This window comes from Serinus canaria, chromosome 14 (assembly GCF_022539315.1).
Source record: "Serinus canaria isolate serCan28SL12 chromosome 14, serCan2020, whole genome shotgun sequence".
In the NCBI taxonomy this organism is placed as follows: domain Eukaryota; kingdom Metazoa; phylum Chordata; class Aves; order Passeriformes; family Fringillidae; genus Serinus; species Serinus canaria.
In genome coordinates this window covers 13,071,198-13,329,261 of record NC_066328.1, presented here as the reverse complement: position 1 = coordinate 13,329,261, position 258,064 = coordinate 13,071,198, and the positions used below count along the sequence as shown (strand labels likewise).

General features: G+C 47.2%; 11 protein-coding genes across 24 annotated transcripts; 6 read left to right on the top strand and 5 right to left on the bottom strand.

Moving 5' to 3' along the window:
• Positions 1-20,348: 20,348 nt before the first annotated feature.
• On the top strand, positions 20,349-22,070 carry ATP5MF (ATP synthase membrane subunit f). The gene is made up of 4 exons (XM_009091793.4): positions 20,349-20,482; positions 20,576-20,683; positions 21,506-21,622; positions 21,926-22,070. Exons 1-4 carry the CDS (start codon positions 20,470-20,472, stop codon positions 21,952-21,954), a joined length of 267 nt encoding a protein of 88 aa, XP_009090041.2. The 5' UTR covers positions 20,349-20,469; the 3' UTR covers positions 21,955-22,070.
• Positions 22,071-23,952: 1,882 nt separating this feature from the next.
• CPSF4 (cleavage and polyadenylation specific factor 4) lies at positions 23,953-29,760 on the bottom strand. Its single transcript, XM_009091797.4, has 8 exons — positions 29,478-29,760; positions 28,506-28,556; positions 27,865-28,017; positions 27,031-27,126; positions 26,786-26,879; positions 26,016-26,088; positions 25,371-25,463; positions 23,953-24,214 (listed from the first exon to the last, which is right to left on the bottom strand). The coding sequence occupies exons 1-8, from the start codon at positions 29,578-29,580 to the stop codon at positions 24,146-24,148; spliced, it is 732 nt and encodes a 243-aa protein (XP_009090045.1). The 5' UTR covers positions 29,581-29,760; the 3' UTR covers positions 23,953-24,145.
• Positions 29,761-29,911: 151 nt separating this feature from the next.
• On the top strand, positions 29,912-34,517 carry PTCD1 (pentatricopeptide repeat domain 1). The gene is made up of 8 exons (XM_030229635.2): positions 29,912-30,528; positions 31,069-31,209; positions 31,399-31,617; positions 31,939-32,040; positions 32,358-33,110; positions 33,347-33,463; positions 33,780-33,962; positions 34,189-34,517. Exons 1-8 carry the CDS (start codon positions 30,070-30,072, stop codon positions 34,366-34,368), a joined length of 2,154 nt encoding a protein of 717 aa, XP_030085495.2. The 5' UTR covers positions 29,912-30,069; the 3' UTR covers positions 34,369-34,517.
• A 480-nt stretch (positions 34,518-34,997) lies between these two features.
• On the bottom strand, positions 34,998-37,152 carry BUD31 (BUD31 homolog). Of its 2 annotated transcripts, none has more exons than XM_009091798.3 (5): positions 36,996-37,152; positions 36,439-36,591; positions 35,888-36,010; positions 35,558-35,724; positions 34,998-35,264 (listed from the first exon to the last, which is right to left on the bottom strand). In XM_009091798.3, the coding sequence occupies exons 2-5, from the start codon at positions 36,530-36,532 to the stop codon at positions 35,214-35,216; spliced, it is 435 nt and encodes a 144-aa protein (XP_009090046.1). In that variant the 5' UTR covers positions 36,533-36,591; positions 36,996-37,152; the 3' UTR covers positions 34,998-35,213. The 2 variants fall into 2 exon arrangements, with proteins under 2 accessions (XP_009090046.1, XP_050835936.1); XM_050979979.1 differs by lacking the exon at positions 36,996-37,152 and adding an exon at positions 36,702-36,946.
• A 35-nt stretch (positions 37,153-37,187) lies between these two features.
• On the top strand, positions 37,188-45,420 carry PDAP1 (PDGFA associated protein 1). Its single transcript, XM_050979978.1, has 6 exons — positions 37,188-37,329; positions 40,434-40,525; positions 42,357-42,464; positions 42,829-42,950; positions 43,765-43,916; positions 44,548-45,420. Exons 1-6 carry the CDS (start codon positions 37,320-37,322, stop codon positions 44,604-44,606), a joined length of 543 nt encoding a protein of 180 aa, XP_050835935.1. The 5' UTR covers positions 37,188-37,319; the 3' UTR covers positions 44,607-45,420.
• A 1,212-nt stretch (positions 45,421-46,632) lies between these two features.
• ARPC1B (actin related protein 2/3 complex subunit 1B) lies at positions 46,633-55,129 on the bottom strand. Of its 2 annotated transcripts, none has more exons than XM_009091799.4 (10): positions 55,046-55,129; positions 51,064-51,137; positions 50,250-50,354; positions 49,442-49,664; positions 48,981-49,088; positions 48,501-48,707; positions 47,861-47,936; positions 47,582-47,778; positions 47,057-47,147; positions 46,633-46,920 (listed from the first exon to the last, which is right to left on the bottom strand). In XM_009091799.4, exons 2-10 carry the CDS (start codon positions 51,125-51,127, stop codon positions 46,882-46,884), a joined length of 1,110 nt encoding a protein of 369 aa, XP_009090047.1. In that variant the 5' UTR covers positions 51,128-51,137; positions 55,046-55,129; the 3' UTR covers positions 46,633-46,881. The 2 variants fall into 2 exon arrangements, with proteins under 2 accessions (XP_009090047.1, XP_050836013.1); XM_050980056.1 differs by lacking the exon at positions 55,046-55,129 and adding an exon at positions 53,535-53,702.
• Positions 55,130-55,551: 422 nt separating this feature from the next.
• Positions 55,552-71,127, bottom strand: ARPC1A (actin related protein 2/3 complex subunit 1A). Of its 2 annotated transcripts, none has more exons than XM_009091802.4 (10): positions 70,980-71,127; positions 67,664-67,768; positions 66,825-66,929; positions 64,495-64,717; positions 62,749-62,856; positions 59,693-59,905; positions 58,431-58,506; positions 58,070-58,263; positions 57,079-57,169; positions 55,552-55,943 (listed from the first exon to the last, which is right to left on the bottom strand). In XM_009091802.4, the coding sequence occupies exons 2-10, from the start codon at positions 67,725-67,727 to the stop codon at positions 55,905-55,907; spliced, it is 1,113 nt and encodes a 370-aa protein (XP_009090050.1). In that variant the 5' UTR covers positions 67,728-67,768; positions 70,980-71,127; the 3' UTR covers positions 55,552-55,904. The 2 variants fall into 2 exon arrangements, with proteins under 2 accessions (XP_009090050.1, XP_009090049.1); XM_009091801.4 differs by having other exon boundaries at positions 67,664-67,745.
• A 41,186-nt stretch (positions 71,128-112,313) lies between these two features.
• Positions 112,314-118,819, top strand: KPNA7 (karyopherin subunit alpha 7). Of its 2 annotated transcripts, none has more exons than XM_009091804.4 (10): positions 112,314-112,623; positions 113,258-113,398; positions 113,933-114,018; positions 114,441-114,709; positions 115,208-115,290; positions 115,727-115,990; positions 116,330-116,563; positions 116,888-117,070; positions 117,463-117,612; positions 118,602-118,819. In XM_009091804.4, exons 1-10 carry the CDS (start codon positions 112,561-112,563, stop codon positions 118,680-118,682), a joined length of 1,554 nt encoding a protein of 517 aa, XP_009090052.1. In that variant the 5' UTR covers positions 112,314-112,560; the 3' UTR covers positions 118,683-118,819. The 2 variants fall into 2 exon arrangements, with proteins under 2 accessions (XP_009090052.1, XP_030085800.1); XM_030229940.2 differs by lacking the exon at positions 115,208-115,290 and adding an exon at positions 115,012-115,133.
• Positions 118,820-121,525: 2,706 nt separating this feature from the next.
• SMURF1 (SMAD specific E3 ubiquitin protein ligase 1) lies at positions 121,526-166,872 on the top strand. Of its 4 annotated transcripts, none has more exons than XM_030229692.2 (18): positions 121,526-121,813; positions 147,602-147,640; positions 148,019-148,127; positions 148,958-149,091; positions 149,207-149,272; positions 150,102-150,177; positions 150,483-150,721; positions 151,485-151,569; positions 153,404-153,550; positions 154,645-154,849; positions 155,137-155,240; positions 156,706-156,820; positions 157,765-157,943; positions 158,770-158,907; positions 159,270-159,390; positions 160,846-161,047; positions 161,873-161,948; positions 162,605-166,872. In XM_030229692.2, the coding sequence occupies exons 1-18, from the start codon at positions 121,759-121,761 to the stop codon at positions 162,702-162,704; spliced, it is 2,190 nt and encodes a 729-aa protein (XP_030085552.1). In that variant the 5' UTR covers positions 121,526-121,758; the 3' UTR covers positions 162,705-166,872. The 4 variants fall into 4 exon arrangements, with proteins under 4 accessions (XP_030085552.1, XP_030085551.1, XP_030085550.1 ...); XM_030229691.2 differs by having other exon boundaries at positions 161,864-161,948; XM_030229690.2 differs by having other exon boundaries at positions 150,468-150,721.
• A 1,285-nt stretch (positions 166,873-168,157) lies between these two features.
• RNF216 (ring finger protein 216) lies at positions 168,158-244,365 on the top strand. Of its 7 annotated transcripts, none has more exons than XM_050979991.1 (19): positions 168,158-168,272; positions 168,930-169,041; positions 174,502-174,595; positions 182,808-182,936; positions 184,047-184,180; positions 185,106-185,927; positions 187,426-187,502; positions 190,963-191,065; positions 191,913-192,077; positions 193,063-193,177; positions 193,457-193,596; positions 194,517-194,567; positions 195,534-195,671; positions 196,872-197,020; positions 197,468-197,546; positions 230,026-230,123; positions 232,441-232,663; positions 240,379-240,448; positions 240,912-244,365. In XM_050979991.1, the coding sequence occupies exons 4-19, from the start codon at positions 182,870-182,872 to the stop codon at positions 241,229-241,231; spliced, it is 2,751 nt and encodes a 916-aa protein (XP_050835948.1). In that variant the 5' UTR covers positions 168,158-168,272; positions 168,930-169,041; positions 174,502-174,595; positions 182,808-182,869; the 3' UTR covers positions 241,232-244,365. The 7 variants fall into 7 exon arrangements, with proteins under 7 accessions (XP_050835948.1, XP_050835947.1, XP_050835950.1 ...); XM_050979994.1 differs by having other exon boundaries at positions 168,172-168,272; positions 168,972-169,041; XM_050979990.1 differs by lacking the exon at positions 174,502-174,595.
• Positions 244,366-245,757: 1,392 nt separating this feature from the next.
• Positions 245,758-256,776, bottom strand: FSCN1 (fascin actin-bundling protein 1). Its single transcript, XM_050979995.1, has 5 exons — positions 255,856-256,776; positions 249,200-249,356; positions 248,600-248,721; positions 248,184-248,351; positions 245,758-248,093 (listed from the first exon to the last, which is right to left on the bottom strand). Exons 1-5 carry the CDS (start codon positions 256,676-256,678, stop codon positions 247,891-247,893), a joined length of 1,473 nt encoding a protein of 490 aa, XP_050835952.1. The 5' UTR covers positions 256,679-256,776; the 3' UTR covers positions 245,758-247,890.
• Positions 256,777-258,064: the final 1,288 nt, after the last annotated feature.

The following is a 258,064-nucleotide window of genomic DNA, read 5'->3' as shown; positions in this document are numbered from 1 at the left end:
ACATGATTTTCTACTGACTCTTTTCAAATTTGAGGCAGAAGTCAAAAACGTGGTTCCTGCACTGTCACAGTGTATAAATAGCCTGATGGAAGCATAACAGCAGCTCAGTTTGGTATGTATCATGCACTCAAATAATTTTATAAAAAATCCCACAGAATTCTATCCAGCTACTCCTGCAAGAAGCTCACCAGCTTCTGTTTAATGTGTGTGCAATGACAGCTACCCGTACTTCAGGTGAATCAAAAACTCGCCCTAGAACCAAAATGGTTCCTTCCATTCTCTGCAGAGACAATTTTTTCCTTTTAACTTGAAATTTGCTATCATAGATTTGATTGTCTATTTAAAAAGAAGAAAAGTGGCACATTAACTTGCAAAGAGAAGAAAGGAGCTAAATCTGAGACCTCTTATCTCAATCTTCCCAATGCCTAAGTGCTGGATAATTGGAATTGCTGTCTGAGCCATAAAATGCAGTTTTGCTCAGATGTTCCTAACCCCAGATAGTCTTCTCCTTTTTGCTTCTCCTTTAGAAGCACCCTGGTTTTAAGATCTCAGGAGATATGTGAAATCTGACCTTCAGTGGAGAAAGATCCTACTTAAACTTCCTAGAAGCCAGCCAGCACTTGATAAGTACTTTGCAAAATGAGGAATCCACTTTTTTGGAGTCAGGGTCACTCAGCCAGCCACATGGACCAGTATTTCCTTAGCTAAGAATTTTCACAACCCTCCCATCTTACCACCAGGTAGGTTTTTAGGAGGGAAATAGCTGGGAAATAGTCACCTTTAGGAAATTTGGTCTATCTGCTGTGCTCTTTGCCTTGTACTTATTCTGTGTGCATCGCCTTGGATGAGTGTGCAGAGCTGGAGTCCACCTGAAAAACATAGATGAGTCTATAAAGAGAAATAACTATTAGTAGTTGCTGATATTCAAGACAAGAGAGCTTTCCCCATGGATATCTTGTTTGGGTACTGCCTGGAGGGCAGCTAGTGAGGACTCAGCAATTCTGAACACAAGCTTACATATTTAGGAACGTCATGTCAAATGCATCCTAAAATACAGGGAGAAAAAAGGCCACTTGACAAAGAAAATGGGGAGAGGTAAACAGCTGGATCTGCTCTGTGTCACTGACTCACCAAGGGACATGGAGCAAATCACTTTAGTTTTCCATGATTCAAATACCCCCTTGCCAAATGAGGCCAACAGCAAAGCAGGTCCAGCACTTCCCATAGTGCTCAGGTTTGTACCTGGTGGGGTATGTGTGTCAGCTGGGGAGCACCAGAGTTTTCAGTTCTCAAGGAAGGTCTGTAGAGAGACATCAGTGTTTGTTAATCCATGCTTTATAATGTTCTGACATCTGGAAGGGCAGAGCAGAATCGTTATTGTTCTGATGATGACCACTGTGTCCCTTTTTAAGAGGAAATTTAAAATAGGAAGCGGTTATAATTACCATTTTGGACACCATTTCAGGCGCATCATTCTCAACACAGTGCTGGGATTATAAAGTAATAGCTGAGGGAATGTCAATTTACAATTTCTTTTTTCAGTGCAGCAGAGTGTGAGCCAGTCTGATCCCTGCTATCTCCTTCCCCGACATCCAGCCGTGCATTCCCCAGTACTGCTCCTTCAGCTTTCTGAGGTCCATTGTAACATTAACAAAGGCAGCCCAGTGATATTGTCACATCCAAATGATGGACAGAGACAGAGAAAAAACTCCCAAAAAAATTACCTCTAGAAATGAAAACAATAATCTTGTACCATTTCAAATGGGAAGAGAATTTCCCAGATAAAGATTTACCTGTCTCCTGTTCTAAGGCAAAGTGCTGTTGCCCGTTCCAAGCTCACTGGCTTTGCTCTCCACTCCACACAAGGAAGTGAGAACCTGCCTTTGGAAACTGCTAACCTTTTCCCGCATGGGAAACCAAGGGAAAGCACTTTGTTTGGGAAAGGCTTGCGCTGGGATTCATAATAAGCCATCATTGACGTGACAGACCTTGTTGTTGACTTGGAGCCAAATCTTGAGGTCCTTGCCTGAAGGATCAGAAGGATTTGACCCCAGGACTGTTATTAGCCTTGACATCACCAGCTCCTGACATGGGATAGTTTTCCAGTGAACTTGCTTGAGAATGTTTAGAAATGTCAAGTGGCCGAGCCATGAGGACACAAGAACGAGAAGGTATCAAATTCGCCCAATTGAACGGGAGAATTTCAGTCCTCCCCCTGCTCTCGCTGGCGATGGCAGCGCTGCTGACAACGTATGTCAGGGTCACACTGCCTTATCAGGCCCCTCTCAGCCCAGCACCCTTCGTCAGCACAGTCCACGTGCGCCATCCCAGCCAAGGGAGAGCAACGGGATCCCGACGTAGGCTCAGAGACCCGCGAGAGAACTTTTCCAGCACTAATTGTGTTGTGGTGGACAGAGCTGGTACCAAGTGGTTTACACAGAGGATGGACCCTGTGTGAGCTGGACAGGAGCATAAAAGTTCTGGTTGTGGTGTGGTAGCATTTTGCCAAAGGATTCCTGGTGTCACGTCACGCTGAGAGTGTTGAGGGTGGGGAAGGAGAGGGGCAGAGGAGACTGAAGATGCCACAGAGCTGTAGGCACTGTTGAGCTTGTGAGATGCAGCGACTCATACATTTACTTTTACTCCATATTGGCCAGAACTCCATGGTGAACTCCAGCAGAGGAAAGGCTGTGTGTTAGCTAAAACCTCTATCCAAACCTTTCTCCATGCAGGGAATGGCTACGGCACTCACTTCAATATTTGCAGAGCAGCTCAGCTCACCATGGTTTAAACCAAACTTCTCAACAGCCTTTGCCATTCCTCATTGTCTTCCCTGTGTTCAGTGCTGCCAGCTTTCCTTGGACACATCCACAACACAGTAAATCTTCCTCCTCTGCTCCTCGACTCAAGCCACCGTTCTGGTTGCTGAAATTAGTCAAGGTCTAACAGGATCTACTATTCCATTCACGCCTCCAGAAGATTTGTGCCATCCAGATGCCCTTACTGAGTAAAACTCCCATTGTTTCATACAGCTAAAATCAGTTCCACTAACAAAAATGATAAGGTGTCAGAATCCATATCAATCATATATCTCCCCATCTCTCTTGCCATCTCTCTGCAATTTCCGCAATCCTTGAGAGCACCACTTGTTAGTGCGTTGCAGGAACTCATCCAAAATGCTTTAAGATCCCTAAATTAATCATGGAGGATTCACCTTCCCTTCCATCAGGGAAAACAAAAGCTTGAAATTCAAGGGGAGGGCTGGAATCTCCCCGGCTGATTGGCTGGAGGATGCCTTCTCGCCCACACGTCCCGCTCAGTAACATTTCCAAATATTTTTGAGCAAGCTGAAAACAATTGTGTTGGAGGGGCAGGGGGGCTGCTAATACCCTATCGGTTTCACATTCCTAGGAGAGTTCCCAGCCCACCAATCTGCCATCCTATATCAGGCAATGAGCCCTCAGCTGGAAACTCTACCCTGGCTCTACCTATTGTCCAATGTTTTCCTTCCTGCCAGATGATTGGAATTGCACCAGTTGTTAATTTTACACCTGCTGTTTGTGAATATCCCAGAGTGACCTTTCCGACAACAGCCACCCCGGGGGATTTCTTGGTGGAGAGATGCACACACATGCATGCAGGAGCAGATAGAAAGGGAACAGGAAGGGGCCTCCTGATGAACGATGGGGGATTAAAATAGCTCTTGCTGGGGCTATAGTGGGATATTGGACAGCAGGAATGATGAAGCGGATGTTTAAAACATAGTGAAGTGTCGATCTAAGCACAGAGGGCAAAATAGTGTTAGCAGATCCCTTCCTCTTTCCAGCTCTCTCCTGGTGCCCAGCTGGCTGAGCAATGCAACTCCCAAAGCCTCTTACAAAAGAATGGCACCCTGAGACACTGAAGCCAAGGTCTGGAGAGTCTGAAAACCCTTTTATTTGGGAATCTGAAAGGAGTATCTGCCCTGTGGCCCCATTCATCACTTCTTACCTTGGTGTAACTGACCCTAATGCCATCTCTGGAAGGTATCAATCACCCCAGAAGGGATATGTCAGTACAGCGTGGACAGGAAAAGCCATTGGCTTCTCAGTCCTGAATTCTAGCTGGTCTGAGGAAGTCACAGGTGCTCAGATATCACTGTGACCAGTTTTAATACTCAGATTAGGTTAAACAGATCTAGCCCACTTTAGAGTAGATTAAGAGCACTCTGGTTATTAAAAATGATTTGTGGTGCCAGAGATGGATCAGAGGAGAAACTGCCCATGGGCTGTAGCCACATAACCTCGACATTTCCTACAGCAAGCTGGTACTTGGCTGTAGAAAGTGGAGTAGTACACAAATAGGAGCAGGAGATGGCAAATTTTCCTCTGAAAAAAAGACTGAATATTGGATAAATAACACAGTGGTGGATGTCTGCTGAGTGGTAGCAGATGTTCAGGGACAGGCAAGCCTGACCCTTGTGGAGGAGAAATCACTGATGTGGATATCAACAGAATTCTGTGTGTACAGTGCTCAGTCCCAGGCATCCATCCCCCTGGTACAGCAGGGATCTGTGTGCCAAGCAATCCCTCTCCCAGAGATCTCAGCTCAGGATAAAGCACCCTTTCCCTGGAGAATGGCTCTGGCTCAGGAACAATTCCGTTCGGAGATAAGGGGCAAATCTTGTGTCCATGCTCTAACCTTGCCAAGCACAACTCAAATGGAAAAAGCCTTCTCAGATCTGAACCCCAGGTCCAAATCAAGCTGCCCCCAACTCCTGTAACTTCTCACTACAGGATGAGGGGACCTCATGCTGTTCTAGAAGCCCCCTTGCAAGTGAGGCTCTCCCCACATCTCAGCTAATGAGCATCCCACTGTATCTTGAGCAAAATGGGAGCTCCAAATGTTGGCCAGTTCCCAGTTTTGAAGAACAACATTCTGACAATCTAAACTCCTGCTTTAACCCTAAAAGACATTCCTCATGTCTCCTCCTGATCAAATGAAGAAGACAGAACTATTTCTGCAGAAAACCTGTCTAAAAATGCCAGGGGAATAATCCCAACACACCTCTGAAAGAAAGGATGTCGTTTTGCTATGGTGTTCTTGTGAGTCCTTCTGAGACTTTCAGGCCACCAAGACACCACTTTCTATATATTCTTGGTCAAAAATTCATTCAAATGAATGGGCAGCTGCAGACAGTAAGACATGCTTTGGGCAGCATTGGAAAGGGTCTGTGTGTCAGGTATCTCCAAACTCCTGGCAATCAGGGGAACAATACTCGTAATCTCCAAAAAAAGAACTCCTTAGCTGAGTGAAACCCATAGTGGAGGAACAAGGATGGCAGATGAGCTTCTCTCTGCAGCCTCATCAACATACTAATGGCCATCTGCATCTCTGGATTCAGCTCTGTCCTTGGCCAACTCAGTTTAGAAAAGGTTTTGTTTTTCTTGGGCTGGTTTTGTTTACAGCTGCTTGACCGAGGCAGAGAGGTCACCAGCAGCTGAGTGCAACCCAGGCTCTCCCAAGTGTATGTTCTCCAGTGAAACATCTGGTTACAAGGCAAGGTCAAACGGGCCTGAAATGGGAGAGGGCCACAGATTCTGCCCGCTGAGATGCAGCCAGCTGGGAAAAGAACAGGCTTTTCTGGGTATGTTGGAGGATTTGGCTGGGAAAAGAAAAGAGAAAAAGAAACATACTGCAGAAAATCTGAGGATCAAGAGGCTGGTTCTTTCATCAGTTAAAAATCAAGACCACCCTAGTTGTCACATGAATTGCTGAGTCTTATTCAGCAGGAATTCTAGTTGCTCCCAAACAGAGAGAAGGTCTCTTCAAATCCTTCATCTATACATAGTACCAGTGTATGTATATGAATACCTCTATGCCCCATTGTCTTGGGATTACCTCAAATACACATCTCAGACCTTCTCACTGTGTTCTTTCTAATTTTCACCTCTCACAAGGCACTGGAGCCAGAAGGATGAAGACAGATCCAACTTGCAGCACACTGCAAACCTTGATTTCCTGAGTTCCTTGAGACAAGGACCACCCAGCTGCTCAATGTTTCTCCAGCACCTGCACCACTGGTGCCCAAGCCAGTGTCTGGATGCAATAATGACACAAATAACAACATTGTTTAGGACCGGTGTGAGAGCTCCTGCAAACCAAAGAAACCATTCAGGAAGCCCAAAGAACAAATCCTTCCATGCAGCCCCAGGGAATGCTAGCAGCAAATATTTAGGGTTTCTTTGTTTTTCAAACAAGGCTTGTTCCTCTGAACAAGAATCAGAGAAAAAACCCCATGTGAATTGGATGAACCAAGCACACAGAACACCAAGAGAGGAAGCTCATCATGCACACACAGTGGGAGGTGTTTGGTGAACTGGGATTGATTCATGGACAACCGAAAAACAGCAGAAAACACTAAATTCACATTATGGTGTTTATGCAGCATAAGCTGACCAGCCTTAATAACACTAATGCTTAGTGCATGATTTCAGAGAGAAACAAGCGAAGAATAATTGTCTGAGCATGGGACCAAGCACTGTTTCCAAGCTGTGACACTTCCTTCTTCTGGACTTTCACTAAATATCTTGACCTGTTTGTGCTTGAGCATCCTTCTCTAAAAGGATAAGGACAACAGTGGTCACTCACCTACTTTGGTGGGTAATAAATGACTCAGATAGCTCTCACTGACCTCTTCAAGTCCTGCACACAATACCCGATGTGTCATGCAGCACCTCACAGCAGCCAGAAAGCTGTCACCTCTTAATGGGCCTGCCTCGCCAGCGTGATGGGCAGGGCAAAGCCCACACAAGGTCCTCTGGCACCTCTATCCAAGCTGGGAATGGTTTGCAGAAGGATCCACTGTCCCATGGAAGGAGTACAGAGTTGGGGAACAGTTTGAGCAGGGTGTGTGCTGCCATTCCATCGGGTCCTGCTGGAATCCGGACATTGCGGGCAGAGGCATCTTTTGAGGCTCAGCACATCAGCTGCTGCCTTCATGCACCAGAAATAAAGGACTCCAAATCCGAACCTGGAAGCCAACCAAAATACCAGAAGATCGTTGTGCTTCTCATGTGCATAATCTGATGCCTAATTTGCATGCAACGCTTGTGTATCTTAATCCCAGCTTTCCAGAGGATACTCTCCCATCCCTGATCCCATCAACAGATGGACTCCATCTGCCCAAATGAAAGCTACAGTTTCACCCTGCTCAGATTTTCCCACCAAACTGCTGGATGCAGCTGTTACCCAGGCCCCTGCCTTATGCAGCCCTTGGTCTACATTGCAAAGGTTTTCCTTCAGAAGATTGTTACCATTTCAGTCACCCTTCAGGCTGCTTGGACATGAGCAAGCTCTGTGCTCCAATTAACTCCATCAGCACTTCCCAGCACACAGCACTGGCTGGAATCTGTCTGGCTTGGAGCACAGATCCAGTGTAAAACTCCACACAGAGCAGCCAGTTACTCATAGCACTCTGCACAAGGCACATCTGGAGTGGGACTCAACTCACACATATCTGGGAGTGCAAAAGCAGCCACTGCTTGCTTGAACACAAACATCACCTTTAAAAACTTCCTTAAAATCCTTTTAAAAGCCAACCATGTGATTTTGGCAACTTCAGGCACCCCTCATGCTGTAGATAATAATGATAAGACATGTTTGCTCTGACCCCCTGGTATCTGAAAATATTGAAGGGCTAAAATGGAACCTGGTCCCATCTTTTTCTCAGAAAATGGAAAATCTAAGACACAAGCGAGGCCCTGGCACAGGCTGCCCAGAGAAGCTGTGGCTGCTCCATCCCTGGAAGTGTTCAAGATGAGGTTAGACAGGGCTTGGAGAAGCCTGGGATAGTGGAAGGTGTCCAAGGCAGGGATTGGAACAAGATGAGCTTTAAGGTACCTTCCAGTCCATACCATTCCATGATTCTATCATTCTGTATTTCATTCCCCAGACAATAACAAGCAATAACAAGAACACAAAGTCACATCCTTATTACTGTCTCCCAAAACTGAGGCAGAGGCATCAGGAAAAGTTCATTTGCAAACGCCCAGAATTAGATTTGCTAGGATTCATTGAAGAGGTAAAAGGGTAAAAATGCCAGCTGGGAGCACTAAGTATGCACATGTGGGAAGAAGCTGTACAAACTGGGCTTGAGAAGCCACATAGTTAAATGTTGATTCATCCTCATCCCTTTCCTTCTCTTCTGTCTTTTCTCTCATGATGGGAACAGTCTCTCTAGAAAAACCTCACTGGAACCCTCCTGCTGCCCACCCCAAACCCATGTCTGAGTGCTTTAAGAGCAAAGTTTTGCCATAAGGTAAAGGGTCAAATACTTCCTCTCTTCCTTTACTCATTTACCCCATGCTAGGTAAATTTGGGTCATTCCCAACCTCTAACGGGCACAAGGGCTTCTTTTGCTAATGAGGTTGTATCAAAGTAGCAGTAAAGTTTTTTGAGGCCTCCCCTCTCTCTGCTGCCAGGAGGGAAGGAACCACACTGACTGAGAAACTGTCTGGGACTTGGGCACTTCCCTTCCTTTTTCTTTCAGAAATGTTTTGATTAAACTAGTAAAACCATTCATTCTCTCTATCACTGCTTAACTTCATTTTTGTTACTTCTAGACAGCTTGGAACACCCTTTCCTAGGTAACGTTCAGTAAATCTGTCTCAGAAGCCAAACCTGCTGCCTCTCTGCACCCAAGTGACAGAGACACTCCCCTGCAGTTGGATCTGGCATCGCCTGGGGAGCACCAAAGAACCCACCCACCTCCATTTCTCTGGCCCCTGGTTCTGAGAGGTGCCATCCTCCAGCTGGGAATGATCCCTGCCTCACTCCCCATGGCTCTCAGTCAGGAAGTGCCATCCCTGAGCCCCTGAGCTGGGGACAGGGAATGCTGTGGGGACAGCTCCGTGGCCTCCCCATAGCAGTGGTTTAAGGGTGCTGACTGAAAGCATCCGCTGTGGCTGGGCAGCCATCCAAGCATGCTGGACCCAAGCTCAGTTGTGCTTCCACAGGGATCACACTCCTGGATCGCCAACCCTTGATTGCAGTGGGCAAAATCCTAAAGCAGGGAAACTGCCCTTAAAGCTTGTTCCCTCTAGTTGTTCACAGCAGGGATAAGTAAGGCCTCATCTATAATCACCTAAAACCATCACATGATTCCTGCTCTGGCAGTACAACAGCTGAGCACGCTGCAGGATACACAGCAACACACATTGGTGATGCACCATTACACACTTCCCCAGTGCAAGCCCTGTTGAAATGCTGCCATCAAATTATTTCAACTGATCAAATCAGGGAAAAAATAGAATATTAAAGCCCCAGATAACAAATTAATAAGAATAAAAGCATGTAGGTGAGAATTAAGAAGGCATTAACATTCTGATGGCATCTGCTGCCTAAATTAAACTACAGGAAAAAAAAAAAAAAGAGTTCAGCTGACGCTCAGGATCAGGACAAATAGTTCTCAAATGGAAATTACAGTTTTGAAAATTATGTACCAAAAAAGGATCCAAATTAGGACATTTCTGATTTGTGAAGTTCTTTCTCCAGGTGGGGATCTCAGGCTTGACTGGAGGGCTGGCAACATGATTGGCAAGATGCTGGAATTGCTCAGTTCCTGCATCCCACACCAGGACCAAACTGGCCCAGAGCCCAGCTGGGACAGTGTCTTGTCACTTCTCTGATCCCTCTGGGGTTCTGTCCCTTTTTGGACTTGGATCATATGGATATGGTGTGTAAAGTATGTTTCATTCATGCAGACACCATCTTGGAAACAGAGGAGGAATTAGGCCTGGATTTCCAAAGGAGCTCAGTGCTAAATTATGTGAATAACTGCATCAGTAATTTACATGAGCAGTTACTGTGACAACTAATAGTGAACAACTTAAGTAGCCAGTTGAGCATGTAATGACCTGTGGTATATGCACCATCATGTCTCTTTGGCACACCAAATTAGGTGTTCATACACATTTTGCATGCCCTGAAGGACTTCTACCTCAGCAACAGCCTTAATTTCACAGCACAAGGCTGATCTCAGCAGCCTAGCACAGCACAGCCAGTTTATGCAACACAAAGAGCTGGCACAAACTCCACAGTCCAGGTCAGAACGGATCCTCAGACAGCTAATTAATTTTTACTGCTCCTTTGTGAACTGTAAATTACCCTTCATTTCCTAGATTTCTGTCCCATTTTTTGCCTGCCTTTCTCTAGTGAAGCAGTAAAAAGGGAAAAGTGCCAGTAATGGGCTCTCGTTGTGATAAAAGCAGCCACGATTCACTCACGCTTTGAACAATGCTCTGCTTATGACCAGAATATAAAGGCAATTGTGTTTCAAGAAACTGTCCAGAGATAATGACTTTTCCTGTAGATGGGAGGATAGGATGAATATTTTATAAAAAGAAGGGCGGGAGAAGTGTCTGGTTTTACAGGACAAACACAACTGAGTTCCTCTCCTGCAGAGGGTTAAAAACAAGATAAATGATCTTCACTTAGAGACCAAGTTCATCAGTATTGCCTGCACAAAAGAGAAGGGAAACTGCTTACAAGGCTGAACTGCCAACAGCCTCCCCTTCTCATTCAGACAGGAAAGAAGAGCCTCTTCCCGAGAACGAGTGACCTTCAGACCACACACACACCCCAGTGTCTTCCGAGAGGAGCCCCTGAGCAAACAGTGCTGGAGCAAAGACAGGCGGGGCTTTTGCAGTACTGCTGTGACCCTGTGCAAAGACTAAACCTGCTGATTCTGCTGAATCCAGAAAGCAACACCCTGCCAAGAAAAGATCTACCAGTGTACACACTCCTGCAAGCCGTGGTTCTAGTCTGTGTTCTCTGCTGATGTCACTGTTCACAGAATCGTGGAATGGGTTGGATTGGGAGGGACCTTCTGCTCACCTCATTCCATCCCCTGCCATGGGCAGGGACACCTTCCAATATCCCAGGTTGCTCCAAGCCCCATCCAACCTAGCCTTGAACACTTCCAAGCGTGGGGCAGCCACAGCTTCTCTGGGCTACAAAATTAATCTACAAATTTGACCTGCAGCCACACACTGATCAGAAGCAGAAGCAGCTGTAGGGAAGAGATCACAACACACCTGAGATGAACTTTGCTCAGGCACTGCTGAAATTCAGGACAGATTTAGCATTGTGAGACTCACTTCACCCTTGTGTCAGGACACCAGCATTTGCATTAAACCCGCAAATAACAAAAAGGTATTACAGGAATTTTCATGTGGTTTTATCTACCAAATGCCCCTTGAAAGGCCACGGCCACAAGAACACACAGAAGATCTCCAGGTCCCAGCTGTTGGGATGCTGCAGGAATGAGAACACAGCACTGCTGAGGTGCATTTATGGGGCCTTCAGCATATAAGATACTTATATTGCAAAACACCACATTCCTCAGCTCTGACGGAGCCTCTTTTATCTCCGTGGCAGATTCCTGAGCCTCAGTCGCTGCCAGAGGAGGGTGCACAGTGAGTTGCTGGCCAGGGACCCTGAGCTCCTCGTGCCTCAAGTCATTTACCCAGAGCACCAGTGACGTTATCGTGTTCAGCCCATATTTACTACAGCTACAAACTGATTCAGAGAAACCTGGAGTACAGGATTAATCATTACTCTTGGGATGTTGAAAATGGATACCAGAACGGACTTCCAAATTAGGTATCTAAAAGTCCTGCATCTCCCAGGAGAGCCCCATTACATCTCCCTACTCCTTCTAATGGAATCTATAGTATGTGAGCACGGCTTTGCCTCCCACAAGCCCTCCCTGCATAATTATCCCCAGCTCAGATTGCTGCCTTCTGTAATGGCTGGAGAACCACTTTCTTCAGGCTACTGAGATGTAAAGAGGAAATGTTTATTGCAAAATGCAAGTCAACCACAGCCAGTGGGTCTGGGCCATGGTGGAGGGATACAGAAATGGCTTCTTCTTCTTTTTTTGGCCTCAGAAATAGAACTCACTAAAAATAGCAGTTCCACAGGAACAAGACTGCCTGAAAATAGCTGTTTCTCAGGAGCAGGGCTGGCTGCTTCTGAAAGAAGTAGCTATTAATGTATAATTGTCCCTGAGGCTGGTTTCTGAGAAAATGCTGTACATACAGAGGGCTGTAAAGAGATATGTTCACAGCAGGGAACACAGGCACCCCTCTCTTGTCAGAGGTCCAGTGAACTCCAGTAGCTCATATCAGTGTATTTGATTCACTAGTCATAGGCACAGTTAGATCCATCACAGCACTGGGAAGTATTTCCATCTGTTCTGGTTAAGGCAGCACTCTAGGATGCTCTTATTAGTTAGACCAGTAAATAAGAAAACCTCTATCAACTTTAACCAAATGTGCACTGGTTCCTCTCCCAGGACTGAGCAAGCCTTACAAGCTAGAGCCAGCTCTGAAATCCCAACACTTTCTTTCCACAGAAGATCCAAGAACTTTGTTGAATTGCAGGTTGTACAATCTACTTCCAATTTCCTGCTCTACTCAGCACTTAAGAGTTTTCTTGCACAGATGCTACAAGGCAATAAATCTTCTGAAGAATGGCTCTACATTTCTCCCACTATGGTGTTGCCTTTTAATGAGCAAAGACAAATTGCTTGTGAGATTGGCTGATTGGTTGGTTATTCCCTAAAATGTCTCACTCATCCCTCTCATAACACCATGGGTTCAACAGCTCATTTCTTCTGTCTTCGTTTTCCTTCCCAGCACAGCCAGACAATATCTATATCGAGGCCATTCTCCTCCTGTTCTTCTCCCCTTAAGGAAAAATCCATCTGGCCAAAAGCAGCAGAGATTATGAAAGGTCCAGAAAAGGCAAATTTTGGAAAGCAGCAGCTTTAAGGAAACTGCAGTGGGGATGAAATACAGAGGGCCTGGCTGCTGCCATCACTTCAGTCCCTCAACACCAGTGCCAGAAACCACAGTAACCTCTGCTGGGAGCACCCCTGGATCCCAAAGGCTGTGGGACTGGGCTGGGTCATCACAGAATGGAAATCTTAGATTGCTCCTTCCAGGCTCTGCTCTAAGTGCTGCTTCAAGTAATATCTCCTCTGTTCACTGGTGATCTGACACTTCAGCATTCCAGTAACAGGAGAAGGCGCTTTCCACAAGAAGCTGAAGTTCTAAAGTTCTACCCTCTGAGTGGCCCAAGGCTGGTCTTGTACCTTGAGAAATTATTCTTTCTTTTCCTAACAGAATTCCAGAAAAAAAAAAAAAAAAAGGCACCCTGCTAGTCCTTACCCGAGGCTGCAGTTTCCAGCATGGAAACCACTGGTGCCCTGGGAAGGTTTACATTGCATGTGCATTGATGACCAACATTCCCAGGCTTCATTTGATCCTTGTTTGCTTAGGAGAGGGAACCAGAGATGCTGCAGCCTGGATGACTTCACATGACTACAACTGAAAAACATCTAAACCACAAAATATACAGGGCCAGAAGTGTGGTGCCTGATGTGGCCCAGTAATACTGTAGCAGGTACACACACCCTGTCACACAGCCATGACATCCAGCCACACCATTCTGATCCTTCCCTTCCCCATTGCCAAGTGGTTTGTTATATAACTGCACACATAAAGGGAAAGATCTGTAAAATATAGACACATAATATATGCTCCTTGCCTTTTTATTTTGCTAAAGTTTTGAAAAATATCTTGGGATCCTCAAAACCAATAGCCCATGAAAGACAGAGTGCTTGATTCCTGTTTGATAGCAGCAGGAGGAGGATTTTTTTTTTTTCAGCTCAGATCAGTTTGATTAAAGAAACGTTTTGTTGCAGCCGTCATACAGAGCTCATTAAAAAATACTCTACATTTGTGTAGCATTTATCATCCAAGAATCTCATCATGTTTTACAAAATGCAATTAATTAAACTATTCAACTCCCCCCGGAGAGGGATAAGGAAAATGGAGAGCTGCTTTAATCCATCACTGAACTGCAGCAGGTGCTGGGTTAGAGGAAAGCAGCTTTTCGACAGCACACAGCAGCACTGGATCAAGAAGAGAACATCTCCAGGCAAAGTCATCCAGGGAATATATCATACACCTTGTGTTTGCTTGAACTGTGCACTTCCACGAAAGGTTAAACGCCAATTCTTGCAGAGAAGAGGGGGATTTTTCACCCCCACCCTGCTCCCCAGGTTTGTATCTGAGGCACCTGGCAGCATAATGCCTTCCACTGAATCCCAAGCAGTTCTAAAGCCCAGGGGCACCCACGACCCTGCCTGGAACCCAGGAGGCAGAAGATATAAAGCCACACAGCTACAAATTGCATCTCACAGTCCTGGAATGTTGTGCAAGCTGGTGCTTAAAGTGGAGGGAGGGTAAAGTCCCTTTAATCCCTCGCTTACTTCCCTCTCCCCTCCCCATCCGTAAATCCACACCTGTTAAAGGTCACCCTGAAATGAAATACATTTAAATGCTTCCTGCTGCTGCTTGGCTCCCCTGTCCTGGTCCCCTATGATCCCTCCCAGTCCACACTGCGGAGTAGAGGGAAGGGGGGGTGCCCACGTGCCCTGCTTGAATGTCAGTGTCTCATGGCTGAAATCCCACCCGACTCTTAGCTGATCTTTAGAGAGGAATCTCCCTCTCACCCTGCCTTTAGGAACATATAGGATAACATGGCCATGGGGCAAGCCTGATTAGACAGATCTGTTATGCCACTTTCACTACCTAGGAAAAAGGTAGAATTTGATCTGGTGCAGTTTGGGGAGGGAATGCAAAGGATCGCTTTTGTGAGAAAGTATGACAACAAAACCACAGGGATATGTGCCAGGAGAGAATGATGCAAACAAACACATGGAGGGGGGGGAGATGGAGCAGTACCAACTCATTCACCAGTGATCAAAACGGCCATGAATCCAATGGCAGGTATGGATTAGAGAAAGAGCCTTTGCCTAACCCTGGGATACAAACCCTTCCATTTCTCAGTGAGAAGATGCGCTGGGTTGAGACTGGCTGGGTTGAGACTGGTCTGGGATCTGCAGGAAACAACATCAACAGGTGCCACAGGACTTTGGAGGCAATAATGTCCCAAAGCCATCAGTGTCTTTGGTCTGAGTAAGGCTCAATGTGAACAACTGAGCTTCTTCTAAGAAACAAGGTAGGAGAGAGAGAACAGCCATTGACTGCTTCAGCTGGGAAGGTCAAAGACAAATTCCACATTTATTTTCATCAGACATAAATGTAGGAAGAGAGAAGTACAAGGATTATGCTGGAGGAACTGACAATGGATTCAAAGATGGTAACAAGGTGATTTATTTTAAACCTCTGTCACATCGTTTAATTAGTCTCCAAATCCTCCCTTGATAATATGAGGCCCATTTGTACATCCCCCTGCTGGCCCACTCACACTTAGCCAAACAGACACATGGATAAGATGGAATTCATCACACCAATCTTCTCCCACTAATGAAGGCAGATCACCCTGCCCTTCTGGACTGATATCACAGTGCCATTCCCAGTAGGTACATGTCTTTCCTCTTTTTAGCATAAGAAACTGGGTTTTACTGGTCCCTGGTTCTATTTTCATGTTTGTCTCTGGGAAGCAGCCTCAGATACAGCTGTTGCTGCAGCAGATTTATCTCTGTGAAAATTCCTGCTTTGGTTTTGCAAGTGTTTTAATTAACGTACGTTATTTTAGTACACTTTACTACTGATAGCATGTAATTATCTCCCCACAGGTATATATTTAGCTAACCACCAGGCTGATCAAAGACTTATAAAATAAGTTACTTTTGCAACAGACACCAGATACAAGCAAAGGCCAGCAAGAGGGGACCAAAGGAGGAGGGAGAAATTCCCCCTCCCCACTCCTAAACTCAGGGCTCAAATTTCACCACTTAAAAAGATAACCATAACATTAATGTACACATTTTATCACCAGAGCAGGAAGATGCATCAACACTCAAGTGCTGTGAAGGAGAAAAGAACTATGTACATGCTAAACTATTAATCATTGGTAAGTGATCTCCTCTGCAAAGTGTTTTGAGGTTGATGAAGGAAAATGGCTCTATAATAACACAGAGCAAGCAATCTGCTTGCAATCACAGGTTCATTCTCTCAACTGCTTTTGCCATGTCAATCCCTAGGTATTATTATCTCTGCAAGGCAATTCACCATTTTCCTGAGGAGGTCTGGCCATGGAAGAGATTTCAAACTCCACACCCTTTTCTTATCCTATTCAATACTGGAGTCTGGTTTCCACTGCAAGCACAATTTTAGATGAATGATGCTGAAACCCCAGCAGCTGCTCTGCTCTCACCACACCAGACTGTTCATGCAATTAAAAAATAACTGACTGGATGAAGCAACCTGGGGCCATAACTTTTCTCCAAATTACTGGCTGATAGAACGTGCATCTCTCTGTTGAGCTTCTGCAAGAGCTGGTAGCCTGTGATCTCTCTTTCTCCTTGATGGCTGCAGCTCTTTAACCTGTGCTGGTGGGAATTCATCAGATTGAAATGAGTGCTTTGGAGCCAAGAGGCATCCTGTGCCAAGCCACATGTTTCAGAACCATATCTGGTCCACAAACCACTGAAGGTTTGATCCTTTATTAAAAGCACTGGGTGCTTGGTCATCAGTTTCAGTGGGCACGGGATCATTTAGGTAAATCCTCGTTTCTTGACCTTCTTGAAGGCCACTCTGTGCTGCCCCACACACCTGCAGACACTGTGTCTGTATATTCCTGCAGGACCACTGACCACCCAGGTGAGACCCTGAGTCTTCAAAGGGTGGCACACAGAACGGGAAACGTGACCCCAACCTCCAAGGGAGGATGTTTTGCTTTTTACTTCTCCTTTTCAGCAACTCAGATGAAGTGTGACTTAACTTTTTGGGCCACATCTGAATCTTTGGATTAAAAGCTGCAATATTATGTGTTACCCTTGTTAGTGGAGAAAGGAAATCTCTTTTGTATCCATTGACGTCTTTTGCAAAATGCTCTGTGTTTTTTGAATTTATTTCTATTTTTATTTCTACTTCTATTATTTCTATGCCATTATGTACAAACTTCACAGCATTTTTTAGAGATGTCTTCTCTAAGATGAAAACCTCAGGGCAACACTCCATTAGGCTTTTATTTTTAGAGGTTGGGCTAAACCTTCTTGAAATTGGTAGGTTTAACTGCATTCTTTTATTTAAGGTAGCTGAAGGAGACATTAAGTCTATTGCCACCCACAATACAAGATTGCTCAAGAACCTGAAGGCTCTGGAAGGACAGCTTGGAGTAGGATATTAAAAGGAAAGAAGGTTACGTGTGGATGCTACGGTTCAGGTGGAGGAAGAGACAGAGAGACAGAGTATGGAAACAAGCAGAGAACGGAAACTTCAAAGAGCCTGAACAATCACTGATATAAGACCTGGACTGAATACAAGGACTTGGGGTCACATTGCTGCCTGGAGCAGGTGTGCAGCTCTAGGCAAGGCAACTGGTTCTCAGTGTGTGAATTCTTCTGTGGTCAGGAAAAAAGCGCTGTGAGAATTCTTGTAAGCAAACAGAAACACATCAGAAACATCTTTCTTTGTCACAGATCCTCCCATCTGGATCTACCAACAAGACCCCGAGTTTTGGCCAGCAGTACAGGTCAAAAGCAGGAAATGTGCAGCAAAACCTTCTGCACATCTGTACCATTCCACTCTTCCTGCTGGATCAGGTTAAGGTGGCATAAAGAGAACAGCCCTGATCCTCTCACCCTGCCAGCATGGGCAGCTCAGGCCAAGGCTTGAGTCACTGCTGCCTCTAATTGAATTGGAGATGGATCCTCATTAAGGACGTCCATTCTTACCCTAACAATCCAAATTTCCCCAGATCTTGCTATAAGCAGTTTGAGCAGCTTTATGTGCTCTTCTACTCTGCAGGGAACTCCTTAAAACGAGGCCCCCGCCACTGGCTTTCTTCCTGTAGGTGAATTAATCTGCCTTGCATGAGTAATCCTATTTAAAACAATAGGTTGCCTTGCAAGAATGAGGGAAGCAAGTTTGGAGCATGATTTTCTGCAAGTACTGTAAAAAGGGCACATAGTAGTTCATCAGGGGACACTTCAGCCATAAAACGACAGTTACCGGTAAAGTCCAATAATAAAATAAAGGATAATTTAATAAGAGGATTTTTAACTCATTTAGCAGGGTCTAAATTTGGAACCCTTTCTTCAGGTGATCAGACACACTATACATTCCTAATCTTACTTTCCGTTAATAAGGAAAAAAAAATTAAAAATCAAGCAGCAAGCAATGTATTCCTTCTGCCTTTTTTTAAAAATGATGTGATGTTATGTTATATTATGCTATGCTATAGAAGTACTCAATGTAAATAAATTAATTTTGGTAAAATAGAAGGTGAAGCTAGACGTGGATACTAGCCTCTGATGTGTGACACAGTTCCATATATCTTCAGACAGCACAAGTCCCTCGCCTCATTTAATACCAGGTAACACAACCCTGCAGACTCCAAGAATCCTGCAGTGGCAGGAGGGAGGAGTATAGAATAAGACTCTGTGAGCTGAGAAGTAAAAGCTGCAGAGATTAGTGTTTATGTGGGAGCTCTGTGGGCTCCTTTCAGCATCCTTAATTTAGTTTTCATCTCTGATCCGCTCTACCAGTCCTCTGTGGGATGGAGATTTCATATCCCGGAATCCCGGGGTGCTGTTTGACCTGTCAGGGGCAGCGGGGGAACGGCTGCTCCCTGTTTACCGCTGCAGCACTTTGCTTTTCAGCTCCAGCACAAGAAACAACAACAAACCCTGACACTGCCATGAACCTGCACGAGAGGATTTGAAGCCTCTAGAGGTCACTACACGGGGACCATCAGCCGCAGCCGCTGCCTGCGAGTGACACCTGCTGGAGTCACACCTGGTGCCGCCACCCAGGGCTGCAGGTGTGCCCAGGGTGGGCCCGAACCCCCCAGCAAGGCTCTGGGGAAAAACAAAATAAATCTGGGTGGCTCTTTCCCTGAGCTGGTGCAGTCTCACCTCAAGTTCTGCATGAGTTTTGGGCACCACAAAACAAAATATAAAGCAATTAAAAGAAGGGCTACAGAGATGGGGAAAGGTCTAGGGGAGAAGCAAAACAAGGAGTGGTTGAGGTGACTTGGGTTGTTCAGCTGGAGGAGACTGAGGGGAGATTCACCAGGGCTGCAGCTCCTCCCGAGGGGCAGCACAGGGCCAGCTCCAATCTCTGCTCCCTGAGAGCAGGAACAGGATTCAAGGGAATGGCTGGAATGTCAGAGGGAGTATCAGTAAAAGGTTCTTCTCCCCAAGGGGAGTGGGGCACTGACCAGGATCCTCAAGAAATGGTCACAGCCACTGTCAGGGCTGCACAGGCTGTTCCATGCAGGGCTAGCAGTTCGACTCTGATCCTTGTGGGTCCCTTCCAACTCAGGATATTCTGCAATTCCTGTTTCAGGAAAATAAAATTTATCTCTATCAGCACATTAACTGCTCCACCACTCTGGTTGTGTGGGTTTATTTATACCGTATACCCCAACCCAGCCTCTCCTTTTGCCTTTGACACCCTTCCAGAGGAGCTGGAGCAGAACACAGCATATTCCCACGGGGAAAACTCTTCAGTGGGCACTGAAGAAGAACTTCTTCCAGTACAATAAGTGACAATTTCAATGTATGTTGCAGTATATGCTGTCTGTGAGCACATATTTACCGTGTTAGAGCTGTAACTTAAGAACACACTGGAAAAGGTTCATTTGTGGGACATCGACAAGATTGCTGATGGAGACGTGTGAAGATGCTGATGACAACTTGTGAATTTTTCTATATTTCCTCACAATCTGAAGCACTGCAAGGAGGGCACCTGACACCCCATAACGTGGGACGGTGCGAGGCGCTGCCCTGGGGGATTGAGGGACATGATCAGGAGTTGTTTACCATCCCCTGAGGAAGAGCACAGCTGATGAAGGGACCTGCTGGACTGGAAATGAAAGGAAAATCCCTCAGGTGCCCCAGCCCTCTGCCAGGCTGGCAGTGCCTGCGGCAGCTAGGGCAGAGGGTGCAGCCCCCACTGGGGAATTGGCTCCCAGAGAGGAGATCACAGAATCATGGAATGTTAAAGAATTGGAAGGACCTTAAAGATCATCCAGTTCCAACCCCCTGCCATGCGCAGGGACTACCTTCCACTGGATCACATTGCTCCAATCCCTGTCCAACCTGGCCTTGGACACTTCAAGGGATGGGGCAGCCACAGCTTCTCTGGGCAACCTGTGCCAGGGCCTCACCACCCTCACAGGGAGGAAAATTTTCTGTATATCTAATCAAAATTTCCCCCACTTCCAATTAGTACCCATTACTCCTTGTCCTGTCCCTAGGACAGGCTGGACGGGCCCAAGGCGGCACCGGGACTGCCACGGTCCCTCCTGAGGGGACCGTGACACACCCAACATGGCGCCGTGACACACCCAACATGGCGGCAGCGCCGTCCCGCCCGCCAGCCGCGTTCCCGCCCTTCCCTCCTCCCATGAGCCCCCGCGCCTGTCCCTTCCGGGCACACCAAGATGGCGAAGCCGGGTGAGTGTGGGGGGATCAAGGTGACCGCGGTGTTTCCCTCCTTCCCTCCCTCAGCCCCGCGCTGACCGGGCTCTGTCCCTCTCCCTGCCGCAGTTCTCCTCAAGGACACGAAGCTGATGGACGTGAAGCTGGGCCAGCTGGGCAGCTGGCTGGCCATGAGGGACTTCACCCCCGGCGGCATCTTGGGGGCCATTCGGAGAGGTGAGGGGGCTGCGGGGGAGGCCCGGAGGGTGCGGGACTCTCGTTCCTTCTCCTGACGGAACCAGGGGAAATAGCACACAAGAATCCTTGCCTGCCGGAGAGGATGTTGCCTGGGATAGGATGTCTGGCAGCGCAGGGGCTGCTCCATGGCCAGTTTTGCTTTCCCAGAGCAGTTTCTCCTGTAACATCTCGTTTTTCTATCTGTAAATTTATTTCTTGTGTGGGCTTTATGCACTGGATGTTTGTTCTCGGTGTTCCTTCTTGTATTAAGGGGAAATGGGGTGCCCTTAGTCCTGAACCCGTTGGCTGAAAATCTTGGGGTTTCACAGCATCACAAGTAAACAAAAAAGGATTAAAAGGCAGTTGATCCCTAGAGATGGTCAAAGAGGAGACAGAGCCATTATGGATCACTTAGGACCAATGTCGTTTGCTGTAGATACAAATGTCATTCAGGTAGCTTTAAACATAAAATGTCAAATGCAAGTGTCTGCCTTTGATAATTCATGTGTGCATGTGTATAATGTATGGAAGAGTTAGATAATTCCAAAGCAACCTAATAACATTTAGGAAAAATAATGGGGAAATGGATTTTTTTCCCTTTTTTTTTTTTTTTTTTTTTTTTTTTAAGGCTTAGGTCTAATAACTTGGGATCACATTGCTCACCCAACACACAGGTTTCCTCCTCTCAGACTTGCTTCTGAGACCATCAAATGTTTCATTACAACCAATTTCTTGAAGTTTTGTGAATCTAGGCTGCTTCTTTCTTTCCCAGGGTAACAAACAACTCATCTGATTGCTCTGAAAGATTTTCCTCCTCCACAGGTCACGAGAGATACTACAACAAATACATCAACGTGAGGAAGGGGGGCCTCGGGGGTCTCTCCATGGTGCTGGCTGGGTATGTCATCCTCAGCTACATGTGGAGCTACAGTCACATCAGTAAGTAAAAACCATGGCTGACTGTGTGCAGGACAGCTTGGAAGGTTGCCTGGGGATAAAAACAATTACCTGCTGCTACTTTTAGAAATAGAATAAGACTGTTGGCAAAAAAACTTCTTTTAGCCAAAGAAAACTGGAATGCTTACTGAGTATTTTCTTGGCAATGAAGAAAGTTTAGACCTCGGTGCCTGTCTGACCTGATGCTCAGGGCTTTTTCAGAATGCTTTCTTGCCTGTAATTTCAGGTGTGGTGGGGTTTTCTCTTGTGAGTTCAGCAGAATTAACTTGCTGTGCTTTGCTGCAGAGCATGACCGCAGGAGGAAATACCACTGAAACACCCTCAGAAGGTGAAGGTGCAGCTCCTGGCACAGCTACCCTGACAGAAGACATCAGAACTATGGATATTAAACCTGTACTCTTGTGACCAATAATAAAGTGCATACACTTTACATTTCCTGAGCTGACACTCTCCTAATTGAATTGTTAATTGTATTGTACAAATAAATTTGTCTTCTGAGAGTTTCACCGCTCAGGGTAAGTTCAGAGGGAAAGCAGCTGCTCCTTTGGCTCTATTACGAACTGGGGGAACTGTTGGTAACTGATTCCTGTTTGATAAAAATGATAGCATGGGATTGCCTCTTCCTGGCCACTGGGGACAGGCTGCACAAGGGGCTGAGAGGATGTGTTGTGATTTGAAAGAATATCTGAGCTTTGTGTGCCCTGTGGGTGTTTCTGGTTCTCAGTCAGGCTCTCACCAGGGGCTGGAGGTGTTTTGGGCAGTTTTCCATCACTGCAGAGCACCTGTCTGAGAGGAGACAGGGCTCCTGTCACTGCCTCAGGTAACCCAAAATTTCCTTCAGAACTCCTTTCACTGCCAAAACTTGGAGGTCATTCTGAGTGAGAATAAGCTTCAGACTTTTAATCTATCAAAACAAAGAGAAGGACACCTTTCTTGCTTGACTTAAATGCAGCTCAAAGGAGCATCTGTGGGTTTGGCCCCAGCTCACCTTCTCATGCCCCAAAAATCACACCAACACCTGGAGCTGGGCACTGCTGCCCACCTGACCCATCCTTGTCTGAACAGCAGGGAGGGTGAAAACCCCTTCTTGAGGGACATGAACAATCTCCCAAGAGCTTCAGTTGTTACAGGAAGGCTTTCGGTGTTGGAAAACTGGTACTGAAGTCCAAAAGCTCCTGAACTTGATGGGGAAGGTTATCAAACACTAGAGTGTTTTAGCTCTCTTTCCACATGCCCAGCTACAAACAGATCACAGCTCAGTCTGAGGGGGGCACAGAGTGTTAACAAAGTGTCTGACGGTCTGTGAGTTCAGACTTGGAACTTCCACAGTGAAATAAGTGCAGTCATTGACACCAACACAGGCTCTGGTCACTTCTCTTAATCCAGCCACATTTACCTTGTTCTTCAAGAAAAATAAATTCACAGCCAGCTTTTGCCATCAGTACATTTCAATAAAAACAAAGTATAAAGGCAGGCAGCAAATGAAGAGATGGGGTAGAATCAATAAGGCTCACATTGTGGATAATTTTTTCTTTTAATTCACATTTTGTCATTGGCCCTTCTGAAATAGTCATCTCAAAATAAACGGAGTTTGTGTTGAAAAAAAAATACACTTTCAGAAGGAATCTCTACCAACACTTTAAAAGCAGTGTTCCATAAGAATATACAGCTCACTTCCTGCTCTCTAGCATGGGAATACCTGCTCAGTGTGAGCTGGATGGTGGGGGCTGAGACAAGGCTCTTCTATTCCTACTCTAAGCCGTGCTCTTGTCCCTCCTTTCTGCAAGTGGGAACCGAGCACAGATGCAGCTTTCCTATAATCATTGTTCCTTATTGTCTGGCTAACCAGAGAGATGCCAATTTATTCTCCCCCTGATCAGTTCTCTCCCAGAGAACTGATTTCTAACCTTCAGTACAGCAAGAAGCACAGAAACAAAGCGAGTGGACACAGGTTTTACTGCCTGATTGATGTACGTGAGGGGTTTCGTCAGCCACCAGGACAAGCTCATCAGGCTGACCTGGAAAAAGGACTTGGCTTTTGAAGAGCTACAGGACAGCAGAATCCCTGCGTCCTCACTGAGGAGAAGGCATTGCAAGTGTTAAGTTTTCCCAGTCAGTCTTCCTGCTTCCACAAGGAGGGCTGAAATGCTGCAGATTCTCCAAAGAGAAGTGGCAGAAGGAAAATACTTTAAAGAAACACTGGCCTAAGATGTGTTTATGTGGAGTGCTGCACCAGTAAGGGCTTGGTTTATCTACTGGCTTTTAGATCTACCTTTCATAAGGGCTCAATGAACACAGGCGGAGGCCAAAACTGATTTTAAAAAGGTTAAAACTTAAAAAAAGTTGGGAACAATTACAAAAATGTTGCTTAGCAGCAGCCAGCCTCTGACCAGTTCTTTCAGTAATGGCATTAAAAAAACAACCTGATTAATAGCTCCAGACATTGTGCTAGGCAGAAACCTTTCCTCAGTGGCAACAGCTCCCTTGCACCTTCCTGCTGCTCCTTCACTGTCCACTGAGAAAGGCCAGGTGTCCTTTGGTGCATCTGTTGGCATAATGACCTTTTTCACCACACTGAAAGAGAAAGAGACAGGAATTATTGCAGAGATACAGCTCTTTCCTCCTAGCTGCTTTATTAAGGCATCCAGCAACTGCTCCCATTTGGAAGCTTTTCCACACGTGGAAGATGCAGCATTTAGCAGGTGCAGTGAAACACGGTGTCAGGAGGGACAGGACTTATGGGCTGCTACCACGCCTTGGAGCAAAAACTGCTTCTATGCTGGGAGCAACCTGATGCCATGTTACTCTAAGGCATTTCCAAGGAGAGAACCCTCAGCACACAAGGAGGATTTCAACATTTGAGGCTTCTCAGACTACTCCACGTGATATGCACCATATCCATGGGGGCTCTTTTGATCTTCATGAATAAACAGAGAAAAGCACCTCTGAACTTGAGAAAGTCACAGATTCGTGATTTTGCATCTTGAAGCTACTCAAACACAGAGAAATGCCAGTATCTGGTGCAACAGCCTTCTCCAGATCTTTTTTACTTGCAGATTAAAGAGGCAGCTACTAAAGGTTTTCAGTGAAATGGATCCAGCTATCCCTGTCCAATCACAGTGACTTTCACCCAAACAAGAACCTAAGGCTCAGAGCTGACATGTAAAATGCTGTAAATGTCAGGGCTAAAAGGACAGGAATATTCTTTGTCCTTTTCTAGTGAGTGTGGCTTTTGTGGAAAAATAAGGAGATGGAAACTTGATTGTGTCCAAATTTTCCTGGTGCTCCTCAATGAGCAACCAGGGTGAACAACTCATTCCTTGGTTTGACACCACAGGGTGCATTTACAGCTCAGACACTGAGCAGCTTTGCAAACCTAATTTCTGTTACTTTCAATGACCTTCCAGGAGAAGGGAATTTACACCTACCAGTATAAGCAAATCAGCTTATGAGACAAAAAATTACTATTAACTCTTATTTTGAAATGTGCAGCTTGACAGTCTCCTTTCAGTCTTTGGGGCAGGGTTTTCCTGTTTATTAGCAGACAGCAAAGTCCTACAGAATTTGTCATTGTCACAGCAAGGCAGCGACCTCAGAACTCAAGGCCAATTCCCACAGCTGTATCCAGGCACCACACAGTGTCTACTGAGCAGAGCTCAGAATTTATGGACCTTTTTACACTGTGAAAAAGCCTTCTACCTTCCCTCCTGAGCCCTCCCTTCTGCATTACCTTGTAGCAGGTGACCTGCTCCAACGGCCGGGGTCCTCTGTTCCCACTGTTGTTATTTTGAGATTGCATGACTCCAATGACTTGGGGTGTCCTCTGTTGGGTAGGAGAAGAGTTCTGACTCGTTAAATGCATCAAGGATAAAGATCTTTGTGGCTTTTGTTTTGTTAAGAAGGGAAAAGAGCACCCCATATGTCAAATGATCAATTTTCCTCCAAATCTGTGTGTGGGTGCTCTGCCAGCTGGAGCACCAGAAAGAAGAAATCAAGCACTGAGCCTTACAAAGCCCAGTGATCCTGTTTTTCTCTGGAAAGCAGATTTGGAGAGTAGGTTTAGGCTGCTAAAATATCATTGCCATCACGGAGGGATGTCACCCTGATTACAAAACCTGGCAGACTGCTGCACAACCACATATGATGTGTTTCTGTGTAGCGTGGGAGTGTTCTGTGACATGATCTCCATGTGAAGTTGGAACAATTGTGGGGTTTCATCACTACAATGGCACTCAGGGTTGCTCACTGTTTAATTCTCCCTTCCAAACCCAAGAGCCTGGGTGCCCAATTTTGACCACTTGACAACCTATTCTATTTAAAGCACTGTGGGAGAGCTTTGAGGGTGGCTGTGTGGGGAGGCAGGGAATCTGGGTACCTTTTGCTGTGTTTGTGTTGGCTGAGGCAGTGGTGGTTGCTCTGTGGTTCCCATTGGCAGTTCAAACCGAGGGCTGGTTTAGATGGAAACAAGAAAATTGATTCTCAAATCATATGCCAACATTTTATCATCAGCTCAGTCAAGTAACTCCAAACAACAAAACATTCAGCCAGTTAAATCTGGCTCACAGGAAACAGGCCTCCCCCTCCCCACTTCTCTTTACATATGTGTTGCATATCCCTCTGCCTCCTGGAATATAAATCCATGTGATTCCACTGCACTGATCACCATGCCAGTCTTACTTGGAACTCCCTGGAGAGGCCCTGCCCCATATCATAGACTGGCTTGGGTTGGAAGGGATTCAAAGCTCATACAGTTCCAACAGTTCCAACCCTCCTGCCACAGGCAGGACCACTTTGAACTATCCCAGGTTGCTCCAGCTCCATCTAACCTGACTTTGGACACTTTCAGGGATGGGGCAGCCACAGCTTCTCTGAGCAACCTGTGCCAGGGCCTCCCCACACTCACAGGGAAGAATTTTCTAATTCCTAATCTAAACCTACTCACTTTCAGTTTGAAACCATTTCTCCTTGTCCTGTCACTACATGCTTTTGTAAATACGTTTTCAATCCTCAAATCAGTAAAAATTTGGCCCAACTAAACACTGGCAAATCCCCAAACCATTGGGAAGCACGGGAGCACCCTCATTTGACATGTACCAGACCACAAAGGAAACACAAGGCTGCAGGGCAGGCCTGGAGCATACTCACTGCATGAATTTACAGGCAGGGCCCTCTGGACAGAATCCTACCAGGTAATTCACACAAATGACTCTCCGAGTGTGCCGATGTCTGCACAGGGGACCTGCAACAACACAAAGCTCAGCAGCTCACATTCCACACATCCACATCCCAGCAGATCCCAGCACATCCACCCGCAGAGCATGCAAAGATGGAACAGCAACACTCCCCCTTGATCTGCAGGCACAGGAACAGAAACTGTGGGAGGCACATACCGTGTTTGCAGAAGCCTCTGTCATACCAGGGACAGTCTTTGATCTTTGACTCCGGGTCAATGTGCAAGAATGGACATTCCTTGTTACTGCATTCCCCTGTACCAAAGGCAAACACACTTCTCAGTCAATTGTGCAGGTCTGAGATCAAAATGACTCTCAAAACATTACCCGGATCATGTAGCTGCCACAGAGCTGTTACCAACATTTGTAAGTTCAGGCACAACAGTCTCGCTGCCTGCCTTAACCTCCATGAAGAGCTCCAAAGACTCACCCCTGGTGAGCCAAGTTCTACCAGACTGGATGATTTATGTTTTTAAAAACAATGGGTGAACTAAATTTGAAAGAGCAGTCACGGTAACAAAACCCAAACATTTAGTGCACCAGAAGTGTGGAGAAACTACAAATTGCACACTAACCTCAATCCAAGGAAACCTACAAGACTGTAGGTTTCTGGCACCAAGTTGCCTCATTATGTCCAGATCTCCAGAGCTGGAATGCAAGTGCACAAAAGTTTTGCACACCCATGCCCCCTACTGCTCATCAGCTCCCTAAAATCAGAGTCATGCAAAGACCAGCTGCTCATCTCATACCCAAAAAAAAAGAACTTAAAGCAAAAAAAAAAAAAAAAAAAAAATCAGTAAAACCAGCAGTTTCCCTCCTCTTCCTGTATGGGACAAGCAATCAAGTGAAAACATCTACAATACATCACAAATTTACGTGGAGAATAAGATGGAGCAGATCTGGAAAAATGTCAGTCTAACATCAGACACAGAAGAATGTAATGCCACGAGGAGGGATCTTCTTCAGACTCCCACACCTGCAGGAGCTGCTTACCAAATTTGGAGTAGAAGTAACACTCAGGCATCTTGGTCATGTCATACTCGTGCAGGAACTCGCACTGGTCTCCCTTTTTGCACAGTCCTCGTAGCCAGTGTTTACAAACAACTGTCTTTTCCCCACTGATGTGTCTGAATGGGCACATGCCTCCTGTGGAAGGGTGGCAGAAGGGAAAAAAGAATAATTAGTGTGTCACACAGAGCAACAGCAGCCTCTCTGCAAGAGGGGTCTCAGAAGACATTACCTATGATTTCAGGCTTAAGTGATAACAGCAAAACAGGGAGTTCCAAAACAGCCTTTGATACCCTCTAATGAGCTTCACAACAAAGTCTCCAGCTCTTAATCCTGGAAACTAGAAACCACAGCAACTAAAAGGCAGATCCACAGCAAAGTCAGCTTATGGTGAGTTCAAACCTTCCTTTAACAGCGGCTTTGCTTATTAACTTCCCAGCTCTCTTAAAAAACACCATTGTTTCTCAATTGCTGCAGATATTCCAACATCCTTCAGTTTTCTCCTATATCTGGGTTATCCCCTCAGCTTTACAGAACCAAAGCACTATAATCAGTGCTGGAAAATCTGTTTTCACCCTCCCATCCTGTGAGAATAATTGCCTTTTCCAATATTCCACACAACTTGCCTTTTCCACATGCCGCCTTTAAAAAAAACTCACAGACAGCCGCGCCCGATTCTGTGGGGAGAACAAGGAAACATTATTTATTTTATCAAAGCTTCATGGCAACCTTTAAAACATTTCCTGCTCTAGAAAGAAAATCTGATCTCCAAGAGAAAAGCAACATTTGGGTTTGGGGAACTGACTTTCCTGCGGGAGTTCCTTGTGAAAGCCTGGCACTCAAAAATATCTGTTTTCTTCTTGAGGGACAGCAAGGGGAGTTTGCAGAGATTTGGAGGTGCTTGTTTTGCTTTTCAACTATTTAAGTTCTCAACTGGGTTTTCCTCTGCTGTTAAGTCAGTCATATCACAGAATATCCTGAGCTGGATAGGACCCACAGGGATCATCACAGTCCAACTCCTGAACCCTGTATTTGTAGTCATGGCATTAAAAGTCTTATATTTCTTTACCAGAACTGCCTGAAACAACCATTAGCATGTTATTCCCTGCAGATTCTGACAAAGAGGAACATTCAAGGGAGTTAAACACAAGTTCAGTAGCCCAGCCAGAAAAAATCCGCAAACTGTGAATCTCCTGAGTCTGTGTCAGACTGAAGGAAAGATTTAGGGAGTCAGCCATGGATATACATACAGCTGATGACTCTTCCCATCGAAATACCTCATCTACCAAAAGGGAATGAAAAAGGAAATATAAAGTACGGTGCGGGAGAGTGATGTTTATTCACGGTAACATCTCAGCTTTAATTTTCCAGCCTGGCTGGCAGTAACTACGAATTTCACTAAGTAGAAAAGACAAACATCTGGGTTATGACAGAAACCTCACGGGGAAAGCGGAAGTTGGGAGGATCTAGGGGTAAGACCTGAGGAAGACGCTCAGATCCCTGCAAACCTCCCAGGCACCCCAGCCCTACCCAGCCCACCCTCCTCGGCCCCAGGGCCTCGGCCCGAGCCCCCCGCGGAGGAGAGAGCCCACACGCACTGTCCATGCCAGGGAAGGGGAGCGGCTGTGCCCCCAGCTGCTGCTCCACGGCCAGCTCCAGGTCGAATGTGATGTGATCCACGCTGGCGATGAGCTCTTGCATGGTGGCAGCTGGGGGCCGCCGGCAACGGGAAGGTAGGGGCGGAATGGTGGCGGTGTTGGAGGCCGCGGGCGGGCGGGCCCGGGCGGGCCCAGCCCGGCCCGCTCCGCTCCGCGCCGGCAGCGCCTGCAGTGAGGGGAGGCGGCGGCGGCAGCCCCGTGGCCGCCCCGCGCCGCCCGCCCGCGGAATGACGGGACCCACGGCGGGCACGGCCGCCCGGCGGGCAGCGCGCGCGCTCCGGCCAATCAGCGCTCGGGGCGCCCCAGCCCGGCGGGCAGCGCGCGCGCTCCGACCAATCAGAGACTAGCGGGGACGCGCCCCTTCCGTGCGCGCAGGCGCCGTAGGTCAGGAGCGGGGTGAGAGGGGACGGTGTGAGGGCCGGGCCGGGCCAGGCCGGGCCAGGCTGGGTCCGGGTGTTGATCCCGCTCTCGGTCCCGTTCCGCAACCGCTCCCGCTCTGCACCCGCTCGCTTTCGGGGACAGCGGGCATATCATGGGCTCCCTGCGGCTCCTCGTTCCCCGCTGGTGCCGCTACGCTTCCCCCACTGTGCTGCGGGCGCGGTGCGCAGCCCCCGGGGTTGGACCCGGGCAGGCGCCGCTCCTGTCCCGGCCCCCAGGCCAGGGCCCGCTGCCGGGCTGGAGAACGTGCAGCTCCTCCCAGGCTTCCTCCAAACTGCCCGGCAGCGACCCGAGAGAGATCAGTGCTGGCAGCTCCGCTGGAGCTGCCGCGGAGCAGAAGGATGACGATGATGATGATGAAGGTGTGGAGTTCGGGACGCTGTCTGATAAATTTTCCTCTAGGAAATATTACCACAAAACCACAGCACGCTTTCGGGATTTAAAGCTTCAAGAAGAAGGAGAAGAAGAACCAGAAAGAAAACCTCGACGTGGCCCTAAGAACACTCCATACTGGTACTTCCTACGGTGCAAGGCCCTCATCAAAGAGGACAAGGTTTGAGCCCAGCTCTTCTCTTGTTTTTAATAGAACTGATGAAAGATGCAGCTCTGACCAGCTCTCTATCACTTGGTATCTTTAGAGAAATAATTAAAATAAGAATTTCCGGTAGAATTGTAATAAAAGAGTTTGGGTTGGAAGAGACCTTAAAGATCATCCAGTTCCACCCCCTGCCATGGGCAGGGACACCTTCCACTATCCCAGGTTGCTCCAAGCCCTGTCCAACCTGGCCGTGGACACTTCAAGGGATCCAAGGGCAGCCACAGCTTCTCTGGGCAATCTGTGCTAATGGCTTGCTTCCCTCACAGTAAAGGATTTCTTCCCAATGTCTAACCTAAATCTCTCCTCTATCAGCATAAAACCATCTCCCCTGTCCTGTTATCACATGCCTTGGTCCAAAGACCCTCTCCAGCCTTATTGTGAGGAACCCCACACTTTGTAGGACTTGCACTACAATCTGCCCACAGCTGCATATATTAATACCCATTGTAGTTGATTCTCTTGCTGCCTTATGATGGATTTTTCTCATCTTTGTAGCTGGCAGAGGCTCTGGAGCTGTTTGAGGTGCAGATGCTGAAGGAGGAGCGTGTCCAGCCAGAAGAAGGCAATTACACTGTTCTCATTGGTGGCTGTGGCAGGGTTGGCTATGTGAAGAAGGCATTCAGGCTCTACAATGATGTAGGTTTAACTTCTCCTTCAAAGTATTTTCTAAGCTAGAAGCATTTCAAGCATTCAGTCACTTTGTGTCCAAAATGCCTCTGCATTAGTGTTGGCACTTTCTTAGCCTGAAACTCTTTAAACGAGTAGAAAAATTCAAGCTGTCCTTTTGCAAAAAAGCCAGTTCAAATCCTTCTTCTCTTCCTTTAGATGAAAAAACGAGGGTTAATCCCTACAGAGGCCACTTACACAGCCCTGTTCAATGCCTGTGCCGAGTCCCCATGGAAGGACTCAGGGCTGCAGAGTGCCCTGAAACTGCGGCAGCAGCTGCAGAGCAAAAACCAGGAGCTGAACCTCATCACCTACCACGCCCTGCTGAAGGTCTGTGCCCTCTGCTCAGACCTCAGGATGTGCTTGGATGTACTCAAGGTAAACTGCTTGCTTTTCTCCCATTAAACCTATTCTGTGCTGTGGTTAAAGCTCCTGCAAGTTGACATGTTGCATGGTTTTATTTCCAGCAGAGATAATTATAGATCATGTGTTTCTGTTTAATTGATCCTTGTTGTCATAGAGTGAAACTGTCTGTACCAAAGTCTAAGCTTAATTACCTAAAAGGAGGCAGCTTTGGCTTTAAAACTGGCTGGGTGTGTCCAAAACGTGTTACATCTATCCCCAGAAGATGAAGGGGTGGTATTTGACTTCATGACATAGAGTAAGCAGGAAGTTTAATGCTCTCTATGCTCTTTTCAGGAAATTGTGCAGAAGGGCCATGTCCTCACAGCTGAGACTTTCAGCTTCCTTCTCATGAGCTGCATAAAAGACAGCGAAAACGGCTTCCGATTTGCCTTGCAGGTTTGTCCTCGTGTTCTGAGAGGGGGGAGAGTGCTACTGTGTTTAACTCATCACCTGAACACCTCGAAATAGCAGTGGGGAGGTGAAATGGGAGGAGTTCAGCTCTTCCTAGCACTAGTTCTGAAAACCAGACTTTGCTCAGGACATCTCATACACTGGTAAATAACCCTGGATCATCTCACAGGGCTCTCCAGCTCAAGGTCACTGTCCTTGTCATGCTGTAAATTCACTCCTCCTCACACAGATCCCATTAACAGATGTACTTACAGGCTGCTGGAGATGCTCCTGTTATTTAATATCCAACTTCTCCTCTTCAGGTTTGGCAGCAAATGAGTAAGCTGGGAATAAAGGCTGACAGCCACACCTACAACCTGATGCTGCGCGCAGCCAGAGACTGTGGCATCGGCAATCCCGCCGTGGCCTCTAAGCTCCTGCTCAGCCCCCCTGAGAACTCACCTCAGCTAAAGCTGCCACCTGGCAGGCGGAAGGAAAAGGTGAAAAATCAGAGGAAGAAGGGATCAGAGAGTGCTGCTGTCCAGCTGGATGTGGAAGCTATGGAAAAGCAATTATTTCAGGAGAGTTCGGTGCAGCCCGAGGAACAGATCCAGCAACAAAATAAAGATGTGGCTTGGGCTGAAGCAAGACCAGCTACTCCTGACAGCTCCAGTGTCACTCACAGCAGGGCTGGAGCCTTGATGAGGAGAGCCCAGAGTGAGATAGAACAGGAACAACCACACCCAATCCAGAAGCTGCCTTTGTGCAACCTGCCCAACTTGTTGGATTCCAGGGTGGCTGACACAGCTGTGGTTTCCCTGGGGACAGTGGCCACACCATCCCACAGACTGGCTCTCATGGGGGATGTGGAGGGATTCTTGAACAAAATGAAAGAGGACAATGCAGAGCCCAACATTAAAACGTTCACATTACTGGCTGAGCTAGTGGAACCCCAAAGCCCCTCAGAATCGTCTTTGCTGGCATTGCTGGATGCTCATAAAGTAAAAGTAGATGTGACCTTCTTTAACACTTTAATGAGGAAGAGAAGTAAACTGGGAGATCTGGAGGGAGCAAAGGTGAGAAAAAAACCTCAGAACCAACCTCATCACCACCTGATGTCTCAGACCTCTCTTTTGCTGAGACCCATCTCTCTGTCCACAATAGAAACTGGGATCTCACACCATTTCACACAAGGTGGTGCTTGGGTTAATTTCTGAGTATTTATGGATTCTGTTCTCGCATGTCCAGCTCCCTGTCTGGAAAGCTACAGTAAGAATTTTTGGGAAGTGATGCCAACACTTGTATCTTGCAGAGCATGCTGCCAGCTCTGGTGAAGAGGGGACTGTCACCTAACCTGCAGACATTTTGTAACTTGGCAATTGCCTGCCACAACCAGCAGGATGGACTGCAGCTACTCTCGGATTTGAAGGTAATCAGAGAAAAATCCTCTGCTGCTTGGGGTCTGAGCTGCAGGAAGAGGGAAAGTGAACTGTTAATGCTTTTAAAAGACCTGCTGAGGTTTCTATAATGAGTGGTTTTGTTCTCTGCCCAAAAGAGCAGCTCCAGAGTAACCAGAGCTTAGGTGGTCTGTCTTAGCTGATGCTGGCACTGCACAAGCTGTTTCACAGGTCCTGTGATGAGAGCTGTGCTCCTTGTGTAAAAAGTGCCTCTCTGCCTTTTCCTTCTGCAAGTCCTGCACTAGTCAGCAGATAAACTTGTTTAACCATAGCATTTGCTCTTTCCAGAGATCTGGAATAACTCCCAACAAGTACATCTACAGCAGCCTCATTGGTGCTGCTGTGAGGCAGCTGGATTACAGTTACCTCACGGAGATCCTGCGGGACATGAGGAACCAGCAGGTGCCTCCCAATGAAGTGATCATCCGGCAGCTGGAGTTTGCAGCGCGGTACCCTCCCAAATTTGACAGGGTAAGGAGCCACGACTGGCAGGCTGTGAAGGCTTCACAAAGGACACCAGCAATGGAGGGGAATCATAAATATGATTATTTAATGTCTGCCTGAGTGTCCTTTGGGTTTCTCTGGTCTGGCTGACGATTACTTGATTGCTGTTTCTTCAGTAGCATCCTGTAGCTCCTGCAGACTGAAGTGAGCTCTCATCTAACAGAAACTTGTTCTGGTGGCTTTCTCTTTGCAGTATAAGCACAAAAACCCATACCTGGAGAAGATTGATGGTTTCCGTGGCTACTACTACCGGTGGTTAAAGGTTATGGCTGGAGAGGAGACCCCACACCCCTGGGCCAAGTACAGGACAGCAAAGCCTGGGGGGCAGGACAGAGAGGCAGAGGCTGTGCAGGAAAAGGGAGCAGGGTGCTGAAGTTTCAAGTTCCTCCAGCACAAGGAAGTGCATGACTTGTTTCTTTAAACTGGCTTGTCGTAAAGCTGCTTTGTGTATCTCCAACCCCCAGTTCTTGCAATAGGTAAATAATAAAATATTTCTTTTTGTTTTAAGGAGGAGCAAATACATTTTCAGTGAATTTCCTTCAACTGCTGAGGATTAGAGGGGCTGTAGTTTAGCAAACTCTGTGCAAAACAAGGAAGAAGCAAAATCAGATTTAGAATGGGGTTTAGCTCAGTGCTGGTTTTGTCTGTGCCCTGTCACTTGACAGGTAAGCTCTATGTCTCTAGACTTCTGGCATTCCTGAAGGGATCTGTGTATTAATTCCAGGTTACAGACCTCAGCAGAGAATTCCAGTGCAATGCAGCTTCCATCTGCACGTGGTCAGGGAAGAACTCAAGAATGTACATTTGGGAACTATTTCCTTTCTACACAGCCTTTTAAACTGACTTAGTTGAGAAAGGCTTTCTACACAGCCTTTTAAACTGACTTAGTTGAGAAAAAAACCAGAGCAGCTCACAATGTGCAGAGCAACCTTCAAGCACCCATAACACATCCAACAGGAGAAGAGGGGCACAGGAATGTTTCACCAGATGATCACAGCACTCTCTCAGGAAGGCAAGCTTTATTTTAAAATAAATGGCTACACAAAACCCTACTCCAAAGCCCCCCCATTTATGCATGATCCAGGTGATCATGCTGATGCTTTAATTTAATACAGAAATAGCCCATCACAGAAAATGGCTGTAATTGCACTCATAGTCCATTGAGGAGGAGGAGGATGTCCCTCAGAGTTCAAAAAACAAGTTTGATGGCAAAAGGCTTCACCCAGAGCAGCCTCTGCATCCACAGTGAGTGCACTCAATGATTCTGCCCTGAAAAACAAACATGAGGAGGGTGTTACAGCCAGAGCAGCAGGCTCAGACCTCCAGGCACGGAATGGCTCTGGGTGGGAAGGCTTTCCACAGTCTGGTGTTATTTCCCATATTTTTACCAACCCTAAATGAATGCCAAAGCTGACAGTAACTTCAGCACCAGCTGGACACCCATTCTACCAGCAAAGGCAGAGGAAATGACCAGGAAGAGCAGCACTACCTCGTCTGCTGTCCCCGAGCTGGGAGAAGTCAGAACAACTACTGCAGGGCAGGGGAACAAGCTGGAGACTCACCACTTCCAGCTTGCTTTTGGGGACCCTGCAGATGCAGTTGGTGCCAAAGTTGGTGTCCCGAGTCTGGATGCAGCGCAGGCAGCAGAGGTTCTCATAGCCCTGCTTCTTCCACTTGGCAATCAGGTTTTTGTCAGCATAGCCCTCCTTGATGCAGTACTCATAGAGCTCTGGGGGGAGCAGAGTCACATGTTAGCAGGAGATACCAGGTGTAGTAACCAGCAGGTAAAGCCAGGCAGCTGCCAAACCTTCCCTCCATCCTCCTCCCCCAGAAACCTGATCCCAGCAGCTCCCAGTTCAGTTCACATGGGAACACCTCCCTGCCCTCCTCACCTCTGCTGATTGCTTTCCTCTTGTAGAAGAGATCAAAGATGTAACGTGTTTTCTGGTGGTGGATCCTGAAGATGGGCCAGAGGGACTCCACTTTCCTCTTCCCTTCGTGTGGCTCTGTCTCAGCTGGGAGGGAACACAAACACCGGGTGACCAAGTGCTTCCCTCACTCACTGTGCAGTGAACTGTTCCAAGAACGTTCATAACTTTAATACATGGCAGGGATAAGACTGAGATTAATGGGAGGAGACTCAAATGAGAGAGACCTGACCTTTAGGATATAAAACCTAAAGTGGTAATAGGATGACATGACCCACACTGGGATCGGGGGTGACTTCACCCCCACAGGAACTACCACACACCCATGAGCTTCATCCCTCAACCAGCTATCACCAAACCTCTGTGCTCCATAACCCCAAAACTAGGGACCAGCATGGCCCAGGATCATCCTACAGCACCACTGGAGGCACAGACACAAAAAAGGCCCACCTGTACTCATGAAGCAGCTCTTGTGAGCTTGTTTTGGGGTCCCGTCCCTGAGAACACCCACTCACCTTCTCTCATCTTCTGGTCCAGCTCGTCCAGTGTGGGCTCGATTAGCTCCCAGCCATCCGGGGGAGGCTTCCTGCTCCTCTTCACTTTGGGCATTGCCTCGGGAACGAGAGGGCCAAAGGGCAAGGGGAACTGCCAGCACTCCCTCAGAACCACTGGGAAGAACGAAAGGAAAACAGCTGTCAGATATATTTCTCCTCAGGTTTCTCTGCCTCCTTCCCGTTTTTCACTACAAGGATAAAAAAAGGATAAAAATGAGCTTTACGGAGCTTGTGAAAAGCTCTGTAACTGCCGCACGATAAGTCAGTTTTTCTCCTCAGCAAAGCGCGGCAGCCACTCCTTCTCCGAGCTGACAACTCCGGCCAGATCCCGGTGATGCAGAGGCCGCCGGCCCGGCCCCGACAGCCCCACAGCGGAACCCGGGGCTGGCGGGCTGAGGGGAGGCCGCAGGTCCTGGTTCCGATTCCTGTGCTGACCCCGCTCCCTGTCTCTGATTCCGGTTCCTGTCCCTGGTCCCTATCCCTGTCCCTGTCTCTCTCCCGGTCCCGGTCCCGCTCACCGCCGCTCCCGTCGCGCCGCCGCCGCCGTCACCCGGGGTCCTCTCGAAGCCGCACCGCCCGTGGCCGCGCCCCCTGGGCTGCCCTGCGCGCTGCCTGAGCAAAGCGCTGCCCACCGCCCACGCCGCCGCCCCGAGAGAGGCGAGAGCCGCCGGTGGGGGACCTGTGCCGCTCCGCTACCCGGGCGGGAGCACCGGCTGAGCGGCGAGGGCGGCGGAGCGGTGGCGCTGCGGGCAGCCCAGCGGCGGGGGCCTGCGCTGGGGGCGGTTCCGGTTCCGGTTCCGGGCGCCGCTCGGGCCGGGGGGGGCCGCGCCGCCATCGCCGCGATGCCGAAAGGTGGTGGGGGCCGGGCTGGGCCGGGCGTGCCCCCGCGGGGAGCGGTGGCGGGGAGGGACACGGGGGACAGAGAGGAGAGGGCTGATGGGGTGTGTGCACCGCCCCGGCCCCAGCGCGGGCAGGGCTCGTGCTCGCCCCCGGTCGTGGAGATGCCGCGGCGGCTCCGTTCTCCCGCTCTCCCGGCCTTGGGGGAGCCTGCGGGGGTCCCTTTCCCCCTCACCGGCGGCGGACGCGGTCCCCGCGCTGCCCCCGCGGCTGTGTTTGGGCTCTGGGGAGGGTCTCGGGTTCCCTTTCCCCGTTCTCGGGGGCTCCGGGGGTGCCTCGTCCGCTCCCGGCCCCAAGAGGCGCCGCGTTCCCCCCGCCCTTCCCGGTGCCGGCCCCGCTCCGAGCCCCCCAAAGCGCCGCGGCGGCGGCAGCAGCAGCCCCTGGGGGTGCCCGCGGCACCGGGCTGGGCTCCATGTGCTCCCGCTGGGACGGGAACCGCGGCCGGCTCCCCTGGCACGGGCCGTGGGACTCACGGAGCCCCGGGGAGGGGGAACAGCCCAGCCGGGAGTACCGGGGGCTGGCGGCCATCCCGGGAGGGGGGTTCGGGGGCTCCAAAGGCGGCTCTTTGATGTGGCCCGGGCACGCCGCGGTTTGGGTGTTGCGGAGCGGGCAGGGACTTGCTACTGGCGTGATTCAGGAGCGGGGATGGGGCACGGCCGGGCTGGATCCACCCAGAACCTTCTCCTCATGCACCATCCGCATAATTGGCGCTTTCGAACTCCGGTCACACACGATAAAAGCCAGCCGGCATCATTCCTCTTCCCTGCAGTTTGCTCTGCTTTATTTCATCAGCAGTTCCCAGCCTTTAGCACCCAACTGATTCCTCGCTTAGATTTTATTGAACCATTTCGTTTTGGGTCCATTTGCACGGTGATGGGTGATGGGGCTGCAGCTTTCACATGGCTTTTGGGAAGGCAAAGAAGTGTGGTGGGTTATAACCCCATTTTTCTTATTTAAATGCCTGTAACTCAGGGTTTCCTGCTCTTCAGTTCATTGTACAGATTTCAGTGTTTGATTCAAACCTTTTGCTTTTTGGAAGAAGAGGGTCTTTGGTCGTATTCCCCCAAGTCAGTGGGAGTTGTTGGATTGGTGGCAGAAGAGTGGATTTTGGCACTCACTGTTTAATATAAAAGGCAGGGGTATAAACAAGCTACTAATAAATTTTTACAGGATTTTTTAAAATTAATTTCCTATTTTCCTCCCCTAATACTTTGATTTTAAAAATAAGAGATTCCATCAATATCATTCCATTCTCTTCCATCTAAATTCCTTAGTTAGGCTGTTTAAAGCTGAAGACAAATGTGTTTGAACGTGGGCCTGCCTGGGCACCACTGGGCTTTGCTGCAGGTGAAATCTGCAGGTGATTCTACTTGAAAAGTGCTTCACAGGCCTGGAAAAGAAGTAATATCCCTGTTTACAGATGGGGAAACTGAGGCACAGAGCTGGTCAGTGGCAGGTGTTGGACCAGCTCCCCATGTCTGATGTGAGGTTTGATCTCCCTGTGGGAGCAGAGCCCCATCCCTGCACTCTGCTGAGCTTCCTTGGGCTTCATTCTTCCATTTGCTTCTTTTTAGGCTTTTAATGTAAAATAATTTCTCTTTAGTTACTTCTCCCCCTTATCAGCAGTGTTTATTTGCAGTAATGAGCAGTTTGTGTTCCTTGGTCCTGAGCCCAGTGTGGAATTCTGGCACAGCTGGGTGAGGAGCCCTGGCCAGGCTGGGAGCACAGTTTGGATATTTGGGGGTTGGTGTGTCACAGATGTCACTGCTGTTCCATTTGGGTGATGTCATGTGCTGGGCAGTGAGGTCCTGTCTCTCCAGTAGCATTCCCATGGCAGATCTCCTTCCAGAGGGTGTCATTGTTCCCACGTGGGATGGCTGGGAGCAGACAAACAGAAAACACCTGTCTGTCTGTCTGTCTGCCTGCACCAAAGCTTTTGCTTGTGCTTAGGGTTGGAGATCCCATGAGCTTCCCCAGCTCAAGCCAGGGACAAGAATTTGGTCTCTGCACTTCCCTATCTTTTGGAAAAATATCTCAGTAGTTTCTGTAAAATTTCACAGTGAGGTTTTAGGACAGAACTAAGGCACTGTGAGAGTTTCTCTGTGCTGAGCCAGGAGAATTGGTCAGAAAATATTGGAGAAAAATCTCTAAGGCTCCCTGTGTCTCCCAGTCCAACAGCAGACAGAGAGCAGATCTCCCATGGATCCCACACAGTGCCAGGGAGGCAGGGATGATCCCTCACCCCTTCCCATCCCTGAAGGTTCCCATGTCCTTGGCAGGTGAAATGGGGAGGATGAGAGATCCAGTGTTTCCTGCTCCTTCCATGGCACTTCAGGCCTGCTGCAGTGGCAGGGAGCTGCCTTGCCAGAGTTGTTTGCTTTGTGCCAGGCTCCCTCACTCTGGGCTGAGGATTGGCTCTGTCCAACTTGCTTCCCAATTCCTTGGGCTGGAGGAACATAACCAGAGCAGTGGCTTGGGGGGAGCATTAATGACTTCAGCAGTTTATTAATCAGCAGAATTTGCAACTTGGGGCAGTGCCAGCCACACTGATTCCCCTCCTTGGTTCCTAGAGCTTGTTTTTATTTTTCCTAATAAAGCAGTAAAACTGGAGGCTCCTTTTAGGACTTCTTCAGCTCCCATTGTAATTCCCAAAGCTTTTGTCCAATTAGCTTCCTATTTTTTCCTGGCACAGTGGGAGTGGTTAAGGAGCCAAGCTTGTTGGAATGTTGGTTGTAACCACAGGAACACACTGTGATTCCTCCTGTGCAGGAAACTGGGATCTGCTGTGGGACTGAGCATCACTTGCTAGCCTGGGAAGGGAATTGGAGAGGCACAGGCAAGGAAGGGTGATATCAATAATCCAAATTCTCTGTGCATCTCACCTAAAAATCTTGGAGCATTTCACCAAGTTCACTGGGGAGTTTTGTTGTTTAGGGTCTACCAGGGGAGCTATTTTGGTTTGTCCTGTCCACACCTAAAATCCAGAGAGTGCTGCAGGAGGAGCAGACCTTTCTGGAAGTTACCACTAAACCATTTGTTATTTTTATTGTTTTGTGCAGGTAGAAAAGGAGGCCACAAAGGCCGAGCAAGGCAGTACACAAGTCCTGAGGAGATTGATGCCCAGCTCCAAGCAGAAAAGCAAAAGGCAAGGGTATGTGTTTGCTCCTTTGTGTGTTTTCTGTCCTAATTCTTGCCTTATCCAGCCTGGTTTTCACTGCTCAGGAGCAGTGGCAGCTTAGCCAAGTGCTGCAGATCATTCCAGCAGTGATCACAGCATGGTTCCCAAATATCTCCAGCTGGGGAGACTCCAGGGTGACACCCAGTCTGGTTCCTGAGGCCTGGGAGACCACCCAGTGCAGCATTGGAAGGTTAAAGGACAGGGAGCTGATTACACAGTAGCTCTGGAGATCTTTTCTCTCCATATTTTATCATTTCAGTCTCCAGTGTCAGCTCATTTTTTATCCATGTTCTGCAGCTTGGCTTTGGAGAGCAAGGGCCACATCTTGACATGTTCCTGTATATTGAAATTATTGTATTTGCCCTCTTTCTGTCATAGATTTATGGACCAAACTCCTTTGACTTCTTCCTGGACACAAGATTTTCTTTTAGCCTCTGCTTTGTAGGAAGAGATAAGAGTTTTCTGGTCTGGGGCCTCTTTTGGTTGTGTTTCTGTGCCCCAGCATTGGACTGTAACAGCTCCCCCCAGTTCCATCACAACCTAACTGCTGTCTTGAAAGCCTTGGCTACATCCTGGGGCTCTTGCTCTCTTTATTCCCAACTTATCACAGCTCTGGTGACACTGATATTTTTCTGTGACTTTGTGACAGTGCTGCCTCAGCCCAAATACACAGTTCCAGCTGAGGCCTCACAGCACTGACCACAGGAGGATAATTACACCCCATGTAGGAAATCCTGGTGAATACCTCTGAGATGACTCTCAAGCAGTTCTGAGTCACAGTGTTGAGTCCTTTTTAATGTTTTGCCCAGCTGGAACCTGAGATGATTGTTTGGTTTGCTGCTTAGCCACATATTCCAGCTTCATGTTGGATTTCTTCTTCCAAACTGTAACTCATCTTGGTTAGTTTCTGATTCCACCTTCTTGGTTTCATGCCATATTTCCAAATTCTGAAACCACTGATGAGTCTCATCCTGTTTTCCAAAATAATTCCAACTCCTACCAGTGTGATGTCATTCACAAACTGTGTAAGTGTTCTCTGCTTCCATGTTGTTAATAAAAATACTGACTGGGAGTGGAACAGAAAAGCAGGACCCACTTGAAATGTGTGTCTTGTTTCACAGCAAACCAGAGAACTGCTCTTTGAGAAGGATTGATTTTTTGTGATAATCCATATCACATAGTGGTGGTTACATCTAACACTGATACATTAAGGAAAGCTTTAAAACCCCCTACAATTAACAAAATTACTCCTCTTACTGTTCCTTGTTCATCCACTTTGCTGGTTGCTTGATGAGAGATGTTGGTAGTGTAACACAAGCTGTTCACACCCATGCTGGTTCTTTTTATGATTCAGAAATTAATTCCCAGGTTCTGACTGGTGGAAGCTGTGCTAAAAAGGCTTTAATTCCTTGGATAATAATGTTCAGGTTGATGGTTGTCAGTTTTCTCTTCTAGGTGTTTTTATTTATACACAGGATAAGCTCTAAGCTGCATCCATGGAGTTTCCAATCTGAGGTAGTGTGCACTGGAAACCCAGGCCAAAATTCTTCTGGAGAGTTTTGATTTGGGGAAAGTAAAGTCCAGTGGTGTCTTTCACAGTCATTTTCCTGTTAGAGGGAGCAGCAGAGTTGTTTGGAGGTGATGCTGTTGCTGAGGAGGAGCCCTGATTTTGTGACAGCCAGACCTTGGTGGCACAAGGCCATGTCAGGAGCACCAGTGCTCAGAGCTGACTCATCCCTCCAAAATCTCATTTAAGAGCTGGGTTTGGGGCTTTTGGTGACATACATTTCCTCTGATATTGTAGGAAGAGGAGGAACAAGAAGAAGGAGGTGAAGGAGCAACAGGGGACCCTAAAAAGGAGAAGAAATCTTTAGATTCAGATGAGAGTGATGAAGATGATGAGGATTATCAGGTACTGCATCTCAGGGCACTTAATGCACCTAATACTTGGGCTGGGGGGGAGATGCACACTCTGGATTCTGAGCAGAGCCACCTGGAGTGCATTTTTTATAGAACTACTTTAGAAACCAAAAGATGCTCACTTGACAGCATTTTGCCCTCAGGATAAGAACTTGTGAACATTTACCAATGAAATACAAAGGCAACAAGATTTTTAAAGAGGCTGAAGGTGCCTTGATTCATTAATGGCTTTACTGGCTTGTAGTAAAATCTTGCCTTGTGCTTTTGGGGTGCTTTGCAGTGTGTTTGGGGAGCTCTGGTACAAGCAGAGCTGGCTGGGAGAGCTCCTCAAGCTCCCTCTTGTTCTCGGCCCGCAGCAAAAGCGCAAAGGAGTGGAGGGGTTGATAGACATAGAGAACCCCAACCGTGTCATTCAGACAACCAAAAAGGTCACTCAGCTGGACCTGGATGGACCCAAGGAGCTCTCACGACGAGAGAGGTGAGTGTTCCCTGCTCACCCTGGAATTTCACCCTGGAGTTTGATGCAGGGAGGTGTTTCCCCTGCTCTGTGTCAGTGTTTCAGGGAGGCCCTTAAAAGGGTGTTGCTGCCTAAAGCAGGCGCTGAGCAGCAGCAATCTGGGCTCACTGTGCTTCAAAAGGTGGTTCCTTAGAAACTTCACAGGAGTTGTCTGTCCTCTGGGAGCAGCTGTGGTTATCCTGGAGCCAGGCAGCCTGCCCTGGTGCTCTGAGAGAAAGGGATTTAGGCCATTCCTTTCCTAGGGTTTTATGCCAAAAAGCAGAACAGAAATCCATTAATTAGAGGTCACTTTGGATCCACTTAAATCCTGCTGCAGAAGGTGCTCTAGTGACAGGTAGCAGTTTCCCAGATTTCAGATATTGTGAAATTTTCATCTGGCCAGATTAATTACCTGAAAACCAAAGTTTATTTTCCAGTTTCATTTAGCAATGGTGAGGTTTGGAAGGGAAGGTTTAATCTTTTTTATTTGGGATAGATTGCTTCAGCAGAAGGACATGTTTGAGGGCAAGGCTGGGAAAAACCTGTCACAGTTCTTGTGATGTGGGGCTAATTCATTTGACCTCCTTGTGTGTCCATGTCCCTACTTAGCTGAAGGAAGGTAGAAGTAATCTCTCACCTCACCCCTGTTCAAACCCTGCAAATAAACAGAACTTGTGCTTGAAAACTGGGGAAGGACCCCCAGTTTTGGGGTCTTTCCTGGTTGGAAAGCCCCACTCTGCCTGTTCCTGTGGGCTTGCCTGGATACTCTGGTGACTGGTGTGTTTCCTTTGGGCAGAGAGGAAATAGAGAAGCAAAAGGCAAAAGAAAGATACATGAAAATGCACCTAGCTGGGAAAACAGAGCAAGCCAAGGCAGACCTTGCCCGATTAGCCATCATTCGGAAGCAAAGGGAAGAAGCTGCCAGAAAGAAAGAAGAAGAAAGAAAAGGTTAGAAAATAATTTATAATTATCTCCTTCTTCTCCATGCCATGGCTGCAGTGGCACACATCCCTCATCTGAGCCTGTGTGATGTTGCTGAGTGTCATCAACTCCCCTCAGCAAAGCCAGGCTCAGCTGTTTCACTCTCATAAAGTTCTTGCTTTATGAACAAGAACTTGGACACTGGAGCAGGGAAAGAGAGAAGGGAATTGCCCTTGATCTCCATCTTGTCCCCTGCCTCCCAGGCAATGCTGGTTCCAGTTTGGGGGTTTAGCAGGCTCCTTGTGCTGGGTGATTTGTCTGCTCTGCATGTGGGGATCCAAACTGCCCAGGGAGTTCCAGCACTCCTTCCCTTCCTGGCCTTTCCCTGGGAGGTGTAAACCAGCAGTCTGAACATGGCTCCTTGGTGGCTTCCACAGAGAAATTTGGGCATCAGGGTGATTGTGGACACCTGGAGAGAGGCCAGGGATGGAAGGGAACAGCAAAAGGAGCTGTGCCTCTTACCTCTGAGAAATTGGTGGGAAGGGTGGGATTTTTCCATTACTCAGCTGGCAGGATTCTGATCCCTGGGGCTGCCAGAACTCCCCCAGTCCCTGATGTGCTCCATGAAATGATGAAACTCTGTTGTTCTCCTCCCCAGCAAAAGACGAAGCGGCCATGGCAGGTAAAAGACTGCAGTCACTATCCCTTAACAAGTAAGCACAGGCCATGCAAGAGGAGGAAACACCAGGGAACTGTGCCTGGTCCTGCCAGGAGCTCTGCCTTCCATCGCTGCCACGCAGGGCATCCTGCAGCATTGACCTCACCTCCACCTCCAAGAGACACTGACGATGTGTTTGTCCTCATCCTGGCACAGATTTCCATTTGGGGTTAGGGGCAGCTGCTCTCTGCAGTGCAGAGCTGTGCTGGACAGCAATTCCCTGTAACAGTTTGGAAACACGAATGTTTTTGCTGTTTTTAGGATCAAGAACTCGTAGACGGTGGGAAGGGGGCAGGGTGGGAGGGAGCTGTGTGGGAGGGGAGGTGCTTCAAATACTAGATTGCAAGAAAATAGATTGTGGGGTCATTTTGGGGTGGGGCATGGGGTGGGGAACTGACTTGGTATGAAATCCCAAAGGATAATGTATCTGAGGAATCCGGTTGGCAAAGAGCCCATCCAATTTTGCTGCAGGGCGTTGCAGTATAAGCTGGGAGCCTGACTTCATGGACATCTGGAGTGCCGTTCCTTCCTGGATTCATCCCTCCTTTCTTGCAGCCAGTCTCCCCTTTTCCCTCCTCTTCATTTTCTTTTTCTCCTCCTTAGTAGGGATAGTGCCAGTTTTTAACCACATCATCCTTTGTTTAAAGGAGAAAAATAAACAACATTTATTGTGTCAGATCCAGATGGAAAAAAAAAGAAACAAAAAGAAAAAAAAAAAAAAAAAAAAAAAAAAAAAAAACCCAAACTTGATCAAGTTTAAAAACCACCAAGAGAACTTGTATATTTGGCTGATTAAACTGTAAGTTATCAGAACTGCTGTGGCCTCGTGTGTGTGTGAAGGGCACAGCTGGGGGGTCCTGGGGGAGGCTCAGCTGCACTTGGGGGCTGCTGGTTGTGGTGTGGGGTTTGACAGGACACACAGCCTGAGGGAAAAAGCTTTTCCTCATTCTGATGGATGTCTTGCACAATCTGTTTACCACGGTGGAGGAAACAATTACCCTCAGGCCATGTCTGGCCTGGTCCCCTGTCAGCAGGGCAGTCACTGCACTGTCACCTCTCAGCTGTCTCTGGAGGGGAGAGGCTCCAGCCTGCTGTGCCCCAGGGGGTCTGGGAGCCCTGCTGCCAGCCTGGTCAGGGACACCAGTGCTTCCCAGGCTTCCCAAAGGCTGCACAGCCAGGGCTTGGGGCACTGGAAGTCACTGGGAGAGGGGTTGCAGCTATGGGTGACAAATGGAATTTGTTCCGTGTCACCCTTGCCATGCCTGGCTGTGGGGACTTTGGGCACAAGGGTGTGACACAGGACTGCCCCAGGTACTGTCACCATGAGCTGCTGGCTCAAACCACAGCTCAGACCAAGCCAAGATTTGGGATAGGAAATGCTCTCAGGCAGCTGTGGAAGATGAGCAAGTGCTGGCAGGAGAGGTGCCTGTGCTGTCAGCTCCAGGAGGGAGGAGCTGATGTGGTGGGGACAGCCTGACATGGGACATTTGGGTGATCCTTGGAGCACAGGGAGATGGATAGGGCAGGACAGGAGCCACAGGGGGAGAGGGTTGAGGATTGTGAACACCTGGAAATGGGTGGAAAAATCTTCTCCAAGTAACAGCTCGCACTAACTGGGGGCTGGAGCAGAGCTCAAATGTCATTGTCCCTCTGGCAGGCAGTGCTCCCTTCCCAGGCCATGGGAAGGTGCAGGATTAGCTGGGCAGCCCAAGGTCTCTGAGCTGGCTCCAGGTTTGGGAATTGCCCACCTGACAGGACTTTACCAGGGAACTCAGAGAATTGAAAACCTGTGCTCCCTGACCACTTCCATCCTCTGCCCTCCATTTCCCTAACACCAATCCTGACTTGAAATGGTGCTGAAAATGAACAGAAAAGTGACATTCCCCTGATCCCCACAATCCCAATTCCCCCTCAGCACTGGTGGCAGAAAGGATTTGATCACCCATGGTGAGATGTGGCACAGCTCTGCCCTGATCACACCTGTGTTTGCATTGAACTTGTTCTAAAAAAGTGCAAAAAAAACCATTTTGATTTATTCAGGAAAATCCTTTATTTGCTATTTCTCCAAGCAATGTATGACCAGCATCGAGAAGGATGGTAACAAAAATAGTAAGAAAACTGGAGGGCTTTTTTCTGGAAGCAGCCACCAGGGCTGGCTGGCAGCAGGGACAGGCACTGGTGGCATTGTGGCACGGGTGGGGGTGGCAGAGGGCAGCAGGCAGGGGGCAGAGCAGGGGCAGCTGGAAGCAGGGATTGCCTTCCTGGGTGGCTCCTTCATTTGATCTTGAGATCCTTCAGCGCTGACTCCAGGCTCTGGAATGAAACAGGAGGGTGTGCAGCAGCTCATGGCCTCCCAGAGAAACTGGAGGTGGCTGGGGAGCTGAAGGGGGGAACAGGGATGGTTCAGCGCTGGTACTCCCAGCCTGAGGGGTCCATGGGGGCTCCTTACCTTGACATCCCAGATGCTCATGCCCCCGTCCATCCCCGTGGTACAGAACTGGGAGCACTTGTCCTTCCCACCAGTCAGCACTGAGATCTGGCTGTGGGTGCAAAGAGGGAGCAGGAATCAGTCCCAGGGCTGGGCCCTTAGGGGTGGGAATGGGGCTGGACCCCTTCACCTTCCCCACAGTGCAGGAAGGCATTGGGGATAGACAGGGATACTTGGGGATACCCAGGGATGCTCCAAGGATGCTCCAGGACTGTCACAGCTTTTGGGACCTCTCTATCTCCCCTTCCCACATGCAAGGACTCTTTGGGGATACCCTGGGAAACTCAGGGATACCCGGGGCTGTCACAGCTCCTGGTGCTGGAGTCTCAGTCTCTCCCTCCCACTTGCAGGGATGCCCAGGGACATTCTGGGGATATCCAAGGATGCTCCAGGGCTGTCCCAGCTCCTGGGCTGGACAGCAGCACACCCAGGAGATGCTCAGGGATCATCAACCCCGAGGTGACCCCAAGCCTGCCCAGTCCCCACCTGATGCTGTTCTTGTGCAGGGTGTCCAGGCTGGCGTTGGCCGTGTCCGAGCTCGCTTTCTTGTCCAGGTTCTGGAAGCGCTCGCGGGCGGTGAGGCCGCGCTGGGAGCTCTGCTTGGGGACGTCCAGCTTCCCCCCGAAGGTCAGGGCACCCTGGCTCTCCTCGTAGGTGAACAGCATCGGGCAGCAATCATGGCCCTGGGGAACAAACCTGCCCTGCTCAGCACTCCCCAGCCAGCTCCAGCCACAGCCCCCAGCCCATGTCCCTGCCCGGACTCACCGCGGCCACCAGGCTGTTCTCGGTGATGAAGGTGACAGCCAGCAGGGGCAGCGTCTCGGTGCACAGGGAGGCAACGCTGCGAGGTGTGAAACACGAGCTGAGCTTCAGCCTCAGTGCTGAGACTGGCACAGCTCATCACACGGGGGGAACCCACAAGGGGAGACACCACCTCCTCCACCCGCGGTGATCTGGGGACATTCCAGGGGTGTCCCAGGTCCTGGGGCTGAGCTTTCTGTGTCCTACACCCGTGTACAGGGCTGCTCAGGGGATAGCCAGGGATGGTCAGAGATGCCCAGTGATGGTCATAGATACACAGAGATACCCAGGGCTGCTCCAGGGCTAACCCAGTTCCTGAGGCTGAGCCCCTCTACCTCCCTCAGCCAAGTACAGAGATGCTCAGAGGATACTCTTAGATACCCAGGGATGTTCCAGGGATATTCTAGGGCTACTCCAGCTCCTGAGGCTGAACCCTTCCATCTCCCACAACCACATGCAGGGGCACTCTGGGATTGCTCTTGGCCCAACCCAACCCAGATACCTCCATCCCCATGTTGGTTTGGGGGTCAAGCCCTGCTGCCACCCCCAGCACAGCCTCCCCCCCAGTCTCCCCGAGCCCCCTCCTGTCCCCAGCCCTGCTTACGCCATCTTCTTGCCCGCGTCGGCGAGGCACAGGGTGCTGTCATGGCTGACCCAGGCCACGCGGGAGCCGCTGGCCGAGAAGCAGATGCTGTGCACCCACCCACAGCTGCTGCTGGACTCAAACATCAGCTCCCCAAAGGGCATCTTGGAGCCCCAGGGCGTGGGGCTGGGCCGCTCCTCCACCTCCTTGATGTAGGCCGAGAAGATCCTGGGAGGAGGAGAGCCTTGCATGTGTCCCTGGATGCAGGACCTGTGCCACCTCCATCTCTGCCCCTTGCCTCAATTGTGTGACTCAGTTTCCCTGGCAGAGCCTGTGGGGTGCCCCCTACCTCCCATGGGTGCTGTACCCCTGGGATGATCCCCAGACCTCCCTGCATCTCCCTTGTGCTCCATTTCCTGCTGGGGTGAAGCCTGCCCCTCAACCCTTCCTTGGGGATCCCTCTTCATCAGGCCCCCCAGTCACCCAGCCCCTGCCCCTCACCTGCACTTGAAGTCACAGGAGCCAGCGGCCAGGAGGACATTGTTGGGGTGCCAGTCCAGGCTGAGCACTGTCGAGCGGATGGGCTTCTTGATGTGCTTGCAAACCCACCTGTGTGGAGAGGGGGTGGCAGCAGAGGGGCAGCATCACCATCCCCAGAGACCCCCTGGGATTTTGGGGAGTTGGCTGATGTTGGTCAGGGCTCCAAGTGCACCAGGAACTGCCCTGGGCCACCATCCTGCAGTAGCAGCTTGGGCATGGGGAGTCCATCCCTCGATTTCCCCATCTGTCTCCGCCTCCAGCTCCTCCAGTCTCTTATTTCCCTATCCGTCCATCCATCCATCCGTCCGTCCGTCCGTCCGTCCGTCCATCCATCCATCCATCCATCCATCCATCCATCCATCCATCCATCCACCCACCCACCCCCTCCTCTCCCCTCAGGACAGACCCACTCAGATCCTCACCAGTCATTCTCCTGCTCGAAGTAGCAGATGGAGATGAGGCGGGAGCCGCTGCCCACGGCGAATTTGTTCTCCCTGGGGGACCACTTGACGCAGCGGGCGGCGCGGTTGATGCGCAGGATCACCAGCGTGGGCTTCCAGACGTTGCCCTTGAGGGTCCACACGTAGGCGTTGCGGTCGGTCCCGCACGTCACCAGCCGGTTGCTCTCGGGGGCCCAGTCGATGCCTGGAAGGCAGAGGGAGATGATGGTGGCCCATGGTGGCCCAGGGAGCCCCAGGAATGGCAATGGTGGCACTCAGGGCTGGGGGGTGTCTGAAGGCGGGGTTGTTCTGGGTGGTCTCTGCTCCACAGCTCCTCTTTGCCCCACACCATCCTTCCCACCTACAAAGCATTCCATGTCAACCCATCCCACCCCATCTCTCTCATCCATCCAACTCATTCCATCCCATCCCTTCCCATGCCTCCCACACCATTCCATTCCATCCCAACCCATCTCTCCTGTATATCCATCACCCATCCGTCCCTCATTCCACCCTACCCCATCCATCCCACATCACCCCAATCCATCTCTCCCCATTTCTCCCATCCATCCCTGTCCCTTCCCATCCCTCTCTCCCTCCTTCCCTCCACCTCATCCCTCTCCATCTCTCCCATCCCATCCATCCCACCCCTTCAGCTGGACTCAATCTGCTCCATTCTCCTCCACCCCTGCACAACCCCCATCCACTGGTTGCCAGCACCACAAGCAGGGCTGGGAGCAGCTCTGGGACACCATCCATGTCCCTGTCCCCTCTGCCAGCCAGGACTCACCTGTCACCTGCCCGTTGTGCTCCTTCAGCTCGTGGACTTTGCTCCACTTGGCCCCATCCTTGCGGTAGATGTGAACCTCGTGGTTGTTGGGACACAGGGCGATCTCTGGGGGTGACAGTGGCCAGGACAAAGCCCTCCCCTGGGTCACAGGCTCCACAGGGCCAACCAGTACCCACCCCGCCCCCCCCTTCCTGGGCCCCAGGTCCCCACTGAGCCCCAGCTACCTTGGGTGGGGGGGTCCCACCAAGCCCCCCAGCCCTGCTCCTGCACTGCCCTGATGCTGCAAATTGTCCCTGTGGGAAGGGAGAACCCCAGACCCCCTAGCCCAGGGTCATCCCTTCCCTACAGCGTGGTCCCTTGGAGCTGGTGGGCTGAGACAGGACAGGGTGGGAGAGGATGGGATGGAACAGGACGGCTGGGGGTGCACAGCTCCCAAATCCAGCCCCATCCAGCCCCGCCTGCCCGGCGCTGGGCCGCAGCACAGAAAGCTCTTTTTGTTCTCCCACATCCCCCGGGCCGTGCTCGGGAAATGCCATCGCCCGTGAATCACCCGACTCCGCTCCGCGTCCCTCCCTCCCTGCCGCTGCCTCGGGGCCGGCCGCTGCTCTGGCACCCCCGTGCCAGGCTCTGTCCCACACTGGCACCGGGGGACACCGGGATGTGCTGTCCCAGCCCCCAAACCTGCCCGTGGCAGGATCTGCTTCCCCAAACCCAGCCCTGCCCCGCCCCGGAGCATTGCCCGCCACGGGGATGTTGAGCCAGGACACTGTCTGGGGATCCCTCGGGAATTTCGGGGTGCCCCAGGTGTACTCACGGGTGCGGTCCTTGTTCCAGGCATGGCAGCTGATGGGCTCCAGCAGGAAGCTGTGGTAGGCCATGGCTCACGGGCTGGGGACAGGGAGAGACCCCCAGGCTGTCAGGACACGCTGCTGCAGCCCCAGGGATGAGACCCCAGCCCCACAGAATGATCCTTCCCACTGGGATCAGTCCTGTGTTGTAGCCCACCATGTCTCTCCTCAGCAGGGGAGAGGGTTTTCCTGAGGATTTCCAAGCTCAGAAACTGTCCGTTTCCAGGAACTTCCAAACTCTGCTGTCATCCTGCTCCAGCTGGCTGGAACGTGCAGGGCAGGAGCTCCCCGGGCACACAGGGACCCTGGTGCCAGCAGCCCCATGTGCATCCCTGGGGTCCCACCACAGCCAGCACCTCCTCTCTCCACCCCAGCAGGGCCAGATCCACTCCCTCCTTCCACACCTCTCACTTAGGAAGAGCCAAAGCCCCGCGGAGGCACTTCCATCCCATCAGGGCTCAGCCCTCAGGACTGATCCCTGCTCCTGGCTGAACTCCCACCATTCCTGCTGGTCCCCAGCTGCCATGGGACGGAGCAGTTTGCCCCAAAAGCCCCTCCAGGTGCCACGGGAGCAGGAAGGGCTCCAAGCAGCATCACAGCCCCTTGGCCATCCAGCCCAGGGAGGCAGGGATGGAGGGAAACACCTCGCCAGGGCGTGGCTGGCTACGGGAATTACTCACAGCCTGCTCTCGGCTATTTTGGGAACTCCTTGAACACGTCCCGTTTTCTTTGGCAGCTAAAAACGTTACAGGGGAAGGGAAAAAAGTCCCTCCTAGCAAAGCTCCATCCCTGGGCTGGGGAAAAGAAAATCTGAGGAGCTCCATCAGCTACCTTCTTCATGTGGAGGAATTCCAGGGCTGATGCAGGACAGCCCTGCTGTCACACAGCCCCTGGGCAAGGACAGGGGATTGGATGAGGAGGCAGCTGCCCTATCCAGCCCCACCGATGCCCTGGGATGCAGCACAGGGTGTCCCAAGAGGGAACAAAGCTGCTGCTGCCACCACGGGCCTCTCCCTCGAGCCTTGAGGATGGAGCAGCACCACGAGGGATGGACAAAACCATCAGCGACAGCACATTGCAAGAGATCAGGAGAGGAAAAAAGTGCGAAAAAGGGATTTGGCTGAAATGGGCACCCGGCTCCAAGGGCTCCCTGCAGGAGGGATGGGAGGCAGGACACACCGAGGTGCGCTCTGGCTGCGACACTAAGAAAACAGCAAAACTTCTACTTTTTCCACGTGGTTTGGAAGCTCAGAGGCATTAACCCTCCTCGCTGGGGTCCCTGCTGCTCCCTTGCTGAGTGCCACCCCGAAGGGACGAGCGCAGCCTTTGCAGACACGGGAAGGAGCAGGGGCTGCGAGGCCCGGGCCGCTCCCGGCAGCGGGCGGTGTTTTTATTTCCCCTCGGTCCCTTTAGAGCCAGGTCCCCGCTGGTGCCTCGCTGGCTGAGTCCTGCCCCGCTCTGGAGTGACCCCCGGGGGCTCGGCAGCCCCTTCCCCAGCTGGGAAGAGCATCAGAGGAGCTGTGGTTACATCCCCCACCGCACCCCCCCCCAAACCAGGGGCTCTTGAGGGAGGAAAATGGGAATTTTCCGAAGGCCAGACAGGGCGGGATTGGGAGCTGGAACAGTTCCGTTATCTCCCCGGCCAGTCCAAGCAGCTCGGAAACATCCTCGGAGGAGATAACCAAACCTTGGCAGAGCCGAGGGCCGGGGGCTCCTCCCAGTCCCGGGAGGAAGCCACACACCAGAAGAGCTGGAGTTGGGGTTTTTACGAGCCTGGCGGGGTGGCGGGAGGAGGGTTTGCACCCAGTGAGGATCCTGCTGGGAGCTGGGACCCTCTGAAACTCTTCCCGGACACTGTGGTGGACCCCTGCACCACCAAGACACCAACACCGACCCCGGAGCCCCTCTGCTCCCTGCGGCAGCTGAAGGTGGCACCCCACGCTCCTGCCAGCCAGGCTGGGGACACCCGTCCTCAGTGCTGGCGGGGTACCCCACGAGCCTGGTGGCCTGAGGGGACACCGCCGTCCCAGGCCAAGGAGGGCGGCTCTGACCCTCCTCTTCCTCGCACCGGGCGAAGCGGGAAGCAGCTGATGCCCGAGGAGGGGAGGACACATTGCGGCAGCTCTGTCTCTGCCGGCACCAACCCCGGGGGGACCCCCACAGGAGGACTCTTTCCATCCCCCCCCCCTCCAGAACTGTCAGACCGCCGGCAAGATAAAAAACCCTCCAACTTGCTGACAAAGCTGGGAAAAAACCCCAAAACATCCGAAACGCAGCGACAGCGATAGTCGCAGGGGTCAAGGGGCTGCTGCACCCCCTTGACCCCAGCCCGGGCGGACCCCCTTAGCCCCGAGCAGGGTGTGAGCGCCAGGAGCGGTGACAGCCACAGCCCCACGGGACAGCCCCGGCTCCCGGCGGGCGGCAGAACCCTCCTTACCTTGCCGGGCAGCGCAGGCTGGGCTCGGTTCCTGGGCGGCGGGGCTCGTTCATGGACTCTGGGCAGTCGACACGAACGGAGCCCGGAGCGAGCGGCGGGAGCTGTGCCTGCCCCGCCGAGGCAGCCCGACTTCCCTTTTCCTCTCCGAGAAATGCAACCACTTCCTTACGTGGGCGTTGGGGGAGCGGAGCAGCTCTGCGGCCGCCCTGCCCCTGTGCCTGCGGCCAGGCCGCTCCGGCACCGCCGCACGTGGAAGGGCCCCGGCCCCGGGATGCTCCCGGCCACTCGCTGGGACGTGGGCAGCTCGCCCTGGGTGCTCCAGGGAAGGATCCCCGCCGGCTCCCTCTGGCAGCGGGTGTTGTTCACCCCCGGCCCCTGATGAGTTTTCAGAGGAATGGGGACTCCCCGATGCCGGTGCTGGCCCCCGCCAGGGAACAGCCGTGCCCGGAGCCCACCCGGGGTGAGACTCCCGTCGGCATCGCCTCCCACGGCCGGGGAGAGCCGCAGGAGCCCGCGGAGCCGGGATCCGGCCGCCCTCGGCAGCAGCTGCTGCTGGTTCCTGCATCCCACAGAGCCGGGCGGGACCCAGTGCCAGGCTGGCTGCGGTCACCATGCCTGTACCCCCACGCAGCAGACATCCAGCCCTCTGGTTTTATCACCTCCGGCTTCAGAGTAACTAATGTTTATCCCTTTCCCGCCTGGATGCACTCATGCCTTCCCTCCTGGGCAAAGGGACGCACTCACTCACCCCTTCCCCCTCTGCTACCCCCCAGAGCCGCTGACTGCAAGAAATGAAACACTCATTATTTCATGTTTAGAAGGGAGAGGAAATTGTAAAGCCGAGCCTGACTGCCAGGGGAGAAGGTGGGAGACACAAGGAAACCAGAGAAGGATCCAGCTCTGTGATGGAGAACAGTGGCTGCCACTCAGGGCTGATCTTTCACAGTAACAGAGCTGAGAAACGAGCAGGGTGTGAAGCAATTCTGGTTCCAGAGGAAGTGGTAAATTTAGTCATTGGGGTTTTTTTAAGACACTTTTGCATTTTCAGCAGAAATGACAACTTTCAGCTTTGTAAAGCAATGCCATGAGCCAGCTAATCCCCTCAGAGTACAGCAAGGCAGCAACACAGGGAGGAGGAGTGCACCCTGTGAAGAAAGTTGTGTGCAAATGCCTCCATGAGCTCCTGAGGCTCAGAGCTGAACTGAAACTTGGTCTGGGGACAAAGATCAGCACAGAAGCCAGACCACACTGACACCTCTGGCTGCAGCTTCCTTTGCCCACCAGTTGTTATAAATACAGGATTTCAGGGGTTGAGAGCTCAGCTCTAACAGGACACAGAATCCCAGAACCACTGACGGTGGAAAAAAACCTCCAACTTCATCAACTCCAACCTGTGACAAATCCCCACCTTGCCAACCAGCTCAGAGCACCGAGTGTCATGTCCAGTTGTTCCTTGAACACCTTCAGGGATGGTGATTCCATGGAATCACCACAAAGTTCCATAGACTTACCACAAGATTTGCTTTTAATTTGTCTTTCCCAGACGTGGCTCAGCAGATTTTTGTCTCACCTTCCACAGAGAGCTTTCTATCCTGTGCCCCAGGCACTGACCTGGGAGCAGGTTTGGGACCAATCCCAAAGGCAACAACAAATAATCTTGGTCACTCACCTTTGGAAAAATGTCACCCACTGAGCAGACAACAAAAAAAGACATTCAGGTTAATTTGCTGTTGTTATAGATTAAATGCAAGGCACACAGAATGAAGAGAAGTAGGATAAAATCATTCATCCTCCAAAATTGTCACCTCAAGGAAAGAATTCCTCTGGAAGAAGCTCATCTGAATCTTCACATCCAGATATCAGAACTCCAGGTCTGTCAACTTTAGAACCTTTCAGTTAAGATGAACTTCTCCTGCTTTAAGGCCATAAAATATCAGTGCAGGGTTTTCGCCACTCTTGTCTCTCTCCTAATTTCCTTAACATCCCTTTTTTAATCAATAAGCATCAAAACAAAGAATCAGTTTTTCTCTTTTTTATTATTATTATTATTATTACTTCTAGCAGACAATTTACATAAAATTCCCCTTTTAAGTTAGTGATTCATAACTTCCTGCAATAAACTACTTAAGGAGCAGCTTTGGTAAAGAATGGAATGAAACAACCAACCAAAAAAAAAAAAAAAAAAACAATCACAGCTGATTTTGAAACCAACACAATTCACCAAATTTAGATTCAAAAGAAAATCTGCCAAGCTGTATTTTCTCAGTGTTTCCAAATATTTCACCTTCCTCCTCCCTTTTCAGGTTTGTGCAGATGTGGGAGCTGCATTCTGTCAAGCAGTTTGTCCTGCTAGATCATGGAAATCCATCTTTACATGATTCGTAGCCCTTGGATGGAGGACTCTAAAGTCTTGAAGGAGAGAAAAAAAAACTTAATTACAATCTGCTGCCATAGCTTGAGCTAAATAATGCAGTGTAAATGCTAACAAAACCATGTAGAAAACATGAATATTTGAAATTAGACTCAGTCATAGAATCCCAGAATGGTTTGGGTTGGAAGGGACTTTGAAGATCATCTCATTCCAGTCCCTGCCATGGCAGGGACACCTTCCACTGTCCCAGGTAGCTCCAAGCCCCCTCCAACCTGGCCTTGGGCACTTCCAGGGATCCAGGGGCAGCCACAGCTTCTCTGAGCAACCTGTGCCAGGGCCTCCCCACCCTCCCAGGGAAGAATTTCTTCTTTAAGTAAAGGATTTCTTTCTAATGCAGGAGCCAGAGACCACAGTGGCTCCTGCATTAGAAAGAAATGGCTGATTTTGAAAGTCATTCCTTTCAAAATCAGCCATTTACAGGCCAATGATACAGACCTAAAACTGCACTAAAGCAGCTTAGATATCACCTCAACTTCTTGTTTGACTCCTGTACCCACCAGAGCCCTCTGGCACCACAGAACACAATCTATTCTTTCCCTAAATCAGATCCCATATCCCAGTTTTGGGAAGACCAACAGGGACCTCTGTTGGCCAGGCCTGAGCAAAGCAAGCATGGACATTAATACATCCTTTATTTTCAATATTGTATTTTCCAGCTGTTAGAGACAACTTCTTACTCCTTGGGTAAGTTAATTCTGAGACGACAGGGCCATGTTGTGCAGCAGGGCAATGAGCAGAGCCCCATGGGATGGAAGAAGGAAGAGGCAGGGGGTTGTGTTATACTAATTGTTCCAGCCCAACTTGGGCTGAGGCTGGAGAATGAAAGAATTAAGGGGATCTCTACAGAGACATTAAGTAATTCTATTAAAAAGTAAGTCTGTATTATCACCATCTGCTTAACAAACTGCATCTGCATTTATGCAGATTCTTGGATCAGTTTTTCTTATGGACTTCACTAATGGTTTTGAATATTCCAGTCTGGATTTCCTGCTGCTACTAAAACCTGGCTTGGGGCTGAGCCCCAGGAGCTGATACTAGAGATTTAAAAAAAGAAAAAAAAATCCACCACTCCAGCTAGTTCACATAAACATGGTAGTAAAAGCACATTTTTACCTTAAAATCCCAGATGGTCATTGCTCCATCGATGCCGGTGGTGCAGAATTTCCGACAATCCCGTTTGTCTATCTCATAAATAGACACTTGGCTGCAAACAGAGAGTGAGAGCTCCAACACCCATTCCAGAGAGCCAGAAAACTGGGAAATTTGGGTTGAATTCTACTCCTACTCTTTGGATGGAGACATGACTATACCAGAGCCTACACTAGATTCTTGGTAGAATGCCTCAGAAAAATAAGCCAAGAAAAAGATGCTGAGAGCTCTTTAATGGCTTGGTGAGACTAAATGTTTTCCTTGAATAAAGAGAAACTGCTCAACATCCCTGAGGATCACATATTTTTTTTTAATGCAAAGATATTTTACCCAATTAACCTGAATGAATCCTTTTGATTAACAGAATTGTGGAACAGTTTGGGGTGGAAGGGACATTAAAACTCATCCAGCCTCACCCTCTACTATGGACAGGGATACTTTTCACTATCCCAGGTTGGAGCAACCTGGCCTAGAAAGCTTCCAGGGAGGAGGCAGCCACAGCTTCTCCGGGCAACCTGTGTCACGGCCTCCCCACCCTCACAGGGAAGGATTTTTCTCTATGTTTAACCTAAATTTCCCCTCTTTCAGTTTGAAAACAGCGACACACAACAAATAAATACACATGGCAGTAACATCTGAAACAGGAAGCCGGGATGTGAATTTCAGGTGGATTTTGCTGATTGGTTTTGCACAGTGCCACCAGCCTCTTGGGAACTACCCACGTATTTGATAAGATAAGCTGTGTCCAAGGTACACAACACATTAACCACGAGCAAACAGCTGTAGCCACGTCAGTGATTAACCAGCACCCACAGAAATCCCAGAAACAGAGAGCTGCTGGGTAAGAACACAGGGGATACCAGCTGTACCCTTCTGGTACAACAAACCTAAGGGCTGGCAGAACAGCCTGCCTGGAGAACACTGCCTGCCCTGCTGCTGGCAGCAGGACACTCACGTTATACTGTTTTGGTGCAGGGTCTCCAGGGTGGTGTTGCGGTCCTCCGTGGTGGCTCTTTTATCCATGTTGCGGAAGCGCTCCATGGCGGAGATGTTGCGCTGGATGCTCTGTTTGGGAATGTCGAGTTTGGAAACGAAGCTCAGCAAGCCACGCTCGTCACAGTTGAAGAGCATCGGGCAGCAGTCGTGGCCCTGCAAGCAAACACCCGTCAGGAAACACCACCTCAGCATTCCCAGCCTGCCCTTCCAACAGGCAAACACTGACACAGGGCACAGCTTGTTTAGTGTTATTATTAACTGGGCAAAATATGGGGTTTTCTCCCCCTCCAAAACACGACCAAGCTTAACAAGACACTTACAGCTGCCACCACGCTGTTCTCCGAGACAAAGGACACACTCAGGAGTGGGAGGAACTCTGTTTTCAGCTGCGAGACCCTGAGCACAAGGACAATTGTTAGAGGGATTCACTGAAACCTCTCATTTTCGGCTTTAACAAAAAACAGGCACCGTTCCCACGCAAGGATTGTTGGAAAAGTCAAGGTAGCTTGGCTGTCCTGTGGTGACAACAGAAGGTTGTAATTTGCAATAAAAAGTTTCAGCCTAATGAAAGTGTGCTGGAAGATGTATAACAAAGCCAAGTATTCCAGGTGAAAGGCTAACATTACCAAAATTGTCTGTAAACAGGGGCAAGAGTTTAAAAGGAATACCCTCAAAAATGTCGGTTTTGATGAAGATATTAATTTCATTTGAATATAAAAACGCTTGAAATTTTGATGCTTGACATCTTTGCAAAGGGAAAAAGCCTTGATGTTCATTTAAGTCAACTTTTGCAATGTAATGATAAATGAAGAGAACTCCTAAACACTTTATAATTAATTCTATTCCCTGCCAGGTACTCATACAACTGTATTGATCAGAATCACAATTAAAAATTAATCCCAGCAATGTCTGGATGACCCCAGAGACTTCTACTACCAAAACATATGGAGAATCTCATCCTTTCTGGCTGGAAAGCCAAGGACACTGCAAAGTTATGCAGATCAAGAGGAGCAGCAGAAGGAGCAATTGTTAGTAAAATATTTGGTTGGATTGGAAGGTGTAAGTTGAAACCTTGCATCAGCAGCATCTTAAGGACAGATGTTGAAATTAATATTTCATGTACTCATTTTCCAGATTCTGGTTACGGATGTGGTCTTAGTGCTGCAGTGAGCATGTTTCTGGATTCTCTTTGAATGGGAATATTGCCTGGAATATTGCTTGGAATATTTTGTATTGCAAATATTGTTTTGAAAAAGGAAATACTGTTTCCCTGGTTACTCAGTGGAACATACCTTTTTTCCTAAATGCCTCTTTTTCCCCCAAAATAAATCGGCTATACCCTCACCAAAGAATTCTTACAAAGAATATAAATTATATACTCTAAAATCCACAGAAACAAACCTTATTCATAGAATATTTATATTTATATAAGCCTCAAAGAAACTCCTGGAGCCTACAGTGAAACAGGCAACAGAGGCGCGAGCTTGGAAGCCCAACATTCCACACAGAACTACAGAATCATTAAGGTTGGAAAAGACCTCCAGGATCCTCAGACTCCCAAGAGCAGCAAGGGGATACTCACATCATGTTTTTGGAGGCATCAGCCACTGACACGGTGCTGTCATGACTGACCCAGGCCAGGCGGTTGCCGCTGGCGGAGAAGCTCACGCTGTGCACCCACCCTCCGCTGCCTGCGCCCCCAAATTCCGACATCAGCTGCCCAAAAGGCATCTTGGAGCCCCAGGGTGTGCTGGCTGGCTTTTCATCCACTTCCTTAATGTAAGCAGAGAACACCCTGCAAATAAAAAGATTTTGGTGTGAACAAAGAGAGATCAAAGCTCCTGGGAGCATGAGGTGCATGTTGGAAGGAGAGAGATGTGTCCTGATTCTCCCAAAATAAAATATTTTGGTGTCTTTGAACAAGCCTGGAAGCAGCAGCGTGCAGAGAGAAAGCAGCAGTACAAAGGGTGTAAAGCACACAGGTTTCTCATGAATGCTGTTCTTGTAGCCCTCTCCCTTTTTTCCAGAAGATGGCACAAAAATACATGCTGTCAGTGCATTTTTCCCCATGCCAAGATTTCCCTTTCATCCTTTTGCAGTGCTAACAGCTCACCAGAGTCAAGCCTTCAGTTAGAGAAAACCCAGGAATGGCACTGTATAATTAGAAGCTAATACAAACACCTACAAAATTACCCACTCTTTAAGAACATTCCCATTTTAGCAGGATTTCAAAGAAAGAAATGTGATGTTCTAATGCCAGCAAAGGAGCTCTGAGCCACCTTCTTCCGGCTCATTATTGCAAAAATGCCTTGAAAACCTGAAATACTGCAATGTTTTTATAGATTTTTTTTTCCCCAGCACTACAGTTTTTAAGGTATGTTTAAATAGAAAGCCTCCCCCTTTCATCAAATTCCTTCTGCATGATTCAGACATGCCACAATGTGGTGTTCTTGACTGTTACCATGGAATTTAATGGGACGTCACAACCATAGGATTTGAGTCCATTGAACAGGAGGAGCAAGGCAGCTACACCATGCTACTACCAGAGGGAAAAAAAATCAGTGTAAATGAGAAACTATAATCAAATATTCATGGTTGCAGTCACACACAAACAGGAATTATTTTATAGTGAGTTGAAGAAAATGTAGCTTCCCCTTCCCTGTTTTTAATATCTTTTGTATGTGTGGGTAAGCACTTCCAAAGATACCTATATTCAGCTTATTTCAATAAAGCTGCTCATATGGAATGAGAAGGGTTTAACTGCAGCTATATTAGGTACAGATTTTCAGGGAATTAAGTATGGATATATATTTGGCTCTATTAGTTTAAATATAATCTAATGATAATCCTTTAAAAATCTGAATTTTATAGAGCTACCTAAAAGGACAGTCTCTTAATGTATGGAAGTAGGACAAGATGATTAAAGCAACAGCCTTTGACACAAGGCAGGAAAATCATACCTAAGTAGGGAAGACCTTGAATTTAACTGTTAGTTAAAAATATAAGAAGTCTTCCCCCTTATTAAAGTCTCCCTATCTTTTAAAACCAAAATCACCTCAGCTTGAAGGCCCCAGCCTTCAAAGAATGTTGGGAAATTACTTTCATTCCCTCAGCAAGAACATAAAATCATACTTATGTGGTGCTCATAGCTACATATATACATAGATACAAATGTATTTCAGATAAATATAAGGAGAGCTCATTTATCTTGGCCAAGTACTAAAAATCTCTGCTGAATACCCAGCAATTTGCAGCCTCCTGCCCTCCATTCCTTCCCCAAAATGTTTCCCATTTAACTGCTTATTACGTGGCAGTGGCTCTGGCAGATCCATTTCCTAATTTCCATCAGAACAGGTGCACACTTCAGGTATCTTTATTTTCTTTTAATATGGAACTGAAGGGAGAACTGGAATTCTAGAGATCTGTACTCATCATTTACAAAAGAGAGTAATTTTTCATGGTTTTGGGGAAGAAACAATCCTAGAATAGAGAATGGTTTGGGTTGGACACACACATTTCAGGTCACCTATATCAAAATCCTGAGGTCCTTTATGAAACCAAATTAAAAAACTTCTACATGTGAAAAGTAGCACCTTCTGTTTCACGTCACCTATTTTGTGACAGGAAGTGAATACATACAATTTATCTAATTTAAACTGTAAATAAGGCAGGAAAAAAGAGACAACTCTCCCCTCTCTTTCCCAGCTTCCATTTCACATCTCTCCTTACAGGAAAAGGTATCAAAGGATGGGGTTTAGATGTGAGGGTTTCATTCCGAAATAAGGAATGCAATAGTCAGTCCCACCTCCCCCTCCCACTCCTCCTCAGTCATTTTTAGTACACACTTTGAAGATTAAAAACTGCCCTATTACATAAAGAATTTAAGAAAAGAAGCTTTCATTATCATTCAAGGTACAAGTGATTAAGTCAATGTGGAATCAAGCCAGGCCCTGCAGACTCCCCATGCAGACTTCCCTGCAGTGACCCCAATCACTCAGAACAGAGCAGTCTGCAGGGCCCATCCCTCACACTGTAATTTCACAATCAGTTGCAAAGTCTCCCCCATCCATCTCTCACACCAATCTGCCTTTAACAGCCCTTTTTTTTTTTTATGGTCTTAAAAAAATCTCTTCTATTGTTGAGTTGCAAGTGGATCAATTGCTTGACTCTGCTCCCCACAGGCAAAGGGGAGGAAACAAGGAACTCAGAGAAAAAAAGATGGGATAACACCTTTGCAAATGACCAGTTACTCTGAATTTTGGAAAACTGCAGCATTAGGATATTGCTTTTTAACCTCTAACTAGCAGTGTTGGTGTTCTACAAAACAACACCTGCTAATCCAACTTCAGCCTAATGACCAGCTCTCAGCCTAAATGCTGTCTGATGCTGGGAAGGAACCCAGGAACCCCCAAATTCAGGTGTGTCCCTCAGCAGATCCATGCTGGCTGTGCAAAGTCAGGACACAGCAGCACCAAAGCCAAGGTTTCTCAAGCTGGATGTTTTTTTTTGGTACCAACAGCAGTACACAATGAGCCCCCTTTTATTCTGCTAGCAAGTGCAATTACCTGATGAACATACTCAAGCTACTGATTTGATCCAGTAACCCAAACTGTAGATAAATGTTTTAGTTTCTCTCACCTGCACTTGAAGTCACAGGATCCTGCAGCCAGCAGGACATTGTTGGGGTGCCAGTCCAGGCTGAGGACAGTGGAACGAATGGGCTTTTTAATGTGTTTGCTCACCCACCTAAAACAAAACCAAACCAAATAAGACATAAAATTTATATGAACATATTTTACCTGATTCCCACAAATCCATGAAGCACTCCTCAAAAAGATCACTCCCTGTCAAGGGCTAAACACATCAGTTTTGGAAAAAACTTCATGTCCAAATCTTTCACATTCTCTTGTGCAATCTGTGAACTTTATGGTTAGCTTTATTAAACTTTCAAATATTATGAACAAACTCATTAAATATATATCTCCTCAGCTAAGTCCTATTCCCCTTCAAACTAATGCATCAGATGGAACTTCTTGACGTGAATTTTGCCCAGGAATTGCCAGGTCTCTTCCCCCAGTGAACACAAGCTCAGCTGGGACTGAGACACTGAGCTAAGCAGCACTATTTTCATGGATCACCAAGCACAAGTCTTTCTCCAGTCTTTCCAATGAATTTTATAGTCGCATCTCTTACCTATTGACTTTTCTACTGTTTAAAAATACAATAACTATAAAACACAACAAGAAAATGGGGGAACTGCCAACGACCCAACCAGTGCATTCATCTCAATTATCCGCAGTGCAAAGTGGTGCTGCTGCTGAATTCGTCAATAGTGGCCTAAATATGTCTCAGCAGATTTGGTTTAGCTGAACTATTTACAAACTAGTAATGAAATCTATTATTCACTTGATGGCCTTTGAGATGATGGTGCTTTTTTCTTTGATTTTAATTCCATCAGGCACAAATTTTGAGGCTCACAATTTACAAATTATATTTCTTTAGCATATGGAGTCTTGATGCTTTTGGAGACAAGTGAGCCAGAGAAAAAATATTGATAAGTGAATATGCTGGAAAGCATAAAACTCCAAAACAATCTTTAAAATGTATTTTGCAGATGGTGTCATTGTTTTTCATCTCCACATGGCAGACTGCACATAGAACACCTGTGTTTTTGTGCCTGTTTATGCAACCCAAAGTAAGAGAGACTCCACACACTGATTTCAGCTACAGATGATAGAGAAAATGTAGCTCCAACATGTGCAGCTACAAAGGGAGAAGACCAGAAGCATTAAGCTTAGATGATAAAATGATAAAAATGTTAATGGTAGAAATATCTTTGTGATATTCCTATGTGAAATCTATAAACTGTGGTAAAAGTACATGGCAAGATGCAGAACAGATCAATGACAAGCTGAAACATCTTCTAACAGATCACCCTGGAGATGTGACAGAAACAAACCACTAACGACAAGAAATGGCCCAAAATAATAGATACAGAAGAAAGACACCAGTGAAGATTCATTCTGGCACAAAGAGGGGAAGGAAATATTTATCTTTTTTCAACCACAGAGTTGTAGTAATGAAATCTTTACTCTGCAGAAATTCTTGCACTTTCAGAAAAGCAGCATATGTTTATGGCAGTCAGGCAGAACACATCCACGCCAACTTGTACTGGCTGAAAATATGCAAAGGCCTTTAGGTGCTACAGCAGAGTGAAGAGAGAGAACCTTATTCCCCAAACGTTCAAGTCCATAAAAGAATTGATGAAGCCATCTCTCTACACTTCCTGAATATTTTAGAAATTACTAAAATAGTAACCCAGTCACCATCATTAAACACCTTCAGCTTCCCCATGCCGACCTTCAAGACACAAAACCAGCTCACCAGTCATTTTCAGACTCAAAGTAGCACACGGATATGAGTCGAGCTCCACTGCCCACAGCAAACTTGTTCTCCAAGGGGGACCACTTGACGAAGGTGGCGGCGCGGTTGATCCTGAGGATGACGAGGGTGGGTTTCCACACGCCGTCCTTCTGGCTCCACACGTAGGCGTTGCGGTCGGCGCCGCACGTCACGATGCGGTCGCTTTTGGGAGCCCAGTCAATACCTGCCAATGAAGAGGTCACAGGAATTCATTTTCCCTTTTATAATACAGCAAAACAGAGATCACTTCACAGTTCTCTGTCACAGAATCCCAGAATGGTTTGTGGTGGCAAGGACCTTAAAGATTGTCCAGTTCAAGCTTTGTGCCAACGCCCTTTCACCATCCCAGGTTGCTCCAAGTCTCATCCACTTGGACACTTCCTCAGACACTCCCAGGGATTCAGGGGCAACCTCAGTCTCTCCAGGCAATCTGAGCCAGGGCCTCACCACCCTCACAGGGAGGAATTTTGCCACATCTAACCTAAATTTCCCCTCTTTCAGTCTGAAACCATTTCTCCTTGCCCTGTCACTGCAGTACCTGACAAACTGATCACTGACACAGTTATTACTGTTATGTCATTCCCTTTCACCTCTTATTCTCCAGGAGCTATTTCAAGCTGTTAGGGATACTTGTTTCTCCCTCTAGCTTTCATCAAAACTGCAGATCCCAAATTCCCAGACCCCAAGGATTTGCTGGCTGAGGAAGCTCCGAGGGCTGGCCAACAGGTGGAGCTCTGCAGACCGGCCAAGGCCTGTCCACTAGCACCCTCCAAACCTCTGACTTGTGCAAGATCCCTCTCAACAGCTGAAACTCAGCAATTCTAAAACTGCACAACCTCTAACAACATTTTGTGCTTGCTGCCAGACTGTAGCCATGATCTAAAGTTTAGATAACAGGGCTTTTTGGTTAGCTGTTATCAATCTTTATGCACTGACACAATGCTTACACTTTTTTCTGTGCCTATTTAAGCTGTGCCACAAGAAAAGTTTACCAAGAAAAAAAAAAAAAACAAATTCAAACAATAAAATAAAACCTTTGATTAAGCTGCTATTGCTTCTTTCTCCTCCTAGGCAATGAAGGATGTTCCCAACTGGAAAGTCTTATGGGAACATTATTTTTCATCTTTTCTCTAGCATCCTTGGGGACATAGTCCTCAACTCTCCTGTGAGTAAGGAGAGGCAGCTCACCATAAACCTGAGCCACAAGAAGGACCTTGTCCCCTGTGATCAGGAGCTGCAGTGGCAGCAGCTGACTCACTCCTGTCAGGGATTACAAGCAGATTGATCAGTGGATCTCCTGTGTGTAACCACAGCTTAACTCCACTCTTTACAACCACCACAGTGCTTTGTGCTCCAGAGGTTCACACTGTGCAGGAAAGGAGGGAGAGCTCCTCTCCCAAGTCATGAATATTTGGCATCTAACACTAACAGGTACAAGTAGAATGTCTTAATAGGGACACATTTAATTTGTAAATGCAGCCCAAGTGACTCTTCACAAAGAAGCAGGGATAGTTGCACTCTTGGACAGCAAGAATTGTAAAAATTGAAAAAAGCTCCTGCAAAATGCTGTTGGACTGATACTTCTGCCCATTTGTGAGCTGAGAAGAGAATCTGCTGCTTTGGGCAAGTGCTTGTATTAATTATTTTCATTTCCTTAAGAGAATAAAGCCCTTTTAAAAATATCACCATGGAAAAAAACCCAACCCAATAATATAAAAGACTGCCATAGAATAATTACATTTTTAAAAATAACACTTTGTGACTCAGTGTGGTAGCTCTTCTTAATTTCCATTGTGGATGTACAGGGCCTGCAATAAATATGCTCACTGACTGTCTAAGTCCAGGACTGACCACTTCATATGTTTATACAGTCCTTAAAAAAGGGTATTTATTGTTGTTGAAAACCACAAAGCAATTCTACAGTCGTATACCTGATGAAATTTTAGTACTAGCACTTGAAAGGGAACAGCATGCATCACTGTGACACAAGCAGATTACTTCAGTAGACTGAAAATGTGTTCTCATTATGTCATTAGGGATGAAAAATAAGCCATAGATAAGAAAAAATGGCTCAGTAACTCCACTGAAATGTCTGGAAATGAGACAGGGCTTTTCTTCCTAACATTCACTGCATGCAGTTCAGAAAACTGCTGCAAGGCTTTGCCTAAGTGGGAATGCCAACCTATAAAAAGATCTATTTACTCAACACTTGCAGATTTTTTGTTCAGAATCTCAGCTGAGTAAAACAGGAGGGGTTGGAAAAACTCATGTGTGGCTCAGCACATTCTCACCTGTAATGTGTCCATTGTGTTCCTTCAGCTCGTGAGCCTTCACCCACTGGTTCCCACTCTTCTTGTAGATGTGCACTTCATGGTTATTAGGGCTAATGGCAATCTCTTGAAAGAAGAAATAAAACAATCCAATGGTACAGAAGGCTTTTTAATAGCAAATGCTATATTTGGAAAGATTTTTCCCATCTAAAACCTCTATTCACAAATTTGAGAGCATTACATGGGCTTAGTAAATGAAGGACCAAAATCCCTGGAAAATCTCCAATAATTATGGACAAAGAATCGTGGGATGGTTTGGGTTGGAAGGCACCTTTAAGATCATCCAGTTCCACCCCCCTGCCATGGACAGGGACACCTTCCACTGTCCCAAGCTGCTCTAAACACCATCCAACCTGGCCTTGGGCACTGCCAGGCACAGCTTCTCTGGGAATCTGTGTCAGGGCCTCCCCACCCTCACAGGGAATAATTTCTTCCCAAAATCCCACCTAATATTGGTACACATATCATGGTCACGAGAACTCTGCACAGGAAGACAACACATCTGGAACACAACAGTCCACATTATTTAGAAAACTTGGCCAATAGGCAAAGCTCTGCGGAACACCAGGAAGACTCAATTACCTCCTATGTCAGAGTTCCAGCAACAGGCTTAGAAAAGCTCAGATTTGTAAGACTTGTGCTTTTTGGATCAGAAGTAGAACATTTAACATGCAGAACTATATATCTGATCACACCTTCCATAAATGTGACCCAGAACATCAGCAGATCAAAAACTGACAGCAGAAAGAAAAGAGCAATTGAAAATGATCAATTAAAAATGAAATGAACTCATTACTTACGAGTCCGGTCTCTGTTCCAGGCATGGCAGGTGATTGGCTCCAGCAGGAACTGATGCAGAGACATTCCGAGTTAAAGAGATTCCTATGTTGTAAAAAGTGAAAAGGCTGAAAGGTGTAAAATTGAAAACAAAACGCTTCAAAATGAGAGAATTAATGAAACCAAGTTAACCTTCAACATTCACCAAGCATCTTTCAGTGCAGTGCTACAATTTATTTACAGATCACAAGTTAATAAATATGATAAGGCTGCTCAAGAGCTGCCTGTGGCACACCCCCAGATATTTTCAGCAGGATGATGGATTTGCATTGTCCTGCTTACATTAGCTAAATGCAGTTGCCCTAAAAGCCAGATACACGTGGTTCTTTGTGTATCCTCACAGACAAGAGAGCAGGTCCTCAAGAAATCTAATAAACCTGTTAATTTTACTGTGGAAATAGAACAATTAGAAGAATAAATATCTAGGACAAAGGTCAGTGAACTGATTCTAAAGCCTGACTTGTATCCAGGCTCACAGGCAGCACTACAACAAATTTCTTTTTCAAGAAGTCAAACTGATGTGTAACTGTGATCTGCTGATATATTATTTGATAAAACCATTTATATGTATCTTAGGGAAAATTTACTAAGATTAGTAATTAACTAATTAGTAATTTCTTCAAATTAATTCAAGCACTGAACTATTTGATAATCAGGCTTTTGCCCCATGAAACTCAAACACTATAACAAGCTGAATCATTATAGTTTGTGAGTATTTTGTTTAAAAAAGGCTAAGTACCTACTTTTTTCTTGTAACTTATGGCTGTTACAAGAGACAGTGCTGAAAATCTGCAATTGGAGGCACATCCATCCACAGATACAAAGTTGTTTAAAATGTTTTAATTATATTATCTTCCATCCTTTAATGCTGCCTTTGGTTAATACAGGACACAGAATAGTATATTTTTGAAATGAAAATATTTTAGACATTAAAGTATTTCAGATACCAAAATATTTTAGGTGTTAAAATATAGTATTCTATGTGCTGTTTTAACCAGAGCAGCATAAATGGATGGAATATAACATCATAACAACTCAAGGTCACCTGAAATAATAAAAATGTGCACAGCTCAATACATCCAACTTGGACTTGTCAATTCCTTTTGTATATTCCACTAACTTTCACAGCAATCTATCACTGCCTGATGGATCCAAGCATTTTTACCCCCACATATCCCTCTTAAAAGAACTATCTCCGTGATGTCATTCCAAGACATCCACACCCATTACAGCCTGGAATTACAACATACCCAAGTATGGCCATGTTAGCACAGGGTGGAGACTTCAGGACAAGGTAGGAATTTGGAAGCAAACAGGAAATGAATGGCAATCCAACAGAAACTTGTGAGTGAAAGAAGGATGAGTATGCTCTTAGGGAGCCTCAGGAGTTACTATCATAAAAACCTCGAGAGTGCTGGATCTTGGAGCAGAGGTGAGACAGTTTTTCACCAATGCAAGTAACTGGAGAGACATTTTATTTAGTTTTTTGTTTAAGGAAATTGAGCACTGTTATTCTAAAAATATGCAGATGATGGGTGCATTTCAAATGTACGTGAAATACAACTTTTAACAATACGAGCTTTTAGCCCAGCTCATAATTTTAACCAGCATGTTTTTCACGGTTCTTATAATAATCACACTCCACCAATCAAATGAGGTATTAAATACACACGCTCCTAGGCAAAATAATTAATTATTTTTTGTTAATGTGAAAATGTTGCTATAATCTGGGTTACCTCTGCCCTTGAACATCCATCATTTGAGATGCCACGTGTGGAAGCAAAACACAACTGCAAAGTGCTTTTTCCAGGATCTTGCTTTAGCTCCTGCCAACAATCAGTAGCAGCACATTTCCATATACAGGAAAAGTTCAAGAGCTGTTCCACCAACAAGGAATGCTCAGCCTTTGCTACTCTTTCCGAAATAAAATGTAAAAATATCCAGTCTCATCTCCCCAAGGAATGCAGCTATTTTGAAACACTTTCTAATACAACTGTAGTATTTTATTCACAGATTGGCATTACATATAAAATATGGTCCCACCCTAACTCTTAGTTCAGGTATTTTTACTCATCTGCTCCCAAAACCTACGCAAAGATGTATGATCCATTCCTTTCCATTGATTGAATTACTTAAGCTCCACAAGTGGTTACAAGAGACTTTGTGCCATTTTGGTTTGGTTACAAACCCATAAAACACAACAGTGATTATAACCTCAAAAAGCAGTGCTATTTCTGTCTCCTGATAGATACAGTGCTATGTTCTTTGGGAAGATAAATCTTAAAAAAAGTTTTCCAGATATATTTAATTCCTTACTAATAGACAGACAAAATTCAGCTCATATTTCACTAGGGAAAATGCTGCTGGCTTTATGATTTTTAACAAATTAATAACCTCAATACCTTCCTGTCATCCAAACTCAGCATCCCACATGGGAAAGATATGGGTATGGCTTTGTTACCAAGTCCTTAACGCAGCTCTCCCTGAGTTTTATTTCAAATGGAATGCAACTGACTTTGAGTTTCAATAAAATATTTTAAAATTCTAAAATATTAAAAAGAAAAAAAAAAGGGGAAATCTTGCATCTTTGTAGAGCAGTTCTTTCAGTACAAGGCCTGAAAGGATCGAGGTTGGGATGTACAGCACTCAGCTGCTGTCACCTCTGGGGTGAGAAATATGTGATGAATGGTACTTGCCCATTCCTGGACAAACAGCCAGCCAGGATACGGACTGAGAAGTGAAGATGGAATGTGTGCGTGTGACAGCGAGAAAGGGATCTTTTTAATCCTTTCCCAATCTCGGAGCACCTACACCACTTGCAAACACCTGGAAGCCAAGCACCTGCGATGAAGGACAGCCTCCCAGCACTGTCACTGCCTCCAAGTCACTCAGCGCGGATGTCCCAGGGGGTGGGTGGCTCATCTCGGGCACCCCCTGACACAAGACACCGCTAGCAGATAAAGCCGCCGGGATGGGCACGGATTGTGAGCTGGGCCCTGCCAGCACAGGGCACGGCGGGGGCCGTGAGGGGTACAGCGGGGAATATGGGCGGGGGGGGGGGGCACAGCGGGGGAAACGGGGGGCACCTCCTCGGCCTCGCCTCTCCCCGGCCCCTCAGGGCGAAGGGGTGAGCGGTGCGCACCGCCTCACCCTCAGCACGGCGTCCTCAGCCCCTCGGGGCAGCGATGCTGCGGTGCCTCCCCCCCGCGCTCCCCTCACGCCGGCGGGCCCGCAGGCTCCCCCCGCCCGGCGCCCATCGCTGCCGCGGCCGGGACTCACCTGAGGCGGCGGGGGCGGAGCGGGACTCGCGGACTCTGGGCAGTCAACGCGACTCCGCTCCGGCGGCAGGAGAGGCCGAGGGGGCCCGGCTCTGACACGGGCGGCAGGAAACGCGCTCGGCGCCTGCGCCGCCAGCCCTCCCCACACAAAGGGCGGAGCGGCGCCTGCGCGGCCCCTCAGGGCGGGGCGGCTCCGGCTGGAATTGAGGAATTGACAAGGTAAGGAGAGAAATTTAAGGTCATAAAGTCCGGCTGTCGATGTACTCCCGGCATTGTGTGCCCTAAACCACATTGGCCAAACGCCTCTTAAACGCCTCCAGGGGTGGTGAGTCCACCGCTTAGCTGGGTAAGCTGTTCCAATGTCTGACCACCTAAACAGTGAAAAAATAAAAAAATTATAGCATCTAACTCGACTCTCCAGTGACTCAAGGCCATTTCCTTCAGTCCTCTCACTGCAGGCACGGTAGAAGAAGCTGGATCCCGTCTCAATACACCCTCCTTTCAAATCTACTACTGTAGTCAGCCTAGAGCACAAGTAAAGAAAACAGCGGGGGAAAAAAGGTATTTCCCCCAGCCTGGTTGTTTCTCTGAGGAGAAAAAAACAAAAGTGTGATTATTAATTGTTCCCAGTAGATGACTCCCAAAATACAGAGGTGCTGGACACATACATGAAATTGGGTCCCAAACAGCAACACTCATAACCCATCCTACAGGATACATCACATAGTATCTATTCTTGTATAATCACTGATATAATGGAGACAAAAGGCCACAAATACGAGAACAAGTAAACCCACATTGGATCTCCGTGCGACTAACCAAGCACAGTTCCCTCAGCCATGGCTTATAATGTTTTCTTTCATGAACCTTTTGCCCTCCTCTGGACGTGCTCCAGCACCTCAGTGTCCTTTTGAAATTAGAGACCAAAACTGAACTCGGCATTCAAGGTGTGGTGTCACCAATGCCGAGTACAGGGGGACGATCACTGCCCCAGTCCTGCTGGCCACACTGTCCCTGATACAGGGAAAGATGTCACTGCAGGGGACAGGGCTGCTCTGGAGCCAGGCTGGGAGAGCTGGGGATGTTCAGCCTGGAGAACAGAAGGTCCAGGGAGATCTTAGAGCCCCTTCCAGGACTGAAAGAGCTCCAAGAGAACTGGAGAGGGACTATGGACAAGGGATGGAGGGACACGACACAGGGAATGGCTTCCCACTGCCAGAGAGCAAGGTTAGATGGGATATTGGGAGAAATTCTTCCCTGTGAGGGTGGGGAGGCCCTGGCACAGGTTGCTCAGAGAAGCTGTGGCTGCCCCTGGATCCCTGGAAGTGCCCAAGGCCAGGCTGGATGGGGCTTGGAGCAGCCTGGGATAGTGGAAGGAGTTGGAACTGGATGATCTTTAAGGTTTCTTCCAAACCAAACAATTTCATGATTCTATGATTGAGGGTTGGAATATCAAAATAAGTTCATGAGCAATAATTTTCCCTGCTCTTAATCCCCTAGAGGAATTACCTCCTCTTTGGGGTCTCATGGTTTGTCTCCTTCAAACTTGTGAGATTTTGTGAGCTCAAGTACAACAACAATGAACAAAAAAGTCTGGGAGAATGGGGAGAGATAAATGAGTCCCAGATATACTGAGGAGCAATAGAGTAGTGAGTTTAATTTCAAGTCTGAGAGAAAATAAACAATTTATAAGCATCTCAAAGGAAAAAAAGAAGGTGAATGGTGGCCAGTATGGCTTTGTCAGGAATGAATTGAGCCAATCTAATTTCCTCTTCTGGCAGCATAACAAGGATTGCAGATAAGGGCAAAGCAATGTATGTCATACATCTTGATTTTTAGTAGAGTTTCTGACACTGGCTTGCAGGATATTCTAATAATAAACTGGGAAACCAGTCTAGATGATACTGCTCTAAAGGAGTTGCAAAACTGGTTGAGGGAAGAAGGACTTAATATCAGTGCTTGTACAGGGAATTACCTGTGCATTACTCATCTGTGATGCAATAATGCAATTACTGCATCTGAAGCTGAGATCAAGTTCAGAATAAACACAGTGGCAGAACCAGGGTTCAAAATGGGAGCTCTGTGGTAAAAATGGGATGTGGTTGAGCAGCAGGTGCATTGCTGCTCACTCCAACACCATCAGCTTCAGATTTACACCACTGGGAATAGGGCAGCTGTGCTGCAGGGGAGGGTGGAGGGGCTGCTGAGGGTCAAAAGCTGAACAGGAACCAAAATTATCTTTTTGCAGATGAGGTAAACACCACAGAGCACTATGTGGGTAAGAAAATCTGAGTAACACACACAAAGGAATCCTGCTCTGCTGAGCTGCATTAGAGTCCTGTGCACCAGAGAAATGTGGATGATTTGGGGAAAAAGGTGGCAGTAATGATCAGGGCCTTTGAACACATGGCTTCAGCTGAGCCTGTTGAGAGGACAGAAAACTGAGGGAAGATGTGCATAGTCTTGGAAGAGATGAAAGGCTGCTGCTCTGAGGAAAGGAACGATTTGTTCTCTTATGGCCACAGGGTAGGGCAAGAAGTCATAAACTGAGATAACAGCAAGGCAGATCTGGGTAAAAAATTGTCAGCAACTGCTTTGAAGTAGTGAAGCCCTGTGTCAGGAACTGATGTGACAGGATGGAGGGCTGCTCTGAGAGGTTTTCAAGAATTAATCTGAAATATCAGTCAGGATGGCAGAAGTGCAGAACAAGGTGTTGTATTCAGGAAGGAGGTGAGAGTGGATGGCCTCTGTCAGTGGTCCTGTGGCTCTGTGGCTGCAAGATGTGTAATGGGTGCAGCTCTTTTTGGTTTTACAATAAACCTGCCTCAGCTGCAGGGATTAAAGACGCGCAACTAGGCCGAGCAGAGTTACATAACTGCAACAAAATTACATTTTAAGTACGGTTTTATGTTTACAAAATAACTTTCACCAGATGGAGGGACAGCCTCTAAATGAGGAGCTCTGCAGAGGTTTTAAGCATTAAAAGCTAAGACCCTGTCTCCAATGCAGTTTCCCAAAGAATTTTCCACCACTGCTCCTGCTGTAGTGCTGATACAATTGCTCTGTGCTAATCCAGGAAGGATGCTGATGTTTTTGAGATTACAGCCTCACAAGCAAGGCTGAACTGATTTTAGTGAAAGTGGTTTAGATGCAATCTGACCTTAAGGTATATATGAAAAAAGATTTAAGCTGGGACATCCTCATTCAGCTACAGGGTAGCAGCTAGTCAAAAAGAGATCTTCTGGGTGTTAGATGCACAAACAGGTAATTGGTGAATGAAAAGTCATGCTTTGAGTGCATTCTAGGTGTGCCTTGCCACAGGAGCTGTTTTTGCCTCTCAGCTTGTTTGAATTTGCTCCTTCTGTGCTCTCTACCCTCCTGTTGTGATGCCTTGCATCTTGAGTTTGAGCAGAACACGAGTTCTACCTTCTCACTGTGAAAAATACAAGTTTTGCCCCATACAATAAACCTTAATAAGACTATGAATAAAGGCTATTGATGAGAGGAATTATTTGCAAGAGATGACCTGGATCACATCTCCCATCCTTGACTTGAAGAATCTTTAATCTCTGTTAGCACAGATCTGTCACAAAATGTTGGATGTGTTCCATCATTCCAGAAATACCAGGGATGTATTATTTGTCAGATTTTGAGTCTGAAACACAAATAATTATTTTGTCTGCAGATTATTTCACACATTTTTTGTCTTCTATTCTTTTAAGGAAATATTTAGCTCTTACTGTGCATCCATTTGGAGAGAGGAAGGATGCTGCTCCTTTTCCCTTTCTGTTTTACCATTAGTGAAAACATCTGTACTGTCCATTAGCTGTTCCAGGAGTACCTCTGTGCCTAAAGAGACTTGTGGAATATCTGTGTTCCCATTCTCAGTGAACTGCATGAGTCAGCTGGTGTTGAGAACACACCTATGTTTTCCTCATATCCATCCCACACCCTTTTCTGCTCTAATAAATTCATGGCAGGTGGATTCAGACATGGGAGCTCCAGCTTCCCTGAGCCACTGGCACAGAGGAAGAGGACAGAGGCCTTGGATAACCTCCCCAGGAAGCAAAGCCTGAGACACAGTGCCAGATGTGCAGTTTGTTTAGAGCCAATGGAACTATCCCAATTCCCTCTTCTCTGCATCTTTCCCTTCCTGTATGGACTTCCTTTCTTTGGCCAGGCTCTGTTCCTGTACCAGAAATGGTTTGATTTAGCAAGAGGAATCTTTGCACTGGAAAAATTGACCTGGAACCTTCTGATATTTGTGCACGGTGACATCAAGGTGAGGAGAATGGACATGACCCTGAAGAGTGGTAGCTAATGAGTATTTTATCAATTGTGTGTTCATGTCTGTGCACACATCAGAGACTGTGCTTGAGAGCAGGAAGTGGCTGCACAGAAGGCAGAGAAGAAGAATCCTTTGTAGAGAGTGATGCACACATTGCAGGGATTGTCTCAAAAGGTGCATCCAAGTCTGCAAAGGTCCAAATGTCTAGGGATGCTTTCAGTATGAACTGAACCTGTGCTTCCTGCAGCAGGTTTGGAGAGGGGAAATGCCCCTGGTGTGCACCAAGTGCCATTGTGTGATCACAGAACACATCAACCTGAAAGGGACCTTTAAAAATCATCCCATCAAACTCCCAAGTGATGAAACAGAGAGCTGGGGCAGGGCAGACCTACAGCCTCCTCATTTACAGTTTATTCTGCATCTGTCCCATCTGGTTGGTTTTACAGCCATTTTTTGGGGAAGACCAGCTTCTTCAAAGACCTCTTGTTCTTGTGCAGAATTTTCAGTCTCCACACAGTGTTTCTGTTTGCTGTTTGGCTGTTTCCAGTTCCTTCATGTGAAAAGGAGCAGAAGGACAATTGATGTGCCATTTTGACGGTCAGAAACAGGACAATGGTATCTACCCCAGGAATTTAAAGGTGCTTGTGATCTGGAGTTTTGTTGCAGTTAAAAAATAAAAGTCATGCTGCTGATGACAGCACACCTTCCAAATTCTCATTTGTGGGTGTAGATCAACTGCTGAGACCAGTGGCTTGTTCCTGCTGCATTCAGGCACCATAAAGATTCTGATGGATGAGTTCTGCACGGGGTGCAAAGTGCTGAAATTCCCTTGTGCTCCAGTGGGTTCAGAGTTCCCACATGCAGCTTTTCTGCCTAGCCTGGATTTCCTTGAATTAGTGCATTCCCTTTGGGACATATTGGTTGTTAAATGAAAATGTTCCTTTTCAGGTATTTGTGCTGAATGTGGAAGCTAGGTACAGGAAAGAGTTTCATAGCTGCTCTGTTGGAATAATCTTTCTAATATATTTGTACATGTTTTTTTATACCCTGGGGTTTCATAATGGTGGAGTTTTTTTCCCCTCCTCTCAGGGCTAACTGTTCTGCTATTCCTTCTTGACTTACAGGTCTTTTATTGCAATTTAATAGTTGCTCTTAATCTTTTCCAGGTGCACATAATGATCCTGCTCTTGACACAGATCTTTTGCCACACAGGAAGACTGTGAGGAAGGTATGAAACAGATTGAGAGCACAGCTATTTATACAGATCATGGAAAGCTAGAATATGTAGATTTGAAATCTGTGTGTTACCTTCTGAGAAATTTTGCCATATCTTTAATTTTATTGTGTATCACAGGCTGCCTTCTGAAGGCTAGATCCAGAGTTAACTGAAATCATTGGAAGGAATCCCTGACATTTTGGACCACTCTAGATCAGACCATAAACCAGGTGGTGGGGGTGCTTGTTTTGAACCACTGGACTAGTCAAAGTTATTGTCCCCACCTGTGATTAAATCAATAGTTTTCATTCTAATGACACCTCAGGCTTTTATTTCCACCCTCCAGTGGAAAGAAGGTGGCTGAGCGTGTGCTGTAGGTGGAGGGCGAAGACATTGTCTGAGCACACAGAAAGCACAAAGGTGGCAGAAGGCTCAGTGTCAGTCTGGGAGGAAATGCTGTGCATTAAATCCCCAGCTAGCTGTGATATTTGGGAAGTGCCAGTTGTCAGCACAGTGCCAAAGGAGCAATCTGCTCAGTGCTGGCAGCTCTGCTCTCCTCTGCCAATTCCAAATGCCACTGACTCGCTGGAGAGGGAACCCAGCCTACTCTTTGTTGGAGGGCTGATAGGTGTGAGGAGTGGAGTTGTGTAATAAGTGAAAGAAAGGACAAATCAAGAGGAAATGGAGGAATTCCTCAGGGTGCCATCTGTGATGCAGATTACCAGGGAGGCAGAGTGAAAGTGAATTTCTTCTTTTGTGGATTAATTCTGCCAGGCTGCAATCAGTGAGCTAACATGCATCCTGCCTCTCAAGATCATAAAAAGCATTGCAAGTGCTGACATCTATTATTAACACTGCTTTCAAATCAGCACTGGAGAGAAATAATGGAATATATTCCTGAAAGTTTCCAGCTACCACCAGAAAGGGCAAAAGGTGGGGAGGTGACTTACATCAGCCGCAGCTTTCTTTGCTCCCTCATCACCTCCTCAGTGGTCACTGATGATTTCCTTGGGCTCATTAATAAAGTGTTGAAGGTCAGGCCCCAGCATTCATTTAATAGTAAACAAACTGATTTTAGAGGGCAGAAAGAAGTCTTAGAGACTGAAAACATCTTTCCTATCTGCTCCTCTCTTCCATTCAGCTGCCAGAGATGATTTATGAATGACACAATAATACACCTCTGAGGCAGAAACAGACCCTGTTGTTTACCAACTCCTGAAGTCCGCATCCATTTTTCTGAATTTCTGCTGGATTTGAGTTTATATACCAACATTATTTATTTTAAAGCTCTGCTGCAGTAGCAGCAGCTGGCTTTAGACCTGACTGAAGCTATATTTGATTGCTGTCTGAACAAACATGGTCTCTGCTCCATAGTTTATGATATGGATGTGTCTTTTTATCTCATGGAAAATATGAGCCCCACAGCTCATTTAGTGCTTACTGTTTACTGATATGAATCATTGGAGGACTGTTATTGTTGCTGCTGTAAAAATAATAATAATAATAATAATAACACACTATGGAAGGAGAGTTCCAAAGGCTTTAATAGAAAAATTGCATTCTGGTAACAAAGGCTGCTCTTCAGCAAAACAACATCATGTTAATGTGCCACAGTGTTCCAGAATCCTGCACAAGTTCAGTGCTATGTGGGTTTTATATAACAAATAAGTTTTAAACCTCCAATTTAGTATGGAGATAGCAGCTCACCTGCTTAAAATGCATCCTTTTATTATCAGTCAATTGGAGGGGAATGTATTGGTTGTATTTTTTATCCTATGGGAATAAAAGCCACATTTATGACTCAGTTTTTATAACCAATGTCCCATAATTGCAGCTGAGAAGTGCTTCTTGGATTATCAGTCCTTTCCAGAAGTTACATTCTTCTCCTTGGAAATGTTATCATGGGTGGTCTTGATGGAAAAGCACTGCAGACTCTAATGGGGAATGTTAAAGTGGCTTCATAAATCTGTGCACAAACTGAAGTGGCAGGTATGTTATTTCATTCTGCAGTCTGTAATGCAAGGAGGCTTCAAATTTCACTACAATGGATTTCACTGGGGGCTACAGTCCGTGGAAGAAATCTGAGCACCATGGAAACAACTGCAAAACTCTGGTTTCAGTGGAGGCAGAATCTTATGCTGTCCCTTTTAGGGTGGTTTTCCCCTCAGCAGTGTCTTAATTGTTCCACCAAATTTGTTTAAAGTCTTTTCATAAGCCTTGCTAGGAGTAAAGCTGGGCCAAGTTGGTGCTTTTGTGAAAATCCTGTTATCAGTGTAATATTTTTAAAATCTGAGCTCTTCATATTCCAAAGAATTATCAGACTTGCCTAATAGACCACTGGTATTTATCCATTATTTGCCTAATACTGGATTTCTTACCCAGAGTTAAGATTTAATGTTAAACCACACACACATGAGCTCTCTGATGCGTAAGTATTTATATTTTCTCTGTGCATGGTCACTGAGTTCCTCATGCTTTCTCCATGACCTCTGCCTGCTCCTAGAGTTTTCCAGAGTGCTCACTGCCCTCCAGGTCAGCCTGCACGTCTTCCACTTCTCTCTGAGGCAGGCAGAGGCAGCACTTAGAGCTCTTGCAGCTCCTCATGCTGGTGAGCATCCTCATTCCTTTGGATCCAAAGATCCTGAAAGCAGATGAAAGATTAATGTAAATAATGAAGGGAGAGGATGCTGCAATTTGTAGGAGGTCTCTCTGCAAATCTGTTCTTTAAGGTGATGCTAGATTTTCTAAAAAAAAAAAGCCAAACCCAAAACTTAAAACCAAACCCCATGGAAACCCCACCTCTCTCAGCATCATGTTTGCCTCCCATTGTAGCCACGCTGACTTTAAGAGAATTGTTTCTGATTGAAGCTGATGTAACTGAGCACAAGTTAGGTTTGAGTGTGTGTGTTTGTGTGTGTGTAAAGATATGTATGGGGAGATAGAATCTTTGTTGTTAGTCTTTAAGTTACTAGAATTGGATTTTTGGCGGCAGTTGTATAACTTTATTCCAACAAAGAGACAGCTTTTTACTAATTTGCTTGCTTTGTTTTATTTTAGCAATGAAGAGCTGAAGGAAGTTCTCTAGTTTTACATCCCTCTTAGTTTCCAGTCCATTTCTCGGCTATCTATTCAAACAGCAATCTCAACTTCTCTTAAACACAGAAGATTTTTTGTTTAATTACATATAAATAGTTCTTGGGTTTTCAGTTTGACAAAAGCTGTTAGTAATGCTTGTCTTGCATAAGATTTGTTGAAACTACTGCAGATTGAAATTGGTGTGAGTGGGAGAACCAGGGATTTTGAATATAAATTCCCAGTGTGTTCAAGATTTCTGTCTAAACAAGAGCTCATAATATACTGCTTTGTTACTTAAGTATAAAATAGGACTGGAGTTATTTTCCATCCAGGAGCTGCATCAGCCTCTCCAGTTTACCTGGGCATGCTGTTGCAGTTTGTTCAGGTCTGGACAAGCTCACTGTTGTTCCTGCTGGCACAATCCAGCTGCATTTCCATTCTGGTCAGGTCAGTGGCCATCATTTCCAGGCAGAGATCTTCAGCATGCTCCTTCACTTCAGTCTCCAGACTCGCCTGCAGAGACTCAATTGCATGCTGGTGAGTGTTTCTGTGGACTCCAGTGAAGCATATGGTACAGCAGTCTGTTATCTTGAGTCTGATCCAGCCCTTGTATCAAATTATTGCCCACCAAGTAATAAAAATATAGTAACTTCTCAAATCTGTTAAAACTGAGATACCAGGACTTTGTACCAAGCCATTCACAAATACCTCCTTTTAAAACAGGGCTGGAGAGATTTCAAGAGGTCATCCTAAGAATGTACAGCCTAAAATATGGATAACTCCTGCCAAACCAGTCCCACTTGATGTGAGACCAGACTGCATTTAACTTCCAATAACAGAGACCATAACCTTCAGACAATCTGGTCCAAGCAGTAATTCCTCTTAATGATTATCAAACTTTCCTAATGTCTAACTTAAAACCTCCATGCTGCAACCTTATTATGTACATAATGTAATTATGGTCTATGTGATTATACATACAAAATCCATCCAGTTATAAATGCAAAATCCATCTGGTGGTATGTGGGCAGCAGGCAGCAGGCTGGCAGGAATCTCTCACATCTGCAGCATTGATACCTCCAAGGAAGTCTCTGCTTCCTCCAGTGCCACCTGCAGTTTGTCCTTCTCAATCTCTAGACTCATGGTTTGCAGATCCTGAGTGCTCTTCCCTCTCTTCTTCAGCTGATTGATTAGATCCTTAATTTCCTCTACTGAAGAAAACAGATATTTCATGTGACAGGTTTATTTCAGGACTATGAAGTTTACTGAGTGCACCAGACAGATCCTTTGACTGGAAATAGCATGAAATGGTTTCAGTCACTTTATGTCAGCTGCCCTTTTCTTTCATTGCTAGATATTATCCTGGATTTCTGAATGAGCCCTGCTAGCTGCATGTGTTCACAGAGGTGGAAGAATGAAGTGCACTAATAAAGAGAATTTTTTTTCCCAGTTTTTATCCAGCCTTCCCCTTTCCCCCTTTCAGATGGTTGCTTTCACAAAATGGGACCAGGACACCACATCATCTCCCTGCAGCAGAGAGGGGCTCTGTGCCAGCTGATGGAACTGGAGCTAAGGGTTGGGGGAGAGCCCAGGAAACTCTGGGTGTGTGCCAGGGTGTCCATCACTGTTTTGTCTTGGCCACAAGGACAAGAGACTGTAGCATCTTCTAAATGTTTACAGTGTCATCTTCCAGAGTCCTGTAAGAGATCAATTTTTGTAATTTACAGAACTGTAAAAAAAAAAAGGGTGGGGGGGGAAGGGGAAGGTGTCACTGAAGAGCCAGTAAGGAGAAGGGATGCAAAGATGGAGATTGAGAGGAGTCTGACTGACTTGCTCTGAACTGATTGCTGGAGATGCTGAATCCTCTCCACGGAGTTTAAATGGAATATCATCTTCCCAGGGTAAAGCTGGCTGTTGCTAACAGCCCCCACCAAGTGCATTGCTTAGAATTAGAGGATGCTAGTAGCCAGAACTGGCACTGCAGCCTCTCTTTTATGGCACCAAATTAATGTCCTCAGAGACTGAAAACACTGCTAGGAATAAGGAAAGTGGAATTAGTGCTGGAAGACACCCCAACAGGCCATTCAGTAGAAATCAAGGGGCTTATGATGTGCACAATTTTTGTACTTCAAACCAGTATTTAACCTTAAGGGCCTTGTTTTCTTTCTTCATAGATTCCAGGTGCTCCAAGGATTCTTCATAGGCAGCCTTAAGCTCTACATTTTTAGTTGTGTACATTCCTTCTGTGAATTTACTTCAACCTGCAGCTCTTTGCCCTTTTTTTGCCATTCCTTTAGCATCTTTCCAAAGCTCTGTTCCTCTTCTCCAGAGCAGCACAAGCAGCATTGGCCTGGAAAAATAAAGCTAAGCATTCACTGGACACAAGTTTTCTTCACACTTCACTTCTCTGTATGTCCTGCCAGCCAGTCACAGTTAAATTGGCAGCCATTCTAAAGGCTGGCAGCATTTCTCTTGGTCACTCTGAATGGATGATTAAAATGTTTATGAGGCTGTCTTTCCTCACCATTAGGAATTTAACAAGATCACCCAGTTCCCATCAGTGTGATAGTCATCCTTGCTCCTGTGGTTATAATGATGCTGCTGTGGAGCAAATGTTTTCCACTTCAGATGTTTCTTGTACAGATGTGCTATTGGTAATTGCCTGGGTTGATCAGTGTGACTTTTTCTATTTTAAAGCAGATTCAGTTACAAACAAGATGTTATTCAAGACTATTTTAGACTATTTAACTGCTTGTCATGAAGGGAAAGAATAAAGGTACGTTTTTCTTTTCTAGGAGCTTTTAATCACAAATATTCTACATATCCTTATGATCCACACATGTGTTCAGATACCATGGTGACAAGCACACCACAGGAACCATAGAATAAAGGACTGCTTCATTAAAGAAAGGGATGGGGAAACAGATTTTTTCAGCCCAGTAATGCATTGCTGTATGTGGGATTTTCGGCTCTTGGGATCTGTTCTAAAGCCAACTGCAGGCATTGGCAGGTACCCAAGGACTTCAGTGGATTTGGAGCAGCCTTTGTGACTATTTTAAGTAACATTTTTATTCAAATATCCTACAGTTGCACTACTCTTCATGCTCTTACACTAACATGAGCAAGAGTAGAAATACTAATGTAATGAAGGAGCTGGTGTTTAAACTGTGTTGTTTAGGTCTGCTTTGAGTTTGGTAGTTAATAACCAGTGGCCAACCCACCAGTACTGCAGCACTGAGAAGTTCAAAGCAGGATATCATTATCCTTTAAAGGAAGATGAATAATTTGCCTTGCAGTAAAGGAGGGCTTTTGCTTTACTTGTACTCTTGTTTCTGGAAGTCAGCTAATGAGCTTATGAGAAGCACGCTGTGTGATCCCAGGAATCAGCTGTGGCTCTCATCTGGGTTTTCTCTTGATGTGAGAAGTCTTAGCCTTGTTTCTCACGGCCATACAGATTGCTTGACATTTAATGGAGAGACCTTAAGAAATAATGGACTGGATCAAAGCTGACCTGAGTTAACAAAAGTGTCCCAGAGCCTCTGGTACCAGGTCTTAGATCCTGGTGGTCAGGCTGAGTACACTCCTGGCTAGCTGGATTTCTGGCCTTCTCAAGGCAACAGCGAGTTCCTCCACTTCATTCTGAAGTCTCTGCTTAGTTTTCTCCATGTTGGCAGCCCAGACTTGGACTGATCCCACTGTCTCCTCTGCTTTTGGAGCCTCACAGCCAACTTTTTCCTGAAGGAAAGATGGCAGAAATACCCTGTGAGTAGATCATGGATTTTAAGAGTGGTGGAATCAGCAGCCCTCACCTACTGAACACCATCACTGTTTTACCTGGGAAATGATGGTAACTTGGCAGCAGTCTCAGAAAACAGATTGTAAAAACTTTGGTGTTTGCTTTAACCTTAGGAAATGATAGTGGCTTTTGTAGGGCTAATGGAAGAGTAAAGTCCTGTTGAAATTAAAAAAGGCTACCCAAATTCAAGCTTTAATCATAAAGGTTTGTTTTCTGTTTTCAGTGTATCATGTTAGGTGTCAATATTCTCTGTTATTACAAGTATTATTTTCCTTCTCTTGGCTGGAGCCCTTTGCTTTCTTTCTCTCTTACCAAATTACATCCCAAGATATCACATCCATAAGCTGTGACTCAGCAGCCAATCTAAATAATGAGACTGCCCTAAGCCCCAGACTCTCTGAAAGCTGAGTGCTCACTTAGTTTCCTCCAGCATTTGCTTCCATCAATGGCATCAATCCTCTATTTGGCCCTCCAGACTGTGACTTCAGTGTTGAGTTTAGAGAGCTGAACTGCAGTTCAGCTTTGTTTTTCTCCTCTTCCTCCAGCTGCTCTTTTATCGGGTCCAAATCCTTCTTGGTGTTGTCTGGGCTCCTGCTGCACAGGACTCAAGGTAGCACAAGTTCCACTTGAACCTCTCAGTCCTGGACCATCTAGAAACATCTCAGCCTTCAAAGTATCTTCCTGTTCAGGAGCCAAATTTTGGGGTTTTTTTCCTTACCTGTTTTTTTGCTGTATTGGAGTGAATTGAATTGAGCTCATAAAACTGAAAACAGAACTTGGCATGTCACCATCACTGTTTGCTCTCAGTGTTTCAAAGAATTATGACAGTAAACCCATTTGGTGATTGTTCTGAGCACAGAATCCTTGCCAGACTGGTGATATACAGGTGCAGCACTAGAATTACTCTTTGGAGATAAGCAGACATTTCCAACACACAGGTGTCAGACAGGAAGATGAAATGTTGATATATTTTGAGCCAGACTTTTGTGATTTCTGCACATAAACTGCTGCACAATCCACTGAATGGACAGGGGACTGATAATCAGGAGGCTCTCTGTGTTCTGCTCTGCTGCCAGCTCATGGGAGCCTTATTTCCATATCCAGACCAAGGCTCATGTCCCCCACATCCCCTCCAAGAGCAGCTGGTGACAAGCCCAGACATTAACTTGTGTGAGAAAGTTCTCCTTTGTGAGGGCTAACACAACAGATTTATTACTCTGAAGTGGACAATGTTCAGAGGAGCAGGCAGTGCATAACCCATGACAGCAGCAGCCTCTGCAGGCAGCTGGTGTTCCCCAGCACCTTGGACTCCTCATCCAGCTGTCTCCTCAAGTAATCTGCATGCAAGGTGAGAGAAAGCTTTATACACAGTCTGGGTAAGCCTGCTCTGAGCTTCCTGGAGCTCCCAACTCAGCTGGCTGGTTTTGGCTGTGCAACAACTGTATAAAGAAGCAGGAGAGGAACTAATTCGATGTGACTGGAGTGAGAGAGAAGGATTGGGCAGATCTGTGAGAGGAGACAGGCCAGGGCTGCCAGAGCTGGATGGAATACAGGGGAAGAGAAGGATCTGAGGGAGGTAACATTGCACAGAGCTGTCAAGAATTTACCTTGGAGCTTGATGACTTTATTTTCAGCTTGGCTCTCCCCCACCACAGCCAGCTGGGCATTGGCCTCAGCCAGGTTATCTTCCAGCCAGTACACATGAGCATGGGAGTTCAGCTGGAAGAGAGAGGTCAGTCATATGATGCTGAGTAAGGCTTCAAGGGCCAAGATATCCTCCCTCCCTGGCAAACTCAGTTTATTCCAGTTGGTAATTGCACTGGGATGACTGTAGCAGCCCGGGGGAGTGCAGAGTGCCCTGACCTTTGTCAGGGGGATGCCTGCTCCATCAGCCAGGATGGGCAATGTTCAGCATCAGCTGTCAACAGCTGCTTCCTGGCATCAGCAGCTCCCACTGGAGATCTGGATTCTGCTTTGCACTCATGGCTGCACCTGTGGCTGCATTGGTTTGGTGAGGAATTCCCTGCTGGTCTCTCCCCCTGGATTTCTGCAGAGATTCCATGCTTACACTGAGCCTACCCATTTCTGCCTTCATGAGCTGTTTGTCCATCTCCAGCTTTGCTTTCACTCTGGAGCATCTCCATGAGCTCTGCTGTCCCAGCCATGGCAGCTGTTCTTCCTGTGGCCCTGCCCTGCTTGAGCTGACCTTGCTGCTTCTGTGCCACTGGACAAGCTCCTCTACCTGTTTTCCCTCTTGCAAGGTGCCTGACAGCATGGACCTATCTCCTGATATGGATGAGAATGAATCAGCTCACATTTCCAAAGTGAATTAAAATGGAAATGTTCCTTATTATTGATGCTATCAAATTGTATTACTCATTAGAACATGTTCAGAGCATTCTATTCCAATATAGCCTCAGCTTCCAGGTCTTCCAGCTCTTCACTGTCTGAGTGACTGGAGTACACATAGGGGCACAGCAGTGTCTGTGAGCAGGAGATGTGAGAGGAATTTGTGGGAATATGAACAAGAATCTTAATTTCTTCACTCCCTTCTCTTTATGTTTGTCAGCTCAACTGGAGTTTATTTCTAGGGAGAGATCTATGGCTGAGAATACTGAGCCAAGAAAGCAGGAATGTCTGGCCAGGTGTCTCAGCAGACAGCTGATGTTATCTGCAGCATGGTTGGCTTCCTGTATGATGTTGGAATTTGGCCTTCAGGAGTATAATCAAGCTGACTTGAGGGGAATAGAGGCTTGTTCATAGAAATAGCTGAAATCTAGGTCTTTGTGTCATGTTTTTGTTGAAATGCTGAGTGTTTAGTTAAATATTTGAATACTGAAATATTTGGATGAAATAAATATTTGAATTCAGAATGGTAACACTGCACATCCTGTGAACTGTGGCCTCATTTCTTGTTTGATTTACCACCTTTCCTTCCAGAGTGAGAGGGACAGTGCCTTGGAGGGCAGTAAAGTCCATGGAAAAATCTACCAGACATCTTTGCTGACTTCCTGAGGAGGATCCTGGAACACATCACCTTTCTCCTGGTCAGAGCAGCATGGCAGGAGATCTGCAGTGCGCACACAGTTCCCCAGACTTTACAGTGGAGTTTCCAGTGAGTGGATAATACACAAGACAAGCTGGATTCAGAGCTGGCTGAACTGTTCAGTCACTGGAAACTAAAAGGCAAATGTTTCCAAGCCCAGGGGTTTCACAAGCTCATAGAGAAGTCAGAATCTGCTGTAGAAAAAACATCAGCATCTGCCTGGGGAAAAATAAATACTAGATCTCAGCTGGTTCTGTTATTTAAGGGTTTAAAGAGAGATGGGATCCAGACTCCCTTTTAACAGGGTGGGTTTAAAGGGCTGTATTAATCTTTTGTGCCAACTCAGTCTTACCAAAAAGTCAAAGCTTCACAAGTTACCTATTAAGGGGTGGCAAAGGTAGGACATTACAGCAAATGAATTAAGCCAAATTAGTGTTTCTGCTCTGTAGTGAACAGCTGAGATTTAATGTTCTGTCTCCTTAATGGGACTGGCAGGGTACTTGAGTCCCTTTTTCCTTTGTGGAAGCTCCTCTTACCCCATCATTAACAGGTTTGCACAGAAAGGCTCAAGCAGCCTGGGAAGCTGAGCCTGTTTGCAGCTCTGAAGAACTAAAATACTTAATTTTTCTTCTGTCACTTAAGTGTCACGGCAGCCTTGCTCTGAAGCACAAGGATCTCGTATTCCCTGTGGAGAATTTGAATTAGCAAAGTTTGCAGTATGTATTAATGATTGTACACATTGCCTTTGCTACTTAGCTCATTAACCAGGTAAATTAGTGGTTTGGATAATATAGAGTTGGATATTTGTATTCCAGGAAGTTAATTTCTAAGGGGAGGTTTCTCAGAGCAGTGCTGGCAGACCATTCACTGAAGTAGTCAATAGTGACACTAAAATAAAGTTCTAATTTGTGATAATATTTTGCAATTCTAAAACAGTTTTTGTCTGAGGATCAGAAGGCCTTACATAAACATGAATCATTTAAGCCTCATAACTTCCCGGTGATTATACACACTTTATATGTGGGTGAGTGTGGAAGATGAATTACAAATATCAGACAATGAGTCAGAGAAATACTTAGGAAACAAAATCTTGCATTTCTGATTCTGCCTGCCTAAATTACTGAACTGTACTTGTGCTTGTCATTGGATTAATGCTGAAGAGATCTGGGGTGACTGTGGATTTTCCCAGTGAATTTATGGTCAAGGGACTTTTCAGCAGTAGCTGACGGTGTCAGAGCTGTGACGTAGCACAACTGCACCCAGTAGGATTTTGTACCCTGGGAAATTCCACTCCAACTGACACATTAAGCCATGAAAATTCCTTAGAACATCTTTCAAGTTTTGCTCATTTCATCTCCTTGAGGTTGGCAGTTGTCGTTTTGAGGTCATGCTCTGCTTTAGGATGAGCCTTTTTCGTCTTGCCATGAGTTGTCCTCCAGCTAGTTGAAAAAAGGAGAATAAATGTGAAAAAATACTTTGTCACAAGCCTAAAAATCATAGGATCATGAAATGATTGGGTTGAAAGGGACTTAAAAACCATCCCATTCCACCTCTCTGCCATGGGCAAGGACACCTTCCACTATCCCACGTTGCTCCAAGCCCCATCCAAGCTGGCCTTGAACATTCCAGGGATGGGGCAGCCACAGCAAACATATAGATGATGTTTATCAGTTTATCAAAAGGGCCCAACATGTTGAAACCAAAGCAAAGAGGGTCATCTAAAATAGAGACCATGGCAACTGCACCTCAGGTATCTGAGTGGCAGGTTAGCTGCTGTTCTTGGGCAGGTGGTTCACTTTGCTCTCCTCGCCTTGTTCTCCTCATCTTGCAGTTTTCCAAAAAGGGAGAAACCAAAACTAGTGCACAGAGTTGGGTGAGAAGCTAAACCCTGCCCTGGCAACAGACTGAAAACCCAAAGAATTAATCCGAGGTGCTTCCAGGGAGCAGCCTGAGCTCCATGTGGGGTTTTCAATGGGGCACAGGAGCTCAGTCCAGCAGTGACTCTTCCCAAAGCATCCTGCTCACCCTCAGAATTCACACAGCTCTTTTGGGCAGTGGCACAAGTTGGCAACACTTCACTGTGTTAATACCTAGAAAAACACAGCCCCTTCCTGTTTGTGCAGCATGCTGGAGTCTCACAGCATTGAATCAAGTAGACAATGGGGTTTTTTTCCTTTCCCCACCAGGAGAATGAGAATGGGAGAGAATAAAGAAAAATGAAACAGTTATTTCTGCCTGGTGAACTCCCTCCAAAGCCCTCTTCTCCTTTTGGCATTTAGTGACTGAGTCATTCCCAGCAGAGAGATCTAAGTTTAAAGCCCGCGGTCTAATGCCTGCAGACAGGAAAAGGTTTTTGTGGATCACACAAGCCGTTAGCAGCAGCAGGACAAAATGTCACTGGAAACTTGTGCTTCTTTAGAAGGAATCTGAGATTCAGTTAATAAATTCTGAGGCATATGAGGCATCTGTGAGTTTAACATCCTGTGGAAGTTAACACTGACTTCAGAAGAAGCAGCAGCCAGCCACATGGCTGCTCTGGTGCAGATTTAAAACTTCTCCAATTACATTAAATAAAAAACAATTCAGGTGCAGGAGAGGGAGAAGCATTCCCCAAGGCTGGATGGAAAGAAGTTTCATGGCTGCAGAGGGAGATGTGTTATAGGCAGAGGCCTACCAGCATCATTATGTAAAAGTGGGTCTAATTAATAAAGAATGTCAAGGAAATACAATGTCTTTATGTAGAGAGATCCCTAAAAATTCCTGTGAAATGACTATTGCTATCAGGTGGGAGGGTGAAGTGAATAATTAAATCCATCCCAGGTTGTATGAGATGCTAGAAGACAATATAAGAAACCGTGGGGGAGATGAGCTGAGTAAATCTGAGCATCCCAAAAGGTGCTCTGAGTGGAAGAGCTGTAATGGTTGGCAGGGTTCAAACCCCTGAAGAATAAGGCAGAAAAAGCCCCTAGTTATGTGTCATACCCACTTCTACTTCTGTGTTTTAACCAGGGTATCCTCCAGCCCTTCCAAGTGCCATTTCAGTATCCACTTGCTGACCCTCCTGTCAGCTCCTTCACATCCAGGAGCTGCCTCAGGAGGCCCATGCTTCATCTCATCCTTTGGGCCATCCATCAAGTTCCCTTGCTCCTAATGAAGGGGTGGGAATCCAGTGTTCATCCTGTGAAAGGCTGCTAATAGGATTCTTTTAACATGGTTGTGTTACCGTTGATCTCTGTGACTCAGGCCACAGCTTCTGTAAGTTAAGCATTAAAACCTCTGTTTGTACACACACAGGTTCCTAAAAAAGAGTTTGCACTTCAAAAAGATGCCACCCCAACTTGCTGTGGCTTGTACTGAACATCAGTGGTAGACCAGGGACAGAAATTGTGACAGCAGCTCCTTTGCTTTGACCAGGAGGCTTTACAGTTTTTATTTGAGTTACATTCAGGCTGCCTGAGAGGCTCATGCATCATCCCCATGTGCTCTTTATTCATTCCAAATTCTGAAAAGGAGCCACTTATGAGTCACCTGAGGGAGCTGATGCCCTGCCTCGATGAATCCTGGGTGGAGAGGTCATCCTTCTGGCTCAGGGTGGCTTGTCAGCCCCTCTGCTCTTTCGTGTCTTCTCTGAGCTCCCAAATCTTTGGGAGAGAATCTTTGACATGATTCTTCTCACCTCCCATCCCTTCGGTTACATTTCCTCCTCCTGCTGAGCCACATTCAGCAGCAGCTTCACCTGGAATTATGGAGTTCAAGCAATGAGGCTCCCCAAACAAGCCATTTCTATTCTAATGGCTCCTGAAAGCCCTGAGGTGGTCATTTTATTATCAGATCCTAGAGGGTTTTGCATACCAGTGGGATGCCTGGTGTTTCCTGCAATGCCTGTTTAGTGCAGTTTCATATCTCTGGTGTGAGTAATACAGCTCCTAGAAAAGGTTGTTATGGAGCACAAGAGCAGATCTGTGTGCCAGCACAGAAGTCAGGACTGTATGCCAAATTCTGAACTGATATAAATGCAGAATGATTCTTACCATGATCTAGATTCACACCAGTCCAAATGGGACCAGACCCCTTTGAAAGCTTTTACTTTCTAAGCCTGTGACTTAGCTTCATTTGGCTCACACTGGAGCTGGGAAGGTACCAATAAAAGTGGATTTGGGAAGTGTACCCAGATAAAAAGGCAGATTTTCGTTCAACCATATGTAGAAAATTTGCTTTAATTTTTTTGTTTGTTTGTTTCACTTAAACTTATATATCTTGGTCAGCACTTCCTTTCCCATCTTACCAGAAACCCAACTGATTTGTCCATCCTGGGCCTAAGTGAAGAGACTCTGAGCTGGAGCTGCCCCTTTGTGATGGTTGAGTGGTCCTGCTTAAGAGAAGTGAACAAAATATCTTTGTTTCAGCTTTTAAATGTTAATGAATAGTGAAATCTTCTATTCCCATGCTCATATGCTCACCCGCCTTTGGTTTGTGCTGGTTTAAGAAGTGGGAAATCCAGGCCTTGAATTTTGAAGACATTCTCTTTCCACTCCCTAGTCTATGCAGTAGGCATAGACTCAGATTTCAGGATTTTCTCCATTTACTAACTTTTCTGGCATTGATTTGGAAAGAAATTATTCAGGCCCCTTGCCCTATCAATAATTAACAAGAAAGTCACTGACTTTCTCAGTGTCTCTAACTGAACATGGCTGTTATTTTTTCTCCCAGCCCTTATCTTTCCTGCCCAGACATCCCAAGGTTCTCAGTGCCTGTAATTGCCACTGTTTAATTCTGCAGAACAGGACAACCTCAGTTTATTTTCCTCACCTTAATGTTTAATATCTCCCAGAAAAGCAGCTGCAGGAACTTGTGGCCATTCCTCTGAATCGCCATCAGGCCAAGCCTGTGGCAAACAGAACATGTGAGACTTAGAAACAACTGGTGGTAGTTTTGTCCTTGATAAAACCAAAATACATCTTGTGCCATCGTGTGACAGGAGATGCACTTAATAGTTATAGTAGTAATGAAAAATAATAGTAGTAATCTTGCAGCTGTTGGCTTTAAAGTAATATTGAGGCAGTGATCTCCATCCATAAGTTGAAATCTAAAGATAGAGTAGGTTGGATGAGGCATGACTATTGTGTAATTATTATAAAAGTTGGGAAATGCAGATTTTAGGTTCTTGGAAAGAACAGAATGCTCCCTTCTACGTGGCTGTTACAATAGCTACTTTCATTATGTTATGACAAAAACATATGTGCAAAATTAATGATGCATGCTGCTAATATTAGATGACTACAACAATCTCTCTACATTTTACTTTCCAGTCTTAAATTGGATAAATGATCAGTTAGTAGAATTTTTGCCTGACTAAGGAATAGTAAAAAGCAAGTGAGATTTATCGCAGAGCTGAAGGTGCACTTCATTTGCATTTTATTAACTGAACTGTCTGATTAAAAGTCAGTTTCAGGAGCGTGTGTAAGAGAGAATGTTATATGCATGAGGAAGTGGGTTGCTGTAGAAACTCAAACTCTGCAGCTCTATCTACACCAAAGCCATCCTGAGTCATAACTGCCATCAGTTTAGTCAGCCCAGTTTGGTTGGAGTAAATGGAACCTTTTTATATCCAATCTGCACTCCTTTTCCCCCAGGTCAGGAGAGCCAAGCAACAACTCTGGTGTCTTCTTATTGTCCACAAACCCTGGAGAGATCAAGCTGGGATTCAGGTTTTGGTATCTAACATGGAAAGACAGGTATAATGATAGAAGAACTTAGCAGCAGTGAAGAATCCTCATCACTGCCTAAGATCTTCTTTGGTGTATCTTCCCAGCCCAACAGGCACTGAAATATCGCTGAAAGGAAGCCTGTGGATATTCCTGCCTGTGAAAGTTCTTGGAAGAATGGAAGCAGCCATTTCTAGCCACTCCCTCTGTGATTTCCCATCAGGGACAGGATCCCTGCACAGGATGCAGAGCTCTGACATCTGCAAGTGGAAGATGTGTATTCAGTAATGGTGTTGGAATTCAAACAGCACGAGTAACTCCCTATTCATAGCACATTTGTTTGCTGTTCACTCCTTTCCATTACTTGCCCTTCCACTTTTTTATATAAGTCATAGGTGAAAACTCATGTTGCTCTTCCCCTTCTGCAACTCCCTGCTTTGGTGGTTATCCTGCCAAAAATAAAAAAATTAAAAAAAAAAAAAAAGAAGAAAAAATGGTCACAGGAGGCAATACAGGCCAATTAAAAATGGTGCCAATTTGTCTAGTTTCTGGTCATGTATTTTCTAATTCTTTGTGCTTCTCTCACAAAATGAGAGGTTTTTTAGACATCCTGTCTCTGGCCCTGATGCTTGGAAGTGTCTCTCAGCCTGACATTCCCCTGGGCACAAGGCAACCTGTGAAGGGATTACCAAACTCTCATTCCTGAAAGAGGATCTGCTCAGCCAGCCCCAGCTTGTGCAGGAGGCACTGTGTGCTTTGCCTGAGGATTGCTGTACAGACTATTTGAATCCATTTGGAGCAATGCAGTGGGTGAAATGCAGGGATGTGCTGTGCAAAGCAACTCTCAGTTAGTCCAGCTGGTCCTGGAATGAGACAAAGAGGAGTGGAGTGAAAGAGCTAACAGGAGTTACCAAGGCTGGAGAGAGAAAACCTTCTGGTTTATAAAATCATTTGCATTTCCCAGCTGGAATCATTGCCCCATAACAACTGGCTTTAGCTTTGGATACACAGAAAAGTAACACAAAACTACTTCTCTAATACATTTCCCATCTTCATTTGTGACTTCCAAGGCAAAATATTAACAGAATTCTTTGGAGCTTTCCTGTCCTATTTCTAGCACTCCTGAGAGTTACTGGAAGTGCTGTGACAGCAGCCTCAGAAAGAAACATCATCACATCCTCAAGGTGCTGGACTGCATCTCAAGAGTCAGTCTCCCCTTTTATATTGGTGCTGCTTTATCAGTTTAGCAAAGCCCAAGATGGAGTTCCACAAGCAGGCAGTAGATGTAAGATGCAGCCCTGTCCATTTGATAGCTCAAAATCTGCAAAGCAGTTTCCCCATCTCTCCCATTCACCTCTCAACAGCAGAGTGCTGGGCTGAGCTGATGACAGCCCTGGTAGGCAGCGGGTTTTTCTGGTTGATCGAAACCTGACATTTGTCTGGGCAGCAGAAGGCCACTGACTGCCAGGGGGAGATTTTGTAGCCTGTCATTAATCCAGGACTGCACTCACGCTTCCATCTGTGCAGGAATGTTTCTGGAGCAGCGCTCGTGGTGCCTTCCCGAATGCGGCGCACACCGTCTGCCTCTCGTGCTGGAGGGGCAGAAATTTCAAGGTCAGACCAAGATTGTCTTTCAGCAGGGAAGAGAAGGACACGAGCAGACACAGGCTGGTACCTGGATGAAGGGAGTGTTACAGGAACAGGCTTTGTCCTTTCCACAAAAGAACGATGGGGAAGCACTGGGAACCAGAAGCGGGGACATTTGCCTGCTGACACACGGAGCTGACACAATTGATTGTACCCTGATGTTTGCTCTACCTGCAGCCTCCTCTGCTTTAAGGAGGATCCATAGCAGGACTCTGCGCTGGATCTCTGAAGCAAATCCACCACTGCTTGGTGGGATCCTTGTTCTTCTGTTACCACCCTGTGATGCTGTGTCACACCTGGAAAGGAGCAGGGGAGGAAAGGCATGACCACTTCAGACACAGCAAGAGAACAGCCTGGTAGTGCATGAGAAAGCACATTTATGATTGTTAACTTGTGCAGAGAGAGGCAGAAATCCTCTCTGTGGGTACAGGGAAAGGAAATGAGTTAATGCTGGCATGGGAATAGCGTTAAAGCAATCCTTAGAGTCTCAGTCCTCACAGGGGGTCCTTTCCATGGAAAACCCATTTGCCCTGAATGAATGATTCTGCAGCACTGCCAAAGGAAAGCATGTTGTGGAGAGATTATATTTTTACCTTTTGGGCTCATACTTTGATACACTGACAGAGAGGACAATGTGGCTTATAGGCTGCTATAACCAAGCACAATCAGAACATATTTTGGCACAGTCAAATGTCACTTTCAGAAACCTACTTGGTAGCAAAGAAAAGGAATAGTTGCTGAGTGTAAAAAGATAGACCAAAGGGCCTGTGATTCATGCTCTGATCATGTTCTGTCAGTGTGTCTGTGCAGTGGAGTATATGAATAACTGGTGGAGTTTGATAATATGCTTAAATACTGTTCCTGCTGCTAAGCATTAGCATGGCTGTGTGACAGCACAGCAGAGAGGCGAGGCACAGCCACCAGGAAAGGCAAGACAGGCTGCAGTGAGCTGCAGGGCTCTGGCTCTTCAGCAACATGCAAGCAAGGGAAGCAAATCTTAATTTAATCTTTGGTTGATGTGCCTTTTAGGTAGCTTTCCTATAGCTCTGTGTTACTAGAAACAAGCCATGAATTTTTAGGGGGTTTGTTCTTTTCAGAATTTCTGTTAGGATTATATTTTTAATCAAAGCCAGTGGCAACCTGATGGGGAATTGTGGAACAGCCTCGCTGTTCTTTGTGCATTAAAATGCCTAACTGTGGCAGCACAGGTCAGACATTTGCATAATCAGTATTTTCAGCTAATTGTCACTGGAAAGGATTTCTGAGATGCACATTTCTGTATGGCAGAGCCACCTCTGCCTTTATGGCAACAGGCACACATTAATTTGGTTCATGCTTGTACTTTTCTCGCTGTACATGAAAAACCCTTGGAAGTTTGGGGTGATCTGTTCATGCAGAGGCCTTGGGCTCATCTCTGACTTTGCTGAGAGCATGTTCCAGCTTACACAGGGTTAGAGAAGGGGCATGGCAGAAAAAGAACTGCTCTGCACTGGCTGTGCTGATGCTCCCCTTCTCCTCCCTTGGGCTTGAGGAGGTTGGGTGATTGGACCAGAGGTGTTACAGTGGCAGCCTTTGATGGCCAAATCCTCCATTCTGGCGCTATGATGCTGAGAGGATGCTCTTCCACTCCAGCTTGTTCCCTGCTTTTCCCCTGGGCCTGGTGGTGACCCCACTGGAACTCTCCAGACTGCAGCTGAGTAACTTTGTCAGCCAGTGTTGGAGGGAAGGTGAACATGTTAATCTAAGTAACAGGGGGGGAATCCCTCATTGTCCCCATTCCCTTGCTGCATACTCAGCAAAGCAGATGCAGATCAGCCCTGCTGGGAACAAACTGGGAAGGACAGACTGGGAAGCTGCTTCCCTTCACACACACACACACTGTTCAGCAGGACTGGCTGGAGCACAGCAATGATACCTCAAACAAGGTGTGCTGCCCCTGGGCTCCTGTAAGCTCTGGAGGGTCTGTGCCTGTGCTCCACCATGGCTCCAAACTCACTGGCAAGGCAGAGCTGTTGGACAAAGCAGGATCAAGTCCTTAGCTGACAGCTCAGCCATCTGCTAGGCCTGCTGCCCTGTGGCAGCTGTGCATGCCAGCTCTGACTCTGAACAGCACATCTGTTCATTTTTAAAAAATCAGCGTGTTGTTTAAGGTCATTCTATATTCCCCAGAAACAAGAGTCTGGTTTTAGCAGCTTTTCCAATCTCAGTGAACTGGCTGAGCTCACAGCACACCGACTTTGCCCTGGTTTGTGTCACCAAGAGTGAGATCTCAAGCCAGGTCCATGTTATCCACCTCTGCCTGCTCCTCTTTGGCTTCTGCTTGAATTTCTCCATGACATCCCAAGTCAGAAGTCTCTTCTTCTGGACCAGAGCCCAGGACATCAAAGGACAGAAGGGACACAGACTCCCACAAGGGAATTCTTAATCTGCACCATAAGCTGGAAGCCAGGCCATGGTGTCAAACATCTAAAATAATTTTCCATCCCACTGAGATTTGAGCAGCCAGGTCCCATCAGACCAGCACTGTGCTTTGCTCTCCCATCCTGCCCAGAGCAGGGAGAGTGCACAGCTCCAAACACACCAGAGGATCTTGCAGTGTGTTACTTGTGAGCCATGATTTGGAACTGCCTGTCTTTGTGGACTATGAAAATCATATCTGCTTTGTACAAAAGGCTTGTTTGCAATGTATAAATCCTGGGAGCTGTAAAATACCAACAGCTGCTGGAAAGGGCACTGGAAGTTCAGCAGCTGGAGACTGTTTGATCTCGCTGTAGCTCAAGTCCTGCTTATACTAATAGTCTCAGAAGCCAGCAGATATTCCCAATAAGCTCTGCTCAGCAACAGATACTCTTCAAAATGATATTAAAAAGGAAAAATATGTGTCAAAACTAGACAAAGGGTCAAGTCTACTCCTCACAAAAGCTGCTCCTTGAGATTACATGTGTATGCGAAATGAGCAGGTTTTAACCTGTGGTCTCTGCCACAGCTTTCAGATCTGTCAGTTTTCAGGCTTCAAACAAACCCTGTTACAGCTCATCTGAAGTCCTGCAAACCCCAGGCCACTGAATGTTAACCAGACACTCCTACATCACCCTCGTTTGCTCTGGAGCTGATATTTTATCTTCAGGCTTCAGCTCACAGGCAATTGAACAAATCTTCAGGCTGTCCCAGCTGCTCCTCAGTTGCTTATTTATCCTCAGGTTGAAGAAGCTGAATTTTATCCCTACAGGATTCTCAAGCCAGGGGGGAGCATCCTGTTTGTTGTATTTTCACTTTCACTGATGTTCCTTCAGGCTTCCAGTGAGAAGTAGCTCTTCCCCACCATCTGTGTTTTTTTGCTGTGATCACACCTTGATGCAATGCTAAAAATTAGGATTGAACACAAGCAGAAATTTCTGCAGCAAGAGGCAGACCAAGAGGTAATTACACAATCAGTCCAAACAAGGCATAACAAGCAGGTTTTGGACTGGAGACTGAATCTTCTCCTAGGTTTCAATTCCTGAGCGTGTTTTGAGTGTTTCACAAAAAAAAAAACAAACAAACAACAACAACAAAAAAAAAACCCACAAAAAAAAACCCCACCCAAACAAAAAAAAAAAACCCCTTAGTGGGACAAGTTGCTCAGGCTGCCCAGGAGATGTTGATATAGCAGCCATGTTGAAGTAAGTGGGATTGAGCACCCCAACCTTTTCAAGAGTCCTGGCTGTCTTCTCTGTCCTGAGGAGATTCAAGCAATTAGCATGAAGCAACTCAACACTTCAGTTTGAAAATGATAATTTTTACCTTCATGGCAGCCCTGCCAGATAAAGGGGGACCTCACCATTCATTGATCAAGATAAGGGAAGACAGCTTTCCTTTCTCACTCTGGCCTGCCTAAGGAAAAGTCACTTGCAATCCTCTTCTTCCTGGATAATTAGTAACAACCCCCCCACTGCAGAGAATTTATTTCAATCTCTGACCAAGCACAGTTCTGGTGGGTAGGTTTTTAATCCTAGAAACAGAGGATTGGGCAGGGATGTGAGCATTAAAGGCAGTGAATAACATACACAAAGTGCTGTACCAGTAAGTTCAAGGAAGAAATTGTAGTATCTCTTGGCTCATTCTTGAGAAATGATACATGACTTCTCCAGACATGGAACCCAGAGGGGAACATGTACATGTATGTATCCCAGATGTATCCAGCAGCCAGAGATTGAAAAGCCACAGCCCTATGGATGTCAGTGACAATTTTCCTGTCAATCTTTGCTTTGCAATCCCTTCTGCCCACAGAGCTCCAGCCAAGGTGCAGGAGGACCGTGGACCTGCCCAGCAAAGGTCTGGCCATGCCAGGCAGGAGGAGGCTGAAAGCTGCCAGGAAACAACTTCAACTTGCCTTGGCCTTGAACTGTCCACAGAGGCAAATCCAACATATGGTTGCTGGGTGTGATGCAAATCTGGGATGAGTTGAAAATCAGAGGGATGCAGACAATCCCACATTAAAGAATGGCTCGTCCATATGTTTCCTCTCTCCTTTTTCTCTGTGTTGAAGGGCTATAGTCAGGAAACGTGGTGGGGTCTTTTCACCTTGAGAGCTGAGATTTGTGGCTCTCAATTTAGTGTTGGATGCACGTGTGCAAGCACAGAACAATGCACCTTCCCTGCAGAGCTATTTTTAGGGTCTTGGTTGCAAGGCAATTACAGTTTTGCGCTGATGAGTGTTAGTAATGGTTGCAATATAATCATGGAGTGAAAAATGTACAGCTTTGGGGGAGGCATTGTGTCCTTTTTGTGTGCACAGAGTCTCACAGGCAAGTAAAGAAAGAGGAAATAAATTTGTCACCATCTAAAACATGTAATTTCACTGTAGAAGAAGAGGCAGAGTTTGGTTTCATTTACAGCAGTGCAGATCCCTCCAGTTCACAGAATTCATTTCAGATTTGCTCGTGTCTGATTTAATCAAAACAGGGTCCATTCAACACAAGAAAAAATCCAAAGCAAAGTTAATATGGAGAATTATCTGCTTACTTACAACTCCCAGTGTTAGCCCCAGCCAGCCTCCCTGTGCCACCACAGTCAATTCAGATAAATTTGCCTCGGATGAGAAAATAAAAGATGAGTCTGTTAATCAAGATTGCAATATCTGTAGGAAAACAGAAAGTAGCTGAGAGGTTCTGAGTGTTCATCAGGGACAGAGAACGTTGCCTGTAGGGGCAAATTTGAAAGTCAGTGAGAGGAAATTTAATCTTTTCAAAGATCAGATCTATAAAAAACTGTCTTTCTTCTTAGATTCTGTATTAGAGCTTAAAGAAATCCTCCTTTCTCTGCAGCATATGGCAGAAGTATGTAGCACACAGAAACAGGAATGAGGCTTCAGTTGAAATTCCCAATGTTTTACATGTTCACTGAGAGCTCCAAAATTAAACTGCAGAAAATCTGCAAAATAATCTGGAAGAAATCTGTAAAATTAAAAATAATCTGCATTTTGAATCTTTGCAGCAGTGATCAGTTGAAAGGGCATTGATTTGAGGGGTTGTTCAAAACGATTTTTTAATTTGACGTATAAAAATAGGAAGGCAAAATGAAAGTGACAAACTCAGTTCAAGAAAATAGGAACAAATAATGCTCAGTGGGAAGCGTTAGCAAATATAAATTAAAGCTAGAGGAAGCATTTTAAGATAGTTTTGGTTTTATTTTTTTCTGAGGGAAGATCTTTTTATGATCTACAGTGACCTACCAGTGAAAGACTGCTACTTACAAATGGAAGGAATTGTTCTTCCTCCTATTTTTAGCATTATTAAGGGTTTCCAGAAGAGGATTTATCTGGATGACTTGATCTTCCAGGGATTCCTGCAAAAGCCAGCAGGATACTCTGTGCAGAAATCTTGGGCTTTGAGCACAATGACCCCTCACCATCCAAACCATCCCGGGCAATCGATTTTCTGTCAGTCAGCTCCCATGAAAAGCTCAATTCTCGCTGTGAGCAGGAATTCCATTCAGGTTCAGCCCTGCCAGAGGCTCTCCACGGGGGTCCAGATGTGGGTTTGGGGCAGTCTGGCTAATCCCAACTCCAAGAAGGAGCACCAAATGCAAAATGGGCTGTGGGATTTAGTTCTAGGAAAGAGGGTTTGGGGTATCTCAGGATTGAGACATTTGGGGAATGGTGGGGCAGCGCTGGGGATCTGCAGGCAGGAAGCTGGGAAAGAGAAATGAGGTTTGTTGCTTGGAGTAGGAGGAAGGTTATTCCAAGGATAGAGGGCAGCATAAGACAGGCTAGGAATGCGTGTGGGATAGGGAGAGCCTGGGGGGAGAAGTTGTGGAGGAGGAAACAGGCGCGCAGGGACAAGCTGGGACTTGACAATGCAGAGGTCTGGCGGTGAGGAAGCTGGAAGGAGGAATAGGAAACCACCAAAGGAATCCCACAAGGCTTGAATAACAGGATTTCTGCTGCATGGCCAAATGTCGCTGCTATTCGTGTCTTTAAATTCAGAATTGTTTTACTGACCCCACAGCAGGGTCTGAGGGAACATGAAAAAGAAAAATAAGAACAAAGAAGAAAGAAGGAAAAGGGAATGGAGAGGAGACAGGAGAGGTGCCATCAATATGGTGAAATTCTTTCTAGTTGATGCCAAACAACTTTCCTCATTGCTATCATGACAAAAAAGACCGGGTTTTCCTCCCTGATTATTGATGCTCATATCTCCTTCCTTATTTGAATAACCTGCTCTTCACAATATTTTACCCAGATAAAACACTTTTTACTATGCTTTGGTTGTGCAGGTGGCAGGAAATAAAGTGCTGGGAAATCCCACCTGGCTGAGGATCCCCCAGGCTGCTCTACAGCACTGTTCTCTCAGGAATCTCCATGCTCTCTGCAAACACTGTGATTATTCCTCCCACTGCTATTTATTCCCATTTCCAGACCACCTGGGAGCCCCCAGAGCTCTGTGTGAGTGTGGATTCATTGCAGTCACAGATCAAGATTCCCCCCTGGTTTATGAATGGGCAAAAAAAAGTGCAGGGAATTTATTTGTAGAGAGGGCAAAGCAACACAGAGAATTCAAATATTCTGGTGTTTTGCCATTTGCTTTTAACAAGGAAAGCCTTTCTCTCCACCCAGGAGAAAAAAATCTGTCCCAGGGCTTGTTTATGGCCTCAAGTTTCTCTTTTTCAGGCAGAGTCAGGAGCTGCATGGAGTCAGTATCATCCACACCCTCTTCCTCATAACCATCAGTCATTTTGGCTTCTCTTTTGGGCAGAAAGTAAAACCAGAAGGAAAAGGGAAGGACAGCAGTGTTTCCCACGTTGTTAAAAGGCAGATTGAAGAATCATGGAATGTCCTGTGGTGGTGTCCTCTTCACACCAGTGATACCTTCCAGTTCAATAGGGTCAGAAACAAGAGACTGACTGGGAAAAAATAGGGAAAATATTCCCACTTTCTCTTTGGCCTTCCTTACTAGGCCAAGGCCACTGGGAACCTGCCTATGGCTGAGAACAGGGAGCTTTTCTCCAACCTTTTTTTTTCCTGAAAACTGTTAGACCAGTTCTGGTGAGGGCAGTTTTTGGATGGGGGCTCAGAGGAAAGCAAAAGGGAGAACCTGGTTCATCAGCTCCTGCCCTCAGCCACCAAAAACTACCAGGAGAGTCCACAGCACATCCATTTCCCATGGCCCATGGTGGTTTTCACTCTTGTCACAACCTGAGTTGTGGCAAAGCCATTCCAGAGGAGGGAGCAGGGGAGTTCAAGGGCGTGACTCATGTCCCAAGGCTTTGCATTTTTTGGGACGTCTTCCGTGCTGGGAGCAGACTGTGTCCCACACTCCAGGCAGTTTTCCTTCCCCACCCACACATCTGCACCAGCTGATGGTGAGCACTGTGTCCGTGTCCAGCAGCCAAAGATGTGCCCCTGGGGACCAGCCCTACCTGCTCAGCTGCTGCTCCCTGCAGAGGCGAGGCTGATTTCATCATTCCCATGATTAAAGGGAGCAGGGCTGTGCTGTGGCTTTCCTTGGCAGCAGGGACACACTGCCCAGGCCGAGGGCTGCTCCTGTCCCACCTCTGCAGCCCCAAGCAGTGCTGGGCGCCAGCCTGGTGACTCAGCCGGCTCAGGAGTCAGGAGGGCACAGAGGGAGAAGCCCCTGGGCTGGGGAGGGGACCTGTGGCCACCAGGGTCTGGTTTAGAGGCCACTGCTCAGGCTGCAGTCAGGACAGCTTGGCACTGGTCGGAGGCAGCAGTGGCCCTGGCTGTCCTGGTGATCTCATTTCCCCATCATCCTCCTGAAAACCTTGATGGGCTAAAAATATATGTGTGCAAGGACTCCGAGGCAGCAGGGCTGTGCCCTTGGAAACCAGTTTCCCAGCTCTGAAAGGTCCTGGTGACACCCTCAGCTGCAATCTGCTGCTCTGGGGTGAATTTCACCCGCAAAGCAGGAAGGAGAAATTTCCTCTGTCCATTTCCGCTTTGATCAGGCAGAGATAAGGAATGTAACAGCTCAGCAGTCATTTCCCCTCTCAATCTACACAGCTAAATCTGTAGGCTGGCTGGCTTGAGATGCCTGGATTTGCAATGTATATTTGAGCCCTGGCTCAGGTCTGCACTTAATCCATCACCTCCCTGAAACACAGGGACTATCAGTGGTCCCTGGAACAGATCAATGAAATGTTAAATCAAATACCTACACAAAATAAGTGTGTGGCACAAAAGAGCTCATGCTTGCACCAAACAGAGTTTCTTGGGTGTAGGGCTCAGACTCTTCTGAACTTTAAATTCTTTGTACCTCATCCTTTCACAGCTGGGGAAACTGAGGCAGGACATGACATCAACTTACACCTTCAGGGCTGTCCACCCAGTGTCAGCCCATTTTCTGGCAGACAATCTACCTACAAAAAGTCTATTTTGTTCTGACCTTTCAGTCTGAAGGCAGAAGGAGTGACCTTTTTAAAAGGTGTAAATGTAGACCCAGAAGTCAAGGAAGGGGTAAGGCCATGCCAACAGCTGGGGGTGAATTAAAACTCTGAGATATCATTTCCTCAAGATCACGTGGAATTTAATAAACTTATGGTTAAAATACCTGTGAATTCAAGTCTACCTGATATAAAACAGTGAATATAAACCCAGATGGGCTCCACATACACCTGCAGACAATGTCCTTTTTTCTCTCTGCCTCTGCCTCCCATTGCTGCCATGTGGCCCTTCCTGGTCTCCATCTCACACCTCTTCCCAGACACCACACACACCAGGTTAAACCCAAGGTCCTGGAAGGTGTGTGTTTGCAAGGGCTGGCAGAGCTGTCCAAACGGACTGAAACAGAAATTGCATTTTAAAAGAGACAACACATTCCTTATCTGTAAGTCCAGGGGGGTGGTAATGCTGGGAGTCTGATTGGGAAGCTTTAATCCGTCAGGAGACATCAAATAATGCTTTGTTTTGTGGCAATTTCTTCTTGTCTTGCCTTGTAGGGTGTTCTGTAAACTCAGCTGCTGGGGGGTAGGGGACAAGAGGCTGAAATAGAAAGATCATCTAAATAAACTTCCATGCAAAGTCACATCCTTGGCTGTATTTTCTTGCCAAGTTGGAACAGCAGATTTCATCAGACCTGATCTTTGACAGGCAAACCTCAGGCTGAACCCTTGGCAGGAGCAGCCACGCTGGTGATGGAACTGAACTTTTATTTTAAAATCATTTCTGTGCCCCATGTTTATGATGAATAAACCCTGTGTGTTTGCTGCAAGCAGGGAGGATAAAGCTGTTGTTGTGTTAGCATCCTGCATGTTTCAGTCACTCAGTGGGTATGAGCTGCCCTGAAAGACATGAAAGACAACAGCTCCTGTATCAGCCCTAAGTATTTCTCTGCTATATTTGCCTCAGCTGGAGCGTTTGGGATGTGGTTACCGTGCCAGGATTGCCATTGTGGGTGTTGTGGGTGAACACGCTTGGGATTGAGTTTCCAAGCAGGAAGATTCAGATAAACAACTGCTTTGAGGTGAAAATTAGAGAGTTCATGTTACACCCACCTCTTGAATTTGTAACTGACTATTCACCCTGAAAATCTGATTCTAGGAACTCAGCATGTCCCGTCAGGAGCAGAATAATACCACAGAAACCATGGCCAGCCAGAGTCCTGAATGCTGAGAACTGTGATTAACTCCTCAGGAATCTCTCTGGAGCAAGACATATTTTCTGGGCTTTTTTAGGTAATTACTTCAAACTTTGAATCTGTGAATGGAGCTTGTAAACAGTTCTCAACCCAACATCTTAGAGAAGAATGTGAAATGCATCAAATAAGTAATGGGTTCTGACCTGTTTGCTCATGAGTAACTCGAAAAAATAAATGTTTTAACCACACAGGAGGAGAGAGCTGCAAAGGCAGCTATTGGATCTCTCCATGCAGTGATCCAAGGCAGAATGGTAAACCTGAAACAGCTGCTGGCCCACTCAGCTCACAGACACATCAACAAGGGCCAGGACTCAGCCAAGCTGCTTTCTGCTCCCAGGGGTGCCTCTTGCTGAGTTTAATGATGTGTTGTGGCCGTGTCCACAGCCCAGGCCCTGTCCTGTATCTCACTGGCCACGCTCTGCTCCAGCACATCACCACCCTCAAAACCTGCTGGGACAGCCTGGGCTGGGCTGCAGCTGCTTCCCCAGCCATGTCCCCTTATGATTGCACTATCTGGGAGGGGGGTTGGAAGGTTCCCTCAGAGAACAGAGGAGAGATTGTGGAGTGACGTGTCCCGATAGCAGCGCACAGCAAGCCCTGCAGACCACGGCTTGTGCAGGGAGTTGTCTGCTAAGCAGGATGTTTGCCTTTGGTGTGGGCTCAGTTTCTTGCCCTGACACAGATTCCTTCATCATGTTAAAGTGAGACTGAGAGTCCAGCCCTCTTGCCTGAAGGGATGTGGAGCATAATTCTGTTTCAGGTTGGAAAATGGCCTTCAGATAAAGGCAGGTCAGCCCATGTAGGAGCTCAGAATGGTTTGGGTTGGAAGGATCTTAAAGCTCATCTTGTTCCACCCCCTGTCATGGGCAGGGACAACTTCCACTATCCCAAGGTGCTCCAAGTCCTGTCCAACCTGGCCTTGGACACTTCCAGGGATCCAGGGGCAGCCACAGCTTCTCTGGGCACCTGTGCCAGGGCCTCACCGCCCTCACAGGGAAAAATTTCCTCCATCTACCTTACCTGTATTCCACCTATCCAATACAGACCTCACACAAGAAAGGCTCTTATCTCTTCCTCAGTGCTGCCAGGGATCCCAGGCTAAACACAGCAGCCCAGGTGTCCACAGTGACATTCCAAATTAAAAAGAAGGAGACTGTAAACGGAGGAGGACAAGATGAGGAACAGGGAGTACAAAACCATTTATGACTGCTTGTTATAGAGCCTCAGCCTTTGTGCTGTTCTGATAAGCTTTGGAATAAGAAGGAACTCAGCTTGGATGCTGCATTTTGGGGTTGCATTTCAGCACCAGAAGCAAACTGATCTCTGGTGGTTTGGGGAGGAATGGAATCCAGACCAGAAAGCCCTGCTGAAGGATCTCAGGGTTATATAAAGATCTGCCTCAGGAGACTGCAAGAAGTTTTTGCATTTATTAGTCATTTAGAAAATAATGAAAGCTGCAACCTCATTCTCAGCTGTTGTCTGTGCTTGCTTGGGGAGGATCAGTGTATTCCTGTGAGGGCTGCAGGGATGCTGTCACTACAGGGACACAAGCAGGCTCTAACCAAACAAGGGCAGATCACTGCTCGTGGGGCACAGAGGGTCTGATGGGGACAATGCCAAGGCCTTTCAAATCCCACCAGGTGCTCAGTGAGTCACAGATTCTGCAGGAGACAGTCTGTGCATTGTGATCAAAAGCTTCAGGGAAGGATACACACAGGAAAGCAAAGTCCAAGTCTGTCTTCCTGGTATTCAACTTTTCAGTGGTCCATTTTCAATTGTAGCCCTCAATGCAAAGAATTAAAGAATCAGAGAATCATGGAATGGTTTGGTTGGAAGGATACCTAAAGCTCATCTCATTCCAATCCCCTGCCATGGGCAGGGACAACTTCCACTATCCCAGGCTGCGCCAAGCTCCATCCAGCCTGGCCTTGGGCACTTCCAGGGATCCAGGGGCAGCCACACCTTCTCTGGACAACCTGTGCCAGGGCCTCCCCACCTCTCAGGGAAAAATTCCTTCCCAATATCCCATCCAACCTTGTCCTCTGGCAGTGGGAAGCCATTCCCTGTGTCCTGTCCCTCCATCCCTTGTCCAAAGTCCCTCTCCAGCTCTCTTGGAGCCCCTTTAGTCACTGGAAGGGGCTCTCAGCTCCCCCTTGGAGTCTTCTCCTTTCCAGGTGAATGCCTCCAGCTTTCCCAGCCTGGGTCCAGAGCAGCCCTTGGAGCAGCTCTGTGGCATCTTCTGGGCTCACTCCAGCAGCTCCTCATCCTTGTGATGAGGGACACCCCAGAGCTGGAAATGCTGTCCCGAGTGGGGTCTCAGAAAGTGCAGCTGAGGTTCAGAATCCCCCTCTCTGCTGCCCACACTGTGGCATCAGCCCAGGACACTTGAGGGTCATGCAAAATTTGGTCTACATTTTTACATACAATTTGTTACACTGTCACATTTCCAGGACAGCAGTGGAGTGGCCAGAAGGAGGTAGCACAAGGAGATGGAATTACCAGGGGTGTTCCCCAAAAGCTCTTTCCCAAATCAGTGTGTGTGAGATGTGAAGCAGTTGCAACAGAAAAGAGCATCACCTCTGGGCTTAGTAAAAATTACCTGCAGCTCTTGGATCAGGTGAAATACGCATGTCCAATCCTCTTTTTAGCATTTCCCAAGGATGGCTTTCAAAGGAAAACCCCTAAATACACATTTTAAACAAAGACACTAATTTCTGTTGAAATGCTGTCCTCAGCTGGGATAATTGGAGGTGCTGGAGCAAGGTGAGCAGCGTCTGGCAGCAGGAAAGCTCATCCCCTCCTCTAATTAAGCTGCACATGGACTCCCTGACAGGAAAGAGGCATCCAGAGGCTCAAGACCCCATGATTTATATGGATTTCCTGGTGTTATCATGGAGTTTCTCTTTCCTGCATGATTTACAAGGCACTCCACTCCTTTGGAGAGCACCTTGGCCTTTCTCCTGGTAGGTGGTGTGGAGCAAGACCATGCATGATTTATACAAAATTATGTGGGTTTTTGATTAATCCCAAGGTTTGTTCATCACTCCATTGTGCTTCATCCCCAAATGCACTATAGATTTCTCTGTTTCAGTTCCTTGAGTTACAGAGTCAGGGACTAAAGGAATAATTATTGCTGGGCTCTGCTAAGGAAAAAAAAAAGCAAGATTTTGGCCGTAGGTGATTATAGTTTCTGCAGCTGAATCAGTGTCCCATAACTGACAGAGGATAATGGATTTAATAAATAACTCTGATTAAGTCTGATGTTATTTTTAAATAATTTTAAAAACTGTTACTCTAATCCCTCTGTGGCTGGCAGAAAGGAGGATGCTCAGAAGTTAAAATTAGTTCCTTCACATTCAGCCTGGTGTGGAGTTACAGGCTCCAGGGCTGTCCTGGTTTTCTGGGGCATCCACTTACAGTGGAGCCAAATGGACACAAGCAGCTGCCTTTGGAAAGTGGGAATGAGCTCCCATGACTCCCTCAGCCCTGCTGCTGTTCTCCTGCCCAATGCTCTGATAGCTCAGCAGGAGCTCCCAGCCCAGCTGATGGGACAAATACTTGGTGTTATCCACAAGCTGTCTTCCTGCACACAAATCATCTTTCCCTTGATTCACAGGGAATTCCCAACTCTCCCAGGCCTTTTTATCAACAAATATAGATTTCTTCTGTACAATGTCAATATTATTCATTTCCTTTTTGGTTTTCAGTGCACTACATTCAGAGTGATCCCATTTCCTGGCTGAGAAGAGGACCTGAAGAAGACTTTGCCTTGAAAAGCACCACAGAATCCCACAGCCACAGCAGGAGCTGTTTCAAGTGAAATGATGGAAAACCATACTTCTTTCCTCCTCCTCCTTTTCCTCCTCCTTCTTTTCTCTCCCATAGAGATGGGCTGACAGAGCTGTTCAGCCTGGAGAAGATAAGACTCCAGGGAGAGCTGAGAGCACCTTCCAGTGACTAAAGGGGCTCCAAGAGAGCTGGAAAGGAATTTGGGACAAGGGATGGAGGGACAGGACACAGGGAATGGCTTCCCACTGCCAGAGGACAAGGTTGGATGGGATATTGGGAAGGAATTTTTCCCTGAGAGGTGGGGAGGCCCTGGCACAGGTTGTCCAGAGAAGCTGTGGCTGCCCCTGGATCCCTGGAAGTGCCCAAGGCCAGGCTGGATGGAGCTTGGCGCAGCCTGGGATAGTGGAAGTTGTCCCTGCCCACGGCAGGGGGTAGGAATGAGATGAGGGTCCTTTCCGACCCAAATAATTTCATGATTCTCTGAACTGACACATGCCCATGGCTCCCTGGCTGCAGAGGAACAGGGGTAGAAAAGCAGGACCACATTTTTGAGGCTGCTCCACTAAATTAAAGGAAACCACAAACTGAACCTTCAGCCTCAGAAAATCCAGCTGCAGTGCTCAGCTTTGCCTCCAGTTCAGCAGCAAAGCAAAGATAACAATAAATCCCTTCTCCCACCTTCTGCATGTCCTGATTAGCCAGACTGTAGCAGATGGGGGCTGTCATTATTCCGTGCCTGTTCCGTGCCTGGCACAAAGCGGCTCCGAGCCCGGCTCTGCCCGAGGTGGCGGCACAGCTGGGGAGGTCACAACAGCTCTGACAAGAAACTGGTGGCTGCTGCTGGGGAGGTCACAAGCTGCCCCCTCCCACCCCAGGAGGGACCAGGGCAGCCTGTGGAGTTAGAAGTGCCTCCCTCATGGATTGTGTGCAAGGGAGATGGATCCGAACTGAGCAAGGAGGAATTTCCAGGCTCCATCCCTGCCACACTTAGGAATGGTGCACATCCATGAAGGCATGAAGCTGTGTCAGGGAGACTTAGGCTGGATATCAAAGAAAAGTTCTTCCCCCAGAGGGTGGTCAGGCACTGAACAGGCTCTCCAGCCTCAAAAAACCCCTGCACTGGAACCACAGCTTCTCATACCTGTCACAATGTGGATTTTCAGCTTGAGCACACAAGGCTGAGCTCAGGAGACACTGTCATGTAGATTTAGGGTTTTATCTCCTTTCCTCTCCATTAGCTGTGATACTTTCTTATTATGCTGAAACCCAAAACTTTTCTTTCCTCCAGTGGTTGTTCCCTTCCCCATTTGGAAATTATTGATCTCTCTGTGTCCTCAGCACAGGTTCAAATCCACCCCCCTCATCCTCTGCCTGCTCCTGAGGTCAAATGCGTGGCAGTGCCACCTCTCATGACATCAGGGACCAGAGTGAAGGACAAGCAGAGGGATGTTCATCCATCACACGTGTTTTTCTCTACCCATCTTCTCCCTCTGTGTGCTGGAAGTGACAGGGAACTGAACAAGATGAGGCTGATTGTGCTTGGCAGGTGGAGAGAGAATGAAAGGAGCAGGGAGAAAAAGAGCAGCCTGGGATAACCACAAACTTCTCCCAGCCTTGTTTCACATTCACAACCTGCAGCACCTTGGGTGGGAGCTCTGCAGGCAGGGGACCAAGAGCTGGGGGCTGGCCTGTGCAGGAGGCTGCCCCCACTTACCTTGGGGTGTGATTTTAAGCCAATTTAATTAAATTGCTTGGCAAGGTTGTGGGGACTCATCTATTTCAGCTTGAGCCAGGCCTGTTTTGATTTAGTGTTGGCTGATTAGGAATTAGTGGAAACAAACCGCTCAGAAAACAAAATTAGAGGGTGCACGTTAACTTTTGCACCAGATTAAGTTGAATTAAAAAGCAATTGAAATGTAATTTTCCTGTCTCAAGCAGCCAAGAAACAAGATAATGCAACCAGTGGCACTTGAAGCTTAAAATCACAGCAGCCAGGATTAGCACAACTGGCTTTTTAATACCTACAAACAACTGATTTATCTGAAGGTCTTTTCTCAAACCTCCCCTATCACCTTCCACATAAGGCTGTGTACAACTCTTTATTTGCTTTGAAATGCAGAATTGGTGTGACCCCAGGACTCGAATCCAGGACTTTGAGCAGCCAGGGTATTGCACAGTGTGTCTCCATAGGTATTTCCATGCTGGGCAGTACTAGTTGTTCCCTGAATTTCTATCATTTGGATTGGAATGGCTCTGTGTGCACAGCTGGGAACTGCAGACCCCCTCCAGTGGTGTGGGGGGTGCAGTTCCCTCCTGCATCCCAGCATCACCTTCCTGCAGCTCTGAGTGTCTTCGTTCCCCATCTCCCTCATACAAAAAGATGTCAAGTAATTTAAAGTCAGGTTTTAATTAAATATTTTAATTGCTGTTTTCTCTACCTATTTGGGAAACACTGCTCCTCCCTTTCCCATCAGCAGGACCAGGCTGGCACCCCTGCACACACCAAGAGGGTTTTATGAGGCTTTGCTAAAAAGGGTGATGGTGTGGAGGGGCTGCCAAGCCAGGATGTCTTCAGTTCCTCAGAGTCCCCAGAAGTGCCCACAGTGCTGCAGCCAAGCCATGCTGCAGTGGTTATTTGGGGGTCTGGGAGCTGCTGTCCTGTTGGCCAGAGCAGCAAGAGCAGGACTGAAGCATTGGCTCCATAAATGAAAATATCTCCTGACTGATGGAGACTGTCATGGGCACAGAACACAGCACTTTGTGAGCTGCCCAGCAGCTCCTGGCCAAAAGCTAAAGGACTCATGGAGATAATGGGCTCTTGCTGGGTTTCAATCCTTGCCACCTCCCCGCTGTGCCAGCCAGCAGCTCAGTGTCTGATGATGCTCCAAGTTGCTTAATCCTGTCTTGGCTCACTCGCAACCTCTGTGCAGCTGATTCTGCCTGGCTCCCTGGTCCTGGGCTCCTCTAATTGGAGGAGGTGCTCTCCTGGCCTGCAGCACCACCCCCAAGCTACCCAGACAAAAAAAGTGTCACCCCAGATTGCCTGTGCCCTGACAGTGATGGGGTGGCAGAGCCCAAACTGTCCCCCACAGCCCAGGACACTGTACAGGTGCAGGCTGGCATCCCCCACAAAGGGTCTTGGCCAAAAACAAGACCAAAACTGCAAAACATAAATTTAGGGAGGGGATCTGGGGGTTGTGTGGTGGCCCAGGCATGAAGACAGCCTCCATCCATCCATCCATCCATCCATCCATCCATCCATCCATCCATCCATCCATCCATCCATCCATCCATCCATCCATCCATCCATCCATCCATCCATCCATCCATCCATCCATCCATCCATCCATCCATCCATCCATCCATCCATCCATCCATCCATCCATCCATCCATCCATCCTCCAGGTGCATCCAGGTGAGGGAGCAGGTGCAGATAATGGGGGCTGTCCTGGGAAGAGCCAATCATGGAGGGGCACTGGGGGTGTGTGGCCCCATGGGGGGAATAAAAGAGGCACCTGAGGGCTGTGGGATATGAGGCACAGTTAGGGTAAGTAAGGTGTTTTCCCCTGTCCTTCCCCTTTTGGGTGCTGGGTTGTTGTTTAGTCTCTTGTACCCCACTATGAGGTTCCTGGCTGTTTGGGGCTTGGCTGGGGTCAGTGGGTGGCCTGTGCTGCCCTTCTGCTGGGATGGGGTGGAGAAAGCTTCCCCCAAAAGAAGAGGCTTTCTGGGGGGTTTGGGGAACAGAGGAGGGGAGGCTGGAGCAGACCTTGATGTTTGATTTGGATTAAGGCTGTGGGGGATGGTGGATTGAGCCAAAGGGTGGCTCAGCCTGGCCATTCTAGAAGCTGGAGGAGCTCTGCAGCTGGGTGCATGGGAGAGGAGCTGATGCTGCTGGTGCCTGGCCTTGGTTATTGGGATAGGAAACAGGGAGACAGAATGAGAAAAACACCAAAACCTTGAACTTAAAAGGATGGTGTGAGGGAGTCCTTGGAAGCTGCTCTGAGCTGCAGGTGTTGGCTGTAAGCCTGGAGGGGAGGAGAGGAGGCACCATCTGTGTGGGATCAGCCCCTGAGCGTGTTGATGCACGACCTGGGTTTAGGGGTCCCATGATGGTGTCTGCTCTGAAAACATCTCCCTTAAGGCTGGCTGGAAGATTTGTTTTCCTGACAAAAGCTGTCTGAAGGCCAGGTCTTGGTTTATTTGTGTGTATATCTTTGTCTTTTGCTAGGAGGTGCTTAGAAATTATTTTGACCAGTCCCAATTTCATGATGTTCCCCTGGTAGTCTGTAATAGTTGCTAGTTTCCAGAACTTTTTTTTTATCAGCTGGACTTGGTCACTTTGTGTCTCTGCATGTGACTGTGGGCCTTTCCTAGTTGGGGTGCAGGTGGAGGAAGCCAGACTGGGCTCTGTGGTGGAGTGAGAGAGGCTTAGATGTGGCTGTGTATCTTTAAATCAGACCTTGAGCTGCCCCTTTTGGAGGAAAGAGGCTTTGCCAGGCTTGTGTGTCCCAGTAAATGTAAAAGCCCCAGGATGAGGGCTGGAGGAAGGGGGTGTTCCTGTCACCATGGGGTGTCTGTGTCTGGCTTCCTCCTGGGGTTGCAGCAGCTGTAATTTTTGTAGCCTGATATTAAGTGGTAGTTTGTGCTTGTATTTAGTTCAGTGGCTCAGCTGCAGTGTGTGAGGATGCTACCAAGGGCATCTCCAGTGTCTCCCTTGCTGGGAGTGTGGGGTGGAAATGTGTGGCCCAGGCTGCTGGTTGGAGTGGAGGGTCCCAGCCCCCTCAGTGGCTGGCAGGGGATGGTTCTGGGCAGCTGTGACCTGACCCTGCTCTGTGCTGACCCCCAGGAGCACGTGAGGGTTCCAGCACCTCTCTCAACTCTGCCAAGATGCCAGTCAGGAAGCACAGCCAGCACATGCAGTTATTCAAGAACAAGGGCAAGGATGAAACTGTGAGTATCCCCCTGTCTGTGCCAGCATTTTGAACCCCAGCAGAGCCCACTGTTGGCAGGAGCTGATGGAGGGGCTTCTCAAGGTCCATGGCCCCCAACCTACCTGTGTGAGGGAGCAGGGGAATGGCTCTGGATACCTTCTGCTGGGAATGTTTAGGTGGCTTTTGGGATGTGGTGTGGGGCTGGCTGGGCTGCAAGGAGCATGGTGGTACAGGCAAGGGGGATGTGAGTTTTGGGTGTGTGGCTGATGAAAAGAGGTGGCTCAGCCCCAGGCTGCTGAGATCTCCACAGCAGTTATCCCTGCAGAGTTGGGGCTAGTATGGGATGTCAGATGTAGGATCTATCAGCTTGATTTAAGCCAGTAGAGGAGATGAGCATTTGCCTTTCAGGTTCAGAAAATCTACTTTTAAAAACACCCACTGGTTGCTGGTTTATCCAGCAGCCCATGTCCTTGGGAGGCACCAAGGGAGAGCCTTCCTCTGTCCCAACTTCTCATCACCCTCCAGGCCACAGTGAGGAGATGCTGGGTCCTGTTTCCTCCTGTGAGAAACATGGGGCAGAGGGCTGCAGGGATGAACTCCCTGGGGAATGGGGCTGTGCAAATATGAGTGGGATGCTGTTCTTCTTCCCCCAGACCCTGCGGAGGCAGAGGGTGGAGGTGAGCGTTGAGCTGAGAAAGGCCAAGAAGGATGAGCAGATCCTGAAGCGCAGAAACATTTCCATTAATGTGAAGGAGGAGAATCCCTCTCTGGGACAAGACAGAGCAGCTGAGGTGGTGAGTGCTAGGTGCTCTTTACCTGCGTAGGATAAGTGCAGCAGGCATCATCCCCTACTTGGGCCACTAACAATTCCAGCTGGGGTGACCCGATTTAAGTAGCTGGTGCCATTGCTGATCTCCATGCCCAGTGCTGGGGAGTGTTTCAGACTGCCTGGTCTTTGTCTTTGCAATTTTCATGGTGATGATGTCCTGCTGGCCTCCCTTGGTGGCAGGTAGAACAGGCTAGTGCTCTGGCTCGCTGGGAGCTGCTCCTGTCTGGCTCCCTGCACAGCCAGGGGTAATTACTGAGCTCACAGCCCATTATGGTGTCAGTGACTCTTTCACTGCTTGATTACAGGCATTAGTTGCCTTGAAGGCTTTTGTGGATTGCCTTCCCCTGCCTCATCTCAAAACTGTGTTGCATAAAGAATAGACATTGCTTAGATATGAAGTGGTGACTGAGCTGGGTCTAGACAGCTGATTGACTGTTGAGATTAAACCAGAGGGAGTCCCAGCTCCCTGGCTGACTCTGAATCACTCCCTGTGACACAGATTATTCAGCCCTCCTTGGAGGAGATCCTGGAAGCCGTGAATGCAGAAGACACCCAGCTGCAGCTGCTTGCCACCCAGGCTACCAGGTATGTGCCCAGCTGCTGGAGCTGTGCTGGGGCCAGAAGGCTGCAAGTTCCTGTTTGAGGAGCTCTCTAGAGAGATGGCAAAGGGAGAAGGAGCCTGGTAACCCAGACTATGGGAATCTCAGCTGTTGCCTGTTCTGTGGCTTCTGTGCTGTGCTTGGCTCACAGTCCTGTATGAACCCAATCAAGGGGTTAGCTGTGCTGCCCCTTCCTGTGCCATGCCAGGAATTATTTTGGATCCTGCAAGAAATCAAGTGCCAAATGTTTGGGCAGGACAAGGACTGGAGAGCCTGGCTCTGTAAAGGGTCAGTGCTGAGCAGGACTGTCCCCACAAGGGTGGGTACACAAAGGACCACAGGGCTATGGGCTGTGGTGGTACCACACAGGGTTCCTCATGGCTGGCTGTGCTGTGTCCTCTCTCATAGGAGACTTCTGTCCAAGCACAAGGACCCCCCCATCAATCAGATCATCGAGCTGGGGATCATCCCCAGGATGGTGGAATTCCTGGGCCATGCTGACAATGCTGCCCTGCAGTTTGAGGCAGCCTGGGCACTGACCAACATTGCCTCTGGCACCTCGGAGCACACCAGGGCTGTGGTGGAGGGAGGGGCCATCCCAGCCTTCATCTCCCTGCTGTCCTCCCCCCACATGCACATCAGTGAGCAGGCGGTGTGGGCCCTGGGCAACATTGCAGGTGAGGAGACCTGGAGGGGCATTTGGAGGTCCTTGACTGAGCCAGGGACTTGATGGTCCTTTTGGGCCCCTTCCAGCTTGGAATATTCTGTGATTCTGCTGGGGACATGAAGCATTGGGGCTCCTCCCCCTGCAGCTTGGTCTCTGAGCTGCTGCCCCTATTGAACCCCATAACCCTTCATCCCCTTAGTGTTGCCTGGCAGCCTTTGAGATCCTGTGGTAGCTCTGCAAGAGGATTTTGGCCAAAGCCAAGGGCAAGACTCTGTTGTGCTGGGGTGGTTTAACCCTCTAATGTCACTGTAGGGAGAACAGAATGGGTCTTGCCTGGTTGGCCTGCTGGTGCTCCAGTCTTCCCAGTAAATCCTTCCCACCTGGAAATGCCTAGTGGTGTGTGGCTGGTGGGTCACCCAGCCCTGGCCCTGCAGGTTTGATTGCTGTTTGATGTTGTCTGTCTTGTCACTTGGGCAGATGCAGTGACCAACCCTTTTTATCTGTCCAGGAGATGGCCCTATCTACAGGGATGCTCTTATTGCTCGTGATGTGATTCCTCCCTTGCTGGCTCTGGTGTCACCTGCAACTCCAGTAAATAACCTTCCATTTTCTTGATTTAACAGCTCTTAATCCCTTGGGTGATGGGTGAGTCCACTGTCTGCCATGTAGGCAGCAAACTGTTTGTGTAATTGATTGAGACCCTGCTCTAAACTGCTTTTCTGGCCCTGCCTATGCGCAAAGCTGGGGGTGCCAAGCAAACACTCCAAGTCAATGTGATCTCTTCCATCCTGTCCTATCTCAGGCTAGGAATAAGATGAAACTGGTGCAAGGCAGGCTTGCATATGCATGTGGAAGGGCTGAACTTTCCCTTCAAGATTCCTGCTGCTGCTCTGTGGTTTGTGTCAGCCTTTCTACGATGGTTCCTGCCCCACTGTTCTGTCTCTGGTGTGTGAGAACCTTCACAAGCTAACACGGATTGAGAGGCTCTTGGGGGCAGTGACGCTCTTACACTTGCCTTGTGTTTCAGATTGGGTTCCTGAGGAACATCACCTGGACACTGTCAAACCTGTGCAGGAACAAGAACCCCTGCCCTCCCTTGGATGCTGTGCAGAAGATTCTGCCAGTCCTTGTCATCCTCCTGCAGCATGAGGACAAGGATGTGATCTCTGACTCCTGCTGGGCTGTTTCCTACCTGACTGATGGCTGCAATGATCGCATCCAAGTTGTGGTGGAGACAGGGATTCTCCCAAGGCTTGTGGAACTCATGGACAGCCCAGATTTGATTGTTATGGTAGGGAACAATCAGAATCTCCACTCTGAGGTCCCTTAATGTAGAAGAGTCTGAGGAGAGGGAAGGCATGTGCCCTTGTTCCTTGTGGCAGCTGTGGTGTGCTGTCCCCTCAGCCCATGGAGCTGACTGCCTGCTTGTCAAGCCACTGCTTGTTCTGCTGGCTGGGGCTGGAGGCTCTAAAGCTGCTTAGAGCAAATGAGGGGTGACAGAGCTGTAAATAAAAAGCCATCACCCACAATGCTCTCCTTGTATGACGGATCAAGCACTTAGGGAGGGATCTTGCTGGGCTTTCTGACATGTAGGTGAAGACTCTCCTCATCACCTCTAATCTCTGTCTAGACTCCAGCTCTCCGTGCCATTGGGAATGTGGTCACAGGCACAGACCAGCAGACCCAGGAAGCCATTAATGCTGGTGTCCTGACTGTCCTGCCCCGGCTGCTGAGGCACAGCAAGCCGGTGATCCAGAAGGAAGCAGCATGGACCCTCAGCAACATTGCAGCAGGGCCTTCCCACCAGGTCCAACAGATCATCACCTGTGGGTTATTGCCACCTTTGGTGGAGGTGCTTGACAAGGTGAGATGAACACAGGGCTGCTGAGGGAGGGATGTGGGTTCAGGAGGCCTGGGATGGCTCATTTGTAAAGCTCTTGGCCCCAGAGCCACCTGAGCAGGCTGTTTCAGAGCTGCTGAGATCCTTGGGACAGACTGAGTGTCCCAATTTGTTGGCACACCTGCAAGGAAACACATCCTGGGAGCTGCCCTTGGCACCTCTGCCAGGTGTCCATCCATCACCCAAAGGGGCTGGGAAAGCTGCATATAAGGGAAATGGTTATCCTGGCCTCACTCATCCTAGAGGATACTAAAGCTAGGGAATGCCTTTGCTGTGCTGCTTTTCCAGGGTGATTTCAAGGCTCAGAAGGAGGCTGTGTGGGTAGTGGCCAACTTTACAACTGGAGCAACAGTGGATCAGGTGGTGGAGCTCGTCCGTTCTGGGGTCCTCAAACCTCTGCTCAACCTGCTTTTGGTCAAAGACAGCAAAACCATCCTGATCATCCTGGACACCATTTCAAATCTCTTCCTGGTGAGATCTGCTCATCCTGGTTGCCGTTTTAATCTCTTTCTGATAAGGTCTCATCTTTTGACTTCCTTCTCCCAAAGAGCAGCAAGGGGTGAGCCAAATGCTCACACTGTGTGGTTAGAACAATGACTGTTGATTTTTGGAGTAAGAGAGACTTCATGTTGTCTAAAAGGCTTGGCAAGATTGAGTTCCCAAAGTGCTGCTCTTCATCCCCTGCTCCCTCATTTGGCTGGCAGCCCCTGATATTCCACAGGCACATCCCTGGCATCAGGAAGGGACCATAAATTCAGGACTGTGGGTCTTTGACTTGTAGATCAGAGTTGAAATTACAGACAAGACCATCTCAGACCTGTTGCTGATGTTCTGTTTTCCTACCTGACTTGCCAATGTTACAGGCAGCTGAGAAGCTGGGAGAGACAGAGAAGTTGTGCCTGCTGGTGGAAGAACTCGATGGTCTGGAGAAAATTGAGGACTTGCAGAACCATGAGAATGACATGGTCTACAGAGCTGCCCTGGACATCATAGAGAAATACTTTGCTGGTGAGGTATGTGAGCCCTTGCTATTTCTCAGCTGAAAATGTGAAGTTATTACACACTGGAATGAAGGACAGAGTTTAAGGATACAGGAAAAGGTTTTTAGAGGAGACTTCCACATGACCAGAGTAGTCCTTGCAGCTTCTTCCAGCTGCTTTTAAAGGTCTGTAAAAGCTCTGAGTTGTCAGCCAATGAGTTGGACAACAGACATGGATGCCTTGATAGCATCTTGCTGCTGGAATTTAAACTGGCATCAGCTGGAGTTACTGCAGTTACTGATATGAATACCAAATGTGGAGAAGTTTCCTCCTTCAGAGCTGAGCTGGCTTGTCACTATGAATGGCAGCCTCCTACTCAGCTGATAACAGTGCTCAGGTTGCATTTGGATTACTTGACCCTTCTCATGGTAAGGAATCTATGGAAAAAGAGGATAGGACACCAGCTAGGAGCTGCAAGGGTCCAATGACTGCCACAGATGCCATGTTTGGTCCTAGCCTTAGACTTGCAGATGGGAAAACATCAGGGAAGAGGCTTAGAGGTCTGGCAGACCTTGGAACTGTGGCTCAGTTTGGGTGTGAGCTGCAGCAGGGGGCAGAGGTCTGGTTTAGTCCTTTGCCAGAGCAGGGTCTGTGAGGTTTCCCTGTGAGAGGGTGTGGAGGAAATTCTCCACACCAGCCCTGACTGGAGGGGCTGGATGCCAGGGGAGCATCTCCCTGAGCAATCCTGGCTTGTTGCTGTTCCAAGCAGGCCATTTAATTTCAGTGAGTCTACCACTGCAGCCACTTTTATTTCCTTTTGCTTTTGGAGTCTGAGCCCAAAGGCTTGGCTGCTTTTGTGTGTGGGCTGCAGGGACACTGCAGCTTCAGGGTGCTGCAAGGAACAGGAAGGCTTGGCCTGGTCTCCAGGAGTTCTATTTCAGTCAAGCTGAACTTAACAGGATTTTTAAAACAAGACTAAAACAGAGTTGCTGTAAAAGTGATTTCTATCATTTTCCTCCTAGGAGAATATAAGCCTGGAGCCCCAGACTGGCCAAGATGGGCTCTATGATTTCTCAGTAGAGAAGCAAGACTTCAACTTCTGAAGATGAAGCATGACACAGCTCTAAACTGGTGGGTGGAGGTACCTTGGAAGAGCTCAGACATCCAAACCATGAGGAGCAGGGATGCTGAGCCTTTTTACTTCTGAAACTTGTCAATAAATTGCATTTTTGGCTTTGTACCTTTTGCCTTTAATTATTTCCCCCCTTCTTTAAGCTACTGTTGCAAATGACATAGCTTGTTTTTTCCCAATATTATCTCAAGACCTTGCAGGAGTGTGTTGGAGTCCCTGGACAGGTTTTCTGGGTGGAATCTTTCTTCTAAGAACATTAAACTGCAGGAGAGCAGCATCACATCACCAAATCCTTGAGCTGAAACTCCTAGGCTTGACTTGGAGTGGCTAAAGTAGCTCTGAGCCAACTATTTGAGAGGTGTTTCACCCTTCTGTAGGCACCATCATTGCTGTGGGAAAGGAGCTGAGCCAGGGCCAGGTGGCTCAGTGGCCTTGCTGTGTTATTTCACCTGGAAGAGTTGAGTGTGGATGTGGGAGCTGCTGAGTAAATGCTGCTCCTTTGGAAGGGAAGCAGTTGGAGGCAGTGCAGGGGCAATGATTCACCTCTGCTGCAGCTTCCCTGGTGCCATCCACCAGCCTCTGCCCTTTCATTCCAAGGACCTGAATTTCAGCTTTCCATGGTGTGTCCCTGGCTCTTGTTCTCCTTCTCTCCAAGCCCTCCAAGTGTGGTTTCCAGCAGAGTCCAGGGCACAAAGGTTTTGTGCTGTGGGTTCTCAACAAGCTGTTGGCTACTGCTCCATCCTTGCAGTGCTGATGGTTCCCAGCAGACCCTGCCCCAATCCTTTGCTCCCCAGGGCTGAAGCATCCTTTGCTGAAGGCAGGATCAGGGAGCAGCTTTCCCTCCCTGCTTTGTGGCTCTTCAGATTGACCCTGGGTGGGCTCAAGGCTCTGCTGCCTCAGGTGCAGTGGGAGGTGATGTGACAGGCAGCTTAATCTGGAGGGAAAATCTCCTCTTGAGGAAACAGATTCTTCCTCTTCCCTGGGTCTGTTCATCAGAGGATTTATGCATTTCTGCTGCAGGCCACCCAGGCAAAAGGGAGTTGGTAGTGAATGTGTTGTCTGGGAGGAGCTGGGCAGCCTCAGTTATGGGTTGAGTATCACTTATTTAATATTCAAATACTGGGATCTGATGAAATGCCAAGTGCTTCTTACATCCAGAACTATGGACTTAAAAACATGATACAACACTGCCTGAACATGTACCTGAACCAGGGCTGGTGCTGCCTGGGCTCTGTGGGCTTCCCAGTGCTGCCAGGGCTGATGGGGCACTGGGAATGGCCACAGTTCCCTGGATAAAGGGAAGGTGAGGAAGCTGAACTGCCACCAGAGACACAGAGCTGGGGCCATCCCAGTTGGTTTTTCCCATGGCCAGGCAGGGCTGCCCCTTACAGCTGCTCTTTACTGATGCTCTGATAAAAAGAGAAATAGGAAATCTCTTGAATTCTTTTTCTTGCATGTACTGGACATAAATCTGTGGTGGGTGGTGTTAGAGCCAGGGGCCCAGAGCTGCTCCTTTTCATCCTTGAGTTTGTAACTTAACAAAATATTGTCCTGAAGGCAGGGACCAGGACAATGTGCCTCTCTTTTTAAGAGTGTTGGGATGTGCCTGCTGTCTCCCCTGGCAGCTGGAGAGCTGGGCCCAGTGCCTGCAGGATCACCAAGGCTCTGTGTGGGTGTGTGAGCGACCTGCAGGCACCTGCTTGCCCTTGCCTGGCCCGGGGGAGCTGCTCTCCCCTGCCTGCCCCAGGCACAGGCAGCAGCCAGCAGGGCAATTTCAGTTCTGGGGCAATGGAGCCATCCCCTCCTCCCAGTGGGATTGGATGGGGCACCCAGGGCCACCAGAGAAGGGGAGATGCTGCTGTGCTTCCTCAGGGCAGCTCAATCTATTCCTGCCTAGAAAAATAGTTTTTCTGATTAAAATCACCCCTATCCTGGCCCCAGAGGAGCAGGTGGAGGATCATTGAGGCTGGAAAAGACCTCCAAGATCACCCACTGACTTTAGTGCCACCTCTGGGCACCAGTAAGGAAATCTTTCCAATATCCAACCCTGCCCAACATGGGGCTGTTTCTTTTGTGTTGTCACCTGGGAAGGAGAGTCCATTCCCCACTGGGGAGTTATAGACAGTGGGAAGGTGCTGCTCCATTTCTGGAGATGGAACAGGCACTGCCACTGCCTGTAGTGGTGTTTGCCCCAAACTGAGAGCCCTTTACATTCCTCTCCCACCTGCAGGTACACCTGTGCTCCCTCCACATCCCCCTATGCATCCTCCATGAGAGCCCCTATTCACCCCATGCCAACCCCAGGCACACCCTGTCACCCTCACACTGCCCTGCATGTCACCCCTGAGATCACCTCTTCATCCCTGGGTGCCTCTATTGCCCCTTTTCCCCCCATTCCACCTCAATTCCCCCCATGCCACTCCTCAGGCATCCCCATTCTCCCTTTATTTCCCACATCCTGCTCCTCTTCTGCTCTATTCCCCTATTGCCCACTATTCACTTCTATTCCCCCGTTGCCCCTATCCCATTCCTTTACCCCTATTCCCCCATCCCATTCATTTCCCCCATTCCTTTCCCCCATTCCTTATCTCCCATTCCCCTATCCCATTCCTTTTCCCCAATTCCCCCATTGTCCCGCACCCTCTCCCGTCGCCAGGGGGCGCTCCCCCCGACCGCTTCTACGCATGCGCCGCACCCCGACCTTCTCGGCTCCGACCTTCTCCTCATGGCGTCCGAACGCGGCCACACTGCCCTGCGCGCTGACGTCACGGCCCTCCGCCGTGCGCGGGGGCGTGGTGGGGGCGTGGCCACGGTTCTCCGCGGCCGGGCCGGGCCGGGCGGGCGCGTCGGCGGCGGCGGTTGAGGCGGCTGCTGGGGAAGGGGCTGAGGTTGCCGAGCCTGCGGCGGCCGCCGGAAGCGCGCCCGGGCATTCCCGGCATCGTGAGGAGCGGGCGGGCTCGCATGGCGGGGTCGCGCGGAGCCGCCGGTTGAGCTCGCCGCCGCCGCCGCCGCCTCCTCGTTCTCCTCCTCCTCCTCCTCCAGGCGCGATGTCGAATCCCGGTACCCGCCGGAACGGATCCAGCATCAAGATCCGCCTCACAGGTAACGGGGCGGCGGCGGCACCGTGTGTGTGTGGCCGCACATCCACGGCTGGGCCCGGGGTCCCCTCCCCTCCCCTGGCGCCTTCGCCCCCTCCCCGGCCTGGCTGTGAGGGGAGGGGCTGCCGGGCCCGAGCTCCAGCCTCGCTTAACTTTTATTCGCTGTTTTTCTGTTCCTCTTCTACCGCTGTGGCCCGGCGGAGCCTCACTGCGCTTTTGTGTATTTATATTTTTTCCCGCCCCTCCGGCGTGGGGTGCTTGAGCCCCCTTGGGGTGGCATAAATTTGAGGAGGGCGGGGGGTTTGTCACTGTTTTGTCCCCCTCGTTCTCCAGCGGGTCAGGGTACGTTTCTCCTTCCTGGGGTCTTTCCTGCATCTTCCCCCATGGAAGGTGACAGTCACCACCCCCTCCAGCACCCTGACCCTAAACGGGGTCCCTTCTGCACTCTTTCCGCTGGGGAGTCCCTGTTGATAACTCTCCCCTGCATTCTGCCCCTTCCTGGGGTCTCTTCTGCACCGTCCCTGTCTGTGGCATCCTTGTGACACCTTTCCCCCTTCCCAGCCCTTTCCCAGGGGTTCCCTGTTCTCTCTCCCATGGGGTATCCCTGTGCTCCCCCTTCCACCCCTCCAGACCAAGTTACCCCTCCATGGGGTCTCCTCTGCAGCTTTCCCAGCAGGATTCCCAAGGCCACCTCTCCCACAGACTGGCTTTCAGCAAATCCTTTCATAATTTGCCTTACTTCACTTTAATTAACAACCCCCCCAGCCTCCTGTGTGCCGAGGAGGATAACTCAGTTGCTAATGAGAAAATACCCATTTAGTTGCTTTTTGCTGGGCTTTTTTTAGCGTGTTTTTTTAATTTTCCCTCCTTCCTCTCAACTTGTTCTCACCTGGCACATAGTGGCATTCAACTTTGGAAGTTCCTTCCCTGTGTAGGGGCTGCCACCCAGAGCTGTGTCTGTCCTGCCTCTGTGCAAGGCTTCTGGAGGGTTCATGGATGGATAAACCAATTTATGTCGGACCCTGAAAGATTTGGATTAAGTCTTTTGGAAGCTGCTCTGGTCGATGCCGAGCCTGCTTCTTTAATGGGAAGAGACACAGTTCCTGCTTGTTGAGACTGCTGTGTGAATTATTAAAAAGTAAGATCCAATCCATTCTTTCAAAGGCACCAAGGGGATGCTTGGAGGTCACTTGGGCTGGAGAAGCCACAGTGCTTCTCTGGGTGACCAGAATTGATCCCTGGAGAGGATCTTCTCTGTGTGGGTGCATAAAACATTGGCAAATAATGAGAAAACGGTGCTGGTGAAACTGCAGTTACAGGTTAACTTGCTCCTGGCACATAACACACTCAGAGGCAGATCATCAAAAATAAAAATCCTGGTGTTCTTTTAATCCTTTGATTCTGCACTGCTTGTGCTTCAGAAGACCAAAGTTTGTGAGGATAATGTAAATCTGAAAATCCTTTTCTTGGATGGGAGAAGGCTGGAAATATTTTTAGGTTGTATGAATGATGTTTGATCTGAAATGAGTTTTGTGGTGATGTATACCAAATGTCAGCTCAGTCCTTAATGTGGCTTATTTTTATGCAAGTCAGTCAATAAAAATGTGAGTTAAGTAACTTAGGCCATGGTCATAGCCCTTCTGAGCTGGAGGAGATCATTTAAATAACAGAGAGAAGCTGTTGGGTTTAATTTTAAAGGCTGAATGCTGCAGCAAAATGCTTTTTTACTTTTAGCATACACTAGTCTTCTCTCTGAGCTGGGAATGTTTCCTGGAACAGACTGAAGTTTCAGTTTATTGAGCAACTTGATAGATTTATCTTTTATTACTCCCCATTTTTTAACTGTATTGAAAAAATCTTCTGCTTGCTCAAACACATCTTCTGTTTTTACAAGCAGGAAACCTGGGTGATGTGACAAAAACTGCTGTATTTAATCAACAAATAAATTGCTCTGGGAGAGGTTTAGCTCTGGAATCGTTGGGCAATGCTGAGTTCTTGGCTGGGACTGGGGTGCTGACTTACCTGTTTCAAATAGCTGCAGCCAGCCTGGCTGTTGTTTTCTCATCTCCTTGGCTCTTGGGAGATTTGAGCACATTTAAATCAAGACAGAGGACCTCGTTTGTTATGATTTACTACCTGCATTGTGTTTCCTGTGATTAGGCACCATTGAAGTTTTGCAGTACTGAAAATAGCAGTGTAAATACCACTTAGTATGCCTGTGAGTGTCACTGGGTGAATGGCAAGGGAACAGTGGTTGAGCCTCCTGTGATTTTTCTAAAGACATAATTTTTTCCTCATCTATTGTAAAGGTATTTGTGGTAGCAGAGTGTTGGGGTTATTTATGTGAATATAAGCAAAAGTTCTCAATCTGCTGATGGTTAGCAGAAGTGATCTCCCAGCTTATGCAGAATTATGTCAGTCCTAGCCTGATGCAAATTGTAATGAAGTAAAATGGCAAATAATGCACCCTGTGCAGAAATACTAAAAACCTCAATGTAACACTGAGTTGCATGACAGGTTAAAATGACTTTGTGGCCTGTGGATCTCAAATATGCTAATCTCCTGTCATATCTCAGGTTCTCCTCTTCTTTCCACTAAAGCCTTTACCCCAGTGGGTGATGCAAGAGCCAGAGATACTCTGGCCTTGTCTCTCATCCCTTGGAACAGTTCTAGTCAGAGTAAGAGAAAACTTCCTGTTAAATCTGTGGTCTCTTCCTATCTATGCAGTCATCAGGGAAGTGCAGCAGTGGGGGAATTGCCAGCACAAGGATGGAAAAATGAAGTGATCCTGTGAGTGCATGTCCTTGCCAAATATGCTCAGGGTCTGCTGGGTCAAGGAGGAGCACAATCCACAGGTCAGGGAACTTTCATGGAGCATGTGTCCCTTTTTTACCCTTGTACTTCTCTGAAACCTTTGTTTGCTGCTGCTCCCCGGGGAAGTTCCTAAGGGTTCATCATCTCCAAGGCTCACACATGCCTTGCTCACACTTGTATCACCCACCAGCATGGTGAAAGCTGCAGCCTCATGGTACTGGGTATGGCAGACACCCTGGTCTAGGGAGCTTGTAGGCAAAGGTTGCAGATGGAACTGGAAAGGCTGTGAAGAAATGGACTAAACATGGAACTTTACCAAAAAAAGCTGCAAGTTGAGTTCTGGTTTCATTGGTTCTGGCTTTTTCAGCAGGGCCTCAGCTGAGGTGTTAAAAGCTGGCTGGCTTCTGGGGCCATTGTGGAACTGAGGGAAGTTAAACTTTAAGGATCACTTCCTAGCTGGATCTCACATACACGTTGGATGGCCATGTTGAGGACTGATGGCAAAACAGTTTCTTTAGCAGAGAGGCCAGAGTTGGTGTAACTGGAGGATCCCAAATAATCTTCTCCAAGCACGTCACTGTGGTTCAGAGTCCTCAATTCCTCCTTGGAAGACCTGGCCTGGGAGTGTTTGCTGCTCGTGATGGCAGTTGTGGAAGGCAGGTGTAGGTGAGAATCCTCCCAGGTGTGAGGGGTTAGAAAGTGCAGTGTCAGAAGCATCAGGGAGGAGTGAGGAAGACAATGATGAAGCAGTTGGTTGCTATGAAGTGAGAAAGCCAGAGGGGATTTGTAGGTGACAAATCTGATTCCTGTAAGGAAGGTGGTTGTGCTTAGCAGTGGCAAAGAAAGGGGAAGAGGGAAGAAGTGACACAGATGAGTATCCTGCACACATTTCCAGCTCAGTGTAGTCAGCCAGTTCAGGGAAGCCCCAGCCACAAAGTCTGGCCAGTTGGTAGCTGGTGAATGGGTGGCTTTGGGACTTTCTGCATTTGTAATTCAAGGAATCCATAAAAAAATACAGTGATTTCAAGTAGAAGATAAAACATTATGTTGTCATTAGAGCAATGTTCACTTAGGATTGTAACAAAGGCACAGACTAAAGCATGTCCTAAATGTCAGGATGTTTTACTTCTCTTTCATGACTAATGAATCGAGCAGTGCAGCAGAGTTAACTGACTGATCAATAGCAACACTAATATTGGTGACCTGGACACTTTCCTGTCCCGTGTTCAGGAACAGTGAATATCTGTGTAGGGATCTCTCAGACGTGGTGAATACATCATGGGCTGGCTGTAGTTTTATGGTTGGGCACCAGGACCACTGGTTCCAGGTGAAGAGTGCTGGGGCAGGAAGAGCTGGCTGCTCATCCCAGCCTCCCTGGCGGTTGGTGTTTAATATCGAGCCAGCTTTGTGCCATGGGGGACACAGTGGGAAGCAGCAGTTGGGTAGCTCCAAATTTATTTAGTGTGGTAATCTGGTAGTGTGTAGGAATCCGTGTCTCGTTCTTTTCTTCTTGTGGGGATTTTCTCTTCCCCAGTGTGCTGGGAGCGGGGCCCCGGCTGCGATTGGAGCACGGGGCTGGAGCTCCGTGCGGAGCTCGGCCGTGCGTTTCCTGTGTGATGCCGAGCCAGGCACTTCATCTCCCTCTGCCTCCCTTCCCCATTTGCCTTGGGATGCAGCAGCGTTTTTGTGAAGGTAAATTCGTGACTGTTCAGAGCCCTGTGGATAGGAATGGCAAAGAGGCTCAGGCCGTGTAACTCTGAGGACATTAAGGAACATAAAATTTTGCTTTCACGGGAGGAAGTGGAGAGCACAGCCTTTGCAGTTGGCCAGCTGACATTTTTGGGCTGCCAAAGTGGGAATCCAAAGAGCAGCCTTTTCCTCTGGGCAAGCTATGGGGAGCAAGTCTCCTTTTTTACTTCTCCCAGTAAGTCAAAGCTGTGCCAGCACCATTGTCCTGGTGGAAGTAAATTAAATCACCAAAAGGAGTTTGTTTGAATATCCCCCTCAGGCGGGGAAAGTAGAAACAATAACTACTTTATTCCTGACTTGAAACTTTCTTTTGTCAAATTGAGTGTCTTCATATAAAGAAATGCAATTTGGGATGTAGTTGTGCAGTTATGATTTCTTTTTTATTCCATACTGCCCACCAGTCTAAGAACAGTTTTCTCATCCATTTCTTGAAACAGCTTTTTCACATTTCTAAGATTTTGTAGCATCATCCTTTCTGTTTGTGTTTCAAAATTAACCATCAGTTCCAGGGAAATACAAGCAGTGCTGAATTTCTCAGTGAGGAGGTTGCTCTTATACCACGATTTTCTGTGTGCTGGGTAGAGGAACTTTACTGCCAGCAGCTCCAAGGCTGCTAAAATTGCCATTGTAAATAAAGATCAGTGAGACCCCTCAGTTTTTCCTGAGCTGGCTGGAGATTTGCTTGACGGGTCACAGAATGGAGAAGTACCTCATGGAAATACTATCCATGTGTGTGGTTTTTGGAGGTTTACCTGGATTACTGCCCACCTTGAAGCCAGTCCAGTTGCCAAGCTTAGTTAGAGCTGGATTAATCTGGTTGGATTACTTGCTACTATTTATGGTTCTTGAGTCAACTGCTCACTGTCATGTTGGCTTGGGCTGCCTTGGTGGAGGCAGCAGGATAGAGCAGAATGGTTTGGATAAGATGTGGATAAATCAGTTGGGTGTGAAGTTTAGGTATGTACCCAGCAGATCAATTAATGTAAGACTTGAGTGAGGAAAAAATTTTTTAAAAAAGCTGGAAGAGATGTTCCATCTGCCATCTTTTTCCCTAAGTTTGGAATGGAATATTTTTTGTTGTTGTTACATTTGTCTATTATTATTCCTCTGGAAATAGTCAAAGTGAGAAGGACTAAAGTTTGGAATATCACTGAAAGCTTTCATATTTTTCATGTTTTTCATGGAAGCAGATGCTAATTTATTCCTCCAGAGTGAAATAAACTGTTACTGCAAATGGTTTGTTCTTTCCTGTAGTGACAGTTGTCAGAGCACAGAGGAGTCAATGCGATCTTGAGTCTCGAGGTTGACAACCATTGTGTTGGGATCTGATCAGCTTTTAGGGAATGTCTTCACTGAGGTCTTACTATGGTCCTTGATGCTTTGCCATCCCTCTTTGAGGACAGCACTAGTTGAGCCATTTCTAGCTTTTTTTCACCTGGATATCATCTCACATTCTCTCCCATGTCTGTTGGCAGGCTGCAGTTAAGCCTGCGGGTCGCTGACATGGAGCACTTTATTATGGCTGGTGGTGAGGAAGCTGCTGCTTTGACATTGTGATGTTTCATGTGCTTACAAGTGAGTTCCTGCAATACTGCTGCACTAATTCAAGATGTTATCTCCTTCCTGGTCTGCTGACCCTCATTGCCAAAAATTTGTCACCTGCCATGAGAAAGCTGGCAGAAGAAAACCTGTGCTCGCACTTCAGCTGCTTCAGTGCAAATTCAGCTTTCTTTGTAAGTCTAGCTCTAGGATTCAGACTAAGCTGCTGAACATTGAAGAGCTCAGGTGTGTGCAAGTCATGTGTTGGGAGTTTTTGGGAGAGAAAATCAGAAGAGACATTAGTGATTATGTAAACCATAATGCAGCAAGTGTGTATATCTCAATTTAAAATTATTTATGTAACTATTAATGTAATGACAGAAGAGAGCTGTGAATGTTTACTAAGTGAGGCAGTAGGTCAATTAGCATTAAGATGCTACATGGTTTTAAACTTTGTTTCACATGTGTTTAAGGGAAAATTCAGTAATTTATGAGAGGGGATCCCTGGGGATATTTTACAGTTTTCCATGTCTGGGAAAGTCATAAAATATAATTGGAGAACATAGCAGAAATGATGGAACTTTTTCTTTGTCATACTCTCTTATGAACTGGCAGCTACATGGTGAATATTTGGGGGTGTAGGATGATAAATCTGATGATGCTCTAGTTGAATTGGCAGAGTAAGCATCCATGCTGTTTCAGAAAGAATCTCTCCACAGGGCTGTAATAGCTTGATGCCTTCCTCTTCAGTAAGTCATTTTTGTCAAGTTAAAGGCCAAAATTCAAACTGGCTTGTTGTCAGGGACACTAAGCACAGCAGGCAAAAATCCCCAAGGCTACCCAATTCCCAGCATAGATAGATAAAGCTGGCAGAGCCTGCTTTACTCGTTTTCCCCTCCCCCGGAAAAATCCTCTTCCCTGGGTTTTTTTTGGAGGATATGGGCACTATTCTGCATACTAATACAATTTAACAGAAAGTATTTAAAAGGAAGGTTTGTTTGTGGGTAAAACAATCCATTATTGTTTGGGAGTAATGGAAAAATAATGCACAATCCCTGCAGTGAGCTCGCCATGCTGCAGGCAGCTGTTCCAGCTGTGCTCACCTCGCCACAGCTGGAGGGAATTGTCCTTGGCGCAGCAGCGGCTCTGGTGAGCACCGGCCCTGCCTCAGCCCTTGTGTGATGGAGCAGCTCAAATGGGTTAAGCCCATAATCCTAAACTGTAAGAAATGATGGAAAATCCTGTGGAATTGGACTTTGTACCCGCTTCCCATTTTCCACTTGGGGTCCTGATTCCTGAGGCTGTACAGCAGTTTAGGAACGAAGGGCAGTGTTAAACCACACTATTGACTTCAAGGATTATTGACCACGATGCTGCCTGTTGTACTCCAGGAGTGCTGAGTGTCCCTGAATGTCCTCACTAATGTGCAGTTTTACCTGTGGTTGGTTTTTTTGAATGGTGGATGTTTCTTTCCCAACTCATTATGAAGGTCTGCTGAAGAAAATAAAATTTGTTTCTTTTTCTTTAATAAGTAACCTACTATTATCCTTCTCTTACAGGAATGTTTGCTTTCATGGGTAACCAGTAGCAGGGAAAGAAATATTTTTGGTAGGATTCAATCTTTTTCCTCAAGTTGATGAGATCTTTGTAGATACATTTCATTATTTGGAGTAACATGGCATTTTTGGATGAGTGAATTAGGAAAAAATAGCATTTTTCTTGACCTTTTAATACGTTTACAGTTTTGTCTTCCTTAAATATCTGCCTATTTCCTCTAATAATTAGACTAAAATAAAATGGTATGTCTTTATCAATTTAAAGTTTCCATATCTTATTTTTATCACAAAATAGCAAATTAAATTTGCATGTGTTAAATTCTGGGCTTCTAATTTGTCTTCCTGATGTTCCCAGGACAATATTAAAAGCTCCCCTTGTATTTTTCTCCTAAAATAAAGGTTAAAACACTGAAGATAGTTGCCTTTCTTATTTCTACTGGAAAATAATTTATTTATTTTGGCAACTCCTCACATCAGTCCGGACTTTCTTTTTTCATGGCCCTGACCTTTCTTCTTCACATGCCAGATTTGGGCTGTGTTGCATCTCCAAAGCCAACCGGACATTGTGGCAGAAAACTCAATCCCTGTGCTCAGTGTTTTCACATTCTCTAGTACATGGGGTGTATGACCTGAAAAGTTTATTGGAAAGGAAACTTCTTTAGAAGTACATGTGCTCTGTTTTCCTGAAGAGCAAAAAAAAAAAAAAAAAAAGCCTAAATTCCAGACTGAAAATGAACTGAGTATATGAATTATATTGTTGCTTTAACAAAATTTTTAGACTACACAAGTGCAGAATTTAGAAAAATGAAGGATTTCAATTTGATTCAGACTTGCAGTGATTGATGCATTTCCCAGGGAATCTGTGTTGTCATTGTAGCTGATGTGTTTTGGTTCCTTTCCCATGTGCAGACATTTTTATAAGCATGTGGGAACTTCACTTTAATTCAGAATTAAAATATCATATTTTACAAGCGTAACTCTAATTAGCAGATACCTCTTTGTTGCTCCTTTAATGTTAATGGGAAGAGAATCCATTACATTTGGTAAGCTTTGGGTTAGCAGTTGAGTGTGTGAGCATAAGCTAAAGGTCTGATGTCAGCCTTTGAAAGAGAAATTGGGTGAATTTTCTGGGCTCTTGAAGTGATTCTTACTTCAGTGCTTTCTATTCCAAGGAATTCCGATCAGTGTCTCTCATATCTCTTTCTTAAAAACATCTGCAGACAGGTAATGGCCACATTAAGTGCTGCAGTGGGCATGTTCATATCTCATGTGTCTGTAAATACCCTACTGAGCAGATCAGAGAGAGCAGAAATGGCTTAGTGAAAAAAAAAATGCCTGAAATGTTGTGGGTTTTGGAATTGGCAGGGAATTGCTGTGTATCTAATTTTTCATCTCCCAGCTATCCCTTATGTAAAGCTTTTTTATGCTGTGATCGGCTGATGCATTTAACCCACCCCTGAAATTGTTTTTAACCACAGTGAAAATACTTCTGCTGAGGTCCCCCTTGCACAGATGTGTGGTGAAATAAGGTGAGATGAGGTTAAAAGGCAGAAGTGAAGTTAGGGAAGGCAGAAGGTGCCAGAGAGTGGTTCAGCTGTGAAACTCAGCATGGTCCATCAGCCTCTGAATGTTCTGGAGTCAGAGAAGGGCTTCAGTGCTGAACTCAGGCTTTAATGACTTTATACAACTTGGTAAGTGTGTGATATAACCAAGTTCTGTGATGTAACCATAGTCAGATTTAAATCTCTGCATCTTTTCCCAGAGATCCCATCATTCATTCAGTAATCCAACATTAAATTTACCTCTGGAAAAGCCCAGGGTGTAGGAATAACTGTTTGGCTCTTTATAAAACTGACTTCTGCATACTGGGCAATAATTAACTAAAAATAGTATGCTATGTGCAAAGCTAACGTGCCATAATAGAAACACCTACATCTTTTATTCCTTATTTCCAAGAATTTTAGGGAATTTAATGTTAATAGACTTCTTTCAAGATATATTAATTAATGTGTCTGTGCTCATTTATCGAGCTCTATGTGAGACAGCCGGGCAGCCTGACACTGGTTTGCAGCCCCTGGATCTGCTGAGGGTGATGGAATCAGCTCCAATAATTGTGCTGTCACCAGCTCTAGAAGGAGACTTTGGCAAACAGAAGAAACATGTACATAGGTGCTTTTCTGTGTTGTGTTCTTCAGTTTAAAATTAAATACCTCCTTAGAGTTCCAGGTCAGTCTGGTAACAGGATAAATAGCACTTCAGTATAACCCAGCAGCTTGGCTTGGACTTCTAGTCACAGTCATTTCTTTTGTAATTTTTTTTTATTTGTGCAATCACAGAAGTAATTTGACTTATTACAAATAATGTTTTGATAAGCTTCAATAGAAATTAGCAAACCAGCCATCAAATGGGATTTATAAAAAGTTGCTTGGGAAAATATGTTGTAAGTAGTCTGCAATTCAAGGCATTTCCTTTGCAGGATGCTTATCAAGTCTGCATGTGCTACTTCCAAATTGAACTAGAACGTAGATGAGAGCTATTTTTGATAGAAAGGGGTGGGGGGGAAAGAAAATAAAGCCCAGTTGGAAAGTAGTAACAGGTTTTTTTCTCATTGCCTTAGGATGTAAATCCTGCAAGTGTGCAGAGAGAAAACAGACTTTGAAACAGCCGAAGAAAACAGATTTATCTGTGATGTTTGAGATGATGCTGGTAGTGTAAACGTGATTGAAATAGTCATTGTAGGAGTGGTGAGTAAATATACCAGAAGCTTGTGGATAAACTGACTTCTCTTTGCTGCTCCATATGCCAAGTAAAGGCAAAATGTCCTGCTTGTTTCTGGGATGTTCCTTCCCCAGGGAGGCTGTATCAGAAGGAGCAGCCGCTGGTTTTAAGGATTGTCATGCTCCCAGATGCCAGTGCAAAGCTCTTCTTTTATGCTCTGGATGTGGTTGCTGGCCTCTTCTGGGCTGTTGGAATTAAGATGTTGCAAGACCGAGGGGGAAATGATCCAGCAAATATTTCTGTGAGGATTTCTTGTAGATTAATCAGGTTTTTTGCCTTTTGGTATTTCACAAATCAGCAGTGAAACCTGGAATGTGGAAGCTGTCTACGCTTTTCAGGACAAAGTGCTGCCTTATTTGACCATCAGGCTGATGGATAAACTTACAGGACAAGCTTAATCTTTTTTTCCAGACTGAAAAATTACCAGGCTGAAAAGGGATCTCACCTGTCATTCTCCTCTAACTAATTTTTGGCTTTTCATCTGGCTTCAGTCGAATTTGATAAAAGCAAAGCTATTAAGCAGACAAGGGCTTGAGACTCATGGAGATGAGGAGCTTGGGAGAGCAAATCCACCCTCCCATGGTCTGGCAGAGTGGCTCTGGTCCCAGTCCTGTGCTCAAGAGATGTGGAAGGAGCAACCTGGGAAAGTGAGAGGAGCTCTGAGGTAGGAAGGGGAGGGACATACTTGAATTAAGTCCCACACACCTATAGGTAAACCAAGATTCATGAACTATGGTGGGATTTTGGGGTTTTTGTTGGCTTCTTTTTCCCCTAGAATTTAACATTCTCTGAGAGAGAAACATCCAGATGACTTGATCAAGCACTTGTAATAACACTCCCTATATGTTTGTTTGGATTTAGGGGTTTTGTTTTGCCTTTTCACCCAGATGAAACTGTGCCTTAATTCCTCACACCAAGCTTCAGCTGCACCCTGTGAGCACGTTGCTTCCAGCACCAGCCACTGCATCAACCTCCTACTGGCATTTTTTAATTAAAAGAAGAGCACTATCACTTCAAATTAGTGCCACATAGCTTATTGGAGTGAGGAGTGAAATGGTGTTTAAAGGTTTTTCTCTTGTGGAAATTTTTTATTAAAATTTGCTCTTTTGGGTTTATCAGTAGTTTGTCATTCAGTGCTTGGACAATATCCGATTCCGAGGTGTGCGAGCCCTCTGTGATATGAATGCAAATAAAAGGCTGCCTTTCAATATCTGGACTATTTGATAAACAAGAAGCACCTTCTTCATAAAAACAAAGCAACCAACATTATATTATTTTATGATTCCCACAAAGCAAGTGTCAGCCTGTTTTTCAAGTGCATTCCCTGTGTGGAGAAGGTAGTGAAGAAATAGATATTTCTGGGAGCTTCTGTGCCATGAACTGTGAAGAGCTGTTTTTGTAATCCTGTTCAGTGAAATTGTTAGGGCTCCGTTATACTAAATTACTGTGAGAGCAAGGAATATATCCAGGGGGAGGTAGCCCTAGTGAGAAATTTCCTCATACAGCATTTCATTTTGTCTGGAATATTAGCACTGTTAACCATCCATGCGAAATGTAATGTATTCAATCTATTTAATCAATTTAAACTGGAAAGCAAACGTCTTAGGCTTTGAGTGAACCAGCTATCCTCATGTACTGGGATTTTTAGATGCTAAGTTCTGGGCTTTGGATGTGCTAATATAGTAGTTTGATAAAGAACTTTTTGTTCAAGAGAACTTTCTTTATATTTTTTTTTTTTGCAGGGTCCTGGAACCAAGTGGTGTCACTTGTATAAAATCCTGTGTCTGAATATCTGAACATGCATTAAGATTGAATAGGAAGAGGCATCGTATTTTTTCTTTCAAGATCCAGTTTATTTATGTAATACCTTTGATCAAAGTATCTCAGAGCTGTAGTGGGATTGTAATTTATTGATGTAATGGACACTGACATTTTGTACAAGGAAAATGGCAAACAGGTGTTGTTGATAGGCAAAGTGATGAATGTATAATGTCGAAAAAACTGTGACCAAACATCCTGATCAGAATAATGCACTAAAGCATTTTCACCCAGATCCCAGTCTTTATGACTGCAGATTCACTTGGGATTTGAAAGGGAGGTTTCTTAAGTGAGGAGCTTGAAAGTTGTTAATAAAAATTGCCAGTGGGAGGAAGGTCCACATATATTGTTGCTAAGCCACTATTGGGAAACTGATTTTGCAATGAAAGTGTTTATTTATTTTGAAAGAAAAATCTGTGCTAGAATGCTTCTGTTTTCATTCTAAACTCTATTTTTATTTTGCTCTCTGCAGCCAGTCTGTAACTAAAACATTCCTAGCATCCTTTGGCTGGAGATTCAGTCAAGGACTTTTTTGTCCTGCTTTTAAGAAGATCATTCCAGTCTTTCTTGAAGCTTCTCCAAAGGAAATTTCCTTCTGTAGTGAATAAGGTGACAATGAGGGAAGTCACTGCTTGTGGTCCAAAGGCTTAGTGACAGCCTCCTATTGTTGTCATGTCCTGCCATGTTTAATCTGACAACAAATGGAAATATTTTAGCGTGGCTACAATGGCACACGATAAGAGTTGGAACCACTCTGATGTTAATTCTGCTTGAGTTCACTCAGCTCATGAGCTGGCTGTTAGCAGAATAATGTGGATAAATGTTCTGTGGGCACAGAGGAGAGGGGTTGTGTCTGTGTCCGTGGGCAACAGGCCTCCCTCCCCAGCTCCCCATCCAATCGAAGGGTATTTGCCACCATGGATTGGATTTTCTTGCTCAACCAGGGATTGGCTCTGACCAGTGTGTTTGTTTTGTTGTTCATCCCTGGTGACTGTCAGTAGCACTTGGCTGAATAAACAGAGACTATTGATCAAATTTGAAGTCATTAGCTTGGCAGTTTAAATAGATGCTGGCCTATATGATTAGAACAAGGGAATAACACAGGCTGATACAGCTTTATTTGGAATAAAAGCCTTCTTTTCATAGAGTCCTGTTTGGTGCCATTCAGCTCCCAGTTTGGTGCCTCCCTTAGGTCATGCAAGAATGAGACATTTTGCTTAAAATACCTCAAGTGAAGAGTGTGGCTTTGCTTGTGTAAGAGAGTGATAACACAGATATAACAGGGATCCACTGAACTTTGGTATTAATTGGAGATCGAGTTTGGAAGAAGGGGGTGCTGCCATGAGGTTATTGGGTAACCACATCCAGCCAGAGCATGCCCTGGGAGGAATCCTGCTCCAGCCCCCAGCTCCAAAGCAGCAGCAGTGTTGGATTGTCCATCTCACTGCTGCTCAGCTGAGAGACGAGGCTGTGAGATCTGGGTGTTTACACCAAACACCACGGGTGATTAATCACTTCTGAAGGAAGTAGCTTCCTTTAGTGGCTGCTGTCATGCCATGTGCCTGACAGCCTTCTCCATCATTTCAACGTTTTGGAGGAGCATTTTGCTGAGGGAGTTCTGGAGTGCTATGAGATCCCATTCCAGAGGATGGGCAGTGCTGTGTGAACTCCCCAGCACTGAGCATCACTAATTCCTTCCTGCCAGCCCGGTGCTCCTGAGTCACAGAGTTGTGTGTCCCTCGAGAGCGTGCACGTTCAGCACCGGGACACGCATGGATTGACCCACATTTCCTCAGGCACAGCAGCAGTCACGTGCAGCTCACTGCCAGGAAATCAGATGAGAACTGATGTAACTCAGTTCATCCAGCGTTTGCATGGCCTGGGCCAAAGTGTTTTTAGGGACTTACCACTTGTGTGACTAATAGGTGATTAGGTAGATTGGAAGGAGTGTGTCTACGTGCTTCATGTAGACAAGACTTATCCTGTAATAATGGCAGCACTGAAAATGTCTCTTACACATCATTCTCTCATTGTAGTTTCTAAATGGAACTGGTTATTAAATCAGACTTTGTTCCTCTATGTAAAAGCTTTCATACTAATTCCTTGGAAAGTTTGTTGCTTAGGGATGTTTTCCCTGCAGCTGGACAATTGTCCTGTAGAAGAAAACAATGATTCAGTCCTGGGGTTAATAAAAGAACAAAAGTAGGTGAATGAATGATAAAAATTTGGCTTCACAAAGCTATTAATACCTCTGTAATACCTCTGCAGTCTTTTTTTGGAACAAGCCTCGTTTCTGTCCCGTTCTCCTTCGCCTCTGCCACAGCTTTCTTATTCCTTCACATCCACTTGCAGTCCCCCTCCTTCCCCAGTGCCACCACTGTCACCTCCCCACATCCCTCCCCAGGCTCAGCAGGGCTGGCACAAGGCCCAGGCTAATAAGCCCAGGCGAGCTGATTCCCTGGCAGGTGTCCAGGTGGCTTGCTCACCTTTTAGCATCAGTGCCCTTCCAGAAACACGGGTGTTTGGGGCTGCCTTGGGTTTCTCATTTGTAAACAAGGAGAGTTGGAGCTGAGTTCTCTGAACAAATGAAAAAATAGACATGAAGACAGTGGAGAGCGCTTTGTAGCCTCTTGGGCGGATGTTGGAAGGGATTATAACAGGCAGAATAATCACAAAGCAAGCTACTGGAGATTGAAAAAATTTCCAGGAGTTAAAAGCAATATTGTAAAACAGCTAATGTACCTGATTCAAAATGAGAAAGGATGCCAAGAATTTAATTTGGGCAAACACAATTTTTCTTCTCTCTTCCTGTTTTTGAACTTGCTACCTTCATTTTAGCTTTTGTATAGGAAATTAAAGCAATTGTTCCATTTTGTAGCTCAGCACTTAATCAGCCTGAATTATTTTTTAAAATTTTACGTGGATGGTCAGGGTGTCATTTTCCCCTTTTTTTGCACATGCCTCTTGAATAGTCTGGAATCTGACAGATATAATTTGAATATGGAATGGTAATGAAGACAAAAATAGATGTGTGCAAGAGCTGGTAACAAGGAAACCATCAAGAAGAGAAGTCAGTGGAATGTTTAATTCCATCTAGTGTGGGCAGTTTTCCCCCTAAGACATTAAAAGCGTTTATACCTCAGTACTAAGATCCAAGTTAGGATCAGGACTTCATTTATTATGGGCCATTAGGCTCTGCCACTTCATTCCAGCACCAACTCTATCTTGATGATCCATATGTTTGTTATCCTCAGGTTGATAATGACAGCCCAGGGAGCTCTGGGAAGAAAGAAGTACTTGGGAATGAATTCCAGCTGCTTCAGTTTTTGGCTGGCCACTCTAAGTAGCCTAGAACAAAATGAACTCATGGCTCTGGGCTTTTGTGCTCCCTTAACTCTTCCCTGAATATGGACTTTCACTGCCCTGATTTTTAAGTCAGAGCTCACTCAGGGTCAGGTCAGAAAGGGCTGCTCCAGCTCATGTGTTTGTTACCATCCTGACTGCAAAGCAAACAGCAGGTCTGAGAAGAAGGAAGGCAAAAGCTGTAAGAGCATGAAAAAGTTTCTTTGGCAGCAAGGCCCATGGCTTTGAAAAGCTTTACATGACAAGACTTGAGGCTTTTTATGTTTCTATCCAAACATGCCAAAAAGCACTCGGCATACCTCAGTTAAAATCCAAGTATGGAAAACAGCAAGATGTGCTGGAAATCAGGGAAAGTTTCTGAGGCATTTGCTAACCTGAGGTATGTGGTGGTAAAGCAGTGATATGGTGCTGATGCCTTACTTGAAAGAAAGAATGCTTTTCATTTACTTTGAAAAAAAAATTTGGGGTATTGACTGTGCCTCTTGAAAAGTCATCCAGTACCTGCTGGAATTTCTCCTGGTAGCAGTTACTGAAGTTAGTAGTGCCAGAAGAGGTGCTTGGTAAGTGTTGTTCTTTGCAATAGATTTTGAGCAACTGCTTGTTACAAGGTTTCTAGTTATTAAAGAATTTCAAAATGAGTCTTGGTTATAGTGAAATAAGTTAGGCCCTGTGCATTGTTCTGAGGTTTCTTCTTTCTTTGTACACAGTAGCCTGTAAGCCAAATTTTCCTGTGGAATTTCTGTATTGAAAATTCTTCATTCACTGTTTCCATACGAATGAAGAAATGTGGATTCTTGGACATTGTGACCACAGTGGTCATCAGTGTTTTTGTACTTTTATTTATGAACTTCTAAAAATTACTCTGGCAATATTTGTTGGTTTGTATTTTCAATGTTTTTAAAACAGGGATTTTTTTTCCCCCTTCATTTTGCTGGAAGTTTATCTCAACATCAGCAGCTTCCTGGGGCACTGAAGTGATTCTCTTGCCAGCTTCCTGCTCTTGGTTCTCAAGGAAGCTTCAGTTCAGCACTGAGTTGAGCAGTCCAGAGCCAAAGCTGCATATTGAGCACTAAGGCAGTGTTCCATGTGGATTGTTTAACTACAGCTCTTTTACTGATACGTTTAAGCCCCATGGGATGAACTAATAGTTTACATAGTTTACAACTTACACATAACACCATCAATTTTTTGAATAACAATGTTCTTGCTTTTGAACAATCTGCTTAGCACTTGATGAAAACCAGACATTAATTTTGTACTGTTTATTATATACCCCAACTGGAAACTTTTGTTCCTGTAAAGTTGATTTTATACCTTATTTAATTGCAGTAAGATATCAAAGAAATCAAATACTGGTTTTGTCTGGAAAAACAAATCTCAGTTTTAAATTGAGATTGAGAATGTGTTAAATTACATTTTTTTTCCTCCTTTACAATAGTGCTTAACATTCAAATTGCTTTGTTGAAATACTGACACTACCTGTATGTGAAGGAATGTAAATACCAGCCACTCTGGAGATACAAAACATATGTTTTAGTTTTAAACTGAGAAATCTGCTTCATTTTAGCTTGGAAGTTGTAGACCAGACCTTTTGCTGTTTGACAAAAATTCAGTGTTTCTATTGAACTGTTGCTTGGCTGTATCTACTCCAACTTAGCCAAGATTTTCTGTACCAAGGTTTCTTCTTTCCCAGGTTTCACGTGTTTTGCAGCAGCAGGTCAGACTCCTTTCTGCTTTCTGCATAACAAGCAGCTATTCTGAGGCAAGGCAATGCCTGTATACTGAGCTGGAGATAGTACTGACTTAGAAAGCACAGAAGTTGTGCGTTGTGTTCCTGACATTTCAAGTGTTTTGCTCCGTGGACGGGACCCCAAGGCTGGGTCAGGTTTAATTGGTGTGAGTCCTTGTGCATTCTACTGATTGCAGTGCTCAGTTAAGTACCCGCAAATGTGTTGCTTCTGGTTTTGGTCTCTTGTTCTGCACTTTCTCCCCCTTTATAAAGCAGCAGAGAGCAGTTGTGCAGGTTTTCCTCACGGAATTAGGAAATGAATGGCTTGTAAAAGCTCGAAGTTCATTAATTGGATGGTGTTTTTTGGGGGAAGAAAAGCTGCTGTTAGTGCAGAAACACACTTGTAACTTGAATCTCACAAACTGCTTATAAAACATGCCGTGCTAGTAGTGGTCTGGGTAGCCCCAGAGAGAATATCTGGGAAGAAGGAGAATCTAAATTTCTGTGTTTTATAGTGAACATAATATTTATTGGAAAAGCCTTTTATGTACTAAATTAGTAAGCAAATGATCAGCTGCACAGGAGAGTCCTTCTAGGCTTCTTTTTGGTAATGAAAATAAGGTGTTCAAGGTTTTGTACCTTGAACTTCTGAAAGTGAAGATCAGAGACACCTTAAATGAAACACACCTCCCTGAAATGCTGACTGAGCACAGGCACTGTTCTCTGCTGCAGGACTGTCAGCTATTTCATACCTCATTTATGCCTCAGCAATATCTAAAGCATTCAGGGTTTCTTTTCTGTATTTGATTTTTCATTTAAGGTTGTTCACCTCACATTTTCCAGAGAAACAAATTCATATATCTGAACATTTGGCTAGGATTTCTAGAAAGGACCTTTTGTTTCTGGGACTCTGGGATTAGGGCTGGGTTCGAGCTGGATTCAATCCCCAGCTTTGCTTGGGACCTGTTGTGAACAATGTTGGGATGAGAACAGGGTCTTGTTAGGTGCTGACATTTTTAAGGATTTGAAAAAGATGCTTTGAAACCTCCTTGGTGTTGAAAGTACAAAATATTTTTGGCCATCTTAGTAAAATTCAGTTTGGAATCTGAGTTATGAGTGCATGTGGGTGGAGGAACATGTTTTTCATGCTTTAGGAATTTTTTTCCAGATGCTTTTGTGGTGCTTGGGTAACTGTAACAGCAAAGTATTGAGATTTCAGCATGGATTTATTCCTTAGTTTTAATGCAATTTAAGGGAATTGAGCCACATAGTTTCCTGGTGTGTTTTTAGCTTCATTTTGGTGATGATGTTGCACAGCTCACATTGTGTCTGATCCAAAGTGTGAGCACAAGAAGAATGTGCAAGGCGTGCAGATAAGTCTGTCTGGATAGACACCACTTACTTGGAAATATGAATTATTCACTGCAAGTGCACGTGGTTAGAGATGCAAAAGATTGAATAAGGGAAGAATTCCAGAGCTGTGTTGATCCCAGTAACTGTAACTTGCACAGTGAAGTGTGGAGTAAATGAAAAGTCCATTTTGTATTTCCGGCAGGATTTTTTTCCATTGAAATTGTTTTGTTTAGCTCTCAGCTATGAAGTTGTATTTGCCCTGAGAACAGCATATGTGTGGTTTTAACACAATTTTGAGGCTTTTACAGATATTCTTGTGTCTTACTAATGTATACAGAAGCTGATGCTGTAGCTGAAGCCTGAGTGTATCCTTTGTTTTCAGGGAATCAGGAGACTTTGTGGAATCTTGACTGAATTTGGGAACTCTCTCCTTACAAAATTATTGTCCCACTTGCCTCTGGTCCTGGTAGAATTATTGGTGGGGTGGATGACTGAGTTTTAGAAACCATACTGTGGGTATAAATCACATTATGTTCTGTTCACATATTTCCTGGTAAAGCTGTGTAAATGATGGGCTGTTCTTGGGAATGGCTGTAAAATGGTGATGGTAATAACTGACTTAGCTCTTAAATTCCAGTTCTCACAGAAACTGGTTGTACTTTGGGCATGTTTGGAGACAGCAAAGAGAAAGTGGAAGGGATGTGATGGAAGACAGAGCTTCAAGGACATCTTGGTGACAGAGGAGGTGTCATCAGTTAGGGTCTCACTCTTGCCCCAGCATCTCTGGCTCTATTTCCCACATCTGAGCAACCACTGCAGGGCCAAGAAGAGCAATTCGCTGATGAAACAGCAGTCTGCAAAAGGTTTGCCCTAAAAAATAACATTTAAAAGAAAAAACACCCATGGAAGTACAATTTGAGTGGCACATGGGCCAGATAAACCCCATGGGCAACTTCTGCTTTCAAAGCTGAGGGTGTGTCTGTAAGACTCATGCATTCTGGGATATTTGGGGTTTATGTCTGTCTAGGAAATGGGCAGCTCTGTGGCAATGTGTGACAATGCTCTTGGCCTGGATTAGAGGGAGGCATTGCAAAGTCATAAGAAAACTGAGGCAATAGCTGAGATTTAATGAAAGATTTAATCTGAGATGTAACCTTTATCTCAGGTATTTGTTAGGGGTGAGCAAGGGGGAAGAAGAGAGAAGAGTTGGTATGAAGAATAATTGATAAACTTATTCCCACTTCTGATTTGTGTGCCTTTCTCAGATTCTGTACATCAACATTGATTCAGCTTCCTATTGATCTCCCTTTCTTATCCCTGCAAAGTTCTTCAGCTGATTCCATAACTCTTCAGTGTTTCTCCAGTTTTACATCTCAGTCAGTTAATTTTTAAACTTGCTTTACTGGTCTTGTACTGCACACAGTCTCAGTTAAAAGGGAATTTAATGAGTCTTGTTCTTCCAATAGCCCTGTGCTGGGTTTTTCAATGATTTATATTATTGAGGGTTGAGTCAGACTTGCTGGTTGTATGTGAAGACTTATTGTTGGAGAATTTTTCAGTTTGAGCAATTCTTAGGAGCAGAGATGAAGCTCTTGTGTTTTGTCAACTTAGGTTTTTTGGTTTTTTTTGTTTTTTTTTTTTTTTGCTGTAGGAGAACTGCCTCTCATTCGTGACTGGTTTCTGCTTAGGTAGGATGGAATTTTGATTCCTGACTAAGTAGATACTTTAATGACATGTTAATGGACTAATAAAAATGGCTTTTTCTGGGTGTGTGTGGTTTTTTGAAGATCTCTTCAAAGTTGTCTAGTGTTTGCAACTGGCTACACGAAGCCAAGTTCCAACCCACGAGGAGATCATGCCTTGAAAAGAGGCTTTGATTTTTACTGCAGCCTACACAAAAGGGCCACAAAAAGGGTTCGTGTATCAACTCTAGCGACTCTTTGAGAATTGAGGGTTTTATAATGAAGCCTTGCTTTAATCTGGTAGTCAGGGTCTGGTTTAGCATGAGTTCAGGCAGAGCCTTCCAGTGTCAGGGCATGAATGCAGGGCCTGAAGTCGGAGGGGTCTCAGGGGTTTTTGGTTGGTTTGTGTCTCAGATTGCAAATCTCATTGGCACCACAATGCTGAGATCGTTAGTGAAGGCCACTCAGGGTGCATGTCAGGATGAAATTAGTTCCATACAGCTAATTGGCTTATTTGGCAAATGCAAGGAAGGCTGTGGGTTTGTTTATCTCTTTGTGCTCGCTGGCTTCAGCGGTTCGGGTTCGGTTACTGAGAAGTTAAAGCAGTCTGGATTTGTGCATTTCAGTCTCGAGCAGACAAAGAGAAAGACCAAAAGTATTCCTAAAGCAAACAAAAAAATGACTAGAATAGAAACCTTGGCCTTTGTGGTGACAATTTAAAGTGCAATTTGTGAGTAAAGTGGTGTATTTCAGTTCAGTGATGTGGCTAGCCGTAGAGAACTGCATTTTTACACACTTCAGCCATCTTTCCTTTCCCATAAAACCATTTTTTGTGCCCATCCACATATAAATTATTGTCATCCTCAAAAAAAACCAGACATGTGAAACCTTCACGGGTTGTCTGGTAGCAGAAATAAAAGCAGACCTTATCTGCAGTGAAGTCTCATTTAAGGTTATGTGCAGAGAACACAACTGTAAGCAGAGTCATTCCTCAGGGCAGTTCAGAAGGGGTGGCTTGTGGTATTCAGAGTATTTTCCACAAAATCCACAGAACTGTTTGGATGAGACGTGATTTCACATAAGAGATTCAGCAAAGATTTTAATTGTGGGCCATGAGTTTTAGGGTGTTGGAGCAGCATGTGGTGAATAGCTGATGTTTGTTTTTTTTCTCCTTTTTTGGGGGAGGCTTTTTTCCACTTCATGTACATTATTTTTGCCATGCAGCCTTCCCAAAACTGTTCTTCAGAATGGGATTTCTGCTGTGGAAGCCAGGCTGTGAGCTGGCACACACAGGGGACTGTCCTGCTGGGGCACCTCCAACACAGGCTACCAAGTTCACAAGTCAAAACCTACACAGAATTTGAAGCATTAGCAGAGATATTTCCATTACTTGGATGGCTCAAATTTAACCTGCTTTGCAACCTTTTTCATTTTCCAATTGTGTGCAGTAACTTCGGTTTCATTTTATGTCAAGATCTTTATTACTTTCTGTTCCAAAGCCTCATTGTTCTTCTTTGCTTCTATCTTACAACAAACCAACCAGCCTTTGGTGCCTGTAATGATTATGCTGCATATCTCTGTGATTAAAGATGGTCTATACAGAAGGAAATATTGAGTGAAGTCCTTTCTACGCCATCAGCCTGCTGGCCTGTGTTTATCTTCTGTCACAAAGTAAAACGAATATATCCTGGAATCTGGCTGCCTGTTTGTACAAGCATAAATAATTAACCTGAAATATCCAAGGGAAGGCCAGGGATGGCTGAAAGTGGTATTTGCCAGCATGGTTCACTGTGACCTCTCCCCACCTTTCCTAAGCAAGATGTGGACGTACTGCTGGTTTGTCTTGTCTCCAGAATTAACTTGGATACTGAGTTGAAGACCGTGGTTAACTCAGATCATATCCACATGTAAAGGTCCTTAATTTGGGCATGGAGGCTCCTACCTTTAACTTGCAAAGTGTGAATGAATGCAATCCCAGGTGCACATTTGCCTGCTGTTTTGCATTGGTACAGGCTGGGCCTATGGAATATTTTCATCACTTGCCTTATTTACTTTACTTTTCCCCCCAGGAAACTGTGTCCTTTGTACACTGTGCAGCTGGAAACATTTGTAACATCTTAGCAGTGTGCACTGGGATGGGGTGTGTTGGGAGTTGGACTCTGTGATCATGATGGGTCCCTTCCAAACTGAGATGTTCTGTTGTGTATGGGAATAAATCTGGTGCTGATGCAGAGTCAGGCTCTGTTTACTTGGGAATGTTTGAAATGGTTCCTCTCCCAGACTGTTTTTCTGTGCCTCCCTGCAAGTGCTGCTCTTGCTGCAGGATGGTGTCTCAGGGTGAAATAGCAGCTTTCTGATGCAATTCTCAGCTGGGTTGTTCAGACACTGGTGCCACTCCGTGCTCTCCTCACTGTACCAGTCCTGCTCCTGCAGCACCTCCTGAACCACAGCAGATGATTCATTTCTGTTTGGGGGCAGGGTGGACAACCAGGGCCTGGCAGAGGAACCTCTCAGCTCACTCAAGTTACATCCCCAGGGTGAATACTGACTTTGTCTAAGGCTCATGCTTTCTTCACCTCCTGCCAAATATGCTTTCACACTAGCACTTCACCCAGCTGGCTAATTTGGCCTTTGAAATTATCTCAATAATGTCAGGTACTTAAAAAAACATTCCCATCCCTTTATAAATATTATAATCTAGATGTAGAGACATTGTTTCGGTGTTGTTTGGGATCTGTTGTATTAAAAAAAAGAAGTTTTTCAGAGCTGTGCAACAGTCCTGAGCGGAGCATAAACAAATCCTGTGTCAGGCTGAAACAAGTTGGTTGACTTTGAGGAGGCAGAATGTAAATACCCAAGTCAGGAGAATTAGTACCTTTTGTAGTGTTGCAACAAATGCAGGGAGATCACTCCTGCTGACAAGCCCAGAACTTTTCTTGTTTAAAAGAAAGAAAAGCTAGAAGAAAAAGCACTTTGGAAAATGGGCAAAGAGAGGATTTGGGCAAGACCTGGGCAAAGAGCTCAGGGTCTGTCTCATTCTCTAAAACCCTCTCTGAATCAGGGATAAAATTAATAACATTTTAAGCCTTTGTAGCTAAACCTACCAGAGTCCATGATTTTGGGGCTTGAAGTAGCAGCCATCAGGTTGGAGATGATGTGTTTAAGAAGCAAATGTGGCCCAAGTCCCAGCTTTGCACAGCAGGGAGGGGCTGTCTGCTCTGCTGCTGGCACGGTTTCACATCCAAGTCTCCCGTTGCTGACCTTTGCCACCTGTTTTTTTTACTGGAATTTAGAAATCTGTGGCTTTTAAGTGATACAGCTCTTGCAAATATTTTTTGCTCTAGTGAGTTTAACATGCAAATAGTGGAACAGAGCCAATGGTCCATCTCGGGCAGCCTGATTCTGGGGATTGCTCCATAAAGGTTTATTTCAGCTATTAGCTTTTGTGCCAATATTTTTCTTACAAGAAAGAGTAATAATTTTTGCAACCGAAAATTGAGGGTTTCACAGGCTGTGAGTGGAAAATTGGCAGCTGTGCTCATCTACTGTAGACTGAACGGCTGGGGCAGAGGGAAAAGAGTTACATGAAAAATATAATTCTTCAATAATAGCTTTAGAAATTTATGCTGCTGTTTTGAAGCACACCTGAAATATGGAATAAAGGTAATAATTACATGGACAAACCATATGCAGAAAGTTACAGATGTCATCCTTCTCCAGCTCAATAAATAATTCTTAAAATTGGGGATGGCAAAGTCGAGTTGATTTTAAAAATCTCACAGAATTCTTTTTGGCTGGTACTAGCATGCTAAAGTTCTTATTTCACTTGTACTTAGTCTCTTTCTTGAGTAGTTTTTCCTCTGAAACACTCTCAACAGGAAAAGGAAATTAAAGGTTGCTCTGTCGTGCTTCCACAGGCAGTGGATGGTGATTCTCTAACCCTGTGTTGCTTCAAATTGAATTGCCAGAGTCTGGCACACTTCTCTTTTTGGTCAGTTGTGTAAAAAAAAAAAAAATGCAAGAGAAGCTGTCTCTGATTATAGCTTACCAGTGTCAGAAATAAGTAATTTTTAATCCCTTCTAAAAATACTTTCCTGGTGTGGCTGCTTTAATTATTACTAAGAGGAGGATTTGTGTATTTTTTTCCATGAGCTTCTGGGTTAAATAGTGGATTTCTTTGGTCTGTTTGCTTGACATGTGAGGTGAGGCAGTTTTTTCTCTGCTGCCTGTGTTACGTAGGGAATGTCTCTCTGGAGCTGAGAGGTGGAATTCTAGTAGAAGTGTATAAAAATAAATAAATAAGGTATTTGTTCCTTTGCACCTTCCCTTTCCCCAGTGTAGAATTACAGTGAGACTGAGGGTAATTCAGGAAGAAGGGGAGATGGAGATGAGAAGGGGAAATGGTCCATACCTGGGGAATTGTCCATTGATTATCTTCTGAGCCTTCATTCTCATGCTGAAAGATTTCTTTTTTTCCCACTGGGGAAAGAGACTCCCTCAGCAGTAATTAGGTCTTTTATAGTTACCTTCCTTTCTTGGATCTTAGTTTGAGATAAGTTGAGCTCCAATATTTTCCTCTTTGGCTCTGGAGTTGTTTTTCCTGGCCTGTTAGAAGAGTTTAATGGATACTAAACAACTTGGATTGCTGAGATCCTACTGAGCAGTCCTTATGGAAAAGCAAAATTAGACTTGTAGCTGGTAATAGACCTGGTAGAAATGGAGATTGATGTGAGTTTCCTGATGTAATTTTTTCTTAAACTGCTGTGCTGGTGAGTAGAATTGGAGAGAGGGAAACGATGTCTCATTTGTGGCCCTTTCAAAGGAAAACATCTTGATGCAGATTTTTTTTCCTTTCCAGTATATTTATTTTTCACCTGAGTGAGGCCCTGCATGCTTCTCCCCAAACCTTTGTGTGTTTACAGATTGGTTCTGCTGTTGTAGAATCCCTGCCATGCTTTGTTTCACCATGTACCCACACTTGGTGTGCAAGGAGCAGGAGGCTGCAGTGCATTTGATGGCACTTAGTGAAGAGATCTCTTCCAGGAATCCCAGAACTGGTCTTTGTTCAGAAAATGTTTAGCCCTTGTTCTAAAATGGATGGATTCTAAAACAACAACAAAAATCTGATTTAGTATTTGTGTAAGCATGCAGTAAATAAAATTATGAGGTTTTAATGCAAAGGGATGTTCATTAAATCTTCTGTGTGTTGTAACAATAGAATTAAAGCAGCAAATATAAAGCCAAATTTATATGTAAATATTCCAATCCCAGATAAAGAAAACAATGCTCACATTTAATATTTAGGTGGTTTTTTATGATTTATTGTCAGGTATTATTTTAGCTGATTTGATTACCAGAAAGCTTTTTTTCCATGGATTTAAGATTTCTTTATCTGCTTTTTTGTTTTGCAGTATTATGTGCCAAGAATCTCGCAAAGAAAGATTTCTTCAGTAAGTATGTCCTAATTGTGTAACTTTCTGCTCTGGATTAATCAGATTTATCTGGAGATGGTGCATTACTGTGGAGGCTCATCATATGCACTGCATTACTACAGGAGTACATGTTACTCTGGGTTGTAGATTGTGTGCACTTCAAGGTTGGAAACACTGAGGGCTCACAAATTCCAGCTGGAAGTCTGACTGATGGAACCACAGGCAGGCTGCTGCTCACAGCTCTGTGCTGGGGGAGCATCCTCAAACACAGGATTTGCTAAAATTCTTTCAGGATAATGGCAACTGTCCTTTCTTGAGGGGGGAGCTTCTAATGGCATTGTCTTGGAAGCAGCAAAACAAAGGGCTGTGTTTAACAGCACCTTTTCCTTTCCACAGGACTTCCTGACCCATTTGCTAAAATAGTTGTGGATGGGTCAGGTCAGTGCCATTCCACTGACACTGTGAAGAACACGTTGGACCCCAAGTGGAACCAGCATTATGATCTGTGAGTTGGGTGTAAGGTCATAAGTAAACAGTATCCCAGAGATTTGTCTAGTGAATAAATAGTGCAGGGTTGGCACTGCAACTTCATTTTGTGTTAGCAGGAAGAGTCAAATCTCATAGAATCTCCGAACGTTTTGGTTGGAAGGGGCCCTAAAGATCATCCAGTTCCACCCTCTGCCATGGTCAGGGACACCTTCCACTAGATCAGGTTGCTCCCAGCCTGGCCTTGGACTCTTCCAGGGATGGAACAGCCACAGCTTCTCTGGACAACCTGTGCCATGGCCTCAGCACCCACACAGGGAAGCATTTCTTTCCAATATCCCATCTAACCCTGCCCTCTCAGGGACTGATTTTTTTTCAAGAAGAAAATCCTTATTAATAAAGGAGTGGTACTTTGCTTTTAGGTGTTTGAATTTGGAGTTATTTGTGTGGCAGATACACAGCACAGGGGCTTAGTGAGCTCTCCTGGAGCAGTGCCATCCAGCTTTTACAGAAAATTGTCCTTGTTGGAATGATTTATTTTCTTCAAATTATTAGAACCATAAATTCTGCAGTTTTCTACGTTAATCGACTTGTTGTTTAGCTTTTAATGAGGCTGGCTGTAGTTAAATTCATGCTGCAGCAATATCAATTTCCCATGCTGTGTGAAATCACTGTGCAGTAATTCATTAATAACAGCATTTTGGGCATAAGCACTTGTGTACTTCTAATAAAGAGGCATGACCGATGTACTAAAATGTGTCAGAATTTGTACCAATTACAGCATCACTTCTGTGGAGTAAAAAGAGGTTATTATTTCTAAAATTACTCTTTTAATATGTATCTTTCTAGATACGTTGGGAAAACAGATTCCATAACCATCAGTGTATGGAACCATAAAAAAATCCATAAGAAACAGGGAGCTGGCTTCCTGGGGTGTGTCCGACTCCTCTCCAATGCCATCAGCAGGCTAAAAGATACTGGATGTAAGAGCAATTCCTCCCTGGTGTGACCAAGAACTCCCCACACCTTGTTCTGAGCAGTGAATGGTGTTCCCACCCAGCCCTTCCCAGGGTTGATTTTTCCAATTCTCCTTTGCAGACCAGCGTTTGGATCTATGCAAACTCAACCCCACAGACACCGATGCTGTCCGAGGCCAAATAGTGGGTAAGAATGATCCCAGCTAAATTCCATCTGCTTGGTAAATATCCATGGGGAAAAACTCCTCTAGTCACTGCTTCTGTGCCTGTTCTGTGCTGCTTTTTCTTATTTTACTGGGATTAAATTACAGAACCAGAAAATTTTCATTACACTTCTATGCAGGAGTTTGTTTCCTCTCAGTTGATGATGGGAAACAACATTAAAAAAAGGGAATGCATCAGGCAGGGTTTCTGCTGCATCTCTGGAAGGGTGAATGTCACTGTGAGATGATGCATTTGGGCAAGGTGACAGGCAGGGGGAATCTTTGGTGTTAAAAATGATCTGGAGGAGTTAAAAGACATTTTCCAAGTTGCTGGTTTGATACCTTTGACTCATGCAAGCCATTTCCAAATTTCAACAAGGCCGTGCTCATTTTACAGCAAATTTACCCCACGTTTTTCTGCCCCCAACCAACCCCAGCTTTTCAGTGATATATAAATATATTTGGCAAACTCCAAATTCTCACCCTAAGATGACATCTAGTGGTGAGCAGTTTTTTCCAACTTCCTTTTCTAGATCCTCGTGAAACCCAGATGTAGAACTTCACATGTTTGATAATTACAGAAATAAACTCAAGTTTTGAGGGGATGACCCTCTGGTTTCTCTTCTGCTTTTTAAAAACTTAGTAATGCTTTAAGAGAATGTAGGGAATTTTTGTAAGTGATGTATTCTTGTGTGTAGGATAGAGCTTTCCTTAATATTTGTCCCTGTATAAATGTGGGTTTTTTTGCTTTTTGCTGTTTTTAAGACTGCAGTTTTTCTTTTATTGACCCGAGTTTGTGTTCTCTTCTTTCAGTCAGTTTACAAACACGGGACAGAATAGGCACAGGAGGTTCTGTAGTAGACTGCCGAGGGCTTTTGGAGAATGAAGGGTAAGGATTGTTTTCTTTTCACTTAATTAGAAAATGGTCTGTGTGTGGACAGACTGTAACTAACATTAGAAACTTAAGTATCAGTGTGACTACTACATTTTCTGGGAATGTGTATCAGGCAGCAAGTTATTTAGGCTAAACTTGGTAAGACTTAATTTGTTTTGTTACCAGTGCTGAGAAATTTAGGTAAAAAAAACATTAAGAAAATGGCACCTCTTGGATTAAAAGCTGTTGGGAGAGAGAAACAGTTATTTCTGCATTCACTTCTCTTGTGATGGAAACTCCTGAAGTTTCCCCATTTTCAGAACGGTTTATGAAGATTCGGGGCCGGGGAGGCCGCTGAGCTGCTTCATGGAGGAGCCGGCGCCCTACACGGACACGACGGGAGCGGCGGGAGGGGGCGGCTGCCGCTTCCTCGAGTCTCCCAGCCAGGAGCAGAGGCTGCAGGCCCAGCGACTCCGCACCCCCGAGGTCAGAGCTCACGTCCAGACACCTCAGAACAGGCCCCACGGCCACCAGTCACCTGAGCTACCTGAAGGCTACGGTGAGTGTCCCACAAAAGGGTTTCTTTCATCCAGAGACGTCACCAAAATTTTCTTCCCTTTTGATGCATCGAGAGGTTTTGCCTGTTGGAACAAGCAGCGTCCACGTGCGTCTCATTCTGCCTTTTGGAAAAGGAACTAAGTGCAGATGGGAGTTTGAGATTGGCTAATTAGCAGTTGGCTACGCCAGGATACACTGAGGGGTTGATGGTAAATTAAACATGAGGTTGTGGTATGATGCTGTTACAGAAAATTCACTGCTAATCTTGGCTGTGTATCTAGGGAGAACGAATGGAAAGAGCTCTTTAAACTAGAGCAGTAATGCTATTTTTTCCTTCCCCCTTGGCATGTTGTGTAAGTTTGAGCCCACATTTGAGAAAAGATTGGGAAAATATACAAAAGCAACAAGGAAACCAATAGTACAGGAGATTAGGAAGGATGGGATTAAGGAGAATTTAAACCTCAGAAAAGACCACACCAAATCTAGGAGTAGAGAAATCTAGTTTGGGGGTTTGGATTGTCTCAAAATCTAACACTAAAAATACAAACTAAAACATGCTGGTGTATGGATCTGTGAGTTTCAAAAGAATGTTGAAATGTGTAGTCAGAGTAAATTTGTTGAGGACAAAACAGTCCATGCTGCAAGAGATCAGTGTGATGGCTTTGGTACTTTATCTTAGGAGGAAAATATCCTAATGTCTTTTTACTGTTTAATTTTTTTTTTAGGATTTGTAATTTAGAGTAATCTTGCTTCCTTTTTTATAGAGCAAAGAACAACGGTACAGGGACAGGTTTATTTTTTGCACACACAGACTGGAGTGAGCACGTGGCACGACCCAAGGATACCAAGGTATGGATTTATAGTTAAAAGTCAGGGGGGTTTGGTGTGTACTTGTGTGGCAGGATGCTGGATTTATAAGAGCAAAAATCTATTAAATGGCCTGTCTGAATTTAAAGGGAGAGCTCCCAGCAGAGGAATTGTTTGGGATGTTTCTAGTTACCTTTTCACCAAACATTAAGGATTACTCTTTTTGAAAGAAAGAATTATTTACTTGTGAATCATGTAAAACAAAAAACAAAAAAATGTGTAGCCCTTCAGGAATTCCTGTTTGACAAATTCCTTCTACTATGTTGATGTGGTTGTTTTTGGAGAAGCTACAAATTTCTGAATCTTAACTACTTTTTTTTTTTTTTTTTTGTATGAGAGCAGTTTGGACCACAAATTGAAGAAAAAACTGACTTCTTTCTTAAAATAATTATTTCTTGAATATTCAACTTGTAATTTTTGTTTTATTAGTGCTCACTTCTGTATAAGTGAATGAGAGATTACTTGTTATCTTTAAACTTGAAATGGTTTGAGGTTTTTATGCTTTAGGCCAGTAATTTGCAGCTAGAAAATTTGAATCCTTCACATGATTCATTTAGTAAAGCCTCTTTAAACCTTAACCTGCAGTTAATCCAGGTCTTTGTGAGTAAGATCTGGTGCTCTTCCTGAGCAGCTCTGAATCTGGGCTTTTTCATGGGCCACCTGCACACCAGATTCAAGAGTGAAGTTTGTAACTCTCAGCTGCTGCACTGCCTGGATAATAGAGGAATGTGGTACAGGATATTAGAAAAATGATACAAAGTAGTGCAGGCAAAAGTGGTGATAAAAGCTCAGTGTATGGAAGGAAATGAAAAACTAAGCTGAGAGAGAAAGAAAATAGATGATTTTAGATTAGCTGGTATTGTTGGAAGAAGAAATGATAGTCATTTGTGTCAGTCATGTCAGGCTTGTGTGCCCAAAGCCTTGTGTCTTCTTCAAGTGATGCTGGCCACCCAAATGGAAGGTGCTGCTGCTCCTCTCCCCAGATCCTTGAGCCAGGGTTTCAGCAGTGGAAGTGGACACAGTAGTGTCTTGTGAGTCACAGGTCACACCTATTCTAGTTCAAGGTGACTTCTGTGCTACCAGCTTGTGGTGCAAAAACCTAACCTTGGCATGGGGCAGAGCTGTAGGTTAAAACTTGCTGTAATCAGATCTCTGCAGGACTTTGAGATGCACAGCTGATCTCAGCAAATGGTCCCAGCCATAATCTCCTTTAAGGAGCCTAACAAGGGCTTGTCTGTCTGCCTGTGTGTCCCCTTGGCTTATACTCACTGTGACACTAAGACACCTTCAGTGTTCAAAGCATTTCTGCCTTTCCAAAGCCTCCCAATTAACTCATTTATACAAATGTTGCATGGTTAGATTTAGGTGAGGAATTGCATGAAGTGGTATCTTCAACCCTGAATCCATGCCAGCTGTTTAAAGAGTACTTAACAATAGGTTTTCTGCCTAAAAATAATCTTCATGTTTCCTTCCTTCCTTTTCTTGCCACTCTTGGTATTTTCCTCAGTTAGTTGGCTGGAACTTTAGGTATTTTCCATCTTTTTAGGTATAAATACATTTTATATATTGACTTCAAACACTGCCTAGAAGTGAGTGACTGCCTTTAGCAGCACTTAGAGTGAGACCTGAGGTTTATCCAGGATGAAAGGGGTGAGTGAATGTGCTAGAAGAATTACTCTCAGTGGTTTTTCAGTCAGATAGTCAGGATTCTAACCTTAACCTAATTAAAGAGGTGATTTTAATTTTTTAAGTCATCTTGGTATTCGGTTGCTTAACTTACAATGTGCATTAACATCTTGTTTGTTTTTCACTTTAGAGACCTTAACAGTGTGAATTGTGATGAACTGGGACCTTTGCCTCCAGGCTGGGAAGTCAGAAGTACAGTTTCAGGAAGAATATATTTTGTAGATCATAACAACAGAACCACACAATTCACAGATCCACGACTACATCACATCATGAAGTAAGAGCTTTGCCTGATAAATAGTTCTGTCAGGTCTGAAGGGAGTCAGAGGGGCTGAAACCCTGAATGATAATTAGGGAACAGATGCAGCCAGTGCTGTAGTCAGGGTCCCAGCATTGGTTCTCAGTGCTGGTTTTATCTAAATTTTTTGCTGAGGCTGTTCAGAAGGGTTTTTACTCTGCTCTGCACAGTTCTGGAATTGCTGGAGTGTGGGGTAGAGAGTCTGCCAGGGGTTCCCCAGCAGCTCATGTCTGTCTGGAGGAGCAGTTCTAGCTCTGTGCTGGCTGTTCTGGATCTGGACTAACTTCATGCTCCCTTGAGCTCCAGACAATGGGAGTATAAAGCCAGCTGGAGTCTGCTCAATGGGTGCTGTGCACAGCCAGTTTGGGTTTAGCAGGAATTGGTAAGCTCAGGTTCTCATCATGGAAAGGCAGCTGAACTGTTGTGGAACTGACCCTTGGAGCAGCCTGGCAGTGCTGCTTGTGCCCAAGGCCAGACTTTTTCCTGTGCTTGAAGCCAGCCAGGGAATCTCTGCATCTAAAAAATAATTGCTCTACAACCCAAATAAAGCATTGATGGGTAAGAACAGTTGAATGTATGAAGCTGCAACTATTTGGGACAAGTGTATCTTTCTCTCTTAAAAAACACAGATGCAGTATTTTTACCAAGTCAGGAATCCCCAGCCTCATTCTGCTTGAAGCTGGAATAAAATCAGTTGTAGTTGTTAGACAGTTCCCTTTATAAAGCTGTTTCTTGTTCCATTAGAGATCTGTTTCCATGTTGCACTCCTGAAAGTTCTCTCTATGTGGGAGAATACCACACAAACTTTAATTACTGCTCAATCAGCAATCATGCTACAGAGCCTTCTACAGTGCTTTGCCATATAAAAACAGTTCAAAAATGCTGAAACTCTTTAAGTGTCTTTGTTCCTTACATCCCTGAATTTAATGTAAAGATGGTACAGAAGTATTCAGTTGAATACACATTTCACTCCATGTTCCTCTAAGAGAAGCTTAATAATTTCTTCCATCATTGTTTTACATATTCCTTATTGTTATGTGTCCAGACTAAATATTGTCCTTTTTTTCTCCAAGCCATCAATGCCAGCTAAAAGAGCCCAGCCAGCAGCCTCTACCAGCTCCAAATGAGGGGTCATTGGAAGAGGGTGAGGAGTTGCCTGCACAGAGATATGAAAGAGACTTGGTACAAAAGTTGAAAGTTCTTAGACATGAGCTCTCTCTTCAGCAACCTCAGGCTGGTCACTGTCGCATTGAAGTATCCAGAGAGGAAATATTTGAGGTATTTGATTGATTTTTCTTTTACTGCTAACAGCAGTTTTTGTCACTGAAGAGTTAAGTAAAACTGATCACTGATTATTACAACTTTGCTTCACAAGCACCCACCACATTACACAGTTGTCATTGAAATTTGCATCAGGTTAGCACTTAGAGTAATGTTTTCTGTCGTTCAGTAACAATCTGTGTATTACAGAAATGCAGAGATCTTAATTATGGTGTTAGAGAAATCCTAATAGACTTAATTATAGGAAGGAAATAAAATAGCTAATTGTACAAATGCACGTACAGGAATCCTATCGTCAGATAATGAAGATGAGGCCAAAGGACTTGAAAAAGAGGCTTATGGTGAAATTCCGAGGAGAGGAGGGCCTGGACTATGGAGGAGTAGCAAGGTGAGATTTTGGGGGTTTTCTGACAGCCCTTAACTGTAAAGTTGCCCTTTAAGTGCCCTGTGGTTGCTACCATCCCCTTTCAAGTCACCTGTTACTGTCATGTGTTAATTATTTGTGGTCTAGTTTACAGACAGTGGCTGTAGCTTCACTCTTTACATGGTGCATTGGAAAGTGGAAGCTTGTGACTTAACAGTTGTCCCACTGCAAGTTATGAAAGTGTGATCAGCTCAAATTGTGAGGTCTCTCAGGGAGTGTATAGACCCTGAAGTCAGATCCAGATCACAGGAACGGTTTTGTTAAACACTCCTCTCTGATTTCCCACAAATGGATTGCAGGAGGGTTCCTTTTTGTTATTTCTCAGCTGCATTCAGGAGAGTTCTCTGGTCTGTTGGAGCAGGAGTGGAGATGAACTAATCCTAAACAAAAGCTAAAATTTCAGCGAGGACTTGCCTCCCTCTTAAAAATTACAATAACTCCCTGTGGGTCACATCAGATCTGAAATTCAGGAGCTGATTTAACATCACTGGAAAAACGCTCACCTGGTGGCTCAGAGTTGTGTAAATTCACAGAGAAATTTCTCAAATTCACAGAATCTGCCCACTTAGGTGTCTTTCAGTGATCAATCCCTGGATAAAGGAAAGAAGCTGGAGCATTCTGAGCTGCCTTACCCGAGGCAGCCTTGGGTGTCTCCAGTGTTGACATCCTGTTACCCTGATGCCTTTCATAATTGCCCATTAGTTGCAACTGACTCTTCCAGATCAGTACAGCTCCACTTCTAAGCATTGCAATTGATAGTTCTCTCTGAATATTTTGGACCTGGGAAGGGTGTCCAAATTTAACAACACAGGAGTATTTCTCATGGTGACTTGGGAGGTCAGAAATAGCTTTAATTCTGCTCCTGTCCTTGTGTGTTACTGAGGTGAGGGAATTTACCCAACCCCTCCTTTTAATGCATTTGGTCTCTGTCCCTTCTAGCCTCTGCTGAAAGCAGTCACCAAGCTAGAAGAAGAACAGCTTTTCTAAAGATCCCCAGCAATTGAGATGGTTCTAATCAACAGATTTTTTTAAATATTTCTTTATACTGTACAGGTTGCAGGGAAGGAGATCTCATGGGCTCCAAATAGCTGAACTCTGTATAAAGGCAGGATTTTTTTGGAAGTGTGGCCTGTTCATACTCAATTAGTTGATGGCATTGTCTAACAGCTTGCTGTAGCTTCTTTAATTGATGTTAATCTCTTCAATGCTTCTAAACTAAACCAAGTCTGCCCTGAGTGGAGTAGAACATTGTGGGGTTTTAATCACACCCTTTTGGTCTCCAAATGGAGGGCAGCAAAAGAGGATCTAATTTTGAAATAAGCATTCCATGACTGATCAATCACAATAATTGTGTTGTCTAAAACTTAAGTGCAAGGTGTACTCTCCTAAATTTGTTGTTGGTTTTTTTTTTTTTGGTTTTTCTTGACAGAGAGTGGTTGTATTTACTGTGCCATGAAATGTTGAATCCCTACTATGGACTCTTCCAGTACTCCACAGATAATATTTACATGCTGCAAATCAATCCAGACTCTTCTATCAATCCTGTAAGTACTAATTTCTCAGCAATATTCCTACTTTAAGAGATGCCCTCTGCAGTTTTTTACAGCTGTTTTTTCACAGGAAGAGTATAAACTACAGGGTAAATTGGAATAAGAAGGTGTTAATGTCTTATATTTATACAGTAAGAAGCAGAGGGGTTTTGTTCAGAAATTAAAAGCATGACAGCCTTTGATAAATATCCAATTTCTCTGAGACTCCTCAGTACTGATTGGTTTGCACAGTGACTCTGAGAAGACAAAGCAGATGAAATTCATTTTCACTGTGAGCACAGCTGGTTGTGCACACAGCATTACATTCCCAGCAGTCACCCCATGACTTTCAGGGATGTATCCCTTGCTTGCCCTTTCTCCCTACCCTCCTGTGCTTGCTTTTTCTCTTACTGGAGGATTTGTATTGATGCAGACCCTAAATGGAGCAGCAGTTCTGTATTAGTAGAGGGAATTCTTCCTGACATGACATTTCCTGACATTTGCACTGGAAGATGAGGGAGGTAGATTGGAAGAATGTTAACCATAGGTCTTACACCTCAGCTTTCAAAAGTTAGTTTAAAAGGAACGTGAAAGAAATGAAGGAAACAAGTACACTGCTTCCTCAAGACTAGATACATTTGGATGGCTAAATAAAGAATAAACTAATTTGTTTAGAATCCTCATCTTCTTGGATTCTGGAGTTTTCACAGGGATTTTCTTTCTCCAAGTTTTTCCCTTTGAGAGGTCTAGAGACTTGAATCCAATTTATTAATCAGGTAATGCACAGAGACTTCTTCAAGGTTTTTAATCATTAAATGCTTTGGTTTTGGTTATGTTGTGAGGAAAAGTGGTGGTTGCTCTTGCCCAGAGGGCTGCAGGTAACTCACACAGAACAAACCACCAAGAGTGCCACAAGATGTCAGTGTCTTCCCAAGCCTGATTCTCCTCTCTCCCTGCAGGACCATTTGTCTTATTTCCATTTTGTTGGTCGGATAATGGGTCTGGCTGTGTTCCATGGACACTATATCAACGGGGGGTTCACAGTTCCCTTTTACAAGCAGCTGCTGGGGAAGCCCATCCAGCTCTCCGACCTGGAATCTGTTGACCCAGAATTACACAAAAGTTTAGTCTGGATCTTGTAAGTACTGAATTTAGCAATCATCTCACTGTAGAGAAAATGGGGTAGAGTTTTTTGGCAATTGTGAGATGCTTTAGACAAAGAGTTTGCAAAAATCTTTTTATAGTGGCTGTCTGCACAAAGTCATTAAACTGTTCTTAATATACCAAAGGTACTTGAGGGAAAGTTCTCATTGAAAACTCTCCTTGCAATAAAGTAGATACCAAATCATTAAAGGTGGCCTGGTTATGGTAGAATATCACTATCAAAATCCAAACTCAGAACAGAGGTCTGAGGGGAAGTACAGCCTTCTTCAAAAGAAAGCCAACTCTGATTAAAATGAAAATAAATGAAAGTAATTTGGGCTTCTGCATGCTTACAGAACAAATCCAGCATTCAGAGTAGCATTGGGACTCTTTAGAACTGCTTTGAATTATCTTAATTTCTTTTCCTAAAAGCTGTTTTGAATTTTGTATTTAAAGAAGGTATTGATGATGAAGTCCTCTGTGTGTGATCTCTTCTGTGCTTCAGATATGTGACAGCAGATGAGATTCTTGCTGGGTGTATATATATGTGTGTGTGTGTGTATTTCTGTATATAGGGTTTTATCCAGTATCCTGAGCTCTGTTAGAATTAGATGAATATCCCATATCTGATCAGGCACTTCAACATGCACTAAACCATACAGAAATTGGTGATGGTGACAATATTCCTCTAGTGTGTGAAATGCAGGTGGTAGCTAAGATTTAGCCCGAGGACTGCCTAGGTGTTCAAGTAACTGTCAGCATCACCACTGAGAGTTAGCAAAATGCCAAAAATGTTGAGTTTTCCCTCTGTGCATTGGCAGAGAGAACGATATCACACCAGTCCTGGACCACACGTTCTGTGTGGAGCACAACGCCTTCGGGAGGATTTTACAGCATGAACTCAAACCAAATGGCAGGAATATTCCAGTGACAGAAGAGAACAAGAAGGAATATGTCAGGTATTGCAAACAGAAATATGTCCTGCAAATGAAGTGGGAAGTGGGTAGTAAACAGAATTTTTGTATATAGTGAAACTGGGGAAGTAAGTATTTTGGGTGGGAGCTCCTGAGTCATAAATGACACAGATGTTTTCACTGGAAGACCTGGGGAGATGAAGTTCTGAATGGTATTTTGGTTTTTCCATTGATGGTGCAATTATTAGTTGTTGATGGGAAAAGGAATGCATAAACACTTCTTTCATAATACAAAATGTGTGTATTAAAACAAGGTCCTCTGTAAAATGAGCATTTTCCAAGTCTGCTGGGAAAATCCCAGTGCTGTCCAGCTCATCAGTCCTGGCTTCTTCCTTCCTCCCCCACAGGTTGTATGTGAACTGGCGGTTCATGAGAGGAATAGAGGCACAGTTCCTGGCTCTGCAGAAAGGTTTTAATGAACTTATTCCTCAACATCTCCTTAAGCCTTTTGACCAGAAAGAACTTGAGGTATGTTTTATACACATGGATTATTGTTCTGTAATTTGTTTGATCCACAGTCAAGCACTGATTTAAAAAACTAACATAAAACAAACAAACCACAAAACTTATTCCATTCTATGTACCAGAAAGCTGAGTATTTGTTTAACCAAACCCTCTTAGGTTTATTCTAGACATTCTTTGGGTTGATATTATTGAGAGGGCTACTTAAACAGGGAAAGACAAATACACCATGGTTTCTATCCAAGGACTAATGCTCAAGGCAGGTGGTCTGAGAAGGAGGAAACACTGCAGGTTTGAGGAATTGTTGGCAAGACCAGACATGTTATTTACCCCAGAACCTGTTTTGTCCAGTAACTTTTCATGCATGGCTGTTTCTGTTTGCACACAGGAATTGGTTTGCAGATGTAGAAGAGTTGAGCATATAGAAAAGAAATTAATTTGTTTTCCTATCAAATCCTGAGATGCAGAAAGCTACTTCTTAAAATAGTTCCTGTTACAGCAATTTATCCTCTGGTTTTGCTTCCTACAAAAAATAAGACAACCTATGGAATATTCATCATTTGTGGTTTAAAAAGCATTTTGTGCTAGTCAGTCATGCATTTCGGTTAATCCCACAAAGTTCTTGCATTCCATTTGCTTAAAAAGGTAGATTAAAAATCCATTAAATATTTCAATACTCTCCATGTCAGAACAGTCACAACTCCCCTAATGATGTGAGCAGGTGTAAGTGGGTGCTGTCTTGGTGGCACAAGGCAGCTGCTAAAGGGCAGCTCTCAGCAATGGGATCCTTACTGTGGAATATTATGGGAAATTTAAAATACCGCAGACGTTTTGTTTTCAGGGGTGAAGTTTGCTCTGTGTCATTTATTTGTTGTTGCCAGAGGAGGTGGTTAAATGCATGGCCAGCAGCAACTTCCTTTTTGTAGCCTGGTGTCATGTGGAAAAGAGATTGAAGTGATATGTCTGGTCTGTGTCAGAGATGGTCACAAATGGTGTCAAAAAACAGATGAAAAGTTTCACTCGTTTGTTGTAGAGCAACAAAGCAACTCAGATGTTCCCATAGGCTGAGCAGGATTCCATTGGCACCTCTAGGACAATCCTGCAGCAGGACAATGATGCTGTGCCACAGCCTTATTCCAAATCAGTGCTGTGCCCTCATAAAGACAGGCTGTACCTCCCAGGGAGCACAGATTTAATAAAGCAAATTTTGCATGGGCTGCTGACTCTTAGTTGCTTGAGAACATTCTAATGCTGATAAAGCACTGCTTGGGGTCAGTTTCACTGCAGTCAAACTGGAGAGATTTGCTGCCAGTTCTGTACTGGTTTGGAAGGCTACCTTGCCCCAAAAAGGTGGGTGAAGCACCTGAACAATGCCAGGCTTTATGATGTGGTTGGATGTGTTTTATAACTGCAAACCTGAAATTACTCTGGGCTTTAAAGCGCTTCCTAATCTTTTAACAGCTGATCATAGGAGGCCTGGATAAGATAGACCTGAATGACTGGAAGTCCAACACCCGCCTAAAGCACTGCATGGCTGACAGCAACATTGTCAAGTGGTTCTGGCAAGCAGTGGAAACGTTTGATGAGGAAAGAAGGGCAAGGCTGCTGCAGTTTGTGACGGGCTCAACGCGTGTCCCACTTCAAGGTTTCAAGGCTTTACAAGGTGACTGATGTGGAGGCTGAGTTAATCTGTGGTTGGAGAAAGGGATAAAAGGGGTGTGATACTTACAGGCCCCTTGTAAAATATCAGCATATTACTGGATAAGTCAAGCACTTGCAAACTTCAGAGCTTGAGAACTGTTTTACATTTGTCATCAGCTCAGCTGCTGCTGAACACTTTGGCTGTTGCTGATAGTGGTGGAAGCTGGTGAATCTGTTACTGTGCAGTGCTTTGACTGCTGTCAATTTTGGCTCGTCAGTCTCCTGCAGCTCTGTGCTCTGAGGTTCAAATCATTCCATGCAAATATGCACAGGGATATATGGCTGACTAAAGAACTTTTTCTTGTGAGAATTGTATTCCCCTCAGTGTTCAGCAACAAACCATTAGGCTTTAAAGGAAATTTCTGAAAATTGCAGATTTTTATCAAAAACGTGGCAGTGTCCTTGGCTGTTCTGATCTCCTGATCACATTCCATTTGTTGGCTGACAGTAAATAGATGTTCAAAATTAAAATACTAGCTCTATTTTACAAGGAAAACCTTCATGCACTTAAGTATTTTCATTTTTGATGGTGCAGCTTCATTAATAACAAATTTAGCAGCTTTTCAAAATACCAGCCTGTAAAATGATTGTCACAAACAGCCCTATCTCTTCTGCCATCCCTTCATCAGCTGCAAATATCTCTACAGATTTAGCCTAGGACATACTTAGGCTTGCAGCTGGAACTGTAATTTCCTCTCTTGCCTTTTTTATATGCTGCAAAATGTGTGTGTATGAATGATGCTTTGTTGAAGTGCATTAACTAGAATGTCTGTCTAAGGTTCTACAGGCGCTGCAGGACCCAGACTGTTTACCATCCATTTAATAGATGCAAACACAGACAACCTTCCAAAAGCTCACACTTGGTAAGATGGAAACATTCTGCTTCCTCTCCCTTTGTCTTGATTTAAAGGAGTCATCTCTGTCCTGGGCAGGGGTTAGGCATGTAGTACACATGGATGACTCCAAGAGTGCTCTGTTAGATATATCTATACTCTGCAGCCAGCAAAATAATTTGCCTTTCTTGAAGCTTGTTTTCTATACTATCTGTGGTTTTCATTTATTCCAGAGGTGATAATTCTGGGTAGTGAGACGTTTGTAAGTTTATTTCTTTATTTCTTTATTACAAAGGAGTGTTGTCAGATGTCGAGTGTTGGAAGCTCATGCTGTTGCTGCAGTATAGGCATAGCCTGAGCCCTTGCACGGAAATCTCACTCCATCAGAGGCAGGAAATGGTGTCAGCAGCAGCAGACTGTGTGCAGGCAGGGCAGGGAGTGGGTTTGCCTGATGTGTTGCTTTTTCTTTGCAAGTCTCCTGCATCTGCCCCTTCCTCCTCCTCATCCCAAACGCTGCCCTATTAAGCTGTGCATTCCTGCTGTAGAAATAGCTGTTTTTCATCTTGTCTCCTTTGGCCACTGAGACAGTTGAGAGTTTTTACAATTTCTATCTGTATGTAGCCTCTTTACATTTTTCCCCCAAGAAGCACTCCAGATCCATCAGTGTTTTGTTACTTTCCCTGCAGCTTTAACCGGATCGACATTCCGCCTTATGAGTCATACGAGAAGCTTTATGAGAAGCTGTTGACAGCCGTGGAAGAGACGTGTGGGTTTGCTGTGGAATGAAAAAGCAACCAAAGGAAACAGATGCTAGCTCATGGACCACCAAATCAAAAGCTAGAAGAAGCTTGCTGTGAACTTCCTGCTAAGCTGTCTGAAACATCTGAACTCTGACAACTTAGAGATGAGGCTGTTTCCCTTAGGTCGCTGGTGGATTTGGGGGGGAGGGTCGGGGCTTTTCTTGGTGGTTCCCAACTCTGTTTTCTCCCCTTTGTTACAATAACCCCTTCCCTCTTCTTCTATCCCCCCTGAAATGAAATGCAGCCAAATTCAGCATTTGGCTTTGGTTACACAGGATATTCTGCTAGATTTGTAACACATATTGTGATAGGGTCAGCGACCTGTGGGGCTTTTTTAATAGGAGAATCAAAGTGTATTTGAGAATGAGCTTAATTTGCTGAGGACTTGAAACTGGTAGGTGCACCTGGTTAGTCTGTCTTAAATCAAGGTTGAGCCTTTGTAGAATCCAGCAGGTGCAGAGTGTCTGACTGGCAGCAGAATTTGCATTGCACATTTTAAACATCTGTTTAAAAAGAAAACTTCTAGCAGAAAATACCTCCATATGAACACTTAACTGAAAGGGAAAGATATCCAAGTTCTGCCTTAGCAGGAAGCTCCCAGTGGAAGCTGTGGCTCACCTTAAGAAAAGTGAAGGAATCTGGGACAGCTTAAATGGTATTGTATGATTTCTGTTTGGTTGTCCTGGCTGAAATCTAATTGTTTTGCACGTGAAAACAATTCTTTCCTCCAGCAGAATTACTTTCCATCATTTGTTCATATGTAAGTACCTTGCAGAGAAGCCTTGTGAGGAGCAGACAGAGGATGAAAATCCATTCAATCCCAAAGCTGTGATTTCTGTGCCACTGTTTTACCCAAGATGTGTTTGTGTGATTTTAAATTCTAAGACTCACATGGAAATCACTAAAAGTCAAGTTAACAGAACAAACTCCTGCTTCAAATTTTTTGGCCTTGGGAAAGGTTTATTTGGAGATTGAGGTGAAAGGGGAGCTGTAAAGTGAATACATTCTAAATGTTACAGAAAGCTATTGGAACAATTTATGACTTCAGTTACATAGGGATGAAAGTTTCTCCAGAGAGCCATAAGGCTATTTTTTCCAATATCTGAAACTAATATTAAAAGGTTTGTTCTCTAACACAGGGGAAACAAAAGCAAATCCAATACCGGAATGTCTTGATTTGAAACACAGGTGTCTGCTAAGGAAGGGAGGAGCCTCCCTTGTAATGGAAGATGTAAACCCCTTCCCTCCAAATTATTATAATTTTGAAATTAAGGGGCTTTCAGGCAAAGATATGAGAAATAGGAATAATGGCTCTTTACTAGTATATATAACAAGGCAATAATACAGAAACACTGGCTTAAAGTGACAGAGTCAGGCTAGGACCTGACACCCTGTTGGTCAGGGTGGTAGTGGCAGCCCGAGTTAGTGGTGGCTGCAGTCTTGTTGAAGTGATAGATGTGGTTCTGGTGAAGCAATGATCCTCTAGAAGGGTCTGGTCTTTCTCTGAAGGTCTCCAGTGGTGGGAATGTAGCTCTTGTCCTCTGGGAATGCAGTAGGTAAGGGCTGCAGTGGTGTTCCAAATCTCAGATTCTATCCAGGTAGGAATGCTTGGTTCCTCCCCCTGGGTGGAGCATCTCACAGTGGGTGATGTGATTTTGTCAGTCATGCATTGAGGCTCGATGGCCCATTACCAGAAGATAATTCTCCCAGAGGGAGTTACCAGGGATGTGTCATGGAAGAGATAAAGAGCACTGCCCCACTTGGTTTTAACAGATTGTGATAGAATACATACTTTTGGTTACATCTTACATTGTAGCCTAAGACACTGAATCACTAACATTTTTCCAGTTGGCACACCAAGATGTGACAGTATTTTAACAAATAACATGGCTTCAGAGAGACCCAGTTATCTATCAAACATGTTTGAAATTAAGCAGGCTTGCTTGTATAGGATTTTTTTTTTCTTTGGCAAGCCTGATTTTTAGAGAGATTCATGACTGAACCACTTAACAGATGTTACATTAATGGAATAGTGCATTGAAATTCAGCTGTGGGTAAGAGACTGTCCTTAGGAAATGTCTACTGGAATACTTCTATTTTGTTTTTTTATTTAATTGCATTTGGTAATAGCTTTAAACTGTGATAGGACAGAAAGTAGACACTTGTCAAAACCTGGCATCTTTCTCTGTTTTGTTTGTTTGTGGTTTTCTTTTTGCCATTGACCATAATTCTTGTGATTTGTTGTCAGGGGGTGGCATCGGAGGTGTAAAATTGTACCATATTGTGAGATTTGCACAGGGTGGCTAAAGATGCTCATCCTGCAGGACTGTACAGGAGAGGCATGTTCAGCCCCCTGTTCTGTAAGGAACTTTTGGCACTTGGAGACCAGTTTCTGCAGTTCTGGTTGTTGGGATGTGCAGCAGTTGGCAGACAGCATCCCTGCAGTCCCAGGCTGAGTAGCAGAGTCCCCACAACCCTGGGTTTTCCATATTGCTTTGAATTCAAACCTGTTCATAGAGTGTGTTAAACCTTTCAGTACGTTTGAATGTGCAATAAACCAGTCAGATAGGAAAAATGCAAAATGGATTATTGCCCAAAAGCTTTGCATGCAGTCTCATGTGGATTTTTCACTAAAAGAAGTGTAAAAAAACCCCAAAACCCCAGATACTAAAGCCCACCCCTAGTAAAAATCCTGTCACACCTGCAGCACAGCTGGCTCAGTACAAACAAGTGAGGTGAAGGGAAAGGCCCCTGATTTGGAGATCTATAGGTCAAGTAGCTTTATGTCAACGACCCAGTTGACATAAGATAGTTCCTAATGTCTTTGCTAGGTCCGTGTTTTATTGAATGCACAAAATAAGAATAGGCAAGGATTGTTGTTTGGAAAAGTCCGTCTGTTTTTTGCTGTATTTAAAAGCCCTTGTCAAGGTACCTCCTCCGTGCTGACAGTAAGGAGAATAGGGCACTGTCTTTTGAATTATTTCAGTTCTCTTCAGCAGCTTCACCACCTCTCCCGTCGTGTTGTCTTTGCAATTTTGTGCCACTTCAGTGACGACAAAGACATTTTTTGTCTTGTTCTGTACGTGCATTTGAGGCAGGCCTTAAAGCTGGTTGGGTGGATGGAGGAACAGCAAGATGTGAGGCAGAATGGCTTTGGAGCCATGGGCTGTTCTTCCTGTGCCCTCTTCCAAGGCCAGGGAAGGACAAAATGCCAACAGGAGTTAGCACGGCTTGAGGCAGTGGCTCTCAGAGGTCTGGGATAACCTCAGCTGTCTGAATTTGTGTGTCCATTCCCACTCGGTCTGCCAGCACTTGAACTTGGTTGTTACTTCTCAAACTTGCCCAAAGAAAACCATCGAGTCCCGTGTTGGTGTTGCCATTCCACGTTCCAGCTGATACTCTTGGATGTGACCCGAAGGGAAGATGAGGCACAGCGTGTGTGTCATTGCTGTGCCAGGCAAACCCCTCTGCTGCAGCAGCCGTGCCCTGGTACTGCTCCTCAGCCTCTACTCTTCGCTCAGGGATGTAGGAAACCACCACTCTGCTCGTGTGTTCCAGCAGGAAGAAAGCAGACTGTTGGATAGATGGGTGTGAGTGTTCTCTTGGGCATTATGTTAGACAAGACCCTGCTCCAAAAAGGCTGCTCCAAGCTCCAGACGGTGCCATCAGCTCAGCAGTTTGTCCTCAGTTCAAGTCAAGGTGGTTGTAAAATCCAACAGATTTTGTAAATTACTGATCAGCCACCAGGCCCTCTGGAGCCAGAGCCCAGGTTCAGGGCCGTGTGGCACAGCAAATTCCCAGAAACACAGTATGGATCTGGTTTTAATCTGTTCATTTTTTTTGTTGTTGTTGTTATTGTTGTTGTTCCTCAACCACTTTATAATGTATTTTTTTTAATTTATTATTTTGTAATGTCATGTTTAAGTATTGCTGCTATCCTTGTTATTCTTCCCACTGTTTTTATTGCAGATTTATTTTGTGGAAGTTGTACACTAATGTTTCATTTTATGTCTAAATCAAAGTATTTAAGGAAATACTAGTTCTATTTAATGTGGTTATGGAACCAGCTGGAATAAACACTGATTGTATAGTAGGCTGGACCCAGGAGGTCATGTTCATTTTTGTTACATATGCAATAAACTCACAACTTTAAACTCTTGGTAGCTACGGTTTTGTTCGTTAAAATATTTGTGGGAATCACAGGAAAAGAGTGGACAAAGTATCGAAATGCAACGGATTTAACAGATCGATTAAGAACTGCCCAGATGAAAGTCCTCCTCTGCAGGGAGAATACTTTGTTTCTTTAATTCACTTTAATCTTTTTCCGTTCTTCTCTCATTATTTGTCCGGATACTTTTTCAGAACCTCAGTTCGCAGAAAGAAATTATCTCCCCTGAATGAAAGCTGGAGAAAGATTCGCTAATGTTGATGAATACTTGCTTTCCTGTTTGTTGTTTTTTTTTTTTTTCCTAATTACTGCTGCTTTGCAAGTGGAGAAGGACAGGAGCAAGTCCGAGGAGGGTGCTCAGTGTTGGTGTGTGCTGCAGCAGTGCCTTCTCTCCCTGAAGCTGAAAGATGGGCCATAATTTGGTTTAATAAATAAACAAAATAGAAGGGAGTACAAATAAAATGCTTTTTATTTTTGGAGTAATTTCACAGTATGAACAAATGCTGCAGCCCACCCATCATGTCAGCCAGCGGCAGGGACTGAACGATTTCATTACCTGGAGCAGGAAATCGTGTCAGTCCTTCAATGCTCTGTCACACACTGACACCGTTGGTTTTTTTTTAATAAATACTTTTTGTTAAGTTTTCCTGATTTCTGCTTTCCTTTTGTTGCTAAGAGAGAGGAGGATCCCTGTAACCTGCTCCAGTGGGTGGCGGGCTGTGCTGCAGAGGGGCTGCTCCACGACTTCTCTACGACGTAAACCTCTTGAAAACGCAATTAAAATGTTCCCATTTCTCTTAGGAACATGCGGAGCCTAGCGAATCGGCTGTCTCCTTTTCCGGCAGCTCCGCAAGTCACGTCAATCCCTCAAGTTCCATTTTCTCCTCTTCCTGCAGGACATCCCCGGCTACAAACGCGGTGTCCAGGAGGAGTTCCCTGCCACTCGCTTGGCCTCCAGGAACATGCAAAGCTTCGGGGGATGGGGGGGAGTCCCGTGCAGGTGTCCCGGAACCCCTTCCCCATTGCTGAGCACCCCAAAAAGTTCAGTTCTGACCCCCCTCCCCATTGCTGAGCCCCCCAAAAAGTTCAGTTCTGCCCCCCGGGCCCCGCCCCTCACACACGTGCGGCCCTGGCCACGCCCCCTCCCCCCGGGAACACCGCCCGCCCGGCAGGGGGCGTGGCGCGGCGCTGGCCGGCCGCCCCCCTCTCTCTCTATGGTAGGTTCGCCGGGCCGGGCCCGCTCGCGCCGCCCGTCCCCGCGCGCCGCTCTGTCTCTCCCTCGCTGTGTCTCTATGGTGCGGGGCGGCGCGGTCACGTGGCGCGGGCCGGGCGGAAGCGGCGGGAGCGGCGGTTAAATGAAGCGGGGCCGGAGGGGCGGCGGGGCCGGTGAGTGCCGGGGTGACCCCTCTGTCCCGCAGAGCCGGTGAGTGCCGGGGCAGCCCTTCCGCCCGACGGACAGAGGGGCCGCCCCGGGACGTCCCTGGGCCTCGCCGGACCCCTCGCTGCGGGGTCGGGCGCTGCTCCCGGCTGGGGCCTGTCCTCAGGGACGGGTCGTTCTCTCCCCCCGTCCTCTCAGGGCCCGGTGTCCGTTCCGACCGTTTCTCTTCCCCCTCCTCCCTTCAGGGCCGGTCGTTCCCCCCCAGCGCTTCCCTTCAGGGACTGGTCCCCCGCGTCGTCGTCCCCGTGTTTGTCCTCCCGTCCCCCTCCTCGTTCATTTAGGGCCGAGTCCTTCCTCCTCGCTCTCCCTCAGGACCGGGGACACCCCCTCCCCCTCCAGCTCCCCTCAGGACTGGGTCCTTTCCCTCCGCCCTCCATCCCCTCAGGGCCGGTCCCTTCTCCCCCTTCCCGGGGCCAGGGGGTCCTTTTACCGCCCCTGTGTCCCCCCGCAGCCCCTAGGGACACCCGGGGACAGGCGCTGCTCCCGGGGGCTCCTTACGGCTGTGCCGGTCCCCCGGGCCGGGGGTTTGGAGTGGGGGATAACCCGGCGCCGGAGCGGGTGGGCAGAGGAGGATAAAAGATATTTCTCTTCTGACCCCTGTTCAGTGTGGGAGCAGTCGGTGCTGTTGGGACATCTCGACATTTCAGGTATCTGCTGTGGGAGCTGCTGCAGGAGAGAAACCCCAAACACAGCTGTCCTCGGAGCTGAGGGATCAGTGTAAGAGATACTCCTCTTCCTCCTCTTCTTTCCCTTCTCTATTGATCTAAGTGCCGTGCTCTACCACGGCTGGCTGGTAGAGCACTTCCAGGCTGTGCTCTACCAGCCAGCCGTGGTAGAGCACAGCCTGGAAGTGTTAATGTACACTGCGTTTATGTAATGAGTTTTTCTGCCCCTGGAGCTGACCTTGTTCCCCCAGAGGCAGGTTGGGATCCCACCCAAGTTTTCTGAGGCTGAAGAGCTGTGGGGAACTCAGGCATGTGTGTGGAGGAGTGTGAGCTTGCCCGGGGCAGTGCTTTGGGGTGGGTAAAATGTAGATTGGCTTAAGGAGCCATCCCATGGATCCCCGGCTTTGCAGCTGTGCTGGCTGGAGCCCTGGGTGGATAACGGCTGATTGCACCTGCCAGCCCAGCCCAGGGAGTTTTTCCTTTCATCTCACCTATGCTTTATGACCTGGAGTGTTGTCTTTGAGTGTCCTCTAATACCTTACTTTAGAATCTTACTGACAGATGCTTATAACAGTTTTCATACAAATAAGTTTAGTTGTTGATGTTTCTGTTCAGTTTCTTGTGGTTTGATCACTGTCCTGAGACCTATGGTGCTTTGAAAGAGAAGAGCTGATATTGCTGCTGTGCACTTTTGTTTCCATAAATCAGACATGGTGCTGAGGGACTAAAGCTCCATGTCCATGTGCTTTTCAGGGTATTCCCTCTTGTGTTTCTTTCCCTATGGAGCAGCATTACTTCAGGCAGCAGTTCTAGAGGGTGCCTTAGTGGCCGAGAGGCACAGCCAGTCCCTGAGACCTATGGGCAGATCTCTGCTTCTCTATTCTGTCTCTGTTGAGGTTGATTCCTCTTTCTTAGCAATTTCTGCTCTCCCACCTGATGCACTTTAGAGCTCTTGCAAGTTTGCAGTGGTAGCAGTGGAGGGAGAGGCAGGTGTCCCCCATCAGGCATTTAGACTGGCCTTTGCATGCTCAGCTAACATGGCCTCTCCTGCTTTTAGAGAGGATGGCATGAGGGTTTTTCCTCCAGCAACCTGTTTGGAAGGTGAGGCAGGAAATCTGAGACCCATCATTCTGCAGATCCAAATCTTGAGCAGCTTCTGGTACATCCCTGAACAGGTACAGGGCCTGTGCAGCTCTAAACATGTGTTAGATCCCACTTTCTTCAGGACTAGGAGGGTTCCAGGCACAGCTTTTAATTCCAGAACTCTGGGATTTACAGCTTTAATATGTGCTTTTAATTTCTAGGATGAATGCCGTGCAAAAATTCCACTGCCTTACTTCAGGCTTTCTGCAATTGTAAACACGTTAATAGATTTCATGTGCTGGGTGTCTTGGTGGTGTGACTGGATGTTAATAAACAGTCATCTCGACAGGAGTTTGTGCCTGGAACACCAAGACTTGGGAAGGGACTCAGACAGATTTCCTGAAGATCTGTAGACATTCAGCCTGCTTGGAGGTGCTGCATTGTGGTAACAGGCTTTGGTCCATCTCTTTTTCTTGCTTCCTAGGATGTTTTCCTTCTGGTTGGCCTGGCTGCAGGCAGTCAGGGCAGGAGCAGCAGTTCCTAGAAGAACACTTGGGGCAGGTGTTACTGGTGATAAGGTACAGTCTGGATTCCAGCAGGGTGCTGGCAGCCTGTTCCTGGCCTGGAGTTCCAGGAGCTGCCTCGGAAATCCAAATTCCGGGGTAGACCAGTGCTTTGTCTGCCTGAGAATGCAGTGGGCGTTCCTGCTGCTGGCAAGGCTTGTGCTTCGAAATTGGACACAAATCACTGAAAAGTCCTGTGGCAAGAATAGGTGGGGCAAACACACAGTTCCAGCACAGCTGGAGAGAGACAGGAAGCGTATCCCAGGGGCCAGGAGCTGATTAGCAACCTGGAGTAGCACAAACCCAAGTGCAAGAGATGTGGAGCCCTTCGGGTGTTGTTTAGTGCCTGCTGGAAGAAGCTCCTATTCATTAATTTGGAATGGGTGTCTTATTTTTATTTATATCTTTCTAAAGCCATTGTGAGTGGTTGACTGTGTCTGAGCGCCAGCAGTGCTGGGTGTTGGGGCTTACCACTGGCTGCATTCTTTCTGGGACAGTCAGAACTGCACCACTAATTCCTCTCATTAAAAGTTTGGAGTTGTTTTTTTGGTTTTTTGTTTTTTTGCAGATGGATTTGATCCGGAGATATTTTAAGACTCCCTTTAAATTATTGAATGTGGACATCATTGTAACTGCTTAAAGATGAGGCATTAATAGTCTCCAAAGCCTGTGTGTGCACTGAAGTGATGGTGGGGTTTCAAGCTGCTTCGTGTAACTGGGATTACTCTCAGTAGGACCAATCCCAGTGGGACAGGTGCCTTTTTAAATACAGCAGAAGGTGTGAAACACACAGCTGCCTGGGGACAGCAGCTGTCTCCCAGGAGATAAGGTCATTTGTGTACAGGCTGGGAGCTCCTGTGTTTGAAATGGAGCTGAATAATGGGCTGGCCAACATTATTCCAGAGTAGTTTTGTTTTTAAGGAGGTTACTGGAAGTGGGAGATGTGGGAAATTGGGGAGGGGCAGGGAAAAGAGGAAAAGAGGGGGGAAAAAGCTACTTAGCAGTGTCCTGGTGGCTCGAGTAAGTTATCCTTGTCAAAGCACTTAGATGAGAGATAATAAGGAGTGTCTCACTGAGCTGGGATAATCTCTTTCTCACCAGCCTTCATGTCACTTTTATAGAATTTCAAGTTTATTTTGGACTATCTTGGGAGTGATGTTTTTCCTCTGGGTCAGTGCTTAAGGGCTTGCAGTGGTTTTAAATTCATAACAATCCTTGAGAAAGCTTAATTCCTGAGGATGGGAAATGATATTCCTTCTGAATGGCACCTCTTTCCTAATTACCAGCCCTGCTGTGGTTCCCTGCCTGTGTTCATGAGGGGAACTGTCAGTGCCTGATTAAGTGGAAAAAGCATTGGGCTTTAGGGAAGGATTTCACCGTGGGGCAGCTGCTACCCCGAGCCACACCGTCACCTCGCAGTGTTCCTGACCCAGGTCAGCAGGAATTTAAATTAAAGATGTGGCTTCCTCTCTGGCTTTAGGGTGCCCCACTCCTGTGCTGATGCTGGTGGTGCCCAGCTGCTCCCAGGTTGAGTTTTGGAGGCTGTGGTTGCCCCTTGTAATGAGAAGTGAAGTTGATGAGCTGAAATAAAACTGGGAGTGTTTGTGGGTGGCAGGGTGACCTGAAATGTTTTCAGTTGGCCTTGGAGGCCAAGTGTGGTGTTGCTCCGTCAGCCTGCTCTCCCCTGCAAGGAGGCCAAGCTCCTGTTTGCATTATTCAGAGAAACATTTGGATGGGATCTGTAGCAGCATCACGTGATGCTGCTCTGCAGTACAAGGTGGTCGGGTTCTGCACTAACTGGAATCTCTTTTTGAGTGAATATAAGAATGAAAAATGGCCTCAAGTAATATGTTTTGTCCAGAGTACTCCTTGCACAAGGCTTCTGTACTGCTTTATCCAGATTGACATGCTCTTACCAAGCTGTGGGCACTGCTCCTGTTATTCCTTGGAGGAAAGCAGGCAGGGTTGGCTTTTTGCAGCCCTTGCAAAAGCAGAGCGAGGAACAGATTTATACTTCCACTTCCAAATCCCATCCCAAAGACATGATGTGTTTTCGTGTGATGGAAGGAAAACCTCTCCCTGATGCTTCTTGCAGATCATTTTTGCTTGAAGGCCAGTTTTGGAAGGAGCACTAGCCCATGTACCCCTGGCAAGTACAAGCTCTGTTGGGCAAACACATTTCAGGGGCTTGGCAGAGGGAAGGGACAGCAGTGCTGACAAGCTGCCTGCAGCACAGCCACAATGCTGCTGAGGACTTTCCTCCTCTCCCTGCTCTGCTGTCATGTGCTGAAATGCAATTTGAGGGAGATGACAGCAGCAGCATAATGGGGAGGCAGGAAAAGCAGCTCTTTTTTTCCTTTCAGGAAACCAGCAGGGTAGGGCATTTAATGCCTCCTGTGCTGCTGGGATTTCCAGCTACGGATGAGCAAGACCTGGGAGCAGTAGCTTGCCTAATGTAAATAGTTCCTTGTAGATTGTTAAAGCAGAATCCTTTTGTAGTGGAGCTTCATTGTGTATCAACTGGGAGGTGCCCCTGGATCTGCCAGGACTAGCACAGATCAGCTCACAAGGGCTGGCAGCGCCTCTGCCTTGGACACAGTGTCTGGAGAGTGCTCCTCACTCAATGTGTTTGTGTTTATTTAGCAATTTGTGGCTGTTTTTACTGATCCTCCAGCCCAGGTAGTTAAATAATCTGTCTGACAGTGCAACACCCAGGAAGAGAATTTCTGTTCTGCTGTGAGAACTGACCCGGTGTTGGACACGAGTGTGTTGACCAAGGGTGGGCACAGGATTCACTGCCTGAAACGATCTGTCCTTAGCAACTGTTCCTGAGTGCAGCCTGTGTAACCCCCTGGCTGTGGCCTGTGGTGGTTTTTGTAGTCCTGTGTCTGTGAAATGTTGGTTTGCCTTGGGATTAATGGGTGGTACAGTCTTGTTAATCTACAGGACTGTGAACCTGGGGAGTTAACATGCAGCTCTTCTTTTGCTCGCTTTTTAGCTCATCATTCATTCATTTGTGAACTTTAGTAGTCTCAGAAGGGATTCATGCTGGATGTGGAGCATCTTTAAATCCAGCCACCATCTAATTTCACTGTTTTCTGTTCTGATATAGTGGTGCTTTCCTCAAATACAGCCTCTTTGCTTTTCTGCTATTTTAACATACTCAAACTCCACAGTGGCCACTGCCACGTGACGTGGATGAAGTCAGGCTGGACAACTGTCATGAGCCTGGAAGGCTGCCCTGGGTTTTTACTGCTGAGAGCTTGCTGGGCTGGAATTGGCTGCAAGGCTACACGTGGCTGTAAACAAAACTAAACCCAGTTTTACAAAGGCTGTTGCTGGCTGTCTGGAAACTCTTTTGACAAGTGGTCTTCTGTGGTGCTGGAGCAGTAAGGAGATAGTTGCAGTTCTTCTGTGACAATGCTCCTTCTGCAGCAGTTGATGGGTGCAAGAGGCAGCTTATTTTTTACTCTTTCCAGCAGAAATTGGCGCAGAGCATGGATTTGTTGCTCAGGTGTTGGCACCTGTCTTACAAGGTTTCTGTTGGTATTTTACTCTGAGTAGGTAAGGCCATTTAAGACTTATCACTGTGAGCTTGGCCTGTTGCCCCAGTCTGGCTCTAAACTGGCTTTTGTGTATATTTAAACCCTTAATTGATTGTGTAAAAGCATCTTTCAAAGTGCCTGACCTTGCAGTAGGAGCACATGTAATTTGAGAGGTGGGGATAGGCTGTGGCTGTATCAGCTTAAGCTGCAGTTTAAGATCTTCCCCCTTCTTGCAGTTTATTTTACCACCTTAATTCTGTTCTCCCAATTCCACCATGTGTGGTGGGTATCTGATCTGAATCCTACAAATATGTTTTCCAGGACATTTCCTTTCAAAGCTGTAAGAAATGCTGGAGGAGCTCAGTGTGAAGGGAGGAAACAAGCTGTGGTATGGGAACATGACTATCCTTTACAGGTATTGAAGTGAACCCCTTCTGAACATGAAGCCACAGCTTCTGGCTGCTGACCTTTGGAGCTCTGGCAAGTGCAGATGCTTAATGTGGCCCTAAAAAAGGGCATGGCTGTTGTAACCAGAATATGTAACCTGTGAAGTCATTCTTTTTGGAAGTCACTCACTCTGGGATGTTTGACACCTGGAAGGGTTGGTGGCAGGCTTTTAAGTCAATAGTTCTGAAAGTGCTGTGCAGATTGACAGAGACCTTCTTTTTGCCAAGGTGGGCTGCTGCAGTAAATCAGGTTTTTTTTCCCTGTGAGCCACCTCAAGGTCAAGTCTCGGCTTTTGTGTTGTCAGCAGCTTTGAGAATGAGGTGAGGTGTGCTGTGCTTGAAAGCAAAGTTTTTTGTGATAAGTTCAGGTCACATTTAAAATAAAATATAAAAATACCCCCTTCCACATTTTTTATTGGTAGTGCATTATGCTTGTAATTTTTTTTTTTGAGCACAGCTTCCCAAGTGCAGCTTAGGTGGTTTCCTGAGTGGGTCTGATGGGCAGCTGCTCAGCATCCAGGATGCCGGCAGAGCCTATCAGTTCCTTGTGGTTTTCAGGTCCTCTGGCTGCCACTAGAACTGAACCTGACTGTGCTTTCCAGCCCTTTTGGTTTTGGTCTACTTAGCCCTCACTGCTGCTTTTCACAGCAGTTTGCTGGTTGTGTGCAGCCTGGTCCTCCCTGCTCTCAGTGGCCCTGCAGTCAGGGCTGTGAGCTGAGCAGGCTGCTGGTTGCTCATCAGTATGAATGTCAGTGCCACTGCCTGTCCCAGCAATCTTAAATCCTTTATTTCTGTTTCCTCTCCAGTGAAAACAGTGCTAGGATGGGAACCTGAATGCTCCTGAAGACATTCATCCAGCTTGTTAAATAACTACTTAAAAGGTTGCACTTGGATTTCTTTGTTCTCTTAAGCTCTTTAAAGTGGCATTCAGGATGCCTTGAAAAAGAAAAGAAAAAAGGTAGGAAAACTACTGAGGATTTGGAGAGGAAATGCTCTGTCCTTTCTCCTGGAGGGATCTGTGAAGTACAAGTAAGAGAGGAGCACTCTGCTATATATCCTGGGGCTCACAGGGCATTTCTCCTGCTCTTTTCCATGTGGCTGCTGGGTTTATGGAGAAGAGAAGGCAGCTGCAATTAATGCTGTGTGGAGCTGTGGCAGATATGTGCAGCACCTGGGGGTTTGTGGAGTCCAGCTCTTTAAACCCACAGTGACTGAATCTTGGTGCTGATCAAAGCAGTCCCTGGCTGTGAGTTCAAGGAAAGGAAACTGGAAGTAAAACTCACTCTAGAAGCAGCAGAACTGCAAATCACGTGGTTTCACATGCTCTTCCATTCATCCCCACCCTTACAGCACAAAATCAGAGCAAATAAATTCTTCTAAATGATGGTTTGGGAGATAGGCTGTGAGCAGAGCAAGGCTGGGTTTGTGTGCAGGTCTGTAGCCAAGTGCTGGCTGCTGGTGTCTGAATTGTTGCATCAATGTGAAATACCCAGCTGGCACCTGTGTTTGTGATGTGGGAGGGAGGTTTTGGATTCAGGGGATTACAATGGATGATCTTGCACATGCCAGGAGTCTGAGGCAGGCAGAGTACTGCCCTTTACAGGAACTAACTCCAGGAATGCCTCCTTCTCCCTCAAAACCTTGATTTTTCACTTCACTCTTAAAATGAGCTGCTCGAGGTAAAGGCATTAACTCTCCTTTACAGTTAGAATTTATCAATTTAACTCTTTTTTCAGGACTCAACTAGGGGGAGGGAGAATGACAGATTCAAAGATTTCTACCTCTTGTGCAGAGAGTGGGTTTTTACATGCATCAGAATGAGGAGCCTCATGCTGCTCAGGGTGATATGGAGCTCTGTTTTTGCCAGAGGGACTGGTGAGGGTTGTGGGAAGGTACTGAAGTATCCACAAGTTGACCTTGATGCCAATAACCAGGGAATAGCTCAAAGGAATGGGAAACTTTCATTTGTGTTGCCCAGTTTTGGAAAATGAATGCAGCTATTTCAAAACAGACTTATATTTTAGGGAGTTGCTCACAGAGCAGGTGTTTTGCTAGGGAAATGCAAATATTTTGCAGGTTTGGGAAGGAAAACTGGTGCCAATGTATGTGGCCAGCTGTTAGTGAATTAGGTAAAACTGGGTACATTTCCTTCCTCTTGTACTTTGTGTTTCAGATAAAAATGGTGATTGGGTACTTCAAACAATTATGATTAATAATTATGATACTGTGACCTTGATGAAATGAACTGCAAGTAAGGTTGATGAGAAGTCTTGTGATGTACAGACAGCCAAGATGTTTCCTGTAAGTCCTGAATGGGCTTAGAAAATGGGGAAAAATCTAGTTGGGGATTTTAAGCCAAGCAATCCCTAAATATCTGCTCTCTTGGTTGCCCCTGAGTAAGCAATTTTCATTAGCCTGGAGCTGTGACACAGATGTAGCCTGTCCTGTGTTAATCTGTAGCCTCTCTTTTTGGAGCATCTCCCGATGTGCTCTTGGTCACACTCTTGGCTCTGCAGTGGTGAGCCTGGGAGGAGAGGCATCACTCCCTTCAGTGTTTTTCTCCTTGGGTAAGAGAGGGTGAGGAACAGGGAACTTTTGGGAATTAACTGGGAGCTGTGAATCCTGCCACATTCGTTCCTCATTTCCATCTTCATTCTTGACCTGTCCTGGAGCTGCTGGAGCCAGTTAGAGGCTGGTGTGGTTTTGGAAATAGTGGCTGCTCTGCTGGGATACTGAACTGTGTGTGTTGGGTGTCTTATCTGTCAGGAGGAGGTGAGCATTCAGGTTTCATTTACTTGCCACAAAATACTTATTGTATTATATAATATGTTTTGGTGTGGTTAAACCAGTTCTGTGGCTTTCTGCCCTGGAAATTTTACCTGGCTCTTTTTATTGTTCATTTCAGTTTCTGTTCCTTGATTTTTCTCACATCTCAGGAATCCTGTCTTCCCCTTCTCAGAGTGTATGTGTTTAAAATCCTGTGGTAAACCAAGCCAGCTGCTAATGTGGGAAACACTTGGGGAATACTTTAGAACTCACCAGCCAGTTGTTATTAAATGATCTTCAGGTTTGTTGTTTCTCTTCAGCACATGCTACAGGTCCATAAATTGATGGCAGAGCTGTGTGGATGCTCTTGTCCTAAGTCTACCCCTGGTCTGTGCTCCTGAGAGGAGCTTTTGGCCAATACCTGTAGCAGATTGTGCTGCTGAAACCAGCTGGTCTTCCCTGTGAACCACTGCCCACACACTTCTGCCTTCAGAGGCCAGGGTAAGGCTTCTGGGCTGAAATCAATGCTTTTTCCACATTCCCCAGGCTTGGAACTGAGCAAACCTGCTGGCAGAGGCCCTGCTGCAGCCCCATGTGTTGACCTCTGGCTCTGTCCCTTTGCAGGGTGTGAGGCAGTGGCAGTAGCTGCCCTGTGCATAGCAAATAGGATTTGTTTGTGCCCAGCAGTTCTTGTTGGGCTTATGATCAGGGGATTTCAAATTTTCAGTTAGGATGATGCTGCTTAACACCATCAACCACTGCTAAACTCTCCCTGCTTTTGCTCAGTGCCTGTTACAAGGAGCAGCCCCCAGCAAATGGTGAACCCTTTGAAATGTTTTGGTGAAATGCTTGACAGTAAGTCAGGCTGGTTTATTTCCCTTCTGTTGTGCTTTCTTTTATTTTTTTATTTTTAAAGACTGAATTTTTAGCTTTTCATTTTGGTGGTTGTCACAAGCCCTGCATTATTTAAGTAGCTTGTTTTAGCAGCTTGAAATAAGCCAGAAATTCACCTTGCTCGCAGGCTACCAGCAGACACGTTTACTGCCCGCAGGCACAAAGTAGGAGTTGATGCTCTTCTGTCAGTGTAGGTGAGCAACAGTGATGTTCTGTGAGGGGGAGAGGCTAAAACAGTGATTTGATGTTGCTGACATCTCTTTCAAGTTGCTCTTTTTTTTTTTTTCCTTCCCCCCTGTTCGTTTGGGATCTCAGTTCCTACCTCCCCTGCTTTCTGTCTAGTCCTGTTGCCTTGAGCTGCAGCCAGACAAGAGCACTTTGAGCCTAGTCCCATCTTGGGTATGTGGGAGTTCAAGATTTCAAATGCTGTAAGTGGGGGGGAAAATACATTACACTGTGTTGAGAAGGGGGGCTCTCCCCTTGACTGTCAGTTTAAATTCCAGCACCATCTGAAGATGCTCATCACAGCACAAATGTGGGGTGGAGGGAGCAGATTTGAGTTCTGCTCCAGTTACTGTGGTCCAGAAACGCCTTCATATACCCGGAGATTAAATATATGCACAGCACCAATGGGGGCTATTTTTAGGTTAAGCTAAAAATATGTCATGTGGTGTTTAAAAGGATTTTGAATGGGTTTTGGAAATCCTTGTGTAAGCATTCTGTGTGCTCCTGAGACCTGCTTCACCTCATAGCAGCTGATCCCTTACCTCATAGTAGTGGTTGGAAGCAGTGGTTTTGTGGATGATATTTTTGCATGTTTGAGGAGCTTGTCCAGAAAGTCCCTGTGACCTCAGCTGTCAGTCTGAGGTCTTGTCACTTCAGAGAACTGTTAAACCCAAGTCCCTGGTGGGCTCTGCTTTTCCCAGTAGCTGTTCTCTTAATGTGTTCTCTGAATTCACTTTAGGAAGAAATATAATGGGGAGGATTTTATTGTCTGCACAGTGAAACAGCTGGGGTGTGCTGTGTCAGAGGGTGCTGGGGCACTGAACAGGCTCCCCAGGGAATGGTCCCAGCCCCAAGGCTGCCTGAGCTCCAGGAGGGTTTGGACAACTCTCTCAGGCATAGGGTGGAATTGTTGGGGTGTCTGTGCAGGGCCAGGAGCTGGGCTCTGATCCTTGTGGGTCCCTTCCAACTCAGGATATTCTGTGACTGAGTTATGGTGTAATACAGAGGTGAAATTGGGTGGGACCACGTCTTCAGTGTGGTGGGTCCTCCCTGCACAGTCACTGGGTGTCTCAGAAGTCACAATTAGAATTTTGTGTCACCTGGATACTGCTTTAGGGATTCAAGTCCCAAATCCATATTGATGTGCTGTGGTGCAGGTGGGAGCCTTTTAAGAAAAGAAGAAAAATGAAAAAGTTTGGAAAGTGTTTCCCTGACTGCTTTGCTGTAAAAACAATTCAAGTTTCCTGTCCTTGACTGTACTGCAGGAAAGCTGATGGGCATGTTAGAGCCTGCTTATAGGTAGCCTTATTCTTTGCCTATAAATAAGCTCTGAAATCACTGAGGTGGTGTGGAATAGCTTCTTTCCATCTGTCTTCCTTGCTTTTTTATTATTGTTTATGTAGGGCAAGACCCCAGGGTGGCTTTGATCTTGTTGCTTCGCATTCTTGGCGGCCTGGTGCTATAAACATGAATAAACTTCTTATTCATGCCACTAGATGGAACTGGCCCATGCTTATGGATGTTTGTTTAAACTTCAGCTCTGTATTGAGTATTGACAAAATGAATTGCTAGCTCTTGGTGGAAGCTTGGCTTTTACCCTCAAAGCAGTACTTTATTAAGCTGCTGGGGTTTTATTCAGTCTGTTTTGAAGTAGGAAGAATTGCCAGTTCTTTCCAGCCTTGGCTTTTTTTTTTTTTTTTTTCTTTGTTGTTGCCTTGACTCTTACAGTTAATGCTATTTATTATATTCCTGCTTTTAAACCATACTGGTGGTGTGTGCACACTTTCTTGTATGGAAGTGCAGATAGTTTTTTATCCCAAATTTAATTTCAGATTATTCCCTGTACCTCTTTCTCGCTGCTGAAGGTGGAAGTGTGCAAGTTCCTCTTACAGGAGCCAGAGTGGCCCGTAGGAAATATGACCTTAGTCTTGTGGCTTATCCATCATTCATGGATCTGAACAGCTGGGGTTTAGCCAGCATTGGACAAAGCACCATTTGAGCTATTTGGGAGATTTTTTAATTTTTTTTTTTTTTGTGGCCGTGTTGTCTTGATCATTTGCAGTGTCACTCCCCAGTGAAGCAGCCAGCCCTGCTAATGCACCACAGGTCCCTGGAGGGGAGAAATATCCAACCACTCAGCTTTGCTTGGAGCAGATCTGAGCAGACACCTGTCCAGCCCATGTCTGCACCACTTGATGCTGCTAGGGCTGGTTTGTGGCTCTCACAAATGTCCTTGTTCCTCCCAGCCAGCCTCAGAGTGATCCTTCGCTGTGTTTGCTTGGTGACCTTGGCCACACTGGGCCTACCCCTGCTTCCATTTCTCCACCTTTTAAATGACAAGAAGTGAATTGATTTTGTTTGCTAAAGGAGTCAGGCAGCTAAGGATGGAAAAGTGCTGTGCAGGGCTAGGTGATTGCTATGCACAAGTACCAGGAAAAAACAACTGTAATAATGTGGATGTGACCTTTTACAAAGGCCAGAGTTTGCACTTACAGTGGGCCAGCCCCTGAGCTGCAGCTCCAGCTCCTACCTGTGATGGGGGAACAGCATTTTCATGCCACTCTGGCAAATAAAGATGTATTTCTCCTTATAAGGCAGAAGATGAAGAATCTAGTGGAAACACCCCCAAAATTTTGCTTTTCAGATATTTTCAAAGCACCACTGTGCCCATGATAACCTTGGAGCTGCTTACTGGATTAGGATGTGCTACTGAGGTATCAAGGCTCAAATACAGGGCAGCTGCATATTTGTGCTAGTGCTGGTTAGAAGAGGCCTCTTGCTGTTCCCTCATCCAATTTCCCACTCAAAATTGGACCATCACCAGATCAAGGATCAGGTAAATGTGGATGTTTGTAGGCAAGCCTTGAAATCTTTATGCTGGAGGTTTCCTCTGAAGAAGGTTCCCTCAGGCACTAAGCCTGCACTGCTGGGCTTTTATAAGTGCTAAATTATACATTTTAATTTTTATTATTGTATCTTGTGCATCTGAATTCATTTCTTCATTTTACTGTCCTAGCTGCAAATCCTGTTCCCTGCAGAGGAAGTTAAGTAGAATTACTGAGGGGAAATTTATACTGCTCTTGTGTACTAGCAAACAGGATTTTATAGCAGACCCACCATTTTCTTCCAGCTTATACATCAGTAAATATTTAATAGTACAGATTCCTCTGTGCTGCAGTGAGGAGATAAATACTTTCCAATAAAAGAAAAAAACCTCCTTTCTCCTTTCAGTGATCAAATTGTGCTTGGAGTTCCTGTATGTGTTCAGCCTCTCTGTGATAGTGGGAATGAAGAGCTATAAGCTGACAGAGCATAAAATGGAAACCTCCTGTTTGGTTTGCAATGATTCCTCTGGCCCCCTAATCCTGTTTGGGAGCCTCTGGCCAATTCATTGTGCCTCTCTGAGAACAGGTGGGGGTAGCAAAGCTTAGCTTCAAAAAGCCAAGTCCTGTGAGGAAACCTGATTCCTGTCATGCTCTCCTTTTGGTGTGAGAGCAGATGGTGTTTCCTGGAATTTGTACCAAACCCTTGCTGTAAATCAGGGAAATCTCTTCTATAAAATAGCAGATGGTGGTAAGGAAGTGTTCTCTGGAATGTTCCTGTGCTGTTTCACAGTGCAGGCACAAACCACTCACTGACACTGCTCTGCCCAGGGTGCAGCTTCCTTCTGACACACTAGGAATGAGGGGCTTGTGGAAATGAGCTTGGAGCATCTCTGGTGGCTCTGAAGTTGTGCCTCAGCTTGGCAGCACTCAGGGAATTCAGGCTGGGATGGGGCTGTTCCCCTCCAGGCTGTGTGTGACTTCCCTGCCATTAAGTGTGACAGGGATGGTTGTAGTGTCATCATCTTTGGGGTGTGAGGTGCAGGTGGGGGTGCCCTGGGACAGCTCAGGCCAGGGGATTTTGCCCCTCTCACCAATTGATGGTGGCAGAAACAGCACTGTGTGATTTGGTGCACTGGATTTTGGTTGGAAACAAGAGAAGGTCCACATACTGGGAGGGTTTGAGTCCTGCTTGGGTAGAACTGCATCTCTGCTCCTTTTCTGTGATTGCATAGCTCCTCCAGAGAGACCTCTCTGGCCTAATTGCACTCTTCAGTCTACTGTCTTAATTGTTGGAACACAAAATGACAAACATATCTCCTTCAGGTCCTGAGAGGAGGGGTACAGAAAAATACTCATGTGGAGAGACTGCTGGGAGAGCCAGGAGAAGCCCTAGCAGCTAAATCTTGAAAAAAACCCTTTAGGCTGAATCTCAGTTTGCCTGACTCCCTTGTGATTTTATTTTGTCTTCCAGTTCCTCATGTGAGCCTGACTGCCATGCTGGGGCATTGACACTCTGGGGTGCAGCTGTTTAAAATGGCAGAGAGAGGTGGGAATGAAGAAGTGATTAACTTGAACAGCTTCAGCAGTCACAGAGGGAAAGGTGAGTACTGATGTGTGCCTGTTTCCAAAACACTCTTGTGAAACTCTCCTGAGCAGCAGGATTCACAGACACTGAACTTCCTGGGAGCTGCTGGAGGTCTGTTCTGTCATGTCACACACTACTCTGTTACACTGACTTAGCCACCTACAGAAACTCTTTCATATTATGCAGGCATGCAAAATATTTGGCTCTTGTCTTTCTCATGTTGTACTGCCTCAGGGAATATTGCTGACTTCTTGGGAAGACTGTGTAGAGGTGTTTCAGCAGATCCAAGGAGGATCCATCCTTCTGAGAACCCCACAGGAGACAGGCTGACCCTAAATTTATGCTCTCACAGGGCTGTGTGCATTGGCACCCATTCCCTCAAGGGTGGAATTTAAAGTGAGGCTTTCTCTGTATGCCTGAAGGTGATAAATGAACACTCATGCTAAAAAATAAGCCAAAACATGTCAGATTTTAGGGAAAGCATAGTTGTGTGTTCTCTGTGCAGTACAGAAACCCTCTATTTCTGCCTTGAATCTCTCTCCTGTGTTCCAGCAGCTGTTGAGTAGCATCTATATTCCATTCTTGACAAACCTTGAGGCACAAGGTTGTCATTACTAGCAGGGTATCTTCTGCACCCACAGCCCTTATCTTGGTCATGCATAAGGTACTCCTGCAAAGTCTCTCTTTCAGAATTGCACAAAGACCCTTATCTCTCTGCTAGATTGCACTGCATTTTTAACAAAGAAAATGCAATGTCCCTGAGATACTGAAAGTTCAGGATTTCTCTGAAAAAATATTCCCTACATGCCTTGTTTGTAATAACTTTTGCAGCAGCTTGACTTGTGCTGGAGTTCAGGGTAGAAGATTCTTTGTGAGTGTCAGTGGCTGCCCCTGCAGTGCTGTTGTGATGAGCTGAAGCTGTGCAGGTGTTTTGCTGGAGGCTGAGGGATGCAGGACTGGCTGTTACAATGCCTTGCAGAAGAATTGGTGACCTCTGAATGCTTCTTCCTGCAGTGCAAATGGGAAAATTGCTTTCTCAGATGTTTCAGTGCTACATGTACCCTGTAATTCTATTTATTTACCTTGAGCCAGCAGCTGACTTCAACTTTACTTACTGTTCTGCAGACTGGATAAACCACAGAGATGAAAGTCTTATCACGATATCAGATTCCTCAGATGAAGATTTGCCTGTGTTTCTGGAAATGCCAGAAAAGCAGCAGACTGAGGAGGATGATGATGATATAGTCATTTTAACAGAGGTAATTTTTCATTGCTGTAGCTGCTGTGATGTATTCATGGTCTGTATAGCCAAGGCTTGTGCCAATACCTGATGCATTCCTCTGAGTCCTGCCTGGTTATAGCAATCTACTTAGGATGTCTGAAAGAACAGGGAAATGAGGGCATTTTGCTGGCTTAATTAAGTCATATTTTGGGCACAGGAGGGGAGAACCAGACTGTGGAACTGCATTGTGTAGTTTAAGTTCTACTTGATGAAGGTTGTAGCTCCCATAAAGTTGTCTGTTTGAATCCAGCAAGGTGGAGTGCTTTGCAAGAGGACTTGATCTTCCATAAATGTTTTCAAACCTTGCTTTATATTCCTCTATACTATTTGCATTCATGTTGGCACTGATATTTTTGCAGCATTTCATATCTGTCTTAGAATATATTCTACCTTCCTGTTAAATTAACCAGAAGCACTGAGAAAATGGGTTGCAAAGCTGACCTTTCTGCTTCTTAGTTGAAAACAGCAGCAGAGAACATTCAGGCTCTGTTGGCATACAGCAGTCTGTCTGCCAGAGGCAAGAACAAGGCCAGAGATTAATATTTGGAGCCTTGGTTCCTGCTTGTTTAAATAAATTGGTGAGAACACAAATATGTCATCAGTTAGTTCTTCCTTCCCAGACTGTTTTACTGGAAGGGAAGTGAGTGCTGAGGTGAGCTTAGGAAATTATTCCAATTTGAAAGTCCTGGGCATCCCCAGTTCTGCTGAAGGTTCTCATAGCACCTGGGGACAGGCTGATGACACAGTTGTGTGGGTTGCAGTTCTGTGCTTTATTAAACATCTTGCTGAACAGACTGTTTATCAGTTTGCCATCAGAAGTTTCTTAGATGCAGAAGTATCTGGAGCAAGGATTTGACACACAGACAAGAATTCCTACTTTCTGTTGTTGATGTCCTTTTCAGACCCCAAAGCATCAGCAGCCTCTGCGTCCCAATGTCATCAGACCTGCTGCTCCATGGCAGGGTGCAGACACTGTAGGAGAAGGAGGATCCAGAAGTGCTGTGGAGCCTTTGAGCACAGACCTCCAGCATTCAGCTCTGCCCTGTGAGGGAGTAGTGAATAACCTCATGGTGGAGGGCAATGCTGGACCAAGCAGGGGTGAGAGTGTGGATGTTGCCTTGCAGCAGCCAGGACCATCTGAGCTGAATGGCCCCAGATCTGAACTTACAGGTAGCCAGGAGCCTGGCCCAAGTTTGCTGCCAGTGATCAAGATGCGTCCACAGCCTGCTGATAACACAGAAATCATTAGTCTGGAGAATGCAGACCTTCCACCTCAACAGGAGAAAAGGATGGAAGCTCGGGAATGGCAAGGAAAGAATTTGAAGCCAGAACAGAAACTTGAAGGAATAGCTGCTAAAACTACCACGGAGCAGGGGGAGATGCAGGAGAAGGGCCAGCTGGAGCCCCGGGCGGTAGCGCACGGCCGCGCTCCGCAGCAAGGGCAGCCAGAGGCAAACCCGGCATCTCTGCAGGCCTACGGAGGGAAGGCTCCAGGGCCAGCCTTCCCCCGGCCAGAGCCGCAGCAGGACGGCATTCCTGGCCCTGCCTCCCCGCAGCCGGCACATCCCCCCGAGGAATCGGCTCAGCAGGCAGGGAGAGACAACGAGCAGCCAGGGCCCGCCTTCCCCGCTCAGGGCTCGCACCAGCTTGGCTCGGGGGACGTGCCAGAGCAGGGAGCTGCTGGGCAGGAGCAGGACCTCACTGCGCTGCTCATCAGAGAGACAGTAAGTATTCCCAGGGCTCCTCTGCCTCCTGTGTGCGTGGTGTTTTCAGACAGGTTTTTCAAGGTGTGTGGAGTCTCACATGCTCGGAACGCGCAGCTGCAAATCCTCTTTGCTTTGGCTGAGACTCAGCCGTGCACCAGGTGAGGAGCATGTGATGAACTGTCTTGGAAGACTTTCATTTAATGTGAAATAATCTGTGTCTGTTCCCTGAAAGACCCTCTTGGATCTGATCTGGTTTTATCTGGTTCTTTCCTAACCCAACACTGTAGAGCTGGTTTAGGATTGGATATAAAACTAAATGAGCAAAGCTGGGACACTAAACAGTGTCAGGGGGATACAGGGCGGAGTAGAGAAGTTTTAGGAGCACTTGGCTGAGAGCCAGGACTGCTTTCAGCTGCCTCTCCCACCAGAGTGTGGTCCATGCTCATGTTAATGCCACCATGGTGGCTAAGGGTAAGGGTTGCCCTTGCAGTGTGGATTTTCAAGCAGCAGCACCAAGGAGTACCTGGATAAGCACCATGAGGACTTGTGCATGAAAACTCCACGCGCTCCAAGCTTAGCATGAGGGACACTGGCTATGACAACAGCCACCAAGAAGGATGCTCCTTATCCTTTGGTATATTCAGCAGCTTGGGCAGCATGGTGTATATATGATAAATAAAGCTAAATAAAAATGTGGTGATACATTCATGTGTGTGATGTTTGCACACTCCTCCCCTTGATTGCTAGGGAGGGCTTGTTGAATATTTTTTTCTTGCAAACAGGCATATTCTTATGTGTCTGTATCTTCTACTACAACCCCATCCCTTCCAAGTCTTCCCTCCACATCCCATATCTAATTTTACTTGGGAAAACTGGAGTTGAGAAATATATTTTTTAAAGTAGCAGTCTAACAAAATTCAGTTCTTTCCACGGCCTCGTTGATCAGTGCCTTTGAGATGGGTAAGAGGCTATTCTTGCAGTGTCAGTCCAGTCTTGGAAAGCAAAATACCACATGGTAGCAGTAGCTGTACAGAAACCCCAGAGAGAGCAGCAAACACTGGGAGAGCCTTCACAGAAATGCCACAAAAGGCTTGTTTTCTGTTCTGGTCTCATTGCTGGTGTGTCTGGTTCATTGGGTGGGTGTACATGTTGTTAGTTTATTTCCTTTTGCTTTGGAATGTTGTATTTCAGCACATAATCTGGAGCTCTTGCTGGTCATGCTGAAGGTAAATACTCCCTTTGCTTGGGTTGAAGTTCATTCCTATGGAACCTGAATCTCTCCTTAGGTCAGGTGCTCTTGGCCTTTCACATCCCTACCCTCACTGTTCCTTTGAGAAAGAGCTGTTAGCAGTTATCCTGTGGAGCAAGGCTGGATGGCTATTAATGATCTCTTGACCATTTTGCCCCAAGTCTCAGGATTTTGTTGATTAATTACATATAAATCCCTGTCCTGGGTGCTATGCCTGTTACGCTGCTTCTCTAATACCTACATAACCTTTACCTTTTTCTACTGTAGGAAGCAAGATTTCCAGATGTGAAGAAGGAATATATTGAAGAATTAATCCTCATCAAGAACTGCTATGACTTAAATGTGTAAGTATAGAAGCAAGAACCAGAGTGTGTCATACAACTGCAGCACTTCCCCATGTCCCCACCTGCCAGGGATGCTGCTTTTAGAGCACATCCAGGCTGGGCCTTCAGCACTGCCTTGGTAGTGCCACAGAGCCCAGATTCTTTTTGTTTGTTCTTCTAAATGAGCTGGTTTTAAGTTCTTTCTAGTTCTGTTGTGCTGTAGCTTCTCTGTTTTTAAGATAATTTACTTAAAGATGCTTTTGTCTTACCTATTACTAGGGCTCTTAAAAGAAGTGAGTGTCAGGATTAAGGTGTTAAGATGACTGCTATAAAACACAGTATGGAGATGGGTTGGTGAGTTTTGAGTTGGAGGAAGGCATGCCCTCCTTCATTTCACTGGTTTTTGGACTTTTCCAGGTAAAGCTGACACTGGCTTGAGTCCATTATTTGGTGTCATGATGTTGGCTTTTATCCCATTTACTTGCTCAAGTAGCAGTGGTGCTGTTTGAATTCTCTCACATCACATTTTGGGGATAGAACAGAGCAAACACATTTAAGGGCTGGTAGGATTGGTTCTAGACATCTGATGAGGGACTGATTTTAGTCAAACTGAGCAGAAACATGAGCAAGAAAATGAAATAAAATGAAAGGAAAGCTAATCTGAGGATTTGCTTTCCAAATTGCATTAACAGGTCAGGAATACCTTAATGTTCATCATGCTGGAGATTTCTGGGAGTCAAGTTAGAGTCCAGAGTTTTAAAAAAGTGATTAACCTTCCTGCTGAGTTGCATCATCTCCCTGCCCTTCTGGGTAGAGCTGGGGAGTGAAGGATTGCGTGTGCTGGCACCAGCAGCACTGAGGGGAGCTGGTTTGAAGTAAATCACTTGTGACTGGTGTCTGATGCTTGGTGGCCTCTCTTTCTCCCTCTGCAACTGTCTCTGTTATCTCCAGCATGTCCAGACTGGTTACTGGGTGATCCAAGAATGAGGAATAGGTGTTGGTTGCCAGAGTATTCATTTGTATAAACCCAATGCCCTTTCCAGCTAACTAGGGCACTAATTAAGCAGCATTTAAGTGTGTGAGGCTTAGAATTAGTCATTGGGCCATAAGTAAGTTAACTGGTGAGGAACTAAGGATGATGCCATCCATTGGGCACAGATTTCCTATTCTGCTGTGCTGTGAAGTTGTATCTCCCAAGTAGGGCTTCTTGGTTAGAAAGTCAACAGACTAGAACATTTTCTGGTCTTTCAGAAGTGCTTTCCCTGCAGTGGTGGAGCAGCACCATGGACTGGGTGCACCTCAGGGTGGATGGTTGTGGTGGGAATGTTGAAGACAAGCAGAGCCATTCCTTGGGGCAGTTGGGCTGTTGAAGGTGTGCATCTGGCTGCAGGACCCTCCCAGATGGTGTGAAAAAAACTCGAGTTTGTGTCCTGGGGGGATTTAGCAAAGCCTGATGGAATTAAATCCTGCTATTGGCTTCTGTCAGTCTTAATGTGTTCCTTCCCTTTTTGCTCCCGAAATCTCTTCTCTCCCATTGTGTGCCACAGACCCAGGGAGATGAAAAGGTGCTTCCAGGCTTCCCTGTAGGCCAGCTACAGTGCCTGCTCAGCGGTGCGTTACCCACTTACTGGATGATGAAGATTTCTTCTCCATATTTTTATTCCTTTAACCAAACCATCTTTTGAGTTGTCACTGCAGCTTTTGTGTGAGAACAAATGGGTCAAAGCACTGGTCAGCCTCGCTGGCAGGGTCTTTTTGATCTCCATGGTGTGTCAAGCTGAATCAGGCTTGAAATATAATAACTAAGGGTGAGTGGTTTTGGGCAGGGGTGAGGCTTTTAACCAGCTCTGTGTCCTGTGGTGCAGATATTAATGAACAGTGCCATGAGTGTGGGTGTGCTGTGCAGCAGGACCCACTTAACTAATTGTCACACACTGGAGGTCAACATCCCCCAAAATCCTCAGCGTTGAAATGGCAACATGCAGGAGAGTTCAAATGTACCCTGGCCGTGCCCCAGCTGAAACCCTTTCGTTAGAGCCACGATCTGAGCTCCTTGAAGTTTCTGTTTGGTTGGATTAAAACAGTTATCTTTTACCAAAGGGATGGCAGGAGGTGGGAGCTGGAAGCTATTAAATGCTCAGTGCCAAGATATTTGTTGTTTTCCCTGAAATTATCTTCTTAAAACTTTCAGCTGATGTGAAGATAAGATGTGGGAGCCCCTCTTAGCAGGGTATCATCTATTCAGCTTTTGTGTGCAGGAGCATTCACACTCAGTCAAAAGCTTCTGGCTCAATATGTCAATACCTGATTAAACAAAAAGAAATGCCCCTGCTTTGAATGTGAAAGCAGAGCTAAAGTAATCGTGCCTTGATAGTGGGTTAATGCTTCAAGCCAGTTCAGATTTCTTAATTAGGGGCTGATTTCTGACATCAGGAATGTAAATTAGCTGCAATTATATCTTTGCTGCAGCCTAGCACCTTCTCATTCCAATAGTTTTACAAATGTTAATTGCTTGTCCTGGCTCTTTTCAGAAGGTTCCTATTCTGCAGCTGGGGAAACTGAGGAACAGCCTGTATTACTTGCCCCAGCCAGCACAGCTGCTTGGTGAGGGTTTAGAAAAAGCTGTTGGGAGCCTGATTCAGGCTGCCCTTTCAGAAGGGTTTCTGCGCTGTTTGTGGTTCTCCACCAATGGGGCATTTGAAAACCCCTTGCTGAGTCTTTTCTAAGGTAAAATAATCAGTTAAACTACAGTTACCTGACAGTTATGACTGTTTGTGGTAGGACCTCAGATATGCTGCATTTACAGGCAAATTTTCAGCAATTTTAGTGGTTATTTTCTAAGTGCTGTTCTCACCAGACCAGTTTCTAGTGGAATTTGGGTAATGCTGGTGTGATTGCAAGCTTTGTTACAATGAAACCTGTATTCAGAGTTTGTATTCCATGGATATACACATCTTAAACTTCATTTTGTCTCTGCTTTAATCGTGGAATCACAGAATAGTTTGGGTTGGAAAGGCCATTAAAGATCACCTAGTTCTAGCCCCTCTTCCATGGTCAGGGACATCTTCCACTAAAGCAGGTTGCTCTGGCTGCTTTAATGTGAAGGTGGACTGAGAATGGAGGCTTTGATTCAAGTTTGAATCTGTAGTAGTTTGTTGAGGAAGACGTGACCCTTTGTAGGGATTTTTGTGCTATTTTTTTTCCATAGGTGATTAGTAGCTCGTCCATACAAGTTTCATGTATGTAAACTTAATTCTTGAAAGACAAACCTTTTTGCTTTACCTTCTGCAGCCACACAGCTGATTATTTTTCATTTAATTCTCAGTCATTTAGTTGCAGTTTGCTCTAGTCCGGGACCACCCATAGTCCTTACAGGGCAGGCTTTGACTGTGACCTCATAATTATCCAATACTAAAAACTGGACAAATGAGAAATGAACGTGAGCTCTCCAACCCTGAAGTAACTATATTTATCTTTTCAGACTTTGTAACTTTCTTCTGGAAAATCCAGATTACCCAAAGAAGGAAGGCAGAGTGGTTTTAAACCCCAGCAGCAGCCTCCTTGCCAGCCAAGATGAGACAAAGGCAAGTGAGAGTATCCACATCTCCTGCTGCCTCTGGGCAGTCTGTTCAGCCTGAGTGGACCTTGGGATGTCTGCTTTGATTAGTGTGTGTTTGCAGAGTGCTTGACTGAGCCTGCCTTTCACAGGAGGCCTCTGGGTATGTGTAAGGCAGTGTTAAATAGCAATAATTAGTTGCTTGCAAGATGACTTCCAAGCCTTTCCTGTTTGGCTGTGCCAGAGCTGCACAGTGTCTGCTCCTTTGCCTCCAGCAAGCCCCTCTGCCCTGCCTGCCTGTCACTGCCCCATCTCAGGTGTTCATTTTGATAACTGAGACAAGAATTCCACAATCATTCTGTCACATGAAGTAGCCTTGGCCCTTAGGTCTCTCTTGTGAGGCCTTTAGGCATTGCCTTGCAGCCTCCTAACTGCAAATCTCCCTACAGATGCTTAAATTTGTGTTTTAAACCATCCCTTTAACAAAAAATTCTCTCTGAGCTACACTCTGAGGGTGTTGTGTGGCCTGGGAGAGATGTTGAATACCTCTTTCTACTCTTGGAAATGTCTCTCTACCTCAAGTTGATAAAGTTGTTCACTCTTCATCATGAACAATTTTCTAAATATTTCTTGTTGTTGCCTCAGGCAGCCACACACCATGGTTTTAAACTACATTTTACCTTGTGCAGGTCACCTGCAGAGGTGCCTGGGCCAGTAGGCTTTGCATCACACTGTGCTAAGGTGCTCAGAGTTGGGTGCCACATACTCTGAATTTTGGGTGGTCTTGCAGAATGCCCTGATCTCTGAGAGAGCCATTTGTGACATTCCTGTGTGTATTTTTAGCAGCCTTGTAATCTTTTTCATTTTCTCCTTAGGTGCCTAAAGTGGACTACTTTGACTTTTCCAAACTCGCCCCCCTTGACCAGAGGTGCTTTATTCAGGCAGCTGATCTCCTCATGGCAGACTTCAAAATGCTGAGCAGCCAGGACATCAAGTGGGCACTGCACGAGCTCAAGGGGCACTATGCAATCACACGAAAGGTGCTCCAGTTCAAGTCTGTTTTCTTTCCTGGCCTTATCTCCCATGGCTGCAGAGAGCACTGTGATGGCTTTGGCCTTACTGTACCATCTGCTGCTGTGTAGCAGGTTATGGGTTTTGTAATAATCTTCCTTTCCTTTTAAGAAGTTTTAATCCATTTAATAGAGATTTTCAAAATTTATTGGCCAGGCAGAATGCTGCAGGAAGTTTTTACTTTCCCTAATAGGAGAGCTGGGGAAACATGAGCTGGCTCATGGTGGGTGATGCATTAAACTGGGAAGTGTTCCTGTATGTCGCCACTGAAGTGCAGTATAATTGCCAATAAAACCCTGGCATTTAGTTAAATCTTAAAACATTTAACTGCTGTTGCTGGCTTCATGGAATTAAGAAGCAGCCTGAGTATCACTGTCCTGCTTTGTCTTATTATGACTTGTGGCATGAGTCCTGTATTCCTTATAGAAGAACTTCACTGTCATGGAGATGCAAAGACATTTGTTGAAGCATCAGCAAACTGAATGTCAGTGTGGGTTCAAGTTTTTGTCTTAGATTGGCTCCTCTGATATGCCTTTGCTTGAGCTTGTTTCTCTACTCTTCCAGGACTTAACTAAAACAAAACTTGTTGTCTGTTCTCTTGACTGATTGAGCACTGAGTATTTGAACCTCACCTTTTTAAACAAGAAGCCAAACCCAGCAACAAAAAAAGAAGCCAAACCAGCTCTGTTTAATACAGCTGGTGCCCCCTTTGATATTAACAGCTGAGCTGTTATGAAGTATCATTCACCTACTTTGTTTTTATGGAATAATTACTTTGAGTACATAAAGCAACAAGGTGAGCAGAGGAAAGATGTGTATTTGCCTCTCTTTGGAGTGTTTGGCTTTCTAGTTTTGGATCAGTCCTATGCCCATGTTTGTACAGTGCTTCAGCTTGAATTCAGTGCTCCTGCTTTCTTCCAGGCACAGGATTTAAGGCTGTGTGTTGTTTTCTAGGCCTTTTCAGATGCTATCAAAAAGTGGCAGGAGCTGTCTCCCGAAACCAGCGGGAAACGAAAAAGGAGGAAAGAAATGAATCAATATTCCTATATAGACTTCAAATTTGAGCAAGGTAAATGCCAAGCTGTGTGTGTTGTGCTCTCTGCACCATTATTGTAAGCAGAACTGGCTTGCAGCTGAAAGCAACTCTTGAAAGGGGATGTGGTCCCCAAAGAGCTGAGTTTCTGTCAGTGGTATCTATTTTGGAGATGCTCCTCATTAGCACCTCTGCTTGGTAAAGTCCTGTGTGAGCTGCTGAAAGTCTGCAGCTGGTGGTGTATGCAGGAGGAAGGATTTAAGCTTTGTTCTGGTTGCTTTCTCCCTTTTTATCGAGCCTTTAACTCTGCTTCAGGCGATGTGAAAATTGAGAAGCGCATGTTCTTCCTGGAGAACAAGAGACGGCACTGGAGGACCTATGACAGGCTCTCCCTTCTGCCCCCGGTGCTGCTGGAGCAGGAGTTCTATGAGCAGAAAGTGAAAGAGATGGCAGAGGTGAGTGATGGGAGCTGCTTTGATCATGTGCAAATCTGCAACAACTGTTGAAGTTTTGGCCCTAAACATGAAAAATCTGTCTCCTACAGAAACTCAAACAGTGAACCAAGTATTGAATAACTATGTTTTCCTCTTCCCTACCTGTTACACATATGTCTCTTTCCAAGAAACTCCATTATAAAGGAAAGAAGCCAAGCACAGAATTTCATATTTACTTAAATATGCAGCTGCTGCTTGTGCAAACACCATTCTGGAGTGGGGAGTTTGCTATGAAGTGGTGAAAACTCTACTAATTTACTCTTTCCTCTAACTGTTAGCAGGCTTCTCTGCTGCTTTAGGGCATGTAATTGCAGCTCAGTGTTGGTGGTGAGTAATGGCCAGGCCCGAGGCAGTGTGTCCACTCACTCTGCCCTCCCCAGGCTGCCAGTCCTGTGGCTCCAGAAGGGTTTGTCCTGTGCTGACAACTGGGTCTTTTGAAGCAGAACCTGTAACGCCCACTGCTGTGTTGTCTTCCTCTCCTAGGCTGAGGAAAGAGTGAACTCACAGCTCTGCACCCACAGTCCTTTCTAAAGTAGCTTCTTAAAGATCCTTGTCTCTTAGGCAGATGGATAAGGTCTCCTTTGAAACAAAAAGCTCATGTTCTCTGGAGGGGCCCATTGGGTGAGATCATCTCTGCCCATGGAAACCTGAACCCCACAAGACAGAATTTGGTTCTTTGTTCTTGCTGCCTTTGGTTCTCCCATCTGTTTTAGCTGAATCATAAATAGCTTAATGGATTGGAGGGATGGGCTGAGTGATGTTACAAGCAGACAGCGAGCCTTTTATGGTGGTTTGTGAGTCCTGAGATAATGTAAATGAGTGGACAGTTTGGAAAATTGTTTTATCCATTCTGTAAATACAGATGCACATGTCTCTTGCAGCATGCAGACTTCCTCCTGGCTCTGCAGATGAACGAGGAGCAGTATCAGAAGGTCAGTATCTATAATGTTCTAAGTTGAATTCAGCTTGTGCACAGACACTGTTTTGCACTTCCTTCTTCACAGATACTTTTAGCTCTGGAATGGAGCTTTTCTGAAGCTGCATTTCACTCTGCTGCTTTTGCTGAGCTGGCAAAACCTGTGTAATATTTGTTGGCTGGCTTTTAGGAAAGGTAGACAGGAGCTGAGGCCAGCAAGACAGTATTGATGCATGTAATGATCTGTAGTAATTCATCTTGTATCTTCACTGCTCAGAACAAACATTGCAACAGAATAGCATCAGGTTTGCTTTCATTCTTGCCTTTATGGCTGTTTCAAACAGATCCACTGTTGTTGGAGCTTGGCCAGTGAGAAGGCCTTCCTTGTTTGCAGGAAGAATTCTTTAAAAACCTGAAAATCAGCTCTTCTGCTTCAGAGAAAGCGTAGAGAACAGTTCAGCAGCTGTGCATTACGTTTTGGTTTCAATGTTCATTCCCTTTTCCAACTTGGAAAAGTGGGCTATACTTATACTTTTTAGCAGTGGCAAACTTCTTCACCCCCACAGTTAAGAGGCCAAGACAGGGTCTGCCCAGGCAGATGGTAAGTGTTCCTTTAGAGAGTAACAGATCTGAATCTTAGTTTTCCTTATGAGAGTGGAGTGTACACTCAAGCTGCTTCCCTGTGACTGCAGCTTCCGAAACCCAAAATGCTGCTCTGCCTGTGAGCTAAGAATTATTAATTACTGCATGTTCTGTAGCTCTTTGGAACCTGTCAAGCAGGACATGTAGACACAAAGTGACTTAAAACTGAGTTTCTGATTGCACTTAGGGAGTTTGGACCACCAGATAGGATATCTAATGGAATGGTGTTTATCTGTAGCTGTTTTTTAGCAATAATGCTTGCAGTTTTTTCTGGCTTGCAGTTGTGTGTGTGTTGCTATAGCTGCTGATGTTTTGATGCTGATTCCTCTGGTGGCTGCAGGATGGGCAGATGATCGAGTGCCGCTGCTGCTACGGGGAGTTTGCCTTCGAAGAGTTGACGCAGTGTGCAGATGGTCACTTGTTCTGCAAGGAGTGCCTAATTAAATATGCTCAGGAGGCAGTTTTTGGCTCTGGGAAGGTAAGGATTTCACAACTGGACAAGGGGGAAATGGGTAATTGCTGTTGGGAGATGACATTGCTGTTTGTGTGGCGCTGTTACTTAAAACAGATGTAACTGCGGTTCCCAGGAAATACTTGAATGGAATGGTGTCCTGAAATCCAAGTCAGTCTTGCCATTAAGTGAAGCCAACAACTTCACAATGTGATCTTTGCACGGGATTTCAGGGTTACTAACCTCCTTTTTTTTTTTTTTTCCTCTATGCATAGCAATTTGATTGTTAGGAAAACTTTATACAGCGCTCATAGTAAAACAGTAACTTGTTTGGTTTTTATTTTCTACTAAATAAACCAGTGGTATCTGCACAGAGAACAATTATCTCTGACTTGGCCTGTCTCCTTCTACCTAAGAGTGTTTGTCCTTCATAATATCACTGTGATCCCAACTTAATTGGGGGGTTGGTTCCTCTATGGTACTACTAACCTCCTTAGTCTCTGATTTAGCTAGCAATTATCCTGGTACTTAGCTGAGTTATAAACAAGTCATTAACCTGCTCTGGAGTGTGTCTGCTCCTTTGCCTCAGGATATGATGCTCAAACTGTGGGATGCTTTTGTACTCTGGGATCCATTTCATGTAAATGTATAAACTGGCAGCTATATTTTATATGACTTTATTGAAAAGAATGTAGTGTGTGAGTGCTGGTTCTCAGCAGAGACTGAACAATAATAACGGTCTGATATATGGTCACAGTGAACTTGGAGTGAATTGTGATCCTAGCTGGCAGCAGCATCTTCCTGCCCAGTGTTTGTTTGGGGCCTGATTTGTTTAATTAGGCTTATTCTTTCTGTAGTGAACCCATTCTCTGGCAGTCATCTTAGGTGGATCTAGATGAGATATTGGGAAAAATTTTTTGTTATGGGACACTGGCACAGGTTACTCAGAGAAGTTGCAGATGCCCCATCCCTGGAAGTGTTCAAAGCCAACCAAGCTGGAGAGGGCTTGGAGCAAGCTGGGATAGTGGAAGCTGTCCCTGCCCATGACAGGGATTTAGAACTGGTTGATTTTTAAAGTCCCAAAACCCAAGTCATTCTGAGATCTGCTGACTTCAGCTCTTGCTCTGTCTGAGCAAGGCTCTGCACCGATTTGCTTGGAAATGTTCTGGATCCTGAGTTGCTCTTTGCTAATGTCATACTGAACCTGAGCCCTCTTTCCAACCCCAGTCAGAGCTCAGCTGCATGGAAGGCAGTTGCACGTGTTCCTTCCCCACCAGTGAGCTGGAGAAGGTGCTTCCAGAGAACATCCTCTGCAAATACTACGAGCGGAAGGCCGAGGAGGAGGTGGCTGCTGCCTGTGCAGATGAGCTCGTCAGGTGAGTGTCCCACAGAGAGTGCTGCACTTACTGCTGTGGAAAATTGTTCCCTGGAACTCTATGTTTGTGCTGACTCTGAGATAGGTGGCTTTTAAAGAGCTGGATTATAAATTCAGTCTTCTTCCTTCCCAGGTCTGTTTTTATTCTGCCTTTTGACTAGGAGCAGATTAAAATTCAATAGACTTGTCTCCCCCAAGACTTGCTTGCCAGCTCTGTGCTGATCCACTAAATTACATGGTCAAAAGCAATGCTGAGCATATAATATTTTGATTGCAAACGGGGAAGTGATTGAAGAAATATGAGCAAAAAGGCAATAGTCAGCACATCCTGGCAACAGGCAATGGGTTGGCAGCCTTAGCAACTTCCATGCAGCTATTTGACTAAATCAGCTTTCAGCAAAGCTATGTTTGGCATTCTGCATTAATGGCATCTTGTTTTGGGCTACAGGTGTCCCTTCTGTAACTTCCCAGCTCTACTGGACAGCGATGTGAAGCGGTTCAGCTGCCCCAATCCCCGCTGCAGAAAGGTAATTGGGGCTTACTTCATGTTTGGTCTCTTCTGGAGTGTTGGGCAGGCGAGCTGGGAGGACAGTTCACTCTTCCTAGTAGCAGTATCTTGTATGACTGCATAGGGCAGCCAAGTGTTTGCTGGATCCTACTGATCTTCTATAAAATTGGGTGCCTGGACAGGTGAATTTCAGGGCACTGTTGATAAAGGGGGTGTCCTGCCTTTTCTTGAAAGGTGTTGGCTAAAAAAGCCTAATAGACAGTTAAATTCTGCTGTCTGGAGAAATTGAAGTTGCCAGCACTGAGCTCTGGTGTGAAAATTGAACTTACTTTGGGGGGGGAGAGCTGTTTATGGAATATGCTCAATTCCATTTTAGATCCTGATCTGCAGATAGGTTTTGTTAACATCTATCCTTCACAATGGGGAAAGTAATGTCCTGGTGTTGGGGCAAGGAGGTTTGCTAGGCACTAGGTGGCAATGTTGATTCACATTTAAATCTCAATTTTTTTCTAACTGTTTTTGCAAAAGCCGAGCTGTTTTCAAAATGTACATGTGTCAGCACTAAAAAACAGAATTTTTGCTTGAAAAACATGAACCCTTCAATGGGCAAAATGAATTGAAGTCGCTTTTTCCCTGAAACGTGCAATGCAGCAGAGTAACCATGGTAAGAGGGATCAGTGCTGAAATGTTCCTTTCCTACTGCTTCACTGTTTCATTTCCTTCCTAGTGTACTGCCTGTTCCCCCCCTCCCTGGGGTTACAGCATTCCAGTGGGCTGGATTTCTGGTTTCCTGGACAGCTTGTGTTGATTCATTAGCTGAAAATCTGCTGAGTAGCTTTGTGCTCTTCTTAGAAGTCTTTAATGACTTCAGAATTTGAAGTCGAGGGTGAGGAATTTGAATAGCAGGATGTGGTGTCTCAGCATCAGCTGCAGTGGTTCTTCATATTCCTGCTATCTCCTCTCTCTCCAGAATGAAGAATTTCAGTTAATGCTCTTGCTTGCAGGAAATGGTTGCCCTAAGGGAGGAAAGGGCTAATCTAGGGAACTCCACAGAGTTTGGAGAGGATGCATTGGCTTTGCTAGCAATGCCTCTGGCAGACTTGCTGGTGGTGATGACTGATCCTGGAAGGGGTCCCTCTTGGGTTGGAAGGACTGCGCTCACATAGCTGAACCTAAAGTAAGGGGAAGGTCAAAATGTGTCTCTCCCAAAATCTCAGAGCTCTTTGAGGGTAGGGAGAGGAGGACCAGATGGTGGACCTGTTGTATCACTGTGCTCCATCACCTGGATCCCTTGTCTGGCTTTGGGAGTTTGTTTTGATACCCTCGGGGTCTCCATTAAATCTTGCAGGGAGGTTCATTCATATTTGGGCCAGCAATGGATACATTGTAAAAGCAAGTGATGTGAACCAGCTGCAAGCCTTCACTTTGGCTCTGTGTCTGTATGCTGGGCTCAACAGTAAGAGCTCTACCCAGGTCACTGCCTGTGCAACTCACCTGTAGTTCCACTCATTTGCACCTTGCAGGGGCCAAAATGTGGCTAATTGTAGCTTGAGCAACAGGCAGAGCTGCCCTGCCTCCTGTGAGTGCCCAGCTGCATGGGGAGCATGCAGATGAGCTGGCACCATCTGCCAGGGCCACTGTGGCTCCAGCTGTGTGGCGTCAAGTTTGGCTCCTGGTTAGGTGGCCAGGGCTTGAATCTTAATATGACAAACAGCAGGGTGGAGGAAAAGCTTAGTTAGCCAAGGAAAAAGACCACTTATCTCCAAGCCACCCTACAATGCATTCTGTGTATGTGCAGTCTGAGCTGGTGCTGGGGCAGAGGCAGCTTTCACTCAGATTTGGCTGAGTATTGAGGTTTTGCTCTGTAATAGGCTGCTGACTGCACATGGAGCCAGGCTTCTTGGTAACAGGAGGGTTTTCCAGGCCTCTGTCTTGGAGGGATCCCTGCATGGAAGCAGCACTCAAATTTCTGAGCTCCAAGGATGCACATTCCTCCTCCCAGCACTACAGAGCAACCCAAAACTGGCAACTGTGGTAAAAGAAGGAAAGGTACATGTTTCTGTTTGAGTTGTGCAGCACTGGGAGGTGAGGGTGCACTTCTGCATGGTGGGGGAAGTGCTATTTTCCACCAGAAAAGGAAGTCCATCCTCTGCTCAGCCTCCCTCCTCCCAAGACCCCACAATGCTGAAGACAAGGCTTTTGTTCCCAGCTGCTGCTGCCGGCCCTGGCGCCGTGTTGTGGGAGAGGGAGATGGTTTCCCTTCTTTGCAGTCTCAGCACAAAGCACTGCAGGGCTTTCAGCCAGCAAGAGATGGGGAGCTGAAAGCTGCCGTTGCCATGGAAATAATGCATGCACGGAGCAGTGGAGAGCTTGAAACCCCCAGCACTCCTTTCATAGCCAGGCCACATTGCAGGGACTTGCATTTCCAAGAGTTTTCCTTAAAACTCCTTCTCACAGCATGGAATTTTAATTGCTTTATGGTACCCAGTTGTCTGGGTTAGTGCTGGCTGGATGTAAGAGGTGATGGCATGTGGCTGCATAGTGTGGGATGGCATTGTCCTTGGCCTGTGCATCCACAGTGTGTTTGGGAACTGCCTTGAGCATTGATGTGCCTATCTCAGATGGATAAAATTTCTGCTCTTTGGCCTTTCATCTTCAGCTTAGGCTCTCTGGCCACCAGCAATCCTCATGTTGTTTTAATTAGCAGCACTGAGACTCTGTGTTTTAAGGCACGCCTTATTAAGCTGTTCCATGTCTCGGGACTGATTTGGAGGTGCTGGCTAGGAGCAGATGCACCCAGCTGCTTTAAGCCTTCATTTTCTGCTGGAAGTGAGGCAGGTTTAAACTTGCACCAAGCTGTGCCTGAACATGGCCACTCTTAGCAGGGCACCACCAGCACCCATAATGAGTGTGAGTCTCACTGAGCGGTTTGCATGGCTCTGAGAGGAGGGGTCTTGCAGAAATAAATTACTGCTTGATCAACAAGACCTAAATTTGCAGAAGGAGGTGAGGGGGATACTGTGACACCTGTGATCTCTGTACCTGGTACAGCAAGGCACATGCAGCTGCTTGTGGTTCAGAGGTGGGTAACACTGCTTAGGAGTGTTTTATGGAGTGCAGGGGGAACTGTTTGTGTAATCCAGCACCCAGCAGCAGGGGATATGCTCAGGATGACACAGCTGTCCAAGGATGTCATCCAACACATACCACAGGGCCCATTACTTCTGTGCTAAAGGCTGGGCCATGCTGCCCAGAGCTGCCCTGCCCAACTCCAGATGTGCTGTGGATTTAGGCTTAAACTGTATCAGGATTTGTAGCTGGCAGGGTGCGTGTGCAACATGGAAAAAAAGATTGTCCTGGTTGGAGAAATTGAGCTTGTCCAGAATGCCTCAGAGTAGGATATACATATGGAGAATTACTTAATTCTCCATGTTTTGCAACATGTTTTCCCAGCTGTTGAAGTCTGCTGTCTCATTCAGCTTCCTGACAGCAGCGCAAACATTTTGAAAGTCCCGTGGCCCCATCTCATTCTGTGTTCAGACATTCTTATTGCTATTATCTGTATGTTTTTCCTTGAGCCTGTTTATTTGGATTTGATTGTTACTTGGAGCTTAGCCCCACAGCTTTAGTACAGAGCAGAGCCGAAGGTGGCATTTGCTGTGGCAAACCCTTTGCTAATTTCTTCTTGGTGGCAATGACCTCGAGTCCCAGCTCCTTTGTTTAAATTCCCATCCTCCTGTGTCTTTAAGAAAATTTGCTGGGACAGGGAAGAGAGGGAAGTGTAGTGAGGATGACTTTGTTACATGTTTTCAAAGAACTACAGATGGTTTTGGTTGAAAGGACCCTTAAAGACCATTCATTTTCACACCCCCCCCACCATGGGCAGGGATATTTTCCACTAGACCAGGTTGCTTAGGGCTCTGTCTTGGCCTTGAACACTTCCAGGGATAGGGCTTGGGAATGGAGCATTCATGCCTGTGTCTGCTTGGATCTGGAGACCTGTCTCTCACATGTCCATGTCAGCAGAATTCTCTAAGCCATCTCTTCATGGATCTGCCACCTTCCTCCTGAGCACTGCATCCCCGACACCTCCTGCTCTGGAGCTCTCCGCTGCGCCCTTTTAAAACTTGCAGCGCGCATGGGAACTCTCTGGGCGCTCTGGGTGCCAAAACCACAACAAATGGCGAGTTTCCGTCTGTCAGCTCGGCTCAGCCCAGCTCAGGCTCTCCACGGCTGGGCAGGCGATTTTCATTTTTCTTCCATAAAAGGACATTGAGGCTCGGCTGCAGCCGCGGTGCCGGTGCCGAGCCGCAGGCAGGGCGAGCGCGATGCTATCGGAGCGCGCCTCCTTCCCTATCTCCGCACAGGGATGGGCCAGAGGGAGGGACCAAGGTTGAAGGTGGGGTTGAGGTGATTGTAGGCAGCAGATAACACCCCAGTAGTAGGTTTTATTGCCAGGTTCTAAAGGGAGATAGATAACAGGAGAGAGTTTGTGGTACAGCAAACCTTAAAAGTACAGTCCCGTGGAGGATGGGCACGTGCGCTGAACCACGTGGGCTGTGCCATCAACGTGGGGAGGGTCAGAGTTGCCTGGGGAGTGCTGAGAGTTGGGAGATCTTCTCATCCCCAGACTGATGCTGGGCAAGCTGCTTATCCTGGGAGGAAACTGCAAGGGGAACAAGGGAAGGCCACAGTCTTACACCATGATTTTTGCTGTGTGCTTGGAATGGGCAGGAGCAGTTGCCAGAATTAAATGGTGCCAGCAGTAAGTTGGTCCTAAATTCCCCTTTCCAGAGAAGAAGGCACAATGATCACTCCAAATCACTGCTTGCCAGCTTGTCGCCCTTTGAGACACATAGGAATGGGCTGTAGAAGCTTTGAGAATACCCCACCTGGAAAGAGGGCAGGAGTGGGCTGGGTTAATTGCTGTGGTGGGGTGGAGAGACTCCATCAGTGGGAGCTCAGGTGCTGCTGCTGCTCTAACAAGGTCAAGTCTATTTATGCAGTGGTATGTGGAAATGCTTCACTTGATAAATGAGTCTGACAGGAGGAGAGGGTGAGGCCCAGCCTGGAAATGGACCTGAGGAAAGAGGTCAGATTAAATGGGGTATCTGTCTCTTGCAGGGGGGTGGGGGGGAAAGCTGTTGAAAGCAGGAACTCAGACTAGTCCCTTTAAAAATGAACTGTGTAAGTCAGTGCAATTTGGAGCAACAAAGCTTACTGCTTGTAAAAAAAAGCTTGCTTTCTGCCTTGTACAGCAATATCCAGTCAGTGAAAAGCCAATTGAAAAGGCTGTTCACTGACCAGTGAGTGCCTCTGTGTCAGGTTCATACGAGGGAGCAGTGCTACCTTCCATTCATAGCTTTGTCCTTTGCTGGGGAAAGGTTCAGAAGTAATAAACCTAAAGGTTCAGAAGTAATAAAATAAAATCTTCATGTGGAGATGGAAATTTAAGCTTCAACATCTTGTTTAGCCTTTTGTCCCTGGGCAAAGGGAGCCTGCAACTATTTAGGCCAAGGGAACACTGAGAGAAACAGCACACCTGTGGTGGTCAGTTCTGATTTATGATGACTGTCTTTGGAGATAGGTGATGGATTCCATGAGGAATTGGATGAGAGCACCCTGAGTGGGTTGTGAAAGACTGTTGGCTGCCTTGAATGTGGAGAATTGGCAGAGTGGCCATAGCCAAACTCCTGGGGCTGGAAGGCCCCTGAAAGCTGTAGTTGTGCTGAGGCTGAGACCTGCTGCAGGCTGAGATGAGCTGGCAGCTTTCCCATTTCCTCCTCAATCCCTTTGAAAATGAAAGGGAAAGAGGGTTTTCTTCTGTCTCATGCAGACAAGAGTGGGAGTAATGTAACATGGTCACCCTAACATCAGGGAGAACCCCTAAATCTCTGTATGGACCAAAGTGCTCGGATTCCTTCATTTTTTTGATTTTTAAACAGTGAAGCAACTTTGCTCAGTCACTTGTGTGTCCCCACAGCAGGGTGGCAGTGCCACCGAGTGTTCTGGGACTGCTGTGAGCTCGGTGCAGGTCCTTTCACAGCAGTTTAAGGTTAAAACCCTGCCTGGTGTATTTCAGAGTGTTGCAGCAGGGTTATCATTTTGCTGCTGCAGTGGAAATGGATGTTGGAGGGGATGGAAAAAGGCTGTTCCCAAGGCAAATTAAAAACATTGTTCTGACCTTACTCAAGAAGCTGTATCTTCCTTCTCTTTCCTCCCCCTCACATTCCTGTCGTAGTAATCACTGATCTCTAACCTCAGCTTCATCTGCCACAGCTAACCACTTAAAAAATGCACTTAAAAAACCCCATGCACCTAATTTTGCTGTACCTTAGTGCTTCCAGGACAGAGTTATCTTTGGAGGGGCGTGAGTCAGCAGCAGAGGTTTGGAATAGCATCGAGTCAGGGCACTGATGACTCCTTGGGATGGCCTAACCTGGTGCAGGGAGTGTGGGGAGGTGTTATGCTTCTCCTTTCTGTTTGCACATAAACAGATTTCAGCAGATGACACAGTCATCGGACTTCCTGAGCTAACACAAGGCTGCTGCAGATGATGGCCATTCTGGAGGCTGTCAGTGGAGTTTGTTTCCTAATTTGGTCACAGTGTGTTCAGGGCTGGACTGCTTTTCTTTTTCCTTTTTTCTTTTTTTCTTTTTTTTTCTTTTTAAAAGCACCCATCCTTTTCTGTCATTGTTGTGGAGGGGAAGCTGTTTGTATCTGAGAATCTCCAGCTTCTCTCACTTCCTCTCCACAGAGGAAGTGATACTTGAAAGGCCCAAACCACCATGCAGTTCTGAAGCTGATCTTTCCTTTTTTTTTCCCTTCCTTTGCCATTCTTCTATGAGTTAATCTCAATGAGCCTGCTGGGTTTTTATCCTTTCTGGGTAGTCATCCAAGCCCTTTGTGCTGGAGGACTTTGGAGTAGTTCTCAAGTGTCAGATGAGCTGTGCTGCAGTTAAATTATAACATTGATTAGCTTGATTTATTGAAATATATATTTCAAGAGGGAGTGACGTGTGTGACTTCAGGTAGTGGAAAGAGCACATGCATTGCTTTGTACATCATCACTCACAAGAGGCCTGGTACCATGTAGGAAGCTGTAAATGCCAGAGGACAGGAGACCTTTCAGAATGAGTTCAGTTGTCTTAATCTTCCTGTAGAAGATCCCTGCTTTTCAGTGTTGGAGCAGAGTCAGCCCCAAACCAGCCACCCTCCTGGCATGCAGAGACACTTCAGTCCTTTCCCTCTTCATGTGAGTTCTCATTCAGCAATAGGAACAGTCAAGGAATCATCACCATACCTACAGACTCCTTTATTGCTTTGGTTCTATGCTGGGCTTAGCAGGAAAAGGAGAACATAAAAGGAAAAAAACAAGTGCCCAGGTGATGCAGTTGAGGATGCAGTTCCAGCAGCTTTATTCAGTGTCATGGGGGGAGGATTGTGTGCCTCAGGTGGGGGTGAAGCTGTTGCTCTCGAGGGAGCTGCTGTCAGTCAGAGGAGATTCCCAAGCCTTGGAAGCCTGGGGAAATGCTGGGTTACCTGTTCAAACCCAGCTCTATTTTAGGTTCACAGGACATGTCATAAACAGCTTCAGTAGAGCCTGGGGTTAAGGTGTGCCCAAAGCAGATGGATTAGTGGCATTAAAGGTTTGGCTGTAAATGGGCAGGTACAGGCTGGTCTCAACAGAAATTCTCTGCAGAGAGGAAACTTCAGTGTGTGTCATGTGTGAGATCCCAGGTTACCACTGACCTCTGAAACGTGAGTAACGGGGAAACTGGAACACCGAGTGGTGAGGCAGCAGGTTTGGAGGGGCAAAGGGAAGGTGAAACGCAAGTTTACTTCTAATTTAGTAAAAATCACCTCTGTGTGTCATTCCTATTTGCATATTATCCTCTTATTAGCCGTGACTGACTCACCCACCACTTCCACCTGAAAGGAATGATGTGTTTTGAAGTGTATGGTTTATAATCTCAGTAGGCTGGCAATTCTTCTCCTCTTCTCCTCTCCCCTTCCAATGTCCCCCAAAATGCATTCTCTTATTGCTTTTAACCTTCAAGCCTCTTTATTCTGCTCTCTCTCTCTGTTACTACTCTTGCATTATTAATGGACTGTAGCAACTCAGTCAGAGCACTGACATTACTAATTATTACTTGTACCAGAGGAATGGGGAGCAAGATAGAAACTGGGTCAGGAAATATTGTCATCATAAAATGATAGCATCAGAACTGGAGAGCAGAACTGTGTGTATGGGCAGGTTTGCATTGGAAATGCCTCCTTCACCCTGGAGCACACCTGTGCACTCTTACAATGCACATCCTCTTTGCTTACTTGCTGCGTGCAGTTGGGAGAAGCATCTCATGCACAGAGAAGGGTTAATGGACCTGTAATTTCCAGCAGCAGAGAATTGGAGTGATGGGTTGTCTTCTGCCTGGCAGCACTTCAAGCATCACAAAATTCACATGTGCCTCATTGCTGTAGCAGGAAGCCCCTTCCCCTGTTGGTGTCAAAGGCTGAGGAAGCAAAGTGGCTGCGTTTATTTTTGCATTCAGCAAGAGCCTGTCATGCTCGGTGTGTTCAGATTGTCCTTGGTAGCACCAAGGGCATCCCACAGCAGCAAACAGCTCACTCTGCTCCATGTGAGAGAATACAGCTGCTATTAAACCAGAACATTATTTTAGGGATGCAGCAATTAACCTGTGAATATTGGGCATGAGGAATTGCTTGCTTCTGGTTAATGGAGCTGTGCCTCTTCACTCAATTGGGCAAAGCATCCTCTTGGGAATCTGGCATCCCTTGGAGACCTGGTGTGAACAGTTGTCTGTTGTGTTAGCTTTCCCCTTGAGAGGGGGGCACGTGTGAAGATGGGAGTGTCACCGAGTGTAAAATGTGTCGACTCTTATGGTAAGTGACAGTCAGAGAAGGTCATCTCTAAAGGCACGCCATCGTCTTTGAATAGTCACAGCAGCTGAAATGCATCGGTCAGCAGTAAACTACAAACCCAGAAGTGATCAGAGTGTGCTGGCAAATGACAAGTCCCTCTCCCAAAAACATGCTTACAAAGAAAATGGACAAACTGAAGGCTGATCCCTCCCAGAGGCATAGCTTCGGTTGCTAGTGATGAGAGCCCATCTCTGGGTGAAATGTCTGGTGGCAGATTCCCGAGAAGTCTCTTGGAGACAACAAAGGGACCATGTGTGTCTTCCCTCTCCTTCTGCTGGTCCCAGAATGTGACTGCCTGCCCGTGCATCAGGTGGGGACCCCTGTTCTGGGTTGATGTGGGGAAGCATCAAAGCAGTTGGGGCTTAGTCCCTGCCAGGCATCTCCATGAGCTCGAATCTGCTTCATTGACAATCCCAGGAAGGCGGGAGGCCAGCGCAGGAGCAGCATGACTCCCTCACAAGTCAGATGGTAACTCACACAAAGCCAGCTCGATATTTAGGCTGGGCAGACTTGACAATATCCCCTTTCAAAGATTATCCGTTAAACTGTCCTGGTCACACACCGCCTTTGGCGCCTGCCTGAGCCTTTTGTAAGGATGAGCAGTATTTAAAAGAGAGGCTGCCTGCTCTAATCTCTGCTCCGTGGGCTGTAAAACCCATCCTGCTGTAGCTCTCCAACTTTATTTCTCTTACTGCTGGTAATAAGTGTAGGGCTCTTAAATCCAGGCTCATGTTTTATCCGTGGTGTTGCTGGGGCTGTCTGTTATCTTGAAGCGAGCCCAGAGCAGGGCTTTGCTGGTGCATTTGAGGGAGAGCAGACATTCCCATGAAGTGGGAGCTGGTGATAGGCAGTAATTTCTACTGTATTTAATAAAGCCATTGTGAAGCTGGAGAGGTCTGGAGTTTACAATCCCAGTGTACTTTTTTTTTCAAAAAAGGCAAGTACTGATTTGCCACTAAAATTGAGCATTGTCAGTGAGGCAAGTACTCTGTCCAAAATTTCATGTGCACTTATTTAATTAAAAGGCAAGAGGGTTAATGAAGCTTTGAGTGCATAAGGCCTCATTCCCTGAATTTAATTTTCTTTAATTGCTCCAGAGATTGAAATTCCCAGCTGTGGTTGTCCCCTAACATGTGAATTAAGGAACCGGAAAGGGACAATTTGATTTGTCTCATTCAGTGCCAACTTCTTCCTCTTTGACTGAATTTTCATCTTTTTGGTTGAAAGGGGACTAGATAAGAATCCTAAAGTCAGTGTTTCAGCTTTGTGGTAGATTTGGCAAAGCTGTGACCTGCTGGTGCTTTGGACACCGAGGCTGAGCTGAAAAACAGGGAGTGTTTGTGCAGATTGTGTTACTCTTCCATTATGTATTGCAGATCAAGAGCAAATACAGTTTTTATTCTTTTCCCTCCCCAATACCTGTCATCTCATTCAGGATTGGTGGGGTTAAGTCAACAGAATTGCATGGCACAGCCCCAGTCAAACCAGCCTTCATTAGTGGGCAGTTTCAAAATTAAAAAAATTTAAAAGGGTGGTTTGAGGGTTTGTTGCTGGTTTATAGGGGTATTGGAATAGTGGTCTAAGCCTTCTGTGAGTGTCAGGGTCCCTTTGTGTGAGTTCATAGTCCAAGCTCTGTCCAAGGGCAAGGCAACAATCTAAAATGCAGTGGATTTGTGGACTGTTGAGATAATCAGTGATGGGAAAAACCTGTTCCTGACTTCATTATACCAAAGGCTGATGTCCCTTGCTGAATGCCCTGTATGTGGTGTGCTAGGCCTCTGTTGTGGCAGTTGCTGTTGGATATTCCAAATCTGCTGTACATTTTTGTGTCCTAATGGGCTTGTTAGCAGCTATAGCCTTGACTGGGTGGTTAATAGTAAAGGATGCTTCTAGCAGCTGCAGAGGACATCAGGGGTTAATTTAATGCACACCTAACACTGGAACAACAGCAGCAGCAAGTTTGGGGTTTGCCTTTTGGAGGTCTTAGCTGTCAGAAATCGTTGAGAAAATATGTAGTAACATCCCCCTTGATCTGGTGGAGACTTGCCCTAAGCCTCCAGCACGTAGTACTGATAGATAAGCATCCCCTGCCTGAACAGGTATTTCAGAGCTGTTGGGCTCTCCCAGAATGTGGGAGAGCCATGGAAGTAAAGGCTGCAGCTAAGCTATGGTGTTTGTGATGCTTCCTGCAGTGCTTTTGGGGGGTTTGTTTTGGATAAACTGTGCTTTGCTTTTGGGAAGATATCCTGTCCCTCCCTGATGCTGTGGGACAAACCACCCTGCAGGGACTCCGGCCCAGGTCACGGAGCTGGAGGGATGTGAGGGTGGCCCTAGAAGTGCACATTTGATTGAGATGGACCATTAACCATCCATATCCATTGAATCTCTGCCTCAGTCTGTAAAACCATTTGGGTTAAAAAAATTTCATCATTTCCTGACATTCTTTCACCCATCCTTATTTCCAGTCAGCCTGCTCATCTTCAGCTAGGGTCAGCACGAATTCCCCTCTCAGAATTGCACTTCTGGCCTGGAGGAATCCACCTCTTTGCTGCTGCCCAACACCTCTCCTGTGCCTGTGCCCTGCCTGTGTGAGTGCCCTCTGTTGAATAAGGAATGGCCAGGTTGGAGCTCTGGGGGTCGGGAGCTCCAGGGCCCGCCCTGTGCGTGGCCGCTCCTCCCACCGTGGGCTGGGGGAGCAAAGGTGATGCTTTAAGTGGTCTCTGTGCTGCTAGCAGGGTAAACAGAGCAGATGTTTCCCCGAGCCAGGGGAGCATTAATGGAATGCATCGGCCCCGCTGATGTAAAACATGGCAGCGAGTTTTGGGGATGAGGTCAGCGGGACTGAAAGCCGATGGGAGTTTAATGTCGAGGCTGCCTCTCCGAGCCCAGGGGTCAACTGAGAGAGCTGTGGCTAATGGAAAGGCAAGTACACTTGTCATAAATCAGTGCCAAAATGCTGAACAGGCATTGCTGTTGCTGGATGCCACAGCCAGGGGTGGTTCTGTAACTACCCATGAGCTCTTCTTCCTCACTGGGTGTCCTTAGTGTCCGTGTTTGATTTTAGAAGGGGCAAAGAGGCTAAAAATGGAAGGTTTGGGGAAAGCTTTACCTCATGAACTGTGAGGGCCCTGCGTGCCTCACCTGCTTCACTCCGTTGTTCATGGAATCCTGTGGTTGCTGCATTCCGTCCATGTGGGGAATGCCAGGAGGGCAGCCAGGATATTGTTGGGATACCATTTTAAACAAGTTGTCCTCGTGGTCAGAAGAGATGGATCGTGTTTCTGCTGGGAGGTTGCTAGGAAGTCCTGAGGCATCAGGAGGAAAAGCAGGCTTGGCACTGCTTAGAGATCATGTGGTTTTTTTAAAAACAAACGAGTCTTGTAAAAAGTAAAGAGCAGCATTTTCCAAGACAATGAGAAATCAGTTTGCTCCCCGACCAAGCAGCGCATTTCCCGTGAAGCTGGATGCTGTAATGTGCCATTTGCCAACAAGATAAGATGGCTGTATTTGTTCAGTGATTTATCCCCTGTGAAGCCAATCTGAAAGAATGCTTTATTGCTCTATTTATTTTTTCAAAAGAAGCTTCTTTGACCTCATTTTTTTTTTTGTGTAGGGAGCATGCATGCCTTTAAGCTAAATCTCAAAGCCTGGTCAAAATTGGGGTCTGTCTTCAGGGTTGCAGCTTGAAACACAACATCCGTGATGCCATTCAGAAGCCAAGAGGTGAGCAGCTCTCCCCGAGGCTTTTTCTGATTGAAAACCTCGCACACACCAACAAAACCAGCTTAAAGGGTTTGGATTTTTTTCCTTTCAGGGTCCTCCTTTAAGGGCAGAGGTTGAAACAAAACAGATGCTCTTGGATGGTGTCTCTGCTCTTAGAGGCAGTTGCTGTCCGAGGACTTGGCTCCTGACACGTGAGGGGAGGATGCTCCCTCCTATTTGTGAGCGGATGTCAGGCTTAATAAAAATCCCCCATCTGAAAGAGCCAGATGATCCCCCTGAGTGAGAGGTATCAGTGCTGTTATTGCATTACCTTAGTTTGTGCAATTATCCATGTAAGTAAAAGCTGAAAGTGCCTCCTTGCAGCACGTTGTCCCCAAAGAAGGGAAAGGATCGCAGCTATCGGAGCAGCCTGTGGAGAGAGGGATGGATTTTTCAGGTAGCTGGAAGCTGTGCCAGGTTGGGTGTTTGCTGGTAGCCTACTATATTTAGTTTTTCTTGGCCTCCTGGAATGAGGGCATTGAACCTTTCTAGATATGGAGATAGGCACAGCACCAGGCAGCCCTGAGCATGGCTTGCCAACTTCTGAGCTTTGTTGTGCTTAGAGCCTTGGTCTTCACTGTTCTGTGTCTGGGGTAGAGGATAATGAGATGGGGTTATGTGAGCAAGAGCTGCTTTTGTAGCTTTTCTGTCTGCAGGTAACAACTGGGGTGTTTTTTAAGAGAAGCTTCTGTTTTGAAGGGTTTTGTTGTCCTGAAGCTTTAACCCTTTGTGGTGTTTCAGGTGTGCAGAGTGAAGAACAGGTGCTTTGCAAGAGTTATTAGTTGCCTTTTCCAGTTTTGTACCACAAACTAGTATGCAGATACTTTCAGACATAAATTTTTTATATTCTGAGATCCTTTGAATAATTTTGACCTACCTACCCATGCAGTTTAATGAAATATTTTTTTCTTTTTGGAACTTTATTCTGGTCGCAGCTGTTGTACAAGCTATAGATTTCTGGATTTGTCAGAAAACCATGACTTCAGACCACTGGGATTTTGGTGGGTGGGTGAAAGTGCTAACAGATTAATGAGTCTCACTTAGCGTCTCCATCTGCCAGACTAAACTGTGTTCTGCACAGGAGACTTAACACAGCTGGTTTGAGCTGGTCTCTGAGAGCAAAGCATCCTTTACCTAGTCCAGGCTGACCCCTGATATAAAAAACCAAGCACTGCAGTGTCCTGGGTGTAATTATATTTGCCCAGAGAAGTTGTGGATTCCCCACCCCTACAAGGCCAAGCTGGATGGAGCCTGGTGCAGCCTGGGACAGTGGAAGATGTCCCTGCCCTTGGCAGGGGTGGAACAAGAGGAGCTTTAAGGTCTCTTCCAACCCAAGCCATTCTGTGATGTGTTTCCCTTCCCTTTCCTGATCCAAGCTCTATGGTGAACTCAAGGTGTGCAAATGAATAAAAACAATGGAAAAATGCAGGGAATCCCCTGAGGACCAGGTAGAAGCCCTGGGTCCTCACCAAACACGTGGGTCAGCTCCCTTGTGTGACACATGAACTCTCAGGTATTGCTGTGACTTTTGCAATGACTTTTCTGTGCCTTACCTCCATGAGGAGATAAATTAAAACCCATGGTATAAATGAGACATCTCAATCCCAACAAGGGCGTCTCATACCAGGGGGAAATGCTTGGGAAGAGCTGTGTGTGTAGCAGTGCTCTCACACTGCACTTGGCTCCAATCTCTGTCGCTGCGAGGGGCAGCCTCAAGGTCCAGCTGTGAGCAGGAATGAGATGCCCTGATGAGGCAAGAGCTGCTGTGCATTAGCTGTAGCTGTTGGTTTTTCTGTTCCCTCCTGTGAGCTCTGAAAGTTAAATGGGAATGAAGTAGCTGCTGAATAAGAGACATGTTATCCCTTGCCTGCATCCGTTTATAGGTGGCAAGTTGCCATGGCTAAGACACTGATCAATTGTTACTCTGAAATCTGGGGTTATTCTTCAGCTTTTTTTTCCTTGGGAAATGGGATCTCTGCCATCTTTAGTGCCCAGGAAGTATCTGCAAAAATGAGTGTTGGTATTATTGTGGGTGCTGTGTGTGCCTGCACATACACACTCTCCTGCTGTTCCTGGACACCCATTCTCTCATTTTCCCCTTGCCTGTGGGACAGCCCAGAGGCACTGGGGAGCTCCAGGGTGTGGGGGAAAGGCTGGCCTGGCTGATTTGGTTATATAAAACTAAAAGGCATTTACTCAGTGCATTGGGTGGACTGTTCTTGTGTGTAATGAGTTGTGCAACTGTGCAGCCATACCAAAGCAGACTGAGCTCCTCTGGCAGTCCTCTGACTTGTCTCCCACATGGAATCATTACAGCTGCTTGTCAGGAATATGCAAAATCCCCGTGATCTGCTTGCATGTGTTACTCCAGATTGCTTGCTGCTCAGAGTGCCTTTGCAGTATCAGTGAACCTTCTTGCTGCTCTCTCTGGGTTTGATGACATGCTATCCCAAAAATTTGGACTGGATCATTTTTCTGAAGTACCTTATCACTATGGAAAAGTGAAAGCAAGCCGTGCCAATTACCAGGAAAGCTGTTGCAGTCCTTGGACTTACATGTTGGGCATATGGAGTCAGATCACATTTTCTTTATATTATGGCATCAGCGACACCAAATGTTTTGTTCTGGTTCTTACTCAAGAGTGACAGGAAGGTAGAAGACCCTTAGAAGAAGTTTAAAATTATTCTCTGCAGTCTAGAAATCTGCCTTACAGACAGTAAGATGTTAAAGCTAAGTCTCTGAGGAGAAATGTTGAGATCACTTGATGAGTCTGTCAGGGTACACCTCCAGAGATGTGTGTAACATTTTAAATGTAGCAGATAATGAGAAGATAGTATTAAAAGTTAGCATTAAATGTCTAAAAGGCAGAGCTGGCTGAAAACCCGTGCTTTGAGTCATCTTGGAGCTTTTGGATCAAGATGGATGTCCTGACTGAGAAGGGGGAAGGGGAAGACTTTAGACTTAGTTGTAACTGGAATAAAAGGAATAGATGCTTTTATAGGACACCCAATTTGAAGGTCACTTTTGGCTCATTCTGACTTGAAATGTATTGCTGTAACATTATTAGTCTGCAGCCTCACCATTTCCAGCTGTGATCCAGCTAGATTGGCCAGGCTGAGCCAGCCTAGGTGTGAACATGTGGCTGACTGAGAGCCATGGAGCTGAGGGACTGCAGGGAATGGGAGCCTGGATTCAGTAGGTAACACTTCTGGGAATCCTGTGGTGTGTTAATTAGTGCTGCCAGGGGAGAGACAACCTCAGAACACGTGTGATTCAAAGGCTAATTCAAAGAAGAATTTAGAGAGAGCTATTAGATCAAGTGCAGACTGTCCCTGGCCCATGGGGAGCAGTGTGAGGAGCAGCATTCCTGCCCTGTCCATAAGGAGCTTCCTCTTTGCCCTCCAAACAGCACAGGTCTAGGTGGACTTCTACTGACCCTACACTGGGTCATGCTAATTATGCTGGTGAAGGAACTAAGCAGCATTTTAATATTCAGGAGTAAGAGATCTGTGTGAAAAGGGCTGTCGGTCATCATTGCATCCAAATTTCTGCTTTTGACCTGAACTCTGCAAAACAGCCTTTGTTTGTGTGTGGTGCTTTGTTAAATGGCTCTTCAGGCTGAGGGCAGTTGTTCTTGTGTGTGTGCACTGAGAGAGAGGTTATGCTGTAAATTAGGACTCCTGGATTTTTTCTGCTGGACCAATGCTTATGGGTGTGTGGGGAGGTCCTGGGTTATTCTCTTATTTCTGTTTGTGATTCTCCACTTAGCACTGAATACAGATGTTTATGTATATATTTAGAAAAGGCTGGTCTGGAAATAAACTTCTCTTTGCAGCACTCCACCTCCCTCAGCTTCATATTTTAAGACTCTTTGTTCTCTCATAGTAATTTTCCAAGTGGATTAGTGCAGGTCACCAAGGCATCCACATCAGTGAAATACAGCAAGATGTTGCTGTCATCTCCCGAAACACTCCAGCACTCACCCCATTGCTTATCAACCCACACTCCAGTAATCCTAATAGCTATGTCAGAGCAAGATTAACAGAAAATCCAGGCAAATATTTATGGTTCCCTTCAAGGTATGTATTAATCAGAGAATGTGGAGCAGATGCTTTATGAGGAGAGCTTGGAAATCTTGTTCATGTGGGCTGAGGAGGGATTCTGCCAGGGTGGGTTAGCTGCTGCCAGCTTGGGGAAGTGACATGGGGCAGACAATGCAGGAAAGGATGCAAGATTCCCAGGTGGAATGGAGAGAGAAGCAGCTACAAATGAAAAAGGATAAGGAGCTGTGTTTGTTCTCCTCTGTGCTATAGTAGCATTGTATGGCAGCTCAGCAGTGAAAGCAAGCACAAGAAACATAAAGACAAAATAAGAGGAGGAGCAGGCTGAGAAGAAAGAAGCAGAAGAGCCACGCAGCAGGGTGGCATCAGGGAAAAGCCTGGGGAAGCAGCACTGCCTGGGAGGTGGGAGTTTTTAACCATGGTGAAACCTGGATCCTTTTTGTCCATGGGGTTGTGTAGGTTCCTGGAGTTCATGGAGTTCTATGAGAGGGCTGGTGAGATGCAGCTTCCTCCTGTAGTGTACAGCTAGTCCCAGGAGGATTGGGTGCCTGGCTCCAGTCTTGTAAGGCTGAGGATACTTCTCCGGTTTTAAAATGTCTCATAAAAATATCTAAGCTAATATTTTAATACAGGCACAGTGCTGACCAGAACTATAGGAAAATCTAGTGAGAAGTGTGGTGGATGCTGCAGAGTCCAGCCTCTGAAGGAAGAACTGGGAAAAAAGATCTACTCCTGGCTGTAGCTCTGAGCTCTAGGAGAGGTCTGTACTGTCCTTAGTGTGCTATAGTCAAAGACTCTTTGTGCCTGGGAAGGGTAATCACTAATGCTTATAAATATGGCTTCCTCTTTTCCAGAGGGGGGAAAAAGCAGGATTCCTTGTAGTTTGTGTGAGTTTAGGGGGTGTTTTTGTTCTGGCTCAGCTGCAGAGCTGTGACACCAGAGGGAGTAGGTGAGCCTCGAATAGCTGCTTTCAACAAAAACCAGCAGCAAATAATCACAGCCTTTGCAAGAGGTAAATTAAAACCATCTCCAGCCTGGAAAACATGCACAGCTCAGCATCTTTTCTCCATAAATATTTCCCTGCTGTTGAATCTCTGTAACCCCTTCAATGCCCAGCAGCTGTGCTCTTCCCATCTTTAGGTGAGCCCCCTCCTCACCATGTGCTCCCTAAGTGGCTGCTGGGCAGGGATTTTGGAGCTGAACTCTGTGGCTCTGTCAGAACTTATTGGCTTGGAGAAGTGAAGAAAGTGTTGGTAAGAAACCAGTCTGGCCTTCCTGCATGGCATTAGTCAGCCTGACATCCCCATGGAGCAGTTGTTAGCACTGGAGCAGTGAATTTGATTTTTTCCTTACATGTTTCTGTTGCTGAAGCAGCACTTTAGCTGTGGAGGGGATTGGTCTCAGTGTCTTCTGTCCCACTTTGAATGTGGGGCTTGTCCAGTCTTTGCACACTTAGCAGGTCCACTGAAGGAGCTGGAAGTTGGGATTTTAAAATACATTTGTGTGCTTAAAGCCGGGTGTACTTTCTCACCCTGTCTTAATGGCATTGCATCCTTGTCCTTACAGACACTGGGAGGTGTGTGTGGAATTCTGCTCTGAGGAGCTGAGAGTGAGCTGCCATAAGAGGGCTCCAGAGCCCTGTTCTTGGCTGTGTTCCTTTGTGGAGTGATCTTCCCCTTTTTCTTTATCAGTATGTCCAAGCTGCCTTAGCAAAGCCCTCTTACACCTGCTCTAAATATTCTTTTCTATTGCACTGCTCAGGTCATGAACCTGGATCTCTTCATTTTAACCAGCAAAACAAAAATGTTCCTACTACAAAAATGCCTTGAGTAAAGCTTATTTCTTTGAATAGAGGAAATTGGACTTGGGAAGACTCTTTCCCCTTGTGGTGCAACCATAACCCCATAGCAGGAGCTGTGTCAGTCCAGCTGCAGGGAGAGCAGCCCACGTTGAGAGGTTCATCTGTATGCAGGGTGCTGCCTGCCAGGCTGGTAATGAGCACAATGAGCCTGGGGATGGGCTTTGGGCAGGGGAGGGAGTCCTGTTGCCATGGCAATACAAATTGCAATGGATGACTCTTCAGATAAAAGCATCACGTTTTTAAAGGAGAAAAAAAAAATAGTGTGAAACAATAGCAGGAAGATGGTGTGAGGGAGGGGGAAATAGTGTTAAATAATAGCAGAAAGATATGGTGTGAGTTCTAGTTTTGAGATGCAGCTTGGGAGAAGAAGATGGGGCTGTAGATACTAATTCTGGAAATGTTCTTCCCCTCAGGGTGTGGAGGAGCATTAAGAAAATCAGGCAGGAGCCAGGCCTCCTATGAATAAGCATCTAGCAAGTTTTCCTTGCAAATATTTGGATGTGCAGTAATGAGTTCCAGTAACAGCTGAGTGCTGCCTGCACCATGGGAGGCTCTGGGGCCACGCAGTGACAGCCTGGTTACCACAAGGGTCCAGCTGGAATGGCTGGGCATGCTGCAGATGGACAGCTGTCCATATTTCTGTGCTGCCTCGAGCAGATTCCTGTGTGTTACACTCTGGAGCAAAGTCAGAGTGCCCTGGAGGCCAGAGGCAGTAAGGATGTATTTACAGGAAAGACAGAGGAGTCCAGTAGACAAGTCCTGCTCTAGGGGCTTTTTAGGAATCTGCCTGCTGATCCTGTTTAGGTGGAACATTTCTAATCCTGCTGTGAATCCTTGTTACAGGCAGGTTTTGTCTTTAGTCTTGGCCAGTGTAAGATCTGTTTCTACTTTGAACTGGCACCTTTTTAACACATGCTCCAAAGATCACAGTAAAATGGGCTTTTTTAAACTGTCACTCTCTCAAAGCTATTCACAAGGTGAAACTAAACTTACCCAGCTGCCTGTAATTCAGGATGTGTTATGATTCCACTGGTGTCACAGCCAGTTGTGTTGAGCACAAATAGACATTCCCAGGAAGGATGGGATAATTAGAAGCAATCCAGTGATTCTTGTGACTGTATAAAAATAACTGGACTTTTTAAAGGATGAGTTATTTTTAGGAGCCTCGTGTCAAAAAGGGCTTGTGGGGTTTTGCATTCAAGAACAGTAAAGTCAGATGTTATAAGTTGATGTTATACCTGCTTGGGGCATTTTTCTCATTTCTTTTTTTTTTCCTCTGAGTAAGATCTCTGCTGAGGGTCTTGCTTTATAAAATAAATTGGCACTGGAAGTTGTTGGATGAGTAACACAGGCCACTGATTTGCTAGCAAAGGAACATCAGCCTCAGGTTTAGCAGTGGGATCCCAGTGGTCCAACAGTAGGTAGTGAAGATCAGATTTAATAGGACTGTTTTAAACAATACACCCAAAGAAAGCTTGCAGCCTGGAGCTGGGTGAGGCCTTGCTGTCCTGTATTTATTTTGGTTGTTTATTGTGACTTGTGGAGGGGGAACATTCTCCTGTCCTATAATGAGACTGCTGTAAGCCAGGGTGTTTTTCGAGCTACTCCTGAAAAGCTGCTCTTCCAAGGGAGAGGTTCTAGGTTAGTGGTCAAAACCAAAAAGTGAAGTTTTTGTGCTTCCTGTTATAATATATTCTCTTTGTGCTCCTGGGAAGTCAAGCAATAGTGTTTATGTGTTAAAAAAGGGGAGAGGGTTGAGGGTGTTTCTCTGGCTGCTGGGCAGCACTAACCTACCACACCAAACCCTTTCACAAAGGTACTGGGTTGTAGAATGTGTTACCAAAGGTTCAGTTTATGTACCTGAATATGGAAAAATGGAATTGAAGATAAATACTGCCATATGCTCTACTAGTGGGACTTCCTGGAGATCAGTGGGAGACTTTGCCCAGGGTGAAGCTGTTTGTTCTAAGGTCTGGTGTGGGACAGAGCAGTGTTTTCTTCTGTGTAAAGGGGAAGAGATCATCTTGTGTGTTTGATTCCCTTCTGACTGGAACTCTTTGTTTAAGAGGTTGGTGCTGGGAATGGGGGAGGCACCATTCATACATGTGGGACCCATACATGTGGGAGGAGACTTGGAGCCACTGCAGCTGCAAAGCAGGGATTCCTTGTCCTACCCTAAAATTATGAAGCTCCAACTCTGTTGTTTCCTCAGAAATAATAAAAACCTCCCCGCAAAAAAACCCTGCAATAAGTGATGTTTTGGATTTTAAGATGTCCTGTGAGCATCACACTGACCTTTCTCCCCAAGCACCATTGTGCTGTTAAGACCTGACAAACAAGCTCAGGTTAACTTTTACTTCTGGGCTCATAATCAGTTTTGTGGTTTCCACCCAATACTGCTGCATTGTTTCATGTGATTCTGAAAGTGAAACAAAAATGAAATTGTCCTGTCAGCTTTTCTTGTAGATATATCTGAGATACAAGGTTCAGTGTGCTGTTGGTGACCATCAGTGCAGGAGCATCTCACCTTCATCTGTGTATTAAGTGAGTTTAAGTGTGGCTGTGGTTAGTAGTATAAATGTAAAAGAATGCTTTTTCGTTAAAAAAAAGAGCAAAGTTAGTGTTTGTGAATGAAATAACTTCTGACTCCCCCTATTTTTGGATGGAGCATGCCCATAGTTGAGGCTAGGAATTCAGAGTAATATCTGATGGAAGAAACAAAGAGGTTTGTTAGGCAAACATAAACATGCCACAACTAAAAGGCCAAATGCATTCTTGATGTAAATGAGACTTTCAGCTTGTTAATTCCAGCAGATCCATCAGCAGGATTGCATGGAAAGGAGCATATTGGGTCACCAAGGGAAAGGCTGCATCTGCAGTGCCCTCGCAGAGCAGGGGTGCCTGGGGCAGAACTCCCTAAACCAGCCTGCTTGCTGCTGCTTTTTTTCTTTCCCTTCCCTTTTGTCTTCCTTCAGAATGAGACATCTGTGCTGCTGCTCTGTCTGGTGCTGGTGCCCACGTGCATCCCTGACGGAAGCGGGAGAAAAGCCCTTTAATCCTTATAAGGGGCCACGGCAGTGGCCTCTGCTGCTTCCGCAGTTTTTAGGAAGTCACTCAAGTTCCTCTTGGTTGACTCCCCTCTGCAGAAATGTGATAGATGGGTCTTTTCCTTTTATGGCCAATAACTCTGGTTTCCCTTTGCAATAAAATCCTGGGTCAGAAGTGGAAGCGAGAAGTCGGGCAGGAGGAAGGGGCTGGTCTTACCAGAGCCCGATGGGTGGGGATGGAATTTGCAACATAGTAAATTCTAGGCTAAAATAAACCAAGTTACAACATCGACCCTGAGGTGATGGGTTTGTTTGTTTGAAGGGTGCCATAGATTTTCAGTCTTGTTGCTTAAGACAGCAATTAGGAATTGTGTGACTCTCCCTAATTTCATGGGGAGAGGTTGATCTGATCCAAACCCACGATGGTTTTCATGTCTGATTGAGTTTAGATAACTTTGATTGAGTCTAGATAAGCATAGGAGAACAATACACACTTCTTCTCTACAATCTCCTTTACATCAAGTGAAATGTCTTGGCTGCTTGGATGTCTCAGAATAGTTTTCTTCCTGAACCCTAAAGAGCCATTTTCTACCCCAGTTAATGTCCATGCCTGATGTTTGGCACTGGTGTCACTCGTTAGCTGAGAACAGGTAATGTCCCTCTGGGTGGTAATTGCTGATGGCTTGGACAGCCAAAAGCCAGCTTTGTCAGCCAATAATGTCTTTTACAAATCATCCCTGGCTACAAATGGTTTGATGAATTTGAACCTTAAAAGTATTTTTCTAATAAAGTCAATCTCCTGTTTCTTTCTAAAAGTGCTTCATATCCTGTTTCACGAGGTTAATGCAAATGGCTCATTTGGCACTGGGTTCAACTGCTGCTTTTTTAAGTGGTACAGCTCATGTTTCTTCCATGCAAAACCTACTGGCTGACACTTTATTTTTGGTTCTTATGTGGCACTTGAGCTCTGAAATTAGGATGAAAAAAGACAGTAGCTAGTTAGGAGAGTCTCTCATGATGCTCCTGGGATTGTTTCGTTCCAACCACCCCTCACTACATCACAGTGTCCAGTTGCAGAGGTACTGTTGGGATTTCTCTCTTGAAGAAAGGTGTTTCCATTCCTTGGTGGGTGACAGTAGGGTTTGCTGCCATGGAAAGCCTCTTCCCCAGGGTCACTGTCTGGTCAGCAGGAGCTAAACACTTCCCCACGTGCTGGGGAACCACTTTGGAAGTGGTTTTCAGTAGCATCCGCATATTCTTCAACTCTGTTTTAATGGTGGTGTGTTTGTGATTGTGCTTTTTCCTTTTTTCCTTCCTCTCCTTGTCTTTACAATAGACATCCTGGGAAAATGGGAACAGGATCTGGAAGTTGCTCTGGGGCTGGGGAAATGGCTGAAACCGGTCTGTGTCCAAATACCTCACTTGTGCTGCCAAAAGGGTAGATTTAATCTTTGGGTATCCCACCCTCTGCCTTCTTGTCTGTGGCTCTTACCCCTGTGAGGGTGTTGGACTTAATCCTTTCAGGGGAACTGCATGTGCAGCATAGTTTAATAATCCACCCTTTGGATAATGTAACCCCACAACACCAGTTTTGATCCTTACTTACATCCAGCTCTGCCAAAGCTCTCTGTACTTGCAGTTCTTGTATTTTTTCCTTCTGTATCAGTGGAAGGGATGGAGATGGTTTGTGTGTGGTAAAGGCGACCAGTGGACCCCCATCCTGCACCAGGAACATCATTCCTCTGTGGCCTGGGGTGTTAGGGTGGCTTTCCTTCTCCTGAAACAGCTGGGATTCTCCCCTCAAAACCAAATTGTCATCATCAGTACAACATGAAACGTTCCAGTTTGTTTTGCTGTCGTAGTTGGGTCATGGCAGAAATTACTGCTGCTGCTTGGGAATGAGCTGGGTCTCAAACAGATCCCTGGAGATGAGGTGATTTGTGCTTTTGGGGGGGTGTTGAGGGTTTTTTCTGCTTTTACAGATAACAGGCTTGCAACATCTCTGGTTTGTAGACAAGTCATGCCATGCAAATGTTTGAACAGCGTGCTTAATTAAACTCATGTGCTCATTCAGGGAAAGAGGGAACCGGTCTTTCCAATGGGCGTTTGTGAGCGTGGCAGAAAGGGAACTCTTCACTTGGAATTTCACAACTCCAGTGTTGCAGTGTGCTGTTCCAGTCTCCCTCCTGCTGTGTAGGGCTGTGTCCCACACAGCTCTGGAACCCCACAAACCATGCAGGGGTTCCAGTTGTTGTTCCTGGCCTCTTTTTCCCTGCCTCCTGCCTGTTCTCACGTGGCTGTGTGGAACTCAGCTTGTCTTGCTGCATTAGCAGCTGCTGTTGAGAGCTGCTGCAGGTGCAGAGGCTCCTTTGGAGTTGCTAACTCAGCTTAGCTTCAATGTCTGCAGATCTGAGGTGGTTTTTCTCTTACTCCAAAGTGTTTCCAAGCCCCGCAGTTTTTCCGTGACTAATAAAAAAGCGAATTGAAAAGGATTATATGACTTAGCTGAAAATTAAATTACAGGTTAAACAATTTTTCTACTTAGAAGACAGAACGTGTCCTGAATTACCCTCGTTAGGCAGGACGTTGCAGCCCTGCTCCAGTAACCTGCCTGTCCCCCCATGGGAGTTAAGGCAGCTTGATCGGCTTTGGTCAAGATTAGGCTGGTCTGGGGTCAGCAGCCACTTGGCTCCATGGCCTTAGGTGGCTCTGTCCTCTCTGCCCTGCTCTTCGTGGGGCTGGTGGGTCCTTCCAGTGTCCCTCTGCTCCTTGCAGACTTGGGAAGTCACATTGCATCGGGCAGGGCCAAATAACCTTAGCAGAACTTTAAAAAACACCCACAAATTGTGGGTTTGAGGGGTTTTTCACTACTTCTGCAGCAAACAGAAACCCAGGCTCAGCTGGTGGGTGCTCTAAGTACAGGAGGGAATGAGAACATCACTCAGGGGCTCTGGAAGAGGAATCAGTAAGTTGCCAGCACATCTATTTCCCTGATTAGTTTTCTGCTTTATTTTGTTGTATACTTGTCTGCTGAATATATTTTGTTATTGTTATCCAGATACCTGTACAAAATAATAGGTTTTATGCTGCAGGAGGAAATCCAGTGCATTTCTGCACTGGAGCTCAGGTGTGAACTCTTTCACCATGTAGCACTTCTCAGTCATTTTGGCTTTTTTAGCAGTTCCAGCAGGCTGCTGCAGGGCCTGGGTTCTGTTTTTAAACCCAGCAAATGAGCTGCAGGTGACTCAGTGTCACAGTGGTGAGGGTGCAAGGTGAAGGTTAGCAGTTCACAGGGCCATTTTCATACCTCTGTGGTAAATATTGTTGCTATAAATATTACAGTTACAGGGCTGGCTGCCCTGTGGCTCAGTTCAGGGGTGCAAATGTGTCCTGTCTGCACAGTGCTCATGTGGGGAGCAGCAGGTAAGAAGTAACTGAAGCACACAGGCATTAAAGCAGTAAATCATCTGAATTTCTGAGTTTTCAAGAAGGCCACTTATCCCTTTAATTTCTATTTTGTCGATCCTTGCTCATTCCCCAACACTTTTTTGTTTATTTTTTGTTTAGTCTGACTTGTTTAAAGCTAGGAACACCTTATTTTGAGGATTTCCTCTCATTTGGGTTTCATTTCCCAGGCAACACAAGCTGTGCTTCACCTTCCCCCATCCCTTGCTGGTGTTGTGATGATGTGGAGTGTGAACTTCTGTTGTAGGTAGAGATTGCAGTTAAAAATGTTCTAAATTGAAAACAAGGTGTGTTAAAGCTGCTAAATTACCATCAAAATTGCTATATTGCAGAGACTCCTTAAAAAGGGCTGTAGGTGTGTTACATAAACCTGGGTCTCCATGCAATTTTTGATGGAGGAGAGGACATCTCTAACAGAGTTGCTCTTGCTGATCTTTTTGTGTTATAAAAAAATCTGAGAAACTGTAAGGGGAGAGAAAACCACAGAAAAAATAAGATGGGTCTGGAAGAGGCTCTCTCCAGGTTCTGCCTCCCAAAGGGAAAGGGGTTGTGTCTGGTGCCTGGTGATGGGGGAATTAATTTGTTTATCATGTGGTGGTGTAAGAGGGAAGTTTCAAAATTAACTTCAGTAATTGTTCCTCCTCTCAGTCTCACAATGCATCGTTAGCAGGTACCTCTGCAAATAAGATACCTTCCTTTTGTCAGCCTGCACCTTCTTGGCATTCTTGGGTGCAACCCCTGGCGTGACCTTCCGGAGTTTTCCTTTAAAAATCAAGCTGCTTGTCTTGAACTCCAAATCTGTGCCTCTCCCAAGGTCTCTATTGTTTCCACCAGCTCCACAATCAGATTTCATCACTTAGTGTTGCAGCTATTGGAAGCAGCATCCCTTTTTCTGAGAGATTGAGCAGAGGATTACATGGATAACCTCCTGGATCTGCTCTGCTGGATTGAGTGCAGGAACTGCACTGGGGGAGGGCAGGAGGGGCAGCTGCTGAGGCTTTGAACTCCTCTGCTGGTATTTAATTATTTACCTTGGCTGGGAAGGCAGTAGCTGTTATCTGCAATCAGTCCAACAGATCTCAAAGCTGTGCTTGACAGCTACAGATGTGTTTCCAGTAGCATGTGCTGAGTTTCTCTCAACTTTTTCCCTGGGAAGGAGTGATATGACCTCAGGTACAATGATGTAGCCAACAAAGTTGGTGTGAGGTCCCAGGATGTATTTAACCTGCCTTTCTAAAGTGGCCAAGCAGTGCTCTCCTCTACCTGCACTGCAGGTGCACTCAGGTTGGTGGGTGACCACCTCTGGGTCTGTCAGAGTCCACCCTGTATTCAGAATTCTCCATGTGCTGATCTGGAGAGGTGCACTGTGTGATACCAACTTGCTCAGGGCTGGGAACTAGCTTTTGAAAAAAACACATAATTTTGGTGAGGAGAGCTTATCCTTGTGAGAAACACTTGTTCCTCAGCTCAGGGGAAGGCATCCTGGTGTGATGGATGTGTGATGCAAATACTCCAGTGCTCTTTTCTGCAGCCAACCTGCTGCCTGCACCTTTTGATGTATTTCTCAGAGCCCTGGAGCTTGAGAGAAAGTAGCTTTGAAACAATCATACTTCTTTATAAGCATTCCAGAGAATGAAAAAAAAAAAAGTTTTGTTCAGGTTCAAATTAAATATGACCTTTCTCCATGAAACAGCTGTTTCTCATACTCAGGTTACCCTGAGTGTGAGATCAAGGAGCAGTTTCTTGTGCTCGTGCTATTTCCACCTCTGGCCAGCCACAGGGTCAGTGATGCTGAGCAGCACTTCTTGTGTGAAGCTGCAGATATTTTTGCTTCATAGGTCTCTAAACCACTTCACCCACACTAGCAGCTGTTCTGGCCTTTTAAAGTCAAGCTCTGAGGAGGGAAAAAAGTTTATTTTGGTTTGGTCTGTGTGTTTCAGAAACTTCTGAATTACAGATATGAGTTTGTCCTACTGACTTAGGCAAGAGGTGGGAGTTACCACACATTTCTGGTTCTGGGATTCTAACCCAGACAACCCAAACCTTCCTGGGAACCAGCCTGGAAGGAAAAGGGCATTGAGTGTCTCCAGTATCTTAGAGATAGGGTGGGACTAAAAATATGCTCAATTTAACAAGAACAGGCAAAACAGAAGACATTGGTTTGGTTCATAATTTTTTGTAATGAGATTTCATATATGGCTATAGAAAAGCTTTAACCACCCTTGTTAAAGATTGGACTGGATGGAGATCTTTTCCGATCTTAATAATTCTGTGATTCTGTTCTATGGTTCTTGGTGGGTTTTGGGTATAAATGTGTTTTCCTTATCCAGTTTTTAATTCCCAGTCACTCTTTCTTTAGGTCTGTATTTTTATGCCACAGCACATTCTTACAGCCTAGTCCAAGCCTGTGCCCTTGCTTTATGTCTCCCTGTGACCTCCCCCCTCACAGAACGGCTCCTGGCCATGCTCAGGAGAGGAGAACACATTTGTTTTTCGCAGTTTTCCTTCCTGCTCTCTGTCCTTGCCGTGTGAGCAGCCACCACTGAGGGGCAGCGCTGCCTGGGGAACAGCCGTGCTCCCGGGGGAGCTCCAAACCCACGGAGCTCCTGTCCTCCCTGCCCCTTGCTGCATCACCCATCCAAGGCATGGCATTCCTCTCTGCACCCTGCCTGATTCTGTGTTTGGGGTCGGTACTTGCTGCCCACCGTGCCTGTTGTGTGTGGCTCCAGGACCAGAATATTGCCACAGCAGTTCATGCTGGAAGGAGCCTTCCCTGGGGTCACCCCTCCTCCCTGTGCTGGGTGTTTGTACATCTCTAAAGAGGGGTCTCTTACCCAAATGGATTGTCTTGGGCTGGATTATAGCCTCTTATCCCAGCTTAACGTATAGGAAATCCCAGAAACAGCCCTGAAGGAGTGTGTTCATGAGAGCTTATCCATGCTTAAAGGTTGTATTCATTTAGCCACTTTTTCATCAATTTTTAGTCAAGGTCGGTGCAGCTTTATGGACAGTGAGAGTTTGTGGGGAGGAAGACTCTGTGGTTCTCTGCTTTCCCATTAACTCATCTGCTTGGTAATTGCAGCTCTTTAATTAAAGCAGCACAGTACGGACTGGCCCTGAGGTGCTGTTCTGAGGCACTTGCATTCACATCTGCTTTTGGGTAAAGCTCAGCCTGTTTGGGGTCAGCCTGTGCTATTGCATGTCCAAGAGCAGGAGGAAGCAGCAAATCAATCACTGGGGCTCTGTCCCAGGCTGCCTGACCTCCCTCCTGCCAACACCCCACGTGTGCCACGGGCAGAGTCCGCTGGAGCGTGCACCTCACCCTTCCTGGGGGATGCAGGGAATCACACAAGGATTCAATTACCCAGCATATGGAGAGCTGAGGGGAGCTCAGAGCCACCACTGGGAGTGGAGGGCGGTGACGACAGCCGGGGCTGTTGCCTGTTGTTGTTTAAGTGGAGTTTCCCCCACCCTCTCTGCGTTTTGCTCAGTCAGTAAATGGCTCCGTGTAAACTCCTACGGCCCAAGCGGGCAGGCGGGAATGCCGTGGGCAGGCGGGCTGGGATCGGGATGGATCATCTGATGGTTTTGTCCATGTGGCATTTGTTTAGGTTGCAATCGGGAAAAGTCATTTCTGTTACTGACTGCGGCCAAGAGAATGTGGAGACTGGCAAGGAAAAGTTGATTACTTGTGATTTTTGCCCCCCTGTGATGAGTGGGATGGACTTTAGAGAGTTATTTTTAGTTGATGATAGGGTGAGGGGAAGAAAGTCTAGGCTGTGTTTAAAACTGTAGCATCCATTGGATGAACCAGCAGAAGTGCTGAGGAAGGTGGTAAATTCATATAAAACATTCCCTACCACCTTCATTAGGTGCTGGGACAATTTACAAGAGCATTGAAGGGTTGTGCTGCCCACACTGAAAGCAACGTGTCTACCCTTGGCCAGGCTGGCCCTGAGCACAGAAAACTGCACATCCACCACTGACCCTGGGAACAAAGGATCCTCCTGAACCCAAACATGTTTGTGTTAATCCCGGCTGCTTCCTGGCGGGCAGCGGGAGGAAGCGGAGCCACTGCCTCTAACAGATGTACAGTGAGGAGATTACAGGGTGAGATTAAACACCCTCTCCATCACATCCTCCCTCGGCCAGCACAGCAGTAATGGACTGTCCCAGGCTGCCTGCCAAGCCAGGGCAGATGTAACAGGCAGCAGATTCCTACTCTCCTGTCTCCATGCCTGGTTTGGAGCAGTTTCCTAGTGCCAAGACTTCTTCAGCACCTGAAGTGTGAGCTGCCTTAGCTGTACCTGCCTGTGAGGAGGAGTGGGCTGGAGAAGGCAGGAGATAACATGGAATTCACAGCATCCAGAAATGATGCATTCAGCTGAAGTGCTGTTAAAGCTAAATCACAAGTGCCCCTACCTGAGTACAGCAGGGTTTGCTAAAGGACCAAGTGCTGAAGAAGTTGGGAAGGATCTTTATTTTGGTGGACTGAGTTGCTTTTTGGCCACTACACTTGGAGTAGATGATTTCAGGACAGGGAAGGACTTGTTCCCTCTTTCTGGTTTTAGGTGGTGCCTTATATTGCTGCAGCCAGTTTTGGTGCCTTGTGCTGCTCTTCCCATGGAAATAATCTAGGTTGGTTGCAAAAAAATCAGCTGTTCCACTGCATGTTTAGGTTAATTAATATGGTAATGGGAGAGTATCTTCCATTATCAAACAAAGGGATGGTTCTGAAGTAAAAGAGCACTTAGAGGAAACTAGAGTTCAGAAATGTCATTGTGTGAGATGTGCAAAACCCTTCATCAGCCAAGTGGGTTGGGTTTGACTCAGTAGAAGTTAAAGAAGGTCACTTTTCTTGGGAAGGGCTGTGATCTCAGTTGTGGTACTGGAGCAGTAGCTGTTGTCTGAACCATGGGCTTCCTCCCCAGTTCTGTGTGAAGGGATCAAACAATGTGCCATTGTTTTGGGGTAGAATAAGGGGGGAAATCACAACAGGTTCTGCTAATGACACGTGTGTGGTGTGTATTCCCAAGCCTCCCGTGGAGAGGACGTTGCTCAGTCAGAGGCAGCACCAGGTGACACTCGGGAGTTGGGAAGCCACAGGACTGTCCCCTTCATGGGGTGCATTGGCACAGGCCCAGCTGCCTGTGGGTTTGCAGCTCCTTGAGGACAGCACAACTTGGGAGGGATCCCAGAAATGTGCACAGCTGCGGAGGGACCCGCCGAGCCGCAGTCACGCAGGGAACCGGATACCTCCTGTGGTGCCATCCCAGGAATCTGCTCAGCCATGCCTCTTCCCTTTCTCCTTGCCTGCACAGAAATCCCTTTTCCTGAGTGCAGGAGACAACTGTCTGGCAAATAACAGCAGCCTGGGCTCCAGGGAAAGCGTTGTTTCCAATAGCCACCAGGCTGGAGGCAGGAGTGGAAGGGAATGACTTGGGATGAGGGTCTAAGTGGCACCATCTGCTTCTGAAGGGCATCGTTTGGGCAGCAGAGGAGGCTCCTGGAGTTAAGTAATTGGGAATAGCAGGCTCCTGGCTGGAAAATGTGCCAGCCCTCCTGGCAAAAAGCTGTTAAATCTCTGTTGCTGGCATGTGGAAGCAGTTCTGTGTAACAGGGCTCCAAAGACTCTTTTTAACCCTTGGTGTACATTAAAAAAAAGCAACCTAAGGCACTTTTGATCTTGGAATGGCATGTGGCCAGGTGTTAGGAATAAAGGGGAAGGTGGGTCCTCATGGAGGTATGTGAACAGCTCCCAGTCTGATCCTCCTGTGCTGCCAACAGCCAGATGTGGCCTGCCAAAAATGCACACAAAATGGTGCCTGTTTTAACAGCTTTAGCAGGAAAACACAGGGTGTGATGAATGATTCATGAGAATCAATAGACCCCGAGGCATTTACTGCCCCTTAAAACCAGTGCCTGCCTGCCAAGGGGTGCATTTGCAAGGTGAGTGATCCCAAAATGCTCTGCTGGGTTTTGGGATGCAGTCACACACTGCTGCAGCCCTCGCCCCGCTGTCTGCAAACGCGTCCGGCTCAGCAGCCAGGCCCAGGAGCTTTCATTCCCCAGATGAAAGCACGAGCAGTTGGGCATTTCCCAGCGAGCACAGATACAAACAAGGCCCCATTTTGCATCCCCCCCCCTCCTAGGATGGCTTCCTTGGAAGCTTTGGCCTTCATCCTGTTTGTCTGATTCACGATCAAAAGAGTGTTGCTGCCTACGTGTGTCTTGAAGGATTTTCTTCTTTCATATCTCACATAAAGGTCCAATTTCTTCATTAAAATAAAATGAAGGTAAATGCAATCAAGTAAGATCTGTCTCTGCAGTGGTTGTATTTTGCTGGTAGTGAGACCAGGGCTGGGCAAAGCTCTTTTGGGACCTTTTCTGGTGTGCAGGGGAAAAGGATGCTGCATAGCCAGATGGGTTTTCCTGCTGGGGGAAGGTGGGATCTAAGAGTCCAAGTCCCAGCCATCCTGGACTTGGATGGAACAGTTGGATCATAAAACATGTATTTTTTTCAAGTCTGATCTGGATGTTTTTTAATCTTCCTCAAATTAAAGGAAAATCTCTTGTTTGACCCAAAACAAAATTGTTTTCTTTGGCCAGCCAACTGAAAAAAATCAGCTCTGTCCCCAGTACTGGGTCCAAGCTCTTTTCCCAATTGTGCTTCCACAGCAATCCTGCTCCTTGCAACTTTACCAGTCCTGAATTAGAGCCTTGCTACTAAAGAATTTGCAGGAGCAAGAGAGTTCAGCCACTTGCTCTAAGTTTAGTCCAGCTATTCTGGTTGAGTTTGTAAATATTTGTTCATCTTCCACTTCAGTTTTATGGATGTTTGTCCACATTCTGTGTTTTTCAGCTGTTTAATAATTTATTTTGTGAGGTTTTGCAAAACAATATATATGTTTGCTTGTGTGCCTGGTGAAGCTGAGGTTTTGATGTAACTGCAGAGTTTCCATCAATGGTGGAATTAGAAGCACTTTATATTAAGGTGAAGGATTTGGTCAGGAAACAGATGAACTTGATGTTCTTTGGCACCACATTTTTACCTCTGCAGTCTCCTCTGGGTTGTGACTGATGAGCCTGGTAGCTGTTCTACGAGTTTTAGGTGATTAGGATTTATGGGTTTATTTTATATCTATTTTTTCTTGTGCCTTGGAAAGACCTTTGGCTCCCATTATCTGTGGCCTTTGGTCTCCTATGGAGGTCAAACCTGCAGACCACTGTACCATCCTGCCAGACCACCCTCACCTGAGAACCTGCAGCTTGATGGGGGAATTTTTACAGTTCTTGAAGCTGTTGGTGGTGTGCTGAGTGGTTTTTTTTCCTCCCTTTAATGTTTGTTATCCTCCTCAGGAGACATGTCGGAAGTGCCAGGGGCTGTGGAAGGAGCACATGAATCTCACCTGTGAGCAGCTGGCTGAGAAGGATGACATCAAATACAGGACATCCATGTAAGTGAGTCTCCACAGCCAGGGGAAAACAGGGAGGTGGATAACCTGGGAATCACTGTCCCTCAGTGTCTGCTGGCTGTCACTGCCTTCTCCAGAAAGGTCCTGGGGATGGCAAAGCTGAGGGGTCAGAGAGCTCCCAGGATGGGATTTCTGTCTGTGAAAGACACTTGGCAGCAGATCCAGCTGGTAATTTGAGAACGTGGGAAAGTTGTCACCAGCCCAGCCTGCTCCTCTGGCTGGTCCAGTGTCTGCAGGCTGGCACCTGGTCCTTCTCCGAGGTGAGAAACCCCCATTAGCATTGCTGGGGGGAGAAGGGAGGTGGTGTGTGGAGGCAGAGGAGTGGATTGAGTCACAGTGGGTCATTACTACCCTTTGAAAATCTGGAGTGGAGACTGCACTGTTTGCTCAGCTGCTGCTTTGTGGGAGAGGATGTGTTTTCCTCCAGAAGCTTTTGCCTGTTTCTAACCAGTTTGTAGGAATTGTTACAAAGTGCAGTCACATTTTGAAACATGCAGATGTAAATCCTGACTGTTACCCTAAAATCTTTTGCAGTTTGATTTCTCTCTTATCTGCAGTAAATGACAAAATCCTCTGCCTTCAGGAAACGAGGGAATTTTCATCCATGGAGCAAAATGTCTGGTGCAGCCAAGTGGGACTTGCCCACATTGCCCAATCCCTTCCTCTCTGATTTAGTCTGTCTGGCTTGAGTAGAGGTTGGAAAGCTCCACCACTGGGATTTGAATGACTCTTGCTTGCTCATCCCACAGTCCCTAATTCAGAAGAAAATCTTTACAGTTTTGATATGACTTTTTTTCTCTGCTGATCCTTTCCCTCTAGGAAAGAGGGATGAGAGGGAGGAGGAGCAAGTTGTCATGTCCCTAATAAGGAAAAAAAAACCAGTTTCAAAACCTTCAGCAGATTGTGTCTGTGGATAGATGAGTCTAACTGCCTGATACAATAAAAACTTCCTTTTGAAGCCCTGCATAAGGAAAGGGAAGCCCAGCTGGAGTTCAGGCTAAACTTCCTGCCTTGCTCAAAGTTTCCAAAAAAAAATCTGCATTGACAGCATCCTGTTGAGTGGTGGAGGGAAGAGCAGCTGCAGCTCCAAGGAAAGTCGCTCTCAAGTTGGGTTTTTGGGCCTGTTCTTAGCACATCTCCACATGCCTGGGTGCAGGTCGTGCTGGCCATGACTCTGTGGGAACCTTGGGTGTCTGCAAGGTTGGGACGTTCCCACCTCACCATTCCCTGCTCCTCTGGTTGTGCTGATGGAGCAGTTTGTGGGGCTGTGCTGTAGTCCTCAAAAATACCTCCCTGCCATCTCCCAAACATTTGTTAACTTTGCAGATGCACTGAAGCAGCTGGGTGGAGATGCCTGGCTAAGGATGATCCTTCCCCAGTGTCAGAAGAATTGTGCTTCCCTCCATGCAAACACACTGGCTTTGCTCTGCTGTCATCAAATTTCACTTCTAGGTTGTGAATTAAAGTGTAACGTGATCTCCAGCGGTCAGAAAATGGGCCCTCAGGATGATAATTTATATTCTGAAGTCTTTTAATTAAATGACCGAGCCTTTCTTCATTTCTGTGCCAAAATAGTCTTGCTGTGAGCTGAGCCTGTGCTGGAGTGTGTGTCACTGCCAGGGTGTCCCTTGGGAACAAGGATTGAGCTTTGTCCTGGATTCCCACTTGTGCTCTGTTAGATGAAAACCCATTTCTTAAACCTAAAGCAATAACCTCTGCAAAATGCATGTAGGGAATCTTAGAGAAAAGATGACACCTCTGTGGGGAAATGTGATTATTTTTCAGTTACTGATTTAAATTTAACAAGCACTAAGTGAATCTGGAGCATAGCAGCCAGGCTTGGAAGAGAAATACATGGTCATGGCAACTTTGTAGCCAGAGCAACAGGCAAACATAAAAGCTAGAGGTGACAGCCAAATGTTTGCTTTTCCTGAACTTTATCTCCTTGGCTGTGTTTTCCTTCAGCCAACTCAAGCATCCATGTGCCCTTTGGCCCTTGAACTTGCATCTCAAATTCCTCCCAAGCCAGAGGCTGGTGCTTTGGCTCTTGTGGAAACCAGGATCAGGGCTACAGCATGCAGCCAGTGATTGACTTTTTTTCACTTATTTTGTTCTTGAATTGTCATGGGCTGGCTCCAAGTGGAGCTGAGCCCAGACCTCCTTGGAACAGCAGCAGACTTGGGGATGGAATCGGAGCAAAGAGGAGGGGGTTAAAGCCTTGCTGGAGTAGTGTAAAAGTCATTTTATCACAGGCTGGTGAGTGCAAACACCCCTTTGCTAATTCTCCCTGGTCTTGCAGAGAGGAGAAGATGACAGCTGCCCGGATTAGGAAGTGCCACAAGTGTGGGACAGGCCTGATTAAGTCGGAGGGCTGTAACCGCATGTCGTGCCGCTGCGGCGCCCAGATGTGCTACCTCTGCCGGGCTGCCATCAACGGCTACGACCACTTCTGCCAGCACCCCCGCTCTCCTGGGGCACCCTGCCAGGACTGTGCCAAGTGCTCCCTCTGGACAGACCCCACAGTAAGTAATAAAGGATTTCTGTGAATGATTCTCTCCCCAGTTTCAATCAACATCCACAGCAATACACACATTCCACTGGGGGAAAATGGTTTTAGTCAGCACAACTTTTACCTTTCCCAGGGCAGCTAAAACACCACACTGGGATCCTGCAACAGCACAAAGTCACATCTGACCACAGCTTGGAAGGAGCTGGTGTTGCTTTAGGGAAAATCAGTTCCTTTCACACGAGGGCTTTGGCTGGCAGTGCACTGAGTGCTGGAGAGCGAGGCTGGTGGGGAGCAAGTGCTGGCACCAGGCACAGTAGCCAGCTTTGGGATTATTGGGACTCACTCCTACTTTTGCAGCTGAGATGGTCTTGGCATGGCTTAGCATTTGGAGGCAAGGAGAACTGTGGTTTTGGTGCCCAGATGATGTGACTGCTGGCTGTGAATCCTGTCACAGAGATGGACTCATCAGAAAAGTGCCTGCAAAAGCCCAGAGCTGTAGTTGGGTCCATTCTCAGGGCTGTTGTCAACAGCTGCAGAGGGAGAGCTGAGGCGTGGAGTGAGCTGTGAGAGAAGCTGTAGTAATTTAATACAGCTCCTATCTGTGACAGGCTTGGGAAAACTTGCTGCAGCAAGTAAGTCTCTGTAAATAGAGTTCTTCAATACTGTAAATCCAGGAATGTTGGAAGGAGCAGTAGTTGAATTTCCTGATTTTAGCAAAGCCGTAGAGCAACGTGAATGTGGATCTGCCTTCCCAGGGCTCGCCTGAACTTCCTTTTTCCTAATGGTTCTTTGTCTTGGGTTTCTGCAGCTTTCCAGGCTGTTCCCAGCCCCCCTGTCTGCAGGGAATGTGCACAATCCTGCATCTGCACAGTCAGGGAAAAGCCGCTCTAAATCTCTCCTTTCTACCTCCAGGCTCTTGGGGATCTCCCAGCAATGTCACAACCAGCACAAGCTTCCAAGTCTTTTGCTTGCCTGCTTTTATTCCCTGAATTATCCTGTCAATGTGAGCTGTTCAACTACACACAGCCACCTCCTTGCAGGCACCCCTGGAGCGTTTCTGACACCTGGTTCTGAGTTTCTGGGGTTGCTGTCCCACTCCTTTTCCAGCAGGGTGCTGGCATCCCTTGTTCCTGCCAGGCTGCTGATTGTGCTGGGGGATGGCATTTGTTCAGAGCCAGAGAAAACATGAGGCCTCTCAAAAAAGCTCGTACTGTACTTTCAAATAAATAAATAAATAAGCTGCACAAAGAGGCCACTGTCACCAGGCCCTTTCCACCTCTCTAATTAACCAATGTTGTGGCAAAGAAAAATTTCCCACTGTCAGCACAGAGCTGGCACTGCCTGCTCTTTTATTATTTAATTCTTTTTTGGATGATGGAGTGCTGGTGGGCTGGGGAGGTGAAGCTGGGTGACTGTCCTTGCTGCAGTGCAAAGATTAACACAAAACTCAACTGTTGGCTTGAAGCTGCAATGATGTGTGCATGGTCCTTCCTCATAAGGGGCTTAGGGACACCAACCCAACCCCTCCAGGGTGGTCTGTGCTCTCATATGGGACATGGAGACAAGAATTAGCCTGGTAGATGTGAAGAGGAAAATGGAATTTGAGTCTTGACATGCAGATTTGAAAGAGCATAAGACCATTGCATCAGGAGTGTTGTGTCCTTTGCCAGGGATAACGTCCATCCAAGGCGTGGCTTTGAAAGATCTGGTTTGAGTCTAAATCCCTATTATTTACAGCAAAATTCAGGTTTCTTGAAAATAGGGAACCTTTGTTCTTTTCCAAATGTTTAATGTTTTCCCAGTCTGAAACAATTCTTGTGAAAGTATAAGTAAACCTATTCATTAGCTTGGGTTAAAAACAAATTAAAGGCAGTCCTCTAGGAATGGCAGCATCTGTTAGTCTTTGTCTCAAATGATCTTGAGAGAGTAAAGCAGAGGCTTCAAAATTTCCCATAATTAAAGGTTAGTTAAAATGTTGTCCCTAAGCTGTAATCAGGCTGGAGTCTGATTTAAAAGTATTGGTGCAATATTTGCTGGCTCTGAGACAAGCTGCAGTCCTGCTGTGGTGAGCAGCTTCCAGGGGGGCCAGGCAGGAATTGTTTAATCCATGCATTTCTTCTGGAGCTAACTGGGGCCCTGCACCCCTGTAGGAGGTGCCAGGAGCCCTTCCCAGGAAGCTGCTTGGCCAAAAGTCCTGGTGTCCCCCAATCCATGTGGGCTCTGCTCTGCAGGAGAGGCTGATGCAACATTGCCAGAGACAAAGCTCAGGAGGGAGCAGTGGGAATAAAGCTGTTAGAAAGCATCCAGAGGAGAGATGGTGCAGGGCCTTGAGGGGAAGCTGTCTGAGGAGTGGTTCAGGCTATTTGGTGTGCTCAGCTGGAGGAGACTGAGGGGAGATTGACTGGGGGCTGCAGCTCCTCCTGAGGGGCAGCTCCAATCTCTGCTCCCTGTGAGCAGGGACAGGACCCAAGGGAACATCTGGAGCTGTGTCAGGCAGGGTTAGGTTGGCTATCAAGAGAAGGTTCTTCCCCCAGAGGGTGCTGGGGCACTGGAGAGGCTCCCCAGGGAATGGTCACAGCCCCAAGGCTGCCAGAGCTCCAGGAGCATTTGGGCAACACCAGGCACAGGGGGGGATTGTTGGGTGTCCTGTGCAGAGCCACAAGTTGGACTTGATGATCTTTGTGGATCCCTCCCAGCTCAGAACAGTTTATGGTTTTACAAATTGGCTTTGTGATGCAGGGGCTGTGTTTGCCCTGATTTCTAAATATCTGTAGCAAACCTAAGGCTGCTTGTGTGCATTTTATTCAGTTTTTACAAATCCTGGGATGCAGTGGGATTAATGCATTCTGGTAAACCAGGTTTTGCTCTCAAACATATTATTTTGAATTTAATACTCATCTTTGGGCTCTCAGTAATATTTCACAGAGGCTTTTTTTTGGCTTTAAAGTTTTAAGATGTTTTCAGTAAACTCTTAAAACCCTCCCAAAGGCCCATTGTTAAAGTTCAAAGCAGGAGGCTAATCATCATGAGGTGTTTGCAATTATCCCCCCTTCTGGTGTTATAAAAAGATGATGTTGAGAGAAGACTCTGTAAAACTTCAAATGCATCAAGGAAATGCATGAAGTGCACAGTGCTGCCTTTAGGATTTGGAAGGAGAGGGGTAAGGGAAGCTCCCCTAAATTTAGGATGTGGAGTTTGTGGTGGGTTTGGGGTTTTTTTAACTGCTATAAAATGCCTCAATCATAAGCATATGGTTAATCCAGGGGAATTCACACAAAGATATGGAATGCCTGTTGCTAAAATAACTCTGCATTTCTTGAAGGCCGGCGTGTGCTTGGTCCCCACGGCAGCCCCCCTTTTCCTGCAGCGCTGCAGATGCCCTGTTCCACTTAGAGCACAGGCTGCTTTTATCCCTGCTTCCTGCTGCATGGAGGAGCACCCAGAGACAGCCCAGGCCTGTTCTTGCTCAGGCTCTCTGCAGCTGATCTGGGAATGATTTGAAACAAAACCCCTCAGTCCTTTGGAAGCCTCCGTTGTGAAAAATCATTTCAAGTTTATTAGGAACGGCTGCGGCCACACGTATGTGGAAAAAAGAAAGCAGTAAAGAGGCAGAAAGGGGGAGGCAGTGGTGCTGAAGCACTTTCTAAAGTAGGGGAGGAGTTGCAGAGCCCAGAAATAGGCACCAGGACTCTTGTTTTCCCTCTTTTCAGGAGGCGGCAGCCGCTTCCCGGTGACACTTAATAATTAAAGATAACGAGAAGCGCAGGAGATAAAAACAGAGCTTTCAAAAGCTCCCTGCTTGGCACTTTTGTTCTGGGCAGAGGAGGTTTTATTTGGGGGGAGGTTGTCTCTATGTGACTTGCTGAGCTTTTATCTCCTTTGCTGCTGTATTTTCTCATTCCCAAGGGCAGTTTGTTTCTCCAGCAGCTCTTTCTGCTTGTGGCAGGGCCCTGTGTGGATGCTGGGTGAAGCTCCTGTGCAGCAGCATTGTTGTATCAGGCCTCCCTGCCATGAAAAGGTGCCTCTCTTAGCAACCCAGCCCTGCTCCTGCTAATCCATCCACAGGCCGAGCCATCCCTTCTGCTGTGATTGGCTCTGTGCTCCCTGCATTCCCTGGATTCAATGGCAGAGGGCTGAAAGGAAAAGCTTCCTCCATGCCATGCTGAGAGCCTTTCCCAGGTGGGGGATGGCAAGGGCAGGCCCCCACACTGGCCAGGAATGAGCATTTGTTTTCCTTGCCTACAGCTTGGGATGCTCAGAGCATCCTGCTGCTGGGTTTGGGGTAAAGCTTGGTGCTGTTCTGTCACTTGAAAACACAGCTCCTGCTAATGACCACGGCTGCTTTCTGCAGATAAAAAGGGTGAATGCATCTCAGAGATCCTTTGCATTTTCCTCCTGGCCGCCTCCCTTCTCCCATGATGCAGCAGAGTGTAGGGAAGGGCCCTGTTGTAACATTGCCCTGCATTTCCTCTCTGGCAGAAAAGCCAAGTTACATCTTTGCTCAAAAGAACTGCCCAGTGCTGAGACCACCCCCCCAGGGTTTGGAGGTTGCTTTTTTCCTCTTTTCTTCTTTATTTCTTTTTTTCTTTTTTGTCTTGCTGTAGGCAAGGCAGCTGACAGGAAGATGACTGTTAACTTGACAAGATAAATGCCTTCAATCCACACAGCCTGTGAACAGGCCATTAAAATTATAATCTAATCCTTTATTAGGGGACTTGAACCCACTCAGGGAAATGGACACAAGAAGCTTTTGAAATCCTTCTGCAGCCTCCACCCCATGTGATGTTAAAAGGTTTCTCACCACAAAACCAGCCATAAGTGCGCTAATGAAATCTTAATTTTCAGTGTGGGTGCTTTACCCCTCGATGAATCTGTCATCTTTCTAATTACTGTGGTATTAAAAAACAGCCTTTGCTTCCAAAGAATTAGATGTGTTTTGCAAGATTCACTAAAATAGCACCAGGACTTGTTTGTTGGTTGGTTTTTTTTAATTCTGACCTGCACAATACGTATTAGGCAGAACTTGTGGCATCAGCTTTCTTTCAGAACATCCTAAAATTATCTTGTTGTTTACATATCATCAGTTCTTTTGTTTCATCTGGGATGTGGATCTTTCCTAAATACTGCAGGTATTGAACAATGCTGTGTATTCATCACTTGCCAAATTTAATGTCAGCCTCTTAATGTGCAGTAGTGGGGTTTTCTTTTTTGTTCTTTTGATATTAATGGGTACCAGTTTTTCAGAAATAGTAGTGCAAAAAAAAAAAAAAATTCCAAGCTAAGTCTTGGTATGTTAGATTAAGTGTAAGCACTTCTTAACCTTCCAGGGAAAATACACTTTTATCAGCAGAGAAGCAACAGGGCTGATAAGTTCTGTTCTTGGAGATGGGGTTTGTTATGACTCTGCTGGGATTTGTGGTTTCAGAACTAGTCAGGAACTCGTCATCCTGATCTGGGCCTGTTCCTGGCAGGTTTTTGCACCCAGGGTGTGCTGTGAGCTCTGTCCCTCTTGAAACCCCCGAGGGGATGGAGCTGAGTGGGGGTCTGTGCCTGCTGCACTTTGGGGGATGTGTTTTATGCTGTCCTGGGGAGCTCTGGGGTCAGTTTGGAGGTCTGGCAGATGGGTTTGCTGTTCCCTGTTCCCAGGAGCTCTGGGAGCTGCAGTAATCAAATCCAGCAGCACCTTGGGCCAGTGCAGCTGGCTCCAGCCCTGGGGCAGATGGATGTGTCCAGCCCCACCAGAGGGAGGTCAGCTGCAGTTTAAGCTGGGAGGTTGGAGCAGCCCTGCCTGCAGAAGGGTCTGGTAAAGTTGTCTTTGTGTGCAGGACTGACCAGAGCTGCAGCATCAGGGGTGGTGACAGGAAGGGGAAGCACCACTTCACAGGATTAACCATAGATTTTTATTGGAAAGGACTTCAAAGCTCATCTTATTCCCCCTCCTGCCATGGACAGGAGCAGCTTCCACTATCCCAGGTTGCTCCAAGCCCTGTCCTACCTGGCCTTGGACACTTCCAGAGATGGGGCAGCCACAGCTTCTCTGGGCACCCTGTGCCAGGGCCTCCCCACCCTCCCAGGGAAGAGTTTACTCTGTAATCACAGACTTAAACTAAAGTAAAAGCTTTTTTTTTAAGTTAAAGGACACATTTCTGGGCTTTAAGGTAAGGTTTGTCCTTTGTGTGAGGAAAGGAGGTACTGGGTAATCTTGTTCAGTTGAGCTTGAAATATATTTCTTGTCACATAAACCTTCAGGAGCATCTTCTCCAGTAAGTGGCAATAAAATGGGAGTGGTGGCTGTGTCCATTTTCAACAGCATTGCAAAATATAGTCTGAGAAGGGGAAAAAAATCAAGTCTTAAAGCTTGAAACCAAGCTTTGAGAGTGCTGCTGGGGCAGCTAAAGAGCAGGGGATGTTTGGCTGCCTGTGGAGCATGCCCAGGTGGTTTTCCAGCCAGGAATACTGATAGCTGGGGGGCAGTTAGGCATTCCATATAGGCTCAGAAGAGCCATTCTTCAGCAGCTTTTGTGGAGATAGATAGGCTGGAATTAACAGCCCATGCAAGCAGCCTGCTTGGGAAAAAAAAAAAAAAAAAGGCAAGTCCTGGAAAGTCTTAATTTTTAACCATCGACTCACAGAATAATAAAAGGGAGGGAAGTATTGAGTTTTTGGCTTTCTGCACATTAAGATAACTTCAGTCTCCCAGGGAAACCTTATCTGGTGGTGGAGGAGGGGATTTCTCCACCAGCTTCCCAGGCTGTTCATGTGCAGGACTGTCAGCTGGGGACTGGGAAGCTTAAAACCATCTCAGCGTAGCTGCATGCACGAAGCATAATTTGGATTTAGTTCCAGAGCACTCTTCAAAATAAGGGATATTTTTCACGTTAAGAGTTTTCAGGAAGAAATGTATGTGCTTTGGCAGTACTGAAATTAGGGTGACTAAAACAAGCAGAGCCTTGTGCTTTGTGGAGTACTTGGGGCTCAGGGTTCCAAACACTGTCCTGGAGCTTTGGCTGCTCTCCCTGAAATCTCCAGGTTTGGTTTCATCCCCACAGACATGCAGAAACTCACCTGAGGCTTCATTGCATTGTTGGAGCTCACTGATTCTCCTTTGAGTTAAGAGAGCTTAAGGTGATGAGAGGCAGCAGGACAAATTCAATTTCTGGCTTGTTCTTGTCTTCTCAGTGAGCAGCAGCCCTGAATATTCTTGCTATAACCTCTAGACAGACATTAAAGAAACATATTTCGATTTATGCCCTTCTTAGAGTTACAGATAAGATCTAAATGGCACCATTTAGCTACTAGAGCCAGGATTTAAGTTGTGTTAATTCCAGCTGTTGGGCCAAAAACTCTACAAGTGCTAGGATAATGTAAATATTTAATAGACTATTGCCATTAAAAAGATTAACAGCTCTTCAGAGGGGTGGAGCTGGGTCGCTGTTCTCTGGTTTCCATCAAGTCAATGAATTTTAGTGCTGATCTCCCTGGAAAGCTGATCCAAGCATCTCAGTCATACTCCACAGAGTGCAGGTTCTTTGTGCTGCTGCAGTTCCCCCATCACAGCTTTGCTTTTGGGTCAATCTAGGCCAGCCCCAAACGAGGGCAATTCAGCCAAATGAATCTGTTTTGGTTTTCCCCATGAAAATGTGCTGAAAAGAAAAGCAGCACTGAGAGAACAGAAAGCTGCTGCAGCAGGAATTCTCCCACTGATTCTTGGTATTCCTTGATTTCTAGGAAGATGATGAGAAGATAATTCATGAGATTCAGAAGGAGGCTGAAGAGGAACAAAGGAAGAAGAATGGGGGTAAGTCACTGTTGGGATCAGGCTGAGGATGGATGATGGGACAGCACAGGGCTACTGATGGGTCTCTGGAGCTGCACTGGGTTCTGTCTGTTTTTAAAGTGCTGTTGCCTGCAGACTTTTGCTGGGATTGTGAGCAAGCACAAGATTTGTGTCCAGCTCTCCTGTGGCACCGGTGTTGTGGACGTCTCTGCTTGGCAAAGCAGCTGAGGGGCAGCAAAACCTCTGAGCTGTGGTGTTGGGGGGCACAGGGGCTGCCCCACATCCCACAGCAGGACATGTTCCCCCTTTGTGGGCTGGTGTTGGTGAAAGGAGCCGGGCTGGAGAGCTCATGGAGCGAGGGGCCAGCAGTGATGCTGTGCAATGTGCTTGGAATGGGGGTGATGAGCTCAGGGTGGGCTGATGAGCTCAGGGTGGGCTGATGAGCTCAGGGTGGGCTGACTGCTCTTTGCTCTCCCCCATGCAGAGAACAGCTTCAAGCGCATCGGCCCTCCCGTGGAGAAGCCCGTGGAGAAAATCCAGAGGATCGAGGTCATCCCCAGGCCGGTGCCTCAAAACTTCCACCAGCCCCGGATGCCCCCGTACCCCTTTGTGCACCCCCCGTTCCCCCTGCCCCCCGTGAGACCCCTGTACAACAACATCCCCCTCAACATCGGCCCCATCCCCGCTCCCTACGTGCCCCCCCTGCCCAACATGAGGGTGAACTTTGACTTCCCCCAGATCAACGTGCAGCTGGAGCACAACCTGCCAATGCACTTTGGGCCTCAGCCCCGGCACCGCTTCTGACCTGCCCCCCAGCACTTGGCAGGGTCACCACAGGGCAAAGCCACCCCATAATGCCACCCCCTCCCCACTCCAGCCTCTCTGGGGTCTAGCCAGCAGCCAGGGGACTCTGTCCCTGTGCTGCACCCTCTCTAGGGCTTCTCCAAACCTTTGCAATCCAACGTTTCAACCTGTGCTGCAACAGGGTTTGGTGCTACATTTCCCAGGGGTGGAATTCCCTCCCCCTGCCCCGAGCTGGGCATCCAGATGTTTTGTTCTGACAAAGCCTGTTCAGGCAGCTGTTGGGAGGAAAAGTGAGACTTTGTAGAACACAGGGATACAGCTGTTCCTTGGGGAATTTCCAGAAATCCTGCCTTCCTGCTGGCCAGAGCAGCAAAGTCAGCCTTGGAGGAAGGGAGGAGACACTTGGCACCTGAGTAAGCATAAGACCTTCAGGAGTGAGCTAACAGCAGGCAGCTGCCCCAGCCTCTCCTGCCTGTGCTGAGGCTCAGGGCTGGAGTTCCTGTGTTCTCCAGCATCCCTGTATCCTGTTGGCACCTCCCAGCAGAAATAAATTGTTCAAAAGCGAGTCAATGTAGCATTTTAGTGTGCCTCACTCTCCAAGCAGAGCGAGGGGCGGCCCCAGCTGTCCCACTGCTCAGGTCTTGGCAGGAAGCCCACTGCCATGTTCTCTTTGGGGGTGTTAGGAAGTGGCAGGAGATTTGGGCACCCAAATCTTTGGCTGGACTGAACTTGCCCCCTTGGAAGGGCTCAGTTTTTCCCCCTAAAGGTGTGTGCCCCTCAGCTTCTGAAACGTGGCCTTTGCTTGGCTGTTCTCATCTGGCATCCCAAACCTCCCCCAGCCTCTGGCAGCAGTGCTCAGGCAGCTGTGGAAGCACCTGGAACCAAAGCTGTGCCCTTTATTGCAAAAACTGCCTGGGAGACACCCAGACAGACATGTAGGCAGTGATGTGTCCTGTGGTAGGAAAATTGGGAATGTTCCCTGTAGCTGCCACGAGTTGGGAGCTCCTGTACCCAAAGCCTCCCAACCCAATGGGCAGCTGGAACCTCTTGCTGCAGGAAACTGGCTGCTTCCACAGCACCAATAACTCATGAAAATGTGTGTGTCAGCTTAATTGGCTTTGGAAAAGTGTGTTAAAAGTTAAACCTGAGTATTGCTGGGCTTAGAAAGTGAGGGAAAAGCAAAACTTCTTTGTGAGAAGTGGGGGGTGCAGTTCTGGGCCGTGGGAGGAGGGTGGCACAAAGCCCTTTCTCCACATCCCTTGGCTGTGCTGCCTCGTACAGGCCCCATCTAGAAAAGTAAATGGTTGGAGTGGAAAAAACCCCTCTTCCCAGGAATGTTGGGCTGGCTTTTAGCAGCCCATTTGTGCTGTTGTTCTCCAAATGTTTTGTTCTGGCCTTCATCCTGTTCTGTCCTGCTGGGAACTCTCTGGGTGCATTTCCCCTCCTGTCATTCCCCCCCTGTGTTTCAGCATCCAGGTGTTTTGTGGGTTTCTTTGTTTTTTCAGGTAAAATTCCCTGTCTCCACCTCACAGCTTCTGCCAAAGCCCCACGGGCAGCACTCCAGGAGCCTGGATCCCCTCGGGTGTGCAGGGGGCACAGGCTGTCAGTGGGATGCTCCTGGACAGGGGCCTGGGACAGCATTTGGGGACTGTTCTCCCCAGGAAGGTCTCCCAGACAGGAGGACTTCCCTGCCTTTTGGAGCTGAGTGCTTTTCCCGTTGCCTGTGGGTCAAACATTCCCTGTGGAGCTCTCTGGCTCCTCCGTGCCGTGGCCTCTCTAGCATTAATAACCAACTGCTCTTCCCTTGCTGCTGGAATCTTCTATTTTGAATTAGTTTATTCCTGGCAGGGGTGTGGGGGCTGCAGGAGCTCTGTCACTTGCTGCTCAGCTGGGCTTTGGCCAGGTTTAAATCCTGCCTTGCACGACTGATTCCTGCAGCAGCCAGGAGCAGGAATCCTGTTGGGCTTGGGAGGGAGAGCTTTGTCACAGAAGCTGCTGAGAAAACAGACCCAGGGCACAAGAAGCAGTGGTGGCTTTCCTCGTGGAGAGGGAATCCTGTTTGCTTGATAGCTGAGGTTTATGGGCTCAAGGGCTGGTCTGGATGAGCCCTCCAGGCCCTTCAAGGCATTTGCCCTTCCTGGTGGGTGCAGGGAGGATCAGGAGTGGCCCAAACTAAGAAGGAGATAAGATGGTCATCCAGCAAAAACTGGTGGTGCAGTCCCATGTTTTGGTGTGTGTGCAGGGATGTGTGGGCATGGAGAACTGAGCCTTGGCAGAGGGAAGTGTGGATGTGGGGCAGAGGGGCTGGAGAAGTGTCAGCAGAGGTGGCACAGGGAGGTTGGTGGCTGTGATCCATCAGGGTCACTGCTGCCCTGGCACAGCTGCATGGTCCTGGAGGAGCCTGGAGGATACAGAGGGAAGGGAGGGTTCCCTGGGTCCCCTGCCAAAGCCCAGGGCTTATTTGTGTCCAGGAGAGGATAAATCAGTGCCTGGTCTGTGATGTGCAGGTACACCATGCCCAGCACACCCAGCACTGCCCCTCTCCCCAAGGAAACCCATTGCACCAAAAACTTGCAGCCCAAGCACGTGGCTGCTTCTCCCCTCTTACCCTGGAGATCTCAAGCTGTTTGTGAATCTGTGTTGATTTATTTTAAAAAGGAGAGAAAAAGCCCAGAACTTACTGAGCCACCCAATCCAGCCTTGAGCTGGTTTCTAACTCCTGCATCCCACTTTCCCTCTTGTCCCACAGTCTTTGGAACCACTTGTTTAAAGGTTTTGAAGGCAACAAGGAGGTTGCTGTGCCCCAGGCTGATCCCATAACAGGTACTTCTTACAGCTAATTGCAGTGTCCCATTTACTTGCCTTAAAGGTGGAGAGAGAAACTTAGTATTTGCACTTAGCAAAATGTTGTATTAAAAGAAAAAAAAACTTGTAAAGATGTGCATGTTCTGCAACTTTGTATAACAATAGCTGAAATTAAATAGGTGGTTTATTAAAAAAAAGGAGAAAAAAACAAAAAATATTTTTCTTTACATTCTGGTAGTAAACAGTTCTAATATTCTGTGTGTAAAAAGTTCCTGTATTATATTGTAATTTGAATTTTTGTAAATAAATTTGTGCACTCTGGCTTTTCACCTGTATGCTTTTCTTACAGCCATGACCTTGTCCTCCCATCCTGCCTGTGCCAGCCTGGTGCTGGGACAATGCCAGGGAGTGGGGCCAGATCCCAGCCTGTGCCAGTGGAAACTCCCCAGGTCGTAAGGCAAAACCCAACTGACCCTCCTGGAACAGCTGAACCTGTTCCATGTGCTCCCAAGGAAAAACTGGATGGGGTAGAAAATGGTTTCCAGTCACTCCTTTAAATGGAAACCAGGATGGGGGGAGGCTGAGGGGATTTCCCCTCTTGCTGGAGTGGTGGTGAATGATGGTAAGTGCAGAATCCAGCCTTGAGGGGGAAAAAGGAAATGTGTGCTGGCAGCTGGGGAGAGGGGAAGGGGGAGAGTCCTTCCTGCACCTCCAGAGCCTCTGCCCTGGGTGGGCACCCACTGGCAGAGCTGCCTGCTCCCCTGGCTGGGCATCACAGCCAGCTCTGTGCACACACAGATGTCACAGTGAGGCTGAGTGTGGCCATCAGAGCTGCTCAGCATTTCCTGCACTGCCCTGATTTCTCCCTGTTTATGGTCAGGACTGCACATCCTTCCTTCCTTCCTTCCTTCCTTCCTTTGGCCCTTGCAGGGCTCACTCCACAATCTGATGGTGAAGGTCCCTCTAGGCACTGCCATCCCCCTGTCCCCCTGGGGTGTGTGCCTGGGGGGAGCTGGGCAGCCCCCCATCCCAAACTGCTTTTTCCAATCAGTTTTACATTTTCCAAGGCAAACAGGAGCCCATGGGTGCCCAGCCAGGCTGTGGTGGTGATGGGCAGGGAAGCTCTGGCTGCTCTTGGTGCAGGTACTGGAGGTGCTGTTGGTTGAGTTTCAGGGCTGCTTTTGGCTGGGGGCACATCCTGGCTCCTTTGGCTCCAGGATGTGGGTTGGGCTGGGCTCCCCTTCCCTCTTCAATCCTTTAGCTTGCCTCTTTCCACATCCCTGAGTAAAGGAGGCTGATTGCTGACCCCCACCCAACCACACACCCAAACCCCCATCCCAGTGCTCTTCCCTCCCATCTGGACCATCCTATGGAGGGGAAACAGCTGAATCAAGAGAAGCAGCTCTGTGCGGGCACAGCTTTGCTCCTGGCTGTGAGGGAGCAAAGCTGGTTTGCAGATGGGGTGGTCCTGGCCCATCCATGGGTCACCCATCCCCAGATGCCCCTGGGCTCAGTGGCTTCAGGCTCTGAACATCTGCAGAGGTGACCCAGCCTCCAGCTGGCTTTGGCTTTACACCTCTTCAGAGCCTCTTAGTCACCATTCCCTTCCCACCATCTCCTCTAGAACTCTCTAGAACCAGCTCAACCCATCAGACAAAGGCTCCACCACCCCAAATCTCCACACTCAGGCTCTTGCCAGCCCCAACAGACCACACACCAAGTTGAATCCGAATGCAGGTTTTATTTTTTAATTCATCTTTCTCCATTTGAAGCTATTTTTTTTAAGTTATACAAATGGCACTTACAAAAAAATAATAATAATTAAAAAAACAAACAAACCCAAAACTTAAATTTTCAGAGTGAGATGTTTTCAGAGAGTCACGACACCCGATAAGAGGAGACAGGAGAGATGTTTGACCTAGTGTCACACGGGAGAAGCCGGAGCAGGAATGACACAGGTGGGAGCGTGACGGGATGGGGAGGAGGTGACATGGGGAGGGGGTGAAGGCCAGCGAGAGTGTGTGTCAAGTCACAGGGTCACAGAGGGCTTCAAGACACTCAGTCCTTCGAGGGGCAGTGTGTCCCTGGGGGGACACGTGGTGCCGGGGGCGCGGCAGCCCCTGGATGTGAGCGCAGAGCCGAGGTAGAGCCCCGGCCGGGATCCCCTGCGCCCGCGAGGGACCCCAGCCCAGAGTTGTCCCCCTGCCTGGGGACAGCCACTCGCTCTCCCAGCTGAGTTTAGCACCAAGCTCCTGTGGAGGGGAGTCCCTCCTCATGGCTTTAAGGCTGACGAGCCCCTGCCTGGCCTCCGGCAGTAGGGACCGGCCCTGGTTTGGCACGGCAGTGATGCCGAGAGCACCCTTGGTGTGGGGTGGGACCAGCACTCCCCCTCTGCAGAGGGGGCCCACGTGGGAAAAGGCTCCTTGGTGTGGTTGTAGGGAGCAGATACCGGCCCTGGGAAGGCCCCAAAGGATAAAGTGCCTTTCAACACCCTAAGGAACACGCAGCATCACCCTTACAGACAGCGTTAAACTCTAATGCAGACCTAGTACAGACAACAGCTGGTCACACAGTGCCATGGAGAGCATATATAAATAGAGACTAACAAAAATACTGTTTTGGTCTTTTTTTTCTTTTTTCCTTTTCCAGTAGGGTTGCAATTCATGAGAGCCCAGCCCAGGTGCCCTGGGAATGGTGGGACCAGGAGCTGCCCCCTCGGGGTGCCCACAGGAGCGGGCACATCCTAATTCAACATTAGGTGTTCAGTGATTCGCTTCACTGTTCCAGTATTTTATGAGAGAGAAAAAAACAACATCAAAGGTACTGAGCAAATATCACTGTGCAAAGTTTGCTAAGGAACTTTTCTATTCTGTAAACCAAAATCTGCAGTTTATGCTTCCAGCCACTGCCCCGGGGAGATCACGTTGGCCAGCCCGGCTCCTGCTGGGACCGAAGCCCACTGGAGATGGGCTGGATGAAAGCCCCCACCCTGGCACGGGCTGGCTCTGTGTCCCCCACGCCCTCCCCTCCAGGCACAGCAGCAGGACCAGCCTCCGGGCAAGCTGGACCCACCATCAGGGTCTGGGATGCTCCTCCGGAGCCAGAAGCATAAGGAGGGGTGGAGGGACAGGAGCACGGGGCTCCATGAGATGAAAGGCTGAGGCTTTCCAGACAGGATCACCCTAAAGAATCATTTCCAGGTGTTTGGGGAGGGACAGCTTGCTGGCCCTTCCACAGGGATGTGCTGGCACATGCCAGCCCCATCCCCAGGGATGCTGTGATATGTAAGGTCACCTCTTACAGCTCAGCTGGGGATGAACCTGCCCCAAAATCCAGGAGGGGAGAGAAGCTGCTGGGACCAGCCAGCTGAGCCAGCTGAGCCCAGCACCATCACTCCACCCCTGACTGGAGCAGGGCAGGACAGGATGGATGCTCCAGGGGACACTGGCAGCACAGTCTGAGGCTGTGCCAGTGCTGATATGGCAGAAGTGAGCACAGAGGTGATCTTATTCCCTTTTTTTAATTGAGGAGAGGAAAATCAACTACCTAAGGTGATGCTCAGGGCCAGAAGGGGGATACAGCCATTTCCAAGCCCAGCAAACCTGGAGGGAGGCAGGGATGGGGGGGATAGAGACAGACCCCTCTACAAAGCTATAGGCAGGCAGCCCCACCACTTTTCCAGTTCTTACAGGGATTTACGGAGAGCCACCTCCCACATAACGCACCAACTCTATGGCAGGAGGGAAGGGCAAGCCAGTCTGAAAATCCTGTTACAGAGAGGAGAAACAGAACCCAAAGGAAAAGAGGACAGGAAGGGGAAGAGAAGTTGGCAACGGGAGGTACCCTAAAGTGCATTAATATTCCCAGAGGGTGGAGGCGTCGATGGTGTCGGCCGATGCCTTGAGCACCCCGGCGTGGTCGCCCTTCAGGTATTTGCCATTGATTTTGATGGCCACTTTGTTATAATCGCAGAACTCAAAAAAGAAGTCCACGGGGGTGTCGCTGCTGCTGGTGACGGACGACTCGTTCCCCACCATCCAGTACTTCCCAGTGGTATCTGCAGGAGAGGGGACACGGTGGCCTCATGAGCCACCACGGGGACCCCAAAGGCCACCACGCCCAGCCCTGGGGTACCCTGGGGACTCACCCTTGATGTTGTAGGCGCCGTCATTGAACTCCAGCTGGAAGACATCGTAGGAGGAGCGGTTGGAGTCCAGCGTGCCGGTGACCTTGCGGCAGCCGATGAAGCCGTGCTCGCCGCGCAGCACGATGATGGGCCTGTTGATCAGCTTCATCACGAAATGCTCCGTCTCACCTGCGCCGAGGGGACAGGGGCTGTGAGAGCAGCCACGGGGGCACAGAGCCAGACCCCAAAGCTGGCAGGCAGCGGGGAGGAGCAAGGGCTCTGCCTTCACCCATTTCTCACCCACCCCGTCTCCCAGCACGTCAAACAGCCACCAAGAGAACTTATTGCCTGAGCATCACTTGGAAGAAGAGCTTGGCTCTGGGGGGAATTTTTTCATCCCCTGCTGCCCTGGTGAGGGGTCCCCAAGGGTCCCTTACCCGCTGTCTCCATGGAGGCTGCCAGCTGCCCGTTCTTCTTTGCTGTCACATACTTGCCATTGGCAGCTTTCAGGGTGATGCGTTTGTCGCACCACTCGATGTCAAAGTAGCAGCTCGCGTTCCTGTGGGGCAGAGAGGACAGTCAGGGGGGTGTGATGGAGGGGGACCCTGCCAACGCCCCCCTGCTGGCTTGGAAAGGGCCACGGCTGGATCAGGAGAGCCTGGTTCGATCTGTTTGTGCAGGATGAGCTGTGTTGTCGTGGCCATCCCGCTGGGAAGCCCTCGCCCCGGGAGCAGGAGGCAGGCAGGCAGCCAAAGGCGCTTCTGGGCTTCCCGCCTGGCTCTCAGGGTTGAACTGCAGGGCAAACATTTCGACAGCCCCAGCCGGCCAGGAAGGATTATGTGGCCCCAGGGACTTCCAGAGCATCGTGGGCGGCAAGCCCCGACCCATCCCTGGCTTTCCCAAAATGCACTGCCTCTGCTGGGAAGCGTTTGGGATGAGCACCCAAGCTGGAAAACCCCCTTGAATTCCCCTGGGAGGTGCAGAGGGTGCTCTGAAGCCCAGGCAGGGCCCTGAGATGCCGGGGGCAGGGGACTCACTTTGTGGAGGCTGTGGACTGGATGCCCCCGTTGGAGGTGAGGGTCCAGTACTTCCCGGTGTAGGTGCGGAAGGCGCATTTCTTGGTGTCCTTGTTGATCTCCAGCTGGTAGGTCTCCTGGTCACCCTCCTCATCCTGGTTGGCTGAAAGGTCCATCCCTACAGACCAGAGACAGATGGAGTTGGGGGGTGGCACCACAACCCTCCTCCAGCAGGTCCAGGTGCAGGGCAGCCCAGGAAACCAAACTGAGAGGGGCTCCTGCTTCCTGGGTGAGCTTTGGTGGCTCCCAAATCCCCCACACAGACCTCCCCTCTGGCATTTGGGGCTCAAATCCAGGTTTTCGTTTGGTTATTTGGTGTTAAGGTCTTAAACGAGGGGTGGGCAGCCGTGAGCTTCCCCTCCTGACCCAGCAGCTCCATCACAACGAAGCAAAGACCAACGTAGATGTTTTATAAGGGAAAGGGCTGCAGTTTTTCCCAAAGGTGACAGCCAGGTTTCTCAGCCCATTAGCAGAGGCTGCTGTGGCACCCATGAATCTCAGCTCGTGGCATGTTTAAGGACCATGACAACGTTTTTCATCCACAATTGTCACATCCCACTGGGTCACCGAGGCGTGCAGCGACAGGAGGCTCAGGAAAGCCCTAGGGCAGCCAAGCCTTTCCCTGACTCCAAAATCATCAGCACCAGCCTGTCCCCAGCTCTGGATGGCCCTTCCCTGTGCCCAAGGGGCCAGAGACAGCATTTCCATGCAGAGGAGGATGCAGCTGGTCCTGGGGCCACCAGCCACGTGTGCATCCTCTGAGCCCCAGCAAACCTGCTTAGTCAGGGCTAGCAGGGCCAAAAGTGCTCCAGAGCTCTCCAGCTTGGTGGATTTCAGCCTAAAAACACTTTGGGGATGAGAGCCACAAGCTGTAGCCAAAGCCAATGGCTGAGCTCTGTGCTGGGTTTGGGAGGGAGCTGGGGTGCAGAGCTCAGCCCCACTACTGAGCTTAGTGAAATGGGAGTTTAGTGGAGCTGGATGAATTTTCCAGGGCCAAACACACCTGCATCCCTCCCTGCTGCACAAAGGGGTGCACAGGGTTGGAGTGCACATTCTGTATAGTTCTGGTCCTATCCCTAAAGTAGACATGGAGGTGCTGGAGCACGTCCAGAGAAGGGGAACGGAGCTGGGGAAGGAGCACAAGTCTGATGAGGAGCAGCTGAGGGAGCAGGGGGCTGGCCACGCATTCAGCCCCTCACACCTCCATGATGCATCCCAGTTTCTGGGCTGCTGGGATTTCACAGTCACTGGAAGGGCTCCAGGGGCTGCAGTCTTGGTGGCCCCACTGCTCTGGGAAGCCACCAGGAGGTCCCACCAGCTGCACCCAGCTGTCCTGCAGACACAGCTCCCTGGGGCTCCACATCACCTGTCCATGTCTCCAGTCCCCATCCCAACACTCAGGAGCAGCCTCTGCTTTGCATATCCATCACCCACCTTTCCCAAAGGAATCAGGCTTTGTTCCCAAAGGGATCATGCTTTGAAGGCTCCACTTTTTTGTCAACAATCTTATCTCCCACATCCCAACTGACTTACAGCTTCTACCTGTCACAGCACCACCCCTCTCACCAGGCACCCTCCAGCACCTTCTGCAGCTCCCAACCCTGGAAGTGTTCAGTGTCAGGGTGGATGGGGCTTGGAACAGCCCAGTCCGGTGGGAGGTGTCCCTGCCCAAGATCCCTCCCAACCCAACCCAACCATTCTGATTCCACGACTCTCCTGATGGACACTCAGCCACCCTGGTGCTTTGCTGCCCCCCAGGGTATTTGGGCAAGGCAAGGGGCAGTGAGTGCTGATGGCCACCAGCCCAGCCCCACTGGCCACGTCCTCGGCTCCCAGAGCCATCCCACAGTTGCCTCCTCCCAGCACTGCCGGGGGCTGAGCCGGCAGTTGTGGGAACATTTGGTTTTGATTTTGCATCCCCAGCTCCAGCCCCAATCCAGAGCTGTAAAACGGAGAGAGAGGGGCTCTGCAGGGGCTCACAGAGAGCTTTGGCTGTGGGGAGGTGACCCTGGGGGACACAGCCCATCCCTCAAGGCTGGCAGCACCCCTGGGCTCCCCAGACTTGTGAGAGCTGTGGGTCCCTGTGGTTTGGGGGGAAGAGGGGGAGTGGTGCTTCCCCTCCCTGACTTTTCTGGGAAGAAGTCACTGACCTGCAGGGACCAGGCTGGACAGAGCCAGGGGATGCTATGTGCCACAGAGCAGGACTGGGCGGGCTGGAGACAGGACAGGGAGTGCCAGGAGCCTCCAAACCCTGCTCCTGTCCCCAGAGCCCCCTGGCATGGAGCACAGGGCACACACCGGCCTCCCCCACCCCTCTGCCAGCCCATTTTCCACACTCTCCGTGCACGGAGCTTTGGGAGCTTTGGCTTTCCCCACTGCCTGGAAGCAGCAGGAGGGTCTCCCACGCCCCCTCCCCAAAAGCAGCGAGGGGTTGGGTTACAGCGACTCAGCACAAAGGAATGTGCTGGGGCTGGGGCTGGGGCTGAGCTGGAGCGGGAGCTGAGCTGGGGGGACTGCAGGAAGCATGGGCTGTGTGTGAGGCTGCAGGACCGGGGTGGCTCCCTCAGAGATGTCCCCGTGTCCCCATGGGGAGGACAGGCTGTCCCCTCAGCCACCCCCCTGCTGTGGCAGCCCAGGGTCTCTCCCACTGCAATCACGGATTAATTAACGCTCCTGGTAAATTTACAGTCTGGAGCTGCCGCTGCTCTTCCTGACCTTGATGAAGCTGCTAATTACAGCTGAAGGCAGGAGGGGGTGAGCACACGGAGGCTCTTTGGGATGGGGGGGGCAGGTATGCCTGCACACCCCAAAATTCCTGGTGTGGGATGTCCTTGGGCTCTTTGTGCAGCAGGGATCTTGGGGAGAATGTTGGGAAGGCTGAGGCACGTTGTCACCCCAGGGCTTCCTAAGGAAGGGCTCCCCAATCCTCCAGGCTCATGGGTTTGCAGAGCCCTCGCTGCTCTCCAGCCAGGACTGTGGATGTAGCAGGAGCCCTGTGGCCATCCCAGAGCAGGCAGACACCTCCCTGCCCCTCCTGCAGAGCCGGGCTTCTCTCTCTGAAGGAGCAGAGTTTGTTGTAGCTCTGGTGACCTCCACACCATGGGGACTGCAGACCCAGCGTGGGGGCCATTCAGGGCAGGCAGGAAAGTTTCCCTCTGCACTCAACTCACACAGAACATCTCCCGTGAGCCGTACTGGGATGCTACTGAGAGCCAGCGGGATGAGCTCCATGGGGAGGAGCACCTCTCCCATCCTCCAACTCTCCTTTCAAAAACCCCAGGGTTACAGCTGGAAACACTGAGCCCAGGTTGCCTGGATTGCTCCAGAACCCAGGGGCAGCACCCTGCAGAGTCCCCAGGCCCTCAGGGCAGGATTTCAGGATGGGACTGGGATGCTGTGCCCAGCACAGGTCAGGGCTGGGCTCCCTGTGGGCTCTGGCACCTCCACCCAGCTGCACCCACACACGTGCCCAGAGACTGCTCCTGCCCCTCCCTGCCCTTCAGCTGGGCTTACACTGCACCCCTGCAGAAATCCAAACGGGTTTTTGTCTAAATCCAACAGCCTGGAGCACGGGGAGCCAGCAGCTCCTCTGCTGAGGGTGCAGCTCTGCAAAGGGGTCACAGGTAAGGGTGAAACATGAATTTCCGGAAAAACCCACCCCTCCTTCCCTGTGGATTTCCTGTGGCTTTGTGGTATCCCCCAAGTGTCAACAGGCCACTTGGCATCTCCAGATGAAAAGCTACATCCAAGCCTTCGTGCCCCCTGCCCTGGAGCTGCATCTTCCCGCCTTGCCGAGGCACCCAGATGAACTGGAGGGGGAAATCCAGCTCAGCCCAGGCCGGGAGGGCTCCTGGCCCCGGGGCAGAGCTCCCCGCTGCCAACACGGCACGTCCAGGCTCGCTCGCCCTCCTCCCCAGATCCCCAGATCCCGTTTCCTGGAATTCCTCACTCCCACCAGCCCACCCTCTCGCCCACGGGGCTGGGGGCAGGGGCACACCTCGGCCGGGCAAGGGGTGGCAGGGGACCAGCGGGGAGGAGCAGAGGCAGCCTCTGCCCCGGGACCCCCGTGCCCACAAAGCGCCCTTTGTTGCCGCAGCCGGGCCAGAAAGGAGCCATTGAGCGGGCGGAGGCTGCTCGCCGCCGGCAGCTCCGCTCGCTTTGAGGTGCAAACGGGAGATGGGAACTCTCGGGGAGCCCGGGGATCCTACTGGGGCTGGAGGCAGGAGAGGGGGACCAGGGACAGCCCCAGCGCCTGCCCCGGAGCAGAGGCAGGGCTGGCACCCATCCCCTGCTGCCCCGGGGTGTTTGTGTCGTGGTCCCCGGGGTGCAGGGGATGCTGGCAATCTCCGGGACAGGGAGGAGATGCCAGGCCAGGAGCTGACTTGGCACTGGTGGGACAACACTGTTCCAAAGCTGGATCCGAGCCGAGGGAACCTCAGAAGAGTCCCATGGACCCCTCCCTGCTCCTCCCATGGGGCAGAGCGGGGCAGCCACTGCCATCCCTGCTCCCTCCTTGACTCCACACAGGAATAAGCTCCTTTTTCCCGCCAGGCTGTGCAGAGCTGCAGTCATTCCCGGCCCGCATCCCGCATCCCCCATCCCCAGTGGCCATGGGAGCATCTGCCAGCAGCACGGCGCTTATCAGCTCGGCGGGGGAAAGGGCTGTCTGTAAACGGCTTCCTCCGACGGCTGTTTCTGCTGCCTCCTCGGTAACCTTTGGGACACGGCGCTTTCACAATGGGAGGAGGATGAGCCCCAGAAAGCGGCGGTTCCCAGCCTTTCACTGCCATCGGGAAGGATAAACCGGGTGGAAACGGCTTCTGCAGCCAAAACGGACTGGAGCGAGGATGTGCAGCCCCAGCGCGGCCCTTCCCGATGTATTTTGCTTGGAAAGGGGCCGGGCACAGCCCAGGGCCCTCTGTTGCTGGGGAGATTTGTTCCCCCCCTTCCCGCTCCCCCATCCCTTCCGAATCAGACAAAGCCGGAGGGTCGGCCAGCAGCATTCCCACCCGCTCCATGGGATCTCCCGCCACCACGGGTCCCCCACCGCCACCGCTCCGTCCCTCGCCTCTCCCCCCACATCTGGTTTCCCCATCTCTGGTGACAAAGGGCTGCAGCAGCCCTTCCCCCACGGCGCTGCGGCAGTCTCCCGCCATCCTCCCGCCACCGCCATCCTCTTCTCCTCTTCCCCAAATCCCCGTGCCTGGGAAAACAATCCCCACTGCCCATCTCGGCAGATTTTATTATTAATTTTAATGGGTTACTTTGCAGGATTTTCCCACGGAAAGGAGCAAAGCATGGAGCTCCCAGCACGGAGCTGCCCAGGCACGGATCAGGGTTAAGCAGCAACCTTGAAATACAACATATACACACCAAAAAATTCCCCGCTGTTCCTCCAGGCTTTGCTGCATGCTCGCACCCATCCCACACCCGGCGTGCGCCGGCCTGACCTGGCGCGGCGGGGATGAGCCCCGGGGCACACAGGGCACGCACCGGGACCCGGGCACGGCAGAGCGGAACCCCCAGTACCGCAGAGCGGGGACCCCCAGTACCGCAGAGCGGGGACCCCCCCCATTTTCCAGCACGGAGCCCTGGCTGCGGGGCCGGGATGCCCGGTGGGCACTCGCGGCGGCCACGTGCCCGGGGATCTCCGGATGCGAGCGGGTCCCCGAGGCGGGTGGGTGGCACCGTGGCCCCGCCGGCGAGAGGAGGGGACGGGACGGAGACGGTGAAGCGGGAGCGGAGGGATGGCGGCCTTTGTGCGGGGGGATGCGGGAGTTTTGGCAAAACCCTTTATGTAACGCTGCTTCCCAGCCCCCCACCCATGGGAATTCCAGCCCCCCCTGGGACAACCAGAGCCCCCGGAGGGACTCGCAGCCTCCCTGCTCCGCTGGGCAAATGGCTCAGCCGTGCCCGGGGAGGGGGAGATTGGTGGAGGCTTTGTTGGGCGAACAATGAGCTCCAAAGGAAGGAAGGCGAGGGATACAGCCCTGCCTCCTTCACGGCGAGGGAAGGCTCCATCCACACCCTCCCAAGCCCCCCTCCCTGTCCATCCCTGCACCCCAAGGCAGGCCTCTCGCCACCCCTGCCCCCCCGAGCGCCCTGCGGGGCGATGGTGCGGGGATGGGGGTGCCGGAGGGATGGGGGGCCCCGGGCAGGCGATGCTGAAGGGATGCGGGAGGGGGAAGGGGAAGGGATGTGGGAGGGATGCGGGGGGATCGTGATGGGGGTTTGGGGGAGGGACCGCGGGCAGCCATGCTGAGGGGTGCAGGGGGTGCCCGGGGGAGACGGTGGCTTCAGGGGAGGGGTGTGAGAAGGGGCTTGAGCCGGGGGAAGACGCCACTAGGGAGGCGATGGCAGAGGGATGCGGGAGGGCACCCTGTGGGGTGGCAGCTGAGGAAGGCAGCGGATGTTGGGGGCTGGGGGGCAGTGCTGCGGGGGGCACTCCGAGGTGGCGATTCTGAGGTGATGCAGGGAAAGTGATGCCGGAGGGATCCAGGGGGCCGCTCGGGGCAGGAGATTCCCGAGCGATGCAGGAGCGCTCCCCGAGGCGGCTACAGCCCTGGGACGGCCGAGGTGTCCCGTTCCCCCCACCCGCAGCCCCCATCCCCTCGTACCTTGCCGGGTGGAGACATTCCTATCGTTGCCGGCTCTCAGCACGACCTGCGGGCAGCTCTGCTCCAGGGCGAAGAGCTCGTCCTTGCCCACCTTGGCGCTCTTGCCCGCCTTGAGGGTGCCGCTGGGCCCCGAGGGGGCCAGGTAGCGGCCCTCCCCGTCTCGGAAGGCCACCTTTCCGCAGCGGAATTCCAGCGTGAAGGCGGTGCCGGGCTCGGCGGCGGGGACCAGGCGGCCGTCGCTGCGGAGCAGGCGGTGGTCGCAGCTCTGCAGGCTGTACCGCTGATCCACGAACAGGAGGGTGATGAGCGCATCCACGCCCCAGGGCACGTCGCGGTCCACGGCCAGCTCGTCGCGGCGGGGCCCCAGGTGCGCGTAGCGCTTGCGGGCCAGGCTGTAGAGGTTGGCCTGGGGGTGCATGGCCAGGTGAACGCTCCACTTCTCGGCGGCAGAGACGGCGGGGGCGAAGCAGGAGAGGCGGTCCTCGGTGCCGCCGAAGAAGCGGCGGTGGGGCTCGGACTGCAGCGACCACCGCCCGTCGCCGTGGGCCAGCACCAGGAACCGGCAGTCGGGGCCCGGCTCCTCGCTGTCGCAGCTCACCCGCCCGTCCTTGTCGGCAGCCAGGTACCGGCCCAGGTGGCTCTTGAGCAGGACGGCGCTGGAGTCCTCCCCGTCCTGCTCCAGCGTCCAGATCTGCTTCTTCTTCATGCTGGCGGCCGAGGCGTTCACCTTGAACCCGAACGCCTCCGCCGTCAGGTACCGATTGCTGCAATTGATCAGCCCGAACTGGATCTGCACCGGCTCCGCCGTCCCGTTCGCCGTCATCCTGCTCCCGCCGCCGACCGACACCGAGCGAACGACACCGAGCGAACGACACCGAGAGCCGCCGCCGCGCCCGCCCCGACGCCGCCGCCTTTATAGCGCCGGGCGACGGCGCCGCCTCCCGCACCCCCCGCCCGCCGGGGCCGCCCCGCCGCGACCCCCGCCCGCCCCCCTCACCGCCGCGGGGCCCCGGGCAGGGCCGGACCCCGCCAGCAGCAGCGGGAGCCCCCTCGAGTCCCAGGACACCGTCCCCGCCTCCTCCTGCGGGACTCCCCTGCATGCAGAGACCCTGCCCTGCGTGACAAAAGCCCCCATGGAGTGCAGGATCCTCCCACGCTGTAGGACCCCCAGTGTTTGACGGGATCGTTCCATGCACTTCAGGAGCCTCCTTGAACTGTGGGACAGCGCCCAGTGCATGGCAAGAGCCCTCCCTGCATTTCAGGAGCCCCACACAATGCCAGTCCTCCATCCGTGGCAAGACTGCTCCAAGCACAGCAAGAGCCACCTTGAAGTGTAAGATGTCCCCATAAACTGGAAGACCCCAAGACATTTGTCTGCATTTCAGAAGCATCCATGAATTGCAGGATCTCCTCCTCCAGCACAAGTTCAGCATGGAAAGGCCCCTCCAGGAAGGGGCCTCTTGAATTGAAGGACCCCCAAACACACATAGCAAGACCCCACTGTAAAAAAAGACCCCTCCTTGAATTGTAGGGTCCCACACATTGCAAGACACCCTAAGCATTGCAGGACCCTCCCCATTATGAGAACACCCCTTGCACTGCACAACACCCACTTGAACTGCAAATCTCTGTCCCACACTGCAAGAATCCCCTGATTGCACATCCCCATCCCACTCCAAGACAATGTGAGAGCCCCCTCTGCTCCCCTCTGTCCCTCCTGGGCTGCTGGCCATGTCACAAGGGTGTGGGGCAGATGGGGAGCAGTGTGACGGATGCTGTGGCCTCCTGCCATCTCTGAGCCATCCCAGCACCCTGTGCCAGGCACCAGTGAGGCTGGAGCACCCTGGCCCTGGGGAGCTAGACTGCCACAGCAAATCCAGAGGAAAAACAGTGGCACTCCTGCACAGGGGAGCATTTCGAGGCCGTTTCTCAGGGGGTGGGTGGGCAGTGTTGCTGTGCATGTAATGGTGGCACTTCCAGCAGGGCTGACCTGGAGATGGAAAGAATCCAGCCTGGGGAGGGTTGTCTGTGCTTCCCAAGGGTGCTGCCCACTGCACCTGGGGGACAGGGACATTTCTTGTGTCTCTAACAGGGACACAAACCACTAAGTGGGAGCGCAGCTGCAGGGGTTGATTTGAAGCTGGCTCAGGCACAGCCCTGCACTTACAGGGGGGATCTGGCTGGAGGGATGTACAGAACCAGAAAATTG

Bases quoted from the DNA above. Each gene is read 5' to 3' on its own strand.
- BUD31 (XM_009091798.3), bottom strand. From the start codon at position 36,532: ATGCCCAAAGTGAAGAGGAGCAGGAAGCCTCCCCCGGATGGCTGGGAG. The intron at 35,725-35,887 runs GTGAGGAGGGCA...TGCTCCCCCCAG, and splicing joins GAGGAAAGCAATCAGCAGAG to AGCTCTATGAGTACTGCATC. The intron at 35,265-35,557 runs GTGAGTCTCCAG...TTTGTTTTTCAG, and splicing joins CCAAAAGCAAGCTGGAAGTG to GGCAGAATCATTGAGTGCAC.
- SMURF1 (XM_030229689.2), top strand. From the start codon at position 121,759: ATGTCGAATCCCGGTACCCGCCGGAACGGATCCAGCATCAAGATCCGC. The intron at 150,178-150,467 runs GTAAGGATTGTT...AAACTCCTGAAG, and splicing joins GGGCTTTTGGAGAATGAAGG to TTTCCCCATTTTCAGAACGG. The intron at 161,048-161,863 runs GTGACTGATGTG...TGTCTGTCTAAG, and splicing joins AGGTTTCAAGGCTTTACAAG to GTTCTACAGGCGCTGCAGGA.
- KPNA7 (XM_030229940.2), top strand. From the start codon at position 112,561: ATGCCAGTCAGGAAGCACAGCCAGCACATGCAGTTATTCAAGAACAAG. The intron at 115,134-115,726 runs GTTTGATTGCTG...CTTGTGTTTCAG, and splicing joins ACCCAGCCCTGGCCCTGCAG to ATTGGGTTCCTGAGGAACAT. The intron at 117,613-118,601 runs GTATGTGAGCCC...TTTTCCTCCTAG, and splicing joins AGAAATACTTTGCTGGTGAG to GAGAATATAAGCCTGGAGCC.
- CPSF4 (XM_009091797.4), bottom strand. From the start codon at position 29,580: ATGCAAGAGCTCATCGCCAGCGTGGATCACATCACATTCGACCTGGAG. The intron at 27,127-27,864 runs GTAAGCAGCTCC...CCTTTGGTACAG, and splicing joins TTACTTCTACTCCAAATTTG to GGGAATGCAGTAACAAGGAA. The intron at 25,464-26,015 runs GTACCCAGATTC...CCTACCCAACAG, and splicing joins CAACACAAACACAGCAAAAG to AGGACACCCCAAGTCATTGG.
- ARPC1B (XM_009091799.4), bottom strand. From the start codon at position 51,127: ATGGCCTACCACAGCTTCCTGCTGGAGCCCATCAGCTGCCATGCCTGG. The intron at 49,665-50,249 runs GTGAGTCCTGGC...TCTGCCTTCCAG, and splicing joins GCACAACGGGCAGGTGACAG to GCATCGACTGGGCCCCCGAG. The intron at 47,148-47,581 runs GTGGGGACTGGG...TTGCACCCACAG, and splicing joins CTGCACAAGAACAGCATCAG to CCAGATCTCAGTGCTGACTG.
- PDAP1 (XM_050979978.1), top strand. The intron at 42,465-42,828 runs GTACTGCATCTC...CTCGGCCCGCAG, and splicing joins AAGATGATGAGGATTATCAG to CAAAAGCGCAAAGGAGTGGA. The intron at 42,951-43,764 runs GTGAGTGTTCCC...TCCTTTGGGCAG, and splicing joins GAGCTCTCACGACGAGAGAG to AGAGGAAATAGAGAAGCAAA.
- RNF216 (XM_050979990.1), top strand. From the start codon at position 182,870: ATGGCAGAGAGAGGTGGGAATGAAGAAGTGATTAACTTGAACAGCTTC. The intron at 191,066-191,912 runs GCAAGTGAGAGT...TTTTCTCCTTAG, and splicing joins CCAGCCAAGATGAGACAAAG to GTGCCTAAAGTGGACTACTT. The intron at 194,568-195,533 runs GTCAGTATCTAT...TGGTGGCTGCAG, and splicing joins ACGAGGAGCAGTATCAGAAG to GATGGGCAGATGATCGAGTG.
- PTCD1 (XM_030229635.2), top strand. From the start codon at position 30,070: ATGGGCTCCCTGCGGCTCCTCGTTCCCCGCTGGTGCCGCTACGCTTCC. The intron at 30,529-31,068 runs GTTTGAGCCCAG...TCATCTTTGTAG, and splicing joins CCCTCATCAAAGAGGACAAG to CTGGCAGAGGCTCTGGAGCT. The intron at 33,963-34,188 runs GTAAGGAGCCAC...TTCTCTTTGCAG, and splicing joins ACCCTCCCAAATTTGACAGG to TATAAGCACAAAAACCCATA.
- ATP5MF (XM_009091793.4), top strand. The intron at 20,684-21,505 runs GTGAGGGGGCTG...CCTCCTCCACAG, and splicing joins CTTGGGGGCCATTCGGAGAG to GTCACGAGAGATACTACAAC. The intron at 21,623-21,925 runs GTAAGTAAAAAC...GCTTTGCTGCAG, and splicing joins GTGGAGCTACAGTCACATCA to AGCATGACCGCAGGAGGAAA.
- FSCN1 (XM_050979995.1), bottom strand. From the start codon at position 256,678: ATGACGGCGAACGGGACGGCGGAGCCGGTGCAGATCCAGTTCGGGCTG. The intron at 249,357-255,855 runs GTACGAGGGGAT...TCTGGTCTGTAG, and splicing joins GAATGTCTCCACCCGGCAAG to GGATGGACCTTTCAGCCAAC. The intron at 248,352-248,599 runs GTAAGGGACCCT...CCCTCGGCGCAG, and splicing joins AGCCTCCATGGAGACAGCGG to GTGAGACGGAGCATTTCGTG.
- ARPC1A (XM_009091802.4), bottom strand. From the start codon at position 67,727: ATGTCTCTGCATCAGTTCCTGCTGGAGCCAATCACCTGCCATGCCTGG. The intron at 64,718-66,824 runs GTGAGAATGTGC...CTTCATTGGCAG, and splicing joins ACACAATGGACACATTACAG to GTATTGACTGGGCTCCCAAA. The intron at 59,906-62,748 runs GTGAGAGAAACT...TTTTATTTGCAG, and splicing joins TCCTGTGACTTCAAGTGCAG to GGTGTTCTCTGCTTACATTA.